Source organism: Bos grunniens, chromosome 15, assembly GCF_055505025.1.
Source record: "Bos grunniens cultivar Pamir isolate PY7600 chromosome 15, Bosgru_T2T1.0, whole genome shotgun sequence".
Taxonomy (NCBI): domain Eukaryota; kingdom Metazoa; phylum Chordata; class Mammalia; order Artiodactyla; family Bovidae; genus Bos; species Bos grunniens.
In genome coordinates, this window is record NC_141179.1 from 35,578,992 (window position 1) to 35,849,162 (window position 270,171).

The 270,171-nt window shown below is 44.1% G+C and overlaps 4 protein-coding genes across 20 annotated transcripts; 2 read left to right on the top strand and 2 right to left on the bottom strand.

The window, feature by feature from the left end:
• The first annotated feature begins 9,194 nt into the window (after window positions 1-9,194).
• ABCC8 (ATP binding cassette subfamily C member 8) lies at window positions 9,195-88,308 on the top strand. 15 transcript variants are annotated; one of them, XR_015142023.1, is made up of 39 exons: window positions 9,197-9,454; window positions 10,713-10,854; window positions 14,765-14,886; window positions 20,506-20,672; window positions 22,281-22,523; window positions 23,423-23,611; window positions 31,457-31,621; window positions 34,861-35,016; window positions 41,053-41,187; window positions 41,509-41,671; window positions 50,592-50,632; window positions 51,811-51,956; window positions 54,232-54,337; window positions 54,476-54,592; window positions 54,990-55,065; window positions 55,805-55,910; window positions 64,838-64,873; window positions 66,623-66,658; window positions 67,377-67,475; window positions 68,535-68,619; window positions 69,570-69,650; window positions 71,440-71,577; window positions 73,073-73,198; window positions 74,134-74,233; window positions 74,456-74,697; window positions 74,790-74,962; window positions 76,051-76,120; window positions 76,937-77,094; window positions 78,806-78,898; window positions 82,910-83,012; window positions 83,573-83,686; window positions 84,014-84,189; window positions 84,288-84,418; window positions 85,239-85,317; window positions 85,514-85,622; window positions 86,011-86,114; window positions 86,892-87,025; window positions 87,502-87,564; window positions 88,077-88,308. XR_015142023.1 is itself a non-coding variant. In XM_086339763.1 (39 exons), exons 1-39 carry the CDS (start codon window positions 9,307-9,309, stop codon window positions 88,212-88,214), a joined length of 4,755 nt encoding a protein of 1,584 aa, XP_086195889.1. In that variant the 5' UTR covers window positions 9,197-9,306; the 3' UTR covers window positions 88,215-88,308. The 15 variants fall into 15 exon arrangements, 9 of the variants coding, with proteins under 9 accessions (XP_086195898.1, XP_086195889.1, XP_086195890.1 ...); XR_015142021.1 differs by having other exon boundaries at window positions 84,014-84,134; window positions 85,076-85,317; XR_015142022.1 differs by having other exon boundaries at window positions 84,014-84,134; window positions 85,103-85,317.
• Window positions 88,309-92,020: 3,712 nt separating this feature from the next.
• On the top strand, window positions 92,021-95,179 carry KCNJ11 (potassium inwardly rectifying channel subfamily J member 11). The gene has a single exon (XM_086339778.1). The coding sequence runs from the start codon at window positions 92,970-92,972 to the stop codon at window positions 94,134-94,136; it is 1,167 nt and encodes a 388-aa protein (XP_086195904.1). The 5' UTR covers window positions 92,021-92,969; the 3' UTR covers window positions 94,137-95,179.
• Window positions 95,180-100,206: 5,027 nt separating this feature from the next.
• On the bottom strand, window positions 100,207-113,116 carry NCR3LG1 (natural killer cell cytotoxicity receptor 3 ligand 1). Its single transcript, XM_086339777.1, is given in 6 exon segments — window positions 100,207-100,429; window positions 100,431-100,679; window positions 101,428-101,521; window positions 103,071-103,397; window positions 110,927-111,274; window positions 112,678-113,116. Coding segments are annotated over 6 exon segments (1,206 nt in total). The 5' UTR covers window positions 112,778-113,116; the 3' UTR covers window positions 100,207-100,341.
• A 22,357-nt stretch (window positions 113,117-135,473) lies between these two features.
• NUCB2 (nucleobindin 2) lies at window positions 135,474-177,126 on the bottom strand. Of its 3 annotated transcripts, none has more exons than XM_086339773.1 (14): window positions 176,994-177,126; window positions 171,732-171,885; window positions 158,296-158,439; window positions 157,603-157,710; window positions 153,682-153,808; window positions 146,735-146,838; window positions 145,324-145,509; window positions 144,936-145,026; window positions 144,291-144,349; window positions 144,101-144,193; window positions 142,865-142,954; window positions 136,351-136,521; window positions 136,000-136,078; window positions 135,474-135,586 (listed from the first exon to the last, which is right to left on the bottom strand). In XM_086339773.1, exons 3-13 carry the CDS (start codon window positions 158,437-158,439, stop codon window positions 136,004-136,006), a joined length of 1,248 nt encoding a protein of 415 aa, XP_086195899.1. In that variant the 5' UTR covers window positions 171,732-171,885; window positions 176,994-177,126; the 3' UTR covers window positions 135,474-135,586; window positions 136,000-136,003. The 3 variants fall into 3 exon arrangements, with proteins under 3 accessions (XP_086195899.1, XP_086195900.1, XP_086195901.1); XM_086339774.1 differs by having other exon boundaries at window positions 135,996-136,078; XM_086339775.1 differs by having other exon boundaries at window positions 157,603-157,779.
• Between the last annotated feature and the right edge of the window lie 93,045 nt (window positions 177,127-270,171).

The window sequence follows — 270,171 nt, forward strand, 5'->3', positions numbered from 1 at the left end:
ATTCCAGAGCACAAGTCATCCAGCCTCCCATTGTCCTTCCTCATCGAGCCTCATCTCCGCCAGACTTACTGGTTCCTGCACTGCATTTGGAAAAGTCTGACCCCAGCTTTCCCACCTTTACACACAGTGGTATTCCTCCCTAACCAGCCAGTCTCCCCCTTCTTCCCCTGTATAGGCTGGGCCATCCCCAAGGCCACTGTTTCCCCTAAAACTTCAAGAAAGCTAACTCTGCACCCAGTCACCTTTAAAAAAAAATAAACAGATGTATGTTTATCTTGTTTTCCCAAGCAGATTGTACACCCCTGAGGGCAGGGACATCTGTTATTCCTAATCAGAAGGCAATGAGGTAGAGAGCAATGGTTCTCAAACTCTGCAGGGGTTAGAGTCACCCGGAGGACTTGTTAAAACAGATTTCTCAGGACTTCCCTGGGAGTCCGATGGCTGAGACTCCAAGCTCCCAGGTTCAATTCTTAGTCAGGGGACTAGATTCCATATACCTCAACTAAGAGTTCGCACGCTGCAACTAAAGACCTCAAACTCCAAAACAAAGCTGGAAGATCCCTCGGGCCTCAACTAAGGTTCAGTGCAGCCAAACAAGTAAATACTTTTAAAAACAAAAATAAGATTTCTCAACTCCATCCCCAGAATTTCAGATTCTGTAATCTACATTTCTAACAAATTCCTTAGCGATGCCATTGGCCCGGGGATCTCACTCTGAGAACCACTGGTATGGGAAGCATAATGGTTCCAAATCCAGATGAACCTGGGTTTCAGTGCAGACTATGCATCTCACTAGCTTGTGAGTTACAGCAAGTCCCTCAGCCTCTCTGGGCTTTTGCTTCCTAAGGACACAATAATACTCAGTTTGCAGGGTTGCAGGGAACAATGTAATCTGGGAAACCCAGTCTGCACCCAGCAGATACCCAATAAAGCCTATAATGGATTGACTAACTGCCTCAGATATAGATTGGAGCGGCCATGGACTGAGCCAGGTTATTTCTCCCAAATAGGAGAGCAAGCAAATTTCAATATCTTCCTCTTCCCACCCTCTCCCACCACAGGGCTGGACCAGCAGAGGAGTTTGATTTGATTGCTCCAGCTCCAGTGGAAAAGGTGACACTTCTCTCCAAACCGCTGGGCTCTTTGCTCTTCACAACACAACTTCTCCAGGCTCTATCCTTTGCCCAAGCCCCAGAACACCCACATCATTAAATGATTGTCTTCTCAATAACCCTTCTCAGTAACCCTGGCTACTCAAAAAGCCTCAACTTAAATATATTCATGAATTTGAATGCTTAATATACTAATTTTTAGCTGAAAATAAATTTTGAGTCTGTACAGGAAATGAGGGGAGAGTGCTTCAGGAATGTCTCTTTCAAGTAAGTAGGTAAATGTTAGGTAGTGGCTGTGAGTCTGTCTCTACGCCGCTGTCTCTCTCATCCCCAGCTCTCCTTCCCTCCCTCCCTTTCAGGTCTCTGTTTGCCTGAGTGAAGAGGTCTTTCTTTGCCCAAGCACCAGAGAGAAGGGAATTCTTTCCTCCTCCCCAACAGAATCACTGTGGCAGGCATGCCCACACATACCTTAATTTATACACCAGGTTTTCATCAGTGAGCCAAGAAGTTGGCTGTATATATACTTACATATAGGCACACCCTCAAGCGGCCAAGTCTAAATAAGGACCATGGGCTTGCTTTGCAGAGACAACTTCCAGACTCCCCCACCACACCTCCTCGCACCTCCTTCCAACTGGAAAGCTCTCATACCCCATTTGGCCTTCCTCATTTATCCCACCCCTTCACCAACCCACCCCTGCTTCTCAGCAGGATGCTCCAGGTAGGGACCTGAGTTCTTCTACCTACATGGCTGGGGGTCCTTGGGTCAGTGACTTTTCCACTCTGCTTCATGCTCACGTCTGTAATGATGATTATATCACCTGCTTTAAAGGGAGATGATGATCAAGCTAGAGAATGCTATAAGGGCTTTGGCATTTTATTCTTTCCCACTCAAGTTTTAGGTAGGAACTCATTCAACTATTAAAAATCAGTAAGTGTTGCAGTATTACTTATAATAGCCAATACATGGAAAGCAACCTAAGTGTCCATCTACGCATGAATGGACAAAGAAAATATGGTCTGTATATGAAATGGAATATTAGCCATAAAAAGAAGGAAATCCTGCCCTTTGCAACAAAATGGATGAATCTTGTGGGCACTATGCTAAGTTAGTAAGTCAGAGAAAGACAGATAACTGTATGAACTCACTTATGTGCAGAATCTAAAAAAGCTGAACTCATAGAAATGAATTGGTGGTTACCAGAGATGGAGGGTGGAGGGGCAGAATAGGGAAAAAGGATGAAGGTGATCAAAAGGTACAAACTTCCAGTTATAATAAGTTCTGAGCGTGTAATATATGGCATGGTGACCACAGTGAACAGTACTGTATCATATATTTTAAAGTTGCTAAGAGAGCAACTTTAAAAATTCTCATCACAAGAAAAAAAATTATAACTCTGTAAAGAGATGGATGTTAACTAAACACAGTGATAATCATATCCATATATTTAGCCATTATGTTATACATCTTAAACTTATGCATTGTTATATGTCAGTTACACTTAATAAAACTAGGAGGGGGATCAATGTCTTGTCCTTGGATAAGAAGCTGATTTGAAAATTGGAAAACTTGATACACAGTCTCCAGTTTGCCAGGCTTTCTTACACAATTGAATTGCAAGAGAAAGCTTGTTTGTCCACTTTTACAGTTGAAGACCAGGGAGGCTGACTTGCCCAAGGTCACATGGCTGGTCAGGGGCTGAACCAGAACCTGAACGTTCACAGCACAGAGTTGGATCCCCTTGGCTCAGGGGAACAGGAGCTGAGGTCCCTCTGGGTGGGTGGGCAGGGAGAAAGCTAAAAGGAAAACAGGTGGCCCAGCAGCATGCCCCACCTCACCCGGCTTCAGCCCTGGCTCTGGCAGGGCCCCTCAGGCCCCGAGAGCTGAGGCTGTGCTGTACCTGCCAGAGGCACCTGTCTGGGGCCAGGCTGTGCCAGAGAGAGGAGCCCAGATGGGGATTCTGCTGCAGGGCGACCTCGGTAGGGAAAGAGGAAGCCCAGCGCACCCTATGGAATCCCCGTGCATCTCACATGCAATCATTCCCTCTGTCGCTGGAAATCATCTCCGAAGCAAATCACTGCAAGGTCATCTGTGAGCCTGCTTCACCCACAGGTGAGGCCCCACTCCACGGAACCCCCTCACACTCACGTCCTCCCACCTGGCCCCCCGACTGATGCCAGTGACTGATGTCATGACTGGTTTCCTTCGGCTTCTAACACAGAGAAAAGGCAGAGTACACAGCTGTATAGGTTTCCCCAAAGGTCTGTCCTCTGGGGCCTGCATTCATTCCCTCCTCAGGAGATGAAGTCTCAGAGGCAATAAAATGCTCAGGACCCTCAGCATCGCTTTAAGGAGTGACTGACAGAGCAGGCTCTGAAGCTGGCCCCAACTGGGTTTTGGTCCTTTCTCTACCAATTTCCAGCTGTGTGGGAAAAGAGCTTCACTCCTCCAAGTCTCGGTTTTCTCTGATAATAGTAACTTCTAGGCAATTCCCCTGAGATTTAAATCAGGTAAAGTGTGGTATACACTAAGAACTCAAGAGTTGTTGGGGAAACAAAAGACAGAAAAATCTTATTCTCTCTCCCAATAATCTGTCCAGGAAGAGAGCAGGTTTGAGGCCAGTCAGCAGCTAGGGAAGGGACACAGGGCATGCTTGAGAAACCCTGAGTGGGTGTAGAAGCTGAAGGCAAATACTGAATTGCCCTGGGGACTGAGGGGCATGTTTTGAAGAAGAGGCTGTGTGGGAAAAAAGGAAGAGGAGATGTAAGAAAACACAAATCAGAGAAGACTGCTGGGGCTGGAGGAGAAATAGGAGATTCTACTAAGTCTCTGTTGTGAGGTGTGAAAGTCACATCTTCCCACCTCCCCATTAGGAGTTCAGTAAAGCCTCCATTTGAAATCAAGGTACTGGGGACCCGGATCTTTTGGGAATATAGTGAGAGGATGGGCTTGTCCTCAAGCGTGTAGAGAAACCAGGTCATGCATGGAGTCGTCCTCTGGCTTGTGTTACTATGGTGAGGGTGATCTTGGACCAAAGCTTAAGTGGGCAAGAACAAGAACTTATTTAATTTCTATCCCTTCCAGGCTGGCAGAAAATGTTAACCCTGGGTTTTATTGGAGTTCCTTCCCCACCTCCCCATTTACACGGTGCCAAGACACTGGGGAGGGTTCATCTTGTTTCTGCAGCATCCACCCAGGCAAGGATGGCAGAGGGTCCCCCACCGCTGTCAGTCTGGTGCCCCTGCTCTGAGGCAAGGGAATCTGCCTTCAAAATGGCCCTTGTGTGGATTTTTCTGGCACGACTGACACCTAGACTTTCCCTTGCTGGGTGGCTACCCACCCCTCCACCCCACCCTGCAGACGCACACACACACACGTGCAGCAGGCAGGCAGGGAGGCTGAGTGCAGGTTCCCGGTCTCAAGAACTTCTCTCTCTTTGATATTTCAGTTGTCTGTTCTCTGCCTAGAATTTCCTTCACAATCATCTGCCTGAAGGGTGACTTGGGGGTGGGGTTTCTAAGTTGGTTTGGATAGCCCTGGGGCTTCCCAGGTGGCACTAGAGGTAAAGAACTCGCCTGTTAATGCAGGAGACTTAAGAGGAGAAGGGTCTGCCCTGGTGGCTTAGAGGTTAAAGCGTCTGCCCACAATGCGGGAGACCTGGGTTCGATCCTTGGGTCCAGAAGATCCCCTGGAGAAGGAAATGGCAACCCATTCCAGTATTCTTGCCTGGAGAATCCCATGGACAGAGGAGCCTGGTGGGCTACAGTCCACGGGGTCACAAAGAGTCGGACACGACTGATGTTCTTCACTTAAGAGAAGGAGGTTGGATCCTTGAGCCGAGAAGGTGATGTGGCAACCCACTCCAGTGTTCTTGCTTGGAGAATTCCTTGGACAGAGGAGCCTGGTGGGCTACAGTCCATGGGGTCACAAAGTGTCAGACACGACTGAGTGACTTAGCATGCATGCACAGATAGCCTACTTTACTCTCTCTACTTACTGCAAAGCATGGATAATACCATTTTGGGTTTTGTTTGTTTTTAACCATCTCACTATTGATTGGGGTTACTGAAAGAGTTAATTTCTTGACCTATCCTCCTTCTCTACTATGTCACCATTATCATCTTGATGACCTCCTCTGTCGTGGTTACTGACACACCTGAGCCAGGGCACTAAAGGATGAACGACATCACAGCTAGAAGGAAGTTTTCTGAAGCCTTGTACCCAGGTTTCCCTTCTCTGTACACAAAGCGAGGGATGATCTCTGCCTCCGTTCAGCTGGCGAGCCCTTTGAGCTCAAGAATCCAAGTTGTGAAATCCCTCCCAGGTTTTCCATTCTACTCTGAGGAAGGCTGAGAATTCTCAAAGGGAAATACCCTTGCTTCAAGCCTGCTATTGATGAAATCGAGCCAGCATCTTTGGAGGTGGAAAAGCCTGAGATCCAGTGCCTCCCCATAGAGACATTGCAGCTCCCTGTCTGTTTCTGTTGCAGAAATAAAATGGTTTCATGCCACACACACAGACTGCTCTATATCTATGCCTTGGACATCTTTCCACGTCTCTGTACATAACCCTACTTCATCCTCTGTATTTGCCTCGCAGTATCCCACAGCATGGAATTATGATACTGTTCGTTTGTTTTTTGGTTTTGCTTTCACTAGCCCTCTATTGATGTACATTTGGGTGTTTTCTAGATTACAATCCATGTTACAGCAGAAGTCCTTTCATGCCTCCTTATGCACCCAGTTCCACATTTCTTAAAAAAATGTATTTATTTGGCTATGCTGGGTCTTAGCTGTGGCATGCAAACTCTTAGTTGAGGCATGTGAGAGTTAGTTGCCCGACCAAGGATCCAACCAGGCTTCCTGCATCGGAAGCAGAGAGTCTCAGCCACTGGACCACCAGGGAAGTCCCCTAGCTCTACACTTTTCAAGATAATACAGTCACATGATGGGCAGTGGGATGGGTATCCTCACTAGAAAGCTAGGTGTAGGGAAGGGTGGAATTTGCCCACAGTCATGCAGTAGGTTTGCATTAGAAGTGGCAAACGTGGTACCCCTTCCAGCCTCTAGACACAACACTCTCTTAGTCCCAGTGAGTGATCCCTTAATTGTCCCATATATTTGAGTCCAGCTTGGATTGTGTGCTAAGTTGCTTCAGTCGTGTCCAACTCTTTGTGACCGTTTGAACTGTAGCCTGCCAGGTTTCTCTTTCCATGGGATTAACAAGCAAGAACACTGGAGTGGGTTGCCATGTCCTCTTCCAGGGGATCTTCCTGATCCAGAGATCAAACCCATGTCTCCTGCATTTCAGGCAGATTCTTTACTATTAATGTCACCTGGGAAGCCCCCCAGTTTGGGTTAGAGCAGGCTTTTTATTTATTTCAAATGACCTAGAAGAAGCAAGTATGTGGGTTATGCTGGGCACTGTGTGCTGAGTGCAAGGAAAGGAAAGACCACTAGATAACCTTCATTGATTGATGGGGTCCCATATGTGAGCCCCCAGAGGATGATGTAGCCAGGATCATCTTCCAGGCTAACACAGCACATGTATGCCTGTGACCTCATTTGAATCCTCTAGGGTCTGTATTATTATCTTCCCCATTTAGAAAAGAGGAAAGTTAAGCACAGAATGGTGACTTGTCCTATGTGACATAAGCGGTAGAGGCAGGACTGGGGACTTGTCTTTTAAACACACCTATATTACTACTGGTAATAGCACTACTGGAATATACATATATATTCTCTGGTGAAGGACAGTGAAAACTGGTGAGCCACAGTCCATGGGGTCGAAAAGAGTTGGACATGACTGAGTGACTCAACAACAACAACAAAATATTACTACTACTGAAAGGTAAAATAGCATTGTTGAAAGTGTGAAAAACTGAAATTATAACTACAAAAACAAAATGGCAACAAAAAGTTGCTGTTTTTTTTATTATTTTTTTAATGTGGACAATTTTTAGTCTTTATTGAATTTGTTACTTCAATAATATTGCCTCTGTTTTATGTTTTGGTTTGTTTGGCAACAAGGCAGCTGGGATCTTAGCTCCCCAGCCAGGGATTGAACCTGCACCCTCTGCATTAAAATGTGAAGACTTAACCACCAGACCACTAAGGAAGTCCCCAGAATGGCAGCAGAAAGTATGAAAAGAAAAACTTAGGAGTCAAAAATAAAATCCTAAAAACAATCTTGTTAGGTGACCAAGAGCACATCATATCTCTTTGAAACTTAGTTGTCTCGTTCTTACAGAAAGAGAATGGTAATAACAATAAGAATCAGCACAGCAACAGCAGCTAATGTACACTATACATCACCCTAATCTAACAGCCATTTCCAAGTCTGAGCTTCCCCTGCAGGCTTACATTCAAATATACATATTTAATATGACTATAATCAAAGGAATCATACAGTTTTATTTCTTGATTTTTCACCTGACATTGTCTCATAAGCTTTTCCCCCTTGGTTACATACACACACTCGGCAATCACTTTTTCCATGACTGCCTTCACCCATGTTAATTAACTCCTTTCACTGGTACTGGACATTTACCGCCACCAGGTTTTCACTATTTTGGCTAATACTGCAAGCCTCTTTCAGCCTCATAGAGATTCCCCAAAGTCAGAGACTGTCCAAGACTTCGGACTCTGATCTCCTGCCCTTCCTAAGCTCTTCACTCAGCCCCACCTGCCTTCTGCTCTGGTGCCCGGCTCTGCCCTGGCCTCTCTCAAGGCCTAAGGCAGAGCTGAGGCCCTGCCCAACAGTGTTCTATAAAGGCTCTGAGCCTCAAAGTGGCCTCAGAACAGGCTCAGAGAGGCTCAGAGGGAAAGGGACTGAAAAGAGCTTCCTTGACGATGCCCCAGCTCCCCCTGAGAATACATGCATTTATGTTGCAAACCTCTAACTCAGAAAATTCTTCTAAAATCTAAACCAAAATCCTCTTTGTCTTCTTTCTCCATAGGACATAAACCATTTTTGAACACAGACCTATGAGAATTTTTCCAAAAAGCCAAAAAGGCATAACACTGTCTTTACAATTTCACAAGCTTAAGGGTTCTTGAACTCCTTAAGCTTGTGTGTGTCAGGTTAAGGATACAGCTGTGTGCACGCTCGCTCAGTCATGTCTGACTCTCTGCGACCCCATGGACAGCAGCCCACCAGGCTCTGCCGTCCTTGGAATTCTCCAGGCAAGAACACTGGAGTGGGTTGCCATTTCCTTCTCCACTGCATGAAAGTGAAAAGTGAAAGTGAAGTTGCTCAGTCGCGACCAACTTGTGGGGACCCCATGGACTGTAGCCCACCAGGCTCCTCCATCCATGGGATTTTCCAGGCAAGAGTACTGGAGTGGCTTGCCATTGCCTTCTCCAAGGATACAGCTTAGGGTGACATTATCTTTCCACCTCTCTTGGCTGCCTTCCATTGCCTTAACTGGATACAGGGAGACCTTGGGTCAGTCATGTAAACTCCCTGAGCCCCAGTTTCCTCATCAGAAAAATGGGAGAGATTATAATCTGTACTTAGCAGGAGTATTGGGAGATGCCCTTTGTGAAAGAGTGGGATAGGCTATAAGGCACCTGTGAACAAACAGCCCCTGGAAGGACTTTTGAAAACAATCGAACTGTCCCGTTAGATACTGTTTTTCAATGCTTTTCCTATTCATATGGGGTGGGATTTGTCCCACTCTGCCTCCATCAGGACCCTCAGATGTAACTTCATACACCAGCACCAGGCCAGGTGAGCCCACATTTCAGACCCAGGGCAGTGAGACTCCTACAGCACTCACTCCGGACACACGAGGCCCCTCCTCTCTTCTGCACCCCTCAGCCTTCCACCCAGGATCAAGCGGGCCCACCCACCCAGCCAGCCTGCCTTCTCCCATGCCCCAGCGTGCGCGCGCAGCAGGGCACCCACCAGGCGGCCCCCCGCACAGCACCTCGTGCGGACGCCGCAGAACCCCCGGTCCCAGCGCGGCCGGGCGGGTCTGGCTCCCCGCCGGCCCCGGGGCCCAGCAGGTAGCGGAGCAGGGAGGTGGGGGTGGGGGCGCGGGAGCGCCGGCGGGGCGGGGCCCGCGGGGTGGGGGCGGGGGCCTGGTGGCCAGGCCGGGCCGCGGAGCTATAGGGGACAGAGCGCGCGAGGCGCGTGGAGCCAGCGGCAGCCGCAGCCTTAGCCGGAGCCGGAGCCAGCGCCGGCGCCGCCATGCCCCTGGCCTTCTGCGGCAGCGAGAACCACTCGGCCGCCTACCGGGTGGACCAGGGCGTCCTCAACAACGGTTGCTTCGTGGACGCGCTCAACGTGGTGCCACACGTCTTCCTGCTCTTCATCACCTTCCCCATCCTGTTCATCGGTGAGCGCTCTGGGCGAGCGGCTGAGGAGGGGAGGGTGGAGGCCGGGAGGGAGGAGGAGGCGCTGCGTCCTGCCGCTCTCCGTGTCCCCTTGCGGGCGGGCGATCGCCGCTCGCCTCCCTCCGGGGTTCCCCTGCTCTGTATGAAGCCCCTCGGTCCCTGCGCTCGCATACCCGCGCAGCCCTCACTACTGGGATGTCCCTGAAACCGCGCCAACCACAACGGACGCTCCTGACCCAGGGGACCCCCAAGTTTTGCCACCGTAGGGCTAGAGCCGGAATGGAGAAAGGGGAAGGCAGGGGGTCTCTTTCCGTGCTGGAAAGGTCGGGAGGGGGTCGGGCTGTACTCTGAGAGGCGCTGTGTAGGGAGCCGGGTCACCCCTCCCCCAGGGCACCCTCCTCGTCAGCCGCCAATGGGGCCAGGGAGGAGAGCAGCCTGCGCCTCGGAGGCTGGGATGGAGGCCCTGCGAGCCCTCGGGCTGAGCCGAACAGTGATGGTCAGCAGCCTCCGGAGATCCTGGGATCCCACTCGCCCTGAGCGAGAAGAGGCTCCACTTCCCCAGCCAACCCCATCCGGGCGCGCGTGTACCTAGAGTGCAACTTCTCAGCCTCCGTGCAGAGCCCATCCGACTTAGCAGCGACCCCGGAGGACCCCAGCGCCCTGTTTGAAAACCCTCTGCAGAGCTGGGCGGAACCGCCCGGGAGGTTTTCAGTGCCTCTTTCCTGGGGTCCCCTGAATGTATTTCCCAAGCTGGCTAGCTCTGTCAACTCACTCTGTCAACCCTGCTTCCCCCCAAACCTGTTAATTCCCTCTAATTAAGAAAAAAAGCAAATCTTAACATTCATACACAGCTTTGGGGAAGAAAGGAATAATTGTCACAGAATTAAAAAGAGAAGGATGCTGCAGAAGCAAAAAGTTGTTAGTTACTGACAAAGACAATTAGAAATAGGAAGGAAGCTATGCTCACAGATATATCAAAAATTGTACCAGCATTTACACTGTTACTCTCAACCAGATGGATTATTTACGCTGTAGTTTGTCACGTGAAAAGCCAGATATAAAATGGGTACCTACACATGTGGGCCTCCATGGGTCTGGGCTTCATGCAAAGACATTTAGTTCAAGTGAACAGACTGAGACATTGTCCTGGGTACACTCCTCATCCCCACCGTGGGCCCCGTGCCTAAGCACCTTCCTGGGGTTCATGAAACCTCCTCCAGGTGAGCCAGGCTTCCCACCTCTTCCTGTGTCTCCTTGCAGGATGGGGCAGTCAGAGTTCCAAGGTGCACATTCACCACAGCACATGGCTCCACTTCCCTGGGCACAACCTGCGCTGGATCCTGACCTTCATGCTGCTCTTCGTCCTGGTGTGTGAGATCGCAGAGGGCATCCTGTCTGATGGGTGAGTGACTCTCAGAGGACCGAAATAAGCGGGTCTCTTCCAGGGTGCCTCCCGAAAGGCCCAAGGAGACCCCAGCTCACCTGCATTCCATGAGCTGATACGGTTTTATTTGCTAATAAATTCAGCAACCGTTTACTTAACATACATGTGCTGGGCTCTCTGTGCCAGGCACTGGACACTTAGAATCATGCCCTACCTAGATCTGCACACCAAGACCCAGTGAAATAATCCTAGAATTTATTAGAGTACCATAGCTCCTGTGGATATACTCAGCCTCTCCCACAGACTGCTGGAGTTAACCTTCTCAGGGCAAAAATCACTCTTGCTTGAGATCTTTCCTTGGCTCCCAGTTGTTTTCAAGGTCCCAAGTGCTTAGACTGACATCCAGGTTCTTCACACTTGGTCCTCCCTGTCTCAAGCCTCATTCCCAAAGGCCTTCTCCCCATGCCCACCTTTCCCAGGGCCTCACAGCATACTCTCCACACCTCTGCCACTGCACAGGTCATACTCTATGTTCTCATCTATATCTATTTGCAAACTCTTTCTCCCTAAGCCAGAAAGGCCTCAGAGTTGGAAGCTGCATTTTACTCATCTTTGTATTCACCATGCAAGGCACATGAGAAAGTTCCATAGACTCTTAGTGACTCCTTAAGAGAATAAATGAAATAATCTTGCAAGTAAGTACTCTGGGAGGATAAAGGAAGGCAGATTGAACAAGCTTCATGGTTGAGGGGACTTCTGAGCCAAATCTGGAAGGATGACTAGGGTTCTGAGGAGCAGAGGAGTTCCAGAGAGGGTGGGAGCAGTGAGGCAGTGCAGCGGGGCTAGTGTGAAACACACCAGAGCTGTGAAGGCTGAGACTTGGACACTGAGGGCATCTCCAGGAAGGTTTCCAACGCCAGGCTGAGTGTTTGAGTTGAATTTTGCAGGCAGTTTAGAAGCGATGTAATCAGCATAGCACTTGGAGGTGAGAACTTGAGGGCAGGGTGGCAGCAGTGAGTAGCTGGAGGTAAACAGCACCTAGGAGGTGACTGCGGTAGTCTAGGTGAGAGATGACTGCAGCCGAAAGTGGTGTGTCAGCAGTTGGGGGTGCAGGCAAGGCGGAGGTGAGCAGCCATCGCATTAAAGAAGAATGACTCCCTTTTGGGTGAAGCAGTGATGGAAGGTGGTGGGCATTTGGCTTAAATAGGTGAGGTACAACCCTTCTGAGCGGGGGTTAGACTATGCCCAGATTCCATTCCTGCCAGCCCTGGCTCCTGCAGGTGGACAGCACGGGGAGGGGATCCCCACCCCCATCGATAGACATACTCCCTCACCCTCCGTTCCCACTGCATCCTGGCTTCAGAGATAATCTCTGTGATAACTGCTTGCCTTGGGCTTCCTCCAAAGCCCAAGGGATAAGCAGGACAAGAATGCATACTGCCACATAACTAGCAGGTGAAAAGTCTGCCTCCTGCCTTCTATCCCAGCACCCTTTCCAAAGCGGTGCAAATGCCAGAGAGGGGAGGGCTGCCTTGTGAGCCCTAGGGCCAGAAGATACTCACTGGGCTGTAATGAACAAAACAATGGAGAAGAAACCATCATTTCTGTAGAGAAGGTAGACCTTGGTCTTCACCAGCATTTCTGCTATGCTGTGTATCAGCTGTGGGACTTTGGACAAGTCACCCAGCCTTCCTGGGCCTCACTTTCTCTACCTGTGAAATGAGCTTCATAATCCTTGCCTGACCTGCTTCATAGGAGAGTCCAGGATGATATTAGAGCATGGAGAGGATGCAAAGTGCAGAGTGGCAGAGCCCTGGGCAGATAGCACACTCCCAGGATGTGGGAGACTGGAAAGAATCAGACTGGGGACTCCTTCCTGCTGGCTGTTCAACAGACCCCTCTGTGTGGGCAGCACCTGTATCCCAAACCTCTCTACGCTCAGTGCAAATCACCGTCAGCTCCCCAGAGGGTGGGTCAGCTCCTCAGTTGGGCACTTGTCACCTGGTGTCTGCTGGTTTCCATCTGTAGCCTACACCCTTGGGCAGGCAAGCATGAAAGAGGGACATGGGAGGGGAATCAGACTGGAGGAGAAGCCACAGTCCCTGCCTTCTAACACCCCCAATCCACCCACCCTGGGTTTACAGACTTGCTGGGAAGTCTACAGGGCAGATAAGAGAAGGGGTGTTAAAGCAGTGGTTTTCAAGTATAAGCCTCATTTGGGCTTCCAGGTGGTGGTAGTGGTAAATAACCTGCCTGCTAGTGCAGGAGACACAGGAAACATGGGTTCCATCCCTGGGTAGGGAAGGTCCTTGAAGGAGGGCATGGCAACCCATTCCAGTATGCTTGCCTAGAAAATCTCACGGACAGAGAAGCCTGGCAGACCACAGTCCATGGGGACACAAAGAGCCAGACACGAATGAAGTGACTTAGCACATATGCAAGCCTCTTATAGTGATTAATTCAACCAGTCCATTCTAAAGGAGATCAGTCCTGGGTGTTCTTTGGAAGGACTGATGCTAAAGCTCAAACTCCAATACTTTGGCCACCTCATGAGAAGAGTTGACTCATTGGAAAAGACTCTGATGCTGGGAGGGATTGAAGGCAGGAGAAGGGGACGACAGAGGATAAGATGGCTGGATGGCATCACCGACTCGATGGACATGAGTTTGAGTTAACTCCGGGAGTTGGTGATGGACAGGGAGGCCTGGCGTGCTGCGATTCATGGGGTCGCAGAGTCGGACGTGACTGAGCGACTGAACTGAACTGAAGGTATAGGGCTAATCTATAGGGCTTCTTGTCTTCCTTTAAGGATTATTTCTCTGTGGTGCTCTGAATTTAGAACAACCAAAGGTTTTTAGGTTATTTATAAAAATGTTTTCTTAACATAGAATGTTTTCCCAGACCAGCATAAACTGGAAAAAGCCCTGTAGAAACTTTTACCTAATTTGTTACCTAAGTCAGTATGTATTATTTAATAAAGCAGCCGAAAATCTGTTCAAGTCATGTCATAAAATACTTATTTCAATTATGGTTATTCATTGTCATTTTATAAAATATTTATTATTTCTACCTTCTACTGCAAACAGAAGACTGTATTTAAACTTATGAAATAACATTTTAGATGTCACTTAAAATCTATGCAAGAGTACAGAGTTTTTCAAAATTCTTTTTAAAAAATGTTCTATGTATTTCTTTTAAAAATATTTATTTGTTATTTATTTGTCTGTGCCGGGTCTTAGTTGCGGCATGGGGGCTCTAGTTCCCTGACCAGGGATCGAGCCCAGGCTCCCTGCACTGGGAGTGTAGTGTTTAGCCACTGAACTGCCAAGGAAGTCACTTCAAAATTATTTCAAGGAGCACAGAGGCAAGAGTTTTGAAGGCCCCCTGGGCAAGGTGTTGGCTGTTCCCAGTGTCCCCACTAGTGGCTGCCTTGCACCTCTTATAACAGTGTGAAGACCTTGTGCTGAGACTATCCACTAATCAAGGCTTGAAGAATATCAACATTTACAGTCTCATTTACCAAGAAATCCGGAGGCCACCTTTTTTAGTTGGTGTGGTGGCTTAGTGATGGCATCAGGACCCCAGCTTCTCTGCATTCTGGTTTCAGGCTAGAAGCTTTGCAACTGTGACTGCCAAGGCCAGCTTCCCTCTGCCAGATTCTGTAAGCGTGAAACCAGGGAGAGAAGACCATGAATTTCAAAGCCTGAACACCAAACCCTCATAGCATCTCCGTGAATGCCTGGGCCCCTTATTTAATAGATGTGTTTGGGGTACTGCCAAGCAGAGCTGCCAACATATAGCTGCCGTGCATGTGTTCTGGAGGCCGCACTGCATGCTGCACCCTAAACACAAGGCCTGGGCTACTCGGTTGGGGAATGGCGCAGCTCACCCACATCTCCTCTCTCCTTCTCTCTTACCCTCCTCTCAGGGTGACCGAGTCCCGCCATCTCCACCTGTACATGCCGGCCGGGATGGCGTTCATGGCCGCTGTCACCTCTGTGGTCTACTATCACAACATTGAGACCTCCAACTTCCCCAAGCTGCTGATCGGTAGGGAAGCGGGAGGGGTGAGAGGGGGAGGGAATAGGGACTTCCATTTGTTCCTGTGCCAGGCGCTGTTCTAGGCGCTAGAGGTTCAGAAGTGGAGAAAAATCCCTGCCATTGTGGAGCCTCCAGTCTGGTGGAGGAGACCTACAAAGACAGTAGACAAATAAGTAGTGATGATGCTAAGAAGAACACAAAGTATGGTAAGGGGCAGAGAGGAAAGGCCGTGTTGCTGTCTGTATAGGATGCTTGGAGGAGGCCTCTGGTAAGAGTGGGCATGCAGACTTTGGGGGGGGTAGATGTTGCATGCAAATGGCATAGCAAGTTCAAAGCCCTTCTGATAGGAACACACTTGGCAAAGAAGCTGGTATGGGCCAAGGCAAATGTGGGAGAATGGTTGAAGGTTAGGTCGGGGGCCAGGAGATGAACAGAAGACTCCAGGCTCTGGGCCTGGGCACCTGTGTGAGCAGTGTATTAGTGACCACCGTGGCAAAGGAGCAGGAGTTGGGTGGGGTGTTTAAGCCACACTGAGTTGAAACAGCCAGCTCAAGTATCAAGCAGGCAGATAAACAAGTTGGGCACTCAGGGGAGGGAGGTCTGGGGCAGTCATGGCTTTGTAGGTCGCATGTAAAACTTGAGCCCAGATGCGGTAACCTTTAGAAAAGAGAAGGGCCCCAGGACCAGAGCCTGCGGTTTGCCAACGCTTGGGAGTGCCCGCTTAGACCTTCTGACACCATGTGGCTGGGGTCCCAGGCAGAAACAACAGTGATGATTGTTGACCTTTATTGAGACTGTATTGTGTGCCAAGCTCTATGCTAAGCTTCCTCCACGCATCATCTCACTTAACCCCCACACTCTCTCTCTTGTACTGTTGCTATTCCTATTTTACAGACGTGAACACTGAACTGAGAGAGGTTACACATAATGACAGCGAACACTCATTTAGCACCTTCTATGTGTCAGGCACAATCCTAAGCATTTTACATGTATTAACTCCATTTAATCCTTACAACAAATCTGTGAGGGAGGTACCATTATTACCCTTTTGCAGATCAGGAGACCAAGGCTCAGAAGTTAAGTGGTTTGCACTAGTCTCCCCAGCTAGTCAAGGGGTAAAGCCTGGTTTAGAACCCAGGAGTCTGGGACCCAAGCAGACTCTTAAAAAGAATGAAGCTGTGTGTCTAAGAGTCCTCAGACTATGTTGGACCCGAGGTATAAATCCACAGATCTTCCTCTGTGTGGGGCTCAGTCTGCATGTCTAAGGCCGGGCTGTACATCTTACTGTTAAGCTGTGGTCAGACTGTGTGTCATTAAGTCAGACCATGATTTTTAGAAGTCACAGCATTAATTGACATCTGGAGTCTGGAACTCTCTATGCTAAGCCAGAGACAGCCTGGTGTCATGAATGGGAAGGGGGTGCTTCCCAAGCTAGCCTCAGGTCTACCTTTCTGGTAAGGTGGGAGCTGCACTCCATCAGGATCGTGCAAGAGATGTCCTCACCCCAGGGGCCCCCATATGAGTGTTGTTGGGGGACTGAGGGGCAGCAGGTGGAGAGAGGTTAAATACAGGCTTCAGAGAGCCTCCCGCACCAGTGTCTGAAGCAGCTTCTCATGCACAGAGACCCCTCCTTAATCGCCAGGCCCGGCTGACCAGTGCCTCTGGAAACACCCTATCTGGGCATCTGGCAAGTTCATTTTGTCATTCTCCAGAAAGCATATAATATTCTCTCCCTAAAGCACAAATTGGGCTTCCCCTGGCTCGGCAGTAATGAATCTGCCTGCCAATGCAGGAGACACAGTTTCAATCCCCGGGTTGGGAAGATCCCCCGGAGAAGGCACTGGCAACCCACTCCAGAATTCTTGCCTGGGAAATTCCATGGACAGAGGGGCCTGGCAGGCTACAGTCCACGAAGTCGAAAGAGTCGAATATGACTTAGTGTCTCAACAACAATGAAGCCCAAATTACCACCCTTGGACAGACCAGTCCTTCTCCAAGGAACAAGGACTAATTCCCTCCATTCCCCTTAGGTAGAGTCTTGCTCTCCGTGGAGCCAGAAGTTCTAGAACAGGGGAAAGTGAAGAGGATGCACCCCATGGGCTGCAGGGCAGTGAGTACTAGAGAAAGAACTGTCCTTCTGTGGAGGCTACGGTCTGGTCATAGGTCTGGAGTCCTGCAGAAGTGAACCGTGTCCCGAGAAGTAACCTTGTTCGTGGACCTGGGTGAGATCAGGAGGTGTTCTATGAGAAAGTCATGTTTGAGTTGAAAACGGAAGATAAGTAGGAACTAGTTAGGGAAAGGGACAGGGAAATGCTTCAGACAGAAGGACTGGCATGTGCAAAGGCCCAGAGGCAGAAGAAAGAAAGCACATTAGGAAATCTGGGGTGGGGGAGGGAAGGAGTGCTAGAGGGCAGAGGGCAGAAGGGAGCTGAACTGGAAGGCTAGAGTGGCAGGTGGGGCAGGACCTTGAAGGCCACCCCACAGGCGTTGGTCTTTATCCCAAGGACAATGGGAAGCCATTGAGGATATGTAACATAAAACTTAGTTTAATCACTTTTCAACGCATTCTTCAGTGGCATTCAATACATTCACCTTGTTGGGTAACTGTCACCACCATCCGTCTCCAAAACTCTTTCATTTTCCCATTAAACAATAACTGTACGTGTTAAACAATAACTACCCTCAACCCTTCAAAGCTGGCATTCTACTTTCTATCTCTGTGAATCTGACTACTTTAGGCTCCTCATTTAAGTTAAATCATACACTATTTTGTCCATTTGTGACTGGTTCATTTAACTTTGTTTTATATTCTCAAGAGTCACCCATTTGTAGCACGTGTCAGAAAGTTCTTCCTTTTTAAGGCTGAATGACATTCCATTGTGTGTGTGTGTGTGTGTGTGTGTGTGTGTATATATATATTCCATTGTGTTATACACATCCTGTTGTATATATATATATATTATATATATATACCATATTTTGTTTTACACTCATCCATCAATAAGCAGTTGGATTGCTTCCACCTTTTGGCTACTGCAAATTATGCTGTTATGAGAATGGGTGCGTTGAGGTCATATTTCGTTAAATATATTGGTCTACAGAGGGCGAGAGGGGAAGTGGGGAAACCCTGAGAAAGCTCTAAAGGTAATCCAGGGGAGACATGATGGTGGCAACCCAGGTGGACAGAAGTGGATGGATTCAAGATAATTAGGAAGTAAAATAGAGTTTGGTAATAGGTAGGATGAGGGGGTGAGGGAGCGGAGAGAGAGGGAAAAAGCGGAGGTGATGAGAATTCAGAGGGGTTTTTCAATTATTTTATTTTTTTAACTTTTTATTTTCTATAGGAGTATAGCTGCTTAACAATGTTGGGGTAGGTTCAGGGGAATTCAGAGTTTAAAGCTCAGCAGCAGCCCCCGTGCTGTTCTTTCCCCTCTCCTGTTCCCTCAGACAAGCCCTAAGCTTTCACCGAGCACTGCTGTGTCTGGCCACAGGCTGAGAGCTCAGCACTGTAGGGTAGGGTTGTTGGCTTAGTCCTGGGTCCACCACTAACTCCTTGTGTGACCTTGGACAAGACGCTCAGGCTCTCTGAACCTCAGTCTCCCCATCTGGACAGGAATAGTAAGTCCCTGGCTAAGTCCTAGGGTTCTTATAAAGATCAAATCAGATCATGTCTGTTAAGCATTAGAGGCTGGACCAACCTGAGATGTATTTACAAGTCTGGTCCCAGTAGGAAACCCTCACGAAGGCCTCCAGAGCTTCTGGTGCCTGGGATAGAGTCTGTTGGGAGAGTGTAGGTGTGGAGGCAGGGGTATGGCCTCCAGCTAGGGGATTCCTTGTGACCCGGAGACCAGACTCAGCTGAGAGACACCATCCAGACTTGAGGGCTGGGACCAGAAGCAGACACTCCTGCCCACTATCCTGATGCTCTCACTCGGGGACCTGAGATAGGTGGCATTCTCCCCTCCCCAATTCAGTGTCTCAACCTAGTTCCCAGCCCAGAGCCAGGCTGAGACAGACCTCAGCTTTTGTCCCCAAGAGCCCACCCAGGGAGGAAAGGCAGGGTGACGGTCTTCTTCCCTCTCTGTGATTCCTCTAGAGAAGAGCTCTAGGCATTTAGGCTGACCTTATAACATATATAAGATCCCATATGTCATATACTGTAAACCATATGACTCTAGGGAGTGAGGGGGAAGGCCTGCCTGTGCCAAAGCACTCCCTGAAGGGGGACTTAATCACTGCTCTCTTTTGTCGTCACCAGTAAGCCAAAACTGGCTGGTTTATTGGTGGATTTGAATGGGGTAGATAGGAATTTAGAGGATAGACTCTACCAATGACTTCTGATCATTTACGGTCTCAGGTCTGAAATCTGGATATAATAAATATATTAACACCTGATACCCAAAGAGTACCCAGTGTGTGCCAGGCTCATTTTGCTAAATGCTTCCCATACATTGCTCACAACAACCTTTGAGGTAGTAATATTATTATTCCTATTTATGGATGAGGAAACTGAAGCCTAGGTGGGTTAAATGACTTTCCCAGGATCATGTAGCTATTAAGTCACAGAATCTGAGCCCAAGCATATCTGGCTGCAGGCCCAGCTCTAACCACAATACGCACTGCCTCGCAGGACTGTGACTCACTTTTTTGTATCCCCCACTCCCCAGGCTCCCTGAAGAGCATCACTGTGCTACAGTGGGCTCTGGGCGAGGGAGGCCATAGACCTAGGGCTTCACCTTCCCTCTGTCATTAGCTTGCAGTGAGCTTAGGCAGGTCCCCTCCTCTCTCTGGGCCTCAGCTTCCTCATCTGTAAAATTAAAGGACTAGATTGAAGGACTTTTAGGATATTCCCAGACTGGGAATTCCACAAGGAAGCCATTATATGGTGGAGCCTACTTGTGTTAGGCGTTAAGCTAGCCCAGTTATGCCACGTAATGGCTGTGTGACCTTGGATCAGTTACTAAACCTTTCTAATTCCTTTATCTGTTTAATCGAGGGTGATGGCAGGACTTTGCTCACGAGGCTTTTGTGAGAAATAAATGAGATATGTATGTTTAAAGTGCTTATTTGACACGGTGCCTATAACTTAGCTAAATTCAAGAAATAATTTCACCATTTTTCTTCTTATTTATTATAAAGGAAAATTTGGCTGACCACCTTGACTTGCAGGATTACTATTATTTCTGAACATGCCTGTCATGAATGTTTTAATGTATGCACATTGCTTCTCTGGTAGCTCAGACAGTAAAGAATTTACCTGCAATGCCAGAGACCCAGGTTCAGTCCCTGGGTGAGGATGATCCCCTGGAGAAGGGCATGGCAACCCGCTCCAGTATTCTTGCCTGGAGAATTCCATGGACAGAGGAGCCTGGTGGGCCACAGTCCATAGGGTTTCAAAGAGTCAGACATGAATGAATGACTAACACCTTCACTTTCACTGTCTCAAAATTATATACTCTTATATTCACACACACAGACATCTCTCACACTGAGTGTGCTTGGCCACAGGCACACCTCCTCCCTGACACACTTTTCTGTCCTCTTGCACACACTTGCGCAAGCATGAGTCCACACACATCCACATACGTGCACACACACCCTCCGTGCTCTCTCGCCTCTCCCTGGCAGCCCTGCTAGTCTACTGGACCCTGGCCTTCATCACCAAGACCATCAAGTTTGTCAAGTTCTACGACCATGCCATCGGCTTCTCGCAGCTGCGCTTCTGCCTCACGGGGCTGCTGGTGATCCTCTACGGGATGCTGCTCCTTGTGGAGATTAACGTCATCAGGGTGAGGGTAAGCAGGCCCCCCGGGCTGCCACCCGCCTTTGGACACACCTGCGCCAGGGCAGGGCTGCTGACCAGGGTCCTGCCCCTGGATGTGGGCCACCACTCTGCTTCTTAGCCATGTCCTAGAAGGAGTCAGCTTCTTTTACCCGTCCTCAGAAGGAGAGTTGAGGCCAGTGAGGGATGTTTCAGGAGGAGCCTTCCATCCAGCCCAGCAGCCCTCTACCCCAGGCTCCCAGGGGGAAAGGAGGTAACAGCCAAGGCTAAAGGACTCTGGGTTTAATAGGGAGGAAATAAAACTTCAGGTTCTGACTTCTCTGAGTTTGATTTCTTTTTTCTTTTTGAGGTGGGGGGGCTTGTTTTATTTTAATGTATTCATATAATTACACATGAATTAGTAAATGTGTTAAGTGTGGCTGCATACATATCTTTTGAGTTTTTTTTTTTTTTTAATCATTTCTGCTTGCCCCCTTTCCCTCTCTGAGATTCTTACCTTCCCCTCCCTCAACCTGTCCCTCCCCAGGTAACCCATATCAACATTCAAGCATGTATCCTTTCATTCTTTTTACTAACATATTGTGCTACATACTTGCATTTGTTAAGGATATCTCCTTAACATAAATAGGTATTGTTTCTTTCAATGTTTGTTTTATAAAAATGGGATCATATTATATGTAGTTTTTTACATCTTGCTTTTCTCATCTATCGGATATCTCTTAGGATTCCTTCCAAGTCTAGTATGCTTAATTTAGTTTTCTTAATGGCTGCATAATATTCCATTGTGTAACTGAGCCATTACCCTATTGATAAGCATTCACTTTGTTGCCAGATTTTTGCCATCACAAATAATGGCATATTAAACATACTTGTATCTATGTAAAGCTGCTTCTGTTTCTATGGGAGGGAATCCAAGGAGCAGAGTTGCTGGCTCAAAGGGCCTGTGTATTTGAAATTTTAATTGATGTTGCAGATTGCCTTTCAGAAATGCTGTAATCTACCAGCAATGAATTAGAAAGCCCTTTGCTTTCCTCCAACCAGCCATTTCTAATTTGGGCCAGTCTGATGAGTGTGAAGTGCTACTTTAATTTGCATTTCTCTGCCTCCTCTGCTTTTAGTTGGTGATTTGCAGGGTATACGGGCTTTCATATTCTCTGCCTCCACTGACCCTCACAGCATTGCTGCGATGCAAGTAAAATCCCCGTTTAAGATGAGACATTTTAGATGAGGTTTGTCCAAAGATACCGTGCTAGTTAGTGGAGGGGACAGAATTTGAACCCAGGTCTGCATGGCTCCACATTCTGCAAACCCTATATGAACATGGTGGTTTCTTCAGATTTGTAGGAGAGAGAAGATGGCATATGGGAGACTCCTGCTCTTGCCCAACCCAACCCAGCCCAGGGGATTCAAAGTAGGACCTCAATGAATATTTACGAGTCAGGAGGCCCTGGCACTGGTGGTCAAGAGGAGTTGGGGGGGTCTTTTTCCTGGGAAGAGGCAAATGATGGCCCGACCTGTTAGAAGTCAAGGGTGGGACGACACAACCCCAGGTCTCTGCTGGGACAAAGTAGAGGTGATGAGAAGTTGCACTTACCCTTCCCTGGTGTCCGTGTGCCCACAGAGGTACATCTTGTTCAAGACGCCAAGGGAGGTGAAGCCCCCAGAGGACCTGCAGGACCTGGGGGTGCGCTTCCTGCAGCCCTTTGTGAACCTGCTGTCCAAAGGCACCTACTGGTGGATGAACGCCTTCATCAAGACTGCCCACAAGAAGCCCATCGATCTCCGAGCCATTGGGAAGCTGCCCATCGCCATGCGGGCCCTCACCAACTACCAGCGGCTCTGTGAGGCCTTTGATGCCCAGGCGGTCAGTGGGGGCATAATCACACTGTCCGTTCCCTGCCCTCTGGTTTAGCATCACAGACAGGGAGCTCAGAAAGCATCAGGTCAAACCCCTGATGGGACAGTGAGGAAACTGAGTCCCGTGAGGGAAAGAGGCTTGCCCTAAGTCACGCAGTGAACCAGGGAGAAGTCCAAGATCAAAGACCCATAAGACAGTCACAGCTGGAATGGTCCTCACGTTTTAGATCACCTAGCCTAACACTTTCATTGTCCATGTGGGGAAACTGAGGCTCTACAGGGAGGTAACCCTACTGGTTACTGATTTCCCATGTCTTGTGGTCTTTCTTTTGGAGCTCAGTGACTGTACAGGTGGGGATTGTCACCCATTTGGAGAGTAAGGGCATTAGTGGCCTAATCCTTGCAGTAACTCTATGAGTTAGGCCAGAAGGCATCTCATCTCCTCAAACCACTGATGAGGAAACTGAGGCCCTGAGAAAGGCCATGACCTCCCCAGAGCTAGCCTACCTCTGGCAGGTGGCAGAGCTGGTCACCTGACTCCCAATCCAGTGCTCGTTCACTGCCTCTGCCCTAGCAGAGGAAAACACCAAGACAGACACAGTGGCATTGGACTGACATATGCCATGCCCTTGTTATAGCACTATGCTCACCACGCAGTCCCTGCCCAGCCATGTGACCTTGATCCATTACCTGGCCTCAGTTTCCCTATCTGGACCACGTTAGGTGTCTATTTGGACCCACACAACCATGTACTTGGTGGCTCCATAATTTCTTCTCTGAGCCCACCTTTTTGCAGCAGACGTGGCCACTGGGTTTCTCTAGGCAGCAGGAGCCAGGGGTTCCCTGGAAGGCTGGGCCCTGCTGTGAATGGGCCCTCAGCCACTCTGACTCTGTCTCTCTGGGCAGCGGAAGGACACGCAAAGCACACAAGGTGCCCGGGCCATCTGGCAGGCTCTCTGCTGTGCCTTCGGGAGGCGCCTGGTCCTCAGCAGCACGTTCCGCATCTTGGCTGACCTGCTGGGCTTCGCCGGGCCACTGTGCATCTTTGGAATCGTGGACCACCTTGGGAAGGAGAATGGCGTCTTCCAGCCCAAGGTAGGCCCCCAGGGGGAAAGCAGGGCGCCCTCGGCAAGCTTTTCACTCACTAGTGAGAACAGGCAAGAGGTTGATGTGTGTGAGAGTGGCTGCACCGGGCAGTTCCTCACCATGCAGAGCGCTTAGCAATATCTGTCTCTAGGAGATGTCTGCACCTGGTCAGCAGAAATGCTAGAAGGTAAGCTTGTGCCCCTAAAGAATTTATGGTGCCCTACGCTTTTGACTTAGCAACGAAACAGCAGCATACTGTAATCACCATAATACTTCTCTCGGTTATGTCATCATTCAGAAAGTTGCAGGAGGTGTCTAAGCTTTTATTTATTAGTTTTTAATTCATGCTATCTTAACAGACTCTCGATAACTTTTACGGATCTCTCTTCTTCAGTTTTGTGTGCTCATAGCACTTGAGGCTCTGCAGGGCTACTTTGGTGGCTGCTGTTGTGGGGAGGAGAGTGGGAAGCCCCCATCTGTGGGGCTTTTTCTCCCTCCACTCCAAATTTTGTTAAAAGCTGCCCCAGTTTTATTAACATGTTAGAACTTCCCATTAAAATTTCTTTTTTAAAAAAGAATCCCGTGTCTTAAAAGTAATTGAAACCCATTGGACTAGATGGTACCCAATGGCCTTTCTGGCTCTAAAGATGCTACAAACTGAAATTTGTCGGACGACAGAGACAGGAAATCTTTCTGGGGTTTGTTTTCCTTCCTGGGGGCAGTACCATTCACTCTGGGGGTGAGGGTGGAGTACCTGATTCTTTCGTCTGTTTCTTTTAGGCTGCTTAGGTTTGTTGTTGTTCTTCAGTCGCTCAGTCACGTCTGACTCTCTGGGACCCCCGCAGACTGCAGCACACTCGTACTTCCCTGTCCCTCACCGTCTCCCAGAGTCTGCTCAAACTCATGTCCATTGAGTCGATGATGCCAGGTTTACATGGCCACAAAATGGAAAACTTTTCACCTCTAATAAGATTCAGAGTCTTATTTCCCCAGCAGGAACATCATTATAACCTTCTAACCACAAATAGACAGTCCAAAAATGATGCAGGTAATTACTGATTAGGGATCTGATTACTAATTTACGACTTCCCCTCGTGTAGTATTATCCATCTCGTGGGTTCCAAAACTGCAGATACCATTTAATTCCCAGGAGGTGCATATGAATCTTTTTCCAGAGACATAATTAATCAGCTGAGCACTTTTGGCCAGGAATATGAGACACTCTAAGTCTGTCTGATTTACTCAGCAAACAATTATTGAGCCATACCATGTGCCAGACCTGGGTAAGACTGTGAGAGTATAGAAACAATGGTTACGATGAGGAAGATTAATAACAACCACTTATTGACTGCTTAATACTTATCCATGTGTTATCTCATTGAATCCCTAAAACAGCCTTTTAGGGTAAGTTTGTTTTTTTTTTTTTTGTAACAGCATTTTGAGATGTAATTGACAAACTATACAACTTATAAGGTAGGTATCTTTAATCCGCATTTTATAGATGAAGAACTTGGGGCTCAAAGAGGTTAAGTAACTTTCCCTAGGGTCTCTCAGCTAGTTAGTGACAGAGTCAGGATTTGAAACCAAGTCTCTTTTACTCCATAGTCTGGGCACTTACAATCATGATGTTAAATTGATTACTATTATCAAGTCTTCATCTCTGGCCTCGAGGAATATGGAACCAAATGGAAGAGAGAGAAATCTAAATGAAACATTTTATGTGTGCTAAGTCACTTCAGTCGTATCCAATTCTTTGCGAGCCTATGGACTGTAGACCGCCAGGCTCCTCTGTCCATGGGATTCTCCAGGCCAAGAATACTGGCGTGGGTTGCCATGCCCTCCTGCAGGGGATCTTCCCAGCCCAGGATCTAACCTGTGTCTCTATGTCTCCTGCGCTGGCAGGCAAGTTTTTTACCACTAGTGCCACCCGTGTGTTAAATACTGCTACTTGGAAGTAGATACGAGGAACTGTGGGAAAAGGAGTAATTAACTCAGCCAGTGATCATGACAGCTTCGAGAAGGAGAAGATATTTGAATGGGGCCTTGACAGATGAGTAGGAGTTACCTAGGCTAAGATGGGTAGATTTCTTGTTCATTTAAGGATGTGAGAACTATTAACTTGGAAATAAATTTCATGAAAACTTTACAGTACTTCACAATTTTTTCACTTTTAAAAATGTTTATATAATGCATCAATTTCTTTAAAAAACTAACATGAGAAAACCTTAAAAAAAGAAAAGAAAAGATGATTAGGACTCTTTTTGCTTATGTAGACTTCAGTGGCTCTTGAGACCTTCTCTGGCTTTTGAGCTGCTGAACTTTATTTGGCCCCAAAATGGGGGGAAGAGACTGTTTCTTTTGTAAAAAAGGAGTGTCACCTTCAGCTTCAGACTAACCATAAATGAAAAAAAAAGAAAAGAAATGTTACTCAGTCGTGTCTGACTCTTTGTAATCCCATGGATTGTAGCCTGCCAGGCTCCTCTGTCCATAGGATTCTCCAGGCAAGAATACTGGAGTGGGTAGCCATGTCCTTCTCCAGGGGATCTCCCTGACCCAGGGATCAAACCCAGGTCTCCTGCACTGCAGGCAGATTCTTTATATCTGAGCCACCAGGGAAGCCATAGGGGATTCCCAAATACTCCACACTGATAAGCCTGCAGCAGTGTGGAGCCGATTGTTGGCATTAGGGAAAAGTGACACCAGCCAGAGCCCTTATCAGCTTGTCTACATCATCTTCTTCATCCTGTGTTTCCCTAAACTCTTATACCAGTCTCCTAAGAACTCTGGGGCCAGATGTGTCAAAGAAATGGTAAGAGCAACACTTAGAATACTAGTTCATTTGAGTGTTAGCTTTGCATTCTCTTTTCTCTTTGTTTGTACAGAAAGAGAATTGGGATTTGCTGCCCTCTCATTGGAATGCTTTTGTCTCAGTTACTTGTCAGCACATAAATCGCCGAGACAGATGGCCCTGCCTCAGTGGCAGCAGGTCTTATCAAATTTAATATTTGTTCCCAGCAGCCCAAATGCAATCAGCAAATTACAGACATAGAAACGAGAGTTGAAAGTAAATATCGTCTCCAATGTCAGCAACAGAGAGTCCTCAGTCGTGTGGTTGCCTGGGATATGCCTTAATTCTCATGTAGTGGGGGAAAGTGAAGTGAAATTGCTCAGTCGTGTCCAACTCTTTGCGACTCCATGGACTGTAGCCTACCAGGTTCCTCCATCCATGGGATTTTCCAGGCAAGAATACTGGAGTGGGTTGCCATTTCCTTCTTCAGGAGGTCTTCCCAACCCAGGGGTGGAACTCGGGTCTCCCGCATTGTAGGCAGACGCTTTACTGTCTGAGCCACCAGGGAGGGTCTAGTGGGGGAAAGGGGTCATTTATTGAAGTTATTTGGTTCACCACCACCCCCTGCCTCCCAGTGGCTCTCACCCAGAGAGACAGGTGCTATTCTGGTCTTCATGAACACAGAAGGAAGCTCTGTAGCTGTGTTTAACAACCCTCTCCATGAGAAAGCCCTTCTTCCCATTCAACCCGGATCCATCCTGCTGCAGTCGGCGCAGCCGGGCACCCACTGTTTACTCTGTTATCAGAGGCTGCCCTGTCATCTCTTCCCTTGCCAGGATACTCATGGTTGGCAAGAAATCTTGCCGCCCTTGACATCCTCAAGGACAGGCATTTCTTATTTCTTCTTTTATTACTGGAAGTGTCATATGGCCTGCTAGGTCCTCAACACTCCTGTCCCCACCGTCACTCCCCAGGGAGTGCTGGGACCCAGGCCCTGCAAAACCCCTGATAGGTCTCTTTCCAGCCTCCTCTGTCACCCAGCCCCCACCCACAATCTGTCACCTGCCATGGGTGCCTCTGATCTGGCTGGAGGGCAAGGGAATTGGATTTATAAAGAACTGCTGGCATCTGAAACTGGCCAGCACTGCTCTAGGCTGTCAGCTGAGCAGAGGAAGAAAGAACAGTTTGGGTTTGATCTCAGGGCCAAACAAAGCCTCACACGGCCTCTAAACCTCCGTGGGGATCGTGTGTAGGTTAGTGTGTGTTTCTGACTGAGTTCTTCTGGGACCTGCTTATGAGTCTTTGTGTGTGTCTTTCTGTTGTCCCTGTGTCTCTTGGTATGTCTGTTTCTGTGTGTATCTGTGTCCCCATCTGGACATCCATATTTGTGGCTGTCACTCTGGGTACTTTGAGAACTTATACACATTTCTGTGACTGTGATGTCAACGTGCGGGTTGGTCTCTTTATGACAGTGTCCATGTGGCTGCTCTGGTCTGGCATGCCTCACTCCCTCTGAACTGCGAAGACATGTCTTTGATGTCACCTCCTCCAGGAAGCCTTCCTCTGATTGAATTAGATGCTCCTCTTCTGTGCTCCTGTAATATCCTATGTTTGCACCATCAAAACACCCATTTTCTTTTTCTTCAACTTGACCCTGAGTCTCCTAAGACATGATCTGCATTGGCTGATCTCTGTGTGCCCAGCTCCATGCCTGACACCCCAGAAGCACAAGAGAAATGATTTTTCAATGAAAAATGTAGACATTACCATATACTTGTAGTATACTTACATGTAGTAAGTATAAGTACTTACTACAACCCACTCCAGTGCTCTTGTCTGGAGAATCCCAGGGATGGGGGAGCCTGGTGGGCTGCCGTCTATGGGGTCCCACAGAGTCGGACATGACTGGAGTGACTTAGCAGCAGAGCAGCATGCTTACTACAAATCTTTATTTTTCCACACCATGTAACATATGGGATCTTGGTTCCCCAACCAAGGATCAAGGCAATGCTCCCTGCGTTGGGAGTGTGGAGTGTTAACACTGGACCACTGGGGAAGTCCTAAGAAAACTTTTTACTTACATTGTTACACTGAATTGTCATAACAGCTCTCTGAAGTAGAAACCCTTAATAGCTTCATCTTACATGTAAAGAAACTGAAGCTCAGAGAGGTTGAGGAACTTACTAAAAACACAGTCACTAACATAATGAGCCAGAACTTGAACTCAGATATGGGCTAACCTCAAACTCTAAACCACCATGTCAAATGGTTGTGGTTGGATGGGTGGAGGCCTTGGTCTATAAGCAGTCAAAGACAGTTATCAACATTTTTACCAGGGCCTTCCAGAGCTGGAACCTTACATTCAGCATGCCTTGATTGGCTCAACTGTAAAATAGGGAAATGGATAGCTTCTATAAAAAGTAGATGGGAGATGAAGATCATATGCATTGATTACTTTAAAATATATTTATTGAGTGCTACTATGAAAACCCCTGGAACAAATACAATTTCTTCCCTGAGAGCTTATGAAAATGTGAGACAAGGGCATCTGATCTTCCAAAGCATTTTCCACTCATCAAATGTCAAGCTGTAAGTCCTTGGCCTTTCTCTCCAGCTGTCAAGGTGCTGGGCAATGCCAGTGCCCTGACAGCCATTTGAAGCTTCCCAGGGCTTGCCGTCCACGAGCAATATCCCTGGCCTCTTTGGCTAGTCTAGTACCTACTTCTTAATCAAAAGGTAACTACTCTGGCCTCTATCTCTTTTATTCTGTCTCTTTGAAGAGAGATTAAAAAAATGACCCAATGACTTATACCTGCAGGCAGATTTTCATTTTAACAGGTCATAAAACTCTTGACCCAAATAAATATTATTTCTGACCGTAGGGTGTGTGCATTTTGGGGAAAGGGAGCAAGGCTTTTCCTTTAGACCAAAAATTCCAACAAATTCTAAAAAGAGAATTTGTTGCTTTGTGGAAAATGTACAGATATTGATGAGTGCATTTAACAAAGAACACACACGCACCTGTAACCTAAACAGTGAGATCGGTTGATTTTTCTAGCCCTCATTCTGCAGCCTATGTGCTTTCTGATCATTGTGATATAGTGAATGTGAGCCGTTCCATGCTACTTAAGAGCTTTCATATTGATTGGTGTTCTTGGATACATAGTGTTTCCCATGAGTATCATAATATACTTAACCATCCCTTGTGGTTACACATTTACATGGATTTTTGCCTGCTCTAACCCAGAGACAGTACATCTTTGCACATACAGCTATTTCATTATGTAAAAGTATTTCCTTTGGGATAAATCCCCACCATGTCCTTTGTGGCTTTAAAATAATGGAGTCCCTTCTCCAGAGCTGGGTCTCTACATAAGCTGGTAGAACAGAAGAATTCCAAGGCATTTTAAACAGGACCAGGTTTTTCCCTAGACCAGATGCCTTCATTTTGGACCTGGAACTAGCCAAGTGGGCAGGTTTCAGTCCCTGCAAGGTCACAAGCTTGCAGCTGACAGTAGGAGACTCAAAGTTAACAGGTTGGATGAGGCTCAGGTAGTGGATCTACGGGAGCGTTTTTGGCCTCACATGGTTTCATGTTCACATCTTTTCTTTTATCAGCATGTGACCCTGGGCCAGCCACTGAACCATGATGAAACTCCATTTCCTCATGTATAAAACTGGTCTAATAATGGTGTGCTTCTCACTGGGTGTTGTGAGCATTGTACCTGGTGAACACTGGGCCCTGCCCCTTGCTTCCCTGTAAGATCAGGTCTCAAACTCAGCAGCCCAATTTTAAGGTCCATTTTGCTGCTCCCAGCAACCTCCACTGTCTTCCTTCTCCCTTCCCCCTCTGCCTTTCCCCCTTGTGCTTTAACAAGTGAGGCAGAATCAGGGCTTCAGGTTTCAGTAGGACCCTCTTTCTAAGAGGCCTCAGTGTGCCCTGTGGCTGTTTCCTGCTGACCCCAAAAGGGAGCGACCCTGTTCCACAGAGGAAGGGAAATATAGTTGTAACCAGAACCAGCTCCATGGACCTGTGAGAGCTGGTGGAAGGGCACTCTTGAACCAAGAGGCACAATCTTTCCTACTGTCAGAAAGGTCTATGTCCAGGATGCAGGGATTTCTGACTCTAGAAAAGGCGTCCGCTTAGAATCCTGACCCTTTCAGCCTGATCCTGGTGTGGACACGCCCTCAGGCTCCTTCTCATCATTTTGTTCCCACCACTCTTTACCCTGCAGCAGCAGCTCCCACAACCTTCCAAATCACTTGCAGAGTTCAGGGCAGAGTCTCAGAAAGGGGTGAGCTGTGTCTTCATGGAAACATTGATGTGGAGTGATGGACTTAATCAAGATCAAAGTTTTCCTGGGAGCTGTTGATGCTGAATTTAGAAACGGACATGCTGTTGTTCTCTGGTATCTTTAGCAACAAAATCAAACCATTTGGTTTTTTTCCCCCACTGCTTATCATCTGAGATCTTGCTGGAGGTTCAGAAAGCTTTCCATTTGAAAGGCGGTCCCAGGAGCCCACAAGCCTGGGGTGCTTGGGTCTGAAATGGTCCATTACAGGCGATGCGGTCCATCCCTCCCTGGGAGCACTGCTGCCGTGTTTTCTGCTGGTCTTTCTGCCCAGAAATTTCTACAGTGCAGGCTGTTGGTGAGTGTGAAACTAAACCTCAGCTGATTCCACTTTTGTAGCAGAGAATACATCTCGTGCGATCTGTTGTAGTGGTTCTAGTTTTGACTGCTTTATGATTTGCTCTATTTATTCTTGCCCCCATTCAGAGTGAAATCCCCTGGCCTCATGCCCACAAAGCTAAGAATCATATTTATGGACATGAGGTTAGAACTGGGTCACATTCTGTTTACCTAAGTGGGTTGACGAACAGACGATAGGCAACTCTCCCTATAGTTACAAGAATGTTTAGCCTGATTTTTCCACTCATAAACAGTTGCACAAGGCTTTCAAGCATGGAGAGTCCTATAACAATGGCCTCTGTGGCCCATAACAGGTATTAATGGCAGTCATTTTGCTGGCAATGACAGCTACCTCTGAATTTCTCTTTCCAACAGACACAGTTTCTCGGAGTTTACTTTGTCTCATCCCAAGAGTTCCTTGCGAATGCCTATGTCTTAGCCGTGCTTCTGTTCCTTGCCCTCCTACTGCAAAGGACATTTCTGCAAGCATCTTACTATGTCGCCATTGAAACTGGAATTAACTTGAGAGGAGCAATACAGGTACTTGAATGATTATCTTTTCACTATGCAATAAGGAGCACATTATGTGTCCTCATGAACACTCAAGAATGATTTCCCTGTGAATGTATTGTTTTGCTGCCTTTTGACAGTGTTTTGAAACTAACCATTGACAAGGCAGTGTGACACGGTGGAAAGTGCCTTGGGCTGGCCTTGGAACTGTAGTAGTTCCAGCCCTAGTTCTGCCTTGGACTAGATCTGAGATGTCAGCTGCTTAGCCTCGAAGTGGGACAGACATCACTAATCAATCACAGAACTTTTTCCTGCTGCATGCAAGTGCAGCCTCATAATCCTTCTACAAATTCTGTTCCAGGGCTCTGCTACTGGATAGTCTTCTTTGGCTACAAAAAAGCATCTTTGACATACCAGGATTAGATAGACTGAGTAGCTCAGATGGTAAAGAATCTGCTTGCAATGCAGGAGACCCAGGTTTCAATCCCTGGATTGGGAAGATCCCCTGGAGAAGGGAGTGACAACCCACTCCAGTATTCTTGCCTGGAGAATTCCATGGATATAAGAGCCTGGTGGGCTATTGTCCATGGGGTCACAAAGAGTTGGACACGACTGAGCGATTTCAGACCAGACCAAGATCAATTTGAGCTCTTAAGTCTCAGGCCATGATGAGAGGGACATATCTGGCCTGTCTGGTCCCTGGGTCTAGGTTCTTGCTACTGCCTGCTGTGACTTCCTCCTCAGAGTCTGTTGGAAGGCTGATCAAGGTCAGGAAGGATTCAGGGACCCTTTAGGCAAGATAGTAATGAGCCCCAGTGTTTTCATTAGAATTTTAGTTCCACTGTTAGAATGGAGAGACCCAGTGTGATAGTGGCTTAAATAGGACGGAAGTTTGTCTTTCACGTTTGGTCAGGGCTAATACAGTCATCAGAGATCTTGGCTCCTTCTGTACTGTTGTGCTGCCAAGCCTTCTCACATGACTTTGTCCCATGGTTTAATGTGACTATGGATATCGCCACTATTGTGTCTACATTTAAACCAACAATAATAAAGGTGGGACAGTAGGAGGGAAGGCTGCCCTCTTTTCAAATCATGATGCAGAAGTTGCAGAGATCTTCACCCATCCCTTTGGGGAACATTTGGCCCCATGGCTATACCTAGAGAAGCTAGAAACTGTGGCTTTATTCTTGACAGGCTTTTATGCTACCCTGCTACAAATTCTTCTTATGAAAAGAAGAGAATGGATAATGAGGGACAGCTAGCAGATTCTGCCTTACCCAGCAATTCCCATGAAGTCAGTAGAACACTGAGAGGTTGTGACTAAATCCCAAAGCTGCCTCATTCTTCAGAAATGTTCCTCAAAGTCATTTACACTGACTGGTCCTCTGGGAGCCAGGATCAGAAGCAATGCAGAAAAGGGACTAAGGAGAAGGGTACAGCCTAGGCTGGGGACAGTGTCAAGGCCCAAACTCTGGTTATCTTGGTATAGTCCATGTGAATGGCGCCCCCTGGAGTTGTGTAGTACACAACTTGTGAAGCTGTGCATGACAACACTCCATCGCCAATGCTTTTTTTGTTGAAAAGCAGAGCCATTTCCTCATGAAGGTCTTCATGTGAAAATGATGGAAAGATCCCAGAAAAATCCAAGACCCTTAAGACTCATAGGGGTTCAGATCTAGGAGAACCAAGCTATTGCAAGTTCAGAAAACCTTTCTAAAATCCCAACCTCTGTTCAGAGCCTTCCAGTGATAAGCAGGCATGTACCACTACAAAAAACAGCCAGTTTTGTAGCCAAGCAGTTTTGTAATTAAATCTACTTTCTATTTCTGTCATAAATCACACTCTAACCTAATATTTTCCAATTATGCTAAAAGAGCCAAATATGGCTTTTTAATGTAGTAGCATGTAATTGTTTTTATTAAACTGTCTGAATATTTTGAATGAATAAGAAAGATTAATACATTATGTCCCCAAAAGAAAATGCTGGCATTAATTATGGGAACAAATTAGAAAAAAATTCTTCCATTCAAAGATTTACAGAAATCTATAGATAAAGATTTATGTCTTTGTGAGTTTGAGAACAGCCACAGTTCTTGCACAAAAGGTTATGAAGCAAAATTCCTGTATTGTATATAATTTTTGACATATACCAGGTTTTAGTTGTGTAATTCTGTGAATGCTAGTCTTTACTTAATAATGCTTTCTTTGTTAGTTTACTTATGTTCCTACTTCACTGAAACTAGATTTATTATTATTCTTTAAAAACTGATTGTATATAACTTAGGATAAGCCTAGATCTGTCAAAAAAAAGTCATTGCCATTATTTTAAACCTAAACCATGGTGTACATAACTCAAAAAAGACAGAAGAAGTTCATGCTTTAAGCAGACCTGCCCCATGAAAAAGCCTGGCTTTACACAAAAGATGAATTAAGGGCTGGGAATCTACCTTACAACAGAATGCACAATAAAATTTCCTTCAAGAGCAGACATCCCCAGGTCATTAAGACAGAAATGCATTTTTCCTTGTTTCAGGACACATAGCCTGAAAATTGCCATCTTTCTGGAAGGCACAATCACTCTGCACATAGAGCTTTTAGGTTCAGAACTCATGGGAAGCCATTACTGTGGCTGTTCCTCATGTGCCCTGGAGAGACAGAACAAGGTCCTCGGGGGTGGCTGGACTGGGGATAGTGCTAGGGCTGATCAACATACACATTTGTCTCACATAAGACCTTCCCAGGCTGAACCCTTGTATTTATTTCAAGGCTCAATTAAGACAAGATTTAGCCCCAGAGCAAACCCCTTTCCCCATTGGAGAAACCACATTAAAACAGATGGCTGCCAACTTTCATCATTTTTATGGCTCTCAAGTATGTTCTCCACTGACCTCCAGTAAATCAAGAATACGACTGGGCATGACAATCTGCATTTAAGATTTAAAAGCCAATTAAGTCCTGTCCAGTTAAGACCAACCAAGGGAAAGGTCTTGCTTGCTGGGGAAGTAGCTTGTCATGCTGGTGTAGATTCCTCATGGGAATGCTGCCTCTCTGACTTGCTTGGACTGTAGTCAAAGCCCTTTACCTCTCTGAGCCTCAGCTTCTCCATTTATAAAACTGGAACAGTCATGCAGTGCCCTTTACAGGGCTGCTCTGGGGCTCCATGGGGGGAGGCCTGAAAAGCCCCTGGCACTTTAGAGACACATGGCATCTGGAGTGGTGATTAGGGGGTTGATGATGACAAATGTGAAACACTCTACTCTCATTTCCAGACCAAGATTTACAATAAAATTATGCACCTGTCCACCTCCAACCTATCCATGGGGGAAATGACAGCCGGGCAGATCTGTAACCTGGTAGCCATCGACACCAACCAGCTCATGTGGTTTTTCTTCTTGTGCCCAAACCTCTGGGCCATGCCAGTACAGGTAAGGGACATGTGCTTTGTTGGGAGTTGGGAGACACAAAATCGGAATCTGCTGGTGCATGCCCGGTGGCTAAGAGCCTGCCGTCTTCCATTCCATGTTTACCTATACCTTTCGCCTCCTTGGGATCTCCATGGGGTGTATCCTGGGTGTCTGCACTGCCTCACACTCTCCAAGGGGTCTAGGCGTCTCTCTTGATGATCAAAGAAGGCAATGGTCACTAAGACTTTAAAACTGCAGCCAACCTTAAAAAAACCCAACAACTGAAGGATAATCATGTGTAGAACACTTTCACATAAAAGCCGTGTTATAGCAAAGTACTTACTTACATTGAAAAGTGTTCATGATGTGTTTTTAAGTGTGTTTTTAGTATTCAAAGCATGTATCTAAAGACATGATGTGTTTTTAGTATTCACAGTGTGCTTCCTGCTAAATTGGAAAACACATATGTATGCATTTGCACACATTTTTCCACACAGGAAAAAAAGAACTAAAGGGCCTCATGGGGGCTTACAAATGATTTTTTAAAGAAATGAATTCTTTTTAAAATTTTATTTATTTTTAGCTGTGCTGAGTCTTTGTTGCTGAGCGGGCTTTTCGCTAGTTGCGGTGAGTGGGGCCTACTGTTCATTGCAGTGCACAGGCTTCTCATTCTGATGGCTTCTCTCGTGGGTCACAGTAGTCGTGGCGTGAGGGTCTGGTGGTTGCAGCTCCCAGGGCTGTAGAGCACAGGCTCAATAGTTGTGGTGCATGGGCTTAGTTGCTCCATGGCATGTGGGATCTTCCCAGATCAGAGACTGAACCCATGTCTCCTACATTGGCAGATGTGTTCTTTATCACTGAGACACCAGGGAAGCCCTACAAAATTTTAAGTTATTCATTTCTAAATTCTCCAATAAGCCTGTTTTAATTTTGGAAATCTAAAACATGGCATTTTCTTTATTTTTATATATATATCTTTTTTTTTTTTTTTTTTTTTTACTTTACAATATTGTATTGGTTTTGCCATACATCAACATGCATCCGCCACGGGTGTACATGTGTTCCCATCCTGAACCCCCCTCCCACCTCCCTCCATACCATCCCTCCGGGTCATCCCAGTGCACCAGCCCCAAGCGATTTGTTTCTTATATGATATTATACATGTTTTCATGCCATTCTCTCAAATCATCCCCCCCCCCCGCCTCACAGAGTCCAAAAGACTGTTCTATACATATGTAGAACGTAGGCAAAACACTCTCTGACATACATCACAGCAGGATCCTCTATGACCCACCTCCCAGAATATTGGAAATAAAAGCAAAAATAAACAAATGGGATCTAATTAAAATTAAAAGCTTCTGCACAACAAAAGAAACTATAAGCAAAGTGAAAAGACAGCCTTCAGAATGGGAGAAAATAATAGCAAATGAAGCAACTGACAAACAACTAATCTCAAAAATATACAAGCAACTCCTGCAGCTCAATTCCAGAAAAATAAACAACCCAATCAAAAAATGGGCCAAAGAACTAAATAGACATTTCTCCAAAGAAGACATACAGATGGCTAACATGGCATTTTCTAAAGCCAGACAACTTTTGAGATTGGCTCTGGAGGAGGCATGTTCTCCTCCAACAATAGAATGAGAATTCTTTGCATGGTTTACTGACTCCTGGCCTCATCTGCTCCTTCTCCCATCCTGAGCTCTTCCACCACAGAGTCTGTGACTCCTGTCCTGTGCCTGGGGGTGAATCTTCATTCTGGTGCTCAGGTCAAGAGCCAAAATCCCAGATCCATTCCCAGAAAGTCTGCAGGCTCCCTGGGTTCAAGATACTTAACCTATCCTGAACCTTAGTTTCCTCATCTGTGAAAAAGGGGAAGATTCCTACTCTCTGGAGTTGCTCTGATGATTCAGTTAGATAATGTAGGCAAAGCACCAAGCAGGGAGCCTGACATAGAGTGTTGTTTAGTCGCTCACTCATGTCCAGCTCTTTTTCAACCCCATGGACTGTAGCTCACCAGGCTCCTCTGTCTGTAGAATTTCCCAGGCAAGAATACTGGCATGGGTTGCTGTTTCCTTCTCCAGGGAATCTTCCTGACTTGGGGATCAAACCCACGTCTCCTGCTTAGCAGGTGGATTCTTTATCACTGAGCCACCTGGGAAACTCAAAGTTTGTATTTAAGAGACACTAAAGGAAAATAGAAGAGGCTTGTATAGGGAGGCAGCTAGACAAGATTGGAAGAAGTGTGTTAGTCACTCAGTCATGTCCGACTCTTTGTGACCCCATGGACTCTATCCCATCAGGCTCCTCTGTCCATGGAATTCTCCAGGCAAGAATACTGGAGTGGGTTGCCATTTCCTTCTAGACAAGATTGGATGAAGGGTAGAAAATCTGATGGTCCTTTTTATGGTAACAGCTATATATGTTATGCCCCACTTACTCACTCCCAGACCCCTGTGCCCCCTCCGCTCTGCTAAGATTTACCATTTTATCTTTTATCATTTCACTTGTTTTCCTTTAAACAACTCGTTTCAGGAGATTTTGTCCACAAAACTGCTACAAACCTGGTTACTATTAATAATAGTTTTTATTGCATAGGGACCATTGCTAACAGTACTAATACTAACAACTAATAACCCCTGCCCTGTGCCTGGCCTGTCCAGCTTCTCTCACTTGTGTGATTAACCCTCACAACATAGTGGGAGGAAAGTTAGGTAGGAATTTTTACCTCCACTGATTACTTGCTGCTGCTGCTGTTTAGTCACGTCAGGCATGTCCGACTCTGTGTGGCCCTATGGACTGTAGCCTGGCAGGCTTCACTATCCATGGGATTCTCCAGCAAGAATGCTGGAGTGGGTTGCCATGTCCTCCTCCAGGGGATCTTCCCAACCCAGGGACTGAACCCAAGTCTCCTGCATTGCAGGCAGATTCTTTACCGCTGAGCCACCAAGGAAGCCCCCACTGATTACTTATCTATACTTATTTATCACGAAGTATCATTTGATTTTCTAGGTTTTTTACATTTATTTTCTAATATTTATTTATTCATTTGGCTGCACTGGGTCTTAGTTGCGGCACACGGGACCTTCAATACTCATTGTGGCATGCAAACCCTTAGTTACAACCAGAGATAAAACCCAGGCCCCCTGCATTTATCTTAGCCACCAGACCACCAAGGAAGACCTTGATTTTTTGTTTTTAATTCCTCAAAGACTGTACCTTTGCACTTAGAGCTTTGACCAGCCCTCAAGACCCAGTATTACCACCAGAACTAATATAATCCCTTCAACCGGCTCAGGATTCCATATGCAGCCTGGTTATCCACAGGGCACACGAGGCTTTTGATGGTGTTGAAAAGAGCTCAGGAGCCCCATTCCTTCATCCCCAAAGGCTCTCCCTGATTGGAATCTTTTTGGATTACATATGCCTTTTAAATAACACTTTCATTGAGATATAATTCACCCATTTAAAGTGCACAGTTTAGTGGGTTTTAGCATGTTCACAGAATTATGCAACATCATCATAATTTTAGAACACTTTCATTACCCCAAAAAAGAAACCCATACCCACTGGATGAGTCACTCCTCATACTTGCCCCCAGCTCTACACCGTCACTGATCTGCAAATACTTCTTTTATATAATTTTCATTGGTGTATAGTTGATGTACAATGTTGTGTTAGTTCCAGGTGTACAGCAAAGTGAATCCGTTATATATACACCTGTATCCACACTTTTTTAGATTCTTTTCCCATATAGGTTATTACTTTTGAAAACATAATGAAACTTCTCAGAAAAACAAAAGTGCATTCACACGTTTTGCCTACAATTTCAGGGGCTTTGTGGGCCCCCTGAAGCTTATGGACAACTATGTTAAGGAACTTGCCCATAGTGGGGACCTCTGTGCCACCTCATCCCATGAGCATTGGAAGCCCAGAGAGGGCAAGGGCCTTACCCTGGGCGACCCAGCAAGCTGGTAGCAACACCATACCCAGGTATATCCTTTCTGTGGTTCCCTAGTGACAGAGTTCCCATGAGGCTTGTTTGTTTATTTTAATAAGGAGGATCAGCCACCTTGTCTCCAGCTGTGTGCCAGGCACTATATATGTGCTTATTATATATGTTCATTTCATCTTCACAACCCTGGAGAAGGGCATGGTAACCCACTCCAGAATTCTTGTCTGGAGAATCCCATGGACAGAGCAGCCTGGAGGGCTTCAATCCATAGGGTTACAAAGAGTCGGACATGACTGAAGTGACTTAGCATGCATGCATGCAATCTTCACAACAGTTCTGCTAAGTGGGCAGTTAAAATCACCACCTTAAAAATGAAGAAGCTGAGACTCAATATTGCACAGCCAGTAAGTGCTGGGACTGCATTCAAACTCAGGGCTCCCGACTCTTGGACTGTGATCACCCCACTACTACACGAGATTGCTCTCCTGGCCTGTGACTAGGAGATAAAATAGTCTTTTTATTCCCCACACTTGCTTTGCGCACTCCAAATCCCTGATTTCTGGTGTGTTCTTCCACGTGGTCCATTCAGACCCCTGCAGAAGAACAGAGCAGACAGAGGGTCTGGGGAGCATGACACGGGGTGGACAAATTGTGGGGATAAGCCTGGTGGCAACAGTGGTCACATCCCCAGCAGCTGCCAGCCTTGGAGGTGGTGGTGGGTACAGATACCTATACCCAGCTGGGGCCCTAAGAGTGCTCTGGGAGTGCTCTAAGAGCTTTTGTGGTGTCCATTTTTACTCAAGCTGCTGAACGACACCCTGATAGCCTCCAAATGAGGACAGCTAATGAAAAGGGTGGATGCCAAGGATAATTTTCCGGAATGACAATGGGAGTGTGTTCTAGCAAGAGTAGGAATATTCCCTAATGTGCTCCTCTGCCTGCCCGTGCCAGCATTTAACATCAGCTAAACACTGGGAGGTAGATGGTGAAGGGGTCATTTTCCAGCCCCTAAGAACCCACTAATGGAGGAGGTGTTCTGTAATTAATAGATATTACAGAGTCAGCCACCCACTCCTCTCTCCTTGAGATGGTGCAGGAGCTTTGTGCCAATTTGATGAGGGCTCAGGCAGTGCAGGGCCAACCTTACCATTTTTTTTTTCAATTAAGGAAGACAGCACATCTGTTCTTCCAGAATAAGCCCTGAATTTAGAAGTGTCTGCCTTTGAAGGCAACCTGTGAAATTGTCATCTTGAGGCTTTGGGGGCTGGCAAGAGTAATTTACACTTCTCATCAATATTCAGAAGCCGGCTGTCACTTACATAAAGCTAGAAGCAGAATGAATTCTCTTTTTAGAGAATACCTACTGGATTCATTAAAAATTAAAGACACCAGGAACATTAGAATAAAAAGTAAACTCTCAGAGCCTGGACTCGTTTTGTCGGGCATGGGTGCCGTTCTTTTACCTCTTTTCTCAGGTATCACTTTTTTCCAATAGAGTGAAATATCAACCTTGATAAGCAGCAAACTGAACAAAAGGTACCGTCACTCTTTGTGCAGCCTCAGCTCTGAGACTGGCTTCCATCTGGAAAGGATACCTGGAGAGAGTGAATGCCCCAGTCAAGCTTGCAGATAAATGTATTTAGTTGCCAGTCCAGAAACTCTCTGCTTGTGTGCGAACCCATCGTATTAATCCCTCCTTCTGAAATCACACTGTCACACCTCGTCTTTTCTCCCAGGAAACTTTGGAAGGCTGGACACCAAGGCATGTCCCACTTTAGGGTGGTGGGGTTGGGGGGGTGGAGTGCAGACTTTGTTAATACCCGCTGGCAGGGGCTTCCCTTGTGACTCAGTGATAACGAATCTGCCTGTCAGTGTAGGAGATGCAGGTTCCATCCCTGGGTTGGGAAGATTCTCTAGAGAAGGAAATGGCACCCCACTCCAGTATTCTTGTCTGGAAAATCCCATGGACTGGGGAGCTTGGTGGGCTACAGTCCATGGAGTTGCAAAGAGTTGGACACGACTTAGTGACTGAACAACATCAACATGACCTGGCAGGGCAGCCCCCAGGTCAAAGGGAACTCATCTCCACAACCCTCCCTCAGATCATCGTGGGTGTGATTCTCCTTTACTACATCCTCGGGATCAGTGCCTTAATTGGAGCGGCTGTCATCATTGTACTGGCCCCTGTCCAGTACTTCGTGGCCACCAAGCTCTCCCAGGCCCAGCGAAGCACACTGGTAAGAATCCACAGTGTGCATGTGGCCCCTCTCCCCATCCTTCCCCAACTCATCTCCCCTCGTATTGGTGGGTCTCCTCACTCTTCCCCCGGGTGCCACCAAACAGCCCCTCACACATCCACACTGTGACTGACCTTAAACAGGTCACGTCAGCTGTCCAGACTTCAGTTTCTTTGTGAAATAGGGTTAATGCAGGGACATTCCTGTGGGGACAGAAGCTGGGCATCATCTGTAAAACGGCAAGGGCATTGACTCAGCTTCTTCCTCTTGGGTGGGATGGGGGCAAAGGAAACCCTCCTCTGACTTGGGGACTTCTGGCAGGAGTACTCCAATGAGAGGCTGAAGCAGACCAACGAGATGCTCCGTGGCATCAAGCTGCTCAAGCTGTATGCCTGGGAGAACATCTTCCGCACGCGGGTTGAGATGACCCGCAAGAAGGAGATGACCAGCCTCAGGGCCTTCGCCATCTGCACCTCCATCTCCAGTGAGTACCCGCCGCCTCCACCAACCAGCCAGCACTGTGTACTGCTGCCTACATGCCAGGATAGGGTGTCGGGGCTGGAGGAGGAAGTAGGGGTGCAAAAGCAGGAGACTTTGGGACCATCCCATCCAGGGATGATCAAACTGTCTCTTAGAGCTGCCAGAAAGCAGTGTTCTCAGCCATTGATCCAGCAACTGTATTGAGAGCCTGCCACGTGCAGGACACTGGGCTGGCCCTCAAGAGACAGTGATGAGAAAGACAGATGTGGTCTTTGATGTCTTACTAAGCTGATGTGTTATTGAGAGGCATCAGTAACTGAATAAAAAACAGCAGTTTTGAATTCTCCCAAGTGTGAGGACTTCTCTTCAATAAGTCAGGCTGAGCTGCCACTGCCCTAAGGAAGCTACAAGGAAGCTTTTGTCTCCCTGGGGCCAGAGGAGTAAGAAGTTTTCTCTTTAAAGAACAAAAGCTCAAACTTGAGGTACTTACAGGTATAGATACTGAATTTACATTAGTCAAGTGGTTTGGGAAGCCCAAATCCAGAAAATAGAGAAAAAAAAAAACAAAAAGCATAAAACTCTTATGGTCCCAAAAGATACACATATTAAAACCGTTTTCCAGAGAACATAGGACTCCAGTGGCAAACATTCATGTTAAATAATGAGCTAATAATTAAGAAATTAAAATCTACCAGAAAAGATGCACCATCAGAGTGAAAGTCAGCAAACGCAAAAAATAGAATTAGTTCTTCAATACTTAGAGATGATAGAATAGTTTGAAAGAGATAATAAAATATACGTGTTAAAATAACTAAAGAGCTAAAGGAGGGCACAAGGCAAAACAGCGAAAAGAAAGCCAAAAGAACTTCTCAAAATTAGAAATTCAGTTCTTGAATTCAGATGGCTTCCTGGTCAGAGTGAGCATATAGAGGTCAGGCCGTGGATGGAGTCCTGGCCTGAGTTTATCTCCACAGTTGGTCTAGTGGCTCCATGGACTCACCGCTTTGCAGTTACTGCCCAAGTCCATAATCAGGATGTAGATATTTAGCAGCTAGAAGACCCCATACCGATTCCCTGATCTGCCCAGTTTAAGAGCCATTTTTGTAGGAAGGGCTGAGGGGAAGCCCCCAAAGAGAAAAAATAAAAGGGCAAGAACTCAGAGTACAGGTTAAATGAATTCACATAGCCGAAGAGGGGATTTTTGAATAAAAAGATATATCTGTGGAAATTACACAGAATGTGGCAGGGATAAGTAAATGGGAAATGTTTTTGCAAGTTAGGAGAACCATTTTACAGATGGGAAATTGAGGCCCAGAGTGGGTATCTCCCTGAGGTCACTTCTAGGTTAATAGCATGGCTCAGACTAGATTTTCTGGAATCTCTGAGACTCTCAGAGCTGAGAACCTAAATGAGGTGAAGAAAACTTAGGACACAATGGAACACCGTTTTCAGGCTGTGGTCTCTGAATGGAAGAAAAGCAACCTAGAATGGGCTTTGATGGGAATGGGAAACGAAGGGAATTAGGAGAGAGAGACACTACCACCCCCTCCGCCAGCTGAAGCTGGCTCTCTTGATGCGCCAGGAAGAGACATACGTGTGGGTGTGCCAGCAGTGGGTAGCAGTGGAGGGTGCACTGACTGTGTTTCCCAGAGAGGCACGGGGGAATGAGATGGGATTCGGGTCATCTGTGTGTTCCTGGCAGTCCACTGCCTAGAGAGAGGGTCTGGCGGGGCAAAGTGGCCTGCATTCAACCTGAAGGTTCTCACAGGGCAGGGCTTGCACTGAGCACCTCCTTGTGTCTGGCCAGACAGCACAGGACAGATGGTATCCTGGTCCATGCAGCAGTGACCAGCCCATCCACCATCATGGCACCAGCCATGGCATCTTTCTGCAGGAAATCCTGCTAAGAGCTGATTTTCACAGAATGGAGTGATGAGCATCGCAGGCTTCCTGGACTCCTCACTGAGACACTCCAGGTTCCTCTGCCATGACCCTGTGGCCTCCTCCTAGACTGAGCACTTGATCAGTTTGGTTCATTCACTCAGTTGTGTTCAACTCTTTGTGACCCCATGGACTGCAGCCCACTAGGCTTCCCTGTCCATCACCAGCTCCCAGAGCTTACTCAAACTCATGTCCATTGAGTCGGTGATGCCATCCAGCCATCTCATCCTCTGTTGTCCCCTTCTTCTCCTGCCTTCAATCTTTCCCAGCATCAGGGTCTTTTCCAATAAGTCAGTTCTTCTCATCAGGTGGCCAGAGTATTGGAGTTTCAGCTTTAGCATTAGTCCTTCCAGTGAATAATCAGGACTGATTTCCTTTAGGATGGACTGGCTGGATCTCCTTGCCATCCAAGGGACTCTTGTGAGCACTTGATAGAACAGGAGAAATTGGGAAGGAGCCTCTGGGGAGCTCAGGGAAACCAGTGTCCACAACCCCAGGCCTTCTTCAGCCTGTCTGTCAGCTCTGCCTACCCCTGGGTCTGGTCGTGGTAACAGTAACCCCACACTACGTTCAGCTCCGTGAGTTACAGACACTTGGCTTCCAGACACCCCATCAGGAGGAACAGCTGTTGAGGTAGGGGAGGGCTTCTCCCTCCAACAAGAATGTGGCAGGGTGGAGTGGGGCAGGCTCACCGTTGCTACAGTGGGAGAGAGAGAAGGGAAGCAGAAAGGAAATTGGGGGCACCAAGTCCCCAAGATTCCTGGCAGCAAGGTAGAGGCAGCCTTGGACCATATAGACGGGGGCATGTGGGAGCTCCTTTGCATCTAGGAAATGTATGCTCATTTCCTGCGATCTGAACTACAGCCTGCTGGGACATGGCTTCCTATGTAAACAGCATTATAAGATGCCTAGGTTTCCGGGCTAGCCCAATGAAGCCTGTCTAATAAATTCTTTTTGTCCTATGGGCCCCCAGACAACAAGCCATAGCTTTGTGAAGGGTTTGGGGAAGGAGGACCTAGGGCAAGGAGACTGCTTGTTGTCCAGAGCTGAGATGACTCTGGAAGGAGTCAGGGGCTCTGGAGCTATGCAGGGGTGTGCCCAGGGCCCCTAACCTGTCCAGTACTTGGTGACCTAGAAAGATAAACAGCCTCGGCTGGTCCATGGAAGAAGGCAGAGAGGGGAACAGGAAAAGCCCTCGGAGAGAGAGAGCTTGGAAAGCCAAGTGCTGCTCGCTGGGTGTTCACCTTTCCTGGGATGGGTTTCTCTGTGTTGGTTGATGGTGGGATGGGGAGAGACAGGTTAGAGGCCCTGCCAGGCTGCAGTTATTAGCTTTGAGTGTGTTTTCACTTACGTCCTCCTGGACTTCCTGCCTTCTGCTCTCTGTCACCTGGAATTAGGACACAGGTGATTAGGCTTGAGGTAATGGGGCATCTTTCATCCTCCCTTCTGGCACCAACCATGGGGTCCTGGTGCCGCAGTGGAGCCCTGGAGTCACGTGTCCTGATGGGGCCCATCGGTGGTGCGGCCTGCGGGGTTTTCAGTCTGGTCATCATACACCAGGCAGTCAGACTGTCAGGCAGACAAGGTTACCTCTGGCACTCTATCTGATGGTCTCAGTGTCAGCATCACTGAGATCTCCTGTGTGTGGACCCCTGAGCTGGTGCAGGGCAGGTCAGCACAAGGGGGTGAAAAGGAAATGAGTCCAGTTTCCCTGCTATCAAAATCCAGAATGGGTATTTCCTCTTGAAGAAAAACAGATGTGAGTTACTCAGATGGCACTGAGCGAGCCCTGCCCTGTGTTAATCACCCAAAAGGGCAAAAGATGTGCTGCTATTCTCATGGAGTTTATACTCTGCTGAGAAGTCAGCGCTCACGTACATGAGACAGTGTGGCTGGGAGTTCTCAACCACAGGACCTGCTCTGCACTGGCCGCACTAACCCTCACGACTCTGTGAGCTGTGTGCCCCTGTTGTCCCATTTTACAGCAGGAAAGACTGAGGCTCAGGGAAGGGAATGGACTCTCTGAGGTCCTCAGCCAATAAATGGCAGAGAATAGAGAAGAAGGAAGCCCACATGGGCAGGGAGTGTGCACAAAGCTTCATGCAGGAGGAGGTTTGGCTGCAGCTGGCACAGGCCAGGTTTTAGTAAGAAGACCAAGTGAGGAAAAGCAGGGGTGAGTGCTGTGCTTCCTCTTAGAAGTCAGTCCCACCCTTCTTTTCTTGCAGCACCCACATAGCCCTAGGTGTCCAGTCCAGCCATGCATTGGAGGACAAGCTCTGCAGAGGTGACAGAAGGGTCCCAGGCCCTACCCATCACCCAGCCGACATGCTGCCCGTTCATTCTGTCCTTCATGCAGCACTCATTCCAGAGCCTTCTCTCTTTGCCAGACTCTACTGAGGCCCTGGGCATTGGAGAGGAGGCTGCGTGGCCTTTGCCCTCCGCGTCTTGTGGGAGACCATGACGTGAACAGGGGCCATGCCTGTGGTCAGTTCTAAATCCCCCGGGTTTGCTTTCATGGTGCACACCTGGCCCTGGCCTCTTTTATTTCATTCCCACAGATGGTGCTGCATCTTGTGCGTTGGGTTTCCCCCTGAGGCAGGGAGGCATTGAAGGAGTTTAAAGGAAAGGGGCTTGCCGTCTTTTCCAGTGTTCTGTGGTCAGGGACCTTCCCTCTTCCCGCTCGGGTCGGAACCACATTCAGGTGGTTCACTTTGGATAAATGTGACTGGCCTCATACTTTGTCCTGAAAAACAAAAAACAACCCCCCGTCCCCGCCAAACCCAGCTCTGCCATTCACAGAGCACCCAGCACCTGCCCCTCCTGGAAACCCAGGGCCTGGCTATTCTTGGTGAGTCTTAAGCTCCCTCTTTCCCCCTGGGTGGAGGCCCTGACTGAAGACAGCCCGTGTCTGGGGACAAGGTGACCTCCAGACTTCTCCAGCTTCTCGGGACTTCTTCAGCATCTGCTCTTCCTCCCGCCAGCTGGTGCAGCCGCAGTGGGCTGCTGATGCACATCCTGGCCTGCCTGGGGAGGGGGCCACTGGATGGCCGGGGGGCGGTGTCTGGGGAGCTGGAGGCAGGGCTCAGCTGGCTGTGAGCCTCCCGCCTCACTTCCACCACCTCCAGCGCCGGACACACCGTGAACCTGCTTTCCTTCCCTCTCTTGACTTCAGACTGAATAGCGCTCTTGCAGGTGCGGCCTGCCTCACTGTGAGCCGGCAGCTTCTCCCCTGGGCCTGGGGAGAGGCGGTGAACTTAACCAGAGGCACAAATGGCTCACTGTGCCTCCCCGACGCGTGGCTTCTGAAATATTTATCAGTGCTTTGGAGATGAAAAGCTGCTGTTATTACAGTGTGGGGGCTGGCACCCGCGGGCCGGGCAGCATTCCTTGACCAAAGCCGGCAGGGAGCGGGCTATCTGAGCCCTGCTTTGTGTTCAGGGGATGTGTTATTTTGTTTGAGGGGCGACACCATTGTTCACTACTGTACCCCTCAGTAGTGAGGGGTTGTGTTGGTTGCCTGGAATGCAGTGCCTGGAACAGAGGAGACCCTCAATTTCTGAATGAATATTTCTTAAAGGAGGAGGGGGTTATTCAAACAATATCTGTCCTTAACTCTGCGCTGTTACAGAAAGGCTTTCCCTTTTGAAGGTGGCCTTTCAGGCCTGCCTACACACAACTAAACTTTTCCATAACAGCATCACACTCACACCTCGTTTCGTAATCTTCTGCTTTCACTTCGTGTTATTTAACAGTATTTCCTGCTCCCCAACGTTCAAGGTTTGAGCACTGTCATGTTTTTCTTTTTTTAATTTTTTCCTAGATCACATCAAAGTGAGTCAGCCTACCCCATGCCAAAGTTGGAGAGAAATCTACTCTTGGTCTTACTTCCCACTCCTCCTATAGGCCCTTATGTGGTTCAGGGAAATGGAGGCAAGGCCTCAGGTCTTCAAGCCATGACCAGTTGAAGGGATGCCCAGCTCCCTTCCCACCCCACCCCACCATACCTTCATCCCAGGCACAGGGGGGTCTGCTGAGTGCAGAGAGAAGCCAGACCTTGTAGCACGCCTGCGGCTAACACCTCCCAGTCTCCGGCACTGACACCCCCAGTTCCAGCTGTGTTCACCCCAGTCCTAAGGGGCTGATCTTGCAGCTGGCAAGTCTATTCACCCAACCCCCACCCCTGAAAGTGACCCAGAGCTCCCTGTAAAAAGGCCATCCTTCCAAAAGAGAATGAGGACAATGGAAAATAACATTTTCATTTTTAGCATCTCCATACAATAGCCAAAACTGATAGAAGTTAATTATATATCACTTGTGTTCTCCGTGTTGCTGCATCAGCTTTGGAATGCTCCTTTTCAGATTTATGTGTAGCTCGTCTCATTCCTCAAAGGAGTTCAGGCAGCTACAAGAATGAAGACAATAAAATAGAAAAAAATATATAAATGAAAAAATCACGACCAAGGAAAACACGGAGTAGAACAAAATGTCAATTATCACACGTCTCCTGACTGTAAAGTCTGCCTGGAGTTGCCGTCCATTGTTTACTAAAACAGCCGCTCCCGTTAGATGTTTCCAGTTTACTTCGTTTCAGTGCTTCTTTGCTGTGGTTGCGGTTTTCATTTTGCTGTGACAGATAGTGCTGCGGCTAACACCGTCTTACTGAGAGCTTTGTGCTTCTCTTGAGTGATTATTCAGGATAAATTCCCAGGAGAGAGATTACAGGATCAGAAGGTCTGAACTTCTGTGCAGCTCTAGCTCCGAAGCACCAGATTGCTTTCTGAGCGAGTCCTACCGGTTTATAATCTAACTTCCTGGTCTGTTCTTTAGCTGGGAGTTGAGCCCCCGCATGTGTGGGAGGGGTCTTGGCCTGGGGCAGGGGTGGGGTGCACAAGTTCCTGTTGACAGGATGGGCAGGAGAGGAACAGAAGATGCCATCTGCCCTGAGGGAGCTCCGAGGGTGAGGCTACCTGTCTTTCAAGCTGTGTGGTGATGGTCAAGGGCCCAGGCCTGATGGGCATCGTCCTCTCCCTCCCTCTCCCCAGCCAGTGATGGCCATGCTGTGTCCTGTATGCCAGATCTGGGTTCCCTGTGCTGTGGGAAAACCAATACTGCTTATATCCTGCCCCCTGCAGTGTAAGAGGGCCATGAGGGAGGGCTGTGGCATTGTGGTGGGCACCAGGAGACCATGGAGCCTTCATCCAGGAAGAGCAGTCAAAGCACCGTCATGTATGATATTAGTGTTGATAAAAAGCCCTGTGGTCAAAGAGATTGGCAGTGCCCCAAGGGCTCCAGTCATATCTTCTCCATGAGACAGGGAGCCCTCCAATGGCAGGGCCCATAGATCAGGAATTCCCCAAAGATGGGAACAGTGTCTTTCCTATTTGCTTGAGAGCCCCACAGGGGCTGTCTCCCATCCTATAAGGTGCCTCCTGGGAGCATAGTTCCTTACCTCCTTCCGCAGAGTGGGAGCCTCATGAGGGCAGGGACCATGTTCTTCCTCTCTCTTGGGGTTCCGCATCTCCAACACACACAGTGGATGTTCTCGCTGGTGCTGGACTCTTGGAGTAACTAGACAGTCAGCTTCTTGGAATGGTGTTGAACGTCTGGAATTTTTCAGCGTCAGACGCTTCACCATTCATTGAACAGGGGCCATGTGCACAGGCTGAGCCCTTGGCCTCTGGCTCCTGGCCCCTTCTGCTTTCATCTGGCTAATTGTAGAACCAGACTCTTGGCTGGTCTAGAAGAGGCTTCAGGAAGGAAGGGGGAGGTGGTGGGATGGTGGCAGCTAGAATGGGCATCTCTTACTCCAGGAGGGGTGCTCTCTCCGGAAGTTTGGGCCAGGGGTCAGGGCTGCCTCCGGCATCTCACAGGTTGGTCCAGAGGAGCAGGGCTAAGCTAGCCGCCCAGGAGGTGTAGTACTTAGGTAGCACTAAGGCTTCATGGAGTCCCTTCCCTACATTACCTGCTCTCACCGAGGAGAGCGCCTGAGTGTGGGAACAAGTCGGTACAAGTTAACAAAACTCAGGGGAAAGAAACTGAGGTCCAGGGAGGTAAATGATCAGCCCAGGATTACACAGGTTAGAAAAAATGAGGACTCCACCCTTCTCTGACTTTAAGTCCAGATCTCTTTGCTCTTTGGGGTCCCTGTGAAGAGTCTGAGGACTGCTCTGTAGACAGAACAAAGAAGGGGCTTCCATTGCAGGAAACCTACTGCCCCACCTATGCATGGACTCCCAGCCTTAGAGCTAAGGCAGTCCCTGCTTCGAGCTGTCCTCAGTCACTAATACCTCAGTGTGAATGAGTTTGAAACCCTTCCTAAGAGCCATGCAAGAGTGAAAGTGTTAGTTGCTCAGTCGTGTCCGACACTTTGCGACCCCGTGGACGGTAGCCCATCAGGCTCCTTTGTCCATGAGGATTCTCCAAGCAAGAATACTGCAGTGGGTTGCCATTTCTTCCTCCAGGGGATCTTCCTGACCCGGGGATTGTACCCAGGTCTCTCACATTGCAGGCAGATTCCTTACCATCTGAGCCACCAGGGAAGTTCTAAGAGCCTTGGGAGATTAGGAATCCTGTAAGCCTCAGTCCAGGGAAATTCAGGGACCAGAGACAGAGGAAGGAGAAGCAACTCGGTGGCCCCAGAAACACATGCTGCTGACCTCATGTTTGACCACCGGCTGCCAACTCTCCAATCCTTCCCCCTGCCATTTTCTTGTAGGGCTTTCTTCACACTGTCTACATGGAGCAGAGTAAGAGCATTTCAGCCTTTCTTTAGAGGCTTTTATGACTCAAGGACAGGGGATAAGCATCTTGAGGACACATGGTAAGGAGCTGGAGGTGCCACAGGGCTAAGATTTCTGTCCCAGCTCTACCCTGCAGGCTGGGCAAGGACCCCAGAGGCTGCCCTGCCTCCAGTCCAGCCTGGGCAGCTTCACCTCCAGCTGTCTTCTTCATCCTGCTAAACTCCCTCTGTGCTTCCTCCGCAGTTTTCATGAACACGGCCATCCCCATTGCAGCTGTCCTCATCGTAAGTGGATCCTTTCTCTGTCTCCCATTGTTTGGGGGGTTGGTTGGGGGCAGTGGGGATTTCTGGAGTGAGAGATTCCCAGGGTTTGGCCTTTCTGTACAGGGGCTTCAGGAGCTAGGTTCAGCAGGGGCACAGAGAACAGGGTCACGGATGGCAAGTCTGTCTGTATATGGAGCTGGTCGCTTCTCCACACCCCATCCAGGCAGACAAGACCTCTGCCTCCCAGCCTGGAAGACCTGATGCTTAGTCTCGAGATCAATTAAACTTTCTTTTAAAAAGTGCCATCAAACTTCTTCATTATAAAAGTGAGACACGTTTTTGTAGAAACGTTGGGGAATTCAGAAGGGAAAAGGCAAAGAGAACTTAATTCACCCATAATCCCACTGGCAACAACTTCAATGTGTTTCTTTCCAGTCTTTTCTTGAGTCACAGAATACAGCATTTTTACAAAAATAGGATTGTGCTTCACACGCAGTTTTGCAACCTTTTTAAAATTTAAGACTATGACATGAACAATTCTCTGTGTCATTAAATATCACAGTGGTGGTTTTCTAAAGCAATTTTGGCCAAAGCTGTGTGGGAGCTGAGTAGTGGGGGCCAGCAGCACACCCCTCCAAAAAGGCCACACGCCCACAGCCCCTTCTCTCAGGACTCCCATCCTTGACTTCTGTGACTGCTGCAGTTCTTTAAAGAGATGCATTTCTTTCCCCCGGGGCCGGAGTCCCTGAACTGTGTCAAGTTCACAGCCTGTCAGTCACGCTTGGGAATTCACTTTCAACATGACTTATTGGGCTGGTTCCCGGCCTGGCTCTTGGGGAACTGTGGGTAACAGAGGCTACCGAGCCAAGCCAGGTAGCCGGAGGCTGGGGGGCACAGCTGAGGAGGTGGTTTTGTAAATAGCATGTTTACATTTTCCGGCTGAGGACTGTTGTCTGAGAGTGGGCAGAGCTGACCTAACCTGAGGGCTCCTGGTGTTCCTGGAATGAAGGAGGCAGGGCCAGGAGGGATGGTTCCATGAGATGACTCTGAGGATGACAGCATCTCCAACCAGAAGTTCCCCTGGATCCCTTGCTCCCCGCTTCTGGTTTCCTTCCCCGGAGACTGAGGCCCGCCAGTGTGGGAGGGGCCCGTGCCCTGAATCCCGCTCTGCTCTGTCTCATTTGTGCCTCTGTCCACAGACCTTCGTGGGCCACGTCAGCTTCTTCAGAGAGGCCGACTTCTCCCCCTCAGTGGCCTTCGCCTCCCTCTCCCTCTTCCACATCCTGGTCACACCGCTGTTCCTGCTGTCCAGCGTGGTCCGGTCCACCGTCAAGGCTCTGGTCAGGTGAGAGGAGGGGTCCGGCCAGGGCGACAGGCTGCTCATGTGTCGGGCCCAGGCTCGCTCTGGCGACCACAGCAACCATAGCTGTTTGGTCCCGGGATACGCCTGCCCGTTGATGTGGGCTTTGCTGAAGCTGGTTGTGGTTGGTCAGAGGGACATAGTCCATGTGTAGCTCCCCTCTACACCATCCCTGAGAAGGACTAGCCAAATTTCTTATGTCCTCCAAGGAGAGGGAACTCAATGTCACCTTCAAGACAACTCCATAAAAAAAAAAAAAATCGACTTTGAGCCGAACTTGGTATATCCTCATAAATTCTAACCATTGCTCCAAGTTCTGCCTTCCAGAGCCACTCAGAATGAACATCATCCCTCTCCCACATGATGACAGCCCCGCAGATGTTAGAAGGCATCCCTGAAATCCTTGTCTTCCCCAAGCTGAACACCCGCGGTCTCTCCACGGGACTCAGCACCTTCACAGTCCCGGTTGGTGAAGAGGCTTTCCCCAAGCACCTGCACCCCCTGTCTCTAACTGGCCTGCACTCTGGGAGGCCCCACTTCAGGGCTCAAGAGCCCAGTGGTGACTCTGCCACTCTCCCAGAGGCATCACCTTCTTGGGAGTGAAAGCCTGGAGGTAAAAGGCTGAGGCTCTAGCTGGGGAATGCCACAGCTGGAGTGTGAAGATCTCCCGAAGCCGCTGAACTAGCTTTGTGAAAGCAACGGGCAGGCGTGCCTCTGGGGAGAGCTGGCTATGTCCTTCCTTATCACCAGTGGGACCAGACAGGAACAAACGTCCTCTGTACTCAAACCCCTCCAGCCTTGTGGGAAGTGACATCCCTCTCCTGAACCCTGGCAGGTCCGAGGCAGCTGGCAGGAGGGGTGGCTGTTGGAATGAAGTAGCTGATGGAAAGAGGGTCAAGGATGGAGGGGCATAACACAGCAGAGCTGTGGTCATAGGAGAATCTCACTAGGGAGTAGCTGGCTGGAAAGGGATTAGCTCCCATTTCCAGGATCAACTGTGTTGACTCACTTTTAGTGACATTGTGAAACAACTAATGATCAACCCTCCTCCCCCACCCCTACCCCAGCCGATGATTCTGTGTAGAACCCATATATTCAGAGGTGTTACAGCTATGGGGAATCTCTTGCCTGACCCAGAAGCATTTCTATATAAATACTCCTCATCTCACCTCAGGATAGCTACAGCCTTTTTAAAGAAGGAGACCAGACTCTGGGCTGAAAGTGGGAACATAACACAGCCTGAAGCTTTACCCTAAGTCAGCTCCATCTCCCACTCCTTGCCCCCGCACCACCCCACCAAGCTGTGTTGGAATGGGGACAGAAGGAGAAGCAGGCAGAGGCTGGCAGTCTGCTCCTTGTATGGGGAGAGACTGTGTGCTCAGAACAGAGATAGGGGTGGGGTGGCCCCAGGCTGTTGGAAATTTTAGCAAAAGGTGGGATTGTATGAACAATTCTCAAGATTCCCCAGACACCTTGCCCACCCCTAGGGATAAGAGAGAATGAATCAAGTGAAGATTCTGGAACCTCCTCTGAGTTCATAAGGAAATGCTTGGGGTGGAGAATAGCCTTTTCCTCCTTGAGTTGGGAATAATACTTCTTCCACACCTCCCCCAGCAAGATCAAATTATTTAATGGGGATTCAATTATGTGCTTATAAACCATTTAACAGTGTCCACTGTGTAGTTAGTAGTGATGTCATGTCATGTCTGACTCTTTGTGACCCCATGGTCTGTAGCCTGCCAGGCTCCTCTGTCCATGGAATTCTCCAGGAAAGGGTACTGGAGTGGTTAGCCATTCCCTTCTCCAGTGGATCTTCCTGATCCCAGGATTGAACATGGGTTTCTTGCATTGCAAGCAGATTCTTTACTGTCTGAGCCACCAGGGAAGCCCCAACTCAATGGTTAATAGCCAATCCTAATCCTAACTAACCTATCAGAACTCCCATAAACCCCAACACCAACTATCCTTCGGTCTAATAACCAGACTAACCAACTAACTTTAAACTAACCCTAAAACTAGTCAGTCCCTCCTAATCCATGCCCTAACCTACTCCAGCTGACTAGTCAACACTAATAACCCTAGTAACTCCTATTGCCCCCACAGAATGGCCCTGGTCTGTCCCTTCCTGTGTGGGCTTTGTGGGGGCCACAGCTGGAACCTGAAGTCTTCTCAGAACTGCTCTCTCAGGCCTCGCCCTCCTCCCTCTCCCCTCCTCTCTGCCCCCCCGGCAGGGTGAGGGGTGTCTGCGCTTCCTCTGCAGCGTGCAAAAGCTCAGCGAGTTCCTGTCCAGCGCAGAGATCCGTGAGGAGCAGTGTGCTCCGCGAGAACCCGCGCCCCAGGGCCAAGCCAGCAAGTACCAGACGGTGGTGAGTGCCCCCCTGCCCTGCACCCCAACCCCGGTGTATTTCTCTAACGCCTGCAGCTCGAGCCCTGCTGTTGTCCTGCCTCAGCTTCCTTGCACAGCTCCCAGCCCCTGGGCCCTCACCTCCTCTAATAAACTCCAGCCCCTCAAGGTTGTGAACCGCAAGCGTCCAGCCCGGGAGGATTGTCGGGGCCTCACGAACCCACTGCAGAGCCTGGCCCCTGGCACAGATGGGGATGCTGACAACTGCTGTGTCCAGGTGAGTCCTAGACCCTACACCTCCATGCCTGGCCACCCAGCACCATCTCCACAAGGGAGCACAATGTCTGAAGGACCAGACACCTGGGTCCTGAGCCCTCTGCCCTGGATGGAGGTCACCCTGCCTGCCTGTAGTGTCCATAGGAGCCCTGAGACCAGGGCCAGTGCTTCAATCTCCACCAAGTGGGGGCACCTGTGGCCATCCTCTGGGGAGGGTGCCTCAGGTAGAGGTCTGCATGAGAAGGCCATGCTCCAACTCCCCTGCCTTGGAGGTGGACTGGAATCAGTGTGTGTTTTGTTTTTTTTTTGCTTTCATGGGGGAGGGGAGGCAAGACTATTCACACCAAACTCAGCTGCCTTTCTGTTCTCTTCTGGTCGGTGGGGTGCCCCTAATGAAGATCATTGGAGGCTTCTTCACGTGGACACCCGATGGAATCCCCACACTGTCCAACATCACCATCCGCATCCCCCGAGGTATGACCCAGCTCACACCTCCATCATGGTCTAGGGGTGTCCCCCTCAGAATCATGTCTGAAGTGCCCCCTCCCCATGTTCCACTGAATGACGAGGAGAGAAAAAGAAAAATCAGGACCAATTGAGCAGCTGCTGTATGTGCACTCTTGGTGGGTGCTCTGGGGTACGAAGGCTAGAGAGGGGCTGGGCTCCTTCCTCGGGGAGTCCAGGTGCTTGGTGGGAGAGCAGCAGCAAGGACAGGGCAGGACAGCGGGGTCTTGATGTCAAACCACCTGTTGCAGACAGAGTGGGTGCTTCACAAAAGGAAAAGTGATCCCCAGTAGCCAGGGAAAGCATTGTGAAAGAGCTGGGGACTCCGAGAATGAGCAGGGTCCTTCAGGCCGTGAGCAGGGTAGACAGTTGGGCAGAAGCAGCAGCTTGAGCAAAGCATGGGAAGGAGAAGGATAGGGTGGCCTTTGTGGGGACCAAGAGGCACTGAGCTCACACTGGAGAGCACTGGAGAGAGACGTAGGCCCTCAGGAAAGGGCAGGGAATTAGTAGTAGAAGAACATGGGGAGCCAGAGATAGGGTGTGGGTTTCCAGAAGGAAAGGCTCAAAGGAGGAAAGGGCTCCCTGGGGATTCTAGACAGGAGAAGAGCAGATGGGGGCCCTAGAGTTGGGTTGCTGCCTGTCTGTCTGGGTGGTAGTTGTTCAGACTCTCTCTGGCCTCCGCTCCCCCTGCTGCCCTCCCTCCCTGCAGGTCAGCTGACCATGATCGTGGGGCAGGTGGGCTGCGGCAAGTCCTCGCTCCTCCTCGCCACCCTGGGGGAGATGCAGAAGCTCTCGGGGGCCGTCTTCTGGAACAGGTACTGTGTGCACCTTCCGGGCTCAGTCAGTGGAAAGGCAGCGGCAGGTGGGCAGCCCTCCTCGCAGCCGTTCTCAGTGCAGGGTGCGTCATGCGTGTATTGAGTGTGTTCCATGAGCGCTCGGTGAAACCAGTTACTTGTTACTCTCGTTACCATCATTAGCATTAGCCCTCACTATGTGCCAAGGACTTCCCTGCTGGCTCAGATGGCAAAGAATCTGCCTGCAATGCAGGCACCTGGGTTCGATCCCTGGGTCGGGAAGATCCCCTGGAGAAGGAAATGGCAACCCACTCCAGTATTCTTGCCTGGGAAATCCCATGGACAGAGGAGCTTGGCGGGCTACAGTCCCTGGGGTCACAAAGAGTCGGACACGACTGAGTGACTAACACTTTCACTATGTGCCAGGTACTTTGCCAAGTCCTCTGCACACACTATTTCATTTAATTCTTACGAAAACCAGCAAGGTGAGTACTGTTAACAGATCTCATTTTGGACAGAAGGGCCAAACGATTTGCCCTAATTCACCTACCCAATTAGTGGCAAAGCTGGAATTCAAACTCAGTTCTGTTTGACTCCAAACTCCACGTTCACTCGGCTGCACTGCCCCCCACTGCGGGGATCCATAACATGAACGTTGGTTTCTGGCTTGGTTATCAGCAAAGCTGATACAGACCAGTCAGTGTGTATTTCAAGGAACCAGAGATAAATCAGGCAAATGTGGGATTCTGGGCAAAGATCACTGTCTCAATTAAAGAGCCGAACCCCAGCCTGAGTCAATCATGAATCTATTATTTATGGCTATCTATTTCCCCAAAGCACTTGAAACTAGTTGATTAAAGATACATAAATGATAAAAGCTTTTTTAAAAGTAAGAAAAGAAGAGCCAAGAAATGAAGAGGGTGGGAAAACTGTTCAGAAACCTGGGCAGAACACGGCTACTGCAGTCAACATGTAACCTGGGTTGGAGTCCACCACCCTCTGCCCCCCAACACCTCCCTGCCCCCAAGTATCCAAGAGAAAGAGGGATATGATCAAGGTTTAAGGAATAAAAGTCGAGACCAATTCAACAGAGGACAGACTTTCCCTAGCAATCATTTCTAGGGGCAAATTAGCATTCAAGATGTCAGGTTTTTTCACCAACTTGAGAGCAGACTGAGGAGAGAGAGAGGCCTTGGGACAGGCCCCCCCATCTCCTGCTTTTCCAAAATGCCCCTGAACAGGGCACCCAACAAATGGCAAGTTTCCTTCCTCAACGGGGCTATGGGCTGGCAATGAGCTCCTTGGGTTTCCTATAACTTCAGACTCAGGAACCTTAATTCCACTGGGAATGTGGTGTGTCTGGGGACACAGGGTCTCTGCCTCCATTCCCCATCTTATTCAGGTGTTTCTCAACACAGCCTGACTGGAAAGGTCCAGGCATTGGATTGCCAGAGCCTGGTGCCAACTGCCTCTCAGGGCTTTGGAGGGAGGAGCCCTGCCACTGGCTGCCTGTGTATATCTGTGACAGGAAGACAGGAAACCCCAGTGAACTGTGAGCCGAACAGAACAACTGCTAGTCACTGCGCACCCGCTCTGCGCAGGCCCTTGGCTAGGTGCACTGCACACATGAGCTCATTGGATCCTCCGGCTGGGTGCTATTACCCCATTTCACAGAAGTAGGAACTGAGGACAGCGAGGTGGGGTGACATGCTCAGCATGTGGACCAGAGTCCCAAGCCTGGACTCTTTCCCTCAAGCCTGCCTGCTGCCTTGGGCTGGGGTGCCTTGGGTCTTAGCTCCAGAGATTATTCTCCAATTTCCATGTAGAGGGCAAGCTGGATCCTCTCAGGGCAGGGTGGGATTTCCTGGATGGGATTACACTGCTCAGAGACTGGGGTCACTCCTGGATTCCCATTTCTGCATCTGGCTCAGCCCTCTCTGAGCCTGTCCCCTTTGTCCCACTTCCTTCATCTCCTCCCCACCCTGCTCACCCTCGCGTGCCCTTTCACACCAGCATCAGACCTCTCTGTCCTCTGCAGAGGCCTCAGCCTCAGCTCCCACCTCCTCTCCAAGCTCTCAGGGTCTGACTGCTCCTCCTTTCTCTTTGGAAGCCTCTGCCCCAGCCCCAGGGGGTCTCTCCAGGGAGTTAGAGCAGCTCTTTTGTGCAAGATTACTGTGTAAGGTACTTTATTTACTTCATTGTCTTGGTCACTCTTCACCAAACTCTATGAGGCAGGCGTTCTCATTATCCCCATTTAACAGATGAGAAAATCTGCACCAGCCCCAGGGGGTTCAGGGTCCTCTCCAGGGAGTTGGAGCGGCTCTTGTGTGCAAGATTACTGTGTAAGGCACTTTATTTACTTCATTGTCTTGGTCAGTCTTCACCAAATTCTATGAGGCAGGCGTTCTCATTATCCCCATTTAACAGATGAGAAAACTGAGGTGAAGCAGGTTGCCCTGAGCCACCCAGCTCTTAAATGGCAGAAGTGGAATGTACACTTAAGTAGTGCTCAAGTGCATGTGCTTTCCACTGTGTGCTGAGAGAGAAGGGGCTGGAGATCAACATGAAGAAACAGCCAGCCTGACGTTCAAGGCCAGCAGCCGCTATGGCTGTGATACCCTGCCCCCCGACCCCAGCAGAACCACCACATCGCTGCTCACAGCTCTGTCTGCATGAACACTCACTCTCCTCAACAGGCAGCTTGGGCCCTACATCCTGGTTCTGTTTGAGGCTCAGGGAGGATCTCATGTCTCCTGAAGCTGCTTTGTGGCAGTTTCCCTCCCAAGCATAGCGAGCACATCAGGGTAGCCTGCAGCCCACCCTGAGAAGCTGTGAGAATTCATTCATGACTCAGCTTGTGCTCTGGTTTCTCTGCATTGGTGTATTTACTCGCCACATATTTATCGAGTGCCTGCTATACGCCAGACCTCAGGCACAGCAATAGGAATGCAAAGATCATGAAGACGTGGCCCTGCTTCCAAAGGAGGGGAACAGATATCCAGTGCCATGGTGCCACCTCGTGCCACCATCAAGCACAGAGGAAGAGTGAACTCTGAGGTCAAGGGGGAAAGACTCATGTGGACATGGTATCTGAGTTTTGAGGGACCCTTGTGGCTTCATCAGATGGAAGAAGCAGGGGTGGGAGGGGAAGATGTTCCAGGCAGGAGTATCAGGGTGGGCAAAGGCATGCTGATGTGAGAGGATGTGGTTCTGGTGCCCGGAGCAGTGGGTGTGAGGGGCGCTGGTGAAGGTCAGAACTGAAATGTAGGCTGAGCTGAGGTCAGATACCCTGTGTGCCAGGCCCAGGAAATAAGATTTAGTCTGAAGGCTGTAGAAGAAAGGTACTGATGATACAGGATGAGGGATGGGAGAGAGAGAGGCCACAGGAAGGGAGACCAGCCCCGAGCTCATTACAGTAACTGGAAGGAGTAGGCTGGCCGGACATGGCTCATTGGCTTCATCTGCTCTCAGAATCCTGGCTTGTACACAGCTCTGCCTGGCCCACCTACGCTGGGCAGTGAGTTAAGTGTACGGGCTGTTTGTTGAGGGCCCTTCTACGTTACTTGCAGGAGCTCCATGCCTCAGACCTTGGGCGCCAGGTCTGCAGGGAGATGATGCACTTGCAAAATGAACCAAGAGCAAAATAGCGTTTGACCCAGCAGCCCCTCCCGAGGGCCTGCCTGTTTGCAGCCAGAGGTGAGGGCGATGCCAGGTTGCTCCCATATATTTTTTAATCCATACCAGGGCTGAGACCTGGTAACCAGGCAGCCAGAAAGAGTCCCAGGAGGCCCAAGGCAGAGATTTGGGGGAATAGGAGGCACACAACAGAGAATGCTCTGGGATACAGGTTTGTGTGTGCACCATTCATTTATTCCTTCCCTGAACAAGATGAGCAGTACTGCTGAGCACATAGGATCAGAAGTTCAGGAGGCAGGCTGCCCGAGTTCAGATCTGGACTCCATCCTCTGGAAAATTCTGTGACCCTTCTGCACCAGTTTCCCCTTATTACCCACGGAGTTAATGTGAGGCTTAACCTGGCACATACCGAGTGCCCTATAAATATTAGTGTAAATATTATTCTTTGACAATGTACTTCTATGCCAGGAAAAAAATTCCCCTATTGCTCTTTAATTATACCCCAGCCTGTCTCCCAGGAGAGACTGCAGTGAGCTCCCTGGGGACAAAGATCATATCTTATTTGTCTCTCTGTATCTACAGTGCCTTTGCTAAATGAATGAACTGGGAACAGTTTATGACCTTTAGGAGACTGCCATTAAATACGTCTTTATGTCTCTCTCCTTCCCACACACCTTGGCCCAGGCTGTTTCCCTCACCCATAATTCTACCACCCAACTTTTCCACCAACATTTAGAATGTACAAATCCTCTTTGTGTGGCCTCATATCGCATGCTTGTGTGTCTGTCTCCCCCAGGACACTGGGCTCCTTGGAGGTGGGGCTGGAGGGTTATTCCAATGCGGTGCCCACACGGGATATGTATTTTGTGAGCCACTCTGTGTAAGCTACAAAGGAGAAGACCTGGCCCCACCCTCAGGGGGCTCACCAGTCTTAGGTGGACAGAAGCCTGTGGGGGACCCGGAGTCCAGGGTAATGCCCTGAATTCCAGGCTGAAGAATTACTGTGGCTGCACTGAGAAGATCCCACACATCAGCTGCTGGGCTCCAGGTCTCTGGGAAAACTGTGCAGCTTTCAAAATTCTCTCTAATGATACTCGCCTGCCCCAGCCCAGCTCTGTGCTCTGATGCACCATTAACCTGGAATTTGCACTCTTTCCTTGATCATTAAGAGAAAAACATTCTGATAAGCGGTCAAAATTAGCAGATATACTCTAGTGAAGTTCTTTCCTTGGAAATAAAAAAAGAGAACCATTAGTGTCCACAGTAGATTGATTTTAGATGTCCCCCGGGAGCCAGCAGGAAGCAGGGATCCGAGAAAAACTTAGGAGTGGGAGAAAGAGCCCAGCTCCCCACCAGGAACTGCAAACTGGCCTCACTGGAGCTCCCTGCTGCTCCTGCCACCCGCTAGGGTGTGGGCCCAGGCCCTGCTTTCTCTCAGACACTCTCAGAACATTGCTGCCTTGTGGTGGTTGGGTGTGAAGGCTGCTTCCTGAGACGCCTGATTCCCCAGGGGTGAAAAACAGCTCCTCTTAGATTTCCCTGGTGGTCCAATGGTTAAGACTCTGTCTTCCAATACAGGGGGTGTGGGTTCAATCCCTGGTCAGGGAACTTAAGATCCCGCATGCTGCAGAGTGTGGCCAAATGCAAAAAAAAATAGGCTCCTCTCAGCATAGCCTTGTGATCCATCTGTTAATACAGTCCCTGGAGCCTTTGGGGAGTTAGGTCAGGAGCTCAAGGACACCCCAGGCTTCCTTGGCAGTTGTGGAGAGATGGTGGGCAGACAGAAGGGGCGCTGTGTGAACGTGACAAGCCTGCCTTGAGAACGGGATGATCTCTGGCTGTCGTTCTCACTCTGCCTCTCAATAGCTGTGTGACGTTGAGCAGGTTATTTCACTGGTCTGAGCCGTAGTTTCCTCATCTGAACAATAGCAAAAACCCTTTCCTCCCTCAGAGATTTGGCATTGGGACCCAGTGACCTCAATTGGAAAGGGCACTGTGGGTGAAAGGTTACATTTCAGAGCAGCAATAAGTATCTCTGGGGCGGGATGTACGGACCGTGGAGACCTGTAAGTCCTAATTTGCCCTTCCAACCTCAGTCCCCACAGCTTTCCTCTGTGTTTATTGTTGGGGGTCTTAGATGAGTGTTGGGGCCTTTGGATTCCTCCTCTGTCTGCACCTTTGAAACCAAACACTGAGCTGAAAGGATGGTCTCCCCACGCCCCTACTCCATCCCTCATTCTCAAACCCCATCCTCATCTTTCCCTCCAACCAACTCTGAGCTGTGTTGTTAATACATTCTCCCAGTGTCACGGTGAGGTTCCTACCATGACCTCAATTTTATAGGTAAGGAAACAAGGCTACCTAAGTAAAGGGACTTGCCTAAGATTTCACAACCAGTGAGTAGAGAAGCCCCTCAGATACGGACTTTCCAGCCCATGTTCCTTCCGCTTCTCTCACTGCCTGCACTTGTGCTAGCTCCTCCTCCAGCCCGGAATTCCCTCCTTCCACTCCCAGTCTCAATCCTTCTCTCTTTGAGGTTCCATTCACCTGTAACTTCTATGAGCCCATCCTCACTTTCTCAGATTTCTTCCTCCTCCAAACTACTTGTAAATATACATTTGGACTTACCTGGTGGTCCAGTAGTTAACACTTTGCCTTCCAATGCAGGGGGTCCTTGGTCTTTTGATCCTTGGTCAGGAAGCTAAGATCTCACATGCCTCGCAGCCAAAAAGCCAAAACATAAAACAGAAGCAATATTGTAACAAATTCAAAAAAAGACTTTAAAATAGCCCACATCAAAAAAAAAAATCTTTTAAAAAAGTATAGTTTTCTCTGATTCTAAAAGAATGTGCATTGAATAAGAAAAGAAGCAAGTGTAAAGAGGGCAAAAACCACCTAATATGAACACATACAATATCCACCACCCAGAAGTTTCCAGTCTTTTTTCTGCATATTTGCATATGTGTTTGTATACTTTTCTCCCAAAGTTCTATAGCACTTTCTTGCTCCTACTTTTCTTTTGGCCTCTATAGCTTTCTGACTTCTGTATGTGTGGGATTCACTCTGCCAGTCCATGAGCCATTTGAGGGCAGGCTCTGGGCCATGTTTCAGGTTGGTGTGCACTCAGGGACCCAGCTCCCAGCTGGCTGCAGAGAAGGAGGTGGGTCAGAGAACTGGAGAGATAATCTTCTTAGCTCAGTGTTTGGTCCCAAAAGTGCAGGCAGAGGAGGAACACTCCCTTAATAGCCCAGCAATCAATGGGAGGAAGCGCATGCCATGTGTACCCTTCTTTACCTTTCAGATTAAGAAATACATATACAACAAGGAGGCTCATTCTAGAAAGTCTGGAACTATGCTGGAAAGAGGAGACGATGAACCTGGATTCACACCACAGGCTCCCTTCTCCCTAGCTCTGACCTTTGGGTACATCAGGCAAACTCTAAGCCTTGGTTTTTCTGTAAGATAGAAAACCTCTTTATAGAGTTGTGAGGATGAAACCATGGATACAAACAACTGCACACAATGCCTCACGTTGAGTGCCAGCCCCCCTCCCTTCCTTCCTCCCAAATAATTAAAGATGTCTGTTATCAACCTCCATTTATAACAGATCTCCCATATGCTAAGCCCTGTGGGGGCTAAAAAAGATGCTCTTCCTGCCTTAAAATCCCACTGGGGATAAACGACTTACACAGGGACTTATTAGAGGGGAAAGTAGTCCATTATAAGGGCTAATTGAGCAGCCCAGATAATGATGCAAACTGAGTTAGAGCCGAAGGAGCACCCTGTGTCCCGGGGTCCTTGGGGAGGCCACAGATGTGCTTCCCTCCGGATAAACAACAGCCTTTGCAACTCTGGAAGCAGTCAAAGCAGAAGACTGCAGAGATAAGCTTCTCTGGGCTGTGGACGCAGAGTTAGAATTTGGAAGCTTGGGTTTTTTATCTGTTTTATGTTACCAGCTTGTCCATAAATCACAGCAATCTGATGATTAAGCAATACGAGTTAGGTTGAGTTGAGAGAATGAAGTGAAACTAATAAAGATCAAAGAATAAGATCATAGGGAGTTGGTGATTATATACCCATCAAGGTCTCAATTAAGTTCTGCCCCTCAGCAGAGGACAGAAGAGAATTTCATCTGTCTTCTTCCCATCCCTGTTTCTATCCATCCTGATTTTCCTTGCAAGAAATTTATCAGAGCTATGGCCTGGGTAGTCATAGTGAGGCAATATAACATAGTCATTAAGAGCATGGAGCTTTGGAATCAGACAAATCTATTTCCTCTGCTATTTGCTGGATGTGTGACTTTGGACAAGTTACTTAGACTCTCAAAAATCTCCTTGTCTTTAAAGAGACTTTCCTTGTCCATAAAGAGACCTCTTCCATATGGTTTTTTTGAACTTTAAAATAGATAATAGTATTGCAGTGCTAAACTCCGGTAGATAGTGAAGGCCAGGGAAGCCTGGTGTCCTGCAGTCTATGGGGTCACAAAGAGTTAGACACGACTGAGCAACTGAACTGAACTGATTGCAATGCTTATCACTGTGCTTGTCAAGATTATAATAAATGTTAGCTGGTTTTATTAAAGTAATATCTGCATGAAAACAGAACAGATTGATTTTCCCCAAATGTGCATGTCAGATGTACACACTTCATTGGCAGAAGGTTGCTTCTGGAAGGTTGGAAGGTGGCCTGGGGCAAGAGAAAGAGCACTAGCAAAGTTGGCACCAAAATTCAGGTCACTTCACAGTGTTTTTCAAAAAAAAATTTTTACTATAATTCACAGTATGAGATGCATTTTATACCACAGTCTGCTACATTTATGCACTGATAGGCGAGAAAAAATTTTACACAAAGAATACACATCTTGACCACATGTGGTACAAACTGGTTTTGGGGTGGGGGAATTGTATGTTGGTTTGTTTTAGCGCAGTTGCAGTTTACTTATTTCGGACCCTATATTGGGTCCCAATCCACAGTTTGAAAACACTGTATGAAATGATTATGACCTTGGGAAAGTCACTTTCCCTCTCTGAGCTTTAGTTTTCCCAACTAAAAGCCCGTCCTGACACCAAGCCAGCCTCGCTGCTGCTGAGAGTGGTGCCAGGGGCACTGATGAAGCCCTTGCTGCTTGGAGGACGCCCATCCAGGGCCTGTGGGAGGGACAGACGTTGAGAAGCCACTTGGGGACACTGGGGATGGGTGGGAGGGGTGGGGATTGTGGAGGTTGCTTCTCCCCAAAGACACAATGTGATCTAAATAAAGGCAGTGGGCAGGGGAGAAGTAACTGGTGGTGTTTTTTCCCATTTGTGCCCCAGCAGCCTTCCTGACAGCGAGACGGGAGAAGACCCCAGGTACAGCCTTGGGACTGGGTTGGAAGTGGGTCCCCAATAAAGGGAAGGAGCTTGGGGGGATTCCCTGGTGGTTCAGTGGTTAAGACTCCACGCTTCCACTGCAAGCAACATAGGTTCAACCCCTGATCAGGGAACGAAGATCCCAAATGCCACGCCATGTGACCAATTTTAAAAAAGGAAGAAGAGGGAATACAGGGGAGGAAAGTAGTTTAAAAAAAATGGGGAGGGAGGGGCTAGGCAGGGTGTGTGGGGCGGGGAGGGGTGCTAAGGATAGATTCAGGGCTGTATAGTCCACATACACTTAGAGACATGAAGCCCTATAACACGTGAGGCATGCATTCTCAAAGAGGGAAAAATCTGGTACTGGAGAGGAAAAACTTAGATATTCCAATGTTTTGTGGCTCTCCAAAGGGCCACAGTATATAAGCAGACATACAGTAGATCTGTGGTTTTAAAATTTCATAGAGGATAGAGTCAGAAAGCGGATTAGTGGGAAGGGAGGAAGGTGATGACTGCTAATGGGTATGGCTTCTTTCAGGGGTGATGAAGATGTTGTGGATTTAGACAGCAGTGGTGGCTGCACAAACTTGTGAATATAATTTTTTTTTTAAACCCACTGAATTGGAAAATAAATGCGGCAGGGAAAGGACAATTAGAAAAAATACGTCTAAAATGGCCCTGTGGTGATCCAAAAAAAAAGTTGAGAAACAAAGCTATAAGGAGAGGAGGTGGTTATCCCCGAGGCCAGACAGGAAATTCAGCCTGTTGCTTTATGTTCTATGTGCTTTATGTTCTGGTTGTCTAAAACATCCAAGTGAAATAGATTAATGTGGCTGCAAGACCTTCAAAACCCTCCCTAAGCACACTTCTTTCAAGACAATCGAGACACACTGGAGGAGGTGGGAAGTCAGGACTGGGAAGGTTGACTTGACCTTGTAAATCAGTGTAAGTGTCTGGCCTTCACTCCCCAACTCCACAGAGGTTTCACAACCCCACATTTTCTCTGCCGTTTCTCCCACCTTGTCACCAAGTGCCAGGGCCTGATGACAGCCCAGCCTCTCTAGCCATAGTGACCGTAACTCTTGAGCCAAAAAGCAGACCTCACGGTATGTGACAAGTGTGAACATGTGGACGAGAGCAACAGGGCAGAATATTTGACACCGGAGCAGCTGGGGTCCGTCCAGGCCACATGGCCACCACAGCTGACCCTGTCCCTCTGAGTGAATCTCCTAGGCTCCACGGTTGTCTTCTGGGAATCACACTTGGAGCGCTTCTCAGCCCTGCAAGTGCCACCCTGAGTTGCATCAGCTGTGGGTTCCCACCCCCAGACTCGCAGGCACCCATGGTCCCACCCGGGCTGGCTGCTGTCAGAGTGCACTCCCTGCTCCAGCTGTCTGTGCAGCCGTGTCAGCCCATGAGCTCGGCCAGTGCATCCGAGCCCTGGCTCAGAGGCTGGGTCTGCAGGACCCATGAGTTGGGCCTCAGACTCCCCTGACGTAGGAAGACCCCCACCACCGTGAGCCTACACCCAACGTGCCTTCACTCCACTCTCCCTTGTAATTTCACACACCCCGATTGTATTCAGGCAGTGGAGGCTCCCCAGGGGGACCTGTGGCATTTGTGGCTGCAGACTCCGTCTCAGGGGTCATCAAGGCCCTCATGCTGGGTCTGAAGGAGCTGAGAATGTCTATGGCGTGCTCAGTCCATGTGGGTGAACCCTGAATGTATGTCTTTCCCTCCTTGCTGCAGCCCTGAGCGGGAGACAGTGGCCGACGCTGACGTCAGGTACTGTGACCCCGAGCACTGCCCCCTGGGAGAGACTTCCTCAGAGGGGCTGTGAGGCCTGAGGAGCCACAGAGTTCAGGAAGGCAGCTCCCCAGGTCCAACCCAGCCTCAGAGAAGGCCAGGGAGGGGGCTCTGCTTCACAGGGTGGCTGGGAGACCACTGCTGCTTCCAGGCATCAAGCCCTTCACACCAGATTGTTTTTATCCCTGTGGTCATCTTCTCCTTTTCTTTTTCCTTTTTTTCTTTCTTTGTCTTCAGAAACCATACCACAGTAAACATGATTTCCTTAACAGTGCTCTTTTTAAAATTTCCATTTGGAGAGTTAGCTGCTAACATCAAAGTTGAGTGGTTTGAGGGCTAGGCAAGGAAGGAGGAGATCAGGGTTCAAGTATTCACTTAGTTGGCTTCTCCCAGGCTCTGAGCAGACCTGGGAAGGGGAACAGACTGCAGAGGTGGGACAGGGAGGGGTGGAGAGCAGGGAGGGGTTGAGGTCCCATATCCCCCAGTCAGCTAAGGCCCAGCACCCAAGCCTGCCTCAGGCCTTGGGGAATGGAGAGGCCACCAGGAGCCACACGCAGAGCAGATTTCAGCCAACTGCACCTCCTCATCTTCGCGGCGCCCCCACCCCCTAGTCCCAGTTTTATCCGTCAGCTTGATAACCACCTCTGACAGTGACCCCCTGAGAATGCCTCCTCTCCTCCTGCCCTACTTTTTCCAGGAAGAGAGGCCCAGTGGCCTATGCTTCTCAGAAGCCGTGGCTGCTAAATGCCACCGTGGAGGAGAACATTACCTTTGAGAGTCCCTTCAACAAGCAACGGTAAAAGCCTCCCAGAGGGAGGGAGCTGGGGGAGGGAAGAAATTGGTCATGCTTTAGTCTCCCTCCCCAGCCCCTAAGCACAGCCAGCTGCCTGCTCCTCCATCCATCTCCCTCACCCCGCCATCCTGCTCTCCAGCCTGCTGATCGGGATTCCAGCCTGTTCCATAAGGTCCACCTGGAAATGATCCAGATGTTCTGGACGTCGGGGCAGTCCAGCTCCCATGGTTGAGAGGGTAGGAGGGGAGGGAGGTGTGTGCACACTGGTGCCCCCTCTTGAGGTTGGTGAAAAGGCTCCCCCAGCGCTCTGCCCTCTCCATTCTCATGATTCTCCGCCCCCAGCTCTGCAGCTCACACACAGATCCCTCCAGGGCTAATGACCACTGACATCCATGGACCTCTTTCCAGAGGCTCTTGTTATTCATGATTTCTTCTAATGCTCACACCAATCCCAGTAGGCAGGTACTATTATTATCCCCATTTTATAGATGAGGAAACCAAGACTCAGGACGGTTAGGTAAATTGCCCAAGACCACCCAGCCAGGAAGTGACAGAAATGGGTTTCGAATCCATCTTCTAACGCCCAAGTACCTGTCACCAAGACACTCTGATGCCTCCATGCACTCTGGCTAGCACCCACTCAGACTGAGAGCTGACCAGGGAAGTGTGAGGGGAGTAGGCTGGGCAAATATTTGAACGGCCATCATCATTTACTGCCTCAACAAACCAGCAGTGATTTTTCCCTGGCAGTGCCCCAAGCGTGGGCTCTGGCTCTAGCTTTCCCCACCGTACAGGGGCCACAGGCCCTCTCTTGTCACTTACATGGCTATTTGCTCCCATCCAATTTCATCCTTCAAATATTTAACTTGCTCCAAGATGGTGTCAGGTGCTGCCCTCAGCTCTTTTCGAGCTCACGTGGTGTTTGCTCACACCCATCAGGAGGCCCATTAAAGCCATCGCTCATCCTGGCACAGCTGCCTGGAGGGTAATGACCCTCTGCAAAAGCTCAGGCCCACCTCTGGCCAGGCTGCTCAGCTGTGTCCCCACCCCACCCCACTGCAGGTACAAGATGGTCATTGAAGCCTGCTCCCTACAGCCAGACATTGACATCTTGCCCCATGGAGACCAGACCCAGATTGGGGAACGGGTTAGTAGCAACCTCCAGGGGAGTTACTCAAAGCTGGGACCCTTGGCCTCCCCTGCTCCCCACCCATCACCATCACCACGCCCTGAGATCGTTCTCAAGGAGAGCAGGGAATGTGAAATGAAAGAGGGGTAAGGCTGCAGAGTGCCTGCCATGGGATCAAAATGATCTCCTTGAGCCCTGGGCTTGTGGCTGTCCTGGACAAGTTTCCAGTCTTGCTGGGTGCAGAGGTCAGCTTAGCACTTTCCCAGGCTGGGAGGACTTGACCTCTCTACTGATACCCCGAGTATGTACTGAGAGCCTGCCCAGCACTGCCCCGGGCTCAGGGTTATTCTTCCTGTTCCATCCTCAGGTGGGGTCCCTCCTCCATAAGCTTAGATGAATAGGATTCTCCCATGGCTGTCCTCCTGGTGTGTGATTTAAATCCCCTCATCCTAGGGCTTCCCTGATAGCTCAGTTGATAAAGAGTCCACCTGCAATGCAGGAAACCCTGGTTCAATTCCTGGGTCAGGAAGATCCACTGGAGAAGGGATAGGTTACCTATACCAGTATTCTTGGGCTTCCCTTGTCTGCAGTGCAGGAGACCTGGGTTTGATCTCTGGGTTGGGAAGATAGCTACCCACTCCAGTATTCTGGCCTGGAGAATTCCATGGACTGTATAGTCCATGGGGTAGCAAAGAATCAGACTTGATTGACAGACTTTCACTTTCCTCTGTCCTGGTTTTCATGGGTCAGATGGTCCCTAGCAGCTACATGATGAATTGTTAAAGGCCTGGGGATCATTCTCCCCACTTCTGAATGAATTCAGTGAACGTGTACAAGTTCCTCCTCTCTACCAGATGAGGAGGGCGCAAAGAGGTGAATGAAGCCAAAGAGCTCACATCAAGTAGGGGCCTGGACAGTCTCTGCTGAAGGGCTGTGCGGGCCTGACCTTTCCTCCCCTTCGGCGGCAGGGCATCAATCTGTCCGGTGGTCAGCGCCAGCGAATCAGCGTGGCCCGAGCCCTCTACCAGCACACCAACGTCGTCTTCTTGGTGAGTACACCAGCCAGCAACTTCCTTGAGGTCCTTGTGTCTGGCTGCCCCCTTGGCTCAGACAGACAGACACACACGCACACACACCATCACCAAACAACATCCCTCTCCAGGAGCAAACTTCTCCTGCCAGAGATAGTACCTACTGATCTTTTTTTTTTTTTTTAATTTATTTATTTATTTTAATTGAAGGCTAATTACTTTGCAATACTGTAGTGGTTTTTGCCATACATTGACATGAATGAGCCATGGGTGTACATGTGTTCCCCATCCTGAACCACCCCCAACCTCCCTCCCTCCCTACTGATCTTATTGATGGAAAAACTGAGACAACATTAGTCCAACTGATCAATGTGGACGTCACACAGCTCTGCAGTAGGCACGAGGGGAGATGAGCAGTAATTATAGGCCCCTGCTTTGTAGCACATCCCCAACCTATTAATACTCATTTAGCCCAAATATAAGAATCACAAATACCTGGAAAGTGAGTTGCCATTTCCTGTTTCAGGCCCAGAGCAGACATTGCTAATTGATCTCAGTTTTCTCTCCCATGAAAACTGAACTTGGCCTCAGAATCCTTCTTAACACAGCACTCCAGGTAACCTCTAATAATCAAACATGAGATAAAACTTGGCTGTACCCATCCTCCTTCATGCCAAGTTCTGTGTGGTGTGCCTTAGTTGATACTGAAGAATTCCAAGACATAGCCCTTGGCTTCAGAGGTTTAGAATCTAATTAGGGAAACAGAGCTCACCAATACTCAAGAGCCACAGCCCACTTGAAAGCCAAACTGTGTAACAGGCTATGAAGGGCCTTGTCCGGGGAGACAACTGTGAGGACAAGAGTAATCAGGGAGGGCTTCACAGAAGAGAGTATTAAAGAGTGAATCAGTTAAACAGAAGGAAAGAGCGAGCCATTGGGACAGACCGCTGGCAGAAGGACTCTCAGTTCTCTGATCCTGGCTTTATTCTCCACCCCGCCACCTCCCCACTAAACTCACTGCATGACGGAAAGGTTCACAGTGTTTGTTACCATCTGACACAGGCATAGCATTTTACAAAGTACTAGCTTATTCATCATCCCTTGTGAGCTTCAAACAACCTTGTTAGAGAGGAATAAAGTGGATACTTTAATTTATTTCAGCTAACTTTTAAGCTCCTACTCTGTACTAGGCACGGGCTCAGGGGATATCAGTTCTTGAGGGCCCCACGGTCCAGGCTAGACAAATAGCTATCAGATCTGACTTCCTGCAGGGTATCACTGGGACAGAGGGAGGAAAGACTAGGCTCAGGTATCAGGAAAGGACACAGGAAGAGCTGGTGCTTAGGGGAAGTGCTGAAGGATGAGTAATAGTTCACCTGATAGACAAAAGGCCGATCAGCACTCCAGGCAAAGGGAAAAGCTTGGGCAAAGGCCTGGAATGGCAGATTCCCTGAAAATCAGAGCATAGGGAGCTTTTACAAGACAGATGGGAAGTGAGGTTGGAAAGGAAGACTGAGCAGGTGGGAAAGGGTCTGGATTAGGGTGCTAAGGAATTCGGACGTAATAGACTATGGGGAGTCACTGGAGGTTCAGGAGTCAGGAAGTGCTTGTGATTAGACCTGTTTGAGAGTAGTGACTGATAGCCCATTTTGAGATGAGGCAACTGAGGTCCAGAGAGGTTAGGTACACTGTCCAAGGCTACACAGTGAAGTGGTGTCAGTCCTAAACCACAGCATGTACATCCACTGTTTTTACATCCACTGTTACCCACCCCCATGCTTGCCCCTGTTTTCTCCCATCTACCCAGGACGACCCCTTCTCAGCTCTCGATGTCCATCTGAGTGACCATCTGATGCAGGCCGGGATCCTTGAGCTGCTCCGAGATGATAGGAGGACAGTGGTCCTAGTGACCCACAAGCTACAGTACCTACCACATGCAGACTGGGTGAGGGGCCAGCAGCGGGTCAAACTGTGGAGGGCTATGGTGGGAGAGGCAGTTGGGTGTCTTCAAAGGACTCCATCAGATGTCTGAGCAGCAATTGCTGAGGGTCACAGAGCAGAAGAGAGCAGCACTGGATGGCTTCACTCAGGCTTGGCCCATCAGGGAGACCTGGCATAGTCCAAGTGTTTGGTGTCACCTAGAGTTGCAGACATCTGCATCCTGACCAGGGGCCCCATGGGTGCACACAAGGTCAGCACCAAGAAGTCTAGAAAGAAGCAGACACTCAGTTCCTACTTCCATTTCCTACCCACTTTGATGACTCATTCCCCTGTCCTTGAGGAGTGCCCATGTGGACAGGAGAGCATCTTCCTGCCCACTAGTGCGTCAGATTCAAGTTAGGATCAAATGGGAAATGTGGAAACAAACATTGGCAGTAGTAATAGAAATGTCAGTGTTATCAGTAGAATGAAATATCACATCAGTTAAATCCCCATATTCCTCAACATGAAGACAGTAGTTATTTTTAAAATAATTGGAAAGCATTTAATTCTTAAACTGGAAATCATGTGACTTTTGAAATTGGGGCCTTGCCTGACTTGTACATAAATTTGTCTGTGAAAATGAGGCCCTTCCTAAGCTTCAGGTCTGTGTTAAATGCCCCTGATAATTTCCCTCAAATAAGTCTTCCTTCTACATGTAGTAAGGTCTTCCCCTCTACTATGAATAAAAAGGAAAAAGATCCAGACTTTTCAGAAAAGCTATTAAAACAGAAAAAATGTAGGGGGCAGGGGGTGGGGGGAAATTCCAGATTTTAAAAATAGCTATTAGAGGAGGTACAAGTTTGTGTCTGAGTTTCTGCAGTGACCCTGGTGAGACAATTCAGGACAGTCCTTAGTCCAAAGAAGGCCAACACAGAGGTGCCTGGTTCCTTAAGTGAACAGGACTTTGGGGCATCAGCCCTTGAACCCCAGCATAGGGTGAGTGGGAGTGAGAAGAGCAGGTTGGGTTTCTGAATTAATGATGGGTCTACGTGAGTATAAAGCATTGACTGTTTCAAATAAAATACATTTTATTGATCTCAAAGGGGCCTCCCACATTTAGACCAACAGGTGCTTTGCCAAACACTGGTGGAACCTGACAGGCCTGATGTGAGGAGGAGTTAAGGGTAATGAGCTGTTAGCCCACTAAGTGCATGCAAACAGCTGTCATTGCTGGAGTCCTTGGGGATAACCAGACAACTTGACCAGGATGCACTAATTTGCTCTGCAAACCCTCCTATCAACCACGGGGCAACCATTGAGAACTACCCCTGAGATGTACCAGATTCTAAATCCTGGAGTGTCCTGCTGAGGGCAGTGGGTGAGCGGGAGCCATTTGTGGTGGGGAAGGGATGTGTGCTCTGAGCACATCCGTCTCAGACCCCTCGGTCAGGCAGGAGTATGACCTCCACTCCCCCGCCTCAGCCAGCCCCCCACCGAGTTTGTTTCTGCCTTTTTAGATCATCGCAATGAAGGACGGCACCATCCAGAGGGAGGGCACCCTCAAGGACTTCCAGAGGTCTGAGTGCCAGCTCTTTGAGCACTGGAAGACCCTGATGAACCGGCAGGACCAAGAGCTGGAGAAGGTGGGTGTAGCCTGGGGGCCAGGCAGCCTGGCCCCTGAGGATAAGATTCTGCTAGAACCTGAACTCATAAAGGCCTTCCTGCCCTCATTGGCCCTAGGAAGCCCCCCAAAACACACACAAAAGACAGATGTGGACGCTGGGCATGAAATTGCTCCTACTAGACAGCCAGTACCTGTGCCAGCTACCCAAGGCAGAGTCAGGCCAATGCCTTCCCCATGTCCCGAAATAGTCAGATACCATTTAGTTACAAAGCTTCAGATAACCAACTCAGACTGGCTAAACAAAGAGAAAAGGGGGGTGGGGAGTTAAGGATTTACTGCTCAGGAAACTGCAACATCCAGTGATGCTATAGCTTCAGGTGGAGCTGGATCCAGGTGACCAAGCAGTATCATGAGGAATCTAATTCTCCCCACCCCTTGGCTCTGCTTCTCTCACACCAGCTTCATTCTCATGGAGGCAGTGAGGGCCATCGGCATCTCAGGCTTCCATTCTTCCAGGTCAGCAGCTCTGCCAGAAAGACAGTGCCTGTTTTATGATAGTTCAGCAAAAGTCCCAGGGCTGACTTCTGTTGGTCCAGTTTGGTCAGGTGCCCATCCTGAGCAAATCACTGTGGTCAGGGATGTGGAATGTGAAGACTGACCAATCCCGGGTCACATGACCACTCTGGGATTCAGAGAGAATGATTAGCCCACCTGAATCACAGAGACAGAATAAGGGAGAGGTGGTCTCCCACAGGGATACTGGGATGCTAGTAGCTGATGCAGGGGAAGGAGTAAATTCTGGCAGGCAAACATGTGTCCATCTGGACCATCCTCCAGGCAGGGGCAACTTGATAACTGCCAGTGGTCAGCACCAGGGGCAGTTCCCCCCTACCCACTTCCCTTTTCCCCTCCGCACACCCTGAGGACATTAGCCAGGCCCCATCTATCTTTCAGGAAACCGTCATGGAGAGAAAAGCTACGGAGCCACCCCAGGGCCTGTCCCGGGCCATGTCCTCAAGAGATGGGCTCCTGCAGGATGAGGAAGAGGAGGAAGGTACAGGCCATGGGACTGGAGTGGAATCATGGCCTGAGGTCTGCTCCACCGTGAGAAGACTAAGGGTTGGGGTTCCGGGAGTGGGGAGATGGTGTGCCTCTGATGCATACCTTCCCCGCTGTGCACCTCAGTATCCCCATCTGTAAGTGGGGCTGATCCAACCCCTGTTCTCTTCAGAGGGGTGTGCAAGGTGACTCCATAAGGGGGTTCTTCCACCTGCAGAGGAGGCAGCCGAGAGCGAGGAGGAGGACAACCTGTCGTCGGTGCTGCACCAGCGTGCCAAGATCCCATGGCGGGCCTGCGCCAACTACCTGTCCTCGGCTGGTACCCTGCTCCTCTCGCTGCTCGTCTTCTCCCAGCTGCTCAAGCACATGGTCTTGGTGGCCATCGACTACTGGCTGGCCAAGTGGACTGACAGTGCCCTGACCCTGAGCCCCATGGCCAGGAACTGCTCCCTCAGCCAGGTGGGTCCAGCAGCCCCAGTGCCAGAGCCAGGGGACCGGGAGGACTGAGCACGGGCCACCCCCCACAGGATGCCAGCCTCGTTCTCTGCCAGGCCCAGGAGTGTTCCCTCAATCAGACCGGCTACGCCATGGTGTTCACGGTGCTCTGCAGCCTGGGCATCGTGCTGTGCCTCATCACGTCTGTCACAGTGGAATGGACGGGGCTGAAGGTGGCCAAGAGGTTGCACCGCAGCCTGCTGAACCAGATCATCCTGGCTCCCATGAGGTAGCCCTCTCCCCTGGCTGTGCCTGGCTGTGGGCGAGTCATTGTTCTCTGGGCCTCAGCTCTCCCATCTGTAAAATGGGGATATATCAATACATACAATCTCTATTGCAGGTCGCTAGATGTGACTCAAGGACATGGGGTGGGAAAAGCCCCCTCCTTGGTGCAGAAAACAGGGAAACTGTTATCTACTCAGCTAGACAGGGTGCTAGAAATGTCACACAGTTAGCTCATCTAATTCTCACAACAGCCCTTCAAGGGTCTGCAGGCTCTGCATGAATGTTTCCCCTTTCTAGGCAGGTACCACCCCCGGTTCAGCTCTCCCCTTCCCTGCCTCTCCTTCCTCATTCAGCCATTCTGCAGGTTCTGACCCCAGGGACACACGGTAGTTATTCTAATCCTCTGTAATGGGATCAGTCAAAACCCCAAAGGCTGCTTGGTGTGAAAGACAGTTAAAGCTGTCATAGCCCGATTGGCTGCCAACTCAGTTTACAAACCCAGCAGGCAAACAGGCTATCTGATCCCTCCTCATCATCCAATCACAATCTCCTCTCCAGTTTCATGATCAGTCTGTGACCCACAGACACAGCCTCCAAGTTTACTTATCCTCTATTTGTCTCAGATCTGTGGTTCTGAAATTCTCTGGTTGGGGTTGGGCTGTTTCCGGGTCACAGCCAGAGTGCTGACAGCTGGAGTGACCTCTCAGGGCCAGCCAGCTGACAGACTGTCCCCAGGGCCTGGCCTCTACCCTCCCTGCCCCATCCCCACCCCCAGGAGAATCGTCTCTCTGGAGAGAACTCTATGTCCCCAGGAGGACAGCTGCTGAGTGAGGCAGGCCCAGTAAGAAGCAGAGAATGGTGGCAGTGGTCACACATGGGCTGGAGGGTCAGAGAGGCTGCGAAGGGGCTAGCATCCCTTTGGGCAGCCATGGGAATTCTCAGGGACACAGGCCAGACACAGGCAATCACCCTGGGAAGGCAGACCTGGGGATGACTCCAGAGATATGGAAACAAAAAAATAACTACCCTCCTTCAGTAAACAGGAAGGAAATCAATACACGGATGAGTAACTGTCCTCTGATCACCTCTTAGGTTTTTCGAGACCACGCCCCTTGGAAGCATCCTGAACAGATTTTCATCTGATTGTAACACCATCGACCAGGTACACAAGATCGCGGTGACGTATGTCCCCAGTCCAAAGAGAAGCCAGGTCCCCAGGAGCTTCTCCTGTCTGATGCTGGCTTCCCCAGATCAGCTGATCAGAGCCTTGGGCTAAGAACCTAGTGGGCTCCATCTGATTATAATGCTGCCTCAGGACCTGGGGCCTCCCCTGGGAGACTCTCCTAATGAGGCTGAAGGAAACCACATCCCTTTGGCTTCTGCCCAAGCCCACTCTGGCTCACAAGAAGGTTCCAGCATACTCTGCACCAAGGTGACTGATTTTCTGGAGAACAAGCATTTTGATTCTGCCTATGTCCTTTATTCTTCATCGTACTAAATGGTGAAAAAGCAAAGTCCTAATGCCTGGCCTCAGGGAGCCTACAGTGTAGCTGTAGGGATAAGACATGGACCAGTAGTAAAGGAAGAGCAAAACCTGGCAGCGGGTAACACGCTGAAGACGACCAAATACCAAAACTCACCTCCCAGAACTTCCCTGGTGTCCAGGGGAAGAATTCGTCTTCCAACGCAGCAGATGAGGGTTCAATTCCTGGTGGGGGAACTAAGATCCCCCAAGCTGCAGAGCAACTAAGCCCGCGCGCCGCAGTGGCTAAGCCCAGAGGGCCTCAGCTAGAGAGCCTGCGTGCCACAAACTACAGAGCCCAAGAGCTCGGGAACCCGCAGGCTGCTCCCACATACCGCAACCAAGATCCCACGTGCCACAACTAAGACTCAATGCAGACATACATAAATAAATATATATATTTTAAAAGCTTTGAAAAAAAAATTCACCTCCCTTTCTCACCCTTCCTTCCCGCAGCACATCCCGTCTACGCTGGAGTGCCTGAGCCGCTCCACCCTGCTCTGTGTCTCAGCTCTGGCCGTCATCTCCTATGTCACACCGGTGTTCCTCGTGGCCCTCCTGCCCCTGGCTGTTGTGTGCTACTTCATCCAGAAGTATTTCCGGGTGGCATCCAGGTGATGGCAGCACTTGCCAGTGGGGGTGAGGGATAGGAGCTGCTTTGCAATAGTCACTTCAGCTCTGTTATCAGAATCATTATAGAAGTGGTAGAGTCATGTCCCCTTCCCCAAAATGAAAATAGAAATATTCATATTCCACTGTCCTAATACAAGCATCTGGCAGTACACACACTGCAGTTACTATCTGGACTATTTCCTGGGGTGATACGCTCAGGAATGGGATCACTAGGTCAGGGTGTATACATGCGACTATGCCCTTCATTCATTTTGCCGAAATGCTTCCCAGAAGGATTGTATGATTCTAGTGTCCAGGCTGATTGCTGATGCATAAAATCAGAGGGCACCTGATGTGACGGGTCTGATGGCAACCAGACCTCCCAACTCACTTGGGTCCAGAGCAAGGATAGAAAAATCCTTGACTTGAGGGAGCTTCTCATGGCCTTTCTCATTGATCACATTCGCCTTCATGGGCCGTGGAACCATGCATGGCTCTTTCCTACTCAAAATTTTCTAAGAATGTTTTCTAAGAAGTTCTTTCTGGGAGTGATTCTATTAAGCTCACAGATTCAAAGATTTGTAGGGCCAATTTTTAAGAGCCTCTAGGCCAGTGTTTCTCAAACTGCCAACCACAACCTATCAGTGGGTCATGATATCAGTATCATAGATCACAACCAGTTTTTCAATGAAATAGAAAATATATAGAAAATATCAGGCTGTATTCGCACACAGTAACAATAAGCTTTGCTTGATAAACCTTTGTTTTGGCTGTGTATGGGTGTGTGTGGGGTGGGGTGCATGTTTGTGTACTGATTTGTAATATAATGTTTGTTACTGGGGTTGTGGTCAGAAAGGTTAAGGATGTTTCCCAAGTACACAGAGTTTGTTAGAAATGAATCAAAATACTGATTGGGCATTATAATAATAATTAAATTTAGATACATATTGGGTACAATTACCTTGCCCGCAAGGATCAAGATCTGTATAAATGGCTTTTTGCCTGGTTGATCTGGAATCCCTTGGTACCCACGAAGAACAAAGTGCATTGATATCCACAAAATCACAGAGGCTTTTTAAACACTATACAAGCTGTTCTACAAAGTTCATTTCTTCTGCCAGAGAAACCACCCTATTCCCCTGGCATCCACTCTGGCTGTGGGTGTGGTTTGTCCAGGAAAGCTGCTTCCTGCATTCCAACCTGGCCTCCCGGGCACTAATACACTTGTCAAGGTGCAGCTGTGGGGAGCAGGAGCAAATTCTGTTGCCATGGAAACCACTGGCCTTTCCCTCTCAAGGAGCTCTTTAGATCCTGGCCTGTGATGTGCCAACACCTGTGGTGGTTACTGGGGAGTTTGGTCCTCCTGTTCCTTTGCCTGGCTGTTAAGGTTGTTCACCTCTGAAAGGGAAGCAACACTGCCTGTAGAGCCTCACCACAGAGTGAGGCGCTGCAGCAAAGCCAGCGGACAGATGCAGACGCGAGGTGGATGACGTGCGTGATAACGGTAACCCTTCAACATGCTCTGCTTAAGCATCTGCATCAATGAGATGGGGTGGTACCCTCCTCTTCCCTCTTCACAGGCGAGAAACTGAGGCCCAGAGGGGTGAAGCCATTTGGCCCCACAATGGTAGGGGTGGAGCTACGATTCAGACCCAGGCTGAGCCCCGACCTACCATCTTAACCATTAGGTTCTGCTCCCCGCTTCCCCCACAGGGACCTGCAGCAGCTGGACGACACCACCCAGCTCCCGCTGCTCTCGCACTTTGCTGAAACTGTGGAAGGCCTCACCACCATCCGGGCCTTCAGGTACCAGATTCACCCTGGAGGGTAGGGGAGTGGGGATGGGGCCAGGGTCACAGGTCATGGGATTTGATTCTCAGGGCTCCACTTAGGAAAGCGCAGAACACATGTCTGCCAGCCCCCCATCAGGCCCTGAGGCCGGTCCACCCGAGGGGTCAGGTCCACTGGGCTCCAGCTGCATGATCTAGAAGGGAGATTCTCAGACCTAGAGCCAAGCCCAGGGCCTCTGTGAAAAGGTAAAATGTGAAAAGAGACAAGGCCGAGACAATTCCTCATAAATCTATGTGAAAAGGCCCTCACAGGGTGTGGGCCAGTCCTGAGGCCATCTTTCATTGAGACATTACTGTGAGCCAAACACTAGTATGCTGAGTACTTTACATGCCAGTACTCATTCATTCTGCCCTGCAATCTGACATGGAAAGCTTGATGAGTCCCATTTCTCAGGTAAGAAAATTGAGGTTCTCTGTAAGGTTTCACAAAGTCCAGATTTGAAGCTGGCTTGTTCATTCAACAAACATTTACTGAGTGTTCACCCAGCCCCTTGCCAGGCACTGAAAAGATGGAAATAATTCAGATGAGCCCATACCCTGGAGGCATTTACAGTGTCAGCTTTGAGCAGGCCAGGACAAACCCATGTGCCAGGTACTCCGAAAGAAAGGCTATGGTAGCACAGCAGGGAGGCAGTCATGGAAGCCTTCACTGAGGAGGTGGCATTAGTGCTGGGACTCAAAGAGTAGGTAAGAGTTCACCAGGCATAGAAACTTACCCCAGCGTCAGTGCCCTGCCATCCTCTTGCCACTCTGAGTTGTGGTGTTCAGCATGACAGGGGCATCTGAGGCTGCCTTGGGAGTGGGGGTTAGAACTGTTGCTCCCCACCTCAGTCTCTGTCTGAAATATTAGAGCATCTCTCCTCTGGATAGACACGTTAGAGACATCTGACCCAGATTCTGGGCCCTGGTCTCTAAGCCTCAGAGAGTGACTCTAGGTTATTTTTAGGATAACATAGCTGCACGGGGCATGCCAATAACCATGAGGCACTGGCCTTGTGTCCAGGAACCCTGGGGCTCAAGGAGAGAGTCTAAGGAGGCTTCTATCTCCTCCCTCCAACCCCGAAAGTCCAGCTGCCCAGACTCCTGGTGCCACACCGCAGCCCCAGTTCACTCCTTGGGGATCTGGGGCCAATGGGAAGTCCTCTTTGGGGTCTCATCTGAGTAAAGCAAAGCTGAACCCTGCCCTGGCCTTGGCCCTGCTCCCTGGACCTCCCCTGCCGCTGTGTGAGCCTGTGCCGTCTTCCCCACGGAATACTCCCTGGAGCCTGGCCGGACTCCAGGGTTTCCTCCCAGCTTTGTCCTCTTCTCCAGTCTGAACTCCCTAGTTCTTCCAGCCTTTGCATCCCTCAACACTCCCAGGCCAACCTCTACTCTAACTTTTGGTGATGCTCCTCTTAGAATTGGTATCCTGGAGGCCTTCAGGCTGGGCCTGGGGCAGAGAGATTGTGACTTTCCTCGAGTGGGCCAGACCCCCTAGACAGGATCTGCGTGGATGCCAGCATCCTTGCCTCAACCAAGCCTATGGTCGGCTAGAGAAACTGCTCCTCTGGAGGCCTACTCCACATTGCACTGACACAGTGGATGATTTTTAAATTTGAATGAAGGACTTTTTAAAATCATCCCTGAAGGTGTTGAATTCATTGGCTTTTGCCCAGCAGCCTGCCCTGCCAAGAGCAAACTAGTGATTATTTATTGGTTGTACACTTCCTGTGTGCCAGGCATGTGTGTGGATTATAACATTTAATCCTCACAAGAGCCTCGTGACATAGGTAGGAGAAGCCCCATTCTACAGATGGGGCTGAGTAACCAGCCCGAGGTCACACAAACAGTGAGAGCTGGTTCTGGGCTTGGGACCCAGGTCTGGCTGACCCTCTGGTTTTCCTGGAAGCCCTACTTTTTATCCCCCCAAAAGTTTCAAGGATGCCCAACACTGAGTGATTTTTTCAGTTCACGAAGGAACTATTACTAGCCCCATGAAAAAACTTAGTTTCAGTCCTGAAACATAGCCGGTAATAGTAATACTCAGACTCTAGCCTGCTTCTGCATGACTCCAAATCTGGGGCTCTTTCCACATTCCTTACATCATCACACACCTATCACAGAAGCCCCATCTCACATGCACCTTCATGCACACCCACCCCTCAGGCCAGTCACACACGCTTCAGACTCTCCAGTTACACGAGCACTCACACATGTACATCTCCAACATGCACTTACTCACTCAAGCCCTCAGACATATGGTTTCACACTCCCATAAGATACATCACCCCATCACACACACATCTACCCTGTGGTTGGGCAATCACACCCTCTCACACCCCAGAGATTCACTTTGCTCTCCTCAGACACATGGTTCAAACTCAGACCCTTCACCCAGAAATAAAGCAGAACAAACATCTTCTGGGAGTGAAAAGCAAATGCCCAAAAAGGTTCATCTTGAGTCCCTCTGAGTCCCCATCGGTTGTTTCCCTGAGACCATGTTGAGATGGCTTTCCTTTATTCACCATCAAACAAGCACAGCTGCCCGCTTCTGTCGGCCTGGCCCAGGGTCTGACGAGGTGGCCAAGGAGAGTGACACCAGGAGCCCAGGCTGGTCAGAGAGAAGAGGCAGATCATACAGAGTAACATGAGGGAGAACATGAGGAGGGCACGAGAACAGGGAAGAAGCCTCCAGAGTTCCTTGCACAGAAAATCCCATCTATCTTAGAGGGATAGAAGGTTCGTTCACTCAACAGATATTTATTGACAGTGCCAGGTGCTGGGGATAGGGTTTCCCAGGTGGTGCTTGTGGTAAAGAACCTGCTTGCCAATGCAGGAGTCATAAGAGACGTGGGTTTGATCCCTGGGTTGGGAAGATCCCTGGAGGAGGAAATGGCAACCCACTCCAGTATCTTTGCCTGGAGAGAGGAGCCTTGCGGGCTACAGTTCACAGGGTCACGAAGACTTAGACACGACTCAGCCACTGAGCACACACAAGTGCTGGGGATACATTAGTGACCAAAACAGACAAGGTCTCCATCCTCGTGGAGTTTACAGGCTAGTGAGGGAGATCGATGATAAACAGCTAGAGAAATTAATATATGAGCAGAGATTATGAAACAAACAGGCTGCAGAGATGGAGAACAATAGGCCAGGAAAGGCCGCTCTGAAGAGATGTCATTTAAGGTAAAGCCTGAAGGTTGAGAGAAATCAGCCTTGGGTAGAGCAGAGGAGAAAACATTCCAGGCAAAGAGAACAGCATGATAAAAGGCCTTGGGTGGGGAGGAACTTGGCATTGTCACAAAACTGAAAAGAGGCAAGCAATGTAATAAATTACCTTGCTGTCATTTCTGTGGCTGCAACGCAGTGAGCAAGGGGATTTGTGGCATGGAAGGAGGCTGGTGAGGTTGGCAGGGACTGGTTCCCACAGGCAAGAAAATGGTTCTTTATCCTAAAAAGTCTTTCATATTCTTAGCATCGGAGAGATAGGATGCAATTCATAATTTGGGAAGCTTATGCTGGCTTCTGTGTGGAGAGTGGACTGTAGAGAGATGGCAGGTAGACCTGTTAGGAAGCTGATGCTATAGTCCAGGTGAGTTTGTGGTGGGCAGGGAGCAGGCGAGAGGCAGGCAGAGAGGCAAGGTCAGTACTGGAGGTGGTCAGAAGAGGACTGAGGGGTTGGATGTGAATCAGATGATTGGATGTAAATCAGGTTTCTGGCCTGAGCAATGGGCTGGACGGAGGAGCCCTTTCATGTAAGAGGGAAGCCCTACAGAGGAGAACTGGTCTTGGAGTGAAAACAAGAGTCTGAAGGAGGTGGCGCTCTTGACAGGTATGAATAAGAAGAAGGGAGCTGGTAAGGCATTCCAGAGAGGAGAGGTGTACATCAGGGGCAGAGGTGGCATGTTTCAGGGCTGCAGGTGAGGAGGGTCCCAGGGGCTGCATGGACCAAGATGATTCCCCCTCACCCTCCTGATCCTCCCTCCAGGTACGAGGCCCGGTTCCAGCAGAAGCTCCTTGAATACACAGACTCCAACAACATCGCCTCCCTCTTCCTCACGGCCGCCAACAGGTGGCTAGAAGTCCGCATGGCAAGTGCCTCCCCCCACCCCCCAGCCCCGGGACAGGGGACTCTGATAGCGCTGTGCTGCCAGAGCAAGGGCCAAACGGGCCGGAGGGCGGGAAGGCAGGATGGATGCTGACCCAGGTGCGCACACGGGGTGGGTGCAGAGCCCTCCTGCGTCTCCCAACCCTGGGGGTTCTCCCTGTGTCTGCCCTTGGCCTCCTCTTCCCTCTCTCACTGCCTGGAGGCTTGTGTGTCTGAGGTGTGGGCCAAGGGGGAGAACAGTTGTGCGTTGAGCTGTGACAAGTGTGTGTGTCTGGAGTGGGTCATATGGCACGTGGGGCCAGCTGGTGAGGTATGCGTTTGGGCATGGGGGTGGGGGGAGCACTGCTGTGTGCACACGGTGACTCCCTGGGCTCCAGCCTTCACGCCCTCCTGCGTGTCTGACGATGTGTATGTGCAGTGCGGGGCTGGGGTTGAGTCTCAGCTGAGCTGCTCTCTGTCCTAAGGGAGTGGGTGTGGGTTGGGGCGGTGTGCTGTGGCCATAGCGCCCACTGAGGGCCCAGGCCAGCCCCGCTCCCTCCACAGGAGTACATTGGTGCGTGTGTGGTCCTCATCGCGGCTGTGACCTCCATCTCCAACTCCCTGCACAAGGAGCTCTCTGCCGGCCTGGTGGGCCTGGGCCTCACCTACGCCCTAATGGTGAGTGGTGACAGGCGGGGCAGGAGAGGGGGTAGACACCAGCAGACATCAGGGCACCCCCTCCCCCGACTGAGATGCTCCGGGGCCTTCTCCCTCCACCCGGCTACACCAAGTCTGATGCCAGAGGGACCATGTGGGCAGGAGGGCTCCCTGCAGGCCCCCACCCCTTCACCCAGGCCTGGGCCCCAGATGGGTGCTGGGTGAGGATCCACATTCACTGTAACCCCCAGGGAAGGCACCCTGGGCTGTAAGAAGAGCCATCCCAGGGCCCAGGGACAGGACCAGGGGATCACCAATGGGACCAGGTGACTGGCTTGCTCCCCGAAGGTGTCCAACTACCTCAACTGGATGGTGAGGAACCTGGCGGACATGGAGCTCCAGCTGGGGGCCGTGAAACGCATCCACGGGCTGCTGAAAACTGAAGCGGAGAGCTACGAGGGACTGCTGGGTGAGGGGCGCGGGAGGACTCCCGGAGAAACGGCCCAGCGTGGATGTGTGTTTAGGTTGAGGAGGCACGAGGAACCTGGGGGTGGTGGGGGGCACTCCTGGATACCAGCTGTGGCCCATGCCTGGCAGCTGAGACCCCCACACTGGCCCCCAGCACCATCGCTGATCCCCAAGAACTGGCCAGACCAAGGCAAGATCCAGATCCAGAACCTGAGTGTGCGCTACGACAGCTCCCTGAAGCCGGTGCTGAAGCACGTCAATGCCCTCATCTCCCCTGGACAGAAGGTAGGGGTAGGGAGAGCTGGACAGCACCCCTAGGGTCGCCTTCTGACCCTCAGGGCCCTCCAGATCTCACACCCATCCAGACCCTCAGTCTCCCAGCCCTGGGCCTCTCCCTTTCTCCTCCTGCTGCCCCCACTCACCCACCATGGAGACAGACACCACAGACTCCGTGGGCTCAGAGGTGCTTTGTCAGGGCCCCCTGCAAACGGCCAGGGGCTCTCCCAGGACACTGGTCCCTGAACTTCAGAGTAGAGTCCTGGGGCAGAGAGCGAGGGCCTGTCCTGGGGAGGAAGCCCCCCGTCTGGCACTCTGATCTGACTTTGATTGACCCCCTCCGCCCCTCCTCCTGTCTCTCTCACTTCATCATTGTCTGTGGCTGCCCGTCTTACTCTCCCTGACCTTTCGATATACTTCTGTCCCTGCCTCTCCGGTCCTTCTGTATCGCCATCTCTGTCTCTGGGTTGGTCCCTGATGATCATTTCTGTAGGGATCCATGGGCAGGAAGCTATGGGGTAAGGGATGACTCCAGTTTAAGGCGGGGCACACCTTGCGGCCCACACTCGGCCACCCTGTGCCCTCCTGCCACACCCCACTGAGAGTGCTCCAGTGCCCCCACCTCCCCTGAGGCCCTGTACCCGACACAGCCACACCCACACGCAGCCAGGCAAGCCGGAGCCCCCTCTGGAGCCACTGCAGGAAACAAGCCCGAATCCAGGACCAGCGCTGGCTGAAGAGACACTCCCACGCCCGCACAGCCCAGAGTCAGCCCTCACGGCTCCCAGCCGCCTCAGTGCCCACAGCATGGCTGCTCCTCTCCTTCCAGATTGGCATCTGTGGCCGCACAGGTAGTGGGAAGTCCTCCTTCTCTCTCGCCTTCTTCCGCATGGTGGACATGTTCGAAGGTGAGCCGTATGACAGGCATCCCACAGCCACCAGACGGGATCGCAGTCCTGGGTTTGCTCAGAAGTCACAGGAGGCCCAGCCGTTGCTGCCTTCCCCTGCATCCTCATTGGGACCCATGTCCCAGGCGGACCCTGTCCCCAGCGCCATCATCTCCCCGCTCCCTGGTGCCCCACCTGTGACACTGTCTCCTCACAGGGCGAATCATCATCGACGGCATCGACATCGCCAAACTGCCACTGCACACCCTGCGCTCGCGCCTCTCCATCATCCTGCAGGACCCCGTCCTCTTTAGCGGCACCATCCGGTGAGCCCCTTACCCCACTGCCAGGCCCACCCCAGCCCCAGGCCCAGCTCCACTCCTCCAGATCTGGGCAGAGAGAGGAGAGAATGGCAAGGCCAGGGGCAGCCCTGCTCCAGCTCTGGCATAAAGGGTTGGCATTGGTTCTTTAGAGCTGCACCCTGATGCCTTTCTCTTTCCTGCGGTGCCCAGGTAGGGATCTCCCACTCCTCAGGCCTGGGTGCTTTCCTCCCCCCCTCCCACAGCCAGCAGCTTGCTGCTGCCTCCCAGCCAAGCCCCCAAGTCAAACGGGTCCCTCCCAGCTCCCTTTTCCAGCCTTGCCCACTGCACGTACCCTGGGAATGGAGCCAGGACCCTGCTCCCCTCCCAAAGGGCTTTGTGTGTCACCCTCCAGATTTAACCTGGACCCAGAGCGGAAGTGCTCCGACAGCACGCTGTGGGAGGCCCTGGAGATAGCCCAGCTGAAGCTGGTGGTGAAGGCGCTACCAGGAGGCCTTGGTAACTACTCCTGGCTGAGCACTGGCCGGGCACTCAGGGACACCTGTAAGGGCTGGGGATGGACGACTCACACCCACATCAACTTCACCCAGAGTTTAGAGTCTAGGGTCTGGCAGGACCCCAGAAACCATCGAGTTCTATCTCTTACCATACAGAAGCTCAGCGAGGTCATGTGACTTGTCCCAGGTCACACAACTGGTCAGTTCAGGATCTGGCCCCTCCTGCAGGGCACAGGGGGGACAGTAAGGGTCACTGTGACACAGAGCTTGCAAGTCCCTGATACCATGTCCCGCCCTCCCCATCCACCTACTTGCCCTATTCCACCCTGAGGAAGGAGAGACTGACTCAGGGATCACAGGCACAGCTCACTCATCAAGGCTACTGAGAAGAGTCTGTCCCCAACCCGAGGGGTGGCAGGGGCATCAGCAGAGCCTTGGTGTACCTGCTGCAACCCCTGGGGCAGTGGGGGCCAGCCAAGCCTTGGCTTCAGAAAATTACCCCACCACAGCCCACACATATGCCTGACGTACACACTCTGTGCTCACACCTCCTCCCAGTACTGCCCAGGGCCACAGCCGCGCATAACTCCTGGGGACGCTCTTCTCTTTGTAACTTCTGTAATTCCCGTGTTGTGTAAGGTGCAGCCACCCTGCACACACCTCTACCCATGACACACACCTACATGTTAGCCCCTGTACGCACATTCCCACACAAGCCACTCTATCCACTCAACTCACAACGCAGGGTTAACTCAGCGCTCCCTGGGGCTGTTTTCAGATGCCATCATCACGGAAGGCGGGGAGAACTTCAGCCAGGGCCAGAGGCAGCTGTTCTGCCTGGCCCGGGCCTTCGTGAGGAAGACCAGTATCTTCATCATGGATGAAGCCACGGCTTCCATCGACATGGCCACGGTCGGTGCTGGGCACACCCATGGGGCAGGGGTCTTGGAGACGGTTTTCAGGGGGTGTTAGGGAGAAGTTCAGAAAGTAGTCCTGAAGTTCAGGTTGCTTTTAGCATCAAGGGCCATTTGGGGCAGAAAAGGTAAAGACTGAGGGACTCTGATTTCAGCTAGTCTTAGGGCATGTTTATAACACACATATACACAAGCTGCACAGGAACCCACAGACTTCACACCCATCCCCCCACCAGACAGCACACCCAGACACACTCACAGCCTGCATGTATGCACACATGCACACACACAGCTGAACTCCCAACAGGCAGAGCCCAGCCCCTGAATACTGGGAAGCAGGTTGGTACTGTGGGGACTAGAGCCCCAGGGAGGGGGCAGGGCTGGGTTTGGAGGCACATGGGAACTGGGCCAGTAGCCAGGCCAGACCCCACCCCCTGGGCAGGTAAGCCAACAGCTGCTGCTCCCACCTGGCAGGAAAACATCCTCCAGAAAGTGGTGATGACGGCTTTCGCAGACCGCACCGTGGTCACCATCGCGGTAAGGGGCCCACCGATGGGGTGCAGGGGGACACCCGGAGAGAGGGCTGGCCTCCTGAGGCTATCATCAGCGGGCAGCCTCTGGGCTCACCTACACCCCAAGAGAGAGCCCTGGGCAGTGCAGGGCAAGCAGCCTGGCAGGCTTGCAAGGAGTCTGGATTGCAGGATTTGGAGTGTAGGAGGATTTGCACCCACACTTCCCTTAGACTTGCTGTCTTTCTCCAGGTCCCAGGGTCCACCCCTGCCCTAAGGCCCTGTGAGCTAGGCTAGGGTTACTTCTCCAGAGCAAATGGGAGATGCAGGTGTTGGGGATCTCTGAGCAGATCTGAGACATGGTGGGGGAGAAGGTGGCATTAGTGGATGGAGGGTTTGGAGTCCCACCCTGGGAAAGGGCAGTCACCATGGAGACAGGACATTCTGGCCACATGCCTCCTCCTCCAAGATGCAGGAGGGATGCCTCAGTGGCCCCAGCCCTGCCCACACCACCCTGACAACCCCTCCTGCCTCGCCCAGCACCGCGTGCACACTATCCTGAGCGCAGACCTGGTGATCGTTCTGAAGCGCGGCGCCATCCTTGAGTTCGACAAGCCAGAGAAGCTGCTCAGCCGGAAGGACAGTGTCTTTGCCTCTTTTGTCCGTGCTGACAAGTGACCTACCACAGCCCAAGTGCCATCCCTGCCCCACCCCCCTGCCTGGGTTTTCTAACTGTAAATCACTTGTAAATAAAGAGATTGGTTATTTCCTACTGAAGGCCAGAGGTCGTGGGTCTGGTGGGCAGGGACTGGGGTGGGCCGTGGGTCCCATGGATCCAGTCTGACTTTAGCATCAAGCAGAACTGAGGAAGCTGTGTGAGTGTGGCCGAAAGCACTTTCCCTCATCTGTGAAATGAGGGCTGTCTTCGTCTGCTAGGTTGTGTTCTGCTGTAGCAAAACACCATAGCCCAGGCGGCTTAAACAGTAGAAATTTACTTTTGACAGTGCTAGAGAGTGGAAGTCCAAGATCAAAGTGTCACAGGCTTGGCTTCTCCTGAGGCCTCTCTCCTAGCTGCATCTTCACATGGCCTTTCCTCTGTGTGCACACCCCTGGTCTCTCGCTCTCCTTCTTAGGATACTAGACATATTGGATGAGGCTGCACTTCTGTGACCTCATTTAACCTAATTACCTCTTCACTGGCCCTATCACATTGGAGGCTCCAACATATGAATTTCGGTCATATGATATAAGTCAGTCCATAACAAGGTTATAGTATTTTTGTGATTATATCATCAGATAAGGTGGCAGATCTCCATACAGTCTGGTCCCTTTTCCTTCTTACTTTAATTCTTGGGTTAAAATTGTGGGTCCCCAGGTACACTGGATCAGTGCATTTCGATTACAAATGACAAGAACCCAACTCAGAGTGGCTTTAAAAAAAACTGGAATTTCTTGTCCTATGTGACTGAGAAGATCAGGAGGTATACTGCTTCAAGCACGGCTGGATCCAGGTGTTTGCCATCAGGGCTGATGGATTCCGTCTTCCTGTCTCTCGCCCATGACGGATGGCTACTAGCACCTGCAGCGAACATCCTACCCCTCTGAAAAGGAGAGGGGCATGAATCATATGTCCCCCACTCCATCCCACACACAGGGACATTCAGAAGTTGACGAAGGGTGGCCCATCAGAGGGAAAGCACAGTACCTATACCCCAAGTCAACCAGGTAGTGACTGGGAGATGCTGGGCCCAGACACTGGGGAGACTACAACAGTTGTCCTCAGACTCCACAGTCATCATGAGACAGGAGTGCACACCTGTCCCGGCAAGAAAGGAAGGTGCTTATTTCCATATCGCTTTATTATCATTTATATGTTTCCTTTAGTACTAGCTTTTCTGAGTCCTGGGGTGCAGACACAGGTTGCAGCTTTGTCAGTTGCAAGGGGGTCAGAATCAGACAATGTAAGGGAAACCCACCAGTCATTGGAGAGGGGTCCAGCACAGGCCCTTCTGGCTGTTCTAGGAGCCAGAGGAGCTCAGAAGGAAGAGCTCTGTGAGGCCTGGCAGGGTGCCTGGGAGACACAGGATTGAAGTTGATCATGGGAAGGGTAGGCATTTTATCTAAGCAGAGAGTTAAAGAAAAAGGCCCAAGAAGGGGAGGGAGAACAAGATCAGAGAGCCTTGAATGCCAGGACCAACCCAAGGTCTGGGACAAGCCTATGCACAATAGGAAAGTGAAGAAGGTTTCTGAGTGAGAGAGACCTGACAAATGCAGTGCTGGGGGGAGATAAGTATGAGGAGGTGAAGGATGCAGCACAGCAGGAGGCTGAGCTCTTTGGGCGGGGAGCAAGCCTTCCTACAAAGGGAAAAGCAAGGAATAGCTGAGGTCTCGGGCCACCCTGTGAGGCAAGTCCTAGCCTTTCCAGCTCTGAGATGCCTCCGAGATGCCTCTGGGGGCCCAGCGACTCCCTCCGCTGGGAAGGAGCAGAGCCTGAGGAGGGAAAAAAGGGTTCCCAATCCTCGTGTCTATGACCCCCGCCCCCCGCAAGGGATTAAAGGAAAGTAGCATAGGCACAGGGGCACATCACAGCTCACACTGAAGTCTTGCAGAGATGCCCAAGGTCATCTTAACCTAAATCTCTCTATAGCACCCCTGATGGCCCACCAACCATGATACGGACACCCCACAGATGAGGGTCATCTCTGGTCATTAGAACTGACTTTTCCATACATGCGTGATGATTCCCTGGTGGCTCAGACAGTAAAGAACCCACCTGCAATGGGTCGGGAAGACCCCCTAGAGAAGGGAATGGCAACCCACTCCAGTATTCTTGCCTGCAAAATCTCATGGACAGAGAAGCCTTGTGGGCTACAGTCTATGGGGTCACAAAAGAGGTGGACATGACTGAGTTACTAACACCTTCTTTCACTTTCTTTTCCACACATGAAATCAAAGCCTGCCGCTGTTCCACTCAGTATCTATACCAATTCTATATTTTGAGCCACACAAAATAACTAGTCTATCCTCCTTGGACACCAGGGGTTTCTGCAATAGTACACAAACTCCCTGGGAAGGCTCTCCAAGGCTTCTTTTCTGATGGCTGAACAGCTATAGTTGCCCCAGAGGTTTCCTGTGTAACTCTGTCTCCTTGAGCTCCCCTCTCTGCTCATCCTGTTTTCCCCTCCCCATCCTAAGCATTTCATCTCTGGTCAGTTCAGTCACTCAGTCGTGTCTGACTCTTTGCAACCCCATGGACTGCGGCACACCAGGCTTCCCTGTCCATCACCAACTCCCGGAGCTTGCTCAAACTCATGTCCATCGAGTTTGTGATGCCATCCAACCATCTTATTCTCTGTCGTCCCCTTCTCCTCCTGCCTTCATCTGCATCTCTGGTAACACAGCCCCAAATCATGCTTACCATGAGTAGTAGAGGGGGCCCAAGCCACAGAACAACCCGAGGTAGATGCCTGCAGTAGAAACACCATTCCTCTCCAGGCCAAGAGCTTGAGCCCTCCCTACACCCCCCACACACAGTGCCCAAAACAGCCCTTTGACACAGCTCCTCAGTCCTAGGTGCCTCCCATAACCTAAGGCAGACAAAATCATGTACCCCAGGAGGTGTAAAGCAAGCAACAGTAGCTTAAGTGCGTGCATGCTCAGCCGTGTCTTTACAACCCCATAACTGTGGCCCGCCAGGCTCCTCTGTCCATGAGATTTTCCAGGTAAGGATACTGGAGTGGGTTGCCATTTCCTTCTCCAGGGGATCTTCCAGACCCAGGAATCGAACCTGCGTCTTCTGCATCTCCTGCATTGGCAGGCTGATTCTTTACTGCTGAGCCATCCGGGAAGGCGCTGGTAGCTCAAACCCTCTTTAAAATGCAGGGGTGGTTTTACAAGGATGGGTCATGACTGAAGAAGATGCAACCACCCAGGCTTCTGGGCTTAAGCATCCAGCATTCTCTGCAGTGGGTGTTAAACTGTTTCTACACCTACTAAGATACTTTTTTTCTGGGGAGGAAGTCCGTAGCTTTTATCAGATTCCCAAAGAATCCGTGACTCAGAAAATACTAAAAATCATCGCCAAGGAGAAGTGGTCTGTTGAGAAGTCCTCCGGCCACCTAATCTGCCCCTCGCCCCAATACCAGGTTGTGACACAGCTCCTGTATCTCCTATCGCGGGGAACCCACAAAGCCCAGGCAGATACTGGCACAACCGACGATGGGAAAATTGGAGTAGGAGAGCCAGGACAACACGGAATCTGTCCCCAGAATGGGAGATCGGGTCGCGACTCCCTTCACTGCCCCTCACCCCGCCCTGATTTCATAGTGTGAGGGCTGGGAGGAACCTCTTCGGAGCATCTGATTGGGCAAAGTCCCCAAGCCAGACCTCGAGCTCGGGAGAAGGCAGGCGGGGGAGGTGAATGGCGAGGGGCGGGGCCTGCGCCGGTGCCCGCCCGCCCTCCAGCCCAGGAATAGGTCGGGCTCCCCCTGGCGGTCCCCGGCCCCTACTCCACGCCCCGGGCGCCCGGTGTCCTCAATCCTCTACCCGACCTAGCACAGGTCGGTCTCCGCGGGCCGACTGACGGACAGACGGGCCGCAGAACCACCCGCCGCGGGCGCCCGGGCAGCAGGAGGGGGCGGGGAGGCGAGGACTGCGGCTTGAAGAGCAGGAGCAGGTGCCGTGGCGACGCGCGCGAGAAGCAGGGACAGAGCGGCGGGCGGGGGCGCGGCGCCGGCGTGCGTGCGGCGGGCGCGGGGCCGGGAGGCCGCGACTCCTAGTTGAGCCCCGCCGGGTCGCGCCGAGGCGAGGGGATCTGGAGTGGGGCCGGGTGTACTGGCGACTCTGGAGGGCGCAGGATCCCAAGGAGACAGAGAGGACGAGAGCTGGAGGGGGATCGCAAATTGGCGAGAGCGCTTCGAGGGGCGGGGTAGGAAAAGAGGGAGCGTACCTGGAGGGGAGACCGTGTGAAACTGGAGCTTGGAGGGGAGCCCAGGGCGGAAATGGGCGAGACGGGAGACACGGTGGACGCTGTGTGAGGTCTGGTCAGCCGATAAGATCCGGAGGTGTGAGAAGGAAGGTTGAGAAGGAAGGCTCGGTGGGGAGAAGGGGTCCTAGGAAGACGCCTAGGGGTCGCCAGCGGGTGGAGGAGAGTTGACCTGGGATCCAGCGCCAGGTGGCGAACAGGCAGAGCGGAGGTGATTCAGTAGGCAGTGGGGCAGGTGGGCTGAGGTGTGAGGCTGGTATAAGGAAGTGAAGCAGGGGCCAGGTGGAAGTGAGGATGAGTCGAGTCTAGCTGGAGACGCGTCTCAGAAGTAAGACCAGTGCAGACTGAGGGTGGTCCCAGGGCGGGAACCCCACAGTAGGGAGAAGGCTCAGTCAGGGGTTGTCCCCCTCCTCCATGGGGGAGGCCTCTACCTGGTGGTCCCTGGAGCCATGCTGTCCCGCAAGGGCATCATCCCCGAGGAGTATGTGCTCACGCGACTAGCAGAGGACCCCGCAGAGCCCCGGTACCGTGCCCGTGAGCGGAAAGCCCGCTTCGTGTCCAAGAACGGCAACTGCAACGTGGCCCACAAGAACATCCGGGAGCAAGGCCGCTTCCTACAGGACGTGTTCACCACGCTGGTGGATCTCAAGTGGCCATACACGCTGCTCATCTTCACCATGTCCTTCCTGTGCAGCTGGCTGCTCTTTGCCATGGTCTGGTGGCTCATCGCCTTCGCCCACGGTGACCTGGCCCCTGGCGAGGGTGCCGCTGTGCCCTGCGTCACCAGCATCCACTCCTTTTCGTCTGCCTTCCTTTTCTCCATTGAGGTCCAGGTGACCATTGGTTTCGGCGGGCGCATGGTGACCGAGGAGTGCCCTCTGGCCATCCTGATCCTCATTGTGCAGAACATCGTGGGGCTCATGATCAACGCCATCATGCTGGGCTGCATCTTCATGAAGACGGCTCAGGCCCACCGGCGGGCCGAGACCCTCATCTTCAGCAAGCATGCGGTCATCGCCCTGCGCCACGGCCGCCTCTGCTTCATGCTGCGCGTGGGCGACCTCCGGAAGAGCATGATCATCAGTGCCACCATCCACATGCAGGTGGTGCGCAAGACCACCAGCCCTGAGGGTGAGGTGGTCCCCCTCCACCAGGTGGACATCCCCATGGAGAATGGTGTGGGGGGCAATAGCATCTTCCTGGTGGCTCCGCTCATCATCTACCACGTCATTGACGCCAACAGCCCGCTCTATGACCTGGCGCCCTGCGACCTGCACCACCATCAGGACCTTGAGATCATCGTCATCCTGGAAGGTGTGGTGGAAACCACGGGCATCACCACCCAGGCCCGCACCTCCTACCTGGCCGACGAGATCTTGTGGGGCCAGCGCTTTGTACCCATTGTGGCCGAGGAGGATGGCCGCTACTCCGTGGACTACTCCAAGTTTGGCAACACTATCAAAGTGCCCACGCCACTCTGCACAGCCCGCCAGCTTGAGGAGGACCCCAGCCTGCTGGATGTCCTAACCCTCGTCCGCGGGCCCTTGCGCAAGCGCACCGTGGCTGTGGCCAAGGCCAAGCCCAAGTTCAGCATCTCTCCAGACTCCCTGTCCTGAGCTCTGCTCCCTTGGGCTCCCTCCTTATGTGTGCGCACGCCAGTGTGGCATGGTATGTAGAGCGGACGTGGTGTGGGCCCCTCGGCCAGGCCAGGACCTTGTGTGAGGCTGGGCCCTCCAGCTCAGCCTCCCTGCCTGCTGCTCGCCCAGGGTGTTACAAGGCACCTGTCACTACTCTATTTCTGGCCTCAGCAGGAGCCTGCACTGGGTTATTTTTGTCCCTGCTCCTCCCAGCCCCAACTCAGGACTGGCTCGTTCCGCTCCCCTGCCCCAGACTGACAGAGCTGTGGAAAGGGTCAGGCCCTAAAGTTGGGTCTCCATCCGATCCTGGGCCCCCCGACCAACTGGCCACAAGCTGGGCAAATGGCTGGGGAAGAACAGGCCCCACATTGGAGGCCCGCTGCCCTGTTTCTGTGGCCCCAAGAGATGCCTGTGGTGAGGCCCCAGCCCCTACATGGTCCCTGAAAAAGTGATGGGCGAAAGGGTGGGCCTGGCCTGCTAGGAAGGGCAGGTGATGAGGGAGCACAGTAGAGCTGGAGAGTTGGAGAAGTGGAGCCCCTGCCCCCCGGGCATGCTCAGCAGAGAGGAGATGGCGCTGAGGGGCTTAGCTTTCTGAGCCCTGCTCAGGCTCGGGCAGGAGCGATAGGCCGCTTGCCTCTGACCTCAAAGCTTCTTTAATGGGGGCTCCATGGCCCAGGGCTGCTGCACCTCTGCCTGTTCCCATTCTGTCCCCCACCCTGGGAGGCTGTGGACTGAAAGAGGCTGAGAGAGACTGGGGTCCTGGGCCCACCACAGGCCTGGCTCCCCACCAGTGGCTGCCACTCACTTTGTCAAAAGGGTGGCCTTAGAGAGCCTTTGGATTGCTAGAAAAGGAAATGTTGGAAAGCACAGGATGGTGGGGGTGGGTGAGGTCCCTGAGGCAAAAAGGCCATTGATTGTGACCGGCTTGACCCCAAGCCAGACTCCTGGAGCAGTGCTATGTGTACTTGCCCAGAATCCTGCCTTCTTTGTCGTCAATAAAGCCTACCCCTTTGTGACCTAAACTCTGGGCTGTTCTTCTGGTGGGCAGGGAGGGCAAGGGCTGGTCGCTGCCAGCCCACATTTCAGAGGCTCCAGGGACCCTAGCTGGGAGGCCAGGAAAGGGACCTGGGGTTGGTCCTCTTCCGCTGTTCAGGGACACTTCCCTTCTCTGCCTCCGGTAGCCCAGCCCTGCCAGCCTATCTGACTGGCTCGATTGGGCACTCATCAGGCTTACAGCCCTGAGCCCTGCCTCCACTCCCAGGGATCTGCTGGAAGGCTGAGGTGCTCAAGGAAAGAGGCAGGGACGTCACTGGACGTCACACGTCCAGTGTGGCGACTGGAGCATTAGCTCTCAAAACAAGTGCTTTCGTTCACACCCTGGCTCGAGTTCTCAGCCTTCATCTAACGTAACCTCTCTGTGCTTCAGTTGCCTCATCTATAAAGTGGGGCTACTAATAGTACCGACCTCATAGAATTGCTTTGGGAGTAAATGAAGAGCACAAGTCAAATGCTTGAGTGCCTCGTCCATAGTAAGTGCTCAATAAATGTTAACAGTTGAGACTGCTGTTGAATCAGCTACATGATGAGACAGCTGAGCAAGTGGATGCCAAGAGAGAAAGTGCTATTATGTGTCCCCTAGTGAGGAGTTTCTCTGCCTGAACTTACCTTCTACACTGTTTCCCCATCCAGCTCAGACCCTGATGACAGGGGCTGTGGCAGCACCTATTACCTATTTCTCTATCTCAACCCTCTGGACTCCATCCACCATGTGGCCACCAGAGTAGTCTTATTAAAAGACTTCATTCTTTCCAATGTCAAGTACCTCCAGTCGTTCCCCATTACCTTCTGGTCAAGGCTAGACACATAACCAGTCGTTTCAGGCTTTTCCTGACTTCTAGTCATTATAGCCTACTGTTCTCTGGCCAGGACCCTATGTAACCGCCCACCACCCTGGCAGCCTCAATATCCCCTCCCTGCATACAGCATTGATCTTCCTACCTCTGAGCTTTAGATGATGTTATTCCCTTTGCCTGGACTGTCCAGGCCTCATCTCTCCCTGTGGAAATCTATAAAAGTCCAAGCCACCATGATGCCTCCTTGAAGCCTCCCGATTCCTCTAGAAAGTGATGGTCCTGTCCCTTCCTCTGTGCTTGTGGGCATTCTACTTTTGCCAGTGTTTGTGGGTCTGTCTCCCCATTCCCAAGTCCATGGCTCCTTGAGGTCAGGGACTGTGCCTGATTGAGCACTGTGACTGTCTTTCAGAAAGTGCTGAATGAGTGAATGATGAATAATGTACAGGACAAGTCAAGGTCAGTGGTGCAGTGTGAGGCCTGTAGAGGGCTTTGGTTGCATCAGTGAGAGTTTGTCCCAGGCTATTCCAGAGGCAGGGCTGAAGGACTAAGGAGCTGCTGGTTCAGGCTTTAAGATGCCCCATCCCTGTACCCACAGAAACACACCCTGCCCCCCATCCAAAAGCTGATTTTTTGCTGTGCTGACTTGTTTCTGGTTTAGAGGAAGGAGATGAGAAAGCTGTTCAAAGTTGGCCCAGGGTTCTGGGGACAGTACCTGGTTCTTAGTCTAAAGACTCAGTTTACCTGTCTTCAAGAACAGAGGAGGAGGTCAGACTCACTAATGAGAAGCGTCTGGGCAGCACCTTCCTTGGGGACCATTCAGAGTAACCTTCCTCCACTCCTTCATACACCTTTAAACAGTTGCTGCTACTGCTACTGCTAAGTCGCTTCAGTCGTGTCCGACTCTGTGCGACCCCATAGATGGCAGCCCGCCAGCCTCCTCCGTCCCTGGGATTCTCCAGGCAAGAATACTGGAGTGGGTTGCCATTTCCTTCTCCAATGCATGAAAGTGCAGTCGCTCAGTCGTGTCCGACTCTTAGCGACCCCATGGACTACAGCCTACCAGGCTCCTCCATCCATGGGATTTTCCAGGCAAGAGTAAACAGCTGGTGATAGTGAAATGGCAGAACTGAGGGCTTAGTGCCACCTGCTGGCCACAGAAAAGACCCACTTGATCCCAGAAAATCAGAATCACTGCTGCCGCTGCTGCTGCTAAGTCACTACATTCGTGTTTGGCTCTGTGCGACACCATAGACGGCAGCCCACTAGGCTCCCCCGTCCCTGGGATTCTCCAGGCAAGAACAGTGGAGTGGGGTCCCATTGCCTTCTCCTAGTCCTGGGCTTTTCACGTTGTAAGATCCCTAGCATTTAGGCTTAACTCAGGGAAAAGCTGAAAAGCTCCAGGCATGGAAGGAGCAGCTGGACCAGACCTCCTTTGATCACCCCACAGATGTTCTTGTCCTCTAACAGTGCTCCCATCCTCGGGGGCCACCCATCTCTTTAAGGCACTTGTCTAACTATAGACAGAAGAGCTCCCCTAACCTCCCCTCAGCCTAGCAGGAAATTCTTTGAGAATTGTTTCTGATATTCTGCCTCCAGGGCATCATGTGATGGAGCAGTCTAAGCTCGTCCACACCCCATGTGCAGATCCCCCAGAAAGGTGTGTCTCATGTCACCGTGGTCCAGTGCTGAGGAAGGCGCTCTTCTCCCAATTTTCAGATAAGGAAATAGGATTGGACTTGGGGATCACTTGCTAAGACCATACAGCTAGTAAGTGGCAGGTCCAGTATTTGGCCCTGAGTCTATCTCACACCAAAGCTCTCTCCCTTCCCACTGCTGCAGGATCCCAGTGACCTGAGCATCACCTTTTACTAGGGGTGCCACCTTGCTCTTGGTTGTCAAAAACCACCACTGGCAGACGGATGTCTCTGGATCAAGAACAAGAGGGAAAGTGTAACTCAGGAAAGTCCCAGATTTGAGACTGATGCAGACTCATCTGTGACAGCCCAGATCATGTCCAAACACCAAAGGAGCCAGAGGGACTGCTACTGAGTCCAAGCTCATATTGCTCGCCACATGAGAGGCCGATAAATCAAGAGACGAGTTCTTGGGGCAAGGAATAGCGACTTTATTTAGAAAATCAGTAGCTCAGGAAGATGGTGGACTCATGCCCCTCAGAACCATCTTGTGAGTTAGAATTCAGGCAACGGGAGGAAGTAAAAATCAAACATCTTTACTTGTTCTGGTCATCCTCCAGAGATGTGTTCATTGGTTCCTTTCTGCAGTCATTCATAGGTCATCAGGACGTTTCCTTTGAGCTGAACAAAGGTATTTTAGCTCAATACTCGTTACTTGGAAGGCAGGCTTCCCAGGGATGGGCCATTATGTATAATTCAACCTTACAGGCAACAGCCCTTTATTGGTTAACTTGTAATAGAATACAAAGTTTCTTCCCTATTACAGGACCTCACTGACACTTTTTCCCACTGGTGTCTATGAAGAACCCTCCATCTTCTGCCTTCTTTATGTGGACTGGGGTCCCTACCTTGCAGGCTCCCCCAACTCCAGCCAGTCAGGCGGCAGTGCAGACTGACATTGCACATCTGCCATCCCTGTCTCCAACTCACACAGGTGTTGTGACATGTGTCCTGGGTCTCAGTCCTGAGCTCAGCAGAGAAGGGAAGCCAAGCCACCCTCTTCCAGTAGTGAAACTGAACTGCTAGGCTGGAGAAACTAGCCTACTAAGACATTCTGGAAAACTGCTCAGGCCTAATGCCTCTGGGTTTGGCATCTCCAGCCAGTCACCACACAGCCCACATGTGGCCCACCTAGGTGGCCCTCTGGTCTTTCTGCTGGGGAGGACTCAGCCAGCTTCTATGAAGCCACTCTCCTCATGTATCATCCTCTCAGCTCTGTCCTGCTCTTGAGTTCCTCTCCAACGTCTTTTCTTAGGGAGAACTTTCCTAGAGTGCTTGCTGCAAAGAGTAGCTCTGGCTCCCCATACATCTCTGGGTTCACCTCTGAGGTCTCCCCAGGGCCAGTGTCAGACACCTTATTGTACTAAGACATGCAGAAGACCTGGAGGAAGAAGACATGAATGCTGCTGACCCCAGATTAGGGTAGGCTTGAATAACAACAGATCTGTTCCAACTTGAAAGGAGTTGGGGAAAGACCAAACGATGGGATTAGAGTCAGAACTGGGTTCCAGAGGGTGGGCTTGTTGCATTAGAACCTAGAGTATTGGTGTCTCACTGTATCCTGCTGACTATACCAGCTGTCTTGCGTATCTCATTGTATGCACTGTTTGCTGAACCCAGGGTAGGTGAGGCGTGAACCAAGAGGCTGGAAGGAGATGCAAGGAGCCATAGGAACTGCAGACACATTTATTCTCTCCTGACTGGCACAGCACCCATGACAGCAGCCATAACATAACTTTAACATAGCTGTAATGTAGCCTTAATGCAGCCTCCAGGGCTTTTCAGGCGGAGCTTATATATACTTGCAGAATAAAAACAGCCTGTGGCCAAGAAGTACGTCGTGACATGTATGCATAGTGCTATAAATGATCTCAGCTCTTACATATTATTATTTACCAAACGTGTAAGAGCGAGAAACCGTGGAACAAGAGAAAGCCTGACTACTGCCACCACCAATTGCTCTTTCCCTACAATTGGCATCCTCGCTGCCAGGTCCACCTGCCTGGGGCATCGTATATCTTCATCTACCTACACTCTACTCTATTTCCACTCTGGAGTGATGTGAAAGGCAGGCCACCTACACTGGCCACCTTGGGTACAGGAGTGTAAACTTCTGTCTTTCCCCTGTCCTTAGGTCCTTCCAGGCATTGATGCCAATAGCTGAAGCAGTGATACAAAGTGCATATGCAACTGCACAATTCATTACAGAACCCTGCTTCTACGCACTCTGACTTCACTTGACCAATTCCAGTTTTTCTCACTATGCCACTGTTACTGGGGAAGAGAAGATAAATAAATACAGGATAAATCAGTACATTTATTTATAATCACTACATTTATTTATAATCAGTACACTTATAAATACAGGATAAATTAGTACATTATCCTGATAAATAAAATCAGGATAAATAAATTCAGGGAAATAAGTACAGATCTGACTAAAACTTTGACACAGGTCTGCTATCTGTGAAGGGAGGAAGAAGGGATAATGAGGGATAGCATGCCATTAGCTTTCAAGCAAGCTTGAAACTACAGCAGATGCCAGAGATGCCATAGCTGGAACATGGTGGCTAAGTGGCTTTGAAAAATAAGTCTCATGCACTCAAGAGTCAGTTCTGTTGGCACTGATGATCTTCGCTAGATTTGCTGATGCGTTGAGGAAGCGGTCATCTGATCCAGTTCCAGCTTCGAGGGTCCCTTATCCTCCAGAAGTCTCTGTTTACAGTCTCTCATCCTCCAGCTTCCCCAGTGGCTCAAGCAGTAAAGAATCCACCTGGAATGCAGGAGACTTCGGTTCGATCTCTGGGTTGGGAAAAGCCCCTGGAGAAGGAAATGGCAACCTATTCCAGTGTTCTTGCTTGGAAAATACCATGGACAGAGGAGCCTGGCAGACTACAGACCATAATGTCATGAAGAGTTGGACAACATGAGCGCAGACTCTCTTCAGCGGGCACCATTTCCAGCATTTTACTGACCTAGGTTAAATCAGGAGAGTAAGTCCTATGAATCAGTTGGCCAACTTTAGACAAACAGCCTTTTTTCTTGATGAATGGATTGGTCTGCTTTTCCAAAAGCATTTATAATGAGATATACTAGTTATTGCACAGATTCTGCATCAGCAGGCCTGTAAATAATTGGGGGCAGTTTTATTACCCAAAAGCATTTAACTAATGCATTTAAACTGGCCTCGACAACAGTTTGAGTTGTTTTATTTGCTATTTGGACCATAGGGAGTAACATGTTTGGAAACATGTTTTAGATTGGCAACACCCTCACTGGGGTTGGAAATTCTTGGTTAAACCAGTATAATTTGGGTGGTAAGTTATCCCATTGAGTTATTAACAAAATGTGCACAAATGGTAGGGAAGGAAATCCCCTCTCTGAGCCAAGGACTCTGTATGCGACAGCAGTGCTGCAGCTCATATATCATTCACGGGCCTGGTGTGAACAACGAGGTCAGGCTTGATTCACAGTGAGCCGATTCATCAGGAGGAGGCAGAAGGGCCTTACAGCACGTCTTCCCAGAGTCCCAGGCCACTACATGGAGACCAGATGAGACAGTGCCTCCCCAACACATCAAAAAAAGCCATATATCATAAATATACTTAGAACACCCCAGCATCAATCCTGAGAGCTCTCCAACACCACGCACTGGCCATGAATTCTGAACTCCCAGAGCGTACTCCAAAACACAAGGCTAAACTTTGCTTTAGAGCCCCTTACCTTGTCTTAAGAAAAATATATAAAAGTATGATCAGTCCAATGATGATTACTACAATCATTCCAATAGAGAGCCAGTCAGTTTTCTTCTCAGATTCTGCAGAAAGAAGGAAGAAAACGTTAAGAGGAAGCCTATTGGCAGGGGCCAAAGAGATCACATGACTGCTTCTAGGATTGGTGTGGTTGTATGTCATCTTCTGTCAGGGATGATACCACCAACCTTCTGCCACATGTCTTTGCCCTCCTCCATCCTATCACTTACACCTCCAGACGTCAAACAGCCTGTTTAGCACTTATCAGAAATACAGCAATATCAAACACCACATACAATATGCACATGCTGTGCACATGTTTAAAGCTTCCATAGCATTATACCATCCTGTATCACCTGTATACTGCTATAGACTGAATGTCACTCTCCCCTCAAAATCTGAATGCTGAAATCTTAATGCCCAGTATGACAGCATTAGGAGACAGGGCTTTGGGGAGGTGATTAGGTCGTGAGGGTGGGGCACTCAGGAGTGAGATGAGTGCCCTATAAAGGAGGGCCTTGAGAGATCGCTCACCCTTCCACCTTGTGAGGACAGCATGAGAAGTCTGAAACCTGCAAAAGGGCTCTCACCCAACCATGCTGGCCACTAATCTTGGGACTCCAGCCTCTAGAACTGTGAGAAATGAAGTTCTGTTGCTTATAAGCCACCCGCATGCGTGCGCGTGCACGCTCAGCCACTCAGTCATGGCTGACTCTCTGCGATCCCATGCACTGTAGCCTATCAGGCTCTTCTGGTCCATGGGATTTCCCAGGTAAAAATACTGAAGTGGGTTGCCATTTCCTTCTCCAGGGGATCTTCCCAACCCAGGGATTGAACCCGCATCTCCTTCATTGGCAGGCGGATTCTTTACCACTCTACCACCTGAGGAGGCACTTATAAGCCACCTAGTCTGTGGCAATTTGTTACAGCAGTCCATTTGGACTAAGAGGGCTTACCTGGTGACTGGTGATGGTAAAGAATCTGCCTGCCAATCTACTTCCATATTCTTACCTACAAGTCCCATGGACAGAAGAACCTGGCGAGTTACAGTGCATGGGGTCACAAAAGAGTTGGATACAACTTAGCGACTAACCACCAACAATGGTAAGCACCAACAATATACAACAAGATATATACATATCACCCAGCCCAGACAAATCCCTGATACCAAACACACAAAGCATATTTCAATTTCATATTCCCCTGTTTCTGAGATACCCTAAACACATCTGTGTACACACCACCCACACAATCCCTGGTCTTTACTTCCAAGAACAATTTCTCTCTCCCTTCAGGATCATCTCAAGCCCCATCTGGCACACCCAGACCACATCCCTCAGGGCCACCAGTCAGCCTCTGCCTTCATGACCTCTCTCAGCTCTATGCAGATGCATTGGACCAACAGGATCATCCCCACCTAGGACCAGAGCCATGACCATAGAAGCCAGGTCACCTATTAGACCATCTGTCCTGGCTTAGGGACCTAATCTGGACTGCTGACTCTGGGGCTGATCTAAATCAGACCAATTTTTCTCCCCTTCCCTATATAACCAAAGTTTATATGATACTCCCCTCAAAATGAAGAATAAGGGAAATGTCCAGGAAGATGCTTACCTGGATGTAGAATCAACTGAAAGTCCAAACTCTGGATTGTGGGCAAGGATACATGCCATACCACACACTGATAGATGGTCCCATTGTCTTCCAGAGATGGCTTCAGCCTTAGGTGGCTAGTGATATTAAATGTACCATCCTCATTCCTGACTATGTGGTCAGTGGTGATGTTCTTGGAAAATTCCCTGAAGTGGCGATCATTCTGGGTCCACTTTTTCCATGTGATGTTGATATGCTCTGGGTAGAACCCACTTGATGTACACAAAATATGTCTGTCCTTGTTATCTCTCACCATGACTTGCTCAGACAAGTTGCTGACTGGCTGAGCTGCCAGGGGAGAGAAATCATTCTTTGAGGGTAGGTAGAGATTTGCTTATTATCAGCTCAAATGTCAGACCCATGGCAAGCCTTCAGGAAAGCGAAGTAAACTGAATGGTATTCTGCTTAGACTAAGTGTTCTGGGTACGTTGGTCCCAGTGCCAGTGGGGTATTGATATGCTGTGACCCTGAATCTCAGGCAGCTTTATAAAGCAGAGTTTCTTAAGCCCCTCTGTGTCATAGATACCTTTGGGAATCTGAGGAAACTCTTGGAATAAACACTTGGAATTAGCAGAGACTGCTAACTGCTGCCAGTCTCCATTCTTCCATGACACCTCCAAGTTAAAGCTGCTTCTCCCTCCCTCCTCTGCAGCTGGGTGTAGTCATGTGAATTAAGGTCTGAAAGTTTGATTGTAATCAGAAGTGGTGAGAGCAACTTCTAAGAAGGATCCTGAAATAACAAGGGTATCTTAAAGAAAAGAACAGTGTCTCTCCCCCTCCACTTCCTTCTTTCTACAGAATGGCTGGAATAGTATGTCATGGCTGGGGACAGAGAAGCCGTTTCTAAACACAAAGCAGAAATGCAGGTTGAAGACAGAAAAGTGACAAGATAAAGGATCTTGGGTCCCAGATGATCAGAGCACTGCTATATCTGCCCTGGGTTGGCTACATTTTTGAGAAAGGAAAATAAGCCGCCTTCTTAAAAGCACTACTGACCTCTGGCTTCCCCTCTCACATGTAAAGATCTTGAAAGTCATCATTTCTATCCTTGGAACAGTAAATAAAGCTGAACTGAACAAATTGAAAATCCACAGTTTTCTTTAGATTCATCAAAGAATTGAGGTGACAGGGCAAGCCACCACCCTGTAAACCATAGACACACACAGGCAGATTGAGAGAATCACGGCCAAGATCATAAAACCTTAAGCAGAAGGTACTAGAGCAATAAACTGGTTGACATACGTAAGCACTAACTCTGACAAATTGCTAAAGGATAAGTGTGGACTAGGTTGAGAGTAAAAGACTCCTAGAGGCCCAGCCTTAGAGGGGGCCACACACTTTCATGAGTTGTTCCTCCAAGAATCCCACCAGGCTCTCACTGTGAAGATCCAAGAAAAATCCCCTCCTGTTTTGAGCAGGGAAGAGAAGAAAAATAACTATTATAACTATTTCAAAATATACCCAGGACTCCCTGGTGGTCCAGGGGTTAAGAATCCACCGGCCAATGTAGGGGACACGGGCTTGATCCCTGGTCTGTGAAGATTCCACATGCTGCAGAGCAACTAAGCCCATGTGCCACAACCAGCGAAGCCTGTGCACCCTAGAGCCTGTGCTCCGCAACAAGAGAAGCCACCGTAAGAAGAAGCCCACACACCACAGCCTGAGAGTAGTGCCTACCTGCTGCAACTAGGGAATGCCGGTGCACAGCAACAAAGACCCAGAGCAGTCAAAACTAAGTAATTAAATACAAATTAAATATATACACACACACACACACATACCCAGTGCATTCTCCACAATAAAGGATGCTCTCAAGGGAAAAGAATTTGCCAAAGTCTTATCTGACCTGGGATAGTGATGTTTAGCGGCTCCAGCCCCCTCTTAGCCTTCCTGTCTCACCTAGGAACACTTGTGAAGGTGAGACAGTCTAGCGGCTCAGGCAACTCAAAGAATGAGATTTAATCAGAAAATTATAAACAGCTTCCCCTCTATGACAACTTACCACTACATCAACAGAGCCCCAGAATGATAACAGTAGATTACAACTGAGAGAGCTGTTAAACGTAGGTTCTATTTCAGAAGGAGTTCATGAGGAAACTCAAGGAAAATAAGGCGGGGGGTGGGAGGAAGACACCAGAAGGAATCGAAGTCTCTGGCATCTACAGGCACAGCATTAACATTAAACAGAATGCAACTCCTAGCCAAAGAAATGCAGATCCTCATACCAAAAGCCTATTCACCTCAGTTCCTACTATCTGATACGGAATATCTGGTTTTCAACAAAAAATTACAAGGCATGCCAAAAAGTATGAAAAGACAAAGCAAGCATCAGACCCAAACTCTGGAATGACACAGATTTTGGAATTACCAGATAGGGACTTTTAAATAACGATTAAGCACATGTAACCTAGAGCCCATGCTCCACAATGAGAGGCCACTGCAATGAGAGGCATCCCCTATTTGTCACAACTAGAGAAAAGTCCGTGGAGCGATGAAGACCAAGCACAGCCAAAAACAAATAATTAAATAAAACTCTTTTTGAAAAAATAGTAGCCTTCAGAGCAAAGAAAATTATCAGGAGGAAAAAACTAAGGAAATCTGAATAAACTATGTAAGTGTTAGTCACTCAGTCCTGCCCTACTCTTTCCAATCCCATGGACTGCAGCCCACCAGGCTCCTGTGTCCATGAGATTTTCCAGGCAAGGATACTGGAGTGGGTTGCCATTTCCTTCTCCAGGGGATCTTCCCGACCCAGGGATCCAACCCAGGTCTCCCACATTGCAGGTAGATTCTTTACCGACTGAGCTACAAGTGAATAAACTATGGACTTTAATAAATAATAATGTATCAATATTGGTTCATAATTATAAAAATATAGCATAAATGCAAGATTTTAACAGGGCGAGTGGGGTGTGGAGGCAAGAGTAATATGGGAACTCTGTACTGTCTTTGCAATTTCTCCATAAATCTAATCCTCTTCTAAAAAATAAAGTCTATTTATTTATTTAATTTTTGAAAGAAAAAAAAAAACTTTTTAGGCTATCAGTTGCAGAGGAATTCTAATATACATCCCTACCTCCAAAATTGATATGTACAAGTCTTCAGTGAAATTGTGGAGAGCTCACAGATACTGCCCCCCAGTTATACTGAATTGTACCCCCTCCCAAATTCATATGTTGAACTCTTAAACTAATTCCCTCAGACTGTGACTATATTTACAGATAGAGTTTTTTTTTTAATTAATTTAATTGGAGGCTAATTACTTTACAGTATTGTAGTGGTTTTTGCCATACAATGACATGAATCAGCCATGGATGTACATGTGTTCCCCATCCTAAACCCCCCTCCCACCTCCCTCCCCATCCCATCCCTCAGGGTCATCCCAGTGCACTGGCCCTGAGCACCCTGTCTCATGCATCAAATCTGGACTGGCGATCTATTTCACATGTGGTAATATACATGTTTCAATGCTATTCTCTCAAATCATCCCACCCTCACCTTCTCCCAGAGCCCAAAAGTCTGTTCTTTACTTCTGTGTCTCTTTTGATGTCTCGCATATAGGGTCATTGTTACCATCTTTCTAAATTCCAATATATATGCGTTAATATACTGTATTGGTGTTTTTCTTTCTGACTTACTTCACTCTGTATAATAGGCTCGTTTCATCCACCTCATTCTTTTTAATAGCTGAGGAATGCATTCTTTTTAATAGCTGAGTAATATTCCATTGTGTATATGTACCACAGCTTTCTTATCCATTTGTCTGCCGATGGGCATCTAGGTTGCTTCCATGTCCTGGCTATTGTAAACAGTGCTGTGATCAACATTGGGGTACACATGCCTCTTTCAATTCTGGTTTCCTCAGTGTGCATGCACAGCAGTGGGATTGCTGGGTCATATAAGCACAAGCGCTGTGAGCCGGGGCAAACCCAGTGTGGTCCATACACTTCGAGCACTCCCCACACACGCCAGTGATATTTGTTTGCAGTGTTCCTCCCTCCCCACAGCACAACTGAACAAGTGACCGTCTTTGCCCCTTTGTGTCAGGGCAGAAACTAGACACTGAAGAGACTTGCAAACAGAGGAAGCCAAAATAAACAAAGAGGGAACCGCTTCAGAAATGACAGGTTTAACAGATTAAAACCCTGTAGTTAGCATTGACTAAGTATTGGAAGGGGCCTATAGACCTTGAGAAGTATAAGCTGAAACAAGGAACTATCTGAAACTGAACTGACCCCACACTGCCCTCAACAGCTCCAGAGAAATTCCTAGATATATTTTACTATTATCATTTTTTTATTTTTTTATTTTTAAGTTCTTTATTACTCCTTTAATTGTCATTTTTATAATCTACTATTACCTTGCAAAAAAAAAGATCCTATTTTAAGGCAAATTTCATATATATATTTTTTATAATTTTTGTGATTTTGTTTTGTATTTTTAATATTGTATTTTTGAGAGTCTAACCTCTACTCTAGATTTTTAATATTTGCTTTTTGGTATTTGTTACCAATTTTGTACCTTTAAGAATCTAATCTTCAGTTCCCATTTTTACTTAGGCGTGTGATTACTGGCTTGATTGCTCTCTCCCCTTTTGACTCTCCTTTTCCTCCCCAGGTCACCTCTATCTCTTCCCTCCCCCTTCTCTTCTCTACTTAACTCTGTGAATCTCTTTGGGTGTTTCGGGCTGTGGAGAACACTTAGGGAACTGATCACAGGCTAGATTGGTCTCTCTCCTTTTGACTCCCCCTCCTCTCCTCCTGGTCACCTCTGTCTCCTTCCTCCCTCTTCTCTTCTCTGTGTAACTCTGTGAATCTCTCTGAGTGTTCCAGACTGTGGAGAGCAAATAGGGAATTGATTACTGTCTAAATTGCTCTCTCTCCTTTTGATACCCCGAATGGCACCCCACCCCAGTACTCTTGCCTGGAAGATTCCATGGGCGGAGGAGCCTGGTGGGCTGCAGTCCATGGGGTAGCTAAGAGTCGGACACGACTGAGCAACTTCACTTTCACCTTTCAGTTTCATGCATTGGAAAAGGAAATGGCAACCCACTCCAGTGTTCTTGCCTGGAGAATCCCAGGGACAGGGGAGCCTGGTGGGCTGCCGTCTATGGGGTCGCACAGAGTCGGACACGACTGAAGCAACTTAGCAGCAGCAGCAGCTTCTCCTCCTAGTCACCTCTATCTCCCTCCTCCCTCTTCTCTTCTTCATGTAACTCTGTGAACCTCTCTGGGTGTCCCCCACTATGGAGAATCTTCTCACCATTAACCTAGATGTTTTATCATCAGTGCCGTATGGATGGAGAAGTCTTGAGGCTACTGTAAGAATAAGATTGCAAGTCAGAGGCAGGAGGCTTAAATCCAAAACTTGAGAACACCAGAAAACTCCTGACTCCAGGGAACATCAATCGACAAGAGCTCATCCAAAAGCCTCCATACCTACCTGAAACCAAGCTCCAACCTAGAGCCAACAAGTTTCAGAGCGAGACATAACAAGCAAATTCTCCAACAAAGCAGGAAAATAACCCTGAGCACAAAAAAACAGGCGGCCCAAAGTCAACCAAACCCATAGACACCTCAAAACTCACTACTGGAAACTTCGCTGCACTCCAGAGAGAAGAGATCCAGCTCTACCCACCAGAACACTGACGCAAGCTTCCCTAACAAGGAAACCTTGACAAGCCACTCGTTCAACGCACCCTCAGGGAGGATCCTCCACAATAGAGAGGAACCACAGACTTCCGGCATACAGAAAGGCCACCCCAAACACAGCAATCTAAACAAGATGAAAAGGCAGAGAAATATTCAGCAGGTAAAGGAACATCATAAATGCTCAGCAAACCAAACAAAAGAGGAGGAGATGGGGGTCCACCTGAAAAAGAATTCAGAATAATGATAGTAAAGATGATCCAAAATCTCAAAAACAAAATGGAGTTACAGATAAATAGACTGGAGACAAGGATTTGAAGATGCAAGAAAAGTTTAACAAAGACCTAGAAGAAATAAAAAAGAGTCAATCAATAATGAATAATGCAATAACTGAGATCAAAAGCACTCTGGAGGAAACCAACAGAATAACTGAGGCAGAAGATAGGATAAGTGAGGTGGAAGATAGAATGGTGGAAATAAATGAAGCAGAGTGGAAAAAAAGAATTAAAAGAAATGAGGACAACCTGAGAGACCTCTGGGACAATGTTAAATGCCCCAACATTCAAATCATAGGAGTCCCAGAAGAAGACAAAAAGAAAAGGCCAAGAGAAAATACTTGAGGAGGTAATAGTTGAAAGCTTCCCTAAAATGAGGAAGGAAATAGCCATCCAAGTCCAAGAAACCCAGAGAGTCCCAAACAGGATAAAGCCAAGGTGAAACACCCCAAGACACATATTAATCAAATTAACAAAGATCAAATGCAAAGAGCAAATATTAAAAGCAGCAAGGGAAAAGCAACAAATAACACACAAGGGGATTCCCATAAGGATAACAGCTGATCTTTCAACAGAAACTCTTCAGGCTAGAAGGGAATGGCAGGACAAACTTAAAGTGATGAAAGAGAAAAACCTACAACCCAGATTACTGTACCCAGCAAGGATCACATTCAAATATGAAGGAGAAATCAAAAGCTTTACAGACAAGCAAAAGCTGAGAGATAGGGTTTTTACTAAGGTTGTTGATAAGTTAAAAGAGATCATTAGGTTGAGCCCTAATCTGACTCATGTCTTTATAGAAGATTAGGATACGCAAGCACAGGAAAAAGACAACCAGCTACAAGCCAAAGAAAGAGGCCTCAGAAGAAATCAACCCTGCTGTCACCTTGATCTCAGACATCTAGACTCCAAAATTGTACGAAAATTAATTTCTGTTGTATAAGCCACCCAGTCAGTGGTGTTTTGTTGTGGTAGCCCCAAGCCCATCCACAGAGAATCCAACCTACTTATAATAGCAGACAGAGGAGTTCAAAAAGGTGTTTAGGGAAGAACGTTGCTGTTGTTAAGTCTTGACTGAGCACCTGCTGTTTTAAAACAGCACTGGCCGAGCATTTTCATACATGATCTTATGTAATCCTCGGAACACCTCAGCAGGTAAGACTTGTCACCTTATTTTAAGTGGGAAAATTCACAGGCAAAGATATTAAATGGCTGACCAATCACTCAGTTTGAAAGCAGCAAAGTCAGACAGAATAGGATTCAGACCCATGGAAACAGAGTGCAATCTCTCTCCTTCCCCAGATACCTTTCAGAGGTATCTCTTCAGTGAAGGCTAACTATAGACATACCAGGGAAATTATCTAATTACTGTGAATATCTTTTACTGCTACTTTAAATGGACCAAGCTCTATTCTGAGCATTTTACCTGCATTTAAAAAAAGTTTTTAATTGGAGTATAATTGCTTTACAATGTTGTGTTAATTTCTGCTGTATAACAGTGTGAATCAGCTCTATGTATACATATATTCCCTCCCTCTTGAGCCCCTTCATCCCACCCGCCCATTCCACCCTTCTAGGGCATCTCAGAACACCGAGCTGAGCTCCCTGTGCTGTACAACAACTTCTCACTAGCTATCTTACCTGCATTTTTCTGAGCCACTTCTCTACAATCAATTCTCTTAGAAAAAATACTGTTACATCTGTTTAGAGTTTCAGCGTGATTAAAAACTTGCCCAAAGTTGTTAAGAAGTCTATGGAAGTCCTGGACTCAAACCTATGTTCTATTTGACTCCTAGGCCCATGCTCTAAACCTCTGCTCCACTCAGCCCATCCACATCTCCACTGCAAGCCCCATCATCATAAGAACCACAGGGCACTGCCCTCAGGCACTCACCTACAACCTCCAGCCAGACACTCCCCTGGGCCTTCTGAGGAGTAACCACCAGCTCACAGCGGTACTCCCCTGCATCCTCCAGCTGCACACGAGGCAGCTGCAATGAGGCATCTCCCTTCTGCAGACTCCGTAGAGACACCCAGGCTCCACGTTGGGATGTCTCCCTGTAGTTTCCGAAATACTGAAACAGTTTGGTGTAGGTTTCAGACTTTCCAGTCTTCTGAAACCACGTGATACCCATACTTCTGATGTCCAGGTGTGGAGAATCATGGATCTTGCAAAAGATAGTTACATTTTCATTCAAGAAAACCATCTGAGTCCTCCCTGCCATCTCCACTTGCAGTAAACCTGTGGCAACAAGAGAAGGTTATGGAAGACCCTTGAAAGAAACATAGTCCTGGTACTCTAAAACACAATCATGTGATTGGAAACATCTTCCCCTTTTTGGGGGTGGGGGCAGGTCTGGGGGGGGGATCCTCAGATACAAAACCCCTTAGTTCATGGCCCCTCATTAATCCATATAAAATCCTTGAACTTTGTTCTTTCCTTCCCCCAACCAACCCCACCCCAACCCCATCCATCCAGCCAATCCACCAATATCCAAAATAAAGCAGTTTCCTTTCCACCAACCTGGCCTCTTCACTGGCTTTTGAGGGACCAACAGGTGGAGCCCACTTTCGGTGACACCCATGCACTCTCAGTAAAGACTTTAGTGAAGTCAAGATACACAGGTGGAGTCTATTTCCTTTTCTTTTTAAAGGGAATTTAAGGGACTCTCAGCTAGTATGATCCATGGCCCAATTCCTTCGCCCCTGTTGAAGAGGTTTCCGTTGAGTGTTTTTTGTTTTTGGCCACCAAGGGTGGCATGCGGGATCTTAGTTCCCTCCCAACAGAAATTGAACCCCCGCCTCCTGCAGTGCAAGTGGAGTCTCAACCACTGGACAACCAGGAAAGTCCCGGAGTAATCTCATTTCACATTTTTTATTTTTTCCCTCAGTTCTAGCAACTAGCATGATGCAAGGGATAAAGAAGTTTACAGAACACCAGAGCACAAACTTGAGGAAACACTTGTTCTCAGGCTCCTACACGAGGCGACTCTGCACAAAGCAGGGATTCAGTATGTAATTGTTCAATAAATCAATCAGCATTTTCCGAAAGCTACCTCGGGGTTATTCGCGCCCCTATATTGAAAAGCAGAGATACTACTTTGCCAGCAAAGGTCCGTCTAGTCTAGGCTATGGTTTTTCCAGTGGTCATGTATGGATGTGAGAGTTGGACTGTGAAGAAAGCTGAGCGCCGAAGAATTGATGCTTTTGAACTGTGGTGTTGGAGAAGACTCTTGAGAGTCCCTTGGACTGCAAGGAGATCCAACCAGTCCATCCTAAGGGAGATCAGTCCTGGGTGTTCATTGGAAGGACTGATGCTGAAGCTGAAACTCCAATACTTTGGCCACCTCATGCGAAGAGTTGACTCATTGGAAAAGACTCCCATGCTGGGAGGGATTGGGGGCAGAGGAGAAGGGGACAACAGAGGATGAGATGGCTGGATGGCATCACCGACTCGATGGACATGAGTTTGACTGAACTCCGGGAGTTGATGATGGGCAGGAGGCCTGGCGTGCTGCGATTCATGGGGTCGCAAAGAATCGGACACGACTGAGCGACTGAATTGAACTAAACCCAGCCGACTGCGATCTCAAGGCCTAGCGACCGCTACCCCTCCTCCCTCCCTCCTTCTCTCCCTCATCCTACCTGCGATGAGCTGGAAGCGCTCCAGCACCAACACCGACATCAGAACGCGGAGCAGCCACACGGGGTCCCACCGCACGCGGCCAGCCGCCCTCTTCGCCATTGCAGTAGCCTAGCTTTACCGGCGGCCTCGAACTTCCTCTTTGTTCCTTCTTCTTAAGAGTGAGCAGCGCCTAAGAAGTGGGTAGAAAGTGTATTCTCTCGCGTCCAGACCGAACTATAGGCGTATTTAACTAAGGTCTCTGGGCCCCTTCTGCAGAACTCTGCGAAGTCGTCTTGGTCACTCCGTTCACGAAGAAGGAAAAGTTTCACCGAGCGCCTGCTCAGTCGCACCTCCGCCAGCTGCGCGGGGAAATGGGCTGGGCTGGGAGCCGCGGACCAGGGAACAGGCAATCCCCACCTCCCAGCGCGGGGTTGACGGGCGGCGAGCGGCGGGGCGGCCGAGCGGAAGCAGGGCGGGGCGGAGGGATGCGCGCACGGACGGAGAGTCACAGGGGGTGAGAGCAATCAAGCCAGTAATCACACTCCTAAGTAATAATTGGAACTGAAGATTTGATTCTTAAAGGTACAGAATTGATAACAAATACCAAAAAGCAAGATTAAAAATCTAGAGTAGAGCTTAGATTCTCAAAAATACAATATTTAAAAAAAAATCGCAAAAGTTATAAAAGAATATATATATGAAATTTGCTTTAAAAATAGGGTCCTTTTTTTAAGGTAATAGTAGGTTTTAAAAATGAAAATTAAAGGGGTAATAAAGAACTTAAAAAATGATAATAGTATAATATATCTAGGAATTTCTCTGGAGTTGTTGAGGGTAGTGTGGTGTCAGTTCAGTCCATTCTAAAGGAGATCAGCCCTGGGTATTCTTTGGAAGGAATGATGCTAAAGCTGAAACTCCAGTACTTTGGCCACCTCATGCTAAGAGTTGACTCACTGGAAAAGATTTTGATGCTGGGAGTGATTGGGGGCAGGAGGAAAAGAGGACGACAGAGGATGAGATGGCTGGATGGCATCACCAACTCGATGGGCATGAGTTTGAGTGAACTCCGGGAGTTGGTGATGGACAGGGAGGCCTGGCATGCTGCGATTCATGGGGTCGCCAAGAGTCGGACACGACTGAGTGACTGAACTGAAAAAATGGTTATTATAAAAGAATGTCCTTGTTCAGTTTCAGATAGTTCCTTGTTCCAGCTTATACTTCTTCTCAAGGTCTGTAGGTCCCTTCCAGTGTTCAGTTCACTCGCTCAGTCCTGTCCGACTCTCTGCGACCCCATGAATCGCAGCATGCCAGGCCTCCCTGTCCATCACCAACTCCCGGAGTCTACCCAAACTCAAGTCTATCGAGTCGGTGATGCCATCCAGCTATCTCATCCTCTATCATCCCCTTCTCCTCCTACCCCCAATCCCTCCCAGCATCAGGGTCTTTTCCAATGAGTCAACTCTTCGCATGAGGTGGCCAAAGTAGCCGGTGCTAACTACAGGGTTTTAATCTGTTGTACCTGTCACTTCCAAAGCTGTTCGCTCTTTGTTTATTTTGGCTCCCTCTGTTTGAAAGTCTCTAAGTATCTAACTTCCGCCTTGACACAAGGCGGTGAAGGTGGTCATTTATTTAGGCTCACTTGTTCAATTGTGCTGCAAGGAGGGAGGAACACTGCACCTGTGGGGAGTCCTTGCAGTGTCTGGGCCACACTGGGTTTGCCCCCACTCACGGCGTGTGTCAGAAGCATGTGTGCTTTCCTGGTCTACACTGCTCAGGCTCCAGGTTGCTCTGCCAGGGAACTGTCTGAGGTGGGCCCTGGGCTGCATGCACTTCCCAGGTCTACGCCGCTCCGGTTCAGGTTCTCAGGTGCTCCACCAAGGCACAGACTCAGTTGGGCCTGCGTTTTGTGCCCTTCTCAGATACAAGCAGCTCAGGCGACCAGGTGCTCGGCGAGTGCGCTCTCCCCAGGTGCAGTGCATCTTATCACCTCCCCGGTCCCAGCCACGGGTTTCCTGGGTGCGCAGCGGTAACGCTGTCTCAGGTGTGTCTCCTCTGGGGAGCAGATCTCTGGCTGCGACCCTCCTGGCCAATGTCAACAGGAAGACTTGGTTAGCAACTGGGAGCCTGCTCACAGTTTGGCAGGGGATGCCATCTCTGGGGCTGAGTTTACCCCTTGCCTTCCGGCTCTGGCTATTGCCCACCTGCCTCTCTGCCTCTGGTGGGGGATGGGCCTGTCCGCAGCCGGCTAACTCTCCTCTGGTATTTGCTCAGTCCTTTGTTCTGTGAGCTGGCCTGGCAGTACCTTATGTTAGAGCTTTACACGGGAAAGTTCTCTCTCTCTCTCTCTTTCCTCTTTTTTTTTTTCCTCTCTGGCTATCCCATGGTTTGGGTTGCTATCTCATGTTAGCTCCCTCAGATTGCCCTCGCATTCAGGCCTGCTCCTTACTCTAAGCAACGCAGCCTGAACCTCCCTGTTCAGCCCCTGCTAGCTGGTGGCGGACACGAGCGCGTCTGTGCTACTTCTCCGCTGGGAGTTGCAGTTAAGCATGTAATCTGTGGGTTTTATTTATTTATTTTTTCCTCCTGGTTCTGATGCCCTCTGAGCTTCCAAAACTCCCCGCAGACCCGCCTGTGAGAGGGTGTCCTGGTGTTTGGAAACTTCTCCTCTTTTACAACTCCCTCCCCGGGATAGGGCTCCATCCCTAACTCTTTTGTCTCTGTTTTTATCTTTTATATTTTGTCCTACCTCCTTTCGAAGACAATGGGCTCCCTTTCTGGGTGCCTGGTGTCCTCCGCCAGCGTCCAGAACTTGTTTTGTGGTATTTGGTCAGCGTTCAAATGAACTTTCAATGAATTTGTGGGGGAGAAAGTGGTCTCCCCTTCCTATTCCTCCACCATCTTAGGACCACCGCCTGCAATGTTGAGTTTTAAGTCAGCTTTTTCACTCTCCTCTTTCACCCTCATCAAGAGGCTCTTAAGTTCCTCTTTACTTCTTGCCATTAGAGTGGCATATCTGCATATCTGAGGTTGCTATTCCTCCCAACAATCTTGATTCTGGTATTACTGACATGATTAAATAACATCCTCTGTGGAAATGTATGATAAATCCCTATACCTGCCCAAAAGAATGCACACAGTTGTGACATATACATATCATCCTGTAGAAAATTTGAGAAATTGCCTGAAAAAGTAAGCAGAGTAAAATTGGCAGCTTTCACCATTTTTATTAACATTTAAAGATTAATCAAATTTACATTAAATAAGTCTACTTATGTTATCATCTTTTCCAATTTCACATATTTTGAATTCCTGCAAACACACAAGAAAACATATCTTGTAATATGTTTGCTAGTCTTTCATTCAACCCCAAAGCACACAGCAGACGCTTCACAAATGTTTCTGAAACAAATGAGTTTAACATGGTAAAAACATATATTCCAATAAAAATAAAAGAATAAGGCATATTATACTATGCAAGGATCCATTGATTATGAAAAGAAAAGGGAGAATGACTTTGTTCAGAGCCCTTTGACAAAACAGAGACTGCCCATCCCCAACTCCTCTTGACAGCTAAGATTTGCCTCACTCAGCATTCCTGAAGGGTTTTCTGATGACTGACTCACATAGCCTGGCCTCTTTTTCTTCCACTTTCTCTCTCTGAAACCAGGTTCCCACTAGGAGAACTTGTTCTCTCTGCTGCTCCAAGCAGGACCATTTTCGCAAAGATTTGTCTCTTATGTGGTAGTCCAGCACAGCTTGTAATGGGATGTATAAAGTCAAGTCACTCACTCAGTTGTGTCCGACTCTTTGCGACCCCGTGGACTATAGCCCACCAGGCTCCTCCGTCCATGAGATTCTCCAGGCAAGAATACTGGAGTGGGTTGCCATTTCCTTCTCCAGGAATGGGATGTATAAGGCTGTATATAATTCTGGAGTTTATTGTAATAAATCTCAGTTTCTCATAAATCTAGCCTTTACTAGTAATAAAGTTATTGTTTTATCATAAATAAATAAATTAGTTCTACCATGAATAAATAAAAGAAATGAGCTTACATTCTTAGACATCTCATGTTGAGACATGGTCCTCAAATGCTGGTTAATATTGAGGCCATTTATATAAGACAAATCCTGTCCAATGTGTTTTTGGAAGTCACATACAACTTGGAATCATATTTAAATTCATGAAAACATCCAACGAGAAATAAAAACACTGAAGAAGAGACATGCATATGAGGACAAAATGGCAGAGACTGCTATTTGTCAGTCAACTATTTTCTCCTTCTTCATTAAAAAAGTCACCAATTTTTTCTCCTGAGTACTGGGATCACCAAAATAAAAGACTGTGTTTCCAAGCTTCTCTTGGAGCACAGTGTGGCCATATGACAAAGTTCTGACCCAAGTAATATAAGTGGAAGTTCAGTTCAGTTCAGTTCGGTTGCTCAGTCATGTCCGACTCGTTGCGACCCCATTGACTACATCTTGCCAGGCTTCCCTGTCCATCACTAACTCCCGGAGCTTGCTCAAAGTCATGCCCATTGAGTCGGTGATGCCATCCAACTATCTAATCCTCTGTCATCTCCTTCTCCTTCTGCCTTCAGTCTTTTCCAGTATCAGGGTCTTTTCCAATGAGTCAGTTCTTCACATCAAGTGGCCAAAGTATTGCAGTTTCAGCTTCAGCATCAGTCCTTCCAATGAATATTCAGGACTGATTTCCTTTAGGATTGACTGGTTTGGTCTCGTTGCAGTCCAAGGGACTCTCAAGAGTCTTCTCCAACACCACAGTTCAAAAGCATCAATTCTTCGGCGCTCAACTTTCTTTATAGTCCAACTCTCATATCCATAGTGACTACTGGAAAAACCATAGCTTTGACTAGATGGACCTTTGTTGGCAAAGTAATGTCTCTGCTTTTCAATATGCTGTCTAGGTGGTCATAGCTTTTCTTCCAAGGAGCAATCGTCTTTTAATTTCATGGCTGCAGTCACCATCTGCAGTGATTTTGGAGCCCCAAAATATAAAGTCTCTCACTGTTTCCATTGTTTGCCCCATCTATTTGCCATGAAGTGATGGGACCAGATGCCATGATGTTAGTTTTCTGAATGTTGAGTTTTAAGCCAACTTTTTCACTCTCCTCTTTCATCAAGAGACTCTTTAGTTCTTCTTTACTTTCTGCCATAAGGGTGGTGTCATCTGCATATCTGAGGTTATTGATATTTCTCCCAGCAATCTTGATTCCAGCTTGTGCTTCATCCAGCCCAGCATTTCTCATGATGTACTCTGCATAGAAGTTAAATAAGCAGGGTGACAATATACAGCCTTGATGTACTCCTTTTCCTATTTGGAACCAGTCTGTTGTTCCATGTCCAGTTCTAACTATTGCTTCCTGACCTGCATACAGGTTTCTCAAGAGGCAGGTCAGGTGGTCTGGTATTCCCATCTCTTTCAGAATTTTCCACAGTTTATTGTGATCCACACAGCCAAAGGCTCTGGCACAGTCAATAAAGCAGAAATAGATGTTTTTCTGGAACTCTCTTGCTTTTTCCATGATCTAGTGGATGTTGGCAATTTGGTCTCTGGTTCCTCTGCCTTTTCTAAAACCAGCTTGAACATCTGGACGTTCACGGTTCACATATTGCTGAAGCCTGGCTTGGAGAATTTTGAGCATTATTTTACTAGCGTGTGAGAGGAGTGCAATAAATTGAAGTGTTTTGTGTTATTTTGGGGAAATGTCCTTAAAGGGAGGGATATGCTCTTTACCCTTTCATCTGTCTGCTGGAAGGAATAGAGATGTAATAGCTAGAGCACAAGCAGACATCTTAGACCACAGCATAGAAGTCACGCACTGGGGACAATGTGATAGCAAAATAGAGGGCTGCTGGGTCCCTCATAATTTGTGAAACTGCCCTACCAGACCTAGGATGACACCCCGGAACTTGCAGAACATAAGAAACAAAGTCAGTAAGTCATTCTTATTTGAGGTGTTCTTATTTTCAGCAGAATTTAATCCTAATCACTACAAATGGTAAAAGAAATGGAGTTACTTTTGCTTGAAGTAGACTGAGGCTTTACGATGTGTCTCAGTTTTTTAAGTCTTAGAAAAGCTGACATCTAAGGATATGCATAGACATGTTATATGATGTTTTTGCAGGCAGAAGTAAAGTCCCTATGTAGAATTTATGGAGAGACAGATTTGAACTCAGCATAAGAAAAACTTCTGCAATAAAGGAATGGTCATTTTAAGTCACCCCACAGGCAACCATTCACTGAACTCTGACAGGTATGGTCTGAATGTAATGGATTCAGGTGACTAAAACATAGTCCTTAGCCTCAAAAGGCTATTCCAGACACTGCTTGTCAAAATAACTGAGACAAAGGACCTTTGTAAAAAAAAAAAAAATTCAATCTAAAATATTGTATAACATCCCTTATATGCAGAATCTTAAAAAAAAAATGATACAAATGAACTTATTTACAAAACAGAAACAGACTCATAGACTTAGAAAATGAACTTAATGGTTGCAGGGGTGAAGGATGGGGGGAAGAAGGGATGGTTAGGGAATTTGGGATCAAGAAGTACACACTGCTATATTTAAAATGGATAACCAACAAGGACCTACAGTATAGCACAGGGAACTCTGCTCAGTGTTATGTGATAGGCTGAATGGGAAGGAGTATGTGGGAGAAAGATACATGTATATATATATATATATATATATAACTGAGTCACTTTGATGACACATGAAACTATCACAACATTGTTAATTGGCTATACTCCAACATAAAAGAAAAAGTTTAAAAAAACAAGATAGAATATCCAACCTATTGAGGACTGATATTTTGTAAAATACAATAAAAAGGAATTCTGAGAAAAATGAAATCAAAAGACATAAAAATTAAGCCTCCAATTTTTACTATAAAACAAATGTAAAATTATTTTCAAAGGCACAACAAATTTCAGTTTCTATGTTTACCCATCATTGTTGGGTGACACTGGTGTATAGACAGCATCAGTCACAGAACATACTTTGAGAAATAATGGTCTAGACAAATGCAAGCTGAGGGCCATTCTATAAAATAACTGGCCTGTACTTTTCAAAAGTGTCAACATCATGAAAGACAAAGAAAGGTTGAAGAGCTATTTTAGATTAAGGGAAATGAAAGAGATGTGAGAAGTAAATGCAAAGCTTGATTCTGGATTAAATCCTAGATTACCAAAAAAAAAAAAAAAAAATTGACCATGAAGGACAGTATTGAAACAGTTGGTGAAATCTGAGTATGGACCAGATATTAGAGCAATACTTTGTAATGTCAACTGAAAAAAAATACATAATCAAAAAATTGAGAATTGTGTTTTATTCAGTGGTCTTACTGAGGACTAAAGCCCAGGAAAGAGCCTCTTGGAATAGCAAAAGATTCCCATTAACTAAAGAAAACCATATATCTCAAGTAATGAATTTAGTGCTTTTCTATGTATGGAAAGATTCAAGAGTCTGGGCTCATTGAAATCAAGCCTTTGATAAGCACCTCAACTCGCTAAGGCTGGTTTCCTGTTTATCTCCTTCCTGAGTTCCCCTCGGGCTGCACACCTGCACAGAGGGCAGCCATGAAGGCTGATGATGGTGGTGATGCAACATTCTTTATTTACAGAAGTGGCAGACCACATTCTTTGTCCACAGGAAATTTCCTGAATTTGAATAAGATGATAATTTGACCACTTCTAAAAGATGGTGAAATTCTGAAAGAGATGGGAATACCAGACCACCTGAACCTGCCTCTTGAGAAACCTATATGCAGGTCAGGAAGTAACAGTTAGAACTGGACATGGAACAACAGACTGGTTCCAAATAGGAAAAGGACTACGTCAAGGCTGTATATTGTCACCCTGCTTATTTAACTTATATGCAGAATACATCATGAGAAACACTATGCTGGAAGAAGCACAAGCTGGAATCAAGATTGCTGGGAGAAATATCAATAACCTCAGATATACAGATGACACCACCCTTATGGCAGAAAGTGAAGAGGAACTCAAAAGCCTCTTGATGAAAGTGAAAGAGGACAGTGAAAAAGTTGGCTTAAAGCTCAACATTCAGAAAACGAAGATCATGGCATCCGGTCCCATCACTTCATGGGAAATAGATGGGGAAACAGTGGAAACAGTGTCAGACTTTATTTTTCTGGGCTCCAAAATCACTGCAGATGGTGATTGCAGCCGTGAAATTAAAAGACGCTTACACCTTGGAAGCAAAGTTATGACCAACCTAGATAGCATATTCAAAAGCAGAGACATTACTTTACCAACAAAGGTCCGTCTAGTCAAGGCTATGGTTTTTCCAGTAGTCATGTATGGATGTGAGAGTTGGACTGTGAAGAAAGCTGAGTGCCGAAGAATTGATGCTTTTGAACTGTGGTGTTGGAGAAGATTCTTGAGAGTCCCTTGGAGTGCAAGAAGATCAGTCCTGGATGTTCTTTGGAAGGAATGATGCTAAAGCTGAAACTCCAGTACTTTGGCCACCTCATGTGAAGAGCTGACTCATTGGAAAAGACTCTGATGCTGGGAGTGATTGGGGGCAGGAGGAAAAGGGGATGACAGAGGATGAGATGGCTGGATGGCATCACCGACTTGATGGACGTGAATTTGAGTGAACTCCAGGAGTTGGTGATGGACAGGGAGGCCTGGCATGCTGCGATTCATGGGGTCACAAAGAGTCCGACATGCCTGAGCGACTTAACTGAACTGGAAAGATGGTTATTATAAAAGAATGTCCTTGTTCTTAGGAGATGCTAATTTACAGATTTAGGGTAAAGGATCATAGTGTCGGAAACTTCTGAAATGCTTCAGTAAAAAATCAGAATTGTAGAGAAAGAGAGAGCTTGATGGCAAATGTGGCATGCTGCTAACAACTGATATATCTAGGGGAAAGGCATTCTAGAATTAGCTGACCTATTGTTGCAACTTTTTTGGATAGGCTTTTTTTTTTTTCAAAGTTAACAAACACACCCATATATACAACTAACTGCAGTGTGTGATCCTGAATTGGCTCTTTAGCCTAGCAAAAGTGTATTAGTGGGATAATTGGCAAAATTTAAAGATTAGTTAATAAAATTATATTAATGTTGACTTCCTGATTTTACTAACTCTGTTTAAGGTGTTAACATTTGAGGAAGCTAGGTGAAGGGCATATACTATTTTTGCAAGTTTTTTGCAAAGCTGAAATGATTTCAAGTGGAAAAGTTGGGAAATTTTAGTAAAATTAATAAAATCTCACAATCTAAACTTTAGAGTTTTTTCTCAAGACTCTAGGAGGGGGGAAAAAAACATACAGTTGGAGAATGACAGAGCCAAAGTCCTAACACCCAGACCCCAGAACTTTCCACTACCCCATAATCAGAGATTCTTTGTCACTGTTCTTGAATTTAGGTGGAAATGTTTCCTGCATGTTACAAACACTGGTATGTGCATGCAGGTAGCTGAAAGTGAAAGTTGCTCTGTCAAGTCCAACTCTTTGAGACCCATGGACTATACAGTCCATGGAATTCTCCAGGCCAGAATACTGGAGTGGGTAGCTGTTCCCTTCTCCAGGGGATCTTCCAACCCAGGGATCAAATCCAGATCTCCCACATTGCAGGCAGATTCTTTACCAGCTGAACCACCAGGGAAGCAGGTGACTGAAGTGACATTTAAATGCTTATAGAACCTTCATAACATCAGTCAGCTTTCCTCCCCAGTGTATATTCTCTAACGTTGGTTAATTTCCACATAATTTACCAGGAGTTCCCAAACTGGTCTGCACATTAGAATCACTTGAAGATCTTTCAAAAATTTCAAAGCCCAGATCACACTCCAGAAGAATGAAATCACAATCTCTGGAGATGAGACCCAGGAATCAGTCTTTTCTGAAGCTCTTAGGTGATTTCAATATTGAAGACAAGAGCCTAGAAACTACTGTGTATTTCACTTCAGTCCTGTCCCTGGAAGCATATATGTGAGTGGTAAGTCATTTCAGTTGTGTTTGACTCTTTGCAATCCTGTGGACTATAGCCTGCCAGGCTCCTCTGTCCATGGGATGCTCCAGACAAGATACTGGAGTGGATTACCATGCCTTCCTCCAGGGGAATCTTCCTGACCCATGAATCAAACCCACATCTCTTATGTCCCCTGCATTGGCATGCAGGTTCTTTACCACTAGTGCCCAGATGATGTCCACTTCAATCCTGTCACTGGATAAAAGTATACTAAGAAATATAGGAGAAGAGGTCCCTTCCAGGGAAACAATTTCTAAGACCCTGAGGTTCCATGACTCTGCAACTTTAATGTTTTGCAAATAATTCATTTTTTCAATGTTGTCAAATTTCTTTTTCCCCAGAAAATTACAACAAATACTACATATTTTCTGACTTTACATTTAATATAATTAAATATAAACCTATACAAATGATGACCAGAATAATATTTTCCAACAAATATTTCTCTGGAAGAATTCTTACAACATATAGCCAAAAAACAAGTTCAAATATAGCAAAGTTTTATAAAGTCTCTGTGTCTTCCTAATTATCAAATTAAAATCCAAGTATTTATTTGTAGTCTTAAAAATAGCCCAAAATATCTAAGTAAGCCAAGAAGAATTACATCTGAAGACACTTCAAACTAATAAAATTTCTTCCCAAAGTTTAAGATCAATAGAACATTTTTGGCCACATGCTTATAAAAGGTTATTTTTTAACATTTAATTTTTGAAAACTTCAAAATACCCCCAAATTAATTGTAACAAATAAAAGGTCTTTATAATCTTGACCTTAAATAGGATATATAAACCATCATTATTAAATGGTTTTTAGAATATAATAAATATTGATAAAATATGGGTTATGCAATATTGGTCTCCTTCATGAGAAGAAAAGGCAACAATGAAAAAAATGTTTTTTTATGTTTTAATTCCAGAAGACAATTTTTTTCAAAAGACACAAGATAACTAATGGCCTTCCCTCCAGACCTGTTTTAGGCACAAGCTTACACATAAACACATATTCCTTCCAAAACTATGAACTTTCGGCTAGAGGCTATATAAATGAGTACACATACAGATACTTTGAAAATTGCAAGGGCTTGGAACTTTCATGTGCTAATAGATCCTGGATTAACCACCTCAGAGAAAGAAATACCTTCAGTGGAAAGGGGGCTCCTTCCTCCCCCTTGGCTCCTTCAGCCTCCAGGGCCCATCCATTCTTAGGCCCTTACACTGGATTGACAGGGGAAAACTGAACTACCAAAGCCAAAGTCACCAAAGCCATCGCAAATGAATGAAGGTCACTCTGGTCATTAACTGCCTTCAAATTGTTGTCCTTAAAAGATTTAGCCTCTATTTTATCTTTAATATAATTTTTTTGAAAATTAATCCTGTTTTAATAAAATCACCTCCAAATTTTAATTAGTAATACAACAGACTCCCTTAGAGAAAAGATTAATAGTTTGGAATTATGAGGGAAGAGGAGAATTTATTTGAAATATTGGATAGTAAGTGCCATGAAGATGGTGGCCATGAAACCTTAAGATGGCTAACAATGGTACTACAACTGTCTGTATCCCTCTAAGCTTTCTCTAATGATTAAGGAGGTGCATTGGAAATACAGTAGTGGAAAAGTCAATAAGCGTTAGCGTTAGTCGCTCAGTAGTGCCTGACTCTTTGCGACCCCATGGACTACAGCCCACCAGGCTCCTCTGTCCATGAGATTTTCCAGGCAAGAATACTGGAGCCGGTTTGCCATTTCCTTCTCCAGGGGATCTTCCCAACCCAGGGATTGAACCCGGGTCTCCTGCACTGCAGGGAGATTCTTTACCAACTGAGCTACAAGGGAAGCCTGGAAAAGTCAATACAACAGTAGAAAAATGGTAGAGTACTTAGAGAGGAAAGAACTTAATTAAAACTCAGATCATCCAGGCAAAAGTAATAATGAAACAATACACTATGCTACTTCTCATCTAATCAGTGAGTGCATGTGCTAAATCACTTCAATTGTGTCCAACTCTTTGTGACCCTATGGACTGTAGCCCACCAGACTCCTCTGTCCATGGGATTCTCCAGACATGAATACTGGTTGCCGTGCCCTCCTCTAGGGCATCTTCCTGACCCAGGGATCAAACCCACATCTCTTAAGTCTCCTGCACAGGCAGATGGGCTCTTTACCACTAGCGCCACCTGGGAAGCCGCTCTCTTCATATCAGAGATTGTCAAATGTATGTCCTGGTCTTCCTGTTCCCCAAAATACTTATTTTCCTTTACTAACAAATGTAAGATGGAAAATGTCTGTTGGGATGCACAAAGTATTTTCAAAAACACTACTATTATTTAAGGAGGGTATCAAAAAGCTAAAGAATTGGACAAGGGACATTTATAGTAGTCTGAACAGATGCTTTTGCTCCATAACCTGTTTCACTCTGTTAAAGGGAGGGAGTCAGGACATCTCTACTCATGAGTCAGAAACTTTCTTCAGGGTTAGAAGCACTCTCTGCAGTGCTCAGAAACCACTCTAGGAAGATTGCCTTGTTGCCTAACGAGCCCTAGAAAACCTGACTTTTATGCAAACATGGTTTTCTTTTCCCCAAGATCAATTCTTGACTCTGAATGAAACAGAGATGTGTATGTGTTTTCAGAGAATGAAACACATCAAAGGAAGCAAGAAATAAATGCAGGATTAGGACTGAGTGTTAGTCAGGGAAAAAGTTAAAAATACAAATTCTAAGATAACCTTACTCAATGCTCGAGAACAAGAAGGAAAAAAATGCTTCAATACTACCATTAAAAATGTTTAAAACATCAAGGGACACGGCAAATATGTCTCAAAAAGGATATAATCTGTAAAAGATCACTATTCGAATAAGGAAATATTTATGAAGCAACAACACCAAGAAAAGAAAGGATAAAGTTCAAAAGTAAAGCAAACTTAAATCACTGTAACAAATGTAGTATAACAGTGGACAGCACAATGGTTAAGTCATATGGAACAAAACAAATACAGAATGGCATAGGCTGAACACATGTTTCTTACTCCATACACAGGGAATCTAACGTGAGGATAAGGATTCAATTAAAGCGCACATGTTCTCACACCACTAAAAAAGAGCATTTTAAATGGACTACAATTTAAAAGTAACGTTTTAATACAATGATTCACGGGAGGTGGCAAAGAATACTAATAGATGGAATTTTATTTTTTTCTCCCTTATTTTTTAAAACAGACAAGGAAACTTTAAAATTAGAACTTTAAAATCACATGGAAAATATTCATTTAAAAATTTCAGAGTAGCAAAATTTTAAGAATTGTAAAATGAAATTTTTTTTTTTGCAAGCAAATAGGATTTATTAAGAAGGAAAGTACAAAGCTCTCAACATAGACACTGAGGGGGGGTAAACAGTCCCTTAAAATGAAATATTTTAACAATTTAATTGCAAGATATATTTTCATAATCCTGGACAGTCTTAGGAAACATACTCATCACTAAGGATAAAACAAAAGGAGGAAGAATTCCCTGATGGTCCAGTGGTTAGGACTCGACACTTTCATGCTGAGACTTGGGTTTCATCCTGGTTGGGGAACTAATATGCCACAAATTGTGTGACATGGCCAAAAAAAAAAAAACAGGAAGGAAGAAAATTTGCACAGCTAAAGTCGTATCTATTGCTTATAGTAGATTGTAAACAAATTATAAACAAAACAAAACTTATTTTTAAAATTAATTTTTAAAAAAACCTTGTTTAAAGGCAGGCAGAGCTTGGAAGGCAACTGGAACAGTGAGCCTGTAAGAAAAATACACAGTCGAGGGCTGGCTGACCAACCTGGTACATGGCATTCATCATCCAGACTATGACTAAACAAATTTGTGAAAATTACAGACATCTGTAAGCATGAAATGTTTTATTTGTGGCGGGGGGGGGGGGGGCTCCAAAATCACTGCAGATGGTGACTGAAGCCATGAAATTAAAAGACACTTGCTCCTTGGAAGAAAAGTTATGACCAACCTAGACAGCATATTAAAAGGCCTCTGCTTTTTACTTTGACAACAAAGGTCTATCTAGTCAAAGCTATGGTTTTTCCAGTAGTCAAGTATGGATGTGAGAGCTGGACTATAAAGAAAGCTGAGCGCTGAAGAATTGATGCTTTTGAACTGTGGTGTTGGAGAAGACTCTTGAGAGTCCCTTGGACTGCAAGGACATCAAGCCAGTCAATCCTAAAGGAAATCAGTCCTGAATATTCACTGGAAGGACTGATGCTAAAGCTGAAGCACCAATACTTTGGCCAACTGATGTGAAGAACTGACTCATTGGAAAAGACCCTGATGCTGGGAAAGACTGAAGGCAGGAGGAGAAGGGAATGACAGAGGATGAGATGGTTGGATGGTATCACTGACTCAATGGACATGAGTTTGAGCAAGCTCTGGGAGCTGGTGATGAACAGGAAAGCCTGGCATGCTGCAGTCCATGGAGTTGCAAAGAGTCAGACACGACTGAGCAACGGAACTGAACTGAACTGAAACATGAAATGTAAGTTTTTTCTACATAATTCTAATAGGAACTATTTGGAGGGAAATCCTAAATTTCTAAAATGTAATAAAAGGTTTTATTGGTTTTGCTTTGTTTTTGTCTCAATAAACAGGTTGGTAGTGCTGGTAACCATAAGTCCAAATTTTTCAATTTGATGTCTTCACCACTTGCTGCTGCTGCTTGTTCTGGCTCAATTCTTGAATTCTTTAAGCATGGTTACTAATTTATAACAACTATACAATCATAAAAAAGAATGAAATAATGCCATTTGTAGCAACATGGAAGGACCTGAAGATTGTCATACTGAGTGAAGTTAGTCAGATAAAGACAAATGATGTCACTTATATGTGGAATCTAAAAAAATGATACAAATAAACTTATTTATAAAACAGAAACAGACTAACAGACATAGAAAACAAACTTATGGTTACCAGGGGGTGAGTGCATAGAGGTTGGGAGGTTGAGATTGACATATACCCACTGCTATACATAAAATAGATAACTAATAAGGACTTACTGTACCGTGCAGGGAACTCTACTCAACACTCTGTTATGGCCTATATGGGAAAAGAATCTAAAATAGAGTGGCTATATATATAAGTATAACTGAGTCACTTTGCTGTACACCTGAAATTAACACAATATTGTAAATTAATTATACTCCAATAAAAAAATTTTAATGGAAAACAACAAATAAATTATAGCAGCACTATTTATAATGGCCAAGCAATCTAAGTGTCCATTAACAAATGAATGGATAACGAAGATGTGGCATATGGAATGGAATGGAATATTACTCAGTCATAAAAAAGAATGAAATATTGCCATTGGCAGCAACATGGATGAACCAAGAGGTTATCATACTAAGTGAAATAAATCAGAGAAAGATAAATATATAACTCATACGTGGAATCTAAAAAAGAATACAAATAAACTTATTCACAAAACAGAAACAGACTCACAGACATAGAAAACAAACATGGTTATCAAAGGGGAATAGAGGAATGGAGGGATAAATCAGGAATATGGGATTAACAGATACATAACACTATATATAAAACAGATAAACAACAAGGATTTACTGTATACCACAGGGAATTACATTCAATATCTTGTGAAAACCTATAATGAAAAAGAATCGGAAAAAGCATATGTGTATATATATATAAAAATCAGTTTGCTATATACTTGAAACTAACACAATACTATAAATCAACTATAGTTCAACATAAAATTTTAAAAACTAAAAGCTGGAAAAAATTGCCATTTATTAGATCTAAGTTGTTGCATTTTCATTAACTAATTGATTAATTAAAACAGTATGGAAAGACTGAAGTCCTGCTAATGACATTGTGTTAAAGAAAAAAAAAAGCAAAGAAAAGATCTGATTTCCTTCAAATCTCATACCTTGAAAACAAGCTGTCATTACAGTCTTCCATTTTATCATCCACAGGAACTCTGCATTTTACTGAATACACCTTAGTCTCTCAATTCCAACAAAACAAATGCATTAAAGTATCAAGTTGACGTACTTGGTTAAGGGTAAAGATGATCTTCTCTAGCAGCTTTTTCAGGAGACACAAATCTTGCATGAAAATTATAAAAGTCATCATCTAACTGCCTCTTTTTCAATTTCTTCTTTATTTACTTTACAGCTATAAAAGAGAAATTAAACTTTAGGCACTAACCAGAACTAGACTTGTCAATGTGCTTAGTCGCTCGGTTGTGTCCGACTCTTTACAACCCCATGGACTATAGCCCACCAGGCTCCTCTGTTCATGGAATTCTCCAGGCAAGAATATAGGAGTGGGTGGCCATGGCCTTCTCCAGGGGATCTTCCCGACCCAGAGACTGAACCCAGGTGTCCTGCGTTGCAGGCAGTTTCTTTACCATTGAGCCACCAGGAAAGCTCAGACTTGTCAATATTTCTCCCTAAAAAAAACATTTTGGCTGTCCCTGGTGGCTCAGTGGTAAAGAATTCATCTGCCAATGCAGGAGACATGGATTCTAACCCTGCCCAGGAAGATCCCCCATGCTGTGGAGCAACTGAGCCCACAAGCACAACTATTGCGCCTGTGCTCCAGGGCCCAGAAACCACAACCACTGAGCCCATGTGCTGCAACCAGTGAAGCCCGCGCACCCTGGAGCCCAGTGCTCAGCAACAAGAGAAGCCACCACAGTGAGAAGCCCACGTGCAGCAACTAGAGAGTAGCCTCCTTTGCAACAACTAGAGAAAACCCACGCACAGCAATGAGGACCCAAACTGGCCAAAGAATAAATAAATATTTAAACACACACACATTTCTCATCACCTCTCTTATTAGCTTGACTATCTTAAAAAAAAGTCACATTAGCACAAATTTTTTCTTTTTATTTTTCCTCATATGAAAAACAGACCTGCTCTTAGATTTATGGTAATACAAATATGTTCAATTAGCATGAAAAAATGCTGTTGTAAACAAATCTTGGTTAAACAAACAAAAAGAGCCATCTCTCAAAAGGATCTTTTACCACTACTTTTAAACTTCTAAATTTCAGTTTCCTTCAGTGACAGTCAAATATTATAGAGGACTATTGTCTTTGAAAATATAGTTTTAATTATATATAACTAAGTATGCTATAGGGCTTCCCAGTGGCTCAGTGGTACAGAATCCATCTGCCAGTGCAGGAGGCACAGGTTTGATCTCTGGATCAGAAAGATTCTCCTAGAGGAGGAAATGGCAACCCACTCCAGTATTCTTGCCTGGGAAATTCCATAGACAGAGGAGCATAGTAAGTTACATTCCATGGGATCGCAAAAGAGTTGGACATGACTTAACAAATAAAAGCAAGTATACTATAAAATGCTTCATGGAAATTCATATGTGAAACAAAATTTCAAATTACTTATACATACTACTAAGTCAACTAAGCCAAAGACTTTTTAATATCTAAAGAATATAAAAATGAATGGGGTAAATCAAACAGAGGATCAATACTTTGTAAGAGAGCTGGAAAGAATACGATTAGCAACTCTTTAAGAAACAACCCTCAGTAATAAATGCCCAACACTCATATCAACTGGAATTCCTTATGTCCATAAATAATCTTAGGCTAACAATTCTATTTTTAATAAATTATAATTTGTTGGAGACTGAGGTATGTCTACATTAACATCTGTCCCTTATCTGCTGCTGCTGCTAAGTCGCTTCAGTCATGTCTGACTCTGTGCAACCCCATGGACGGCAGCCCACTAGGCTCCTTTGTCCCTGGGATTCTCCAGGCAAGAATACTGGAGTGGGTTGCCATTTCCTTCTCCAAGGCATGAAAGTGAAAAGTGAAAGTGAAGTTGCTCAGTCGTGTCTGACTCCTAGCGACCTCATGAACTGCAGCCTACCAGGCTCCTCCATCCATGGGACTTTCCAGGCAAGAGTACTGGAGTGGGGTGCCACTGCCTTCTCTGGTCCCTTATCTACTCATGCCAAAAAAGCATTTTTAAAAATTTCTCTATGCTCTCCTCCAATTAATTTTTTTACTTAAATATATTTGATATATGATACTGTGTAAATTTAAGATGTAGAACATGTTATTGTTTAGTTGCTAAGTCATGTCTAATTCTTTGCAACCTCATGGACTGTAGCCCATCAGACTCCTCTGTCCATGGGATTCCACCAAAGTGGGTTGCCATTTTTCTTCTTCAGTAAAACGTGTTACTTTGATATATTTAATGTATTGTAATACAACTGCGTGGATCACAATAAACTGTGGAAAATTCTGAAAGAAATGGGAATACCAGACCACCTGACTGGCCTCTTGAGAAACCTATATGCAGGTCAGGAAGTAACAGTTAGAACTGGACATGAAACAACAAACTGGTTCCAAATAGGAAAAGGAGTACGTCAAGGCTGTATATTGTCACCCTGATTATTGAACTTATATGCAGAGTACATCATGAGAAATGCTGGGCTGGAAGAAGCACAAGCTGGAACCAGGATTGCCGGGAGAAATATCAATAACCTCAGATATGCAGATGACACCACCCTTATGGCAGAAAGTGAAGAGGAACTCAAAAGCCTCTTGATGAAAGTGAAAGAGGATAGTGAAAAAGTTGGCTTAAAGCTCAACATTCAGAAAACTAAGATCATGGCATCCGGTCCCATCACTTCATGGGAAATAGATGGGGCAACAGTGGAAACAGTATCAGACTTTATTTTTCTGGGTTCCAAAATCACTGCAGATGGTGATTGCAGCCATGAAATTAAAAGATACTTACTCCTTGGAAGGAAAGTTATGACCAACCTAGATAGCATATTGAAAAGCAGAGACATTACTTTGCCAACAAAGGTCCATCTAGTCAAGGCTATGGTTTTTCCAGTGGTCATGTATGGATGTGAGAGTTGGACTGTGAAGAAAGCTGAGTGCTGAAGAATTGATGCTTTTGAACTGTGGTGTTGGAGAAGACTCTTGAGAGTCCCTTGGACTGCAAGGAGATCCAACCAATCCATTCCAAAGATCAGTCCTGGGTGTTCTTTGGAAGGAGTGATGCTAAAGCTGAAACTCCAGTACTTTGGCCACCTCATGCGAAGAGTTGATTCATTGGAAAAGACTCTGATGCTGGGAGGGATTGGGGGTAGGAGGAGAAGGGGATGACAGAGGATGAGATGGCTGGGGATGGCATCACTGACTCGATAGACATGAGTTTGAGTGAACTCCAGGAGTTGGTGATGGACAGGGAGGCCTGGTGTGCTGCAATTCATGGGGTCGCAAAGAGTCGGACACGACTGAGCGACTGAACTGAACTGAACTGAACTGAATACGACTGCTAGGTTTCCCAGGTGGTGCTAGTGGTAAAGAACCTACATGCCGATGCAACCGTAACAGACACGGTCTCCATCCCTGGTTCAGGAAGATCGCCTGGAGAAAGGCATGGCAACCCACTCCAGTATTCTTGCCTGGAGCATCCTATGGACAGAGGAGCCTGGCAGGCTGCAGTCCATAGGGCTGCACAGAGTTGGACATGACTGAAGCGACTTAGCACATATGCAATACGATGGCTGTTGTATTGATATTTGTCACATAAAAGTACAATATCATTGCCTCCATTACTTTCTGATTTGACCCCAGTCCACCATCTAAAATGTTTTATCATATGTGAATCCCTGTCTTATCACAATAAAGTCATCAACAAAAGTATACCCCAGACCATTTAAAAATATTTCCTATAATTTAAACAACAGAGTTAGGAATTCTTCCCCATCTCTAGAAAAATAGCATTACTCTGCTGAGTGATTTTTGTAGGTTTTTTTTTAAGATACATATAAGTAGAACTTTTCTAGATTGCTATAGTCAATTCTAGGATCCATGATTTAAGGGGAAAAAATCTGAAGTGTTTGGAGGAGTATACAATGATTATTTTAAAGTTTATAAAATGAGAACTGTTTCTAAAATTATTAATGTTAAGAGAAGCAATTAAAATTTGGAATTATTAGTGCAGATTTGTTCACTTAGCAGCTGTAAGCATGCTACAATAGGGGTAGGAAATTAAATATTATTTCCCAACCTCCCTTGCAGCTAGGATCCCATATATGATTGGTTCAAACAATTGGTTGCACTCACTTGAAACTTTTACTCAGAGCCGAGTTCCATGGGGAGAGAAGCACGACATGAAGTATCCACTTGTGCTGATCTAAAGTGTGTCAATGGTGGTGTTCTGGAGCTGGCAACTTCATGGCTTACTAATCCAGTGGGTGGCTTCCTGATTTAGCAGACAGCTTCTCAATTATTCCCAAAGCAGCAGCTTCTTCGGCAGCCTAGTCTTGTGATGCAGTTCCTAGAAACTCAGCCTAAGTTCCATTCTTTCAGCCCTCCCAAAGATGCTGTGAGCTATCTATACACCCCTCCCACATTAATTCCATTCTGTTTGACAGCTGAAGAGGATTCAATGAGCTGCAACGAAGAATCTTAACCTATACAGAATTTGGTAACTAGAAGTAAGGTATAGCAAGTAAAGAGATAATAAGAATGGAACTTGCTTAGTTGAGGAGGTCAGGTTTGGGGCAGTGATATCTCATGCAAACTCAGGATAAGGTATCAGAGAAAATGGTAATAGAATTTCAGAATGCTAGCACGTGTAGGCTCTGCCTTCTCTCTTTCAGCAAAGTCCAACAAGACAGATGTGACTTAGGCTAAGGATGGTCAGGTCTAGAGAGATGGAAGGGAATGTAGCTTTGCTGAGAGAACTGCTCTCTATCTACCAAATAAATTGATAAAGTCCCAAATCTGGAGCCCTGAAGAACTAAAAAAGGCAACTACTGTACTACCGTACTCCAGACTGAAACAATTATAAATAAAGGTTCTGAGGAAGCTGCTAAAGCTTTCACAACCTTTCCAAGAACCTTCCCTTAAGAATTTTCTGCCAAGTAATGGGAACCATCCTAAAGAAAAAGATCAGAGTAAGACTGTTGTTATCCCATCCCAGCCTACAGTTCAAAACAATACTAAGTAGGTCCCACTCATTTAAGACCCAAAGGGAGAGCAAGAACACAGAGGCCAGCAAGTAAAAGATGAGGTTCTTTGCTAAAAGCAATCTTCATAAGATCTTTGTGCTTTCTCATGGTAATAATTGAAGAAAACAGACCAGAGACCTACTAAGTTTTTAGGGAACTGTTTTTCCAAAAAGCAGAAGAAAACAAAAAACAAATAAAAACCCTAAGCCCAAGCTGAAATAGCTTGTAACTTTCTAAAACAATTCCCAAGGCCCTAAACCCATAATAATAGAAAAAAAGTGTGAAAGCTGTCCACTCTTCAGGAAAGGGACACTTTTCAAAGGCCACTTGTGTCCTTGAAGGTTAGTGGGCAATAAAAACATCCCAGAGGGCAATGCCAAGGGCCCCTGAGGACATAAGACGAGGGAGTTCCTCCCAGAAAGGTGAAGCAGGGGTTGCCTGATAGAAAAACCAAAGAATGTATTTATGGATAGAGCAGAGAGCTATTAGCACCTTGCTATTTTTGCCACAGAGTATTTTTTTTTAATTTCCATGGATATATGACTGCTATGTTTCCTGTTTTCCTCTTTTCTAAAAGGTTGATTTTACTGCAGTTACCCTGTACCTATTTTATTATGCATATGGTGCTCAGGGGGCAGACACGCTGCTTTTTACTTTGCACGTGGTGGGAATGTAAGAAACCACATTCTATCCTCATGAAGGGGACTATACTCAGATATCATAGGCTTGTGTTACAGTTATTAATGGATTCGATTTTGGTGGCTTCCTTTTGTGGTGGGGGATGTGACAGTTCTCTGTTTCAGAAGAATGCACACAGATATTTAGGTCACCAAAAGGCTGATTAAGTGTTCAGAGCTGTAGTTGCCCATCAAACATTCCCCTTTCCCTTCTGAAATGGAATTTTTCCCTAGTTAAAAAATCCTGATTTTTAGCTAGTCTCACTTACACTGGACTTCTCAGCTTCCCTAGCAGCTAGATGGCAATGTGACACAGCTCTGGCCAATGAGATGTATATTCAAACGCTGTGTGGTTCTCTGAGAAAACCGAATCCAGGACACTGACTCAGCTGGGGAAATTTCCTTTGGTTGCCCTTCGCCCACTGCTTCCAAAAGCCACTTTGGACAATGAAAATGAAATAACTTGAGAATAAAAACCATGCAACGAGGAGAGCAGAGTAGAAAGATGGGAACCTGGACACTACCTACTTACAGATTTCTTTTATGTAAAAGGCAAAAACTCTTCTTTAGTTAAACCAGCATTCTCTTTGGATTTTCTGTTACATGTAGCAAAACCTGATCTTGAATGATAGAGCATAAGGCAAAAATACTGTAAATGAAAAATGACCTTAAGGGGTAGGAGAGGCTGTTTGGTAGAAGAATTTCTAGCAGTTAATATTGCTGAAAGTTAAAAGTTTCAGGGAAAAGTTACCAGCAAACACTGGGGAATACTATGGTATTCTCAGGAGAAGAATCATTAATATCAAAGAGACTTTTATTGAGAGAAGGGATGATAAGCACCCATAAGAGTATCTATATTTATGAATAAGTGAGAGCAATTTATTTTAAAAGCAATGGATGGAGCTTTCTCACTTAAATAGTTACTAATAATTTCATTAAATTATGGCACAGGCTGCTTAAATAACTAAAGGAGAACAAGGGGAAAGGAAGGGAGGTATGAAAATGACAGCAGGTATTGAGTTTGTTTCCTTCCTGGTTCTGATAGGCTTCAATCCTTAAATATCTGTGTTAAAAGAAATATGTTCCCATTTAAAAAGTATCTTCCTTTATTCCACATATGCTTTAAAATATTTATTGAGCAGAGGAGAAGGAAGGGAGGTAAAAAGATGACACAGATGATGATTCAACAATTTTCTTCCAAGTTCTGGTGGACTTCAAACTTTAAATGTCTGTACAAAAGAAAAATAAATGCCCTCATTTTAAAGGTATCTTCCTTTACTCTGAATATTCTTTTACACATAGACATATTGAGTATTTGTTTCTTAACTATGCTTAACCACAGATCACAATTTAAAAACATGTTCTCTGATAATATCAGTAATTGATTAGGAAGAATTATGAGTAATATTGGAAACCATCATTTCACCATGTATATGGCTATCAAATTACATAGCTTTTGAAATGTACTAATATATAAAGATTTTAGAGGCCTTTTCATTTTTCTATAATACAAATTGCTCTATTTCTACACATAAAGAGAAAGTAGCACAGATATTAATGATTTGAAATTGTATTTGTAACAAAAGTAAATTTCTATTTATTCCATTTTAAAAAATTTTCTCAAACAAACAAAATTACCTACGTGGCTAGATCTTTGATTCTCCACCAGGTGCTGATGGGGAAATCTGTTGTAATTTTTTTTGTTCCATCTGCTGTACAACCTAGTGAATGAAAAAAGAATGTCTTAAAAGTAAGTATTATTTGATTTTCTCTGCTATGGATGACCTTTGCCAAAGCACAACAAACTAATTAAAAATTGTTTTCCAAAATGAGATATTCATATTCTAAAATTTAGGGCAGTCAACAATGCCATTTAAAAAATACTAAAATTTAAATATAACATCTAATTGAAATATTATAGTACCAAAACAGAGGCATGTAGCAAAGACCCTAGAATCCTTTTCAATGCCACAAGCATTTTACAGAATACCACCTGATGGTATTCCAGCTTCTGAGCCTCAAGTTGGTCATGCTGACGTTGTAGGTCTTCTTTTTGTTTCTGAAGTTCATCTGCCTTTTTCTTAAGTTTACTTTCTTGTACAGAGATAAGATTTTCATATTCCTTCAGTTCTTCCTCTGTGAAGAACTGTTGATGGTCCAATGTCTAAAAGACAAAAAAAATGAGAAAAGAATAACCTTAGAAATAAAACAAAAAGCTCTGATTCAGCTTTCAAATTCTGTGATTAACAAAGTACAAAAGAATATCTATAGTATTATATCTTTGGGGTAAGAAAGAAGGGGAAAAAGAAAATACATACTTATATTTATCCGGGCAAAAAGTATGACAGGAAGGAAAAATCCAGAAACTACTGAGACTGGTTATTGGTCCATGAATCAAGGTAAATTGGAAGTGGTCAAACAGGACATGGCAAAAGAAAACATCGACATTTTAGGAATCAGTGAACCTAAATGGACTGGAATGGACAAATTTAATTCAGATGACCATTATATCTACTACTGTGGGCAAGAATCCCTTAGAAGAAATGGAATACCCTCATAGTCAACAAAAGAGTTTGAAATGCAGTACTTGGGTGCAATCTCAAAAACAACAGAATGATCTCTGTTCATTTCCAAGGCAAAACATTCAATATCACAGTAATCCAAGTCTATGCCCCAACCAGTAATGCTGAAGAAGCTGAAGTTGAACGGTTCTATGAAGACCTACAAGACCTTCTACAACTAACACCTAGAAAAGATGTCCTTCTCATCACAGGAGACTGGAATGCAAAAGTAGGAAGTCAAGAGATACCTGGAGTAATAGGAATATTTAGCCTTGGAGTACAAAATGAAGCAGGGCAAAGGCTAACAGAGTTTTGCCAAGAGAACGCACTGGTCAAAGCAAACACCCTCTTCCAACAACACAAGAGAAGACTCTACACATGGACATTACCAGATGATCAATACCAAAATCAGATTGATTATATTCCTCAAAGCCAAAGATGGAGAAGCTCTGTACAGTCAGTAAAAACAAGACCAGGATCTGACTGTGGCTCAGACCATGATTCCTTATTGCAAAATTCAGACTTAAATTGAAGAAAGTAGGGGAAACCACTAGACCATTCAGGTATGACCTAAATCAAATCCCTTACGATTATACAGTGGAAGTGATAAATAGATTCAAGGGATTAGATTGCCTGAAAAACTATGGACAGAGGTTTGTGACACTGTACAGGAGACAGGGATCATGACCATCTCCAAAAAAAGAAATGTAAAAAGGCAAAATGGTTGTCTGAGGAGGCCTTACAAATAGCTGAGAAAAGAAGAGAACTTAAAGGCAAAGGAGAAAAGGAAAGATATACCCATTTGAATGCAGAGTTCCAAAGAATAGCAAGGAGAGGTAAGAAATAGATGAAAACAATAGAATGGGAAAGACTAGAGATCTCTTCAAGAAAATTAGAGATACCAAGGGAACACGTCATGCAAAGATGGGCACAATAAAGGACAGAAATGGTATGGACCTAACAGAAGCAGAAGATATTAAGACTAGGTGGCAACAATACACAAAAAACTATACAAAAAAGATCTTCATAACCCAGATAAACACGATGGTGTGATCACACCTAGAGCCAGGCATCCTGAAATGCGAAGTCAAGTGGGCCTTAAGAAGCATCACTACAAACAAAGCTAGTGGAGGTGATGGAATTCCTATTGAGCTATTTTAAATCCTAAAAGAGGATGCTGTTAAAGAACCACACTCAATATGTCAGCAAATTTGGAAAACTCAGTAGTAGCCACAGGACTGGAAAAGGTCAGTTTTCATTCCAATAGCAATGCCAAAGAATGTTCAAATTATCACACAATTGCACTCATCTCACAGGCTAGCAAAGTAATGCTCAAAATTCTCCAAGTGAGGCTTCAACAGTATGTGAACTATGAACTTAAAGATGTTCAGGCTGTATTTAGAAAAGGCAAAGGAACCAGAGATCAAATTGCCCACATCAGTTGGATTATCAAAAAAGCAAGAGTTCCAGAAAAACATCTATTTCTGCTTTACTGATCATGCTAAAGCCTTTGACTGTGTGGATCACAATAAACTGTGGAAAATTCTGAAAGAGATGGGAATACCAGACCATTACCTGCCTCCTGAGAAATCTGTATGCAGGTCAAGAAGCAACAGTTAGAACTGGGACATGGAACAACAGATTCCAACAGGGTTTCAAATTGGAAAAGGATTACGTCAAGGCTGTATATTGTCACCCTGCTTATTTAACTTATATGCAGAGTACATTATGCGAAATGCCAGGCTGAATGAAGCACAAGCTGGAATCAAGATTGCCAGGAGAAATATCAGTAACCTCAGATTCGCAGATGATACCAGCCTTGGGGCAGAAAGTGAAGAACTAAAGAACCTCTTGATGAAAGTGAAAGAGGAGAGTGAAAAAGTTGGCTTAAAGCTCAACATTCAGAAAACTAAGATCATGGCATCCGGTCCCATCACTTCATGACAAATAGATGGGGAAACAGTGGAAACAGTGGCTAACTTTATTTTTGGGGGGGCTCCAAAATCACTACAGATGGTGACTGCAGCCATGAAATTAAAGGACACTTACTCCTTGGGAGCAAAGTTATGACCAACCTAGACAGCATATTCAAAAGCAGAGATATTACTTTGCCAACAAAGGTCCGTCTCGTCAAGGCTATGGTTTTTCTAGTAGTTGTGTATGGAGTTGGACTATAAAGAAAGCTGAGAGCTGAAGAACTGATGCTTTTGAACTGTGATGTTGGAGAAGACTCCTGAGAGTCCCTTGGACTGCAATGACACCAAACCAGTCAATCCTAAAGGAAATTAGTCCTGAACATTCATTGGAAGGACTGATGCTGAAGTTGAAACTCCAATACTTTGGTCACCTGATGTGAAGAACTGACTCATTGGAAAAGACCTTGATGCTGGGAAAGACTGAAGGCAGGAGGAGAAGGGGACCACAGGGGATGAGATCATTGGATGGCATTACCAACTCGATGGACATGAGTTTGAGCAAGCTCCAGGGGTTGGTGATGAACAGGGAAGCCTGGCATGCTACAGTCCATGGGGTTGCAAAGAATTAGACAGGATGAACAACTGAACTGAACTGAATGAGATTGGTTACCTACAGAATAAATAGAGAACTGGGTGGTAAGGACAAAGAAAATGTGAGAAAGAAAATCATACTTCTTTGAATAAATCTTTTTTGCACAGATGTGATTGCTGGTAATATGTCAGTGTTTCACATGCTCAATAAATAAATAAAATTCATAAAGACAGAAAACTTTTCCATATTGAATACAAATAGAAACAAATAAATAATATTTTTAAGTGAACAAAATATTTCACAGAAGGGGGAGGGGAAAAAAACAACTAATCCAAGAAACTTGTGATCACAGTATTTAGACTATATGCACTTAGGCTAAAACAATGACAAAAAATGTAAACAAATATTAAAGTCTGGTTTTTCAGAGATATTGATTAGCAAGTCTGAAACTCTTTGTAAATCCTATGATTGAAGAAATAAGTAAATATTATTCCCATCAAAAACCTTACAAATATTCCCTTGGTCCTGGTAATACTACATTGAGAATCAATTTTATAAAATAATCCTGAACACAAAAAACTTTATATAAAAATGTGTTAATAGCAGCACTGTCTTTTTAAGTAACAATAAAAGACTGGAAATAACCTAAATGTCTAACACTCAGAAAACAGTTAAGTACCTCCAAAGTTATTAAAACAATGCTCACCAATACTTTTGATATGATGTTGAATGATTCTTTTTTAAGGATTCTGGCACTGGATTAGACAAGTTACTTTTCATATTACCAAAGGTAAAATAGTAATTTTACATTCAGAAAACCTGGATGACACCACCTTAACCAAATAATCAAAGTTAACCTAGCCAGTTATGGAAATAATCAGCAGCATATGCTTCTTGACATGATGCATTTAACATCAGTGATATTCCTACCAAAAGTAGGAATCATAAAGAAAACAGCAGACAAATTCAAACTGAGGGTCATTCCACATAATAACTGGTCTGTACTTTTTAGAAATATCAGTTACTTCATGACTTCGCTGATGGCTCAGAAGGTAAAGCATCTGTCTACAATGCAGGAGACCTGGATTCGATCCCTGGGTCGGGAAGTTCCCTGGAGAAGGAAAAGGCAACCCACTCCAGTACTCTTGTCTAGCAAATCCCATGGACAGAGGAGCCTGGTGTCCATGGGTCGCAAAGAGTCGGACACGACTGAGCAACTTCACTTCACTTCACTTCATGCAAATAGAGGGAGAAAAAGAGGGAGGTAGTGACAGATTTCCTCTTCTTGGGCTCTAAAATCACTGCGGATAGTGAATGCAACCATGAAATCGAAGACATTTGCTTCTTGGCAGGAAAGTTATAACAAACCTAGATAGTGTGTTGAAAAGGAGAGACATTACTCCTCCAACAAAGGTCTGTATAGTAAGGCTATGGTCTTCCCAGTGGTCACATACGGCTGTGACAGCTGGACTGTAAAAAAGGCAGAGCGCCAAAGAATTGGTACCTCTGAACTGTGGTGCTGGAGGAGACTCCTGAGAATCCCTTGGACAGCAAGGAGATCAAACTAGTCAATCTTAAGAGAAATCAACCCTGAATACTCGTTGGCAGGACTGATGCTGAAGCTGAAACTCCAGTATTTTGGTCATCTGGTGGGAACAACTGATTCATTGGGAAAGTCCTTGATGCTTGGAAAGATTGAGGGCAGAAGGAGAAGAGGGTATTGGAGGATGAGATGGCTGGATGGCATCACCAATGCAATGGACATGAACTTGGGCAAACTTCGGGAGATGGTGAGGGACACAGAGGCCTGGCGTGCTGCAGCCCATGGGGTCACAAAGTCGGACCCAACTGGGTGACTGAACAACTTTTTATAAATATCAATGCTATGAGATACAAAGACTCAGAAACTTTCAGATTCACTAGAAAGACAGTGCAACTAAATCCAATGCATGATCCTGGATTTTCCTTTGTGAAGGACAATACAGGGAAAATTGACAAATATCTCGACAAAATCTAGAGATGAGAGAATAGTATTGTGTGTAGCATTGATAATCTTACTGTGATTATATAAGATATTTCTTTGCAGAAAAAACACCCTCAAGTATTTAAGGTTAAAGCAGCATCATGCGGAACTCTCAAAACAAAAAGGTGTTCAGGAATTCCTTGTTTATTCTTGCAGCTTTTTTTGTAAATCTGAAATTAAGTCAACGTGAAAAAGGTATGTAATTATCTATTGATCCAGTTCAAGGGAATTCATGTTCAAATAATCTGAACATTCTTCTTCTTCACCCATGTCCAGAAATAGTTCAAATGTTAGACAAAAACTTAAAACCAAAAAAGAAGCTGATTTTTTTAGTTTCAAACTAAGATGGCCAACTGTCCCAATTTGTCCAAGACCATCCAGGTTAAAACGCTGAAAAGTTACACATCCTGGGAAACTCCTCAATCCAAGGTAAACCAGGACAGTTGTCACCTTATTTCAAACTAACTAAAAAGGTAATTGTATTTTATATAGGAAAAGACAATGTTCTCCTTTCAGTCTACTTTGGTTGGTATCTCTCGACCATTCTTTTCAAGACGTGTCTGCACTCATACACAGTAAACTGTAATATAAATTCAAATACCTTTGGTGGGGAGCAATTTGGCAGCTATGTTTAGAAACTAAAACCTGCTCATAAAACTTGAGAAAAGTTCTATTCCTAGGAATTAATCTTAGGGAAATCATCACAGATGCCCCCAAATACATGAACAAATGGATAGTTATCACAATGTTATTTATCACAGCAAAAAAAAAAAAGTCTAAAACCTGGAAGAATGGCTATAAAAATTATGCTATCACACAACTGCATACTAAGTGGTCATTTTTTAAATCATGATTTTGAGACATGGCTTTGGAAATTTTTCATGAAATATCACTAAATTTTACAAAACAGAATTTCACAAAGTCATTTATATAGTATAAAGCCATTTAAAACATATATAGATATGAATTTATACATATATGTAAACGAAAAATGGGACAGACACTATTTATACACTGTATGCTATATATATGCATAATATTAAATACACAAAGGATTTCCAAACTTGCATAACACAATGCATAATTTGTGTCTACTTCTGGATGGTACAATTACATGTAACTTCCAATTCACTCTTTGAATGTATCCATATTTTTAATTTTCAAGAATGAACATTATTTTACACGTAAGTACAATTTTAAAAAGACTTCTAATTACATGCAATGTGATTATTAGTAGAGATCAGCTGCCACAGCTTTTCAAGAAATCGAGTTCATTATTTTATAGTGACATTTTATGTGAAAAGCCAAGATGGTATAACTATCCACGCAAACATAATGGCAAATAAAAGTTAAAAGGGAATAAACTGAAATAAATTTCTTGAACCATACATCCCATTTCAAGTAGGTTCTCTTACCTCCCAGCTATCCGGCTCTAAAAATTCCTTTTTTTCTGTAGCCTTTAAAAATTCATCTAGCGTCACCAGTCGGTCTTTGTTAGTATCAACCTGATTAAAGGAAAATGTATATGGAAAATAAAATAACTCTTTCTCATTATTTAGACACTAGAAATTCTTCTAATAGATGCTGCTACATAAACATACAGCAATTAGCATTAGCCTAACATCCATAGAAACTGAGGAAAAAAAAAACAGAACACTCAATATCATACTTGAATCAGAAAATAGATAACTTTCTCTTCTATATAATTCAAATTTGAAAATACCTGAAATCCCCAAAGATCACCAAGTTTGAGTCTGCTGATATGGCTGGTTAGACTAATATTATTTTCCTTCCTCCCTACACCATTTATAATTCCTTTTGAAGCTAAGTGCTTGGGCACTTAGTCCTCTTTCCAGAAAGAGGACTTTTTTAGGCAAGAATAAAGGAGTTTAAGTTAAATGCTCACAGCATTTTTTTCCTAAAAACAAACAACTAACTAAATCAAAGATGAAGTTGACAACCTTTCCAAATCCTTTTCAGTGCCTCTTATAAACTATGGCAAATTCAGTTACAAAATTGAACTCTATGATGGCCAAAGAAATTCATTCGTTATGTAAGATGCCAGCACAAAACAGAAATCCCAGTTTACCATGAATAGCTCAAATATCAGGTGAAAAGCACTGAAGCAAAGCAGTGGGCTTGGGGAATTCCCTGGTGGTCTAGCAGTTAGGACTCCACACTTTCACTGCCAAGGGTCTGGGTTCAAGCCATGGTCAGGGAACTAAGATCCCACAAGCTAATCACATAAGCTGTGCAGTACAGACAAAAACAAAAACCATGGGCTTAAGTTATCCTGTCTATGATAGCTCTTTCAGAGTTTTTAGCTTAATAACATGAACAAGAAATAAATATTTATTGTTATAAACCATTAAGGCATTGAGTTTTTAATTTCTTAGCAAAAATTAATTTTTTACTTCTAAAGAATGTTTTATAGCATTCTTTTATATGCAGAGCATCTTAATCTTTTAAAACACTTTAAAGTAGTTACAAAATAATTTTATTTACACTAAGGGAATATACTGACTTATAAATCAAAAATGCAAAATACAATTATATATCTATTCTGTATATTTGTTTTCCATTTAACAATAAGATTTATTGCAAGAACTTGAATCATCCACAGAAGTAACAGGTAAACATTTCAAACATACCTCATTCATTACATGTTCCCTCATTCTAAGCCTTTCTTCCTCCATTTCTACCATATCATCCTCTTCATTTTTGGGGTCATATACTTTCTCCAACTAAAAAGAAAATTTTAAAACCAACATAAAAGAAAGGAAGATAATAAAAGGAAAAAAGAGAGAGCAAAGCCACTGAATACTTAATGAACTCATTTACCTCTTTAGTAAATAGGGCTTCTAATTCTTGTTCATCTAGGAAGCCATCACTATTGACATCTAAAGTTTAAAAGTTACAAATGCAAAAACTGGTTTTAATGCCTTAGAAAATAGATAATTAAAGTACAACTAATTACAACTGGTTTGCAAAAATATTACTTACATAAAGCAACAACATGCTACAGAAAAAGGTTTCTTTCTTTTTATGAAGCCTCCAATCAGTCCAACTGATAACAATTCACTACTTACTCATAATTCACCATAGTCATTGAGAAAAATACATGTTAACCAATTTTTCCCAAAATATAAAGCAATGTGCTTTAAGACTATATTTTAGTATTACAGCCTAATGTCTGTGAGATGCAACCTAGCTAGTCACAGAAATACCTTCACTTTACAGAGAAACTTGCAGGAAGTCATATAATGATTAAAAATAAAAGCAAGTATAAAGACAGCTACTGAACTAAAATATTTTATACTACAGACCAGTAATAAAGACTATTATACTACCCTTGAGAAAAACTCTAAAGATTTACTACCAATAGGACTCAATTAGAAAAGTTTAGCAGAAATCAATTAAGACTAAAGCATCTATTATTTTTCAAACAGAAGATATAAATATTAATATTTGTATCAACTCTGTTACCATGTAATTTGAAAAATGTCTTGGGGTCGAAGTCATTAGGATCCAATCCATCAGCCTCTTCCCACACTTCTTTAAGTTGATCTTTGCTTCCCTGTGAATCAATTTTTAAAAAAACACATAAGACAAACTGTAATCCATATATAGAGACTCAAACGCAAAACTGAAAAACTATAAAAAATTAACTCAAGATTTTAAGAACTAATAACATGATAAAATTCTACTATCTGGCACAAAGAAGTATCTTCATTTAATTATGATTTTATATATATTTTGTTTTGTTTTAATTAATTCATTTATTTTTAATTGAAGGATAATTGCTTTACAATATTGTGTTGATTTCTGCCATACATCAACATGAATCAGCCATAGGTAAAGTCACAGTCCTTACTGGATGATTAACTTTAGGATGATTTTCATGTTTTTTCTTCATTTCTGCAAATTTAGATTCTTCTTCTTTTCTCTTTTCTTCACTCAGTGTTTTTAAATATTCTCTCCTTTCATGTTCCTTCATCATTTCATATTTTTTAAATTCTTCATGCCGAGCTTTATCATAGTGTTCCAGATCACTTGTAGCCTTTAAAGCAATATTTAAATTAAATAAAAAGATGTGCTTACAAATATGAATAAAAGCTTCTTCCATATAGCATACTCTCTAACAGAAGGTAGTATTCAGTTCAGTTCAGTCGCTCAGTCGTGTCTGACTCTTTGCGACCCCATGAATTGCAGCACGCCAGGCCTCCCTGTCCATCACCAACTCCCGGAGTTCACCCAGACTCACGTCCATTGAGTCAGTGATGCCATCCAGCCATCTCATCCTCTGTCGTCCCCTTCTCCTCCTGCCCCCTATTCCTCCCAGCATCAGAGTCTACATACTCAACTTTTGTTTTAAATTCTACCCTTCTAATTCAGTCATTATTATTGTTAGAGATGGGCTTCCCAGGAGGCTCAGTGATAAAGAATCCATCTGCCAGTATAGGAGACGCAGGTTCATGCTCTGGGTCGGGAAGATCCCCTAGAGAAGAAAACATCAACCCACTCCAGTATTCTTGCCTGGGAAATCCCACGGACAGAGGAGCCTGGAGGGCTACAGTCCATGGGCTCAAAAAGGAGTTGGACATGACTCAGCAACTAAACCAATCAACACTATCAGAGGTGTAGGCATTCAAAGAAGCTAAAAGTTCAAAGCTAGTTTCAACCTTAGAAAGTTCCACATAAGCAAGTAATATATAAATTTACTTTAAAAAGAAGAAAGAAGAGACTGTATCAAATCGGTATCATATAGAGAACTAGAATGGTTTCTAACAACTTAACTAAATGTAAGAATACCCAGACTAGAACATCTAGTCTGCTAACTCCATACAGTATAACACAGGAGGTCTACGAACTGCTATCTAAAATTCCTGAGGCCAGATATGTTTCAATATCTTCAAGATTTTAGAAAAGATATGGCATATATGCAATATTATGTAACACTAATGAAGAGTATAAATAGATTAGTACTTCCTTATCAAAATCTATGAGTACTCATATTAAGTAAGCTAGGAAAAAAACTATAAACAGCCTTATTAGAATTCAAGCCAGGTGTCCATTTTTATCGTATTTTGGATTTTGGAATTGTTGGCAAGGGATTACAGATCTGTATGTCCACATTATTATCTGTACTAATAAGGGTTATACTATCTCCCTTTAAAGATATTCTAGACAGTGTACAAAAGTTATACTACCATTTCACGGAATTTGTCAAATTACAAAATCTCAAAGGTACAATAAAAACAATACATTTTGACAATTATTCTCACCGCTTTGATTAGCATATCTAAATCTGTAGATTCAAACTTGTCAGGATTCAGGTGGTTTAGATGATCAAATTGTTTTAGAAGAGCATGGTGGTCCATACCTGTATCTGAAAGAAAATGCGAAAACTGTAAACAATAAGCTACTAGAAGCTAGAATCATTAATATAAATGATACATAAGAATAAAAATTCATATTTTATAAGAAAATTTGACATTTTAGATTAAAGGTTAATTATTATTTTTTTTTTGTTTATTAAATATTTAAAAAAAAAATCACATGCTCCCCATCCTGAACCCTCCTCCCTCCCAACCTCCCCATACCATCCCCCTGGGCCTTCCCAGCGCACCAGCCCCAAGCATCCAGCATCATGCACTGAACCTGGACTGGCATCTCGTTTCATACATGACATTTCACATGTTTCAATGACATTCTCCCAAATCTTCCCACCCTCTCCCACAGAGTCCATAAGACTGTTCTATACATCAGTGTCTCTTTTGCTGTCTCGTACACAGGGTTATCGTTACCATCTTTCTAAATTCCATATACATGCGTTAGTATACTGTATTTATGTTTTTCCTTCTGGCTTACTTCACTCTGTATAATAGTCTCCAGTTTCATCCACCTCATTAGAACTGATTCAAATGTATTCTTTTTAATGGCTGAGTAATACTCCATTGTGTATATGTACCACAGCTTTCTTATCCATTCATCTGCTGATGGACATCTAGGTTGCTTCCATGTCCTGGCTATTATAAACAGTGCTGCGATGAACATTGGGGTACACGTGTCTCTTTCCCTTCTGGTTTCCTCAGTGTGTATGCCCAGCAGTGGGATTGCTGGATCATAAGGCAGTTCTATTTCCAGTTTTTTAAGGAATCTCCACACTGTTCTCCATAGTGACTGTACTAATTTGCATTCCCACCAACAGTGTAAGAGGGTTCCCTTTTCTCCACACCCTCTCCAGCATTTATTATTTGTAGACTTTTGGATCGCAGCCATTCTGACCGGCGTGAAATGGTACCTCATAGTGGTTTTGATTTGCATTTCTCTGATAAAGAGTGATGTTGAACATCTTTTCAAGTGTTTGTCAGCCATCTGCATGTCTTCTTTGGAGAAATGTCTATTTAGATCTTTGGCCCATTTTTTGATTGGGTCATTTATTTTTCTGGAGTTGAGCTGTAGGAGTTGCTTGTATATTTTTGAGATTAGTTGTTTGTCGGTTGCTTCATTTGCTATTATTTTCTCCCATTCTGAAGGCTGTCTTTTCACCTTGCTAATAGTTTCCTTTGATGTGCAGAAGCTTTTAAGTTTAATTAGGTCCCATTTGTTTATTTTTGCTTTTATTTCCAATATTCTGGGAGGTGGGTCATAGAGGATCCTGCTGTGATGTATGTCAGAGAGTGTTTTGCCTATGTTCTCCTCTAGGAGTTTTATAGTTTCTGGTCTTATGTTGAGATCTTTAATCCATTTTGAGTTTATTTTTGTATATGGTGTTAGAAAGTGTTCTAGTTTCATTCTTTTACAAGTGGTTGACCAGATTTCCCAGCACCACTTGTTAAAGAGATTGTCTTTAATCCACTGTATATTCTTGCCTCCTTTGTCAAAGATAAGGTGTCCATATGTGCGTGGATTTATCTCTGGGCTTTCTATTTTGTTCCATTGATCTATATTTCTGTCTTTGTGCCAGTACCTAATTATTTTTTTAAGAATATTGCATACATTGTTATTCTAGGCAAAGATAATACCCCTGAATCTGGAATGGAATACAATTTAATGTGTGCATTTTAATGTTATTTCAAGAAAGACTAGTTGACTATCAGTGTAACTTCCAGTAAAATCTTTTTTCTTCTTTTTAATTTATTTTTTATTGAAGGATAATTGCTTTATAGAATTTTGTTGTTTTCTGTCAAACCTCAACATGAATCAGCCATGCTGCTGCTGCTGCTGCTAAGTCGCTTCAGTGGTGTCCAACTCTGTGCGACCCCATAGATGGCAGCCCACCAGGCTCCACCGTCCCTGGGATTCTCCAGGCAAGAACACTGGAGTGGGTTGCCATTTCCTTCTTCATGAATCAGCCATAGGTATATATATATATTCCCTCCCTTTTGAACCTCCCTCCTGTCTCCCTCCCCATCCCACCTCTCTAGGTTGATACAGAGCCCCTGTTTGACTTTCCTGAGCCACACAGCAAATTCCCATTGGCTATCTATTTTACTTATGGTAATGTAAGTTTCCATGTTACTCTTTCCATACATCTCACCCTCTCCTCCCCTTTCCCCATGTCCCAAATATCCATCAACAGGGTTCTGGTAAATAAATTATGATATATCTATATAATGGAAATATATGCAGCTGCTAAAAAAAAAAAAAAGATGGTCTCTGCATATTAATACAGAAAGATCTCCAAAATATATTATTAAAGGAAAAATACATGGCAGAAAATGTATATTGTATATATCGTTTGCATAAAAAGAGAGGAAAAATGAGAACTTTTATTTGTATTTGATTATGTATGAGTAAAGAAACTCAGGAAGGATGGTATTAGGGGGCAGTGGAAACTAATAATGTACAAAACTATCCAGGAACTTTCTTATACTCTCTTGTTTTAGGCCATATGAATCTATTGCCTACCTTAAAAATTACACCCCCCCAATCCCTGTGGCTCAGCTGGTAAAGAATCCACCCGCAATGCAGGAGACCTGGGTTCGATCCCTGGGTTGGGAAGATCCCCTGGAGAAGGGAAAGGCTACCCACTCAAGTATCCTGGCCTGGAGAACTCCATGGCCTGTATAGTCCATGGGGTCGCAAAGAATCAGAAATGACTGAGCGACGTTCACTTTCAAATTAAGCCCTTCTTCAAATTATCAGAAATTTTAACTCATAAATTGTGAATCAAGGAGAAAATATTTATAACCTTTCTAAGGATGTAAGTCAGTTTACTTTAGATAATGAAATCTAGCCCCTGTTTTGGAATAAAGAAAACATTGCCAAGATTAAGGAGATGGAAGTTGTCTAAATGCAAAGAAATCTCAAACCACCTTAAGCCTGGCTTCAAGGACAGAATTGCCTTGTGTGTCTGACTACAGGAAGTAGGATGGTATGAGTTAATTTACCTCTCACTGATGTCCTTAGTTTCAGGATAATGAGTATTTGGTACTTGTTTTCTAAGTCTATTCACCAGCAGAGAGTTTACCCTCTACACTGAAGTGAAGTGAAGAAGTGAAGTGAAGTTGCTTAGTCATGTCTGACTCTTTGCAACCCCATGGACTGTAGCCTACCAGGCTCCTCCATCCACAGGATTTTCCAGGCAAGAGTATTGGAGTGGGTTGCCATTTCGTTCCCTAGAGGATCTTCCCGACCCAGACGTCGAACCCTGGTCTCCCACATTGTAGGAAGATGCTTTACCGTCTGAGCCACAAGGGGTCGCCAACCTCCAGGACCTAATGCCTGATGATCTGAGGTGGGATGAATGAATGAATGAAAATCGCTCAGTCTGTCCAACTCTTTACAACCCCATGGACTATACAGCCCATGGAATTCTTCAGGCCAGAATACTGGAGTGGGTAGCCTTTCCCTTCTCCAGGGATCTGAGGTGGAGGCAATGTAATAATAATAGAAATATAGTATACAGTAAATGTAATGCACTTGAATCATCCTGAAACCATCCCCACCACCTCCAGTCTATGGAAAAACTGTCTTCCACGAAACTGGTCCTTGGTACCAAAAAGTTTGGGAACCACTGCTCTACACAATCGGAGAAGGCAATGGTACCCCACTCCAATACTCTTGCCCGGAAAATCCCATGGACAGAGGAGCCTGGTAGGCTGCAGTCCATGGGGTCGCTAAGAGTCGGACATGACTGAGCAACTTCACTTTCACTTTTCACTTTTCACTTTCACACATTGGAGAAGGAAATGGCAACCCACTCCAGTGTTCTTGCCTGGAGAATCCCAGGACAGAGGAGCCTGGTGGGCTTCCGTCTATGGGGTCGCACAGAGTCGGACACGACTGTAGTGACTCAGCAGCAGCAGCTCCACACAATTTCTCCAATATGACCCACTGACCAGAGGTACATGTTTAAAATGCATATTACTTATCCCCAGAATAAGCATATATAGAGGTGAGATTCAGTAATTTGTGTTTTTAAACTAGCTTCCCAGGTGATTTTTATGCAACTGGAGTTTAAAAACTGATACTGTGCCCTTAGTAAATATTCAGATATTTATTGATGACAATGAACCACCCAGATAACCAACCTATACAGGCATATTACAAGGATACAGGAGGCAGCTTGTAGGGTATCTCACTTGCCAAATCTGGCCCCTGGGTTTTGATTCATAATTAGAAAGGCCGTTCCAAGACAATAAGGGAATTCATTTATGTTGTCAACTTTGCTTTTATGGTTTTATTTTCTACACTTAAATCTTTGATTTACATAAGCACTTATCCTGATATATATGAGATATAAATCTAACTATACCTTTTTCCAAATGGCTATCCAACTCTATTAAGACCACTTATCTCACTAATGAGATACCACCTTTAATGCACATGAAATTCCATATGTATTTAATTTTATTTCTGGAATTTTTATTTTGTTTCACTGGTCCTTCTACTTACATGACAAAATCATAGAATTCTAATGTCTGATGCTCAGTGATATGTTTTGATATCTAATATAACAAGTCCTTCTTCTTTGTTCTTCTTAAGAGGCATATTGCTTTTCTTGTTTGTTTTCCTTTTCATATGAATTTTAAAATTAATTTGGCCAGTACCAGGGGGAAAATGTACATCTTTTTTATTTGGATCATGTTAAATTTATAAATTAACCTAGGAAGAATTGACATGTTTATAATACTGAGTTTTGTATCAGAAAAATGCTATGTCTTTCTTGTTTTTTCAAGTCTACTTTTGCGTCTTTCAGGAGCATTTTCAAGTTTTTATCTGTAAGTCTTTCATATCTCTTAATAGGTTTATTTTGGGTATTTTATTTTTGTTGGTATTGTACAATAGTCTTCTCTTCCATTACATCTGCTAACTGGCTGTTGTTTGCACATATGAAAAAACACTGATTTCTATATATTGCTTGTGTGCATGCTAAGTTGTTTCAGTCGGATCCAACTCTTTGAGACCCTATGGACCATAGACCACCAGGCTTCTCTGTTCATGGGATTCTCCAGGCAAGAATATTGGAGTGGGTTGCCATTCCCTCCTCCAGGGGATCTTCCCTACACAGGGATTAAATTCATGTCTCTTACATCTCCTGCACTGGCAGGAGGGTTCTTTACCACTAGCACCACCTGGGAAGCCCTCTGCATATTGTTTAACTTGCTGAATTTTCCTGTTGTATATACTAAGTTCTTCAGACAATTACATTGAGTTTTCCAAGTGTCTATTATCTGCAAATAGAGATGATTTTATTGCCTACTTTCCATTTACTTCACCTCCAATTTTTTCATTTGTATAATTGATTAGTACCCTCCAATACAATATTAATTAGTAGTGGTGACACAATGAGCATTGTTTTGTTTCTGATTTTAGTTAAAATACATATTTGTGTTTCTCCAATAAGTATGTGTAGCTGAGCTGGACATACGTGATCGTGTTACAGAAGTATCTATTGATTACTACTTTATGACTTAAAAAAAATTAATTAGATGTGTTAATTCTTGTCAAATGCCTTTTCTGAATATATGGAGGTGATCGTATGAACTTTCTTTGAGATAGCGTCACATTTCAAAAACTCTGCTTCTTAGCTGTGTAATCTCCTCATAGTCTAAATTAGAATATGGGAAGATAAATAGGCAGAGCCAGAGGAGTTTTAGGGCAGTGAAACTATTCTGTATGGTACTATAATGGTAGATACATGTCATCATAAATTTACCTGGACCCATAAACTGTACAACCCCAAGAGTGAAATATAAACTATGGATTTGGGGGTACCATGATGTGTCAGTGTAGGTTCATCAGTTGTTGGGAGATGTTGGTATTGGGGTAGGCTGTGAATGCTGGGGGACAGGGGGTATACGGGAAACATCCATACCTTCCCCTCAATCTTGCTACGAACCTTCTATTGTACCAAAAATAATTATCTTAATTTTTTTTTAAAAATTGAGGAGAATTCCCTAGTGGTCCAGTGTTTTAGAGTCCACACTTTCAATGCAGGGAACCCAAGTTCGATCCTTGGTCAGGGAACTAGATCCCACGTGCCACAGTGAAGTTCAGAGATACCCCATGCCACAACTGAGACCAGGCACAGCCAAAGAAATGCATAAATAGATAAATATAATTTTTTTTAAATACAAACTTGAAAGGTTTATTCCAATTAATTATTTGTCCTTTGACTTTGCAAGTTCTTTTGTCATCAAAAAAATTTTTCTTCCTGTATCTACACATATAATAATTTATAATACTAGATTTCCTAAAAAGTTAATCTTGCATTCCTAAAATAAATCCACTTGCTATGACAGAGTATTCTTTTAATATCCAATAATTTTGGTTTTGGCATCAATACATGATAAGAGTGTGGAAGTTTCCTTCTTCATCTGTGCTCTGGAATACTTTAAATAGCACTGACAATCTGCCCCCTAATGGTTTAGTGGAATTGCCTTTGGTATCGTCTGAACCTGGTGTTTTTGTGGAGCTAACTCTGACAATTTTTCTATTTCATCTATGGAAATTATTCTAATTAGTTTCTCTCCCCTACTTTCTTTTGGTCTCCCTTGATGTTATTTTTCCTCTTTAAAGCAATGGCTTAATTCATTATTTTTCATTCTTCCTTTTTTGATATAATTATTTAAGGGCAATCATTTTGATTTTTGAATGACATTTTAAAAATTAAGAGAAGCCAAATCAATTCTAACATTAAATTTTGACTAAAGGAACATGGTCTGTAAACTGACCTCAAAACCAAATATTGGAATTTTCTGACCTTTTCTTTAGTACTTACCTTGAAAAGAATCTAATTTAGCTTTAATCAGCATTCTTAACCTTGCCACTTCTTGCCTTTTCAGTTCATCAAGTTTTGTCCTCACATGATGACTTACTAAATCCAGTTCTTTGCTTAGCCTCCCACTCTGTTAACAAAAATGATAAATTAATGTTATCTATTCCATTGGATTTTTAGATAAGATACAATATATCTAAAATAGGGTTATGATAAAATAGTGATAAATGCTTTGACTCATTGAGATAAATTTGATATTACAAACAACATTTCTTTCAGAAGAAATTCAGTTTGTAACTCTAAATTAAGGCATCTAAAAGCCATAATTAAAGCAAAAACAAGAAACTCAAAAAGTAACTTAAATTATAAAATGGTACAGCCACTTTGGAAAACAATTTGACAGTTCCTCAAAAAGTTAAACACTGAGTTACCATATGATCCTGCAAATACATTCTTGATATATACCTAAACAGTAGAAACATATGTTCACATAAAGTCTTAAATATGAATGTTCACAGCAGCAATTTTCACACCAAAAAAAGTAGAAATAACCCAATTTATCAGTCCGTCAACTGATAAATTGATAAAATATGGAATAGCCATATAATGGAATATATCAATACATGCTACAATATGCTGAACATTGAAACCACTATGCTAAGTCAAAGAAGCCAGGCACAAAAGGCCAAATTTTGTATAATTCCACTCATATGAAATGTCCAGAACAGGCAAAACCACAGAGATACAAATTAGATTAATGTTGGCCAGGGGCTGAGGAGAGGAAAGGGGGAGAGATTGCTTAATGGATACAGGGTTTCATTTTAGAGGAAACAAAAATGTTCTAAAATTAGATAGTGGTGATAGTTATATAACTCTGTACATGTATCAAAACCACTGCATTGTACACTTTAAAGGGGCAAATTTTATGGTATATTAATTATATTTTGATAAAGCTTTTTAAAGTAACATAGCTTCCTTAAGCTTTAGTCATTCCATATATTAAAAACTTATCAAAATTCATCTTTTTTAGGTTGTCTCCTTTGATTACTTTTTTCATAGATGAATATATACATGCTTCAAAATTTAAGAAACAAAATAGTTAGTGGTTTACTTTCTCTTGTTATAAATGCATTTGCAATCATAAACTGCAAGTCTAACTAGCAATCGGGCACACAAACCCTTCAGGATTGAGTCAAGGGGGCCTGCTGAGGAAGGGAAGGTAAAGAAACTCCACAAGGGAGACCAAGAAAGAATGTTCAGAGTAGGGAAAGGGGACCAAGAGAATAGTCTGCTACAGAAGAAAAAGAGTAGTATATTTCAAGGAGAGATGGTCACTATTATTGATAAAACAACAGTTCTCAAGCAGAAGCACCAACATCACTTGGGAACCTCAGATCCGCAGGCCCTAGACTACTGAATCATAAAGTCCGGAGGTGGGGCCCAGAAATCCGTTTTAACAATTTAAAATTTTGAGAACCACTGAGATAAAATAAAGGAGTCTAGTAAGAAGAGGAATAGAATGTGTGCATTAGATCTGGCAATGAAGAAGTCATGACATCCTTCACAAAAGCACACTCAGGGAAGCGGCACAGGCACTGCCATGATCCTCCCAGTTAGCAATGTTTGGTAAGGGAAGAAATGCAGTATGAGTCTCCTTTCAAAATGCTTAGCTGAAAAGGAAAGGACAACTTCTAACTTTTTTCCCAGTTTTTCCTGAGAAAAGAGGAATTGCCTAGCTGTTTGTAATGATTCTCTTGGGTTGGGTTTTGTTGTCTAGTTTTACTCATTTCTTTTTCATTAAATAACTGTTTAACTCACCCCATTTTGTCTCCCCCCCTTACCCGATACAACCCCATAAAGAAAAGGACCTGACTGTGAAAGGGAGACAGTTATAAAAGTATTCCCATACCAAATAAGACAAGCTAGTTGCCTTCCCTTCCCTGGTTATCTCTATATAGCAACTCCCATTATCCACATTTTTGTTAGCCCTCAAATAATGCTCTTAGTCCTAACTGAAGTATTGTAGATAAGAGACACTGAAAGCTCTATATTAGATATCATTCATCCCAGGAAATTAGTTCCATAGCTCAAATAAATTTTTCAAGGAAACACAAGATTATTCAGGAGATTGTGGGTATTATCTAAGTGAAATAAGTCAGGCAGAGAAAGAAAAAATGCTGCCTGACGTATGTGGAATCTAAAAAAACAGAACAAACCAACTAAACCAAACAAAAAACAGACACATACAGAGAATAAATTGGTGGTTGCCAGAGTGGAGGGAGGCTGGGGAAGAAATGAAATGGGTGAAGGGGGGTCAAGAGGTACAAACTCCCAGATGTAAAATAAATAAGCCATGGGGATATAACATACTACATGGGGTGTGCAGTCAATAATATTGTATTAATTTTGTGTGGTGACAGATGGTTACTAGACCTATTGTGGTAACTATTTCCCAAAGTATACAAATGTCAAATCACTATGTCCTAAACATTAAACTAATATAATACCGTATGTCAAATATGTCAATTAAAAAAAAAAAGGTTATTCTAAAATAAAATAGAGATAATTCAAGGGAATTATTGGCATAAGGCTGTTACCATTCTCCCAGAAATGTTCACAGCTTCCAAGAGGAAAGCTGTGAACTAAAAGCCACACACAGGCTCTGATAGTAGCCACAACCTTATGCACGTCAGACTTTCAAAAGGGGCCCAGAGCAGGGACAGAAACTAAAATAAGAAGGATGCTTGATCCAGAATGTTTCCTTCAAACAAAGTTCACTAATTCTGATTCTAGAAACAGCTGAGACAATTTTTTAGGAAAGTTAAAAACAGATAAAAATAACATAAGCAAACCAATAAAACTATCTTGAGAGATATAACTAAAAGTTTAAAATTAAATCATTGGATTTTTTTTTTTTTACTTCTGACTTTAAGATAAACCAAATTAAATGGATTCATTACCCTTCAAGGATGGGCTTCCCTAGTGGCTCAGATGGTAAAGAATCTCCCTGCAAGGCAAGAGACCCAGGTTCAATACCTGGGTCAGGAAGATCCTCTGGAGAAGGAATGGCAACCCACTCCAGTATTCTTGCCTGGAGAATCCCTTGGACAGAGGAGTCTGGTGGGCTACTGTCCATGGGGTCACAAAGAGTTGGACACAACTGAGAGACTACACTTTCACTTTCACCCTTCAAGGATGGGCTTTTAAAGAATCTCTCATGTCAGATCTTGTTTTTTACAATCTCTTTTCTTTATTATGAGTACTAAGGAGAAGTCTAGGACTAAGATAATGTCTAATAAATGGACTAAGATAATGTCCAATAAATGCTTCTTAGGACAGAGGCAAATTAAACCTCCCCTATTGAGATAAGATGTGGGCCATTACATCTTCTATTAATCTGGATCTGATTAAACACCAGAACTGAACTTATTCTAAACCTTTGAATAGCTTCCTGCTGGCCTCCCATCATGTTTTGAGTCTCTTACCATGATGTACAAGACCCTCTGTCATCTAGCCCATGATGCCTTCCAAGCTCATCTTTAGGCCAATCATGGCCTCCACTTCCCAGGCTAGCTTCCAGAAACATTTCCTACTCCCAGGTTTCTATATGTCTCCTGCACCTTGGCCTGGGATGCCTCCCAGTCTTTCTCCTTTTCTCAGCCACATCTTCAAGCAATAGACATAATCTCTAGGAAGAAAGATGACCCACCTTCCCCCACTGCTTTATACTGAATTAGGTGTCCAATCTTATATCTCCAAAATACATTATAGACTTATCATATATTCATTGTAGTAATCTTTTTCTTGGTATTAGTCTCCCTTGAGTTAAGGGCTGCAAATGAGACTCATCTTTGTAATCCCAATACTTAGCTCAGTGTCTGGCATGCTTAAATATTTGTCAAACAATTATTTAATTACATTTACCTTTATTTCCTCTATGTCTGCTTTCTGGAGCTTTTCTCTGAAATGACTATCTGTTTCCAGCACATCAATCACTTGCTTGAGGTATTCATCATAATAAAGTCCAGTATCCTTCAAATTAAGAAACAAACAATAACTCTTCTGAAAGTTTTTCCTTCCCTGTATCTAAAGATCTCAATCCTAAAAAACAAAACAAACAAAAAAATGTCTAGAAATATGGTATTGAGACAAACCTACTTTGACAGTTTGGGCAGTCAAAGTTAAAAAACTATTTCTCAAATGAAGAATGTTATATCAGAACCAATGTCATGTTTTACTCCTATGTAAAAGCCAATTTTCTATACCACTTAGACAATGTAGACTTAACCAATAATATTAAAATTATTGAGTTTACCCCATTGTTACCTGTCTCGTTCATTGTTATCTGTCTCTTCTCTGAACATAATGTTTTCTTGGCTGGTTATCTCCATCTTGGAAATGTATTATGGTTAATTCTCTTATATACTATCTAATATACTAATTAGATATATGTATCTAATATAACTACATTAAATAAATTTTTTCTCATATTAAACAACAACATATTCATTATACTTTTTACTACTTTTTGAAAAATAGTTCCTGAATTTCCAATTTTATAAGTAATAAATTTAGTTAAAGTTCTTCCCACAAGGTTATCTTTGTCATTGCACTTACTGGTGGTTCTATCTTCGCACTGTCCACAGGCTGAGTAGTTTTCACTTTTGTCTTGTCTATGTCTATAGGCACAGCTTCAAGAGCAGGAAGTGCACACGTAACCAGGAGCAAACAGCACTGTGGAAGGATGGTCCTCCACTTCATCTGAAAGAAAGGTACAATTATATTAAGGTTCTGAAAAAACATTTTCAAACTATATATATATACCACATTATCACATTAATACCACATTAATAATACCACCATTAATAATATAATATACTCAATTTTAGGGAGCTTCATTCTAGGAATTTTAGAATTCTAAGAAAAGGGTTAAGAATACATTATAACATCAAAAATAATGCTTAAAATAGATCACTAAAGAAAATCAGGAAAGAAATGCTTTTCAGCTAAGATTAAAAAGACAAGTAAACAAAATTTTAAAGTTTAAACTGCTTATATAAGAAAACATTTGGTTAATTTAAAAAGCTTCAAATAAAGATGGTAATGAGGAACTCAATTTTTAAAAAAATAAACAGCCCAAGTTTAAGAAAGGGAGAAGGGAAAACTATATATTTTTTCTCAATTAAAATACTAAAGAGCCAAAATTACTTCTGGATATGATATTTAAATTAGCTTTTATCTAATTTTGAAAGTAATTTGCTCTATGAACATAAATTGATTTAAAAAGACAAATAACTGACTACAAATATTCTCTTAACCTTACCAGACATTATTTTATCATAGCCAATGTTGTTCAGTCGTTAAACCATGTCCGACTCTTTGTGACCCCATGGACTGCAGCATGCCAGGTTTCCTCATCCTTCACTATCTCCCGGAGTTTGATCAAACTCATGGCCATTAAGTTGGTGATGCCATCCAACCATCTCATCCTCTGCTGCCCTCTTCTCCTCTCACATATGACAAAGTTCTTTTTGGTCATTAATTTTTCAAATAAATAGGTCAATAAAATATCAAGCAGGATGTAACAGGGTTGAAGCAAAAGAGTAACAACTAGTGCTGGTCCCACAATATTATTCAAATCTTGGGGATCCCTGGTGTTCCAGTAGTTAAGAATCCACCTTGCAAGGCAGGGGACATCAGTTCAATCCCTGGTCCAGGAAGATCCGACATGCCACTGGGCAACTAAGCCTATGTGCCACAACTCCTGAGCCCATGTGCTGCAGCTACTGAAGCCTGTATGCCTAGAGCCCGTGCCCGCAACAAGACAGCCATAACAATGAGAAGTCCAAGCGCCACAACTGGAGATAACCCCCGCTTTCCACAGCTAGAGAAAGCCTGCACATAGCAACCAAGAGCCAGTGCAGCCAAAAATAAATAAGTAAATCTTTAAAAGAAATATATTGTTCAAATCTTGCTTATTAATTTTCTACTTCATAAGGATATCTGTAGCTCTAATTCTACTACAAGAATTAGAATGAATGAAAAGCTCATACTTAATTTATTTGATACACATAGACTGATAACAGGATCTAAGTAAAAAATAATGGTCTGACCGTCAATCTGGAATATGCATTATTTAATTCAGAGACTTCCAAACTTAGCTGACCACGGACTTAATTTTTTAAGTAACATGTCTTTATCCACAGAACACAGTTTGGGAGAATACACTGCCTCATTTTCACCACAACCCTAGGTAGGATATAGCAGTGACTCATTTTACAGATGAAGAAATTTTTAATGGAAATAATTCACCCACACAGCATTGTCTTGAATTAACAAAATCACTAGAATTCACATTTTAGTGCTATTTCTAGTATATCAAAATTTTTAGCATCATTATTGAGATACAATTCACTTGCCAGAAAATTCTCCCATTTAAGGTACAGGATTTGTCTATTCTATAAAGACGCTACTCAAAGTTTAGTTCTCAAACTTAAAGGATAAAATTATCTGGGAGCTTGTTGGAAATGCAAATTCTCAGGTTGCATCCAACACTTCTAGAGTCAGAATCTCTGGGGTGGGACCCTGGAATCTGCTTTAACAAACATTCCAAGTGATCCTTACATATGTATACTCAAGTCCAAGACTCACTCTTCTCTAGGATACTAGTCCTTCAACACGACTGTTGTGAGTAAATGTTACTTATAATGAAATGTTTGAGAGATACTGGCTCAATGTAGTTAAATATGTTCCCATCTTCGTAAGACTTTGAGGACTTGTGACGGGCTACTCAGTGTTAAGAATCTCTAACAGAAGGATGATTTGTTTTTCCACAGAATCTTTTCCTGGCCATGAATCACCTCCTCTTCTCACAACGATTTTTTATGATAACAAAGGTTTATTTCTCATTCATGCTTCATGCCCACTATAGGTATATGTTTTGCCTTTGTTCTTTTGAGATATAATTTACATGCTATAAAACTTATCCTTTCCAAACACACAATTCAGTGGTTTTTAGTATATTCCAAAGGCTGTGCAATTATCAACATAATCCAATTTTAGAACATTTTCATCATACCAAAAAGAAACCACATACCTATTAGCAGTCATTCCCCATTCCCTCTATTCTCTCAGTCTGTGGCAACCACAAATCTACTTTCAGTCTATATAGATTTGCCTACTTTGGACATTTTATATAAATGGAATCATATAACATATGGCCTTTTCTGTATCTGGCTTTTTTCATTTAGCATTATGCTAAATGTTGTAACATGTTGTAACATGAATCAGCACTTCATTTTTTTTTTTTTTTACAGCTGAATAGATATTCTACTGTATGGATATTCTACATTTTATCAGTTCATCAGTTGATGAAAATTTGGGTTATTTCTGCTTTCTTTTTTTTATTAAAGATTACAATAAACGGTCTCCTTTTTTGTTTTTGCTTTAAAATTTTATTTATTTTTTGGTCACATTCAGTCTTTGCTGCTATGAGTGGGCTTTCTCTAGTTGCAGGGAGTGGGGGCTACTCTTCATTGCCGTGCACGGGCTTCTCATTGTGGTGGCTTCCCCTGCTGCGGGGCACAGGTTCTAGGCTCCAGGGCTCAGAAGTTGCAGCTCTCAGGCCCTAGAGCATGGGCTTAGTAGTTGTGGCACGCAGGTTTAGTTGTTCCATAGCATGTGGAATCTTCCCAGACCAGGAACTGAGCTTGTGTCTCCTGTACTGGCAGGCAGATTCTTAGCTACTGCACCACCAGGGAAGTCCTACTTGTACTTTTTTTGGCTAGTATGAATAATACTACTATGAATATTTATGTTCCAGTTACTGTGTTTGATGCAGCAACTTGAATTCTTTTTGTTGTATATCTAGGAGTAGAATTGCTAGATCAATTCTGTAACTCCATTTATAATTTCTTGAGGAACTGCCAAACTGTTTTCCATGGCAGCTATATCTTTTCCCACTACCACCAGCACTACATAAGGGCTCCAATTTCTACATCCTTACTAACACACGCTATTTATTGTCTATCTTTTATTATAGCCAACCTACTGGGTGTGAAGCAGTATCTTATTGTGAGTTTGTTTTATTGGCTACTGATGTTGACCATCTTTTCAAGTGTTTATTAGCTATACCTTTTACCTTTTAAAAAACTAATTTAAAAAGTGTGAGTTAGTTTTTTTTTTAATTCTGAATTGAAATTTTTGTTTACCTTTGCAAGTCCCCTATGCCACTGTAAACAGGCTGACCAATCTAATGACTATTAGACAACACTAGAGTTTTAAGTGTAATCATGACTGAAAAGCCCAAGTTATGACTTAACTGCTCAAGTCAATTTTGATGTTTTCTACATATACTTCTGGGGCTTAATTGAGTCTCAATGGCCCCTAACATGGTACACATATAGTTAGAAAATGAATAATTGCTACAGTGATTTGGGCATGCATGCTAAGTTGCTTCAGTCATGTCCGACTCTTTGTGACCCTATGGATTGTAGCCCACTAGGCTCCTCTCTCTATGGGATTCTCCAGGTAAGAATACTGGAGTAGGTCGCAATGTCCTCCTCCAGGGACTCTTCCCAACCCAGGGATTGAACCTGCATCTCCTGCAACTCCTGCACTGCAGCCAGATCCTTTACTGCTAAGCCATCAGGGAAGCTCAAAATGACTTGAATAGTCTCTACAATGTGCATGTGGAAAGTCAGCTCAGTGATACACCTCCATAACTTCACTTTGCAAACCCTACCAGGAGCTGTGACTGCTATCACTTGATACAGTAAATCCAGAGTTTAAAAGACCCTTTCACACAGACTCCTTCCTCCACCCTGGGTTCATCTCCCACGTTACTCAGGCTCTCCTTTTCCCACCATATAGCACATACATTAATAAACAGTTCTGCTTAGCAATTGGAAGCTAAGTTGCATGGTGTTAAATATGCCCTTTTTTATAGTGTCCACCTTTACTTCAATACACAATAGAAGCCTGAGAGTAATGAAAATAAACCTTAGTTAAATACAGTCTTGGAAGTGGAATCGCTTCACCAATTTGTCATTTCTACTCTCTCATTCTTTTTTCAAGTCTATCATAAAATGAAGAGAGTCATGGAGGAATGTGTGTATATGAAAATGTCTGTGTGCATGTGTCCTGATAGAATCTCCAAGTGACAAAAAGTCTCTGAGCATCTGCTCTAAAACAGTGGATGAGTTTATGGTGCATAAACATATAACTGAGTCCTGCTGCTGCTGCTGCTAAGTCGCTTCAGTAATGTCCGACTCTGTGCGACCCCATAGACAGCAGCCCACAATGCTCCCCCGTCCCTGGGATTCTCCAGGCAAGAAAACTGGAGTGGGTTGCCATTTCCTTCTCCAATGCATGAAAGTGAAAAGTGAAAGTGAAGTTGCTCAGTCGCCTCCGACTCGTATCGACCCCATGGACTGCAGCCTACCAGGCTCCTCCATCCATGGGATTTTCTAGGCAAGAGTACTGGCGTGGCTTGCCACTGCCTTCTCCAAACTGAGTCCTAGGCTTATTATAAATAACAACAGAAACCATTATTGAGTGTCTACTAAGTACTTCCCTGGTGACTCAGCTGGTAAAGAGTCCTCCTGCAAAGTGGGAGACCTGGGTTTGATCCCTGGGTTGGGAAGCTCCCCTGGAGAAAGGAACAGCTACCCACTCAAGTATTCTGGCCTGAAGAATTCCATGGACTGTATAGTCCATGGGGTCGCAGAGTCGGACGCGACTGAGCAACTTTCACACACACACACACACACACTACATACTAATCATGCTAAATTTTTTTATTACATTAATTTAATTCTTACAATGGCCCTGTGAAATAAATACTATCATTCCCATTTTAAAGTACAGGAATCTGAAACATATCAGTTAAAAAATTTGAACTGGGTCACATGGCAGTAAGTGGTAGATCCAGAGTTTGGACCTGGGAGTGACTGACTCCGAAGCCTATGTCTGCTTTTACACAGTGATTCTCAAAGCATGGTGGTCCCTGAGCCAGCAGCACCAGCACCACTTGGGAATTTGTTAGAAATGCAAATTATTAGGGTTTACTCCAGATCATCTAAATCAAAGAATCTTTGAGGGAGGTGGGGGGGTGAGGGGTGCAAACTCTATTTTAACAAGCTCTACAGGTGGTTCTGAAGCAGCTAACATTTGAAAACATACTGCTTCCCTTAGCTCTGTTATTCACAAACCTCCTCTGCAATGAGAGACAAAGAGAATGCTTATCTGAAAAGTAAATTTGGATCCTCAAGGAAAAGAAAAATGGATGATACTACCACGTGTAAAATAGACAGCTAGTGGGAAGATGCTCTCTAATACAGGGAGCTCAGCTTGGTGCTCTGTGATGATCTAGAGGGATGAGACAGGGGAGGTGGGAGGCTCAAGGGGAAGGGAATGTGTGCATGCTCAGTCACTTCAGTCGTGTGTCTTTGCAACCCCATTGACTGTAGCCCGCCAGGCTCCTCTGTCTATGGAATTTTCCAGGCAAGAATACTGGAGTGGGTTGCCATTTCCTTCTCCAGGGGATCTTCATGACCCAGGGATCAAACCCCACATCTCTTAAGTCCTGCATTGGCAGGCAGGCTCTTTACCACTAGCAGGAAGTAGAAGGCTCAAAAGGGAGGGGATATATGTATACATATAACTGATCCACTTTGTAGTACAGCAGAAACTAACACAATATTGTAAAGCAATTATACTCTAATTTTTGTAAAAGGTGTTATACCTAAGAAGAGTAAGGCAAATTAAATTTAGGTGTATACACTATCCACTTGCTATGTAATCATAGGTCAGTCAATTAACTTTCCCTGCTTGTTTCCTCATTTTTTAAAATAATGAATTTTTTAAAAGAGAATTCAATTAGACCTCAGTATTATTTACACTCTTAGATTCTATTATTAGTTAATTCCATTGAATAAAGTGTAGATCTTTTCTGCTACATTATCAGAAATACTAATAAAATTGTTTGTATTCACACCAATTGTAAGAAATGATTAAGCTATATGATTTATAAATGCCTTTTAAACCAAACACTGCTTATTCAGCCAGCTGAAAACTACCTTGGTAGATCAAATAGAAGATTTAGGTGGTGGGATACAAAGAACACAAAAATCAACTACCAATAAAATTTCCTGTCTAGATATAGTAAAAATGAAGTAAAGCCAGGAACGTCTCACACTTTGGACAGAGTGTGAGACACTGTACACTTTTTAAAGAGTGAATTTTAAGATATGTGAATCATACTTCAACTTTTTTTTAAAGTAATGAAAAATAGAGCAAAAAACCTGAGCTTGTAAAAGAAGTGTGAGCATTAAAAAAGGAACAATTACAATTTCAAGCATAATTTACTCTAAAAGTATGTAAGTTTTAAAATTATCTAAGCTCTATAACTTTTCATAATTATCCAGTTTTTACATTCTTAATCATTTTTGTCTAGATAAAATGACTATTATCATACTAGAAAAGTGAAAATCTTGCACTTTAATTTTGGATTTATCTGTTTTTCCTTATAATTCTGTCCATTTTCCTTTAAATATTTTGAGGCTGTGTTTTTAAATGTACACAAACAAGATTTTCTAGGTTTCTGGTAGATTTAATCTTTTTCACATTTGAGTGACCTTTATATCCTAATTTGCCTTAAGGTCTCTTTTGATAATTTTTAAACCAATTTTCTTTTGATTAGTGTGTAGATACACATACACACCCACACACACATTCTCACACGCTTTCTTAAAATTCAGCATAAAAATCTTTCCAACTAGAATATTTTCTCTGTTTATATTATCAAATTACTGACAATGAACTTAATTCCTCAGTTTAACATCTCAGAAAGCAGAGTGGTTTTCAATTAACAGAACATTAAAAAGTGGTTGACTAAGTGGCAGTAGCAACATAATCTTTACTGCCAGCACATACATGAACTTTATTATAGCTATTTCTACTGCCATTACTTTAGACTGAGTTTTTGCATTTTTTGGTCTCTCACAAATTGAATTTAATTGCCATTTAATACATCTTCAAAAGGATTAAATTATGATTTGGCATTAAAATGAAAGGCTATTTGGGGGAGTTCCCTAGTGGCCTGGTTTGACCAGTCAATCCTAAAAGAAATCAATCCTGAATATTCTTTGGAAGGACTGATGCTAAAGCTGAAGCTCCAATTCTTTGGTCACTTGATGCAGAGTCAATTCATGGGAAAAGACCCTGGCATTGTGAAAGACTGAAGGCAGAAGAAGAAGGGGACGACAGAGGATGAGATGGTTGGATTGGCATCACCAATTCAATGGACATGAGTTTGAGCAAAATCTGGGGGATAGTGAAGGACAGGAAGCCTGGCGTGCTGCAGACCATGCCTTCACCAAGAGGACACGACGAAGCAAACTGAACAACAACAACGACAACCGGTGGCCTAGTGGTTAGGATTTGGGGCTTTCACTGCCCACGGTCAATCCCTGTTCAGGAAACAAGATGCCACAAGCCTTCTGGCCAAAAAAAAAAAAAAGAAAGAAAGAAAGAAAGAAAAAGCTATTTTGTAAACATAGAAATGAAGTAGCTGATACTAATAAAGCAAATATTTGATGTTAAAGGAATAATTGCAACTTTACACTTTCTTGTAAAGGAACATCTAAGTGTTTCACCTGACTACAGACAGGAAGATACCCACAAATAGACAAAACTACCTTACATTTTGAGATAGAACAAGATTATTTATAAGCAGCCAAACAATGCAAATGAAGGCAGCAGAAACTATGTCTCCAATAAAAAAAATTATATAGAATATAAGACTGATTTCATGGATTCATGAACAAAGTCAACTTGTCAGAGACTTCCAACCAACACTGAACAGAAGCCACATAACTTCCAAGTAATTTTGAGGAAAAAACAAAGATGAATTTAGTCCATAGGAAATGCTGAAAAAATCCTGATGCCCTTTTACAGGTCTCCAAATGATACAGTAATGCTAAAGGTGCTAAAGAAACTGATACTCCAAGAATGAGTTACACAAGAAATAGCACACTGTTCTTGCCTGGAGAATCCCAGGGATGGGGGAGCCTGGTGGGCTGCTGTCTATGGGGTCGCACAGAGTCGGACATGACTGAAGCGACTAAGCAGCAGCAGCAGCAGTAACACTGGCATAGGCATCTATGGCCAAAAGTTCTTGCCATATTAAAATTTAAACTACAAAAGAATTTCTCAAAAATGTTACTATACATGTAAAAGAGGGATTATGGCTAAGAAAGGAAAGTTAACTAAAGCTGGCTTGAATGTCCAAGAGCCTTTAGTAGCCTTTCAAGTGTGTGAGTTTAGTTCTGGATGCATTCTGAGGCTGCATACCTGAATATTTGAAGAATAGGTTGCCTGAAAGGTATCCCAACTGGATGTTATTTCTGATGCATGTCTAGACAAACTGTAACCCCTCAGTGGTAAATAAACCACTGATGGAGGGACTGGGGAAAGAAGATGAATCTGACAACTTTCCATCATCATCTTTTGAAAAGCACCAGCATCAAAGCTTGTAAGATGATGATCATCTTCAGGAATGCACTGGCATCAAAGCTTGCAAAATGAAGGTCAGAAGCTTAGAAGAAAATTCCAGGCAAATGGTTTTAAAGAAACTCCTAGAATTAAATCACCATTACTCTCCACAGTAGAGAGGAAAATGTCATGTGGAAAACACTGCTGCTGCTGCTAAGTCGCTTCAGTCATGTCCGAATCTGTGCGACCCCATAGATGTCAGCCCACCAGGCTCCCCCGTCCCTGGGATTCTCCAGGCAAGAACACTGGAGTGGGTTGCCATTTCCTTCTCCAATGCATGAAAGTGAAAAGTGAAGGTGAAGTCGCTCAGTCGTGTCCGACCCTCAGCGACCCCATGGACTGCAGCCCACCAGCTCCTCTGCCCATGGGATTGTCCAGGCAAGAGTACTGGAGTGGGGTGCCATTGCCTTCTCCGGTGGGAAAACACAAACAGTCACAATTCTGAATCAAGGAAGCATTTCAGAAGACTTAGGTTATGAAGGTGAAAGAGTCTTAGAAATACCTTAACTGATTTATTTAGCTTCTTTAAATTTCTTAATGTATCTGCAAATGCAATGTAAGAAAAATCTGTATGTTTAAATGTATCTTAAAAGCACAGAATGAAATTCTAAGCGATAAAGAACTCAGTTTTATGGGCAATATGTATTCTATATGGTATAAAATGGTGTGTCTTAATATCAGTGTGTTAGGGGAAGCACACTGACTGAAACCTTGCACCCTAGCCAGGCACCATAGTAACCATTTGCATGAGCTGTTTTAGGATAGGAGGTCCTAGTAACAAACACAGAGCTAATAAGCTACCACCAATCAGAAGAGTTCAGGAAAGATAAAAACGAGATACCACATGTCCGACCGCCTCCCAGAATCCTTGCTGGCATCCATCTTGGCTAAGCAATGCGCATGTCACCAAGGACCCTGAGTCAGAATGACTGGCCAAAGACAACCCGGAAACTAACCCCATGACCATAAAACCCAAGACTCAGAACCACGTGGCAGAGCAGTTCTCCTGGGTTCCTTTACCCTACTGCTCTCCCCTTGGGCTCCCTTTCCAAAAAAATCTCTTGCTTTGTCAGCTTATGCGTCTCCTCAGGCAATTCATTTCCGAGTGCTAGATAACAGCCCACTTTTGGGCCCTGGAAGAGGTTCTCCTTCCTGCAACAAATGGAGTCTTAGAGTCAATGAAACACCACCTTTTTGGGGGCGTTCTATGTATCCTGCCTCTTTACTATTTATTTCCTTTCCTTTCTTGCCTGTATTTAAATTTTGTTTTTGATTGATGAAGAATTTTTTAAATATACTTTTCCCTTCTATTAATTTTGAATCTTTTAGTGTTTATTTTATAAATAATTAGGACAATTAACTTACTGGAGCCTAAAGCTAATTAAAACATTTACTTCTTAATAAGGCCTCAATAAAAGTTAACTGTTATCATAACAAAAGAAATGAACATTTTTCTAGCTCATTAGGTATAAAAGTAATGTTATAAAAATCTCTTTAAATGCCAAGATAATGTCAAATTTGTGTCAGAGACAAGTTTCCAGATTTTCGTGAATCCAGTAATATACAAATGTCCATACAAAAGAAGCAGAGATGAGTGACAAAGACAAGCAATGGGGGAAAAAGGAAACGAATTTATTGATACTTTTCTTCCACTATCAGATCAGTAAGAATGGCCTTCTCCTTTCTTTTATCAACCTCTTTGTCCATAAGAACAGAGACCTAAAGAGAAAATACTGGGCTAAATGAGGTTGACACAGTAGACTGATCCAAACCAGGATAGGCTGAAATTAACACTCTAAAGTAGGATAATGGAGGGAGGAGGGAGGAGGGTTCAGGATGGGGAACACATGTATACCTGTGGCAGATTCATTCTGATATATGGCAAAACCAATACAATATTGTAAAGTTAAATAAAATAAAATTTTTAAAAAAGGGAAAAAAAAGAAGAAAAAAATAAAAGTAGGATAATGTAAAATTCTAAATCAGGCAGTGATCTCAAGACAGCATGGAAAGCACTGATCCCAAAGGCATTAGAGCCTTAAGCAAAAGCACAAAATAAACAGAGTTCTTAAGCCTCTCCGAACATTCAGTAGATACAAAATAATTTCCCTCAATTTCCAAGTCCTAAAAATAAGCTTCTCTATTCTTCCCTGTCTCCACCAAAACAAAATTCCCATTCATACACAGAGGCACATTTCTCAACTACTGATTCTTACCAGTAATTATCTGGATTAAGTCTACCTGGGGTGGGTGTGGATGGGTGGGTGTGGGTGTGAGTGGGTAGGGGTGTCTGTGTGTGTGTGTCTGTGTGTGTGTGTGTGTTTCCTGTTTTGCTTATAGGGACAAATATCCTGAGTGGTTAACAAGAATGGTCGTGGGTAAGAAGGGTGAAGAATACAGAAAACTGAAACTGGTTTGTCTCGCTTTGCTTTCAACAGTCTCTCTTCCTTCTTCATTTATCGGTTTCTCCCTCCAACCTTCTTCTTTTACTCCTATTGCTCTTAAATTTAAGACTGAACTGAAGTATGGTTTCTTTACTCTGTTATCTGTTATTTATTAATTTAACAAACACTTAACTAAGTACCTACTATATTCCAGACATTATGCTGGATACAAAGGTAAGTGAGATAGACATGGTCTCTACCCTCGTCGGGTTTTCAATCCAATGTGGAAGGCAGCCTATTAAGTAAACAACTGCAATTTGAAAAAAGCTGCTTACAAAACAACATATAGCATTATTCTTTCTATTAATTGAAAAAAATTTAAGGCATTAAGATTGTATTCAGCAACTAAGATATTTTCGGTCAGATGACTTACAATGCTAAATGCTCCTTACAGTCTTTCTAATATCCCTAAATGATGGAATCTTTAAGTTCTTCCCTCACCAATTTCCATTCCCTAAATTTCAGTTTCCTTTTCTCAAAATTTTATTTCAATTCACTTTCTTTACAGATAAAACGGCAATTGAAGCATTTCATGTGGCAAGTATAGGATATATTTGGGCTTCCCTGGTGGCTCAGACTGTAAAGTGTCTGACTGCAATAAGGGAAACCCGGGTTCAATACCTGGGTCGGGAATATCCCCTGGAGGAAGTAATGGCAACCCACTCCAGTACTCTTGCCTTGAGAATTCTATGGACAGAGGAGCCTGGTGGGCTACAATCCATGGGGTCACAGAGTCAGACACAACTGAGCAACTTCACTTCACTTCACTTCTATCCAAAAACTTCTAGAAGGAAATAAAATATTGGTATACCTAAATAAGTTAGGCAAGGGACAGTAGTTAAGTAAAAGGAAATTTCAAGACAGTTAACAGTTGAGTGGTTAAAAAAACACACACACAAAACCACAACATCTTTTAACCAACAAAGGCAACAATGTTCCTTGCATGACAACATTGAACTTAAAAGTATCTTAAGGTGGATAACAATTTTCAACATAAATTTACTTACTGATGATTTATTATGTGATACTCTTTGGATAACTTATCTGTCTTTTTAGTACTTTGCATAAAGAAAGTGGCTCAATAAATGTTAGCTATACAACAAACATCTACTATTGAATATTTATGGGTAATTTTTTTAAAATAACCAGAACAAATACCCAATTAAGACAGAAAGCCTTCTACAGTGAATCCTGGGATAAACATAAAAAAAGAAAAACAGTTTGTTAGATGAAAGTTATTTCCTTCTGGAGATAATGGCCAAACTTAAAACTCTCACATGACAAATTACTGAAGCTTCTTTGAATGCTTATCACAGCACACAGATCTCAGGGATGAAAGAGAAAAAGATTCATATTGTGCAAACACTTCTATTTGCCAGTCAATATCCAAATCTTCCCTTCCTCTGCAATAACAAAAGCCCAATTTTATTCAAGGCAACCATGCATTCAGCTACATTTCTCTGCTTCCCTGGTACAGGATAATCTTTTGGTTATTATTATAACCAAAGGATAATTCCTTTGGTTCAGAATAATCTCCTTAAAGGGAGAGGTTGCATCTCTCTTTGTCTTTGCCTTGCTACCTGGGACTTTGTTTTGGTGGATACAGCTCTGGCAGCTATTTTGGACTCTGAGGACCAGGGCCACGTTTTAGGGATAACAGATCAAAGAAGTGGAAAAAGTTTAGGTCCCTGGAAACTTTATGAAGCTACTATCCTAGATTGCCTCCTTTAAGAATTATTTTACATGAGGAAATAAATTTTTTATGTTTAAGCCACCACTAAGTCTGTTTTCATTTTTGCTTTCTTAAATGATCGTGCAAGTGTGCTAAGTTGCTTCAGTCCTGTCTGACTCTTTGCAACCCTATGGACTGTAGCCTGCCAGGCTCCTCTGTCCATGGGATTTTCCAGGCAAGAATACTGGAGTGGGTTGCCATGCCCTCCTCCAGGGGATCTTTCCGACCCAGAGATCAAACCCATGTCTCTTACATCTCCTGCACTGGCAAGAGGGTTCTTCACCACTGAGCCACCTGGGAAGCCCTCTTAACTGATCACTTACCTTCAAACAGGTAAAGAATTTCTATCTCCTTTTTACAGATGAGGCAACTGAGATCCAGAGAGGTAAGATGACTTGCACAATATCAAATTGGTGAAGAGGTGGGTCTGGCTCCTGTCTCAATGCTTTTTCACTAAGAACTGACTCTTCACAGGTTCTAAATATAAAAAATAAATAAAAATAAACATAAACATAAATTTAGGCTTATTACAGTGGTAGTAGCACATTATAGTGTATATATGTGTCAAATTCTGTGAAAATAAAAGGTGCCAACATTTCTATACTGTGGAAGGAGTCTATATCATATCCCAGTGGGGAAGGAAAAGAAATATATTATCCAAATAGAATCAAAGACCAAAATAAGCAAAGATATTTATTTATATGCCAAGGTTTTACCATATTGCTCTTCTTTTAAATAGTTAAGAAAAGTTCAAACTAAAAGCTTATTTTTTCCTCTTCAATGAGACTTCATTGTACATTCTAAGTTTCCCCATTCAATCCTTAACTGAATTTTTTCTTAAAATCTTTATCTAGAATCCTTTTTTACTCTTATTGCCACTTTTAAAAATTAAGCTTGGCCCATGCCTTAAACACAGAGATCACATAAATAAAGCACAACATCTCAAATTCTTTTTTGAAACCCACCACCCAACTGTAAAATATAAGGCAGTTATATTGCAAACTCACCAGTGAATATAATCAATTATTTCTAAGCAGTATATAAAGAAAATAAGGAAATAAAATATCTTCAAATTTTAAGAACACATATTTATTTCTTTTCATGGTACTATAGTTAACATAAAATTATCTAAGCAGGAGAGTGATCATATGCAACTTATGTTGGAAAGGCACATGACTTTTATTAGCATGGTCAAAAATAAACTGCAGATTGAATCCTAACCACTCCCATTTACTGCCAAGCTACTTGACTCTCTGAGTCTCAATTTTCCTATCCATAAATCAAACTAATACTTCTTCATAAGTTTTTGACTGGATGAAAATAAGAATGAATACAATGGAATTAGCACAGTACATGGCAACAGTAAATGCTTCAGAAACAGTAATGCCCTTCCGGTCTTGAAAATTTAATATCTATATATTTAAATAATAAAAATCTGTGTTGTAAACACCCAAAGTCATCGAACTTAAACAGCAATAAGCCAGTTTGACATACAACCTTAAAATGTCATTTTTTTTTGGAAAGGCCATGTTAGAGCTCTCCCTAGAGCATGCCACAGCCAAAGTCTTGATGCAGGTCAATGAAAAAAATACAACCCACAAAAGAAGAATACAATCTCTTCCTCCCTGACATTAAAATAAAGCTTCTGAAAGAGACCCAGGTTTCTTCCTTCAAGTCAGGAAACTTGGGTTGCTTCAACCTACTTACTGTCAGTGTCAGAATTCCGACAGAGAAAAGGGGTGGGGTGGAGAAAAACAGATGGCTTCTAAATTTCTCCATGGCAGCAGCGAAAAGGGCAAAAGCCAACCTACGGCTCAACTCCATTTTTCCATTTGAAAGTGACAGTCAATAGGAAAGTGAGATTCACAATAAAACATCAGATGTATGACCAGCTGAGCTGTATTCTAACCCTTCCCTGTATCAAGATATCAGTATAGATCTTAGTGTCTTTGATGCTCGTATCTGTAGAAAAGCACACCAATCAAGAAAACCAGGATTTTGCCTTTTTTCTCAATCTTAACAGATGGCTATAGTGTTAATTTTTTTTAAATCAACTCTTTTTAAAAACTGAAGTATAACTAACTAATTTACAATGTTGTGTTCCTTTCAGGTATACAACAAAGTGATTCAGGTATATATATATGTATATTCTTTTCAGGTTATTTTATATTATAGGTTATTAAGATATTGAATATAGTTCCCTATGATATACAGCAGGTCCTGGCTGCTTATCTGTTTTATAATTAATAATGTGTGTATTAATCTCAAACTCCTAATTTATCTCTCCCCAGCCCGTACAGCATGCTTGATAATGAGTTTCTGAAAAACAAATACCATTGCTCATGTGTATATTCAATAAACATAAAAGCAACAGCAAAATTTTTAAATTTATTAAAATTATAATGTCTTCATCATTTATACATACTATACTTCAGAGCCTCTTGAAAGTGAAAGAGGAGAATGAAAAAGCTGGCTTAAAGTTCAACATTCAGAAAACAAAGATCATGGCATCCAGGCCCATCACTTCATGGCAAATAGATGGAGAAACAGTGGAAACAGTGGCTGACTTTATTTTTGGGGGCTCCAAAATCACTGCAGATGGTGACTACAGCCATGAAATTAAGACGCTTACTCCTTGGAAGAAAAGTTATGACCAACCTAGACAGCATATTAAAAAGCAGAGACATTACTTTGCCAACAAAGGTCCATCTTGTCAAGGCTATGGTTTTTCCAGTAGTCATGTATGGATGTGAGAGTTGGACTGTGAAGAAAGCTGAGCGCAGAAGAACTGATGCTTTTGAACTGTGGTGTTGGAGGACTCTTGAAAGTCCCTTGGACTGCAAGGAGATCCAACCAGTCCATCCTAAAGGAGATCAGTCCTGAGTGTTCATTGGAAGGACTGATGCTGAAGCTGAAACTCCAATACTTTGGCCACCTGATGCAAAGAGCTGACTCATTTGATAAGACCCTGATGGTGGGAAAGACTGAAGCAGGAGGAGAAGGGGACGACAGAGGATGAGATGGTTGGATGGCATCACCGACTCTATGGACATGAGTTTGGGCAAGCTCTGGGAGTTGGTGATGGACAGGGAGGCCTGGCGTGCTGCAGTCCACGGGGTGGCAGAGTCAGACACGACTGAGGGACTGAACTGAACTGAACTGTACTTCAGATAACTAAAATACAGTATGTTAAAAAATTCTGCCACAAAATAAAAGAAATGCAGCTGCCATTTAATTTTTCATTAGGTTGCTTTAGATTTTTAAAATCAGAGCATGCTGGAACCAGAAATGATCTTAGAAGTGGTTCGGTTCAGATCTTACTTTTATAAAAGGTTTAAGGCACAAGGAAGTTAACTGACTTAGCCAAGATCACCTGGCAGAGCCAGGATTGGAATCTGGCCTTTAGAATTAATTCTAATGAAATACACGTTTTACCAGATTGTGGTGGTTTTAGAAAATTTAGATTAATCATTAAAGTTATCAAGGTTTTTCCTTGAATAAATTATTTTAAATTGTTAGAAGCCTGTTTTTTAAAGTCTATAAACTAACTGCATGTATTAAGCATAAGTTTCCCCATTTTAGACCTTCAATTATTTTTAAAAAGTTAATCATCTATCATGTCAAATATAGTCAACTCAATTACTCACAATACTTAGAGGATTATTTACTTTAAGAATTATTTTTGATACATTTTTAAATCTTACACTTGATTCCTCCAGCTACCCAATACTTAAAAGGGTATTTTGCACACTTCAGTCACCCAAGCGGTCCTTAGAAAGTGGAAAACACTTAGAAAGTGCATATTCTAAATAACACAAAAATTAGTTTGGTATGTCTAGGAGGTATATAATATGCCCCCAAATAAAAAGACACTGGTATTGAGCATGCTACTGATACTCTATATTAGTGCCCATAATCAATTATCGCTGTTTTGAAGCATACCTTTATTGCCTTAATTGTGCAAGTCATTTTAACTGGTATTTACAGAACACAAACCAACTTGGCAAAAAGCATACTGAAAGGGTATATACAAAATGTGTGGTATAAACAATAAATACCTCGGGAAATCAGAGATATGTAAATACAACATGGACTCCACCCTTGCAAAACAGATAAAATTAGAATAGATGGAGAACAACATGGATAACTACAAGGAGACAAATGAATTTTTCACTCATCTTGGAAAGCTGGAGCAGGTCATGGGGCGTTTCAAGACCAAGATGAGAAACAGAAGTTCCTATGTTCACCCTAACAACAAGAGGGATATTATTTGATATTTCATTTCTAATTCTAAATTTCCATGTTTTTTCTTAAACTTTGGACTCTACTAACTGAGGAAGAATTGTTGAAATATCTGTTTGTTCAACATTTGTTGAACTTAGTTTTCAAATTTTATAAAACAAGAAATACAACTTGGCTTAAATCTGAACTAATCCAAGGCACTATCTATGAGGGACAAGATGCAAGAATCTGGAGACTGCCTCACACTATTCCACCAAATTTATGAGGAAGGATCGTAAGAAACAAGTGATTTAAGTAGGCTGTTAAAAAAAAAAAAATACTATAAGCTACCCGATCCAAATCTATTATACCACTAATCATATTACTTTTCATGCATTCCTGAAAGCAACCATCTCATCAATTCAGTTCTTATAAGGAAAGTCCACAATTTCCTTCAAACAAAATTGACAATCAGATATAATTGCATTTAACCTCTCTTCTCCCTCCTCCTCCCTTTTCTAACGAAAGTAATACATAGTTTGGTGTCCATATTCACCCATGGATTTAATAGCTATAATAAAAGGCTTAGGTGGCAGCATTCTTATTCAATTGTGTAAATGGACACTATCCAGTTTAGGAGTTTGGTAGACACTTTGAGACTTTCAAGAGGTTTCTGTCTCCAAGAAACGAGAATGGTTCAATGGTTCAAGTTCATATTTCCTCTCTTACTTAACTTTATAAAAATAATTGTCATCCAAAACCACTGCCCGGAACCATCCACAACAATAACCACATTTAGTCACTCAGTTACCATTTAGCAGGTGCAACAAGAAAGTACCGTCTTTCTCAAACTCCATACCACCATCTTACATCTAAAGATTTGTCACTTAGGGAAAACAATACCACAACTGGCACCAACTTTCTCCTCTCCTGGTGTCAGCGGCTGCCGGCTTAACAGAACCGGCAGAAGAGCAGGATTCACCGGCCTAGCTTAGCTCGGCGTCGCGGGATGCGGTGAGCATCAGCCTGGAAGTGGTAGGTGTACCCTGTTCACCAGTGAGCACCTCCCTCGCCCATCGCCCTGCCAAGGCCAGGCTGGAGCCCACCCTGGGACTCGGTCCTGCACTTACCGACCCTCGCCTGCTCTTCTCCAAGAGCCTGCCCCTTGATAGACCCCAAAGAAAGCACCGGTGCCCTGCAGCGGGTGGAACGGAGAAAGGGACCCCGCGCCTCCAGCTAGAGCTGGAACCTGCTCCCCACTGTGCCCGTCCATAGTGGAGCTCCCACCATCCTCACTGCTGGGGCAGGGCAGGCGAACTGAGCTTTATCTCAGGACCTGCCCCAGCCTCCCGATCCTCACCCACCTTGAGGCCGCCAGCTTTACGAAGCCGGGTCTCCAAGCGCGAGGCTCCGCCTGCTGAATGCTTGCAGGGAACAGGCTGGCCTCTAAAGCCCCCAGCCGCCGGCTCTGCACTGTACTTCTACCCACGGCGCGCTCCCGCCTCCTTGCTGCCATGGCGACAGCCCGGGTCCCCGGCAGCCGCTGATTGGTCCCACCGGGAGAGTGTAAGGCGCCGATTGGCTAGGGCGGAGACCAGGCCGCGCCGGAGGGCTAGGAGGCGGGCGGTGTGGAGCTCTTAGGCGTAGGAGCCTCGGGGAGGGTGAGCCAAGAGGGACGTGGCGCTCTGCGGCGCGGACTAGGAAGCCGCGCCCCTTCCTTCTCGGGCTTTCATGGAGAATCCTGTGGAGCAGGATTTGGGTGGGTGAGGTGCTTACCCGCGACCGGGACAAAAAAACAGGTGTCTCCTCGCCCTCGGCCGCCGGTGCGCGCTGGCAGCGCCCATACTGGTCAGGCGGTCAGGCGATTTTCGCCCGCAGGCCTCCTTTGGGTCTAATACCCCGGGCCTCCTCCTTGGCGGGAATATTACCTGTATTTGTAAGCTCACCTACCCCGGTTTTGTTATGCCGTGGGCCACTGTGGCTTGATTGCTTTTTGTTTCACCTTCTCTCACACCCGTCTGCGGTATCTTTCTTTTCTCCGCACCCTCCTTCTTATAGAACTAAGACATCTGCTCCACACCCATCATTTTAAAGATGGGGGAACTGATCCTCAAAGGTACTCGTGGCTCGAGGATTAGAGAAACTTTTGGAGCCTCAAGGCTGTTTTCGATTGAGTCTGCTAAGTAATGGCATCTTTCTCTGAAGCTGTTTTCTTGCTTGTAAAAATGGTGTTTATCTCAGAGTTGTTAGTGACGCTTAGATAAGATTCCAGAAAACCAGTATAGAACCTGCTGCATATGTTAGTAATGTTAGCTGCTTTTTATCAGGAAATAATACAGGATAGTAGCTAAATCACCTATTTGGAGCCCAACTGCCCACGTGAAACCAATTCCTTGACTCGCTTAAGCGCTGTGTGCCTCACTTTCCTTGTCTGTAAAATGAGAATAATAATAGTATCCTCCTCTTTACAGCATAAGTAAATAGAAGAGTGACAGGCACATAGTAAGTGTTCTATAAATGTTAGTACTTCTCATGTTAGTGGCTGAGCCAGGGCTGCAATTCAGCTCTCTAGATTCCAAGACCGGCGATCTCTACTCTTACACAACTCTCATCTGTACATGAAGAACAGTGCCTAGAAATTCAGCTTTTTTTAAGGTTCAGGAGGAAGTGCTTGTCCCTTTTCTTCAAATCTCAAACTATCTCCCTTACTGTCATGAAAGTCCTAGTATGTTGTGACTGCCTCCACTGAAGGTTTAATAGCAGAGGCAAATGCAAGGAAAATAATCATAGTTCTGATGGAGATATTGAAGAATGAAACCACTAGAATAAGAAAGGATGTTCAAAAAGTTACGGTGTAGGAATACTAAATCTCTATCTGAAAAATATAAATACTAATGTGAAGGTATTGGTAATATTAATATGTCATTAGTAACCAATGTTAGTGTTAGATTAGGAGACAAGCCACATCCCGTCTCTGTGGAAAATACTAAATTGTAAATACATCAAAAGCAGGAAGTATCTTCCACATTTTTATTACCCATTATCTACCACAGGGCCAAACACACTGTGCTTGATCTAAGCCCTGACATTTGAGATAAACCCTTTAAGGGGAAGCCCTGAAAGATCTGGTAATTTTCTACACTATTATCAAGATAAATATTATTTATTATTATTATCTAGTAACCCAATGGAAAATAAGAAATTGGATTAGTCCAACAACACAATGGAAAGAGAAAGAACCATAGCTGGGTGACTGAGATGTCAGCAATATTCTCAGCAATATTCTGGGGTGAAGGAAGAATAAAACAGGAAGACAGGGCAAACAGATGAAACAGCAAGATTCAGGATTAGGAAAGATCACTAAGGAAGATATTTCAGTATGTCATGTGCCTGTAAAGCAGGCAACAGCATCTATACTAGTAAAGATGCTTTTGTGATGGAGAAAAATAAGAACATTAATCCTGAACCCTGGAACTATGGGCTGAGGGACTTATAAGGAAATGTTACTTTATTTAATAGGTAAAACTCCAAACTTGGGGCTTTGGCACTAATGGAAAATCTCCTGATGGGGAGAAGGACGAAGAACACACTACTGCACTGTTCAAGGAAGAAAACAAGGCTTTGGAGTCAAAACTAGGTCCCAACCCTGCCTAAATTAAAAACCCGGTTCTATCTTTATTAGTTGAGTGTCCTCTGCCAAGTAACTTAACCTTTGTCCATAGCATAGCTTCCTTATTTATAACATGGAGGCAATAATAGTTCCCACTTCATAAACATGTGAGGATTAAATGAGTTCATATTTGTAAAGCAAAGAGGTTCTTGGCACATAGTAAGCCCATAGTCCATATATTAATGTTGGATAAAATACTGATATCAGTTTCTCTATCTGCAACCTGGGATCATAATAGTGAACTTACTATAAGGTTCAAATGATGTGTGTAAACTGTTAGAGAAGAGATGCTCATAGACATTATTTCTCTGCCCCTCCATCCCTACAAGCCTCCAACCTGTTACCTCTGAACTCCTTTCTGATTCACACTGCCACTGCCATCAAGGGGCTATTGCTCAACCTGGTCTAAGCAAGGATAAAATATCATTGCATGATTTTTCTTGACTCAGGTGAAAAGCTCAAAATGAGTTTACTGGAGGCCAGGAGAAAATGAAAGGGAAACAATTCCAGAGAACCAGCTGATGTGAAGCCTACCCCCATACTTTGGGTCCTCCAGGAAAAAACAAAAACAAAAAGGTGTCAGGGAGATTCTGGCTTTTCAATACTTCTACTTTCCCCTTCTCACTGTTTCTAGGGTCCCACAGGATATAACCTGGCCAAGTTCCTCATTGCATTTAGAATGGAAGAGAGGGAGGCAGTAATACTTAAAAGAAACAGTAAGTAATCTGAAGGAAGAAAACAACAGTACACTCTACATGGCCACCAAGACTTAGTAGTTTTATACGGTCTAGGTCAGTGGTCAGCAAACTATGGCCCTTGGGCCAAATTACCCAACTGCCTGTAAGGTATAGTTCGGGCCGAGGCAGAAAAGAAGGAGAGACGACCTCAACGGAAGTAGGTTACCTTTATTCAGGCAAGGAGGAGTGACAGTCAGCCTAACGACCAGGCTGAGTGCAAGAGGGATCAGGGAGGCTTCATATTTAAAGGGAGGTTTGTGGAAGCGATAAAGGAAACATTAGTCAGGTGGGATGTTTTGGGTATTCTTTAGTTGAGATGGCATTTGTAGTTGGGCAGGGGGTGATAAGTCCCCTGGGCAGGGGGTGTTAAGTCTCAGTTAGATACAACCGGCCTGGAGCATCAGGGTGAGACCTAAAGTTCGGTTTTGTTTTCTCTGAAGTTAGATGATTCAGCGAGGGCCTTTGACACTGTTGTTTTCTTTTCTAGGCCCAAAGACTCCTTCATTCCAGACCCTGAAATCATAAAAAATGGGGGAAAGGGCACTGTATCTCTCTGGCTACTACCTGCTCAATAGGGGTGACGATTTTGTGTCTGGAACAGAGGATTGTCCTAGGGCCCAGAGCTTGGGATGAGGCTCTTGAGAAGAAGAATGGTCTTGACCTGGTCTCAAGAGATGGCCCGAGTCAGTTCTTGGAGAAATCTTTGAAACAGATTGAAGAGACAGGGTCCAAATAAGAGGAATAAAATAAGTACCAATGGTCCCAGGAAAGGGAGCAACCAAGGGAGGGCCTGTTGGAACAGGTTTTGGGGATTGTAAAGGTTTTGTAACTTTTTTCTGTAGCGTTCAATTCTAAGTTCTTTGACTCTGCCCTGGACTATGCCCTTTTCATTAACAAAATAGCAGCAGTCCTCTCCTAGGAAAAGGCAGGTCCCTCCCTTTTTCACGGTGAAAAGGTCCAGGACTCGCCTATTTTGTAGGGCCACAGAAGCTAATGAGTTAATTTGTCTTTGAATTGAAACGAAGGACTCCACTACCTGCTCCATGTCTTCATTAAGTTCTTGGGATATGCAAAGTCACTTCAGTCGTGTCCAACTCTGTGCGACCCCATAGACGGCAGCCCACCAGGCTCCCCAGTCCCTGGGATTCTCCAGGCAAGAACACTGGAGTGGGTTGCCATTTCCTCCTCCAATGCATGAAAGTGAAAAGTGAAAGTGAAGTCACTCAGTCGTGTCCGACCCTCAGCGACCCCATGGACTTCAGCCTTCCAGGCTCCTCTGTCCATGGGATTTTCCAGGCAAGAGTACTGGAATGGGGTGCCAATGGGCCGAGGTCGAGATGCCCCCAATCCCAGTGCCTAGGGCTGCTGCTATGCCGGTACCAATCAGGAGGGGGGGCTATGACAGCTCATCTTTTCCTGTTGGAAATTTCCCCTTGTGGGTAGACTATTTGTCCTACCTCTTCTTTGAGGAATGTTAGACCTGGGGTCAGGAAGACCAAGATGCAAGGTCCAAGGGGGTCCGGGGGAGACATGAATATGCATAGGTCCTGCAGAGAATGAAGAGTCTCGGATTGGTGCAATTATTTGTGCTGTTCCAGAGAACCCAAGTGGAATAGAAGGAGGGAGCAGAGTTTGTAAGACCAGTGTAGTTGGGACTAGAGTAGTTGATACAGGTTAGGTTTCAAGAGGCTGAGAGTAGGACATTGTCAGAGACTGGTCCAATGAGTTGTGTAGTTTTTTGTTGGGAAGGGGAGGTATAGTTGCCCTGTGACAGCCAGGTTGAGGGTAAGGGAATTGCTGTGTGTGGTGAGGGAGACAGTGACATGCATATCCACCACTGGGATGTGTGTTGTGTGTAAAAAGAAGAGTTGAGAAGGTGGGTAAGGTGTTGGTTGCCAGAGGGAGGTTTTAGGAGAGGCCATAATTGGGAAAGGAGGTCTAGGCATTTATAAGGTTCAGGAGTCGCCTGTAACCAGGAAATTATGTTCTTTATGACTTGTTCTTGGTTTTTTTTTCCCGATTTTGATCTAGTACCCCCCGCATCTGAGTACCCCCAGTGGGTAATGGAATAGAAGCATGTTTCTTTCATTTGGCTTACAGCAGGTGCTCATGAAACTCCTCTTTTGTACTTTAACAATGAGTAGGGATTTGGATTCCCCCCCACCTAGGTTCATGGTGCATGGTCTTGGAGCCGTATTATAACATGAGGAATGAATGTAAGAATAAATGTCTGAGCAGCGGCAGGGAGTAGCCAGAAGGCTGGGGAGTGCAGAAGGATAAGGAACGAGGGAGTCATGGGGCTGTTAGTTAGGCAGTGCGGAGGAAGTAGCACCCTAGGAGTAGAACACAGCTAACAACGTAGGCGATACCTATGGAAAGACGAAGGATAGGTGACCAGTCCTGAGGGGAGACAGTTACTAGGCATATAGCAAGGACTAAAATTAAGAGGGCAGTTATAGTTAGAGAGATGGGGAGAGGCCAGTCAGGGTGAGGGGCAGAAGGCCCCAAGTTGGAGGTTGCTTGAATCTGAGGAGGAACAGTGTTCATTAGGATGTAGAATGATGTAGAGAATGAGAGTAAAGAAATCAATTTCGTCTGGAGTCAGGTCATAGAAGGTTCCCTGAAGCCTTGAGACACCAGTTGAGACATCAGTTTGGTCAGGTCTTTGAAGGAGGTTCCTGTCGGGGCGCTGGTCCAGAGGTCTTGTAGTAGTTGGGTCAGAAACAGTTGTAGGTTGAAGAGAGTCCAGGTCATGCAGTGTCTTCTTGGATGGTTGACAGGTGTTGTTGCCGGGTGAATTTTAAGGAGGTGGGTCCTGTGAGGGAGACCTGATAGGGGTCAGTTAAGGAGGGCAGCGCAGGATTGGGGGTGACCCATTTTAGTTGAGAGAGGTGTACCCAGGAGGTGATCTTTTCGAGTTTAGCTGCAGTTGGGGTAAGGAGGATGATTTTGAATGGTCCCTGCCACTTTGGGGTTAGGTCGCCCTGGGGATTATTACACAGATAGACCATGTCCCCAGTTTGTAAAGGGGGCAGGGAGGCTTGGGGTCAGGGGCAGGGAAGTTGTGGTTGATGTATTTCCAGAGGGCATTGCGGAGTTCTGCCAGCAGAGGGGAATGTAGGCAGCTTGGTATGGGAGGAGGTTCAGGGGGTAGTCCAGGAGGGAGTATGGGCCTTCCAAACATTACCGCAAAGGGGCTCAGCCCTAGGGGCTTTCTGGGCAAAGCCCGTACTCTGAGAACAATCGGCAAAAGTTTAGTCCAATCCAGATGTACCTCGAGGGTTAGTTTGGTAAGAGTTTCTTTGATTATTCTATTCATCCTTTCTACCTTTCCTAAGGACTGGGGATGATATGGAATGTGAAATTTCCAGGGTATCTGTAAGAATTGGACAAGTTGTTGGGTGACCTTGGACGTAAATTCCGGGCCATTATCAGACTGTAGGGATGAAGGCAGGCCAAACCTGGGGATAATTTCTGTGAGGAGGATTTGGGCCACGTTGTGGGCTCTTTTGTGTGTAGTGGGAAATGCTTCTACCCATCCTGAAAAGGTGTCCACAAGGACCAGGAGGTATCTGACTCTCCAAACCGGGGGCATATGAGTAAAGTCTATCTGCCATTCCTATGCTGGGAGGCTGCCTCGCATTTGATGGGTTGGAAAGGATGTTGATTTAAGGTTGGAATTGGGATTAGTACGTTGACATGTTTGACAGGAGCGGGTAAGGTTATCTAAATATTGTTGGTCAGCAGTGGATATGGGGAAGTGGTTATGGAGGAACTGTTGGAGTGTCTTGGATGAGGAATGAAAGAGTGAGTATAGATAAGAGAGGATTTCTCTGGTGGTGGGAGGGTCGGATGGAGTCAGGGCTAAGAATACAGGGGACTGGAGGGAAGGATGGGACAGGGCTATCTCCTTTGCCTTCTGGTCTGCAGCATTATTGTAGGCTGATATGAGACTTCCTTTTTGATATCCCCTACAGTGGAGGATGGTGGCTTTGTTTGGTAAGAGTGCTGCCTCTGGAAGTTTGTGGATCAGGTCTGAATTAATAATGGGGGATCCCTTTGGGGTTAGGAAACCTCTTTCCATATTAGGATGTTTGAGTGAAGTATGTTATAGGCATATTTGGAGTCTGTGTGGATGTTAACCCTTCGATTTTTAGCCAGAGTCAAAGCTCTGGTGAGAGCTATCGGTTCTGCCTGTTGGGAGGTGGTGTGAGGTGGCAGAGGTGAAGCTTCAATTGTCTGGGTCCCATGATTATGACAAAGGTCTCCCAGATGATGGCATATAGTGCCACGAAGGGTGGGGATTTTTGAGAGCTGCCATCAACGAACCAGTGTGAGGTGTCTGGGTCTAGGATGGGCTGATCTGTTAAATTGTTGGAAGGGATTTTGGGTAAGATCTACTGTTAGGCTGCAGCTATGTAGAAGGAGGTCTGTTGTAGAAGATGTGGGTAACAAGCTGGCGGGGTTAACGGGAAAGCACGGGGAGAATGAGAGCTGAGGGTCAAGGAGAAAAGGCATGTAGGACCTGTACCCTGGAAGGGGGAAGGGAGAGGAAAGACGGATGTGATAGTAAGTCTCGGAAGGTGTGTGGAGAACAAACTGTTAAAGGGGCATGCCTAGAGAGTTTATTTGCTGCTGGTATAAGGGCTGCGATAGCAGCCATGGCCTGTATACAGGGAGGCCACCCCTTGGTCACAATGTCCAGCTGTTTTGATAGATAGGCTATGGGAGCCGAGGTGTCTCCAGCCTGCTGACATAGAAGTCCCAGGGCCTGTTCTTGGTTGGAATGGGCAAAGAGAAAGAATGGTCTGGTGTGATCCTGCAGGTAGAGAGTTGGTACTCGGAGGAGGCTCTAGGTGAGCTGGTGAATAGGATTGGCCAGCAAGGAGGGCTTAAAGAGGGGCTTATCCAGATATCCTTTAGTTGCTTCACAAAGTGGCATTGTAATGAGGGAGAAGTTAGGGATCCAGATACGGAAAAAGTTTAGGAGGCCAAGGATAGACAGGAGTTCCCTTTTTGTTTTTGGAAGTGGACAGTTAATTAAGGCCTGGATTCTATATGGGTGAATAGTTCTTTGTAGGTGGGATATGGAGAGCCCCAGGTAGGTGACTTCTGTCTGGGTTATTTGGGCCCTGGATCGGGACACCCGATAACCCCAGGATCCCAGGGCCCCGAGGAATTTGGCAGTATGTTGGAGGCAGAGTTTTCGGGTTGGGCTCTAAAGGAGGAGGTCATCTACGTATTGGAGGAGATGACTTGGGGCTGGGTCGAGTGTCTGTAGGTCCTTTTGTAAAGCCTGTCCAAAAAAGTGGGGGCTGTCTCTGAACCTCTCGGAGAGAACTGTCCATGTTAGTTGTTGGGAAACATGAGTCTCGGGGTCTTGCCAGGTGAAGGTGAAAAGGGGTTGGGAGAGGGCATGGAGGGAGATGGTGAAAAAGGTGTCTTTGAGATCTAATACTGTGAAGTGGGTTGCAGTCAGAGGTATGGCAGACAGAAGGGTGTAAGGGTTAGGGACTACTGGGAATGTTCGTGTGATGGCCTCATTGATTTTTCGCAGATCCTGGACCAGACTCCAAGAGTTTGGTCCCTTCCTTACTCCCAAAATAAGGGTGTTGTGTGGTGAATGGGTAGGAGTTAAGGTACAGGCTTGAAGAGGACAGTCTATGATAGGCTTAAGTCCCTTGTGGACCTCCAGGTTTAGAGAGTACTATTGTTGGGTGATTATAGTCAAGGTGTCCTTTAGGGTAATGTGGACTGGGGGATGATGTTTGGCTATAGATTGGTGATCAGTGTCCCAGATTTGGAGGTCTAAGGCGGGTAGATCCAAGGGAAGGTCAGGGATGAGGGATAGGGATGGTCCAGGTGCCATCTGCATGCAGAATATAGAGCCTGTATCAAAGTGGGGTATGGTAATAAAGACCGCCATTGTGAATAACAAATCTCTCCCTAGGAGTGCCATCAGGCACTGAGGCATTATGAGGAATGAGTGTATGAGGGTCGATTTTCCAAATTGACAGAGTAATGGAGGGCTGATTTTTGGCCTTAAGGGAACTCCAGAGACCCTCTTGATTGTGAGTTCTGAGCCTTGAGTTGGGCCAGAATAGGAAGTTAAGAGAGAGAAAGCAGCTCCAGTGTCTAGTATAAACAAGGTCTTTTTTCCCGCCACTACCCTGTCTACCCTAAGTCCCGAGCTCGTGTCTGGGACACAGGCTGGGGGACTGGAACCCAGACCCTGTCATTGGAACAACTCTCATAGGGCTGGGCTAGGGTTTTAGGGAGAAGTGGGGATATCCCCAGGAGTGCCAGGGTGACCCTGTGGACATTCCACTCTCCAGATCTGGGAGGTGGGGACCTCCCCACCAGTGTCAAGGCGTTCCTGGGGACAGTCCATGTTCCAGTGTCCCCAACTGACTACAGGTTGGGCATGCTTTTGTTGGGGGGCCGTGGGTTTGGGCATGCCTTCGACCAGTGTCCCAACTGGTTGCATCAAAAGCAGGGTCCCGGGAGGCGTCTTAACCCCCATTCTGGGAGACTTGGGCCAGGCTGATCTCTTCCCTTAATTGCTGCCGCCAAAAAGGCATATTTAGCTTTTCTCTCACGGTCCTTTTCTCTCTTAGCCTCCTCCTCTCTATTATTGAACACCTTGAAGGCTACTTCTAGAAGGCCTCTTTGGGGGGTCTCAGGGCCCTTCTCTAGTTGTTGAAGCTTGCGTCTAATGTCAGGGGCTAACTGACTGATGAATTGAACACGAAGGTAGAGGAACCCAGCAGGGGTGGTAATATCTAGGTTGGTATACTTCTGGACTGCCTCTGTGAGGCATGCCAAGAATAAAGCTGGATTTTCATCTGCCCCTTGGGTGATTTCCCTGACTTTATCATAATTGACATGGATATGAGTATTTTTCTGCATTCCTTTTAGAAAGCAGGTAATCATATGATTGAGTCTCCTGAAACCTGGGTCACCGGGCTGGTAGGTCCAATGGGGATCTAACTGAGGCACCGCCTCATCAGCAACTGGGCTATCCTGGTCTTAGTTATGTAAGTGATCAGCATGGGCTTTCGCTGCTTGCCAGATACGGTCTTTCTCATCTGGGGTGAGAGTGGCATTTAGAATATAATATACATCACTCCATGTGAGGTTATAGGCCTGGGAGAGTCTCAAGAATTTTTTTCTATATCTGGTAGGATTTTTGGAAAATGATCCTAACTTTTCTTCTGTCTGACTCATGTCTAACAATGAAAAATGGCACATGGTTGGGAGTGGGGGGGGGGGTCCTAAGATGGCGGAGGAATAGGACGGGGAGACCACTTTTCCCCCCACAAATTCATTGAAAGAACATTTGAACGCTGAGCAAATTCCACAAAACAACTTCTGAATGCTGGCAGCGGACATCAGGCACCCAGAAAGGCAGCCCATTGTCTTTGAAAGGAGGTAGTACATATTTTGTCTTTTATATTTTAAAAGATAAAAACAGAGACAAAAGAGTTAGGGATGGAGAACAGTCCTGGAAAGGGAGTCCTAAAAGAGAAGTTTCCAAACACCAGGAGACCCTCTCATTGGCGGGTCTGTGGGGAGTTTTGGAATCCCAGAGGGCAACATAACCAGGAGGAGAAATAAATAAATAAATAAAACCCACAGAATACGTGCCTAATGGCAACTCCCAGCAGAGAAGTAGCCCCGACTCTGGCATCCGCCACCAGCAAGCAGAGGCTGAACAGGGAGGTGCGAGCTGCACTGCTTAGGGTAACCGGGCCTGAATGCCCTGAGGGCAATCTACGGGAACTAACTGGAGATAACAACCCAAACTGTGGGATAGCCAGAGAGAGAGAAAAAAGAGAGAGAGAACTATCCCGCAAAAAGCCCTAACCTAAGTCACTGCCGGGTTCACAGAATTCACAGAACAAAGGACTGAGCAAATACCAGAGGAGAGCTAGTCGCTGCGGATCAGCCCATCCCCGGCCGGATCAGCCCATCCCCAGCCGGAGGCAGGGAGGCAGGGGGCCGGGGGTGTGCAGCCAGAGCCAGAAAGGGGCAATCTCGGCCCCAGGGAAGGCATCCTCTACCAAACTGAAAGTAGGCTCCCAGTTGTTAACCAAGACTTCTTGGGGTTCTGGACGGTTGACACCCACCAGGAGGGTCACAGCCAGAGATCAGCTCTCCAGAGGAGACACACAGCACGCCCGCTGCCACCCAGGAGATGAAGCGGCTGGGACCAGGGAGGTGATAAGACGCACTGCACCTGGGGAGAGTGCGCTTGGCAAGCACCTGGTCGCCTGAGCTGCTCGAACCTGGGAAGGGCACACGAGTGTGTGCCTTTGTGGAGTACCCAAGAACCTGAACCTAAGCGGCTTAGACCTGGGAAGTGCACGCAAGCCAGGGCCCGCCTCAGACAGTTCTCCGGCAGAGCAACCTAGAGCCTGAGAAGTGTAGACTGGGGTGCAAGCCCAGTGAGGCCGAGACACTGCAAGCACTCCCCACACATGCCAGTGATATTTGTTTGCAGTATTCCTCCCTCCCCACAGCACGACTGAACAAGTGAGCCTAAATAAGTGACCACCTTTGCCGCCTTGTGTCAGGGCAGAAATTAGACACTGAAGAGACTGGCAAACAGAGGAAGCTAAAATAAACAGAGAGAACCACTTTGGAAGTGACAGGTGCAACAGGTTAAAACCCTGAAGTTAGCACCGACTACATTGGAAGGGGCCTATAGATCTTGAGAAGTATAAGACAGATCAAGGAACTATCTGAAACTGAACTGACCACACTGCCCACAACAGCTCCAGAGAAATTCCTAGATATATTTTTACTATTATCATTTAAAAAAATTTTTTTTTAGTTTTTTTATTTTTAAGTTCTCTATTACTCCTTTAATTTTCATTTTCATAACCTATTATTACCTTGCAAAAAAAAAAAAAAAGACCCTATTTTAAAAGCAAACTTCATATATCTATTTTATAATTTTTGTAACTTTGTTTGGTTTTTTTAAGATTGTATTTTCGAGAGTCTAACCTCTACTCTAGATTTTTAATTTTTGCTTTTTGGTATTTGTTATCAATTTTGTACCTTTAAGAATCTAATCTTTAGTACCTGTTTTTACTAAGAGGTGTGATTACTAACTTGATTGCTCTCTTCCCTTTTCATTCTCCTTTTTCTCCCCTAAGTCACCTCTATGCTCCCTCCCCCTTTTCTTCTCTACCCAACTCTATAAATTTCTTTGTGTGTTCCAGGCTGTGGAGAACACTTAGGGAACTGCTTACTGGCTAGATCTGTCTCTCTCCTTTTGATTCCTCCTTTTCTCCTCCTGGTCACCTCTATCTCCCTCCTCCCTCTTCTCTTCTCCATGTAACTCTGTAAACCTTTCTGGGTTCCCTAACTGTGGAGAATCTTTTCATCATTAACCTAGATGTTTTATCATTGGTGCCGTATGGGTGGAGAAGTCTTGAGGCTACTGTAAGAATAAGACTGAAAAACAGAGGCAGGAGGCTTAAGTCCAAAACCTGAGAACACCAAAGAACTCCTGACCCCAGGGAACATTAATCAATAAGAGCTCATCCAAAAGCCTCCATAACCACACTGAAACCAAGCACCACCCAAGGGCCAACAAGTTCCGGAGCAAGACATACCATGCAAATTCTCCAGCAATGCAGAAACATACCCTGAGCTTCAATATACAGGCTGCCCAAACTCACACCAAACCCATAGACACCTCAAAACTCACTACTGGACATGTCATTGCACTCCAGAAAGAAGAGATCCAACTCCACCCACCAGAACACTGACACAAGCTTCCCTCACTCATCCAACCCCACCCACAGTGAGGAATCTCCACAATAAAGAGGAATCACAAACTGCCAGAGTACAGAAAGGCCACCCCAAACACAGCAATCTAAACAAGATGAAAAGGCAGAGAAATACTCAGCAGGTAAAGAAACATCATAAATGCCCACCAAACCAAGCAAACGAGGAGTCTACCTGAAAAGAATTTAGAATAATGATAGTAAAAATGATCCCAAAAATTGAAAACAAAATGGAGTTATGGATAAATAGCCTGGAGACAAGGATTAAGAAGATGCAATAAATGTTTAACAAGGACCTAGAAGAAATAGAAAAGAGTCAATCAATAATGAATAATGCAATAAATGAGATCAAAATCACTCTGGAGGGAACCAACAGTAGAATAACTGAGGCAGAAGATAGGATAAGTGAGGTAGAAGATAGAATGGTAGAAATAAATGAAGCAGAGAGGAAAAAAGAATAAAGAATTAAAAGAAATGAGGACAACCTGAGAGACCTCTGGGACAATGTTAAATGCCCCAACATTCAAATCATAGGAGTCTCAGAAGAAGACAAAAAGAAAGGCCATGAGAAAATACTTGAGGAGATAATAGTTGAAAACTTCCCTAAAATGGGGAAGGAAATAGCCACCCAAGTCCAAGAAATCCAGAGAGTCCCAAACAGGATAAAGCCAAGGTGAAACACCACAAGACACATATTAATCAAATTAACAAAGATCAAACACAAAGAACAAATATTAAAAGCAGCAAGAGAAAAACAACAAATAACACACAAGTGAATTTCCATAAGGATAACAGCTGATCTTTCAATAGAAACTGTTCAGGCCAGAAGGGAATGGCAGGACATACTTAAAGTGATGAAAGAGAAAAACCTACAACCCAGATTACTGTACCCAGCAAGGATCTCATTCAAATATGAAGGAGAAATCAAAAGCTTTACAGACAAGCAAAAGTTCAGAGAATTTAGCACCACCAAACCAGCTCTTCAACAAATGCTAAAGGATCTTCTCTAGACAGGAAACACAGAAAAGGTTTATAAACTTGAACCCAAAACAACGAAGTAAATGGCAACAGGATCATACTTATCAATAATTACCTTAAATGTAAATGGGTTGAATGCCCCAACCAAAAGACAAAGACTGGCTGAATGGATACAAAAACAAGACCCGTATATATGTTGTATACAAGAGACCCACCTCAAAACAAGGGACACATTCAGACTGAAATTGAAGGGCTGGAAAAAGATATTCCACACAAATGAAGACCAAAAGAAAGGAGGAGTAGCAATACTCATATCAGATAAAATATACTTTAAAATAAAGGCTGTGAAAAGGGACAAAGAAGGACACTACATAATGATCAAAGGATCTATCCAAGAAAAAGATATAACAATTTATAAATATATATGCACTCAACAAAGGAACACCACAATATGTAAGGCAAATGCTAACAAGTATGCAGCTGACACCACCCTTACGGCAGAAAGTGAAGAGGAACACAAATGCCTCTTGATGAAAGTGAAAGAGGAGAGTGAAAAAGTTGGCTTAAGGCTCAACATTCAGAAAATGAAGATCAGAATATACAGTGGATTAAAGACAATCTCTTTAACAAGTGGTGCTGGGAAATCTGGTCAACCACTTGTAAAAGAATGAAACTAGAACACTTTCTAACACCATATACAAAAATAAACTCAAAATGGATTAAAGATCTCAACATAAGACCAGAAACTATAAAACTCCTAGAGGAGAACATAGGCAAAACACTCTCCGACATACATCACAGCAGGATCCTCTATGACCCACCTCCCAGAATATTGGAAATAAAAGCAAAAATAAACAAATGGGACCTAATTAAACTTAAAAGCTTCTGCACATCAAAGTAAACTATTAGCAAGGTGAAAAGACAGCCTTCAGAATGGGAGAAAATAATAGCAAATGAAGCAACCGACAAACAACTAATCTCAAAAATATATAAGCAACTCCTACAGCTCAACTCCAGAAAAATAAACGACCCAATCAAAAAATGGGCCAAAGATCTAAATAGACATTTCTCCAAAGAAGACATACAGATGGCTAACAAACACTTGAAAAGATGCTCAACATCACTGTTTATCAGAGAAATGCAAATCAAAACCACTATGAGGTACCATTTCACACCAGTCAGAATGGCTGCGATCCAAAAGTCTACAAATAATAAATGCTGGAGAGGGTGTGGAGAAAAGGGAACCCTCTTACACTGTTGGTGGGAATGCAAACTAGTACAGCCACTATGGAGAACAGTGTGGAGATTCCTTAAAAAACTGGAAATAGAACTGCCTTATGATCCAGCAATCCCACTGCTGGGCATACACACTGAGGAAACCAGAAGGGAAAGAGACACGTGTACCCCAATGTTCATCGCAGCACTGTTTATAATAGCCAGGACATGGAAGCAACCTAGATGTCCATCAGCAGATGAATGGATGAGGAAGCTGTGGTACATATACACAATGGAGTATTACTCAGCCATTAAAAAGAATACATTTGAATCAGTTCTAATGAGGTGGATGAAACTGGAGCCTATTATACAGAGTGAAGTAAGCCAGAAGGAAAAACATAAATACAGTATACTAACGCATATATATGGAATTTAGAAAGATGGTAACAATAACCCTGTATACGAGACAGCAAAAGAGACACTGATGTATAGAACAGTCTTATGGACTCTGTGGGAGAGGGTGGGAAGATTTGGGAGAATGGCATTGAAACATGTGAAATGTCATGTATGAAACGAGATGCCAGTCCAGGTTCAGTGCACAATGCTGGATGCTTGGGGCTGGTGTGCTGGGAAGGCCCAGGGGGATGGTATGGGGAGGGGGGAGGGCGGAAAAAAAAAAAAAAAAGAGAAAATGAAGATCATGGCATCTGGTCCCATCACTTCATGGCAAATAGATGGGGAAACAGTGGAAACAGTGTCAGACTTTATTTTTGGGGGCTCCAAAGTCACAGCAGATGGTGATTGCAGCCATGAAATTAAAGGACGCTTACTCCTTGGAAGGGAAGTTATGACCAACCTAGATAGCATATTGAAAAGCAGAGACATTACTTTGTCAACAAAGGTCCGTCTAGTCAAGGCTATGGTTTTTCCAGTAGTCATGTATGGATATGAGAGTTGGACTGTGAAGAAAGCTGAGCGCTGAAGAATTGATGCTTTTGAACTGTGGTGCTGGAGAAGACTCTTGAGAGTTCCCTGGACTGCAAGAAGATCCAACCAGTCCATTCTAAAGAAGATCAGTCCTGGGTGTTCATTGGAAGACTGATGTTAAAGCTGAAACTCCAGTACTTTGGCCACCTCATGTGAAGAGTTGACTCATTGGAGAAGACTCTGGTGCTGGAAGGGATTGGGGACAGGAGAAGAAGGGGATGACAGAGGATGAGATGGCTGGATGGCATCACCAACTCTATGGACATGAGTCTGAGTGAACTCCTGGAGTTGGTGATGGACAGGGAGGCCTGGTGTGCTTTAATTCATGGGGTCGCAAAGAGTCAGACACGACTGAGCGGCTAAACTGAACTGAACTGAACAAGTATGAAAGGGGAAATTAACAATAACACAATAATAGTGGGAGACTTAATACCCTACTCACACCTTTGGATAGATCAACTAAACAGAAAATTAACAATGAAACACACCTATACACCAACAATGAGAAAACAGAAAGAGAAATTAAGGGGAAAATTCCATTCACCACTGCAGTGAAAAGAATAAAATACTTAGGAATAAATCTACCTAACGAAACAAAAGACATATATAGAACACTATAAAACACTGATGAAATAAGTCAAACAGGACACAATAGATGGAGAAATATACTGTGTTCATGAATCGGAAGAATCAATATCGTGAAAATGAGTATACTACCCAAAGCAATCTATAGATTCAATGCAATCCCTATCAAGGTACCAATGGTATTTTTCACAGAACTAGAACAAATAATTTCACAATTTGTATGGAAATACAAAAAAACTCAAATAGCCATGGCAATCTTGAGAAAGAAGAATGGAACTGGAGGAATCAACCTGTCTGACTTCAGGCTCTACTACAAAGCAACTGTCATCAAGACAGTATGGTACTGGCACAAAGACAGGAATATAGATCAGTGGAACAAAATAGAAAGCCCAGAGATAAATCCATACACCTATGGTCACTTTATCTTTGACAAAGGAGGCAAGAATATACACTGGAGAAAAGACAATCTCTTAAAAAGTGGTGCTGGGAAAACTGGTCAACCACTTGTAAAAGAATGAAACTAGAACCACTTGTAAAAGAATGAAACACTTTCTAACACCATACACAAAAATAAACCCAAAATGGATTAAAGATCTAAATGTAAGACCAGAAACTATAAAACTCCCAGAGGAAAACATAGGCAAAACACTCTCTGGCTTAAATCATAGCAGGATCCTCTATGACCCACCTCCCAGAGTAATGGAAATAAAAACAAAAATAAACAAATGGGATCTAATTAAAATTAAAAGCTTTTGCACAATGAATGAAACTATAAGCAAGGTGAAAAGGCAGCCTTCAGAATGGGCTTCAGAATAGCAAATGAAGCAACTGACCAAGAATTAATCTCAAAAATATACAAGCAACTCCTGCAGCTCAGTTCTAGAAAAATAAGCGACCCAATCAAAAATGAGCCAAAGAACTAAACAGACATTTCTCCCAAGAAGACATACAGATGGCTAACAAACACATGAAAGATGTTCAACATCAATTATCAGAGAAATGCAAATCAAAACCACAATGAGGTACCATCTCATGCCAGTGAGAATGGCTGCTATCCAAAAATCTACAAACAATAAATGCTGGAGAGGGTGTGGAGAAAAGGGAACCTTCTTACACTGTTGGTGGCAATGCAAACTTGTAGAGCCACTAAAGAGAACAGTGTGGAGATTCCTTAAAAAACTGGAAATAGAACTGCCATATGACCCAGCAATCCCACTGCTGGATATACACACCTAGGAAACTAGAACTGAAAGAGACACATGTACCCCAATATTCATCACAGCACCGTTTATAATAGCCAGGACATGGAAGCAACCTAGATGTCCATCAGCAGACGAATGGATAAGAAAGCTGTGGAATATTACTCAGCCATTAAAAAGAATACATTTGAATCAGTTCTAATGAGGGGGATGAAACTGGAGCCTATTATACAGAGTGAAGTAAGTCAGAAAGAAAAACATCAATACAGTATAATAACTCATATATAAGGAATATAGAAAGATGGTAACGATAACCCTATATGCAAGACAGCAAAAGAGACACAGATGTATAGAACAGTCTTTTGGACTCTTGGAGAAGGCAAGGGTGGGATGATTTGAGAAAATAGCATTGATACATGTATATTATATGTGAAACAGATCACCAGTCCAGGTTCGATGTATGAGAAAGGGTGCTCAGGATTGGTGCAATGGAATGACCCAGAGGGATGGAATGCAGAGGAAAGTGGGAGGGGGGTTCAGGATGGGGAACACATGTACACCCATGGCTAATTTATGTCAATGTATGGCAAAAACCACTACAATATTGTCAAGTACTTAGCCTCCAATTAAATAAAATTTTTAAAAATTGGAAATTGAAAAAAAAAAAAAAAGAAAATGGCACATGGACTTGGGTGGGGCCCTCTGATCCTGCCACCTCTCTCAGGGGAAACATGTGTTGGGTACGTGACTATGTGGGGAGGAGGGGAGAGAAGTGGGCAGGGGGAGTCAGGGAGATGGGGTAGTGGGGTCTATGGGGAGTCAGGAGATGTTTTGGGGTCAGTAGGTGAGTTGGATGAGGGGGAAGGAGAGGGTTGGTGGGGTGATGGGTAGGAAGGGGGCTCATCCGCGGGGTCGAACTCCTGGGGTGCAGAAGGTTGCAGTCGGCTGTTAGTTGAAGAAGAAGAGCCCTTTTGCTTGGGAAGCAAGGTGCATAGAAGGACCTCGTGAGTGGAGCAGGCCTTGCATAGGGAGGGCCTGCTCTGAAGGGCCCAAAAGGCTTAGGCATATGGGACCTTTGACCACTTGCCATTCTGTTTAAGGAAGTCAGTGAGATTTTGAAGATTGTTAAAGTCAAATGAGGGGTGGCAGTGAGGAGATACCCCTCATCCAAGGTAAGGAGCAGTGGCTGCGCTTTGCAGCCCTGAAGAGATACCCCACGTCCAAGGTAAGAGAAACCCAAGTAAGACGGTAGGTGTTGCGAGAAGGCATCAGAGGGCAGACACACTGAAACCATAATCACAGAAAACTAGTCAATCTAATCACACAGACCACAGCCTTGTCTAACTCAATGAAACTAAGCCATGCTCTGTGGGGCCACCCAAGACGGGCAGGTCATGGTGGAGAGGTCTGACAGAATTAGGTCCACTGGAGAAGGGAATGGCAAACCACTTCAGTATTCTTGCCTTGAGAACCCCATGAACAGTATGAAAAGGCAAAATGATAGGATACTGAAAGAGGAACTCTCCAGGTCAGTAGGTGCCCAATATGCTACTGGAGATCAGTGGAGAAATAACTCCAGAAAGAATGAAGGGATGGAGCCAAAGCAAAAACAATACCCAGTTATGGATGTGACTGGTGATAGAAGCAAGGTCCAATGCTGTAAAGAGCTATATTGCATAGGAACCTGGAATGTCAGATCCATCAGTCAAGGCAAATTGGAAGTGGTCAAACAGGAGATGGCAAGAGTGAACGTCGACACTTTAGGAATCATCGAACTAAAATGGACTGTAATGGGTGAATTTAACTCAGACAACCATTATATCTACTATTGTGGGCAGGAATCCCTTAGAAGAAATGGAGTAGCCATCATGGTCAACAAAAGAGCCCAAAATACAGTACTTGGATGCAATCTCAAAAAGGACAGAATGATCTCTGTTCGTTTCCAAGGCAAACCATTCAATATCACAGTAATCCAAGTCTATGCCCCAACCAGTAATGCTGAAGAAGCTGAAGTTGAATGGTTCTATGAAGACCTACAAGACCTTTTAGAACTAACACCCAAAAAAGATGTCCTTTTCATTATAGAGAAATGGAATGCAAAAGTAGGAAGTCAAGAAACACCTGGAATAACAGGCAAATTTGCCCTTGGAATACAGAATGAAGCAGGGCAAAGGCTAATAGAGTTTTGCCAAGAGAACGCACTGGTCATAGCAAACACCCTCTTCCAACAACACAAGAGAAGACTCTACACATGGACATCACCAGATGGTCAACACCAAAATCAGATTGATTATATTCTTTGCAGCGAAAGATGGAGAAGCTCTATATAGTCAGCAAAAACAAGACCAGGAGCTGACTGTGGCTCAGATCATGAACTCCTTATTACCAAATTCAGACTTAAATTGAAGAAAGTAGGAAAAACCACTAGACCATTCAGGTATGACCTAAATCAAATCCCTTATGATTATGCAGTGGAAGTGAGAAATAGATTTAAGGGCCTAGATCTGATAGATAGAGTGCCAGATGAACTATGAACCGAGGTTCATGACATTGCACAGGAGACAGGGATCAAGACCATCCCCATGGAAAAGAAATGCAAAAAAGCAAAATGGCTGTCTGGGGAGGCCTCACAAATAGCTGTGAAAAGAAGAGAAGTGAAAAGCAAAGGAGAAAAGGAAAGATATAAGGATCTGAATGCAGAGTGCCAAAGAATAGCAAGAAGAGATAAGAAAGCCTTCCTCAGCAATCAATGCAAAGAAACAGAGGAAAACAACAGAATGGGAAAGACTAGAGATCTCTTCAAGAAAATTAGAGATACCAAGGGAACATTTCATGCAAGGATGGGCTCGATAAAGGACAGAGATGGTATGGACCTAACAGAAGCAGAAGATATTAAGAAGAGGTGGCAAGAATACACAGAAGAACTGTACAAAAAAGATCTTCACGACCCAGATAATCACGACGGTGTGATCACTCACCTAGAGCCAGACATCCTGGAATGTGAAGTCAAGTGGGCCTTAGAAAGCATCACTATGAACAAAGCTAGTGGAGGTGATGGAATTCCAGCTGAGCTATTTCAAATCCTGAAAGATGATGCTGTGAAAGTGCTGCACTCAACATGCCAGCAAATTTGGAAAACTCAGCAGTGGCCACAGGACTGGAAAAGGTCAGTTTTCATTCCAATCCTAAAGAAGGGCAATGCCAAAGAATGCTCAAACTACCACACAGTTGCACTCATCTCACACGTTAGTAAAGTAATACTCAAAATTCTCCAAGCCAGGCTTCAGTAATACGTGAACCATGAACTTCCAGATGTTCAAGCTGGTTTCAGAAATGGCAGAGGAACCAGAGATCAAATTGCCAACATCCGCTGGATCATGGAAAAAGCAAGAGAGCTCCAGAAAAAACATCTATTTCTGCTTTATTGATTATGCCAAAGCCTTTGACTGTGTGGATCACAATAAACTGTGGAAAATTCTGAATGAGATGGGAATACCAGACCACCTGATCTGCCTCTTGAGAAACCTATATGCAGGTCAGGAAGCAACAGTTAGAACTGGACATGGAACAACAGACTGGTCCCAAATAGAAAAAGGAGTACGTCAAGGCTGTATATTGTCACCCTGCTTATTTAACTTATATGCAGAGTACATCATGAGAAACATTGGACTGGAGGAAGCACAAGCTGGAATCAAGATTGCTGGGAGAAATATCATTAACCTCAGAGATGCAGATGACACCACCCTTATGGCAGAAAGTGAAGAGGAACTCAAAAGCCTCTTGATGAAAGTGAAAGTGGAGAGTGAGAAAGTTGGCTTAAAGCTCAACATTCAGAAAACAAAAATCATAGCATCTGGTCCCATCACTTCATGGGAAATAGATGGGGAAACAGTGGAAACAGTGTCAGACTTTATTTTTTTGAGCTCCAAAATCACTGCAGATGGTGACTGCAGCCATGAAATTAAAAGACGCTTACTCCTTGGAAGGGAAGTTATGACCAACCTAGATAGCATATTCAAAAGCAGAGACATTACTTTGCCAACAAAGGTCCGTCTAGTCAAGGCTATGGTTTTTCCAGTGGTCATGTATGGACATGAGAGTTGGACTGTGAAGAAAGCTGAGCGCGAAGAATTGATGCTTTTGAACTGTGGTGTTGGAGAAGACTCTTGAGAGTCCCTTGGTCTGCAAGGAGATCCAACCAGTCCATTCTAAAGGAGTCCTGGGTGTTCTTTGGAAGGAATGATGCTAAAGCTGAAACTCCAGTACTTTAGCCACCTCATGCAACGAGTTGACTCATTGAAGACTCTGATGCTGGGAGGGATTGAGGGCAGGAGGAGAAGGGGTCGACAGAGGATGAGATGGCTGGATGGCATCACTGACTCAGTGGACATGAGTTTGAGTGAACTCCAGGAGTTGGTGATGGACAGGGAAGCCTGGCATGCTGCAGTTCATGGGGTTGCAAAGAGTTGGACACGACTGAGCGACTGAACTGAACTGAAAGTCAAATGTGCCGAATTCAGGTCAGCGTTCTTGACTGTCTAATTAGTATTGAGGCCAGATCTGTTTACAGAGTTGTTTTAAGTGGTTAGCTTTGAGTTCGGTGAGTAAGAGCAATTTGAGATTTTTGAGAACATAGGCCAGAGGGGAATCTTTTGAGACAGATTGGCCAGACTCCTTAACTGAAAGGCAAGCAGAGGCTCCTATTGGGAGTTCGAGTCGTCACCCGTAGTCGCAATAGGAGTTATGAGAAGAGAGCTCTGTGTCGAGGTGGAGTGTCCTCCACCGTCACCTACAGAGTGGCCCTAGACCGGGGTCCCCAAGACCCAGAGAGGACTGAGTTCTAGGGCGCCTCTAGAACACGGTCCAGATCTTACCTTAATCTAGGGGCTGGCTTGAGTGGAGTGTTGCATGTAGAGTGGTCGAATGGCAAGAGTTCCCTATTCCACTGGTCATCAGAGAGAGAGAGAGAGAAAGGGGGTAGAGCCGAGGCCTGGGGGTACGCAAAGCACCGGTAAAGCCTTAGAACAAGGCTTGTACCACTCACAAAGGCACTAGGCATCCCCGAGGGGATCTTATGAGCCCTGGCAGAAAGTGAGCTCGGTGGGTGTTCACGCTCCCAGACTCCTGGAAAAGGGAAAACAATGAGAGGGAGGGAGAGTAAGAGAAACAGAGAGAGTGAGACAAGTGCCTCACCCTCTCCCGGGTTTTGGCACCAAAAATGTAAGGTATAGTTCAGGTCGAGGCAGAAAAGAAGGAGAGAGGACCTCAACGGAAGTAGGTTACCTTATTCAGGCAAGGAGGGGCGACAGTCGGCCTAACAACCAGGCTGAGTGTAAGAGGGATCAGGGAGGTTTCATATTTAAAGGGAGGTTTGCGGAAGCGATAAGGGAAACATTAGTCAGGTGGGATGTTTGGGGTATTCTTTAGTTGAGATGGCATTTGTAGTTGGGCAGGGGGTGATAAGTCCTCTGGGCAGGGGGTGATAAGTCTCTGGCAGATGTAGAGGGTGGAAGGTTTCTGGACAGGGGGTGATAAGTCTCAGATAGATATAACCAGCTTGGAGCATCTGGGCGAGACCTAAAGTTCTGTTTTGTTTTCTCTGAAGTTAGATGATTCAGCAAGGACCTTTGACACTGTTTTCTTTTCTAGGTCCAAAGACTCCTTCACTGCCTGTTTTTTATAAATAGTTTTATTGGAACACAGCCATTCTCAGCAGCCACACTCACCTGCCTATGTCGTGTCTCTGATTACTTTTGTACTACAAGAGTAGGGTTCAGTGGTTATAATGTAGAATGTATGGCTCTCAAAGCCAATATATTTACTATCTGACTCTTTACAGAAAAAAAAAAAAAAATGCTAACCTCTGATCCTGACAATTCACCCAGAATTATCATCAGTATCCTGATTGCAAAAATTTTCACCTTCATCAAATCCCCTAATCCACTGCTTCTCAAATTTAAATGAACATACAGATTACCTGGGGGTCTTGTTAAAAATGCAGATTCTGATTCAGTAGGTCTACAGTGAGGCATTTCTCATAAATACCAAGGTGATACCAGTATTGCTAGTCCCTAGATCAAAATGATCACCACAATATCTAGTTAAATGTCCATCACCACACCTAGATAAGATTTTTTTTCTTGTGATGAGACTTAAGATTTACTCTCTTAGCAACTTTTAAATATGAAATACAGTATTTAAACTATATAAACAACTGACTGTATAGCACAGAGAATTCTATGCAATAGTCTATAATTACCTATATGGGTAATTATAATTACCCTATGGTTTTTCCAGTGGTCATGTATGGATGTGAGAGTCGGACTGTGAAGAAAGCTGAGCGCCGAAGAATTGATGCTTTTGAACTGTGGTCTTGGAGAAGTCTCTTTAGAATCCCTTGGACTGCAAGGAAATCCAACCAGTCCATTATGAAGGAGATCAGCCCTGGGATTTCTTTGGAAGGAATGATGCTAAGGCTGAAACTCCAGTACTTTGGCCACCTCATTCGAAGAGTTAATTCATTGGAAAAGACTCTGATTCTGGGAGGGATTGGGGGCAGGAGGGGAAGGGGACGACAGAGGATGAGATGGCTGGATGGCATCACTGACTCAATGGACGTGAGTCTGAGTGAACTCCGGGAGTTGGTGATGGACAGGCAGGCCTGGCGTGCTGTGATTCATGGGGTCACAAAGAGTTGGACACAACTGAGCAACTGAACTGAACCTGTGTGGGAAAAAAATCTTTTAAAAAAGCGGGTATATGTATATGTATAACTGATTCACTTTGCTGTTCACCTGAAGCTGCTGCTGCTGCTGCTAAGTCGCTTCAGTCGTGTCTGACTCTGTGCGACCCCATAGACGGCAGCCCACCAGGCTCCCCTGTCCCTGGGATTCTCCAGGCAAAAACACTGGAGTGGGCTGCCATTTCCTTCTCCAATGCATGAAAGTGAAAAGTGAAAGTGAAGTCGCTCAGTCGTGTCCGACCCTCAGCGACCCCATGAACTGCAGCCTTCCAGGCTCCTCCATCCATGGGATTTTCCAGGCAAGAGTACTGGAGTGGGGTGCCATTGCCTTCTCCGTCACCTGAAGCTAGCACATTATATCAACTATACTCCAATGAAAATTAATATAGAATAATAAAAATAAGCTATAGTCACCATGCTTTACTTGACATCTCCAGGATTTATTTTATAATTGGAAGTTTGTACCTTTTGACTACCTTCACTCATTTCACCTGATCTTGATCCACATTGCCTCTGGCAACCACCAATGTGTTCTCTGTATCTGTGAGTTCCTGTTTTCATGTTTGTTTTTTAGATTCCATATATAATGAGATCATATGGTATTTGTCTTTTTCTGTCTGACTTATTTCACTTAGCATAATGTTCTCAGGGTTCACCCATGTTGTCAGAAATGGAGGAATTGTCTTCTTTTTTGTGGCTCAATAATATTCTATTGTTTTATATGTTTATTTTATTTATCCATTCATTCATTGATGGACATGTAGATTGTTTCCATGTCTTGGCTATTGTAAATAATGCTGCAGTGAACACAGGGGCGCAGATAACTTTTTCAAGTTAGTGTTTTCATTTCCTTTGGATAAATACCCAGAAGTAGAATTGCTGGATTATATGGTAATTTGTATGGGGGTTTGTAACATTGTTCAGGAGGCAGTGATCAAAATCATCCCCAAGAAAAAGAAATGCAAGAAGGCAAAATGGTTGTCTGAGGAGGCCTTGCAAATAGCTGAAAAAAGAAGAGAAGTGAGAGGCAAAGGAGACAAAGAACAATATACCCATCTGAATTCAGAGTTCCAAAGAATAGCAAGGAGAGATAAGAAAGCCTTCCTAAGTGAACAGTGCAAAGAAATAGAGGAAAACAATAGAATGGGAAAGACTAGAGATCTCTTCAAGAGAATTAGAAATACCAAGGGAACATTTAATGCAAATATGGACACAATAAAGGACAGAAATGATATGGACCTAACAGAAACAGAAGATATTAAGAAGAGATGCCAAGAATACACAGAAGAAATATACAAAAAATGATCTTCATGACGCAGATAACCACAATGTTGTGATCACTCACCTACAGCCAGACATCTTGGAGTACAAAGTCAAGTGGGCCTTAAGAAGCATCACTATGAACAAAGAGGGTGGAGGTGATGGAATTCCAGTTGAGCTGTTTCAAATCCTTAAAAATGATGCTGTAAAGTGTTGCATTCAATATGCAAGCAAATTTGGAAAACTCAGCAGTGGCCACAGGAGTGGAAAAGGTCAGTTTTCATTCCAATCCCAAAGAAAGGCAATGCCAAAGAATGTTCAAACTACCGCACAATTACACTCATTTCACATGCTAGCAAAGTAATGCTCAAAATTCTCCAAGCTAAGCTTCAACAGTACGTGAACTGAGAACTTCCAGATGTTCAAGCTGGTTTTAGAAAAGGCAGAGGAACCAGAGATCAAATTGCCAACATCTGTTGGATCATAGAAAAAGCAAGAGAATTCCAGAAGAACATCTGCTTCATTGACTACGCTAAAGCCTTTGACTGTGTGGATCACAAAAAGCTGTGGAAAACTCTTAAAGAGATGGGAATACCAGACCAGCTTACCTGCCTCCTGCAAAACCTGTATGCAGGTCCAGAAGCAACAGTTAGAACCAAACATGGACTGGTTCCAAATTGAGAAAGGAGTACGTCAAGGCTGTATATTGTCACGCTGCTTATTTAACTTATATGCAGAGTACATCATGAGAAACACTGGGCTGGAGGAAGCACAAGTTGGAATCAAGATTGCAGGGAGAAATATCAATAATCTCAAATATACAGATGACACCACCTTTATGACAGAAAGTGAAGAGCTAAAGAGCCTCTTGATGAAAGTGAAAGAGGAGAGTGAAAAAGTTGGCTTAAAGCTCAACATTCAGAAAACAAAAATCATGGCATCTGGCCCCATCACTTCATGGCAAATAGATGGGGAAACAGTGGAAACAGTGTCAGACTTTATTTTTGGGGGCTCCAAAATCACTGCAGATGGTGATTGCAGCCATGAAATTAAAAGGCGCTTACTCCTTGGAAGTAAAGTTATGACCAACCTAGATAGCATATTCAAAAGCAGAGACATTACTTTGCCAACAAAGGTCCGTCTAGTCAAGGCTATGGTTTTTCCAGTAGTCATGTATGGATGTGAGAGTTGGACTGTGAAGAAAGCTGAGCGCCGAAGAATTGATGCTTTTGAACTGTGGTGTTAAGAAGACTCTTGAGAGTCCCTTGGACTGCAAGGAGATCAAACCAATCAATCCTAAAGGAACTCAACCCTGAACATTCATTGGAAGGACTGATGCTGAAGCTGAAGCTTTGATACTTTGGCTGCCTGATATGAAGAGACAACTCACTGGAAAAGACCCTGATGCTGGGAAAGACAGAAGGCAAGAGGAGAAAGGGACAACAGAGGACGAGATGTTTAGGTGGCATCACCGACTCAGTGGACATGAGTTTGAGCAAGCTCCAGGAGATGGTGAAGGAAAGGGAAGCCTGGTGTGCTGCTGTTTTTAGTTGGACATGACTGAGCAACTGAACAACAAAATGGTAATTCTAGTTTTCATTTTTTGAGGAACCTCCATATCATTTTCCATAGTGGCTGTAACAATTTACATCCCCATCAACAGTGCACTAAAGTGAAAGTGAAAGTGTTAGTCACTCAGTCATGTCCAACTCTTTGTGATCCTGTGGATTGTAGCCCTCCAGGCTCCTCTGTCTATGGGATTCTCCAGGCAAGAATACTGGAGTGGGTTGCCATTCCCTGCTCCAGGAGATCTTCCTGACCCAGGGATCGAATCCAGGTCTCCAGCATTGCAGGCAGATTCTTAACAATCTGAGCCTACAAAGAAGCCCTAGGTACACTAGGGTTCCCTCTTTTCCATATCCTTACCAACACTTCTTTTTCTCTTTTTAACTGAAATATAGTTGATTTACAATGTTGTTAATCCCTGCTTTACAGCAAAGTGCTGAAATTATAAATACATATATATTCTTTATACACATATATATATATCTTTTTCCTCTATGGTTTATCATAGGATACTGAACCAACACTTATTTCTTATCTTTTTGATAACACCCTTTCTAGTAGATGTGAGATAATCTCATTGTGATTTTGATTTGCATTTCCCTGAGGATTAGTGATGCTGAGCACCTTTTCATATAGCTGTTGACTGTTTGAATATCTTCTTTAGAAAAATGTTTACTCAAGTCCTTTGCCCATTTTTAAATTGGATTATTTGATTCCTTGCTATTGAGTTGTATGAGTTCTTTATATATTTGGATATGAACTGTTTATCAGATTTAGGATTTGCAAACATTTTCTCCCATTTCACAGGTTGCCTTTTTGTTACTGTTTTTCTTTTTTGACCCTGCCACATGGCCTGTGGTTTCTTAGTTTCCTGACCAGAGGTAGAACCTCTGCCCCTTGCAGTCGAACCACAGAGTCTTAACCCCTCAACCACTAGGGAGGTCCCTGAAAATGCTTTTTAATTTGATATAGTCCAACTTATTTATTGTTGCTTTTATTACCTTTGTTTTTTAAAAAAATCATCAATAAGATTGATGTTCAGGAAGTTACCACCTGTGTTGAAGTTCTTCTAGGAGTTTTATTGTTTCAGGTCTTACACTCATGTCTTTAATCCATTTTGAGTTCATTTTTGGTTATGGTGTAAAACAGTGGGCTAGTTTTATTGTTTTGCATGTGGCTGTCCAGTTTTTCTGACCATTTATTAAAGAAACTGTCCTTTCCCCAATGCATATTCTTGTCTCCTTCGTAAACCTTATTTCTTGGCTCTCTATTTTCTTCCATTGATCTGTTATGTCTATTTTGTACTAATATACTGTTTTTATTGCTATAACATTGTAATATAATTTGAAATCAGGACGTGTGATGGCTTCAGCTTTGTTCTTCTTTCTCAAGATTGTTTTGGCTACTCAAAGTCTTTTGTGGTGGTTGTTGTTCAGTTGCTAAGTCGTGTCTGACTCTTTGCAACCCGATGGACTGCAGCATGGCAGCCTTCCCTGTCCTTCCCTATCTTCCAGGGTTTGCTCAAACTCATGTCCAGTGAGTCGGTGATGCCATCCAACAGTCTCATCCTCTGTCATCTCCTTCTCCTCCTACCCTCAGTCTTTCCCATGATCAGGTTCTTTTCCAATGAATCGGCTCTTTGAATCAAGTGACCAAAGTATTGGAGCTTCAACTTCAGCATCAGTCCTTCAAATGAATATTCAGGGTTGATCTCCTTTAGGATTGACTGGTTTGATTTCCTTGGCTTCCCTGGTACTTATGATAAGGAATCTGCCTGCAATGCAAAGGCCTGGGTTTGATTCCTGAGTCAGGGAGATTTTCTGGAGAAGGGAATGGCTACCCACTTCCATATTCTAGCCTGAAAACTCCATGGATAGAAGCCTGGCAGGCTACAGTTCATGGAGTTGCAAAGTCCGACAAAACTGAGTGACTAACACTTTCACTTTCACTTTTGTGGTTACACAGACATTTTAGGATTGTTTGTTTTGTTCTGTGAAAAATGACATTAGAATTTCATTAGAAATTGTATTCAATCTGTATATTGCTTTGGGTAGTATGAACATTTTAATAATATTAATTTTTCTGATTTATGAGCACAAAATATCTTTGCATTTATTTGCATTTGTGTGTATTTCCAATTTGTTTCATCAGTGTCTTGTAGTTGTCCGTAAACAGATCTTTAACCTCCTTGGTTTAGTTTATGCCTAGGTAATTTAATCCTTTTGATGCAACTGTAAATGGGATTGTTTTCTTAATTTCTTTTTCCCACCAGTTTTGTTTTCAATTCTCTTATTATTTCTCTTGTTATCCACCTTAATTTCTCTGGTTCATCAACTCCTTTGCCTTTCTTTCCCTCTGTTGCTTTCACCTGACAAAAAGTCAGTTCTGGATGAACCCAAATTATGCCTTCTCTTTATCTGTACCAACATAGCTCTACATAGCAGGAGAAATATCAATAAACATTCCCCTGGAGAAGGAAATGGCAACCCACTCCAGTATTTGTACCTGGAGAATCCAATGGTTAGAGGAGCCTGGCAGGCTATGGTCCATAAGCTTGCAGAGTCAGATACAACTGAAGTGACTTAGCATGGGCATCTCTAAATTCAGTCACTGACCTTAGACAGACCCTCCCCATTGCTCCTCAGTTCTCCAGTTTCCTTAGCATGCTCTCTCTTCCACACTGTCAAAGTCCATTCCACACTTCCCCTTGCTGCTCAGACCTCCCATTCTTCCTTCCAACTCATTATGTGCTGATCCTGTCAGATTTGTTGAGAACCTCCTTGTCCAGATTAAAGAACCCCTGTTTTAAAGCAGGTTTTTTCAACAGCACTATTTATACTTTGGGCCAAATATGTTTTTGTTATGGAAGATTGTCCTAAGTGTTATAGGATGTTAACAGCTTTCCTGGTATCTACTCAAGATGCCAGTAATACCCCAGGTGTCAAACAAAAATATCTCCAGACATGGCCAGGTATCTGTTGAGTAGTAAAATCTCCCCTAATCACAACCACTGGTTTAAAGCAACAGAAATCAATTCCAGCTAATGTCAAGAAAAAAGTATTCCCTGGTATTCCAGTGGTTAAGAATCCACCTGCCAATGCAGGGGACATGGGTTCATGGGTTCAATCCCTGGTCCAAGAAGATTCCACATGCCATGGTGCAACTAAGCCCATGTGCCTCAAGTACTGAGGCCCATGTGCCTACAGCCTGTGGTCTGCAAAAGAAGCCCTCATACCGCAACTAGAGAATAGCCTCCTCTGCCCACGACTAGAGAACGCCCATGTGCAGCAACAAAGACCCAGCACAGCCAAAAATAAATTTTAAAATTAATTCAATAAATGGGAATTTATTGGAAAGATAGAAGAGTAATTCATAGACTGAATGGGAAAAGAATCCCAGGGCCAGGAGATTCTGGGTTTTCTTTCTAGAGGTGACAATTAGGTGTCTCCTTCTGTATTTTGGTGTTCCTAATTAAGTTTAAAATTCTCAGTAAGAAAAATCTAAGTCCTGTTAGGTCAGGTATTCACTCCTGTGGCCTAGGGAATAGAGTCTATAACCAGAATCAAGCTAGGGAGGGCTGTTCAGCAGAAAAAAGAATAGCTGTCACACACCTCCCATATTCTGTATCTTTATTCACCTAAAATGATGGAAAACCTGATGACAGAAGCTTCAGTGAACTGAAGTTTAATTTTCTATCATAAAGGTAAGTCTGGAGGTAGGTAGTTGTTGGCATTGCTTCAGTTGCTAAACAATATCATCACAGTCTTTTTCCTTTTCTGAGCTCTGGCTTTTCATCTTCAAGTTTATGGAAAGTTAAAAGATGGCTCTCATACTTCCTGACATCATGAATCATGACCACATTCAAAAGTAGGAAAAACACAAGGGTGGAGGAAGCAACAGAGGACCTTATGTGAGAAGTTCCCTCTCCTTTTATCAGCAAAGGAAAAGCTTTCATTGAAGCCCCCTCAGCAAAAAACCCTTAAGATCTATTGACCAGAAATAGGTTATATGGCCATTCTCTTACCTTCAAGATATGATGGGATAGTTAGTATGTGGCAGAAGGGAATGTAATAGTCATGACTGACTTAGACCATTGTTAATCCTCCTGATCTGGGCTTGTTGGTACCAAATTTTGGGTTCTATTAGCAATAGAAGAGGATCTAAGCTGTTAGTTAGCCAATGGTATAGTGCTTGCTAAATTTGCTCAACATTAAATCCACAAAACTACATGATTCAGTAACTATTTCCTCTTTTTTCCATTCTGTAACAGCAAAGTTCAGTTTAGTTGCTCAGTCGTGTCCAACTCTGTGACACCATTAACTGCAGCACACCAGGCCTCCCTGTCCATCACCAACTCCCAGAGTCCACCCAAACCCATTTCCATTGAGTCAGTGATGCTATCCAACCATCTCATCCTCTGTCGTCCCCTTCTTCTCCTGCCCTCAATGTTTCCCAGCATCTGGGTCTTTTCAAATGAGTCAGCTCTTCACATCAGGTGGCCAAAATATTAGAGTTTCAGAATCAACATCAGTCCTACCAATGAACACCCAGGACTGATCTCCCTTAGGATGGACTGGTTGGATATCCTTGCAGTCCAGGGGACTTTCAAGAGTCTTCTCCAACACCACAGTTCAAAAGCATCAATTCTTCAGTGCTCAGCTTTCTTTATAGTCCAACTCTCACATCCATACATGACTACTGGAAAAGCCATAGCCTTGACAAGACAGACCTTTCTTGGCAAAGTAATGTCTTTGCTTTTTAATATGTTGTCTAGGTTGGTAATAACTTTTCTTCCAAGGAGTAAACGTCTTTCATGGCTGCAATCACCATCTGCAGTGATTTTGGAGCCCTCAGAAATAAAGTGAGCCACTGTTTCCACTGTTTCCCCATCTATTTCCCATGAAGTGATGGGACCAGATGCCATGATCTTCATTTTCTGAATGTTGAGCTTTAAGCCAACTTTTTCACTCTCCTCTTTCACTTTTATCAAGAGGCTCTTTAGTTCTTCACTTTCTGCCATAACGGTGGTGTCATCTGCATATCTGAGGTTATTAATGTTTCTCCCAGCAATCTTGATTCCAGCTTGTGCTTCCTCCAGCCCAGCATTTCTCATGATGTACTCTGCATAGAACTTAAATAAGCAGGGTGACAATATACAGCCTTCACGTGCTCCTTTTCCTATTTGGAACCAGTCTGTTGTTCCATGTCCAGTTCTAACTGTTGCTTCCTGACCTGCATACAGGTTTCTCAAGAGGCAGATCAGGTGGTCTGGTATTCCCATCTCTTTCAGAATTTTCCACAGTTTATTGTGATCCACACAGTCAAAGGCTTTGGCATAGTCAATAAAGCAGAAGTAGATGTTTTTCTGGAACTCTCTTGCTTTTTCGATGACCCAGCGGATGTTGGCAATTTGATCTCTGGTTCCTCTGCCTTTTCTAAAATAAGCTTGAACATCTGGAAGTTCATGGTTCACTGAACCATGGCTTGCTGAAGCCAGGCTTGGAGAATTTTGAGCATTACTTTACTAGAGTGTGAGATGAGTGCAATTGTGCAGTAGTTTGAGCATTCTTTGGCATTGCCTTTCTTGGGGATTGGAATGAAAACTGACCTTTTCCAGTCCTGTGGTCACTGTTGAGTTTTCCAAATTTGCTGGCATATTGAGTGCAGCACTTTCACAGCATCATCTTTCAGGATTTGAAATAGCTCCACTGGAATTCCATCACCTCCACTAGCTTTGTTCATAGTGATACTTCCTAAGGCCCACTTGACTTCACATTCCAGGATGTCTGGCTCTAGGTAAGTGATCACACCATTGTGATTATCTGGTAACAACAAAAGACATCTCTTTGCCTGTACTGTGAATCCTGTTCCATTCCCTCAGTTCTCAAAGACTTCCTTTTTTTTTTTCACTTGGTTATCCCCTTTCTTTCCTGTATCATTCATCTTCCCTAGCTATTGAATCATATTCTAAGCATACAAACATGCTCTAGGAATGTTATCCATCTTTAAAGAGTCCTTCCTTATGGGTAGATAAAGGGATATGATAAAGCAAGCATAGTAAAATATTAATTACAGAGCTCAGTGAGACTGCAACATTCTTTCAACTTTTCTGTATGTTTAAAACTTTGATAATAAATATTCGAAATAAAATCCTTCCCTTAACTCCCAGTCACCTTCAAACTTGTTCCTCTGCTTATTATTTATTCAGATTCCTTTTAAAAGTTATTTTCTCTGCTTGCTTCCATCTCTTTACTCTCAGTTCAGTTCAGTTCAGTCACTCAGTCGTGTCCAACTCTTTGCGACCCCATGATCACAGCACGCCAGGCCTCCCTGTCCATCACCACCTTCCAGAGTTCACTCAAACTCACGTTCATTGAGTCGGTGATGCCATCCAGCCATCTCATCCTCTGTCGGCCCCCAATCCCTCCCAGCATCAGAGTCTTCTCCAGTGAGTCAACTCTTCACATGAAGTGGCCAAAGTATTGGAGTTTCAGCTTTAGCATCATTCCTTCCAAAGAACACCCAGAACTGATCTCCTTTAGAATGGACTAGTTGGATCTCCTTGCAGACCAAGGGACTCTCAAGAGTCTTCTCCAACACCACAGTTCAAAAGCATCAATTCTTTGGCACTTAGCTTTCTTCACAGTCTAACTCTCACATGCATACCTGACCACTGTGAAAACCATAGCCTTGACTAGACGGACCTTTGTTGGCAAAGTAATGTCTCTGCTTTTGAATATGCTATCTAGGTTGGTCATAACTTCCCTTCCAAGGAGTAAGCGTCTTTTAATTTCATGGCTGCAATCACCATCTGCAGTGATTTTGGAGTCCCAAAAAATAAAGTCTGACACTGTTTCCACTGTTTCCCCATCTATTTCCCATGAAGTGATGGGACCAGATGCCATGATCTTCGTTTTCTGAATGTTGAGCTTTAAGACAACTTTCTCACTCTCCTCTTCCACCTTCATTAAGAGGCTTTTGAGTTCCTCTTCACTTTCTGCCATAAGGGTGGTGTCATCTGCATCTCTGAGGTTATTGATATTTCTCCCAGCAATCTTGATTCCAGCTTGTGCTTCTTCCAGTCCAGCGTTTCTCATGATGTACTCTGCATATAAATTAAATAAGCAGGGTGACAATATACAGCCTTGATGTACTCCTTTTCCTATTTGGAACCAGTCTGTTGTTCCATGTCCAGTTCTAACTGTTGCTTCCTGACCTGCATATAGGTTTCTCAAGAGGCAGATCAGGTGGTCTGGTATTCCCATCTCTTTCAGAATTTTCCACAGTTTATTGTGATCCACACAGTCAAAGGCTTTGGCATAGTCAATAAAGCAGAAGTAGATGTTTTTCTGGAACTCTCTTGCTTTTTTGATGATCCAGCAGATTTTGGCAATTTAATATCTGGTTCCTCTGCCTTTTCTAAAACCAGCTTGAACATCTGGAGTTTCACGGTTCATGTATTGCTGAAGCCTGACTTGGAGAATGGGAACAGGAGACAGGGATCAAGACCATCCCCATGGAAAAGAAATGCAAAAAAGCAAAATGGCTGTCTGAGGAGGCCTTACAAATAGCTGTGAAAAGAAGAGAAGTGAAAAGCAAAGGAGAAAAGGAAAGATATAAGCATCTGAATGCAGAGTTCCAAAGAATAACAAGAAGAGATAAGAAAGCCTTCCTCAGTGATCAACGCAAAAAAATAGAGGAAAACAACAGAATGGGAAAGACTAGAGATCTCTTCAAGAAAATGAGAGATGCCAAGGGAACATTTCATGCAAAAATGGGCTTGATAAAGGACAGAAATGGTATGGACCTAACAGAAGCAGAAGATATTAAGAAGAGGTAGCAAAAATACACAGAAAGGAAAGTGAAGTTGCTCAGTCGTGTCTGACACTTTTCAATCCCGTGGACTGTAGCCTACCAGGCTCCTCTGTCCGTGGGATTTTCCAGGCAATAGTACTGGAGTGGATTGCCATTTCCTTCTCCAGGGGAATATTCCCGACCCAGGGATCAAACCCAGGTCTCCCTCATTATAGACAAACGCTTTACCGCCTGAGCCACCAGGGAAGTCCTAAGTGACCAAGATAATCACAATGGTATGATCGATCACTGACCTAGAGCCAGACATCCTGGAATGTGAAGTCAAGTGGGTCTTAGAAAGCATCACTATGAACAAAGCTAGTGGAGGTGATGGAATTCCAGTGGAGCTATTTCACATCCTGAAAGATGATGCTGTGAAAGTGCTGCACTCAATATGCCAGCAAATTTGGAAAATTCAGCAGTGGCCACAGAACTGGAAAAGGTCACTTTTCATTCCAATCCCCAAGAAAGGCAATGCCAAAGAATGCTCAAACTACTGCACAATTGCACTCTTTACTCTCAGCTTATATCAGTTTGGCTTCCATCTCCACCACTCCTCTAAGATGGCTCTTATTAAGCTTGCCTTTGAATGGACATTTTTCTGGCCTCGTCTTATTCAACTGTTCAGCATCCTTCTTTGCTGCTGACCTGTGTCTCCTTGAAACAATTTGTGCCTTGGCATCTGACACCACTTGTTCTAGTTTTCTTTCTACCTTTCTATGTACTCCTTTTTCAGTCTGCTTTGCCAACTTCTTCTCCATTGTTGTTTAGTTACTAACTCACATCCATCTCTTTTGTGACCACATGGACTATAGCCCACCAGGCTTCTCTGTCTGTGAGATTTCCCAGGCAAGAATTCTGGAGTGAGTTGCCATTTCCTTCTCCAGGAGATCTTCCCCATGCAGGGATCAAAGCCACGTCTCCTGCATTGGCAGGCAGATTCCTTCTTGCTGAGCCACCAGGGATCTTCTCCATTACCCAACTTCTAAGAGTTGGAATGTCCCAAGGGTTGGTTCTAGGACTACTTCTCTGTCTACAGCCAATTTCCCCACACAGGCACTTTTGGCATTTTCTGCTGGATACTTCTTCATTGAGTAGGATTTCCCACGCATTCTGGGATGTGGTGCAGTCCTAGGCCCTGTGCACTAAATGCCAGCAGTGTTCCTATTGTCCCTTCAGTCAATGTGTCAACCCGAGTTGCCTCTTAACAGTCCCTACGGAAGTGATATTTCTCAGGGTTAAAAACTATTTTGTCTCTTAATAGGTGATACCAACCAGTCTATGGGGTGGCACACAGTCGGATACGACTGAAGCAACTTAGCAGCAGCAGCAACCAGTCTGTGACCTTAAATGTCATATATATGCTAATTTTCAAATATCTCTGCCCCAAACATCTCTTTTGAACTCTCAACTGTCTCCAGTTATGTGCATGACGTTTTTATTTGAGTGGTCTATTTAGAAGCTCAATAAGTATTTGATGAGTGAATGATCTAATTAATTGTCTTAGTCCCTCCCTCCTATTGAAAACTAAATTCTTGATCTTTTCCTACCTGTTGTTCCCTGTGGGGACATGGAGATGTGCTTACTCAAATCCCTCTTCAAGAAAGGACTGGCTGGCTGCCCAGGTATGAAGCATGTGGTTAGCTGAGAGCTTCCAGTTCTTACCTGCTTCAGGGTCCACCTCACCTTTAGAGCCAACATTATATGCCATATAACTGATGGCATGCTCTTCTTGGGGAGATTCCCAGCCAATGAATGAGCAAAGTGGTAGTAAAAGGACCTAAAGCAGTGTTAGATACCAAGCAGTCTAACACAGAACTCTACTAACTAGCAGCCTTTGCTCTGGTACTTGCCACTGGGCTGGCAGAGACTTTGTCACGTTTCATCACTGCTTACAACTTTCCCTGTACCATTCTGCTCCTGCTTCTTTTCCTTTTACAAGTGTTCTTTCCTGAGAAACTTGTGGCACACCTAACTCTGTTTCAGCATCTGCTTTCCAGAGAACCTATTCAGCACTCTGTCTTTTACATTTCGGTAAATGGAATGTACCTAGTTGCTTAAGCCAAACCCTCTGAGTCATTTCTGATTCTTAATGCTCCTTCATACTGTATAACTCATCAACAAGTTCTGTTGACTCTACTCTGACATACATAATCTACTTGTCTCTCTCCTCCCACCAACCCAGTCCAAGTCATCATCATTTCTCACTAGAATACTGCAAATAGCTACAAAAGTCATGTCTGAAACTCACTCTGATCTCCTATATCCCATTCTCCACACAGTAGTTGTGGGGAAGTTGGGGGTGGGGGTGGGGGTGATCTTTAAAACATAGCCTGGCTTTACTTGAAAACAATGGCTTCTAATCCAAACTCCATCCAGCATCTGTCAAGACTCTTCATGAGGTCTCCTAGCTTTCTGTTCAGCCTTATTTCTCACTAATATCCTTCTCAATCACTGTACTCTAGCCATGTTTATTGTTGTTCTGAGAAGCCATTCCTAGCAAGGCCATTGCCCAAGCTATACCCACTTCATAGACCACTCTTTCCTCTACATTTTACACAGTCAGATCCTTCTCCTTCACTAGTACTCAAGTGCCGTTGCCTCAGAAAAGCCCACTTTGACCACTCAACCTAAAGTAATTTTCCTCTCCTCCTTCCCATTATTCTTCCTAATAGTATACATGTACATATGTATGAAATTCATTTATATATAGGTATACATATATTTGGGCTTCCCTGGTGGCTCAGTTGGTAAAGAATCCTCCTGTGGTGTGAGAGACCTGGGTTCAATCCCTGGGTTGGGAAGATCCCCTGGAGAAGGGAAAGGCTACCTAATCCAGTATTCTTGCCTGGAGAATTTCATAGACTGTATAGTCCATGAGGTTGCAAAGAACGACTTTCACTCACTCACTCACTCATACATATATATGCACTTTTTTCTTTAATTGTTTTTGTTTTAATTTGATTAACTTATTTTCGGCTGTGCTGGGTCTTCATTGCTGCTCAACTTTTCTCTAGTTGTGGCAAGTGGGGGCTACTCTCTGGTTGTGGTGTGAGAGCTTCTCATTGTGGTAGCTTCTCTTGTTGCAGAGCATAGGCTCTAAGGCGCGTGGGCTTCAGCAGTTGCAGCACATGGGCTCAGTCGTTGTGGCTCCTGGGCTCTAGGTCACAGGCTCAATAGTTGTGGAGCACCATGGGGTTAGTTGCTCAGAGATATGTGGAATCCTCCTGGATCAGGGATCAAACCCATGTCTCCTGCACTGGCAGGTGAATTCTTTACCACTGAACCACCAGGGAAGCCCCTCCTTAATTGTTTTTTGTCTGTCTCTCTCACTTGGCCAGAAAATCTGTAAGACTATGGACAATATTTGGTTTATCACCATTTACCCAGAGTCTGATACATATAATAGGCAATTAATACATATTTGTTGAATGAGCAAATAAGTGAATACAAGGAAAATTGCCAAATTATCTTAGGTTTTCTAAGGATGTTTTTCTCAGTATTTTGACAAGGGGATTTGATTTTGATTTTTATCTTTTTAAAATATTTTATTTATTTATTTGATTCCACCGAGTCTTAGCTGTGGCATTCAGGATCTTTAATTGTGACATGTGGGATCTAGTTCCCTGACTAAGGGTCAAACCTGAGACCCCTACATTGGGAGTGTGGAGTCTTGGCCACTGGACCACCAGAGAAATCCCTGCTTTTATCTTTTTTCCTTTAGAAAAAGAATGGAAATTGTATCCTCTGCCTGCTGATATTAGTGATCATCACATAGGAGACACATGTTAATAAGAGTAAATCAAACAGTAAAAACAGTATCTAGATCCATGTTACAATGACAATAATTTCAAAAGTCCTTTCAGTTCAGTTCAGTTCAGTCACTCAGTCGTGTCCGACTCTTTGTGACCCCATGAATCGCAGCATGTCTGGCCTCCCTGTCCATCACCAATTCCCGGAGTTTACTCAAACTCATATCCATTGAGTCGGTGATGCCATCCAGCCGTCTCATCCTCTGTTGTCCCCTTCTCCTCCTGCCCTCAACCCCTCCCAGCATCAGGGTCTTTTCCAATGAGTCAATTCTTCACATGAGGTGGCCAAAGTATTGGAGTTTCAGCTTTAGCATCAGTCCTTCCAATGAACATCCAGAACTGATCTCCTTTAGAATTGACTGGTTGGATCTCCTTGCAGTCCAAGTTTTATTTTAAAAATTAAACTATTTCTACTGAGAAAGCTTTATAATATCTTAAGAACAATAATTTTACTCCCACTTAGCAATCCCTGGGTTTCCCTGGTGGCTCAGACAGTAAAGAATCTACCTGCAATGCCAAAGACCTGGGTTCGATCCCTGGGTCAGGAAGATCCACTGGAAAAGGGAAAGGCTACCCACTCCAGTATTCTTGCCTGGAAAATTCCATGGACAGAGGAGCCTGGCGGGCTACAGTCCATGAGGTTGCAAAGAGTTGGACATGACTGAGTGACTAGCACTGCTGCTAAGTCACTTCAGTCATGTCTGACTCTGTGCGACCCCAAAGACGGCACCCCACCAGACTCCCCCATCCCTGGGATTCTCCAGGCAAGAACACTGGAGTGGGTTGCCATTTCCTTCTCCAATGAATGAAAGTGAAAAGTGAAAGTGAAGTCGCTCAGTTGTGTCCAACTCCTAGCGATCCCATGGACTGCAGCCTACCAGGCTCCTCTGTCCATGGGACTCTCCAGGCAAGAGCACTGGAGTGGGGTGCCATTGCACCCCATGGTGGGGTGCACTGGAGTGACTAGCACTAGCAATCCTTAAAAAAGGAAAGAACAAACTAGAAACAAAGTAGTATGAAGTATTTGTTCCATAGATTATAAGAATTTAGTGAGAAAAAAATTCAGTCATGCTGCAGTAAGGAACATTATCAAGTAGTGTGTGCTACATTCATAATTTTTGTTTCTGTTCAGCAAAAAACTAAAATGTGCAATGACTGTAGTTATATAAATCTTATTCCCAATCACTAGATTTTTATTTTTATTTTATGAAGTTAAAAAAAAGATAACCTCTTGTTCCCCTAAGGAATAGACAGAATATCCAGAAAGCAGTCACTTTAGAGATCTCCTATAAAACTTCACTATGAAAGATGTTTACCTGAAATACTTGTAAAACTGAGTTTGTACTTTTACTCACTCTAAATAGATCTGACTCACAGTGTTTACGCATCCTTCTCTAACTTTTATGATTCTTTTTAAAAAATATTTATTTGCACCAGCTCTTAGTTGTGGGACACAGGACCTTCAGTCTTTGATGTGGCATGTGGGATCTTTATTTGTGGCATGCGAACTCTTAGCTGCAGCATGTGGGATCTAGTTCCCTGACCAGGGATCGAACCTGGGCCCTCTGCATTGGGAGCGTGGAGTCTTAGCCACTGGACCACCAGGGAGGTCCCTCTAACTTTTATGATCCTTTTAATGTAGACATTTTCTAATGACATCATGAACTTTCCCAAGCAACTCACCCTTTTGTGGTGCCATACAAATACATTGGACATGATACAAAGAAATTGGCAAATGATTGCAGTAGTATGAAGGCATTAGTTGACATTCCAAAGTGGTAAGGCAATTCATGACGTAAAGGGTGTGGCCAGGCAAATTCAGAAATGTAGAAGATTGTTAGTATAGTTCCTGCTATCACAAAAGAGGGGTAAAACTTGATGCTTAAAGGGGTGGACAAACTGAAATTACTAAAGGGTAGTGCAAAATAATTCTTGACAAGAGGAGAAGGATGAGTCCTTATTTGGGAAACTAGTAATGTCAGAAGGAGATGGAACAGTCCTTTATTCCTTTAAACATGATATCACAGAAAACTAGAAAAGTTGTAGGACTGAGGTTACCAACTGGTGCCCAGGGGTACAATTAGACCTATAGACACATTGTATTGGCCTGCCTACAGAATTGGGGTTTTTCCCAACTAGTTACCAAATCACAAGTTTTCATAATAAAAATTAGGATGTCTGGCTTCTCTTGAAAATGTTGGCGTTCTGACAGTCCTTAGCCTGCATTCCTACATGGCAGCAACTGGCTGGAGCAAAGTAACAGCTTCTCTCTTTGGACAAGGCAGATAGTTGTTACAATCCCCACTTGTCAGCTTTACTTACATCATCCACCTAGCACTTGTAGGCATTTAAGTGTGTGACACTGGTTTGGGGAATTCCATGTAATAAAGAGATGAATCAACGTTGTAGGAGGGGAATCTATGACATAAGATATATAGACCTTGGAAAATTCATTGCGACAAGAGTAGAAGCAGCAGAATGTTTATATCCTGCCATTTTAATCCCAATAGTATTCTTTCTAAACCTGCAACTCTAACCTCAGAGCATTTGCCTCCATCATGCAGTCTATGCATCAATCAAGGAACTAAACTGGATCAATGAAATTTAATTTATAAGATATTTGCTTTCCTCCCAAATTTACTAACATTGGCGTGATTTTTATTATATGCTATTGTCAGGTGTCCTTTGTGTCAAACATCTTTGGGTCAAGTTTAGAACAAATCTCATTGTCCTCAAGTGTAATAAACCATTATGTCTCCAACAGATAACACATTTCAAAGCATCACCAACTATTTGTCCTTGGGGTATCCAATTCTCCTTACTGCCTGCATGGCTTGGCACAGAGTGCTTTTCTTGTAATGTCTTTCTCTCTCACTAAACTCCTAGTCATTTTTCAAAAAAAATAGTGGATAAATCACTTCCCCTAACTACACCCTCCTAACATTAAAAAATAATTCCTCTGAGGAATTATTTATTATTTTAGGCTCTGAGAGAATTTTTTTTTTTTTAGGCAAGGAATATGACTTTATTTGGAAGGCCAGCTGACCAAGAAGATGGAAGACTGATGTCTCAAAATAACCATTTTATCAGCGTCTGGATGCCAGGTTCTTTTTGGACAACAGAGGATGAGATGGTTGGATGGCATCACCGACTCGATGGACATGAGTTTGAGCAAGCTCTGGGAGTTGGTGATGGACAGGGAAACCTGGCGTGCTGCAGATCATGGTGTCGAAAAGAGTCGGGCACAACTGAGCAACTTAACCAAACTGGAAGAAGAGGAAGTGAAGAAGTTAAGTAAAAAGGTCATTAATTTTGCAAATATCTTCCAGAATGGCAAGCTTTGGGGAGGGGATGTGTTAATCTCTTCTTTCTTGCATAGGCTCTCATAGAATTTTAATTAATTAATTAATTAATTTTTGGCTGTGCCGGGTCTTTGTTGCTGCGTGGCTTTTGTCTGGTTGCAGCAAGCGGTGCTACTACCTGGTTGTAGCACACAGGCTTCTCATTGCAGTGGCTTCTCTTGTTGCAAAACACAGGCTCTAGGGTACACAGGCTTCAGTAGTTGTGGCACATGGGCTCAGTAGTTTCCACTTCTGGACTCTAGAGCACAGACTCAATTGTTGTGGTGCATGGGCTTAGTTGTTCTGTGGTATATGGGATCTTCCCAGACCAGGGTTTAAATCTGTGTCTCCTGCACTGGCGAAAAATCAAATCTCTCATGCTTATACAGTGGAAGTGAGAAATAGATTTAAGGGACTAGATCTGATAGACAGAGTGCCTGAAAAACTATAGATGGAGGTTTCTGACGTTGTACAGGAGACAGGGATCATGACCATCCAAAGAAAAAGAAATGCAAAAAAGCAAAATGGCTGTCTGAGGAGGCCTTACAAATAGCTATGAAAAGTAGGGAAGTGAAAAGCAAAGGAGAAAAGGAAAGATATACCCATTTGAATGCAGAGTTCCAAAGAATAGCAAGGAGATATAAGAAAGTCTTCCTCAGTGATCAGTGCAAAGAAATAGAGGAAAACAACAGAGTGGTAAAGACTAGAGATCTCTTCAAGAAAATTAGAGATACCAAAGAAACATTTCATGCAAAGATGGGCACAATAAAGGACAGAAATGGTACGGACCTAACAGAAGCGGAATATATTAAGAAGAGGTGGCAAGAATACACAGAAGAACTGTACAAAAAAGATCTTCATGACCCAGATAATCACGATGGTGTGATCACTTACCTAGAGCCAGACATCCTGGAATGTGAAGTCAAGTGGGCCCTAGGAAGCATCACTACAAACAAAGCTAGTGGAGGTGATGGAATTCCAGTGGAGCTATTTCAAATCCTGAAAGATAATGCTGCGAAAGTGCTGCACTCAACATGCCAGCAAATTTGGAAAACTCAGCAGTGGCCACAGGAATGGAAAAGGTCAGTTTTCATTCCAATCCCCAAGAAAGGCAATGCCAAAGAATGCTCAAACTACTGCACAATTGCACTCATCTCACACTCTAGTAAAGTAATGCTCAAAATTCTCCAAGCCAGGCTTCAGCAAGCCATGGTTCAGTGAACCATGAACTTCCAGATGTTCAAGCTGGTTTTAGAAAAGGCGGAGGAACCAGAGATCAAATTGCCAACATCTGTTGGATCATGGAAAAAGCAAGAGAGTTCCAGAAAAACATCTACTTCTGCTTTATTGACTGTGCCAAAGCCTTTGACTGTGTGGATCACAATAAACTGTGGAAAATTCTGAAAGAGATGGGAATACCAGACCACCTGATCTGCCTCTTGAGAAACCTGTATGCAGGTCAGGAAGTAACAGTTAGAACAGGACATGGAACAACAGACTGGTTCCAAATAGGAAAAGGAGTATGTCAAGGCTGTATAATGTCACCCTGCTTATTTAACTTATTTGCAGAGTACATCATGAGAAATGCTGGGCTGGAGGAAGCACAAGCTGGAATCAAGATTGCCAGGAGAAATATCATTAACCTCAGAGATGCAGATGACACTACCATTATGGCAGAAAGTGAAGAACTAAAGAGCCTCTTGAAAGTGAAAGAGGTGAGTGAAAAAGTGGGCTTAAAGCTCAACATTCAGAAAACTAAGATCATGGCATCCGGTCCCATCACTTCATGGCAAATAGATGGGGAAACAGTGGAAACAGTGTCGGACTTTATTCTCGGGGCCTCCAAAATCACTGCAGATGGTGACTGCAGCCATGAAATTAAAAGATGCTTACTCCTTGGAAGAAAAGTTATGACCAACCTAGACAACATATTAAAAAGCAGAGACATTACTTTGCCAAAAGAGGTCCATCACGTCAAGGCCATGGCTTTTCCAGTAGTCATGTATGGATGTGAGAGTTGGACTATAAAGAAAGCTGAGTGCTGGAGAATTGATGCTTTTGAAGTGTGGTGTTGGAGAAGACTCTTGAGAGTCCTTTGGACTGCAAGGAGATCCAACTGGTCCGTCCTAAAGGAGATCAGTCCTGAGTGTTCATTGGAAGGACTGATGTTGAAGCTGAAGCTCCAGTACTTTGCCCACCTGATGCAAAGAGCTGACTCATTTGAAAAGACCCAGATGCTGGGAAAGATTGAAGGCAGGAGGAGAAGGGGACGACAGAAGATGAGATGGTTGGATGGCATCACTGACTCAATGGACATAAGTTTGGGTAAACTCCGGGAGTTGGTGATGGACAGGGAGGCCTGGCATGCTGCAGTCCATGGGGTCACAAAGAGTCGGACATGACTGAGCGACTGAACTGAACTAAACTCCTGCATTGACAGGCAGATTCTCTACCATGGAGCCACCAGGGAAGCTCACTCTCATAGAGTTTTGAAGATATCTTTATTAAAGAACTTATACCCTTATTTTAGAATTTCAGTAGTTTTTTTTTAATGTATTAATTTTTGGGGATAGAATTAAAGACTGAGTTACTTAAAAGCAGTATTTTAGTGTCTCCAGAACCTAGCAATCTAAAGACATTTAATAAATATGTGTTGAATGAATGGTCATAAGCAGGTATAGAAATCTACTAGGTCAAGTGTTATGGGATGAGGCCATAATGTGACATGCTATTATGTAATAAAAACTTGTCATAAGGAAATGAAGCAGAATATGACATCATGAGAAAAAATCTGTGAGAATTTATCTGTTGACAATAGTCTGGAAACGTTGACTACAACAGGAAGAGGAGCTGGACCATGCATTTAGCTCACTAGGGCGATGCAAGCCTCTCTGGAATCCTGCCATGCCCAGATAAGCATTAACACTTACATAGTGCCTGGAGCCTAGTAAGCCTGCAATAAATACTTGTTGAATAAATTAATGTGTGAATGATCTGGGAATGATCTAGCATATTCTGGACTCTGGGTCATCATAAATCAGACTTTTGTTCTATTAATAATCTGGGTTAGTCAAGGGTGGTTTGGTTTCTGTGTCAAGCTGGACTGGCATAAACTGTGTTTTGAGTTGGGCTGATCTCTTTGCTGAGGACATGGTGGTCTATCTATGTCAACACAACTCTGAGTACTACGTTGTATTAAGACAGTACCAGCTGTGATTCTGAGTGGATTGTAAACTAGTTTCTGAACTGATATGCTAGGATTGGTCAGCAGGTCTAATCCTGGATGTAAGGAGGAGGGGAGGAAGGAGAAGGGAAGAAAAGGACAGAAGAAAGGAAGGAAGGCAGAGTGGAGTGCATAAACAAACTAGCAACTGTAAGAGAAGTTTGTCAGATGTACACACTGCTCTATTTAAAATGGATAACCAATAAGGACCTGCGGTACAGTACATAGAACTCTGTTCAATGTTTTGTGGCAGCCTGGAAGGGAGGGGAGTTTGGGGGAGAATGGATACATGCATATGTATGGCTGAGTCCCTTTGCTGTTCACTGAAACTATGACAACATTGTTTTTGTCAATCAGCTATGTGCTGTGCTGTGCTTAGTCACTCAGTCACGTCTGACTGGGACCCATGGACTGTAGTTCTCCAGGCTCCTTTGTCCATGGGGATTCTCCAGGCAAGAATACTGGAGTGGGTAGCCTTTCCCTTATCCAGGGGATCTTCCTGACCCAGGGATGGAACCCAGGTCTCCTGCATTGCAAGTGGATACTTTACCATTTGAGCCACCAGGGAAGCCCAGGAATACTAGAGTAGGTAGCCTATCCCTTCTCCAGGGGATCTTCCCAAGCCAGGAATCGAATTGGGGTCTCTTGCATTGCAGGTGGATTCTTTACCAGCTGAGCTAGAGAATAGCCCATTAATCAGCTATGAAAGTGAAAGTGAAAGTCGCTCAGTCCTGTCTGACTCTTTGCAACCCCACCAACTATAGAGTCCATGGAATTCTCCAGGCCAGAATACTGTAGTGAGTAGCCTTTCCCTTCTCCAGGGGATCCTCTCAACCCAGGGATCAAACCCAGGTCTCCCACATTGCAGGAGGATTCTTTACCAGCTGAGCCACAAAGGAAGCCCATTAATCAGCTATACCCCAATATAAAATAAAAAGTTAAAAAAAAAAAAAAAGAAAAACTTGTCATGCCATCAAGTAGTCTTCCAGCTGAAATCTCTGTAAGAAAAGAAACAAGTAAAATGAATAAATTAATTAAAATTTTAAAAAGAAAAGCAACAAGTCTCTCACGAAAGGGCCTACCTTATTATCCTCGCTGTGCTCAGTCACCAGCTAGGGAATCATGGACGTGTGAGTTGCCAAGCACAGCAGCGGAGGCCTACAGTCAGTCATGCTCCCTGTAGTGAGAGACCCAAGAGGCACTTTCTCATCGCTGCCATAGTGCACCCATTGTACCACGCAGACCCACTTGTCTATTCAGGTTCAGGGGCACCTCCTCCATGCTGCCCATGGGTCTCTCTTCTTGAGGGAAACTTCCTTCCTGTGGGAAGTGTGTTGGAAGAACTACAGCATCTACTCCTGCATTTGATCTCAAGGTCTCAACTAGTACTCATCCTCTCCTCCCTCCATTATGGGTTCTAAATTCCCCTCACCCTCAGCTACCACCTCAGCAGGTCTGCATGGCCTTCCTGATCCTGCAACTCAAACTTCTATGTCTGAGGGTCCTGAACCCATTGGTAATCATACCCCTCTCACTCCAGGTTTGCTACATGTAACCGTTCGTAGTTATAATGGAGCAAAAGGATTCCAGGAGGTGCTCAAGCTGATAGAAGAGGCCTGATACACTCAACCTGCCCCAAAATGGCTGACTGGTCTCTTGGAGGAATAATGTCATAAAAGCAAGCAGTTCAAGACAGGGTGAACGTCACTAAAGCCCTCGTCCATTTCACAGCTTCCTTTCAAACTCAGGTAGCATAAATCAAAGTGCTGTGGTCTGAATGATATATCGTGTCCTCCCCCCACCCCTGGAATTTATATGTTAAAAACCTAACACCCAAAGATGATAATATTTTCAGAGCTGGAAACATTGAGAAGTGCTTAGGGTGGAATGAGTGCCTTATGAAAGGGACTCCACAGGGATCCCTGGCCCCTTCCACCACGTGAGGACACAGGGAGAAGGTGCCTGCTAATGTTGTGATAGTTTCAGTGAAGATCCCTTTTCAGCTTCTTAAAGTGGCAAAGTGAACATGTTTATTATCATGACCCAAGTTACAACCTCTCTACAGCACATGAGGTCTGGTGAGGTCACCCTCACCAGAAAGTGACCTTTCTGGTCACTCCAAGGTCAAAGTGACCTTTGGCACTTGATCTTGGACTTTCCAGCCTCTAGAACTGTGAGCAATAAATTTCTGTTGTTTGTAAGCTGTCTAGTCTGTGGTATTTTGTTAAAACAGCCTGGGTGCACAGGCAAATAAAATTAATTTTTAAGTTTTGTCCTGAATTATGCCCTTTAATATTCTGGAACTAACTGACACTCTAATAATGTTTAGTATAGTTGTTCTCTCTTGAATCCATGAGATCAAAGCTATTTTATGGTAATACTGTGATGTTATTTACATTATCATCCATGGAGTCATCATTGCTAAATCAATCAATCAATGAAAAGGTCTTTAAACTTCCTTTGGTTCCATTTCCAACGTGCTAAGTGTTCAGAAACCTAGAGACGAAAAAACCAGAGGACTTCTGCTTTAGGACAAAAGCTTTTTCTTTTTCCCTCTTGCAAAACAAAAAGACATTCACAGTTTTATTTCTCTATTACTATTGCTTATAGAATGCTGCTGCTGCTAAGTCGCTTCAGTCGTGTCCGACTCTGTGCGACCCCCTAGATGGCAGCCCACCAGGCTCCCCTGTCCCTGGGATTCTCCAGGCAAGAACACTGCAGTGGGTTGCCATTTTAGTCCCAATTATTTATGTTGACTACCTTTAACCACAGCAACTAATTTCTGTTGTATGGACAAAACCAGGGGATGGGTAAATAAGAACTGCTTCTTGTACAGGAGCATTTTAGCAGATGAGCAAAGCTCATGAGCACATATAATACAACTTTCTACAACCACATACATCCCTTTTCAGCTTCTTAAAGTGGCAAAGTGAACATGTTTATTATCATGACCCTCTACAGCACATAAAAATAAGCAAAACTATGTATACTTAAAACTATGCCTAGTAATAATCAACAATCCAGTATTCTACATTACTGAGGAGTTGTCTAGGTATTCAGTGACTATCTATTAATTTATCTAATACCAGTCCAGTGTTTTTGTTTGTTTGCTTTTTGTGTGTGTTTTGTTTAGGGCTGCATCTCACGGCTTTTGGGGTCTTAGTTTCCTGACCAGGGAACTAACCTGTGCTCTCTGCAGAGGAAGCACTCTGGAGTCCTGACCACTAGAATTCCCAGTCCAATGTTTTAAGCTAAAAAGAACTTAAACATTAACTTCAGGTTACTACAAACATACATACTACAAAATGTAATTACTATTGAAATAAAAATGTTGTCAGTGTGATGATTCAATGTATTTGATTACAAATTTACATTTCACAGTCTTAAATATTGTTTATGCCCTTCAGGCAAAGACCATCAGGAACACTACTGTAGTTGAGCAAGTCTGGTTTGTAACTCACTGAAGCAGAAGAGAATATATATCATAGGGAACTGTGGGGCAACTCAGTACAAGAGTGTAAGAAAGGACTTACAGTACTAGAGATTTGGTTGGGTGATTTTGGAGAAGGTACAGGAAGAGAGGGTTTACTCTCGGTGAAAGAGGGGACAAACTAGAATTATCTCAATACCTCTTATTCCTAGGGAGGGCGCACTAAGCCTAGAGCTATCATTGGTGAAGCAGCATCAGTTACTCACACTAGCTGGTACAGGCAGATATTTGGTATTTTACAGCTTGGACAATATTCTTGATTTTGTCTGTGTTCAGACATTATTGGAATGGGCTTGTTATTGTCCTAATCCATCCTGGTCACAGGGTGGTCTTGTCTGTTGTTGATTGTTCGTGTCCACCAGGAGCACATTAAGATCTAGCTGTGAGTGCCAAGCCAGTCTGCATTGGCAGGTGATTCTTAACCTATAGATTTAAATCTACAATTTCAGCTGTAAGTCAAGAGTAAAAACAGAAACCAAAAAACTTACTAGTTTGGATGTCAAAAAGCTGTTTCCCCTCCTGGTCAAAGGTTGTTCTCCTTCCTAGTTTGCATGGTCTTAAGATGGACAAATAGATAAACAAATATGACGAACAAAATTTGGGGAATAACTTAGCCATAAGCAATCCAGAAACAAAAATAAATCACAGAACTAATAGTGGCTACAAGATACTAGAGAAACATGTGTTACCTAACTCGAGTTTGGCTGATTGCCACTCAAAAGCCAATTCTGAAGAGACAAATGTTGGTTGGAAAAGAAAGATTGCTTTATTCAGGAGGCCAGCAACCTGGGAAGAAGGCAGACTCGTATCCAAGAACCAACTCTCAAGATTCTGCTTGACCATGAACATTTTTAAAGAGAGAAAGGGGGATTTAATCACAGTTAATCATTTAGGGAGGCGGTCAGAGTCTTTTATCGTCCACTGTGTGCAGATTTTTTCTGGCTGGTTAGTGGTGAGGTAACAGGGCGGGGCCCCAGGAATCTTGTACTCAGATGAAGTGTACTCACCAGGTGGGAGACTTAGCTCCTGCTGAAGAAGCTGAATATATTGTCAAATATATTCCTTGAGGAAGAACCAGGATGATGCTTTTTATTACACTATTGTTTCTTGACTGCTCCTCGTTTGTTTCTTCACTCCCTCCCTTCCCTGATAAGCAACTCTTTGAATCTGCCCTTTGGTATTCAGGGAAGGTCTAAGAGGCTGAAGCCTCTTAAAAACAAGAAATGGGGACACAGAAAGGATGTGTACCTGGGAGAGCTCCATAGTGTCCATATCAGTTCCGCATAGTGGCGGCAAAGTTAATGTTCTTTTGCCACTTGGCATTCATCTCTAGAAGCCAAAAAATAAGTGTCTGAGTTTAAGACACCCATGAGGTTCCTTCTCCAGCAATATAATACACCTGGCCCTTTGATGTTAATGCACTGGACATCATGGTGGATAACCTCCATAGCCTGTGGCACAGGTTCAAATTCCTGGTTGAGGAAGTAAGATCTTGCAAGCCAAGTAGCATGCCAGTTCAGTTCAGTTGCTCAGTTGTGTCCAACTGTGCGACTGCATGGAGTGCAGCATACCAGGCTTCCCTGTCCATCACCAACTCCTGGAGCTTGCTCAAACTCATATCCATTGAGTCGGTGATGCCATCCAACGATCTCATTCTCTGTCATTCCCTTCTCCTCCTGCCTTTAATCTTTCCCAGCATCAGGGTCTTTTCCAATGAGTCAGTTCTTTGCATCAGGTGAACAAAGTATTGGAGTTTCAGCTTCAGCATCAGTCCTTCCAATGAATATTCAGGACTGACTTCCTTTAGGATGGGCTGGTTTGATCTCCTTGCAATCCAAGGGACTCTCAAGAGGCTTCTCCAACACCACAGTTCAAAAGCATCAATTCTTCGGCACTCAGCTTTCTTTATAGTCCAACTCTCACATCCATACATGAGTACTGGAAAAACTATAGCTTGCCCCATCCCCCCAAAAAAAATTTGTGTATGATATTATCATATTTATCATATACCATATATGATATACTATATTTCTTAGTCAAACCCTGAGGAGGGGAAGCATATCTTACTGTCTACAATAATATGATTTTGTGCTATTCCTGTCTTCATTAGCTTGATTTCGTTATTCTTCTGTGTTCATTAGCATCACTTAATTTCCAGGAGTCTCCCATCCAGATGAATGGCTTGAGTGTTCATTATAGTAACTTCTTGAAAGGACCATCAATACTTTGATGGAAAGCATCAATAGTTTGCCCCTTAAGATTCTTTGAATTCCTCCCCTCAAAATTCTCTTCTTGGCTGTTTCTACCATTCCTCAACTGTTATATCATGATCCTTCCTAATTGTAATTAAGCACTTATTTTGAAAGACTCACCCTCAGTCAAACCTCCAATTCTCCATAAAGTCTGTCTTTGCTTTTTCCCTTCAAAATACTGCCAGAGCTTTTTGGGGTGGTGTTCTCCTTTATGCAATAAGCTCTACTTGTCTTACTACAGATTGTATTGGTGGTATATGAGGAGCCACATGTAAAATGCACATATAAAAGCCATCAGGAATACTGAAAAGACTCATTTAGTAAATGCAAAACTGACTTCCTCCACAGTGGAGCAGGGAAATTGAGTGAACCTCTACCCAACAAAATTAATGAACAAAACAACAAAGGTCAACAATCCCACATGCAGCAACTAAGACCTTGTACAGCCAAAGTAATAAATAAATAAATTTTTAAAAATCTATATTAAAAAAAAAAAAAACCTATACACCAGGGCTTCCCTGATGGCCCAGTGGTAAAGAATGCACCTGCTAATGCAAGAGACATGGGTTCAATCCGTTGTCCAGGAAGACCCCGCATGTTGCAGAACCACTAAGCTCACATGCCACAAGGAGTGAGCCAGCGCCCTAGAGCCCGGGAGCCTCAGCTGCTGAAGCCCACACACCACGGCTACTGAAGTCCTTGCACCCTAGAGCTGTGCTCCACAGCAGGAGAAGCCACCACAGTGAGAAGCCCGTGCACTGCAACTAGAGCAGCCCCCACTTGCCACAACTAGAGAAAATCCCGAGCAGCAACAAAGACCCATCATAGCCAAATAAATTGTTTAAAAAAAAATACCTATACACCAAGGCAAACTCTTTACAAAAGCCTTGAAGATTTTCTAATAGTTGCCACCTCGCTTCTGAGTCTCACCAGCTTCTCTGTTCTGCTTCCGGTGCCGGGCACCTTCCTCTGCAGTAAAGTCTTGCACTTACACTTACCTGCCAAGCTTGCTCATACTTCCTTCCCTTTCCTTAAATGTATCATTTTGCCCAAGATTCTCTCCCCTCTTCTTTCAATGTATGTTCTTTAGAGTTTTCAAGGCTGATTTCAAAATTAGTCCTTTACAGGAAGTCATCCTTGATTGACTCATCCCAAAGCCCTCCTCTGTATTCCTCTTGGTAACTTCTCACTTTATCAAGTCCAGTCTTCATACAATTCTTAGTCTTCTTGGCCTCTTGGCCGCATTTGATGCTTTTGGACAGTCCCGTCTTGGCACTCTCTCCTCCATTGGCTTCCTTAATAGGTCATTCTTCTTCCTTCCCTGACCTTTCTCCTGTTTCCTAGCCTGCGTTCTGTCACCTAAATGGAGAGATTCTCCAGTGATCTGCTTGAGTTGAGCAGACTTGTTTATCTGCAGTGCCTGGCACCTCACTCAACCTCTCTTGCATTATTTGTACTATTTCCAGTGTTCACCACAGTCATCTGGCGAAGAAAGAGACGGACTAAGAGCAAACATGGACGTCCACGTTGTACTGAGACTTGCCTTGAGAAATGCCCCATGGAGCCCTTGTTAGGGCTGCAGCATGGCGTGCATGGCCAGTGGGAAAGCACCGCTTTTGTAGGGGAAGAAAAACTTTCCTAGGGTCCCTGGCTGGATCTGAAAATTAAACTGAAAAAGACAGACTAATAGGAGAAAAGCAAACTAACTTATTTGATACTTATGTGTCATAGGAGCCTGCATAAAGAAATGAAGGTTTAAGGAAACAGAGCTGAGTATTTTATGCTAGGTTTGAGGGAGCAAGGACTGTTATGGAGGAATGTGATAGATTAAGGAGTATGAGGTAAATACAGTAAACTGGGAAAAACTTACCAAGGACTGTTTGTTAGGATGCTTCTTGGCATCCCTTTGTCTTCAGGTAAGGATGCTCCTTCCCTCTGAATATAAGGAAGGTAACTCTCACATGAACATTTTACGACATTTCAGGGGAAAAGGATGAGGGGAGGGTCACAGTGACCTTCCTACTTCTGTCATTTTCTCAAAACTCCTTCAATTTAAAGTATTCAGGATGCTAAGGTGCCATATTTTGGGGTAGTGTGTCCAGCATTCCATTGCCTTCCATGGGTTAGTCTTGCCAGTACTTCTCTAACATAAGAAGTGGGTGTAGCCAAAAGAACAAATGTCCCCTCTCAGCACTTGCTTTATAGTCCTTTCTTAATGGGAAAGCAAGGCACGGACTTGGGAGAAGACCACCTGGACTCTGCCACTTACTAGCTGTGCGATCTTGGGCAAGCTACTTATCTTTTTTGTACTCCAGTTTCCTTATCTATAAAATGGGGATAACAGTAGTGATGATCTCTCATAGAGTTGTTACAAGGATTAGATGATCTAATATTTATTTGGAAAATACTTAAAACAATGCCTAGCACATATTAAGTGTTATACAAATATTATATAAAGATATGTGAATAATTTTGCTGCCTAGTTAATCCATTTTCAAATAATATGTTCAGGTACACTAATGCTAAGTATAAAGTGAAGTGAAAGTGTTAGTCGCTCAGTCATGTCCGACTCTCTGTGACCCCCTGGACTGTAGCTCACCAGGCTCCTCTGTCCATGGGATTCTCCAGGCAAGAATACTGGAGTGGGTTGTCATTCCCCTTCTTCAGGGGATCGACCCAGGGATTGAAGCCGGGTCTCCTGCATTGCAGGAAGATTCTTCACCATCTGAGTCACCAGGGAAGGCCTGGTGCTAAGTATTATGAGAATGTTAAAACTTTCTCAAAGGAAAAGGAGTGGGGAGGGACGAGGTATATCTACAAAAAATGGGTGGGTATTTTTAAATATTATTTTTTTATTTGGCTCAGCTGGATCTTAGTTTCAGTGCTCAGTGTCTTTGGATCTTCGTTGCAGTATACAGAATCTTTAGTTGTGGCATACGGGATCTAGTTTTCTCACCAGAGATCAAGCCCAGGCCTCCTGCAATGGGAGGGTGTAGTCTTAGCACTGAACCACCAGGGGAGTCCTAATGGGTTTTTTCACACCACCATCCCTTTCCTATTCTCTGGTTGTGAGTAATTTTGTTGAGAACACCTGACATCCCTGCTCACATATGTGTGCAGAGGACAGACTCTTGTTCGGTTCCATTGCAAGATATTCCATAGCCTGCTTTGTCCTCCTGAAAGTAACCTTCTTTTCAGTTCCTCTCCCTAATGCTGCAGACCTGCTCCTTTGCCCCAGCCCTGCCCCCTGTGCCCCTGAACTAGGGGGACAATCTCCTAGATGCAGAATGCCTGCCTGGCTAACCACACAGATGCACTGGACATGGCTTCAACCTTCCAGTCACTCACAGACCAAGAGGATCAGTACTGTGAAGTCTTGAAACTAGCCATTTTGGTAGTAAATGAGAACTTAACTTGCTTTCATGTGGTTCTCTAGCATAATTTTGGAGAAGGCAATGGCACCCCACTCCAGTACTCCTGCCTGGAAAATCCCATGGACGGAGGAGCCTGGTAGGCTGCAGTCCATGGGGTCGCTGAGTGTCGGACACGACTGAACGACTTCACTTTCACTTTTCACTTTCATGCATTGGAGAAGGAAATGGCAACCCACTCCAGTGTTCTTGCCTGGAGAATCCCAGGGACAGGGGAGCCTGGTGGGCTGCCGGCTATGGGGTCACACAGAGTCGGACACAACTAAAGTGACTTAGCAGCAGCAGCATAATTTACATCCACACCTCTGACCATAATCAGTCAGTTATGACTTACATTAAGTTACCCAGAAAAACACCCACTTCCTTAGAGGAAATTATGTTAGACCAACGTCTTCTGTGGTTTTTTCCTGGTGCATTTTTATTTTAATTTCAGAGAAAGAAGTTCACCTCTGAAAAGAATTAAGTCACTTGACTTTGTAGAAAATGTCCTGAGCTGGAAGTCAGGCATTTTGAATTATAATCCTTGTTCCCCCCTTTTAGTGCCAGGAGTGAGTTGCTTCACCTTTTCAGGTCCCCACTTACTGAAACATTCAGTGGTAAAGAAAACCACAAATGCTTTTTGATGCTCTCACAAAATCAAGCTTCTGTATCAGTGAAGCACTGGGACTGGATACCAACTAGTCTAATCTCTCATTTTACAGAGGATAAAATGAGGCTTGATACTTGATAAAGTGGCTTACCAAGGTCAGAATCTAGCTAAGATCAAAGACAAGACTGTGTGATGAAGAACTGTGTTCTGTTCTTTGCTAGACCTCAAGCCATTGTGTGCCTACTGGTTATTATGTAGCAGCAAACAAGAATATGCTTAGCTTAAAAACACACTTTTCTTCTTTTATCTAGACAGTTTCCTTTGAAGGAAATAAAGTCCTTGCATTCATTGTGGTGTACTTTGAGGGATTACAGCTTTTATCTTATGTTGTTGATTGTAATAATTAAAACTTTGAATAGCTTTAAACATTATTTGTGGGATACAAAAAAATTAAAGTAAAAGTTTCTTTAAGATGAAAAATGTTTAATTTTGTAACTCAACAAGATGCTTAGCCCGCAGAAAAAAGAGAATATTAAAGTATCTTTATTTGAATATAAGAATCATAACAGGATTTCCCTTGTGAGAGAAAAAAAACATAGGGACAAGTTTTAAAGACTTGAAGGTTTTTTGATAGTTAACACAGTGGTAATTAATTTTCTTCTGATTTCTTGCACTTTATTATTGTATAACAACATTCATCTAAAGACTATACATGAGTTTTAATCTTGTCTATATTTAAGTTTCATATAACCTGCTTTTTAATCTTTTATTGAAGTATAGTTGATTACAATGTTGTGCTAATTTCTGCTGTACAGCAAACTGACTCAGACACATACATACATTCTTTACTATATTCTATTCCTTTATGGTTTATCTATAACCTATTTATTTCTCTTAGCTTTCAGATAACCAAATCAAAAATTTCAAAAGCAAGATAGTCTCAAATGCCCTGCATTGCCTGTTTCTTACTTTAACAAACTCATGCCTGGATGACTTGATTCATGACTTGAATCATGACTTGATTCAAATTTAGCCTTGCCTGTTATAGGAGTGATGATTCCATCACACAGCCTGCAAGTTCAGGCTTTGCCAGATAAGCTGAGATCTCCTAACTCCTAAGCAATCACCTACCACCATCTTTTCACCCCTTTCTCAGGTTCTCTTCCCATTCCCTCAAATAATTTTACTTCAGCTTCCTCTGGTTTGCCTTAGGGCTTCCTGTGGGACCCCTGTTCAACCACCTTTTTCTCTCTCTCAGCTTCAGTCTACCTCAAACAAGATACCTGGCTAAAACAGCCTGAGCTAGTGCCCTGCCGTGGTTTAGAGAGAGGGAGATTTAGACACCCATTATTGCCCAATGTATAAGGCAAGGTATGGCCATAACTCTAAGTATGAGGGAACAAGAAGAGGAGGCAAGTCAAAGACTTGCTCCAGCGACCTCCCTGGTGGTCCAGAGGCTAAGACTCCATGTTCCGAATGCAGGAGGCCTGGGTTCAATCCCTGATCAGGTAACTAGATCCCACATGCCACAATCAAGAGTTCACACGCCGCAACTGAAGACTCCACATGCTGCACCGAGACCCGGTGCAGCCAGACGGATAAAAATATTTTAAGACAACAACAACAAAGGCTTTCTCCAGTCCCTGGATGTAGAGTACTTGGGCAGCAAGCATTAGGTTCCGGGTTGGAAACTTACAACCCCCAAAAGAAAGAGATGATAAATACTATTCCTGAATTCTTGTAGAAAGTAGAAGTGCACTGGAAGTGGGGATGTGTTTTCAGCAGCTTTGTCACTCAGTGTGATCGAGGGACCAGCAGAATAACCATCACCCGGGAGCATCTCAGGCCCCACCCCAGGTCTTCCGAACCCACATCTGCATTTTATAAGACCTCAAGGTGATTGGTATGCACACTGCCTAAGGTGAGTCTGGCTCCATCTGACCTTTACTATGAAAGGCCTCAGAATGTTCAGGGCTGAGAGACAGACTTGGGCACCTCAACATGTACCAGAGTCAAGTGCTAATCCAGTCATCCACAGAGAGACTCACTGCCACAGGGCTTACATACTTGGAGGCTGAGTGCCTGCTCATTTCTCCCTATTGGCAAACTTAACCTAGGCGGCTGGATCCTCATCAAGTTACCGGGAGAACCTGGGATATTTACTCTCCCCTCCTAAATAATTCAGTGTTCCTCCAAATACATTATTTCCAACCTAAGAACCTTTCAGTCTCCTTCTTTCACTTGTGAAAAACAATTGTACTTTGCCTCATTTTCTCAAGCTTGGGGGACATCTCTGAGTAACTCCCAAATACTTTTGATACTTATAAGTCAGTTACACAACCTCATTAAATCCTTATAACAGCCAACTATTCAATAGGTGCTATTATCCCCATTTCACAGATGCAGAAACTGAGGCTCAGAGATGCTAAGCAACATGTTCAAGGTCACACATCAGAATCCTTGCTGACTCCAAAGTCAGTGGTTTTAGCACCTGCAACATACACAACCACCTCTTTAGCCTTTTCCCCAGACAAGTTCCAAAGCTGCTCTGCAAGCTGTTATTTACAGACATATGACTTGTTTTCCTGCTCCTTCGCGTGGTTCATATGTCATGTGTCAACCTCTTCATTATGATTACTATCATTTTCATCATCATCAATTAACATTAGTTGAAAGCTGTTGTGGTGCTGGGCACTATATTTTTAATTCCCTGTCTGCAGTCTCTACCTGTATACACTTCCTTTTAAGTAACCACATTGCTAAGAATATTTTCTTTTGAAAGTATGACAAACCATGCAGATGCTGAGGTACCTGTTTCAGTGCTGAAAACTGGAGGAAAAAAGACATTTACTGAGTTATTCACTGTGTACAAAATCTGAGCAACTGATGTCTGCTTTCACACTTCATGTTTGATGACTTCAAAGATCAAAATAAATCCTTTCAACCAGAGGAAAAATAAATCCATAGGAGCTTAATCTGTGGTTTATCACTGTTTAATGTTGAACTCATATGCTTTTACTCTATTCTGAATTCTTTTTTTATTTTTATTGGAGTATAGTTGATTTCCAATGTTGTGTTGTTTTCAGGTATAGAGCAAAGTGAATTATACACACACTTATGTGTGTGTGCTCAGTTGTGAAGTTGTGTCCAACTCTCTGGGCCCCATGGAGTGTAGCCCACCAGGCTCCTCTGTCCATTGGATTTTCCAGGCAAGAATACTGGAATGGGTTGTCATTTCCTTTTCCAGGGAATCTTCCCAAACCAGGGATAGAGACTGTGTCTCCTGCAGCTCCTGCATTAGCAGGCACATTCTACATGTATTCAGTCTGTTTTAGATTCTTTTCACATATAGGCCATTATAAGTATTGACTTACATGTGAAATGTATTGGGTAGAGTTGCCTGGGCTGTATTTATTTTAAAATTTTATTTTTTTCCTAAGACATTTTATTTTATTTTTATGCTCTCTCTTTTTTTAATTCAAGTATAGTAGCCTCCTAAGTGGCTTAGTGGTAAATAATCCACCTGCCAAGCAAGAGATGCAGGTTCAATCCCTGGTTAGGAAGATCCCCTGGAGAAGGAAATGGTAACCCACTCCAGTATCCTCGCCTGGGAAATCCCATGGACAGAGGAGCCTGGTGGGCTACAGTCCATGGGGTCCCAGAAGAGTCAGCCACAACTTGGCAACTAATAACAACAACAATTCAAATCTAGGGGAAAAGCTGGGTAGGTGTACAAGTGAAACAAACTGGCTAATATGTCGATAATTGTTGAAGCTGGGTGATGAGTACCTAGGGATTCATTAAACTATTCTCTCCACTTTTGTATATCTGAAATTTTTCAGTTAAAAGAATGAAAAAAAATCCTCATAGGTCCCATGAATGTTAGAAAATATACGTGAGAGTGCTGTAGTTTGGAATAATGCCATTTTCAAGCACTTAGTGTGTGCCTTAAGCCACAGAACACTTTATGTACATTATTTCATTGAAGTATTAGAACAGTTGCATCAATTAGGTAATTGTTATTATCTGCATTTTAGAGATGAGGAAAAAGACACAGAATCTAAGCAATTCACCCAAGGTCACATAGCTAATTTACCAAAATCAGATTCAAACCTTAGCGGACCTCCAGAGCCCAGGCTCCACTGCCTCTCATCTGATGAGCATTTCAGTAATAACCAATAAGAGCTGCCATTCTTTGTGTTCCATCTAAATGCCTCCTCGACATTATCTCTGACTTATTCACTTTTTCCCTTTTCCTCCTTATGCCCACTGTTTAAAAGTATCTTTCCTAAACAGTGGAGAAACAAAATAATTTCCTTGACATCATTAGCTAACAATTCAGGAGTATTGATCAAGAATATTATATTTCTCAGAGAGGAAAAGGTCAGTAAGGCTTGAAGAAGTAAGAAAAAACCCTTCTGGACTTGGAGCTTCAGCATCCCACAGACTCACTTTGAGAAGCTGAGAAATCTCTGAACCTTCTTCCCCAGAGAAAGCACATGTATACATATACACACGAAATTTGCATTGCATATCAAGAAGCTTGTGATTTCCCTGAAAGCCATCTGTGAATCCCTGGCCTAGATAAGAGAGGGGAGAATATTCCAGGCAGAGGTCACAGTACTATTAGTTACAGGAAGTGAGGGGAACCATCTGCTGGACCGCTTAGTGCTTGTAAGGAAATAGGAAATCAGACCAGAGGGGCAGAGAGGTAACCAGGCAAAGAGGACTCTGGATAGCCCACTGTTCTTACACTTGGATCCCACCCCTGGGAATTTATCTTAAGAAAAAAATTCATATAATCATTATTTCCAACACTAAAATATCTACAAAAGATAGTATCACAATACAATCTAATACTGTAACTAAGAAAAAACTGGAAACAACCTAAATTTTGATAATAAATATTAAAAATTAGGGTGCTTCAAATTGCTAGAATAATGTTTAGCCATTAAACACAGTAATTCTAAATCCTTTGCATAAGTGTCTAGAAAAATTGGCCAAGATTTTAAAATAGGCAGAAGAGATTACTGGCATCCTTTCTGTGGAATGCTAGGCATTATCTAGTGAATCAGCTGAGGATAAATTGATTCTGTAGGGATGTGCACTTCCAATTGTCTTTCTTCTAACCAGGCTATTTTACAGTTCTTTGGGAAGTTAAATTATAGAAAACTGATAGTGATGCAAAAGATCTTTGTTCACAAAAATGCACATGAATTTTGTTGATAGAAATATAATTAATTTCCACTCTGTAAACAGATGACCCAAAACATTATATTGCCCTGTAAGATATTAATCAGATTTTCATCTCTTAGCAAATTTATTTCAGCATTCCTAATTGCCTCTGTTTATCTACTCTTCAAATTCTCCTTTGAATTGGTCATAATATCTTACTGATCATGTTAATTAACTAGGTGAAAAATCCTTAGCATCTGTGTTAGTTATTTATTGCTTCATAACAAATAACCCCCACTCTTAGTGGCTATAAGTGGTGTGTGCTAATTTGTTTCAGTATTGTCTGACTCTTTGTGACCCAATGAACTGTAGCCCATCAGGCTCCTCTGTCTAAGGAATCTTCCGTGAAAGAAGACTGGAGTGGGTAGCCATGTCTTCCTCCAGGGGATCTTCCTGACCCAGGGATTGAACCTGTGTCTCTTATTTCTCCTGCATTGGCAGGTGGATTCTTTACCACTAGCATCACCTGGGAAGCCCAGTAGCTAAAAAGCAGACATTTATTATGTCATAATTTCTATGAAACACAAGCTGGAATCAAGATTGCATGGAAAAATATCAATAACCTCAAATATGCAGATGACATCATTCAATGGCAGAAAGCGAAGAAGAACTAAAGAGTCTCTTGATGAAAGTGAAAGAGAAGAGTGAAAAAGTTGGCTTAAAACTCAACATTCAGAAAACTAAGATCATGGCATCCAGTCCCATCACTTCATGGCAAATAGATGGGGAAACAGTGGAAACAGTGAGAGACTTTATATTTTGGGGCTCCAAAATAACTGCAGATGGTGACTGCAGCCATGAAATTAAAAAATGCTTGCTCCTTGGAAGAAAAGCTATCACCACCTAGATAGCATATTGAAAAGCAGAGACATTACTTTGTCAACAAAGGTCTGTCTAGTCAAGGCTATGGTTTTTCCAGTGGTCATGTATGGACGTGAGAGTTGGACTATAAAGAAAGCTAAGTGCCAAAGAATTGATGCTTTTGAACTATGGTGTTGGAGAAGACTCTTGAGAGTCCCTTGGACTGCAATGAGACCAAACCAGTCAATCCTAAAGGAAATCAGTCCTGAATATTCATTGGAAGGACTGATGCTGAAGCTGAAACTCCAATACTTTGGTGACCTGATGTGAAGAACTGACTCATTGGAAAAGACCCTGATGCTGGGAAAGGCTGAAGGCAGGAGGAGAATGGGATGATAGAGGATAAGATAGTTGGATGGCATCACTGACTCAATGGGCATGAGTTTGAGCAAGCTCCAGGAGTTGGTGATGGACAGGGAAGCCTGGTATGCTGCAGTCCATGGGGTAGCAGAGTCGGACATGACAGAGCGAATGAACTGAACTGAACTGAATTTCTGTGAGCTAAGAATCTGCAAGTAACTTAGTTGGGTGTGGGTCAGGGTATCGCATGAGACTGCAGCCTTCTCAGGGCTTGACTGAGAAAGGGTCCAGTTCTAAGCTCATTCATGCAGTTTTTGACAGGTCCCAGAAGATCTACTTCTAAACTCACTCACGCGGGCATCTTCACAGTGCTGTCTCATGATATGCCAGCTGGCTCCTCTCAGAGCTGAGGGATCCAAGACAGACACACACATGCAGAGAACACACCACGTGAAAGCCACAGTCTTTTTACAACCTGGTGTGACATCGTCATTTCTGTCATACTCTATTCGTATGAGGCTTCCAGCTAAAATTTGTTTCGAGCTGAAGATATTTGATAATAAACAGATACAAGAAGAGGTTTTTTTCCCCCTGAACTCCCTTTGTCTGCCTAAAAGCAGAGCCTCCCAATAGAAGCTTCTTCCAAGGAAGAAGACTAATCAGGGAAGGTTGACCCTATCACCAGAGAGGGCTGACAGCACCAGGATAAGAGATTACCTAAACAGACATTTGATAGATTTTGTCTTCTTGGGCTCCAAAATCACTGCAGATGGTGACTGCAGCCATGAAATTTAAAAAATGCTTGCTCCTTGGAAGGAAAGCTATGACAAACTTAGTTGTGTTGTGTTAGTTGCTCGGTCATGTCTGACTCTTTAAGACTGCATGGACCGTAGCTCGCCAAGCTCCTCTGTCTGTGGGATTTTTCAAGCAAAAATACCGGAATGGGTTGCCATTTATTTTTTAATTGGCCATGCTGTGCAGCTTGCAGGATCTTAGCTTCCCAACCAGGGATGGAACCCGAGCCCCCTTCAGTGGAAGCACAGAGTACTAACCACTGGACCGCCAGGGAATTCCCTGCTTCCCCTATTAAGATGGTATACAAGCTCCAAATTCTAACTGCCTCCTTGAGTCACATTTTCCTGTGTGCCCCTGCAAATATATGTGATTTAGAATTTGTCTTTTCTCCTGTTAATACGTCTTTTATCAGTTTAATTCATAGGCTCCCAATCACTAAATCTAAGGGAATGGAGGAAAAGGTTTTCCTTCCTGACACTTAGAAGCCAGGCAGTAAAAGCAGCCAAGCTCAAGGTGAGGAGACTACACAAGGTCATGACAAGTAGGAGGCAGAAATCATCAGGGTCATTTAGAAGCTACATCACAACACGTTTGCACAAAAGTCAGGCTTTTAAGTCTGAAATACTGTAGCACAAAGAAAAGATTTATGATATAAAATCACACAAAAAGAACAGACTATGAAAATGAATACATACCATTATTTCAAACATCGAAATAATACTATGCCTATGGACAAGTACTGGCAGAGAAACAGAAAAAGAAATATCTAAGAATGTAACAGCTATGTGAAAGTGGAGTTTAAAATCTGGGGTTCTCTTTCATTCTTTCATTAATTCTTTTTTTTCTTTAAAATTATTTCAAATATTATTTTGTTTTCAACTCAAAAGCAAAAATCAAAAGAAGGCTTGATCTTATCAGGATACAAAATATGAAGTCCTAAATTGATCAAACAGGAATGCATCAGGATGAAAGCAAGATTTCTTTAAGTGAGAAAAAAAGAAACTGTATTTCAGGAAAGCAATCAAAGGGTAGTCACTTGAGATTTGAATGTGAAAAAAAAGAAAATGAAAAGCGATTTCACTGTACTATTGGAATCTTTCTTCTTAGCAAACTTTGAGTCAGAAAGATAGGCAGATTGGAATAATTGAGAGGAAGGAGGTCCCCTGGGGAGCCGCCTCAGTCTTAGAGAGCCCAGGCTCTGAGCCTCAGCACATCTGTGATCACCTGTGACACATTCTCCCACCAAAGCTGCAGAAGAAATCCAAGTCAGGAGATGGAAATCTTAATTATTCAAGCTGTGAAAACAGCATGTCCTTTGAAATCTTCTAATTGATTTGCATACCACTGGGTTCAGTGAGTTTAAGATACATAGCCACCATTGCTGCTCCAAAGCCAGTTCTGAATAAAGGAATTGTCTTCAGTTTCTGTTGCATTTTCTCTAAATTAATAAACTGAGGCAAATTTAGAGCCGGAGGGACTAAGTACTCTGAACTCTTTTTGAATAAGTGAGTTGGCTAGGTCTGCTCCCTAGCCAACACATCAATAATGGATAGAGTGCTAGTTCATGGTTAACAGCTGTTTTTCTGAGAGGTGGAGAGAGAAAAGCCCTGAGCTGTGGCATTTGCTGGGATAATACTCCTAGTAGGGGCATGTTTGCAAAGTCATTGAGTGAAGAACTGGGGAGAGATATGCAGTTATTATACACTGTTGTACAGGACTTTCACCCTGCAGAATCAGTCAATATAAATACCTTCAAGAAGGTAGGTAATGGCAAAATGTAGCAGAATAAGGAAGTGGTGAGTTTTGATTGTTTTTTGGTCTTTGTTCTTGATGAAATTATTTAATTGTAGTGTATATAAGTTAATTTTTAATAATGGCATTGTTTAACAGCTGGCTCACAAAATTCCTGAAAACTGAACAGTTGGCTCTCGTGAGCTGTTATTAATATAGAACAGTTCTAACATAACACTAAAAGCCAAAAGTTTGCTCTCTATCAGTTAAGTAATAGTGAAAGGTAAGTGGTTATTGGCAGCAAAAATCATTGGCCTAAAAATTAGGAATTTGCAGAAGACAGTTTTATCACCAGATTTCTTTTCATTTAGAATTAGTTTCCCAGGTATAAATACAAATGTATGTGTTGATCTGAGACTTCAATTTGGAGGAACTTGTGAGTGGAGACATGAATAACTTTAGAAAAAGGTAATTTCTGCTAAAATCTAACAACCAAATGGCTCTAAAATACAACCCATCAAGAGATCTAAATAGGAAGTTCATAGAAAAGAACTAGAAAGGCCCTTCATCATATAATAAAAAGACTCATCTTTCAAGAGAATGAGAAGACAAGCCACAGACTGGAAGAAAATATTTGGAAGAGACATGTCTGATATAGGAATGTTACTCACAATATACAAAGAACTCTTTAAACTCAACAGTGAGAAAACAAACAGTCTAATTTAAAAATGAGCAAAAGACCTGACAGCTCACAGAGAAGATATACAGATGGCAAATAAACACGTGAAAAGATGCTCAACATCATACATCATTGTGAAAGTGAAATCGCTCAGTTGTGTCCTACTGTTTGCCACCCCGTGGACTATACAGTCCATGGGATTCTCCAGGCAAGAATACTGGAGTGGGTAGCCTTTCCCTTCTTCAGGGGATCTTTCCAACCCAGAGATTGAACCCAGGTCTCCCACATTGCAGGGGGATTCTTTACCAGCTGAGCCATAGTGAATTGCAAATTATAACATCAATAAGATACCATACTATACACCTATTAGAACAGCCAAAATCCAAAACACTAATAACACCAAGTTCTGAAAAGGATGTGGAACAATAGGAACTCTCATGTATTGTAGTGGAAATGCAAAATGTTAAGTCACTTTTTGGAAGACCATTAGGAAATTAAATGTACTCATCATATGATCCAGCAATTGAACTCCTTATCAAAATGAGCTGAAAACTTATGTTTGTACAAAACTCTATATGCAGACATTTCTAGCAATATCATAGTTTTATTCATAATTGGCAAAACTTGGCAGCAACCAAGATATCTTTTAATAAATACACGAATGAATAAACCGTGGTACATCCAGACAGTGGAATGTTATTCAGCACTAAAAAAAAATGATCTACCAAGCCATGAAAAAATAAAGAGATATCTTAAATGCATATCAGTTTGTGAAAAAAAAAGCTAATCTGAACAGTCTACATACAGTGCGATTCCAACTATGTGACATTCTGAAAAAGGCAAAACTGGAGAGAGTGAAAAGATCAGTCGTTGTCAGAAGTTAGGAGGGTGGAAGGGATGAATTAGCAGAGCAGAGTATCTTTAGGGCAGTGAAACTACTCTGTAGGATACTATAGTGGTAGATACATGTCATCATAAATTTGTCCAAATTCAAAGAATGGGCAAGAGTGAACTAGAATGTAAACTATGGAATTTAGGTGATGGTGATGTGTCAGCATGGATCAGTTGTAACAAATGTATCACTCTCGTGGGAGATGATGATAGTGGGGGAGGCTATGCCTGTGTGGGAGCAGGTGATATAGTATAATGGAACTCTGTGTCTTGTACTCAATTTTGCTGTGAACCTAGAAGTGTTCTAAAAAAAATGGCTCATCTAGACTAAAAAAGGCAATGGCACCCCACTCCAGTACTCTTGCCTGGCAAATCCCATGGATGGAGGAGCCTGATAGGCTGCAGTCCATGGGGTCACTAGGAGTCGGACACGACTGAGCAACTTGACTTTCACTTTTCTTTTTTTTTAATTTAATTTTATTTTATTTTTAAACTTTACATAATTGTATTAGTTTCGCCAAATATCAAAATGAATCCGCCACAGGTATACATGTGTTCCCCATCCTGAACCCTCCTCCCTCCTCCCTCCCCATACCATTCCTCTGGGTCGTCCCAGTGCACTAGCCCCAAGCATCCAGTATCGTGCATCGAACCTGGACTGGCATCTCGTTTCTTACATGATATTTTATTCACTTTCATACATTGGAGAAGGAAATGGCAACCCACTCCAGTGTTCTTGCCTGGAGAATCCCAGGGACGGGGGATCCTGGTGGGCTGCTGTCTATGGGGTTGCACAGAGTCGGACACGACTGAAGCAACTTAGCAGTAGCAGTACTAGACTAAAAAAAGAACTCATCTAAAAAAAGAACTCATCTAGACTCATAATAGACATCAAATTAGAACCACTGAAATGTTATCTCCTACTATCTGATTAGCAAAAAACAGAAAGTTTGATAACACACTGTGGTGAGTCTGTGGGAAAACAGACACTTGCTTACTCCACTGATAAGACTGTCAATTTCTATAACCCCAGTGGAGGACAGCCTGGCAATAACTCTCAAAATTACAAGTGCATGCACCCTTTGACACAACAGTTTGATTTCAGGGAACTTACACTAAGGCTCTGCTCCTCCATGTGTGAAATGACGATGGACAAAGGTATCCATTGCAATGATTCTTGTGGTGGCAAAGATTGAAAAGAGATAACATGTTCATCATTAAATAAAGTTCAAAAAAGACTTCCCTAGGAATGCAGAAGGTTTTTAGGTACTAAAACAGAAATATTTCCTGGATGGATTAATAGAAAAGGAAGAGGCAAAACTGAGTGGTTATCTGTTTTAAGTTGAAAAATGAAACACTAGGAGATACATTCACATTCCTATATATTATCAACATAAAGAATATCTCTGGAAAGATATACAATTAATAATAGTAGTTACCTATTGGGAGAGTGTGGGGATTGAACAGATAAGGGAGGGACAGAAAGAAGACTTCTCTGTATTTTTTTAAATCATGTGAATATACTTACTATGCAATAAAGCAAATATATAAGCACAGACTCAGAAAAAATATATACATAGCCCATGCCCAAGCCGTAAATATACATGCCACCCCTAATAAAGTGGAAAACATCTCAAATATCAGTTTTTCTTTGAATTTTATAGTTGGAATTTTGGATGATTTTCATAGACATATGCATGTATACATATGCACACATGTACACACACACATGCATACATATATATAGGTTTAGAAAAGAAAAAAACATCCTTTGACATCCAAGAACTGATCTGGTACTACCAGCTGCTGGACCTTAGAGTTATTAATACTATGAGCTGGGCTGACACTCACAGCTAGGTCTTAATGTGCTCCTGTTGGACATGAACTATCTCATAGAACATCAACATCAGACAAGGCCACTCTATGACCATGATGGATTAATACAAAAACAGGACCTCTCCATAACCAAGTCTGAACACAGACAAAACATGAACACTATGCAAGCCATAGAATGCCACACATCCTCCTAGCCTGGCTAATGGATGCTGCTGTTGCTGTTCAGTCTCTCAGTCGTGTCCGACTCTTTGCGACCCCATGGACTGCAGCACTCCAGGCTTCCCTGTCCATCACCATCTCCCGGAGCTTGCTCAAACTCATGTGCATTGAGTCAGTGATCCCATCCAACCATCTTGTCCTCTGTTGCCCCCACTCCTCCTGCCTGAACCTCTAGGCAAAGTAGGGTATTTCTTTTTCACTGATATAATTTCAAACAATGACATTTTGGATGCTCTATGATGTTAGAAAACAAGGTATTTCAGTAAGAAAATAGTGGTCACTCCAGAACGGGACCATTATAACACTTTGTAGTTACAGTGTGTCCTTGGGAGAAACTATGGTTCTTGCCAACTTTGCAGCAAGCTTTATCTGTGTCTGTCCTCCCAACTCCCACCTTGCCTGCCAGCTTGATGAGCTGCAGGACAGACTTACTTTCTCAGATTCCATCTGTGCCTCTGACTACGCATTTTCACACAAGTAGCTTGACCTCTCATACTTCAGTTACCTCCACTGTAAACTGAGGATACCGACTACATAGGGCTGAGAATTAAACAAGATAATGTTTGTAAAGAGTCCAACATGTTACATGAATATAGTGTATACTCAAAAAAAAAAAAAAAAAAAAATCGTCTGTCTCCACACAACTTAGTGGCTGAACAACAACCACAGAGGTAGACTTCATAGGTCAGATAAGTTGTTAACTCCTGGTCTAGGATATAAAAACAAATCCTATCTAATGAGAGTCTGTTAGATTTCATCCTGCCATATGATACTCTGTTTACTGAGTGCCTGTGCTCTTGCCAGCGATGAGGAGAGAAACTTCATTACACAAGGAAAAGTTCAGCCCTTTGTCAGAGCCATCAATGCAATCTGAAAGGCGAAGAGTTTACCACTCAGGGAAATGATGGATGCAGGATTCTTTTTTTTTTTCTTTCAATTTTACTGAGATATAATTGATACATAACACTTATTCATTTTCAGTTCAGTTCAGTAGCTCAGTTGTGTCCGACTCTTTGTGACCTCATGGACTGCAACATGCCAGGACACCCTGTCCATCACCAACTCCCAAAATCATGTCCATTGAGTCGGTGATGCCATCCAATCATCTCATCTTCTGTCGTCCCCTTCTCCTCCCGCCTTCAATCTTTCCCAGCCTCAGGGTCTTTTCAAATGAGTCAGCTCTTCGCATCAGGTGGCCAAAGTACTGGAGTTTCAGCTGCAACATCAATCCTTCCAATGAACACCCAGGACTGATCTCTTTTAGGGTGGACTGGTTGGATCTCCTTGCAGTCCAAGGGACTCTCAAGAGTCTTCTCCAACACCACAGTTCAAAAGCATCAATACCTCGGCGCTCAGCTTTCTTTATAGTCCAACTCTCACATACATGACTACTGGAAAAACCATAGCCTTGATGAGATGGATCTTTGTTGGCAAAGTAATGTCTCTGCTTTTCAACATGTTATCTAGGTTGGTCATAACTTTTCTTCCAAGGAGTAAGCGTCTTTTAATTTCATGGCTGCAGTCACCATCTGCAGTGATTTTGAAGCCCCAAAAAACAAAGTCTGCCACTGTTTCCACTGTTTCCCCATCTATTTGCCATGAAGTGATGGGACCGGGTGCCATTATCTTAGTTTTCTGAATGTTGAGGTTTAAGCCAACTTTTTCACTCTCCTCTTTTACTTTCATCAAGAGGCTTTTGAGTTCTTCTTCACTTTCTGCCATAAGGGTGGTGTCATCTGCATATCTGAGGTTATTGATATTTCTCCTGGCAATCTTGATTCCAGTTTGTGCTTCCTCCAGTCCAGCATTTCTCATGATGTACTCTGCATAGAAGTTAAATAAGCAGGGTGACAATATACAGCCTTGATTTACTCCTTTTCCTATTTGGAACCAGTCTGTTGTTTCATGTCCAGTTCTAACTGTTGCTTCCTGACCTGCACACAGATTTCTCAAGAGGCAGGTCATGTGGTCTGGTATTCCCATTTCTTTCAGAATTTTCCACACTTTATTGTGATCCACACAGTCAAAGGCTTTGGCATAATCAATAAAATAGAAATAGATGTTTTTCTGGAACTCTCTTGCTTTTTCTATGATCCAGCGGATGTTGACAATTTCATCTCTGGTTCCTCTGCCTTTTCTAAAACCAGCTTGAATATCTGGAAGTTCACAGTTCATGTATTGTTGAAGCCTGGCTTGGAGAATTTTGAGCATTACTTAGCTAGCGTGTGAGATGATCATGAACTCCTTATTGCAAAATTCAGACTTAAATTGAAGAAAATAGGGGGAAACACTAGACCATTCAGGTATGACCTAAATCAAATCCTTTATGATTATACAGTTGAAGTGAGAAATAGATTCAAGGGATTAGATCTGATAGGCAGATTGCCTGATGAACTATGGACGGAGGTTCACCATATTGTACAGAAGACAGGGATCAAGACCATCCCCAAGAAAAAGAAATGCAAAAAAGCAAAATGGTTGTCTGAGGAGGCCTTACAAATAGCTGTGAAAAGAAGAGAAGTGAAAAGCAAAGGAGAAAAGGAAAGATATATGCATTTGAATGCAGAGTTCCAAAGAATAGCAAGGAGAGATAAGAAAGCCTTCCTCAGTGATCAGTGCAAAGAAATAGAGGAAAACAATAGAATGAGAAAGACTAGAGATCTCCTCAAGAAAATGAGAGATGCCAAGGGAATAATTCATGCAAAGATGGGCACAATAAAGGACAGAAATGGTATGGACCTAACAGAAGCAGAAGATATTAAGAAGAGGTGGCAAGAATACACAGAAGAACTGTACAAAAAATGCTCTTCACAACCCAGATAATCACAATGGTGTGATTACTCACCTGGAGCCAGACATCCTGGAATGTGAAGTCAAGTGAGCCTTAGAAAGCATCACTACGAACAAACCTAGTGGAGGTGATGGAATTCCACTTAAGCTATTTCAAATCCTAAAAAGGTGATGCTGTGAAAGTGCTGCACTCAATATGCCAGCAAATTTGGAAAACTCAGCAGTGGCCTCAGGACTGGAAAAGGTCAGTTTTCATTCCAGTCTCTAAGAAAGGCAATGCCAAAGAATGCCCAATTCCTATTCATTTTAGGTGTACAGTATAAACATCAGTATTCTGATTAATAACAATTTAGCATACCTCCAGTTCCAATAGCTACTAGAATTTACATTATATGCTGTTTTAAGTGGGGTTTCCCAGGCGGCTCAGTGGTAAAGAATCCACCTGCCAATGCAGGAGATGCAGGAGACGCAGGTTCCTGGAGGATGAAATGGCAACCCACTCCAGTATTCTTGCCTGAAAAAAAAAATCCCATAAACAGAGGAACCCTGGGGTCCATGGGGTCTCAAAGAGTCAGACAAGACTGAGCATACACACATGCTGTTGTAATTGGTAATAATATGTTGTTAAAAGAAAGAGAGAGAGAGAGGGAGGAAAGAAAAGAAGAGGGAAAGATGAGAAAGGAGAGAGGGAGACTATAAACACAAGCCCAGAGATGGATTTTCTTTGTGATGTTCTAGAAGGCAGAGCACTTCTGAGCTGGAGATAAACTTGTATCTGATCCTACCTGTAACATTTCTGAACCACTTTATCTTAAGCATCTTCTAAGATTTGATCTTTTTCTTTTTGTCCTGAACTATACATAATTAAATCTGGTTGACCTACGATCCAGCAATCCCACTGCTGGGCATACACACTGAGGAAACCAGAATTGAAAGAGACACGTGTACCCCAATGTTTATTGCAGCACCGTTTACAATAGCCAGGACATGGAAGCAACCTAGATGTCCATCTTATCCAATGGACATCTATTGGATGCCCATCTAAAACATCTATTTCTGCCATCCATCTAGACGAATGGATAAGAAAGCTCTGGTACATATACACAGTAGACTATTACTCGCTATTTAAAAAAATGCATTTGAATCAGTTCTAATGAGGTGGATGAAACTGGAGCCTATTATACAGAGTGAAGTAAGTCAGAAAGAAAAACACCAATACAGTATATTAACGCATATATATGGGAGTTAGAAAGATGGTAATGATGACCTTATATGTGAGACAGCAAAAGAGACACAGATGTAAAGAACAGAGTTTTGGACTCAGTGGGAGAAGGTGAGGGTGGGATGATTTGAGAGAAGAGCATTGAAACATGTATATTATCTTATGTGAAATAGATCGCCAGTCCAGGTTTGATGCATGAGACCGGGTGCTCAGGCTGTTTCACTGGGATGACCCTGAGGGATGGGGTGGGGAGGGAAGTGGGAGGGAGGGTCAGGATGGGGAACACATGTACACCCTTGGCTGATTCATGTCAATGTATGGCAAAAACCACTACAATATTTTAGAGTAATTAGCCTCCAATTAAAATAAATTAATTAATTAAAAATAAATAAATAAATCTGGATAACTGACCATCCAATTCTCTAATACTAGCTGCATTCAAATGTAGCCAGGAAAAAAGTACAAAATACATCATGACCATTTAAGTATGAGTGTCAAATACATCTTTGAAGAAAACTCATCAAGCAAAAAAAAACAAACCTTCTTTCAGCCAAAAAAATATTTATATCCTTTGACTTAATAAAAATATATCTGAAGGAAAGAATTACAACTATGCAAACACTTTCATGACAAAATATTTACCAAACATTATTTATAATGGTGGAACATTGGTAACAATCTAAAGATACAACAGTTGAAGATTTATTAATTAGGGTATTTCAACTGCATGGGCTATTATGCAGCCATTTTAAAAAGTTTTATTTCTGAATAATTTATAAGCCCCTAGAAAAATGCTTATATAAAATTGTTATTTAAAATGCAGAAAGTAGGGACTTCTCTGGTGGTTCAGTGACTAAGACTCTGTGCTCCCAATGCAAGGGGAGCAACCCTATGAACTGTAGCCTGCTGGACTCCTCTGTCCATGGGATTTCCCAGGCAAGAATACTGGCGTAGGTTGCCATTTTCTTCCCCAGGGGGTTTTCCCAACCCAGGGATCAAACCAGTGTCTTAGGCATTGCAAACAGGTTCTTGCATTGCAGGCAGATTCTTGACCACTGAGCCACCAGGAGGGCTGAGATTATGTCCCTCATTCTTTCCACATTTTGGTATTTTTGCAACTTTTTTGTGATGAGCACACTATATTTTCCTCTTGCTGTTTCTTCATCTATTTTTTATTATCCTTACATAACTCTTAGAGCCCTGAGCAACAGCACCCTCAAGGAGTTGTGCTGTGGAGGAGCGAGTACAATACTAAAGAAATGGAGGCTAGAACTCACCATCCTAAGAACTCAAGTAGGACGCATCCAAAGCTGACTAATGTCAGGCAGTTTTTCACATGAGACTTTAATTTGCTTAGAATTTTTTTTAAGTTACTGTAATTCCAACTCCCAGAGAGAGTTAGAAGGGAAGTCTAGATAATAAATATGTAGCAGGTTTATAAAACAACACATCTAGATTGGAAGTGTACAAGAACAGGAGGCTCCAGGAGGAGTATCTCCAGGAAAGCATGGAGATCATGAGTTGTCTGATATGTTTGGTTCTATAAAATCCTATAATAAGAAGCTGCTGTAGTATATGGCAAGAATTAACAATTGATATAGAGAAAATTGAGCAAATAAAAAAAGTAATTATTAAATCTGGAAAAAAGAAATATGGATCAGAAAAGAAACATAATTTATGTATAATTCATGCTTCAATAGTCAATTATACTTAGTCATGTTGGATTAACTAAACTTGTCTACATAATTATATTGGAATGATGGGAGGAGTGGAAGAAGAGAATAGTTGAAGAATGCTAAATCTCTGTTTGCTGCGATTGCAAACTAATGTAATAATAATAATAAGTGAAACAGATAAATCAAGAAATAACAGTCTTAGCATATTATTTAGGACCGTGGAGTTGAGGACCAGAAGACCAACTGAAATAGATGGGGAAAAAAGTTGGTCTAATGAGCAGGATTGGGGCAGAAAGGGATGGGATAGGAATGAGGACATTAAAGCCTTTTAGAATCACATTATTTGACTTTTTAACTTCATACAGCCATTAAAAATGGTTTTATTTTTATTTTTTTAAATTAACCACAGAACCACAATGAGATATTACCTCATATTTATTGAGATGGCTACTATAAAATGAACAAAAGCAATTAGAAAATAACAAGTGCAGCTGAAGATGTGGAGAAATAACAATCCTTGTGCACTGTTGTACACTGTTGGTAGGAATGTAACATGGTGCAGCCACTATGGAAAACAGTATGCAGTTCCTCAAAAAAATCAAAAATAGAATTACCATATGATCCAGAAATTCTGCTTCTGGATGTATAACCCAAAAGAATGTATACCAAGGTCTCAAAGAGATATTTGTATACGCATGTTCACAGCAGCAGTATTCACAACAGCCAAATGGGGGAAGCCACCCAAGTGTCCATAAATGGGTAAATAAAATGTGCTATATACATACAATTGTATGTCATTCAGCCTTAAAAGGCAAAGAAATTCTGACACATGCTACAACATGGATGAATCCTGATGACATTATACCAAGTGAAATAAGCCAGTCACAAAAAGATAAACACTTCTGTATCATTACACTTATATGAGGTTCCCAGCGTAATCAAATTCATAGAGACAGAAAGCAGAAAGGTGGTTGACAGGAGCTGAAAGGAAGGGGAATGGTTAGTTGTCGTTTAATGAGGGTAGAATTTCAGCTTTGCAAGATGAAAAGAGCTCTGGAGATTGCTTGTACAACAGTGTGAACATAGTTAATGCCATGAACTATATACTTAAAAATGGTTAAGATAGTAAATGACATGCTATGTGTATTTAACTGCAATTAAATTTTTTTTTTAATTAAAGTAGTTGGAATTCAGACTGCATAGGATTAAGATATGTGCTCTGCTGTTATACTCTCCTGTGGAGTGTAATAATCTTTAGCTGAGCTCTGGAATGCAACTGCACATATTAAGACAGCAAGAAATTACAAACATACCCCAAGAGAATGCAATATATTTTCCTTTTAAATGATGAATAGGCTTAGAGTCAGTTCAGTTGCTCAGTTGTGTCCGACTGTTTGTGACCCCATGGACTGCAGCACTCCAGGCTTCCCCGTCCATCGCCAGCTCCCGGAGCTTGCTCAAACTCACGTCCATCAAGTTGATGATGCTATCCAACCACCTCATCCTCTGTTGCCCCCTTCTCCTCCTGCCTTCAGTCTTTCCTAGCATCAGGGTCTTTTCCAATGAGTCAGTTCTTCACATCAGGTGGCCAAAATATTGGAGTTTCAGCTTCAACATCAGTCCTTCCAATGAATATTCAGGACTGATTTCCTTTAGGATTGACTGGTTTGGTCTCGTTGCAGTCCAAGGGACTCTCAAGAGTCTTCTCCAACACCACACTTCAAAAGCATCAATTCTTTGGTGCTAAGCTTTCTTTATGGTCCAGCTCTCACATCCATACATGACTACTGGAAAAACCATAGCTTTGACTAGACAGACCTTTGTCAGTAAAGTAATGTCTCTGTTTTTTAATATGCTGTCTAGGTTTGTCATAGCTTTTCTTTGAAAGAGCAAGCATCTTTTAATTTCATGGCTGCAGTACCATCCGCAGTTATTTTGGAGCCCAAAAAAATAAAGTCTGTCATGATTTCCATTGTTTCCCATCTATTTGCCATGAAGTGATGGGACCGGAGCCATGATCTTAGTTCTTTGGATGTTGAGTTTTAAGGCAGCTTTTTCATTCTCCTCTTTCACTTCCATTAAGAGGCTCTTTAATTCCTCTTCTCTTTCTGTCGTAAGGGTGATATCATCTGCATATCTGAAGTTATTGATATTTCTCCGAGCAATGTTAACTCTGGCTTGTGCTTCATCCAGCCCAGCATTTTGCATGATGAACTCTGCATATAAGTTGAATAAGCAAGCTTACAACATCTGACCAAATTTAGAATGTAAAAGGAAGTAGTTTTAGTCATCCTAACTAATACCTGGAAACTAGCTTGACATCAAGCTAACATCAGTGTCAAATTAATTGATGGTCACGTTCAATATTCATTCAACAAATGTTACTTGACCACTGACGATGTGCCAGGCACTGTGCTGGACACTGAAACTATCTTGTAATTCATGAGCCAACTTAAGAAAGAGAGTTTAAATCAGGAAGAGCAAGGTCTGAGTGCCTATGGGGTACCATGCACTCTGCCAGCTTTATACACATTATCTCCACTAAGTTACAATCCATGATATACATGGAGTTACACTTCATTAGCTATCAAACTATAAGCCAATTACTTTTATGCAATAGGCATCCTGGATGTCTATGATATTTTTTCCAGTCAACATATAATGGATTTATCTATTACTGAAGAACACATATCTAAATATGCCCCATCTTTTAAACCACATTTACTTTAATGCCTTTTTGGTTTTCAGGTTGACAGTTTCTGCTTCAATAACTTTTCTTTGCAATCCCACCACAGCTCCTCCTTAATTCCCATAGCTGGATGTTTTCACACTTCTGTGCTTTATAGTTTTGAATCTCCTTTTCGTATTGCCCCTGAGTTGCAGGGATCAGGGGTTGATGTGTTCACTGCAAGTGTCTCATCTCACAGAGACAAACTAATTGTTCCATTTTGCCCCAGAACTGAACAGGTTCTCAGGTCATGACTCAGCTTTAAAACTGAGAAAGTACTTGGCAAACTCACTTCAGCCAAGTGAAGTCCCATGTTCTGGGAACCCCTTAGTCCTGAAGTTGGTCATCCTAACTCTCAGTTTTCTCTTCTCATTGTCTGTCTTGATCTTGTGTGTGTGTGTGTGTGTGTGTGTGTGTGTGTATATTTATATAAAGTCAAGGGCTCAGCTGAGCAGGAGAAAACTGAGCTGCCAGATGTTCAGAGTGCTCAATTAAAGCAAGAAGCTATTAATAAAATAAAAATAAGAGTCAAGCCTTTCATCACTTACTGTGATATTATAAGCAAGAGACTAAAACCAAAGTTCTGACTCCCTCTCCTTGCATTTTCCCCAGGGGAACATGACAGGTCAGGTAGATCAGCACAGATATGGGGGGTGAGGAGTAAGGGGATTTATAGGATGGCTAGGAGCGGAAAAGTACTGAGTCACAGTGGGAAAGTACTAGTACTGAGTCAGATGGAGAAATTATCTTCACTGCCTCTCCCTCCCACTTCTCCCACCAATAAGGAAACCTAAGCAAAGGCACAAGGAAAATCTTAGAGAAAAAGACCTCCAAGTGATGGCTCCTTGTCTAGAAATGCAGATATGTAAAACCAGGGACAGCTCGTCCTTGACTAAAACTCCCTTCAGAGGCTGCAGTGTCCTGCCTGTGCAAATCTAGTAGGGGGCAGTATTCCCCTCAAGACTTGCCAAGTAAGGCCTTTGTAATTGCCTACAGCTGGGCCTGGAAAAAAAAAAAAATTACACACAGGTTTTTGGCCAAGAGCTGGAATATTAATATATATCTCTTTCTCTCTATGACCCAATAGAAAAATGGTCAAAGATTAATATCAAATGGTCCACACACACGAAAAAAAATGTTAAATAATTCTTAAATACATGGAATGATATTTGAAAGTGATACAAATTAAACCTGCCCTGAGATGATAATTTTTTACTTAACACACTGTGATGGTAAAGAAATGGGGAAACAGATACTCCTATTCTAGGAAGGCATATATACTGGTAACCACTGCCTCTACTTCAAGCAATTTCACACCTTCAATCACAATTACAGATCCAGGTACCTTTGACCAGTAAATACATTCTAGGAATTTATCCTGCATATAGGCCATACCTGTGGAAGACGACATATACACGACTCTTTCCTTGCCATTTATTGTTTATGATAGCAAAAGGTTGGAAAAAACTTAACAGTTAGGAACTGGTAAAACACAAATATAAGACACCCATACACAGAAATACTGCACAGCCATTCAGAAGATACGTTTTTTAACTGATTTTTAATTTTTGGCTGCACTGGATCTTTGCTGCTGCGCGGGCTTTCTCTAGTTATGGTGATCAGGCGCTACTCTGTACATTGTGGAGCACGGGCCATAGGGCGGGTGGGCTCAGTAGTTGTGGCCCACGGGCTTAGTTGCCCTAAGCATGTGGGATCTTCCCAGACCAGGGATTGAACCAGTGTACCCTGCGTTGGTAGGCAATTAACCACTGGACCACCAGGAAAATCCTATCGTTGTGTTTTAAAAGCAAATATGAAACTGTATGTACCATATACACAGTTTGTGTGATAATACAGAGGAAATAAAATGTATTTTCTGTTTGGATATAGAAAGATACATAAGAAACTAATAGCATTGGTTTTCCGGGAGAGAACTAGGTAGCCGGCAACAATAATGGAAAGAGCCATTTCATCATACACTATTTTACACCTTTTGAATTTTGAATCATTTTGAATGTAAATCAGAATTTAAGGGACCTCCTTGATGGTCCAGTGGCTAAGACTCCACACTCCCAATGCAGAGGGCCTGGGTTTGATCCCTGGTTAGGGAGCTATATCCTGCATGCCTCAACTACAGATACCATATGCCACAATTAAGACCCAGCACAGCCAAGTGAACAAATAAGTTTTTGGAGGAGGAAATGGCAAACCACTCTAATATTTTTGCCTGGGATATCTCATGGACAAAGGAGCCTGGCAGGCTACAGTCCATGTCATCTCAGAGAGTCAGACACAACTTAGCAACTGAACAACAACAACAACACAGAATCAGGCAGATTGTGATTCGGGAAATAGTTCTTGATGGAAATGCGGCATAAAATGGAGAGCGAAGTGACCTAGCAATACGGAATACACAGTTTTGTAAGAAATTAAAATTTGTGTATAGAATAATGGTTGCAAATACTCAAACAATAAAATCCATGGCTAATGGGGAAAAAAAGAATTTAAACAACAACAACCAGCAAACCAACCACAAAAACATGGGCTCTGGTGTCAGACTGCCTAGTTTAAACCTTTCTCCATCACTTACCAGTTGTGTGTGACCTTAGGCAAATTACTTAACCTTATTTTTCTTTCCACATCTATAAAATAGGCACAATGATAGCACTTATTTCAAAGAGTTGTTGTGAGAATTAAAGTCGATCACAGGGGTCAAATATCAGATCAGTGGCAGAGACTCTGGAGCCAGACTTCAGGGCTCAAATGCCGGCTCCACCCCTCCTATGTTGCGTGACCTTGGGCAAGTTATTCAGCCCCACTTTTTCTCAGTTTCTTCATTTGCAAATGGGGATAATAATCAAATTGAGTGAAGATTAAATTGGATAATACTTATAAAGTACTTACAACTGCACTTGGAATATATTAAGTGCTATGTATGTATTTGTTGAGTATTAAATATTTATTTAACACAAATATTAGTTATTACGATTAGCTGTTATCCATCATTGTTGGATTAAACCCTTCTTAGGTTACTTTTCAGAATTATCTTACCTACTCTCAACCTTGCTCCTCTCCTAACTATAATTCTACAAATACACTGCATTTGCTCATATTATTCTGATTCTGGAATGCCATTTCCAACCATGACCGACTGGAGAATGCTAAACTTTCCTTCAAAATCCAGTTCAAAGGTGTCTTCCCCGCTGAAGGTGGTGGCTCTCTCCTATGACCTGCCCCATCGCAGATCTCTAGTCTGACGTTTCCCACTTGGCTGAATCGCCTCCTGCCCCAGACCAGCAGGGGGAGCAGGCAACAATTCATGCCTGTGGGGATAGATGGGTAAATGGAATACTGACGTTTTCAAAGGAACTCAAAAAGGTGAAAGTTTTCTGCTGTGACAAGTATCAACTTCATTATTATGCTCAAAAGTCTCTGACTGAGACAAAAGAAAGAGCTGTTCGGGGACATTTAAAGGAAAGTAGGAATAGAATACTTTGGAAACTAGAAGGTATTTTTTTAGGTGACTTTTTTGGGGGGCTTGAGGCGGGTTCTGGTTTGTTTTTTGCCTTTGATCAACGTGGACCTGGCTCCCCCTGCTGGATTTAAAGTAAAATATGAATGGACTTGGAGAGTATTGGTGAAATGTCAGACAAATACTGTATGATATCACTTACACATAGAATCTAAAAAATAAAACAAACTAGTGAATATAGCAAAAAAGTAAAAATCACAGATATAGATATCAAGGGAAGGGGGAAGGGCAAAATAGGGGTAGGGGATTAAGGAATACAAACTACTATGTATAAAATAAGCAAATTACAAGGATATATTGTACAGCACAGAGAATATAGCCAATATTTTATAATAACTATAAATGAAGCATGTATTTTAAAAATTGTGAATCACTATGTTGTATATCTGAAACTTGTATGATATTGTACATCAACTGTACTTCAATTTAAAAAATCAATTCATTTATGTAAATGAAGGCAAAGGAAACAGAACTTGTCGCATATTTAAAGTAGTATCTAGAGCTTTCATCAAGGTTCTTATTACAGATGACATCGTTGTAGCTATGACATTCCAGCATTCCCATAATGACTGGCTACATAACAATTACAGTTACCTCATGTAACTAGTGAAGTGACTTAGCAGCAGCAGCATGTAACTAGGGCAAGAGGTGTGGCTTTGAAATCTAAGCCCAGGACTGCAGGCCAGAAAGTCCTGAGTGTATATCCTGCTTTGGCAACAGCTGCAAAAAGTGGCCTCTGGCAAATAATTTAGCTTGTTTTTCTTTTTAATTGCACTGTTAATTTTTATTTTACTGTCTGAGTGATGGGCATAAGAATGCTAGTATCATCTTGTTACCATTGAAGCACTTGAATGATATCAATTGTCAATTGAATACAGGATGTCTCCTATGTGCACAGCAACACTCAGGGCCCTGAGGAATGCAAGAACAGTACAGTGTTCCTCCCCTCAAGGATCTGTGTGTCCTAAGGGAACACGGAGGCTCTGTATGGTGCTTTGAAAGGTGTCTGACGTACAGTGAGTCTTCAAGAAACATACATTCACTTCCTTCTTCCACCCTTAAAAAAGGTGTCTGACATACAGTAAGTCTTCGAGAAACATACATTCACTTCCGTCTTCCACCCTTAAATACGGCTTCTGCTCAGAGCTAGAATCCCTGATTCCAGGCCTGATAGAACACTTTCTGAGGTGGATTCCTCCCATCTAGATTGCTTGGATTGACTAGATTGTCAACGCCATGAGAACAGGAACCAGGTCTTATTCACGCTCCATTCCTAGTACCAGGACAATGGCTGGCACATGAAATGTGCTCAGTACAGTTAGTTGAGTGAATGATTTTCCAAGGAAACTCATTCTATTTTTGGCTTACCCTCATTATTAAAGAAATGAGCTGAAATCTGCCTCCCTGTCACTTGCCTTCACTAGTTCTTATCTTCCCTAATCTAAATAGTTCTCAATAAATGTAAGCTCTCTTTCTACCTCCCCTTCTTGCCTTTCTGTCATCACTGCCCTCATGAATATCACAAGAGACTATTTAGAGCCCTTGCTAAAATCTAGATACTACTGGCTATACCTCCAGCGTTCCTCTAATCCATTAGCCAAATAATTTAAAACTCACAATGTAATTGAGGAAATTCATTCTGAAACATGAAACAAAGAGGAATCAAAGCCCTTAAATGTGATGAGTGATTGTGGTCAGGGAGGAGTAAATTCGGGAGTCCAGAAAATGAAACTATCCTTAAGTATAAAAGTGTGAGAAGAGATTTTCTGCAGTTTTGGTGCTGAAACGTTTATTCATTCATCTTAAGACCTAGATAAGCAAACAACACGGTACATCCTCTCACACGTTCACTCTCTAGTGGAGGAGACAGTTAACTAGCAGGAGAATTAATCAAATGAACTTAAAAGGTGGTGCTATGAAGAAAAAGGCCGCGTGCTGGGAGGGAAAAAAAATGAGGTGAGGTAGGTAGGGGACAAACATCAGCTTTAGAAAGAACAGGGATCAGAAAGCCTCTCTGAAGAGCCATCAAGAAGGAGTTTGAGGGACTTCCCTGGTGGGTGGTCCAGTGGTTGAGACCTTGCCTTCAATGCAGGGTGTGCGGGTTCGATCCTTGGTCAGGGAGCTGAGAGCCCACATGCCTCCCGGCCAAAAAACCAAAACATAAAACGGAAGCAATATTGTAACAAATTCAATACAGGCTTTAAAAATGGTCCACAGCCAAAAAAAAAGAAGCTTGAGAAAAAGCAAGGGTGGGAGGGATTGAAAGCTTAAATTAGACAGATGTTAGAAGCAGACAAGTATAAGAAAAGAAACGAACATGAATTCCAAGAAAAACTTGTATGTAAGCAAATATCTAGTTCAAAATCTTTTGTTTCTTCTTGCAGATATTTGAGCATGCCAATAGTTTATATGCTCCCAAAACAATTTGAAGAAACTTATAGAAATATAACAGGAAATTATACAGAAATTAGGATGAAGGCAAAAAGTAAAGACAAACAGGAGAAGAAAAATAAAGTCAATTGTTAGAACTGACATGCAAAAGTGCATATTATAGAGTTCTAAACAGTGGCTAGGTCTGGGCTGTATATTTGATTCTGAGCTTCCAGGAACAAAGCAATAGGGAAATACGAACAATTATGAAATTCAGTGTGCCAGTAATAAAAAAAAAAATGAAGTAGTTCTAAGAGAATTATAACTTCCTGGTATTAGTATCTGAGACAAATGTTCCTTCATCATGAGTCACTCTATGACATAATGGTCAAAGTCCTTAACAAAGCCCCACAATAAACTCAACAGCAAGATTCTTAGGGCCATTTCTCAGAACTAGCTTCAGTACATAAAACCAAAGAGCAACTAAGTAAAAGCAACTCTATAGGAGACCAGAGGCAATCCAGCTACACAGCTGATAGCAGCTGCTGTGAATCAGGGATAACATCTAGAATGTCTAGAGAAATAGATGGATTACTTATCTTTCAAGTTATGCTCAATGAATATTACTTCTTTTACCTGAACTTTTGATGAACAATGTGTAGTAGAGAATTTGAAGTCATTTCTGTGGCAAGAAACTAGAAGAGTGGAAATGATCTTGCTGCTAATTAGTAATTGTTTTGAAAATCAGTGGTGCTGACTAACATTTTTTCAGGGAAGTAAGGGGTCTAACAATGCGATAGCTTGAAAAAATGCCATTTGGAAGTGGACCTAACGTGTTCCTCAAAAAATAGATCTGGACCCACATAATCACATGGATGGAGGAGGGGATGGGAACCCACTCCAGTATTCTTGTCTGGAGAATCCCATGGACAGAGAAGCCTGGTGGGCTACAGTCCATAGAGTCGAAAAGAGTTGGACACAACTGAAGTAACTTAGCATGCATGCAATCACATGGACAGATAATGCCTCAGGCTCCAAAGTTCTTCCACTCACATGTGGTCAAGATCATCTTAGCCTCCGTTAGTCAAGAGAAAACCTTAGTAAATAAGTTAAGAAATTTTACTTTCCAGATAGCTGCATAGTTTATGTGCTGATAAGTTTTTTGGCAATAAATCAATTAAATGTTGGAAGATAGCTACCAAAAACAATATTCAATTGTAAGAAGAGCTGATCTCAAGCCATGCTTTCTGACAGTAATTATATAGAAAAAATCAGAGCCTGCTTAGTGGTAAAAATACAGTATCTTCAGCTTAAAGGCGAATAATTATCTTTCCCTTCTTTAAAAAAAAAAAGCCATGCACTAAGCTCATTTAAAAATGGTTTTAGAGGAGGGAGGAGTTTCTCTGGAGGTTCAGTGGTGAAGACTGTGTTCAGGGGGTACAGGTTCCATCCCTGGTCCAGGAACTAAGATCCTGCATGCCATTCAACATGACAAAAAAAAAAAGTGGTTCTAGTTCTTAATGAGCATATTTTGAAAAAAAAAAAAGGGAAGCTTCCTGCTTGAACCAATAGTTATCTGATCTGTTGGCTTGACAGAGACTGGCTAGCTTGCTGCTGTAGCCCACCAGGCTCCCCAGTCTATGACATTCTCCAGCCAAGACTGGAGTTGATTGCCATGCCGTCCTCCAGGGGATCCTCTGGACCCGGGATTGAACCCGCATCCCTTACTTCTGCAATGGCAGGTGAGTTCTTCACCACTAGCACCACCTGGAAGCCCTTAGCTCAACCAAATTTCCCAGCATCCCTTGAAGTTAAGTTTAGGCAAGAGAATTCTGGCCAGTTGAACTGGATGTATTTCACCTTCAGGATGATGCAAGAAACCTCAGAGTGACTTTGGATGCAGTGTATCAAAGATGACAGACCTTTCTGTCAGTCTGAGTCATTTAACACCCAAGCCCTTACTGAGCTTACGTGAGAAAGAAATAACTTTATATTGTGTCAAGCCACTGAGATTTCAAAGTTGACTGTTAACAGCAGCTAGTGTATAGTCAATACGGCATTTAAATCAAATCATGAATATGCTGCTACCTCTCTGTACCTCAGTTTTCTTGACTGTAAGATGGAGATATTAATAGCATTTACCTATTAAATTTGATCTAACAATTGAATATGTTAATGCATGTTAATGTTTCAAACTGTGTCTAGCACATAGTAAACATTCAATTCATGTTAACTATTATGGTTATTATTATTACAAATTTTCCTGGTACTATTAAAATGCAAGTTCCATATAACTCAGATTTCCTTTGACCATTCAGATTGTTGTAACAAGTGATGTCACGTTTATGTTACCGACTGCACTGTGCTGATCTATGCCCCCATGACTGCAGGGTTTCAGTACATTTCTTGGTCCGCTTGGGTTGTCCTATACATGCTCTGAAATCATTCTCCTCTGATCTCCATTTCGTTCTCTGCTAACCACTGTTGAAGTTACTGGCAAGGAGGGGTGACAGAATGAGGAAGGCTTGCTGTCATCGTGTGGTGACCCTGAGGAAGGCACTGCCTCTCATTTGTCCCAAAGCTGTAAACCCTCAAAATGCCAAAACAGACTCCCATCCATTTGTTTCTTTCTTAAAATTTTATTAAATTTTTTTAAATTTGTAAACTCTGTGAAATAACATACTGCATTTCAGGAAATGTCAGAAGCACATTTAAGGAGTTGTTTGCAAATATCACAGAAAAAGTTGTAATTTATTTAATTTTCCATTGTCAATCAATGTCAATCATTCAGCCCACACCACTGAATCCATGAATTTTCAGTCAGTTGCCAGGGCCTCTTTTTAACCCACTTCTTGTCCATACAGTAGGTCATCACAGTATACCCAGAAACTGCTTTTAGGTTTGGCTCACAGGAATTTTTAACCTGAGGCCCACAGACCTCCTTATCCAGCTGAAATAATCCCCAGGATATCCATGGACAGAAATCAGGAGGCCTGTGATCTTGGATGAGAAAAAAAAAATCATGTTTTAACTTTTACTAATCTTTAATAGACATTTAGCAATCCCTTTCATCACTAATGAAGGCAACGCTATAGTATAATTAGCAGTATCTGTGACCTTATCACCAATAGCTATACCAATAGATATTTCTATGTCATATTATAGCAGTTAAAAGTATTCTGAAAGATCACTTATGCTCACACTACTATGAAATTACAGTAGTCACTAGAGTTGCCACTGTCCTCCCATTTGTCTTATTTCATACGTCAATAAGGATGTATATTATTATAGCAAGGGCTGCGTAATATTCTGAGAACTATATTTTAATTTAATTGGCTTCCAGATGTTTGTATGTAGAAACATTATTCTGGGAAAGGAGTCTATAGACTTCACGTGACTGCCAAAAGGGTCTACAGCACAAAAAAGAAGAATTTTAACTCCACACTCCCATGTGTTTTTTTTAACTTTTTTTTTTGTATTGAGGTAGCCAATTAACAATGTTACAGTATTTCCAGTGAACAACAAAGGGACTCAGCCATACATAAACATACACCCATTCTCCCCCAAACTCTCCTCCCATCCAGGCTGCCACGTAACATTGAGCAGAGTTCCCTGTGCTATATAGGAGGACCTTGTTGGTTATCCATTTTAAATATAGCTCGATGTGTACATGCTGATTCCAAACTCCCTAACTATCCCTTCCCCTCATTCCTCACCCCCTGGCAACTATAAATTGGTTCTCTAAGTCTGAGAGTCTGTTTGTGTTTTGTAAATAGGTTCATTTGTATTATGTCTTTTCAGATTCCACATATAAGCAATCATCATATAATATTTCACCTCTCTCTGACTTAGTATGACAATCTCTAGGTCCATCCAGGTTGCCCCATGTCTTTTTTCTTACTCACTCTCCTCTAGTCTCAAAGAGGACTGTGCTGGTAACAGACAATCAGACACATTGAAATGTCATGCCCTAGGACAGCATGGTAGGTGACTGAGTTTGGGCACTTGAGTCAATTTGTTCTGCTCCAGCATTTATTAACTGTGTGACCCAGGGCAACTTACTTAACCTCTCTGTGCCTTATGTCTACAAAATGGGAATTATAATTGTTTCTTCCTCATAGGGTTATTGTGAAGAAAAATGAGTTGATCCATTAAATCTCTTAGAGTCTACCACATAGTAAGCTCTCAGAAAATGTTAGCTGCTCTTTCAAGTGCCTGTCACAGCTGTTTCTTTATGATATTTTTAGGGAAAGGAGAAGAGGAGAGAAAAGAGTAGGTTAGCCATTCCTCTTGTGAGTCATAGCCTACACATAAAATAACTTGTATGATGCACAAAATTGATATCTTTTTTAAAGCACACAAAGGAAACTGTTGATAGTTCTTCCTTGAAAAGTTTCCAATTTAATTTTATATTCTATATAGATACTCCCAACTGAATGCTTTTTTTTTTCCAACTGAATCTTTTTTAATGCTTCAGAGGCAGTACAAATGTTCCCTGCCTTTGATTTACAAAGCAGGGCTTATATTTAGACAATATTAAGGTTGGTACAAAAGTAATTGTGGTTTTGCATTGTTGAACGTTGCTGTTTGATATTGGAATACATTCTTAAACAAAGGTGGCTATGTTATGCATCATTTTAATGTACATTTCTTGCTTTATTTATTTACTTTTTGCTAATGACATTACTTGCTGTGTATTTTATATTTATTTTAGACTATGAAAATGATGTTAGACAAAAAGCAAATTCAAGCGATTTTCTTATTTGAGTTCAAAATGGGTTGTAAAGCAGCAGCGACAACTCACAACATCAACAATCCATTCGGCCCAGGAACTGCTAAGGAACGTACAGTGCAGTGGTGGTTCAAGAAGTTTTGCAAAGGAGACGAGAGGCTTGAAGATGAGGAGAACAGTGACCAGCTATTGGAAGTCAACAACAACCAACTGAGAGCATCATCTAAGCTGACCCTCTTACAACTACACGAGAAATTGCTGAAGAACTCAAGCTCAAGCATTCTAAGGTCGTTTGGCATTTGAAGCAAATTGGTAAGGTCAGTAAGTGGGTACCTCATGAGCTGACCAAAAAAAAAAAAGTCATTTTGAAATGTTGTTGTCTATATTTCTAGGCAACAACAACGAACGATTTCTCAATTGGATTGTGATATGCGATGAAAACTGGACTTTATTTGGCAAATTCTGATAACCAGCTCCATGGCTGGACCAAGAAGAAGCTCCAAATCACTTCCCAAAGCCAAACTTGCACCAAAAAAATGTTATGGTCACTGTTTGGTGGTCTGATCCATCCCAGCTTTCTGAATCCTGGTGAAACTATTATATCTGAGATGTATGCTCAACAGATCGATGAGATGCACTGAAAAGTGCACCACCTACAGCCAGCATCGGCCAACAGAAAAGGCCCAATTCCTCTCCATGACAACACCTGACCACATGACAGCCAAGGCTTCAAAAGTTGAACAAATTGGGCTACGAAGTTTTGTCTCATCCACCATATTCACCTGAACTCTCACCAACTGACTGCCACTTTTTCAAGCAACTTTTTGCAGGGAAAATGCTTCCACAACCAGCAAGAGGCAGAAAATGCTTTCCGAGAGTTCCTCCAGTTCCTGAGGCACAGATTTTCCCACTACAGGAATAATAAAACAACTTATTTCTCATTGGCAAACATGTGTTGATTGAAATGGTTCCTATTTTGATTAATAAAGATCTGTTTGAGCCTCATTATGATTTAATATTCATGGTTCAAAACCGCAATTACATTTGCACCAACCTAACAGTCTTTCAAAATTCATGCTCATTTCTAAGCCTTTAAGAGGTGAATATCGGCTATGTCATTTTAACTGAAGGAGAGAAGACACTAAAAGTAAATTGAAGTAGATTCATTCATTTATGCATCTAACAATTATTACATTCCTGCTCTGTGCCAGGCACCACTCTAAATGCTAGGGAATTAGTGATACAAAGTCCCCACTGTCATTGAGTTTACATTCTAGTGTGGACAGTGAAAAGTATCACGAGGTGATCAGTGCTTCACAGAGCATTAAAATAAAGTGATGTTATATGCATAAGAACCAGGCAGTGATTTTAGTCTGCGCAGTCAGATATTCTTAATGAGGTGTTAAGCAGAGCTCTAAAGAACAAAACAGAGCTAGCCAGCAAGGAGACAGCATTCCAGGCAAAGGGAATAGTGCAAATTCACTGGAGCAGGACTGAGGTTACCTATTCTTACCTCTTTAGGAATGTAGAGAAGGCTGATATTGCTTCCCAGGTGGTGCTAGGGGTAAAGAACCCACCTGCCAATGCAGGAGACATAAGAGACATAGGTTCAATCCCTGGATCGGCAAGATCCCCTGGAGGAGGAAATAGTAACCCACTTCAGTATTCTTGCCTGGAGAATCCCATGAAGAAAGGAGGCTGACAGGCTACAGTTCATGGGGTCGCAAAGAGTTGGACACGACTGAACACACAAGCACGTTGCTACAACAATAAGTGTGCAAGGGGTGGAGCCATTCAGGAGAGGTAAACAGATCAGATAGTGTGAGGTTTTGCAAGTAAAGGCAAGGTTTTCAGTGCAATGGGAAGCTACTGCAGAGTTTTAGTCAGAGGCAAGGTGATCTGATGTGCCATTTTAAATCACTCCAAGATAGGGAAGGAGGGTTGAAAAATAAATAAAATAGACTCCCAGTTACTCATGGGGAATGGATTTAGTGGGGCAAAACTAGATATGGGAAGCCTGGTTAGATGGTGGTTTAGACCAGGATTACAGCAGAGAGATGGCAAAGAGGGTCAGTTTATCCATTAGAGTATATTTTGGAGGTAATGCCAGGAGTATTTACTGATTGGGATGTGAAGAAATGAGAGGAATCAAGGATAACTCCTGAGCTGTTAGCCTATATAATTCTATTGATGGTGCCAAATAGAGGTGGATAAATCCTGGGAGAATGAGAGGATGAGGAAGTGAGAACAAATATGATGTAATGAGTTGCAATCTCTCATTTTGTGCTCATCTTAATTTTGAGTTGCCTATCAAATATCCAAACGGAGATATCAAATATACAGTAAACACAAGTTTAAAGTTCGGGGGATAAGGCAGGGACTGGAAACATAAGTTTAAGAATCACTGGCCTAAGAATGGTATTTAAAACCAAAAGAGTTGAAGTGTCTTGGGGCACTCCTAACTTTGATAAAGGGGAAAGAGCTGATAAAAGACTAAGAAATAAGCAGAAAGACAGAAGGAAAACAAGAGGAACCTGGTATCATGGACACTTTGAGAACAAAGTGCTTCCAGGAGGGAGCGATAACTACTGTCAGAAAATGCTGAGTGGTTCCGTCTTTGGCCATATGTATGCCAATGGTGACTTGGTAGACGTTTCAGTATATGGAGGGGATGAAAGTCCAGTGGGATGAGAAAGTAAAGTCAGCAAATATAGATAGTTCTTTTGAGGCGCTGAAATCAGGCGGAAACTGGAGTTGGTGTATGATCAAAGGAGAGAGGAAAGTTATGTGTACAAGGGGAGGGCTGGGTAGAGAAGTTGTGAAAAGGGAAAACATAGATCTAAACTTTATTTTCTGCCCTCAGGGAGTTTATGATCTTATCTGGGAGAAGTTGAGGATAGCAATGGTCAAAAGGTCAAAGGATAGCTTTGGATTAAATACAACAGTATCCATTAACGCTAAGCATGATGCCTAACAGTAAGAACTCAATAGATGAGAGGAAGCCATAATTACAAAACAATTTGAAAACACTCTAAGATATGAGGTAATTAAGGATTAAACTGGGTAGGTAATTAAATGTTAGGATTCCAGAAAATGGAGAGATTACTGTCAGCCACAATGATGGAATTCCCCAATGAAAAATCAGAATCTACCATATGATAGTGGCTTAAAAAAATCTGTTACTATATGTATGTGTACAAATTTGCAAAGCTCTACAGATTTAGAACATTTTCAGCCACCTACTTAATTGCCTTTATTGGAAATATTTAAATTTCATGTATCCCCAAATACCCTGAGCCTTTTTGAGGCCTCTGCACCTGTGCTCATGCTTTCTCCTCTGCCTGAAACCCCATTCCCCATCTTTACCTTTCTGACTTCCGCTCCTCGGGGCTACTTCCCCTGGGAAGCCTCCCTTGCCCTGCCCTCCCCTCCAGCAGGGCTGGGAGGTCCTGTGTTGGGACCTTGTGTGCAATTTTACCACAGCTTGTACCACAGAGTACTGACATTTTGTATTTGTGTACCTGTTGTGTTTTTTTTCTGTTGCTTTGGGGTTTAACTGACAGCAAGCTTTCCAAGGGCAGTGTCAAGATTGTATTCACCCGTTTCCTTTGCACCCAGCCCAACTTCTGGCTGGTCTCAATCAATGTCTATTGAAACCAACTGAATTTACTATTAGGGCTAGCGTGGAATATCCTGGACACAAGTCCCTGAAGGTCTGATAACTAACTTAACACCCCATGTAAGGTTATAACAGGTTTATAGCGTGAGAACCATTCAGGACCCCATCCTTCATCAGTCCCTCTGAGTCTGCACAACTCCACACACTTCTTGAGCTGTTTTAAATCACTTCCCAATAAATTTTTTCAAAAATCCTATTCTTTTATTATTCAACTTCTAATCAAAATGTATTAACATCCAGTACAGTCTAACTATACTTCATGTTGTTAAAGTTGCAAAGTTGCCAAGTTCTCTTATTTTTTTTCTCCCCTATTTGAAAGGAATACATGCTCATAGCAACAAAGCCAATCCGTATGAAAGGAATATACAGTAAGAAGGAAGGCTCCATCCTGTTTGCTGATCCACACTCTGCCAGGTCCTCTTTGTAGAGGCAGCCATTACTACAGACTTCTTGTGTGTCCTTCTAGAGGTACACTATGCTATTATAACACACTCCATTTTTTAAAACATAAGTGCTAGCATTGCACAAATTATTTGTAACCTAGCGTTTTCCTTTAACAGAATGTACTGGAGATTATTCTATATTGGAGATTTTTCCTTACTAGTACATATTTTCAACAGCTCTATAGTATCCTAGCTCCCATTTTATGACATATCAAATCTATTTGACCCATTCCCTATTGATGGAAATTTAGGTGGGTCTCACTCTTTTCCTACTATGTGATTATTATAGATTAACTTGTGCTACCCCCCAAATTCATATGTTGAAGTTCTAACCCTTAGTATCTCAGTAAGTGACCTTATTTGGAGATAGAGTCATTATAGTCAAATTAGAATGAGGTCATTAGGGTGGGTCCTAATCCAATATGACTGATGTCCTTATAAGAAGAGGAAATTTGGAAGGAGACACTTAGGAAGGAAGAGATCTAAAGCCACAGGAAGAAGACAGTCACCTGCAAGCCAAGGGAAGAGACCTAGAACATATCCTTCCCTCACAGCTATCAGATGAAACCAACCCTGCCAGCACCTTGATCTCAGACTTGTGGCCGCTGGGACTGTGAGACAATAAATTTATTGTTTAAACCACTCAGTCTGTAGTACTTTGTGGTGGCAGCCCTGGCAAACCAATTACAATGATGCTTTGATGAATATCTTTGTACATATATTTACAGAAGCAAATTTATCATCTTTCAATCATGGCATTTTATCTCCTGGTCAATTTCTTCAACTGAATCAGTGATATTCCCTAAGTCCACCTCACCTGCTCATGGAATGACCAACAGCAGACCCTTGAACACGTGAAATTCTTTCATAACTCTGTATCTTTGCACATATCCTTTGCTTAGAATGCCCTTCCTCCTGAGATGTTCTTGAAAAACTCCAATACAGTCACTTCAAGTGCTGCCTCCTCTGTGAAACCTTTAATCAGCCTCTGGGATGACACCCTGTGATTTCCACCTCCTAGTATTCAAGCCTTTGTGTATTCTCCATCTTTGTGTATTGCCCTTCTCTTTATTGTGGACTGGACTTATTGTCTCACTTCTAAAGAACAGAGTACGGCAGAAGTGATGGGACATCAATTAGATTACAAAAAGACCTTGGCTTCTGTCCAGAGGTGATTGCTCTCACACACGCTTGTTCTCTCTTCTTCTTTCTTGGTCACTAACACTGAGGGGAGCCTGATGTCATACTGTGAGGAGGCAGCTTTGTGGAAAGGTTCTTGTTTCAAGAGATCAAGTCCCTTTAACAACCACATGAGTGAAAATGGAAGTGGATCTCTCCTCTCATTCAAGCCTTTAGATGAAACTAGACACAGATAGCTTGACTACAACCTCATGAGAAAAGCCTTGAGGCAATCCCACCTAAGTCATACCTGGATTCCTGACCAAAGAAATTATGAGATAGCAAATCTTTGTTGCTATGAACTGCTAAGCTTTGGGATAATTTGATATGCAGCAGTAAATAACTAGTCTACTTTCCATCCTCCTGTCTTTTCCCCAAGTTCCTTAGACGTATTTCCAGTAGTGCTCTTAGCACACTACAACATATTTGTTTTGAAATCTTTTCCCCCAATTGCCTAATTCCAAGGACAGGAATCCTGGCTCAGTTAGCTTTATATTTACTGTGTCTTACACAACAAAGTTCAAGCTACCATCATCCCTTCCCTAGACTGTTTCAATAACCTCCAAACTGAGCTGTCCAAATCCCCTCTAGCCTCTGACTAATCCATTCACTACCTAGCACTAAGAACCTTTTTAAAATGCAATTTGGGTTATCTGAGAGCTTAAAATCCTTCTCCTCATTCTTAGGATAAGGACCTAAATTTGTAATACAGACCCCCAGGCCTGGCAGGGTCTGCCTGCCTCACCACCACATCCAAAGCCACTTCCGCATTGTTCCCAGCATGACAGCAACACTGGTCTTTCAGTTCCTCAGTTGAACCATGCTTCTTCCTCCCTTGCTATCTTTGCTCACACTGTTCCCACTGTCTGGGATGCTTTTTCCCCCTCCTCCTCAATTTCTACTCATTTCTCTAAAT

What these genes read in the sequence shown, in the direction of transcription:
- ABCC8 (XM_086339763.1), top strand. Translation starts at nt 9,307, where the DNA reads ATGCCCCTGGCCTTCTGCGGCAGCGAGAACCACTCGGCCGCCTACCGG. An exon ending in TTAACGTCATCAGGGTGAGG is followed by an intron (nt 20,673 to 22,280) that starts GTAAGCAGGCCC and finishes GTGTGCCCACAG; the next exon opens with AGGTACATCTTGTTCAAGAC. An exon ending in AGACCCAGATTGGGGAACGG is followed by an intron (nt 68,620 to 69,569) that starts GTTAGTAGCAAC and finishes CTTCGGCGGCAG; the next exon opens with GGCATCAATCTGTCCGGTGG.
- KCNJ11 (XM_086339778.1), top strand. Translation starts at nt 92,970, where the DNA reads ATGCTGTCCCGCAAGGGCATCATCCCCGAGGAGTATGTGCTCACGCGA.
- NUCB2 (XM_086339773.1), bottom strand. Translation starts at nt 158,439, where the DNA reads ATGAAGTGGAGGACCATCCTTCCACAGTGCTGTTTGCTCCTGGTTACG. An exon ending in GTGCGAAGATAGAACCACCA is followed by an intron (nt 157,711 to 158,295) that starts GTAAGTGCAATG and finishes CTTAATTTGAAG; the next exon opens with GATACTGGACTTTATTATGA. An exon ending in CAGACATAGAGGAAATAAAG is followed by an intron (nt 153,809 to 157,602) that starts GTAAATGTAATT and finishes TTTTGTTAACAG; the next exon opens with AGTGGGAGGCTAAGCAAAGA.